This window comes from Sander vitreus, chromosome 21 (assembly GCF_031162955.1).
Source record: "Sander vitreus isolate 19-12246 chromosome 21, sanVit1, whole genome shotgun sequence".
Taxonomy (NCBI): Eukaryota; Metazoa; Chordata; class Actinopteri; order Perciformes; family Percidae; genus Sander; species Sander vitreus.
This window is the reverse complement of record NC_135875.1, coordinates 4,080,968-4,345,269: the sequence shown is the minus strand read 5'-3', so window position 1 is coordinate 4,345,269 and position 264,302 is coordinate 4,080,968. Positions and strand designations below refer to the sequence as shown.

Here is a 264,302-nt window from a genome sequence, read left to right as displayed (position 1 = left end):
ACAAGAACCAGAGGGGAGTTGAGATGCTTGTGTTGGACATCACCTAATTTATCAGGGACTATTATAGATCTCTTTCTTATTCTTGATAGGGCTGGGCAATATGTTGATATTATATAGATATCTTGATATGAGACTAGATATCGTCTTAGATTTTAACATAAATGTTGTTGTTTTTCTGGTTTTTAAGCCTCTGAACACCCACACAGGAGATTTCAGTTACTGTGGCTGATTAGACCTCTGCTCAGGTTGAAGGTGGGCCGGAGCTTAGATGGGAATTTATTAGGTCACAAATCTTTTCTACCAATAAGAATGATAAAGCTGTCATTTGTCCTGACCTAACAGGTGCAACAAAGCTAACAATAGACTCAGGAAGGTGTCAATCAATCAGTCTAAACACAGTCCTGGGAAGAGGTGCAATCAACCAGATTAACTCACAATACCTGTGTGGTTCAGGGCCTTTAAAGGCTGCATTAGAGTAATGAGTTTTCTCTCGCACGACTAAAACAACTTTTGAACGAATAAGTTCATTCACGAGGCTATTTTGCAGCGGTTCCGTGCGGAGCTTAGCGCCGCCCAAGATGATTGTGATTGGTTTAAAGAAATGTCAATAAACCAGAGCACGTTTTTCTCCCATCCCAGAATGCTGTGTGGACTAGCCAGACCCTCCTTCGCAGCGCTGTGGAGGAGGGTCTGGCAAAGCGACATTATATTTGCCTTTACCCATTACTCATTTATTATATCCATGTTACTGATGATTATTTATCAAAAATCGCATTATATTTCATTTTGTGAAAGCACCAATAGTCAACCCTACAATACTGTCTCGATATCGAAAGTTTTTGCTCAAATCTTGATATTATTTAATTATTTATATTCATATTTATATTTTATATTATATATATATATATATATTTTTTTTTTTATATAGATAAGTTTCTACATATCGCCCAGCCCTAAGTCTGGATGTGTCTTAATAAACACAGTAAAATAAACCTTGTTTGTCATTCATAGGAATATATGAGCTCTTACCTTTCCAGTAATGGTGAGCGGGTAGCTGGTCACAAAAAGTATGTAGCGAGGTATCTTGAAGTGAGCGATCTGAAGGGAGCAGATGAAGCAGAGTCATTCAAACATGTTTGACAGGAAGAGAAAGTACAAAATAATTGCAGCTCATTATGAAATATTAAAAAGCAAATTGGGCCTCACCTGTCCTTTGCAGTAAGCTTTGATTTCTTCTTCAGTGCAGTCCTTTCCGTCTACTAGTTTGATACAGGCACAGACCTCTTCACCCATGCGGGGGTCCGCAACTCCGACCACCTGAGAAAAACAAAACAAAAGGAAAAAAGGTATTGTTTCTGATGCAAAACATAGAGTGTACAGAAACATTAAGATCAAATACAGACACATTTTAAGACATTTGAAAATTCTCTTCTTTGAATAATAAGTTGTGTCTGGTACTAAAATGACATCTTCGAAGATTTATTAATCAGGTTTATTAGGGCCATTGTAGGTAAAAAGCCAAAAATGACGAAGCCGGGAGAGGGGGGTGATAATCTGAGAACAAATTCAGAATTTCGGAAATTAAAGTTGTACATTTACGAGAAACAAACTTGAAAACTATCTGAGAGTCATAAACTGGTGAGAAAAATGTCATAAATCTTCTGAGATTAAAGTCACAAATTTACGAGAAAGAAACTCAGAACAAATAGTGTTTTTCTTGTCAAGGAACCACAACGCTTCAGTTTGCAAGGTTGGATCAATCTAATCACGCCACAGTCGCCACCGCTCCCCATGTATTAGCGCCTGCAGTGGATGATCAAGTTATACTTTGCAATCGGATTAAGCAATAACTTCAACTTCAACTTTATTTGTATCGAAGGGCGATTAGGTGTGCAGCAAGTATAAACACATACACAGACACATAAATACATACAAGTTCTACACACAGTCCAACTGGAGCACAACCATAACAGTACGAGGACAACTAAATACCAGTACAAGGTGCATGGATAGCAGCGTCAAAGTAACCTACATAGGGTAGGACAAGTGCATATCAGCCTACAAAGCTGACACAATATAATCAACAACGACCATCGTCAACAACATCAGCATCCATTACATTACCAACCCCTTTTATCAACGTTTCTGACATCCTCAACACATAGTTAACAGACTAGAATATATAACCAACCAAGGAATAAAGAAAGAAAGAAAAAAGTAAAAAAAGGAACAAGGAAATACTTGTGATTTTAGCCCAGAATCACCATATAATCATAAGCATCCGGACTTTGAAAAGACATTGCCGTGAATTGGGTCTATACTTTTTCATTTTAGTTACGTGCATTTATTTTATTTACCTCGCCATTGAAAAAGAGGGTTCTTCCCCAATGTCTTTTCAGAGGTTTTAATAAATAAAATGAACGAATGAATGAACTATATAAAATGTTCATGTCATGCTTTCATATAGCGCTGGCTGTTTGAGCTCACCTGTGCCTCCTTGATTTTGGGGTGCGTGTGCAGAAACTGTTCAATCTCCGCTGGGTAAATGTTCTCTCCTCCTCTGATGATCATGTCTTTGATCCTGCCCTCGATTCGGAGGTAGCTGTGCGCATCCAAGCTGCCAATGTCTCTGCAGGAAAACAGAAAACATTTCAACATCAGCAACTGGACTAAGAAAAGTATTCACTTAAGTGTTTTTTTAATACTTTACTGTGGTTGTCTCATAGATAGATAGATAGATAGATGGATAGATGGATAGATGGATGGATGGATGGATGGATGGATGGATGGATGGATGGATGGATGGATGGATGGATGATGGATAGATGGATGGATGGATGGAGAACAATTTGTGAAGTGATTAAAAAGGTCTGGTATGGACTGACCATGTGATGCAATGACCATGATAAGCTGCTATGGTAGAGTGTGTGCAATGGTGGTAGTGCAAAAGTGAACAGTGCAGGGATTGAACAGTGCAATAGCTTATTATTAAATATTAACAGAACAATATATAACAGGGAATAAGTTATGAGATATAAGATGTAGATGTTATGACCACAGTCCAGATTGTGTAGGAGAAAATACTTCAAGTCTTTTTAGTTCATATACTTTCATACTGCCTTTGATGTTTTTCTGTTGTCAGTGCTGCTTCCAAAATAAAGTTTAATATTGTGATGCTTGGTGCAGTATAAATACAAGAGGGATACATTAACTGACAGCTTTCACTCACCCAGTTTTGTACCATCCTTCTTTAGTGATGCACTCTCGCGTTTTGGCTTCGTCCCCCCAGTACTCCAACATCACGCAGTAGCCTCTGATCATAATCTCCCCCAGCATCCCCAGAGGCACTATCTCTCCTGTTGAAGGGTTCACGATTTTAGCCTGTGGAGCATTCGATTATACATTAGTTATTTATTACACAAAGTTAATTATGGTTTTGCATCTAATGAACTGTTTAGAAATTTTCAGATACAACATTTTTGGTGACATACAAGGAATGGGACAACATTAAAGAGGTACCAATTAAACAAATGCTCACATTTGGCCTCATGTGAGAATGCCAACAATGGCCGTTCAGACTTGGCCTCAGGTGTCTCCCACGACCATCACAGCCACAAGCACTAACAAAAGAAGCTGTTACCGATCATCTTGGTAACGACCCTACAGAGGGTGAAATAACTTCCCTGGATAAGTACCAACTAGTTTCAAACAGTACTGGATTGAGAAAATAATATCTTGTCTATACAGTACTATTCGCTTGGATTCAACTGACAGCACATTGGATGTAAAGGGTAAATGGGAACTGGAGGTCAACACCATAAGTAAACATAAGGAGCGGGAGGAATTCTAGATGTCTTGGCATAAATGCTTAAGTATCCCAAGAATGAGATTTTAAAAACACCAACACTAATATCCAACAATGAGTAAATCTAAACCTCTCTGTTGGACAGGAAGTGGCTTAGTAGGAGACTTTTCCCACATTTTTTGGGTTTGTCCTTAACTACAAGTTTAGACACGGGTGATGGTGATTTTGCAAGTTATACTTATTATAACTGGTACATACACTGGACAAAAAATGGTAATAATGCATTTTGTACATAGTGTCTTAATGATGGAGGATGTTTAAAGGGGTGATTGAATGCAAAACCGATTTTACCTTTGTCATAGTTGAATAATGACAGTTTAGTGGGTAACTAGGACATACATAGAACCTCAAAATCCCATTGACACCTCTTTCCTCTGCAAATCTCACAATTTGAAACTGCCTCTGAAAACGGGCAAATCTCAACGAGCCGCCTAGTTGACGTCAACTCGGCGGCTCCTCCTCATTTGGCTGTAGTCTTTGTCTTTGTCACGCCCAAACATTTACATAGGCTACACCACTGATCTGAGATCAGGTAGTCTTCTGAATAGGTCACGTAGATCTCAGAAATTGTATACATTGTTCATCTGCTATTTTACCACTAATTTCACTTCTGAGACTTTTTTATGCGAGAAATCAACTATGTAGCGGTCAAATATGGGCCGTTTTCCGAAAATTGATGGCTAATTGCAAATTTTGTCCGACTGTGTGTCGGACTTCAGCGGCCGGTGCTGCCTGTGTTGCTGCCTCGCCGCCCGGCCTGCCTTCCTTCACAGACCCTGGCCTGCTGTGAGGTAGATGGAGCTCTGTCACGGCTTGCAGCCCACGGCATTCCATACTCGCGCAAAGTCACCGTTTTTTGGGTTAATGGACTACCAAACGCCGCTGCCCTGACAGAGCTCCAGGGCCTGCAGCTCACCACTTCCTGCTAAATGGCCGGTGTGTGTGAGTGAGAGCGCGGTCAGCGAGCTTGTTACGGCAGCAATCTCTTACCGCAGGTTCCAGTTAATCTTATAATGTGTGTAATTATAATGCGTTGAGTTATTTAAACAAACAATCGGGGAAATAAACGCCTCGCCTGTCCGCGAGTCTCATTGATAGAGCCTGCGGCTGGATGGAGCTTTATCAATGAGAGCTACCTAGCCTCCTCGTAGAATTCCTCTGAAATTCACAAAAATGCATTAAACTGAAATCGGACACCATTGTTAGCTTTATAAGACCTTGAGGTAGATGTTATATAAGTGGTGTGACAAAATTCAAACTGTAAATATACTCTAATTACGCCAAAAATGAAGCTAACTAGCCGCGAACTGTACACATAGGAATGAAGGGACAGTCGCAGCTAACGAAACCCCTAATGTTCACAAAAATGCATTAAATTGAAATCGGACACCATTGTTAGCTTTATAAGACCTTGAGGTAGATGTTATATAAGTGGCGTGATGAAATTCAAACTGTAAATATAGCTACTCTAGTTATGCCGGCAGCTGGCAGACGGCCCTGAGTATTCCAGTAGTCCAGTACCCAGGGAAACGGTGACTTTCACTGGGTATGGAGGTTGCTGCTTTGTAGTCAGACTGTGTGGAGCTCCTAGCTAAAGTCCAACACGTCTTACCAAATTTGCAATTAGCTATCAATTTTCGTAAAACGGCCCATATTTGAGCTTTATATAGTTGATTTCTCTCTTAAAAAAGTCTCAGAAGTGAATTTAATAACAAAATAGCCCGACAAACAATGTTTAACTTTGCAGTGTCTGAAATATGAGACCTGCTGTCTCGTCTCCAATGTATGTGTATGTGGTTCGCTCAAACCAATCAGCGCGCAGCTCATCTAAATATTCATGAGCATACCATATTTGGAAGAAAAGCTCTTGTTCCAAATAGAGCCATATTCACAGGGTAGTTAAGGACCCATAAAATAGCATTCAGGCAATTTTCAGCCCAACCAATGTTACATACCCTATTAGGAGACCTTAAGGAACAGTGTAAAATACCCTGTATAATCATTCAATCACCCCTTTAAAGTACCTCTATGTGGTCCATGATGTAGCCGACGGTGTCACACTTCCTGTCCAGGTTGTCTGACGGGGAGCCGCAGAAAGTCACGGGGCTGTTCTCTGTAGTGCCGTATCCAATCTGTCAATCACACAAACAGCATGTGGTGAGCAGAGAAGGTACACACACACACACACACACTGCGTTTCACTATCTTTGTGGGGACCCGTCATCGACATGGATGCATAACCCTAACCCTAGCCCCTTACCCTAACCTTAACCATCACAACTAAATGCCTAACCTTAACCCTTACCCTCACCCTAACCATAACCTAATTCTAACCCTAATCCTAAAACCAAGTCTTAACCCTTAAACAGCCCTTTGAAGTTGTGGGGTCCATCATTTTGGCCCCACAAAGCTGTCCGGACCCCACAAGTATACTGTATTCCCGGTTTTTGGACCCCATGAATATAGTTAAACAAGAACAAACACACACACACACACACACTTTTTGATTTGACAGTTGCTTAAAGAGCTACTCAAACAATCTCTAATCAAAAGAGTTGCAGATTAATTTAAAAACTGCTGTACTTAAGTACTCCTGTTTAAGCGGAAAATAAAGTGTTTTTTCTAATAAGAAATAAGAAAATCTGAAGAGAAGACAGCTTGGTGACATAAAATATACTGTTACTGTGCTCACAGTTGCAGAATCAATCACATGGAGAAAGGTTCAAGACTGGTGGACAAACAGGACCATCAGGGCATTTTAGAGGTGAGAACTTTAACTGGAAAATCAGGGAGGAGACGATATTCCCAATAAAATGTCAGATTTGGTAAGTAAACTCTAGATTCCATTTATCCTGGGTGGGTCCATCCAACTTATGAATGCAGCCAACTGAAGCCAAACTGACCCGAGCCAGTGAACAAAATCCTGCTGCACTTTTTCCTAAACCTTCCTTTCTTATTAAAAGCAGGTGTAATGAACACCAAAAGCCTTGTTCTCAGATCTGACTGGTTGTGGCTCAAGTTCATCTTTTTTTTTTTTTTTTTTTTCACAGTGACAGGCTTTGAAAAATAACTACTTCATGTCTTGCAGTTGAAACCTGAGAGCCACAATCACCTTAACAACTCACAGGTTTGACTGAAAAAGACCATTACATAATACCGCGCTTCATTTCAAAAGAAGGAATGCACACAGGAATGTAAAGTGGCATCTGAAACTTTCCTTTGTGAGTATCTTTTTGCAATTGTTATGACTTGAAACATCATCTCACTTCTTGCCAGCCATCTGGAGACTATTATAGGTTATAAAGCTGCACAGGGGTGGCTCCTTTTCCTGCCACCGCAGACTGAAAAACAATAGAGGCGTCTGGGAGCGTGCACGGATCGAACCTGACCTGCCACGTTGTTAAACAATCACCTATAAACGAAAACTAGCAGAGAGCATGTGTCTTCTCTCTTATGATTTGTCTGCACATGTGCATCCAGCACAATGTCAGCCTGTTTATGTTCTGCAAAAATGCAGCAAAGAGAAAGAGTCCGTCCCGTGTCGTCTTACTGCTCATTTAGGGTTAAATTCTAACAGACACTTGACTTCCTCTTGCAAACCTCTCACTCTAACACCCTGGCAAGCCCTCCTCGTTTTTTTCCTCAAGTAAATGTTATAAATAGTGCTGTGTGTTCTGTTGACCGACCATCCTCCTCTCAAAGTGCATCGCCCACCTTCGCTCAGTCACTCACCTTTTCACTCCTCTCTCCGTCTGTTACTCTCTTAACACAAACACACTTCAACCTTTCTTCTTTAGAGATCTGCTCTGCTTCTCTCTGAAGCTTTTTTACAGGACTTGTCTGCTTGTCCTTCTTCTGGTAAAAGACTGGAAGACGCTCTAACCAAGTCAGCGAGCTCGTCAGCATGCGTTGTGTGAGCTGGTTGTTGCTGGGGACCTGCCTCCTGGTCCTGGGCCCTGCGGTGCAGGGAGCCCCGGGCCAGTGCCCCAGCCTGTGCCACTGCCACGGGGACCTCCAGCACGTCATCTGCGACAACGTCGGGCTGAAGAAGATCCCCCGGGTGTCAGAGGTCACCCGTTTGCTGAACCTGCAGAGGAACAACCTGGGCAGCATACCCACGGGGGCCTTCGGTGAAAGCAAGGGACTTATCTCTCTGCACATGCAGCATTGTCAGCTCCGAGAGATCGGATCCCAGGCCTTCAAGGGGCTGAAGAAGCTCATCTACCTCTACCTGTCCAACAACGACATCAACAGCATCAAGCCCGGCGCCTTCGAGGACCTGACCGAGCTCACCTACCTCTACCTAGATGGGAACCAGATCAGCGACCTCGCTAAGGGCATCTTCTCCCCCATGATCAACCTCTTTATTCTGCAGCTCAACGACAACAAGCTCCGGGAGCTGCGACCGGGGACCTTTGCCGGTGCCACAGACTTGCGCTGGCTGCACATGAGCGGGAACGAGCTGACGACCCTACAGCCGGGCTCTCTGGACGACGTGGAGAACCTGGCTATACTTCACCTGGAGAGGAACAAGCTGTCCACCTATCCCATCGTGGCAATGAGCAAACTACGAGTGGTGGAGGAACTCATGCTGGGGAAGAACCCCATGAGGACCATCCCAGACTTTGCCTTCCAGAGCTTTGGGCGCTACATGGAGAAACTATACCTGGACAACATGGGTCTGGAAAAGGTCAGTCTATGGTTTTACTGAATATTTACTAGACAGACGTGGCATGATTTCAAATATCTAATGCCTAACATGTAGACATTCAAAGCACCGAAGGCTGCTGCAGCCAAACATTTCAGACAGTTTTGTTTACACTTTATTCTACTAGATCTTTACTTATTGTATGAACCTTTTTGTTTTTATTTCACATATGCTTTGGCAATGTAAACGTATGTTGCCCATGCCAATAATTCATATTCATTAATCCTATTAGAAGCAGATTTTGTGACTGAATATTTTGAAGTATGCAGTGGTTGGTTTATGTGTTCCATCTGCCTCAGTGTATCGTGATAATGCAAACCTGAATTTTTTTTTTCCTACTCTGTATAGCTCTCGATGTCTAGTGTCGAGATCTGACTTGTCGTGAACATAAAATAGTCTTAATGGCTGCACAACTTTAATACACAAAGTTAAACCAACAGTCATGAAGTTCCCTTTGGAGAAACCTTTTACTGGGTCTGTTCACCTAAATTACAAAAACCTTTGGTATATAGCCATGATGATAGTTTTGCGTCTTCTAGCTTCCTCCCTAAAACCCTAAAACGGAGGTTAGAGCTGTAATGCTAAGTCTATTAATCAATAAGTCAATTGACAGAAAAATAATCAACTATTTTGATAACTGAATAATCGTTTGATTTACTTTTCAAGCAGAAATGCCAATTCGTTGCTGATTCCAGCTTAAAAAATGTGAGGATGTCTTTTCCTCTTTTTTATATGACTGTAAATTGAATATCTTGACGTTTTGGACTTCTGACCGAACAAAACGAGACATCTGAAGACGTAAACTTAAGCTCTGGAAAATTAAAATACATTTTTCACAATTTTATAAACAAAAGGAATAATCGATTATCAAGATTAAAGTGATCTGCAGGTTAAGATCTAAGTGATACCAAAATATGTCTTTTCTTTTTTGTAATTTGGGTGAACTGAACCTTCTACTACCAACAAGTGAGACAGCTCGAAAGTACTACTTCATAATTTTACTTCCACAACAGACTGAAGACATTCAGGCTCCATTTTATAGAACCAATAAGCCCATAATCACGTATACTACAGTCTGGCTGCTAAATGGTGAACGTTTGATCCTAATCCAGGGTTTTAATTTTCATCATGACATGATATTCAAATATCAGAAAGACATCTGTTTCCACAGCCGTCTGTAAAACATCCATCTGTTCATCCAGATCTTACACAGCTTCAGTATGAACGTATACAGTATGAGCTCTATGCTATACCACACTACTTCTCAGACATCCCCGGTGCACATTTGCTTCATACTTGAGGTTAATTCAATATTTGAGTGTACCTGTGCCACAGTATGGAGTTATCCCAGAGGGGAAAACTGTAAAATAACAACCTTCTCACGCTGGGACTGTGTGCGAGCCAGGTGGAAGCAGCACACATAGCCGAGGAGATTAAACCATTTTCCAGCCAAATGCAGGTATTTTTAGAGTGTTTTTGTTTGCTGGACCTCGGCCAAGCATGTCCGAGTCTAATTATTACACAAGTGTTATTTTCAGCAAGGTGTGTTTTCTACTTTCCCGGGGAGCGTCTTGTAAACAGGTCAGGAGGGGTGAGGAGACAGGTAAATAGAGAGGCAGGGTGTTCCACAGTGCATGAAGAGGAGTATTTTTAGCTTGCCATCGCCCCAGTTGAATGGACAATTGGGCCCTTTGCAAGCCTTCCTGGCAAAGAGAGAGACGACAGAGAGAGGGAAAACACCTTGGCCACGCTGGAAGTCATCCATCTTTCATTGCTTCAAAATACTAAACCCACGGCTACTTGTCGCTATACAGTGGAATTTTCCAAACAGCCTCATCTCCTCCAGACTCACATAAAACAACCCTTCAAAAGCTCAAAAGCTCTCATCCGCCCTCCTCTTCCCCCTGGAGGAGACTAAACTTTGACACGACGGTTCACCTCGCACCTCTCTGAAGCTTTTAGCGCCCTCGCAGATGCATATGAAGTAGTGGGAAAGACGTAGGACAGTGACCGTCAGTGTTTACATAAGTGCGAGTGCAGAAGGAAGGATGAGAGGAGGCTTTCATGCCAGAGAATCACTGGCGAGATTCCCTCGCTCTGTATCTGTCTGACAGACACAAGGATGGGTGTTGGTGTTGGTCAGGGTCAGCCGGACTGGTGTGTGGTGTAAACCATGTTATCAACACTGCATGCACTACAAGCTCAGAACTACAATAAAATGTGCATTGATTCATGGGACCTTTAAAGGTCCATGCATGCTCATTTTCATGTTCATGATTGTATTTTGGGTTTCTACTAGAATATGTTTACATGCTTTTATAAATTTTTCTCATAATGTCTGTCTGAATATACCTGTATTCACCTTGTCTGAAATGCTTCGTTTTAGCACCTGTCTCTTTAAGCCCCCCTCCTGAAAAAGTCCAGTCCGCTCTGATTGGTCAGTATTTTCTGCGTCTCTGCACCATCATTGCAGCCGGAGAATGACTGTAACGGCATTTATATATATATATATATATATAGTATAGTATAGTTGTGACATCACAACTGTACGGAAGTCCTGACGGCTCGTTTAAAGGCACAGTTTCTGAATACGGACTGTGTGTATTTCTCTGTGGATTAAAAGCACCTCGACCTGCTTTATAATAAAAAACACATGGAAATCTCAGTTTTACAATATGGGACCTTTTAAATTATTGCCAAAAAAGATTCCTTAATGCTTTGATCCTTAGCTTCACATGTTGTTCTTGGGCAAGACTCAAAACCTCAAATTGCTTCTGATGGCAGGGCCAGTACCTTGCATGGTACCTCAATGCTATCGGTGTGTGTGTGTGAATGGATGAATGTCAGAAAAGTCCTATGAAAATGCAGTCATTCAGATAAAAAAAAACAAAAAAACTCATATGGCTCTTCCTTTTTCTAGTTCTCAGATGGTGCGTTCACTGGTGTTACGGCGGTCAAGTCACTGCACCTGGACAACAACAGGCTAAAGTTCCTTCCCAAAAGCCTCGAATTTGGCACCCTCACCAACCTCACGCTCTCCAGCAATCCATGGAGCTGCACGTGCCAGCTAGCTCCATTGCGCAGGTGAGACTCACCTGAAACAACACTATACAGCCACGCTAGCAGCACAAACTCTCTGCTCCTTATCTTCTGGTTTCTACCCACAGGTGGATGGACTCTAGCCGCAATCGTCCAGATGCAGTGTGTGCATCTCCACCTCAGCAGAAAGGAAAGCAAGTGAGAGACAGCGCCGCCTTCAGCGGCTGCAAAGTCAAGTCAAAGAGAGCCAAAAAGGGCACACGTCATTGAACACGCAGCTGTACAGGTAACTGCCACTGAACAAGCCGAGGACACAACGAGAAAAGAAAAAAATGTTCTACATTATCCACATCTCACAAACTGACCTGATCAGAGAATAAAATCCACAATGAAGGATTAGGTCGATATTTGGGAAATGTGCTTTTTATACTGAGGGCTAGATAAGAACATCGATACCACTCGTGTCTGTGCGATAAATATAAAGCTAGAGCCAGGAGAAGATTAGCTTAGCATAAAGACTTGAAAACAGGGGTCAAAAGGTAACAAAATCCACCTACCACCACCTCTGTAAAGCTCACTAATTAAGACATTACATCTTGTTTGTTTGATCTGTACAGAAAACAAAGTTATGTGCTAGACTAGTGAGCTTTTGAGGTGCTGGTAGATGGATTTTCTTACCTTCAGACAGAGCCAGGCTAGCTGTTTCTTTGTGCAAAGCTAAGCTAATTGGCTGCTGGCTGTAGCTTCTCATTGTACTGTACAGACATGAGAGTTGTACTAATCTGCTCATCTAACTCTCAGTAAAAACATGAATAAGCATATTTCCCTAAATGTCTTTCCTGACCCTAGGGGCTTTAAACGGTACCCATAAATCTGTAACATTTGAGAGAAATCAGTATTATCTGTCGTTTTTGCAAACGTGGCATCCACAAATGTGACTGGAGACACTCCAACTTTAAATAAAGTTAAATGATAGTTAAGTTAAATGTTTTTCAAGTGACACCCTCACTGATCGCTACTTTTGCAAATACCTGAGGTGCAGTTTTGTTCCTCTCTTTAAGTCCAAAATCACATCCCTCCTGTGGTGGTTTGGTGTAAAGGTTTTCAGCTGGAATTATGTACAATGCAATACTGGATTAAGACGCTACCACATGAGGTTTAAGTTGGTTTTGGAGTGACCCACAGCTGGCTTTGTATGATTTTGTTTTTCAGTCCTCTCTTCCTGACCACAGAACTTTCTGTCCCCGTCTGAACTTTTCCATGTCGGCCCTGGGGTCCAGTACACCGAGTCCAGGTCATGGGGTCTCTTGTTGGAGGGCAGATTGTTTAATTTGGCTGCTGATTTTGTGTCTTTTCCACAGGAGACGCTGAGGAGGAGGCTGTCCAGGTGACTGGCTACACATGCAACGAAAAGCAATGTTAACTCATTCTACTTCAAGACTGTCTATCTATTCATCCGTCAAATATGGTCACTTATGTCAACAAACACTTTCATAAATACACTTGCTCTCTGTCTGTCTTTCTCACACCCAAACGCATCAAGAGCTTCATTTTCATTTATTTATATAATAGATAATGACTTAAGTTTGAAGTGGAAAAGTGCAACATTAAAGTAACCACCAAACAAAGGACGCAGTTTGAGTAATTGAAGGCTACAAAAAGCATTAAGGACAAATATGCTGTGTTTTCCTGGTGCGTTCAGGATCTCAGAGAACAGGATAAACAGTAAATACAAAAAATCTGAATGCTTCTAAGTTACAATTTCTTGATGAGCATGAAAATAATGTAAACTCAAACCAGATGAGCTTAAAGGGAATGTTGGACATTTTGGGGAAATAATGCTTCAACTTAGAGAGATATGAGAAGATCTATACCACTCTTCAAGATCAAGGTCTTGAAGCTACCGCCAGCAGCCAGTTAGCTTAGCTTAGCACAAAGACTGGAAACAGGGGGAAACAGCTAGCCTAGCTCTGTCCAACCTACCAGCACCTCTAAAGCACACTAATTTACACGTTATATATTGTTAATTTAATCCATAAAAGAATTCAAGTGAACTCTTTACACACAGTCACTTGATCCATCATTGATAGAAAAAAATAATGATTATTGCAGCTTTAACATACTGGACATGAAGTCTCCTTTATTTTGGTGGTTACCTTTATAAACAATGAATCAACTATGGCTCCAAAAAAGATAAAGAGGCAGAGAAATACATCCTCCAACACTCGCTTACCCTCTTTTCTACTTTGTGATGTCAGTTTTACACCCTCACCGACTGAGAAAACCGAGAAAGTGAACACAAAAAGGACGAACCGTGGAGGAAGACTTATTTCTCCAAGAAGTTTAAGAGACAATAAGACTTTAGAAGATGTAGGGTGTTATTTGGTGAATCATAGGAGGCAATTTATAATTTGTATCTGTCTTTCTTTTCGTGCCATTTTCCCCGTATGAAGGTATTTTAACACTCCAAGGATCTTTGTGGCTCAGCTAAGAATGTAGACAAGAATAAGTCTAAAGAGATTCATATGTTATGTGTTGTGCTATTTTCTATTTACTTTAATGCAAAATATTTTTTACATTCTTAACATTTTCTCAACATTTCACTGATTTAAATTGTAAGAAAAAGGTGAAGAATTTCTTGCACACCAACTCTGAGACTGACTGACTTTATGTATATCTAATGTATATTCAATAGCTTTACATTTCCTTGACTTTTGGAAGTGGTGACAAAGTGCTCACATACAATAAACCTTCTACAAAATGAAGCCTTCTTTTTGTCTTACTCTTTACTTTTCTACAAGATGCCTGATGTTGGATCTCTGCATAAAAAAGTCTCCCAACAGGACTTCCTGTGTACATTCATGCTGTTGCTAAATCTAATGGACGTTTCCCTTAGGATGTTGTCTCCCCCTGGTGTGTGAAAGCTGAACTGCATCACTGAATCATTTTGTACTAAAGTGAATTTCTGATCACATTTGTTTGGTGAGATACATTTGATTCTTATACTATCTGTAATAACAATTTAAAAAACACAAAATGTAACTTTAATTTGACTTTAAATAGCTGTCTTTGTAAGATCGACTCACTGTTATTTCTTTGACGCCCATCACAGTAATGACCTTCTTCACAACTTCTGGAGGACAAGGGGAACCAGCCATGATGCCTACATAAAAAAAAACAAATAGAAGAGCATGTAACCTGTGAAATCAACAGCAATCAGTTGATGGAAATACCCACAGACAAAGACAAAATAATCTTTAAAAAAGGAGTTATTTCATCCTATCAATAAAAGCAGAATATCGGCCTTTTTCTCACCTGAGTGAACTGACGACAAGTCATATTTAGCCAAGTCTGGCTGGTTGATCCAGTCAACATACATGGTGGGGGTGCCGTAGATGTAGGTGCACCTGTGAGGTGAAATAGACAAATTAACAGAATGCATCTCAAGGCTCCCCCCCCCAAAAAGAAAATTCCGGTGGAAAGTGTCTTTTCTGACGTGGGCCTGGCGCAAGCAATAACATATCAAAATTATGGACAGAATCGTGAAATTGAGAATTCAAACAAAGCTAAACGCAAATTTCATACGGCCCTACATAAAGTCAGTGCTAAAAGCTAACTGGAGATTTGAAAATATGACTGTGTCTAAGTTTCCAACCGAGCCGCACACTTCCCTATCTCTGCTTCTCTGCAGCTCTTAATTGTGCTGTTATAGTTTTAGACTGCCGGGAGACTTCCTTTGACACACTGAGCTCCTCTCTCTTTTCATCTGTGTGCAAATGCTTGTTACTAACTTAGCTCTGGGGAGCTTGTTCCCTGGAGTCCTTATGTTTTCTCGCCCTACAGTTTTCCCTGGATTAGGGTGGCACCTAAATCATTGTTGCAGCTGTCGCCGTGGTCCTGCTATGCCCTGCAGTGCCCTGCTACGCCCTGCAGTGCCCTGCTATGCCCTGCTACGCCCTGCAGTGCCCTGCTACGCCCTGCTACGCCCTGCTATGCCCTGCTACGCCCTGCAGTGCCCTGCTATGCCATGAAGTTGCATGAGTTTTTCCTCGCCACTGTCACACTAAATGCTTGCTCTTGTGGGAATTACTGGAAGTGTTGGGTCTTTGTAAATTATAGAGTGTGGTCTAGACCTACTCTATTTGTAAAGTGTCCAGAGATAACGCTTGTTTGATATGATACTATAAATAAAATTGAATTGAACTGTCGTTCAAAAAACGTCTTAAAAATACATAAAAAAATATTTCCCAGAGACTTAGGCCCAGTGGACCACCAGGCTTGCAATACGCTGGGGGAAACCCTGCATCTTCATGGGAAAATCTGCAAAAATAAAGCTGCAAAAATGTGCTCAGAATTTGAATTATTTTCTTTGGGTATGTTTGTATATTGTATTTCAAAATCAATTTTTTTTTAGATCAAAAAAGCTCTTGAATCCAAAAGTAAAAAATAAAGCAACAGTAGATGAGTTTGCAAATTGGTAGCGGCAAAGCACAGTTCCAAAAATATGAAAATGTGTCAGTGAATCCAACTCTCTCTGGAAGTGGTTCACATTTGCTGCTCCTTAGGAGACACTCTACATAATGTGCCTGTACATGCTTGGATTTCTAGCTTCATAACTCACTTCTATCAAAGATTATTTTGAGATACAGCAAAGTGCAACTAAAGAGAGGTACTCTTCTGTTGAATTTATTTGATTTAGGTCAAAGGCAAAGTTTGACATTTTGAAAAAAAAAACGCTTATTTGCTGAGAGTTAGATGAGTGGATCAATAACACAGTAGAGTATAAAGCTACAGCCAGCTGGTGGTTAGCTTAGCACAAACACAGCTGGATAAATACTGACTGCTTATAGAGTGACGGGGGGTCAGTGGGGCCTATATGTACATTCTTCCGATATTTCTCTTTCTCAGAGGCCAGTATTAACAGTTCTAGGGTTTCTGGTCATGTACATGCTGGCTCACTGTCATGGCTTTCATCAACAGAGCCAGCCACATTAAAGTTAGTAGTTCAACCTGTGCTTTTCCTGCTTTGAAAAACGTCTGTATAGCCCCACTTTTGGTCACTCTGAACAATAGTACACAATACATTGTTTTATGTCATTCTAACAAGGCTAAAGCAAAGATGAATCATTTAGTTGTCACCTAATAACCTTTTCTTAAAGTATATTATTTCTTTTCTTGTTTGTCAAACAATTCCATTATGTTTACCTTCTTGCCTTTTCATAGTCATAGTTAATATTTAATAATAAGCTATTGCACTGTTCAATCTCTGCACTGTTCACTTTTGCACTACCACCATTGCACACACTCTACCATAGCAGCTTATCATGGTCATTGCATCACATGGTCAGTCCATACCAGACCTTTGTAATCACTTTACACATTGTTAACTCTTTAAATCGCTGTGAGTGATTTTTATGTATGTGTGTTTGTTGTGTTATGGTTGTCTAAGCTACTGGATGCCTAAAATCTCCCTCAGGATGAATAAAGTATCTATCTATCTATCTATCACATTAATTGTCAACTATTTAAATAATCAATTCATCGGTTTGAGTCATTTGTCAAACGTTCTCTGATGTCAGCTTCTTAAATGTGACTATGTTCTAGTTTCTTCTCTCCTCTGTGACAGTAAACTGAATGTCTTTGAGTTGTGGACAAAACAAGACATTTGAGGACGTCATCTTGGGCTTTGGGAGACACTGATCCACATTTTTCACTAAACGGGGCAACTTTGTTTTGGGAAGAAATAAAAGACTAACAGCTAGAGATTACTTAGAAGTAACTGTTGAGTCACTTCTCTTTGTCCCTGACCAACAAAATAACATGTTATTATCTGATCCCACTCAGGAAGGGTCCATCTGATCAGAGGATCTGACACTAACGCTAACCCGACCTCTGAACCCACATTTGACATTTGAACCCTTGATCCAAAACTGGGACTACACACAAGCTAAAGCATAATTGTCCCGCTCTGTAACCTTCAAGCTACATGTCAATATATGAAAATTATTTTACGTGCATGTTCCTGTTTTATGTTTGCACTTTGCTGTTGATTTATTCCAACATGTAAGCCGAGGAAATCTGTGATGTGTAAAAACCAGTTTGCACAGTTTCAACCTCTCTACAGCTAAAGAGGGAATTCCTTTAGATTTGATTATTCAATTTGAAATAAGTTAATCACAAAGCAACCACCCCCTTTTTTACCTTTGTATCACGGAGCAGCTTCAGAATTAATGAGGATTATATTCTCAGCACATTTAATCCTTTTTTTTAAGTTTATTTTTTGGGCATTTTCAACCTTCATTTTGATAGGACAGCAGAAAACATGAAAGGGGAGAGAGAAGGGGGAATGACATGCAGCAAAGGGCCGCAGGTCAGAGTCGAACCCGGGCCCGCTGCGTCGAGGAGTACACCTCTCTATATATGGGCGCCTGCTCTACCAACTGAGCTATCCGGGCGCCCACATTTAATCCTTTTTTACAGGAGGAAAAAAAAGGATTAAGGATTTCTGACGTTACCTTTCCCTCTCCAGAGCTGCTAAAGTGGCCTTTCCATCGTACCCTGCAGAAGGAAATACAATGGAGATGCCATGCACGGCAATACACATCCCACCGCCCACAGAGCCGAAGCAGTGGTACAAAGGCACAGGCAGGCAGATACGAAGGTCAGGCTATGGGAAAGGATTAGGAGACAGAAAGGGTTAAAATTGTGGAGGAATAAGTTATTGAAAGAAAGAGGGTGATGAATCATTATGCATTGAGAAACAACTCCCATCTTGCCTGATTCAGTTGTGCTATATGACCAAAAGTCTGTAGATCCTTTCTTATTTTAGACATTTTCAACTTTGTTGCAACAGCTTATACTTTTCCTGTTTCAACATAACAACGCGTCTGACATAAAGAAATTTTTTTTTGTTTGTTTGTTGATATAAAAGAAGACATATCAGGCTGTGATACACACACAATACTGGTTTTGGCATTTTTGTGGATCTACTGTATGTTCCATTTAGTTTATTTTATGTCATACCACAAACTCAGTTGATAACTTCAAGAACTAACCACATTCTTGCTGTTCATTAGAGGTTAATGAAATAGAGATGACACATGAGACAACGTGTCGGTTAAGACTCACCCTCCATGTGTATCCCATTCTACCGCCAACAAAGTAGGCATTGTTGATGATGTTGTGATGAGACAAAGTGGCACCCTTTGGAGCCCCAGTTGTGCCCTGGTAACAGATATTACAAATCAATGACTTTATTTAGAAAGCCATAAAAATGGTCAGAGGTCACTCTGATACAATTCTTTTATTGCTCTCTAAACAAGGTGAAATAAACCTTCAGTCAGTGATATTATAGTCTCGCATGGCCAGACCTTCCTCCACAGCGCTGCGGAGGAGGGTCTGGCTAGTCCACATGACATTCCGGGATGGGAGAAAAACATGCTCTGGTTTATTGGCATTTCTTTAAACCAATCACAATCGTCTTGGGCGGTACTAAGTGGCGGACGGAGCCACGGTGCCTCTGCAAAATAGCCTTGGGAAGGAACTTGTTTTGGTGGAACAGAAAACTCAGATTGGACAGATAGTCTAGCTAGCTGTCTGGATTTACCCTGCAGAGATCTGAGGAACAGTTAACCACAGTCCTCAGAAATCCACCGGAGGAAAAAATCCCGGAAATGAAACGTTGTCGATATAGACTAGTGATATTATAAACAGGTGTCTGTCTTTGTAAATACATACAAATAGTTGCTGATTCATTTCAGTATGTTTTTTTTTTTTTTTAAATACATCTAGTTATTAAAAGGGTTTATCTTAATAGCATTACTTGATTGGTTGAACATGGCATCAGTATGATAAACAGTATATAGCACTTTGCATTTCGTTATTTTTTCATCATAAAAACCTGGCACACTTCAAATGCAAGACCAATCTATTACATGTCCAAAATGTGACAAAATGTTGAAGGAAAAATGAACATTTCTGTCGGTTTGTGGGCATTTTTTCCCATCTCAATCCCAATTTATACAACCACATTTTTGAAGTGTTCTTTTTCCTCCTCTGGAAAAAACTGCACACTGAACACAGCTCTCAAACTTTATTAGACTGAAAAGGGAACGTTTCAACCCTTAAAGGGATAGTTCAGAGGTTTTGAAGTGTGGGTGTATGAGGTACTTACTTACTTACGTAGTCAGTGGGTTAGCTACAGTAGATGGCGTGTCTATTTTATTCTACCCACTGTAGCTTTAAACATTTTTTTTAGGTGTCTAAAATGTATTTAGTTGCTGCCCCCGTCCACAGCAGGATGTTGCTTACGGTACTCCTGTCTGCTTCTCCAAACTGGGGGCATGCCGACCGCCATCTACTGTAGCTAACACACTGACTATGGAGAAGTAGCTCATATAACCACACTTCCAAACATCTGAACTATCCCTTTAAGGGTTAAAACATTCCGTTTTCAGTCCAATAAAGTTTGAGAGCTGTAATCCAGTGTGCAGTCTTTTTTTTCCCAGGAGGAAAAACCAGCACATCCTGTCATAAAAGAACAAAACCTGGCACACATTCAAAATGTTTCAGCTTGCATAGACCCCAACAGGGCTCTTAACCAATCCTTAAGGTTAGCAGGAATTATCCAACCGATACCGAAGTGAACTGGATGTTTATGGGGTCGTCAAAGGAGATCTTCTTCTGCAGATCCTGAAGCTGCTGTATGTACTGGCTGCTTCCTGCCTGCATCACATCCTCAAGATGGAACATTCCTGGTTGTCGACTATCAATGACAATCACAGAGCGGAGGTCTGGGAGCCTGAAGGGAAAATCAAACAAAAGAAAGAAATGTTGGTCATGCTTTCAAACTAAGGAGCTTCAGGTTACACTGTAATATTTGTTGCATGTTACTGTTCAATGTGTGTCCTGTTAAGCTGAACTAATCTTTCTGTTAATGTAGAAAACAATGCACTGTAGCTAGAATAATTCACACACTAAGGTCAGGAGTTTAAATCCCCCCAGCTCCATCTCTTCAAAGAAATGTTTCACGTAACACAAAAAGGTATTAAAGGGCCCGTCACAGACCAGCATTTAAAACAGCAAAATGTCCTGGAGAGCCAGGCAGTCCAAAATCAGAGCTTTCGTAGTTTATTAACTGTGCTGCACCATCAACTTTTACCTCCTTTGTCAGACTATAAACTGCCCCCAAGAGAGGAAAGATTTGCAGACATTATGAGGCATGAGTCGATGGCACAAATATGTCTATTGTTAACGTAATTTTTCCCGTTAGTGCTATTGTGACTGACTAGCACTACTATGTCTGGGCTTGCTAGTATGTTAGCCGTTAGCTCGGCAGTTACTGCAGTTCACCAACTAGCTAAGGGATTAGTTCACGCCACTTTCTGTTGTCGCAGAGCTTTTATTCTGAAAAAATATCAGAATTAGCTTTTAAAAAACCCTCCATGTGTAGTTTTTGTTTGACTGAATGTAAACTCTTTTCAGGATGTTTCTTTACAGGACATGATTTGAGCGTTTTCAACGGCCTTGTGCAGAAATTAGACAAGTGCCACAGTTGACATTTGCATATGTGTTTTGCATTGCTCCATAATTTAAACATATAAAATATTAAAAAAGGTAAGACCAGTGACAATGACAGGTGAGCACCAGCAGCTGTACCGTGCACTCCTGATGTCTCCTGGGGTGGAAGTCTCGATCTCCGGACATATCTGTCTCAGCATGTCACAGTACTTCTGAGTCTTAAATTGCGTGAGGCACACTATGGCTTTACACCCAACCTGCGAGAAGAGGAGCATTGGATTCACCTGAATGTGATACAGACGCCGCGTGTCACAACAGTACAATCAGGTTTGTAAAAGTCACCCACCTTCCGCAATGCAAACTCCACCTCCTGCAGCTGGTACGCCGGGTTTACAGATACCTGTTGGGTGGTAAAACCATTGCTCATGATGGAACAGAAACTAAAGGTTGACAGATTAAACATTGGACCACAGCCAAATCAAAGACAACGTACATGACGAACAAACTGCTGACGAGATATGTGCAACTTTATCCCTGGGAATGGCTGTTTTCACCAATATATTCATAAAAAGGTACCCGCACACTTGTTTGTCTTTCAAAAACGGTTTCACTTCATTATAAAAAAATATTTATATCACAAAAAGACTGAAAAATAAGCATCATCCACCCCTACCCAGTTCTTTCTTATCAAACCTGTGGCAGTAGCTCAGTCAGTAAGGAGCTGGGTTGGGAACCAGAGGGTCACTGGTTGAAGTCCCCATACGGACCAAAGTATGGTGGTGGACTGGTACCTGGAGAGGTGCCAGTTCACCTCCTGATCACTGCCAAGGTGCTCTTGAGCAAGGGACCGAACCCCCAAACTGCTCAGGGCGCCTTTCCATGGGCAGCCCCCTCACTCTGACATCTCTCCATTAGAGCATGTAAAGGTACTGAGCATGTGTGTGTAATTCAGGCCTGTGTAATGTGTGTAATAACAACAGAATGAAAACTTTGTAATTTCCCCTTGTAATTTCCATTGTGTAGGCCTATTTTCCATACTTATATACTTCTGAACTAAGCTCTTCTTTAAGATGGATTTATTATATTGCATTATGTTGATTTGCATAATAAGTTAAATGATAAAACTCATGATATTCTATGTTTTTCTTATTGTCAACAATCTGTTACTCCCAACTATGATAAGATATTATAAACCCTAACCCTTTGTCTGTTCACACAGAAATGTTCCTTGCATTACTGCTCCAACAATCCACAGAATAAACAACAACATAAAAACTTCTGTAAGGTCACCCTCCAGCAATCATCAACAAGACATAACAGCTGGTGACTGTACATGTCAGCCGGTGCAACGGTGTGGCACATTGATGTGTTTTTAATAGTTTTTGGACAACAATGGAGCTCTATGGCACAGAGGCAGTAGATAGATCCTCTTTCTGACAGCATCCATTGAGAGTATGGGCACCGTTTCTCTGAAATTGAGTTTGCCTTCTTGCTAATGCAATAAGCTGCTTAGACTCACCAATATAATGCCAGCTTTGGCTGTGGCAAACTGGAACAGGATCCATTCGTAAGTGTTTGGTCCCCACATGCCGAGCCGGTCTCCTTTTTGCAGTCCGATTGCCAATAGCCCAGCTGCAGCTTGATCCACCTACACAGACATTACAGAGACATGAACAGGTTAACCATGTATGTTCAGAAGAAAATAATACAATTCCAGTATTTTTCGGCTTTCTTGCCTTCATCAGGCTGGTATCTGAGTTATTTACACTGCTCCATTAATGCGAGGGACACAAAATCCCTTAATAAAATCCTGAATGTTTGTCGTCCTGGCTCCTAAATGGTGGAAAAGTCTAAGTCTGAAAGTCTACACATCTTCTGCCGCAGGCTAAAAACACACGTCTTCTGACTGCACCTTGGCTAAAAAGATGATGGTTATATGTAAGTGTCAGGTCTCTTAATAAATCTCAATAAATGTGATCAATGTAAATACATCTTATACATTTACATCACACATTAAGTCTTAAAATCAAAATGTGTCGCTCCTTGATAGAGACCTGATACTTCATGATACGTTATGTGGTAGTTCCTACAATCCTTTGATTGATGTTAAACTGTAGCATAGTTTTAGAGAATATTTACTGTGAACAAAAATATAGATTGTATATTCCGGCTGTGAAACAGGTTGTTGTGAGTCAGCTGTGTGGTAGCCTACTTAGAAAATGTAATCATTGTTTTGCTTGATTTGCTAAATTCTAGGATGGCTTTGGAACTTTCTTGCTCACTTTTTAGGGCTTTATGTGGACCAAACTGTAAGTGAGAAGACTATATGAGACATGCAATAATTGAGTCAAAGATATTTTACTTTTTCGATGAAATAAAAGCATGTCAATACACTATACAGGTCTGGCCCTTGATGTGATTCTCTTTTTCCAGTGTGGCCCTTAGCGAAATTGAGTTTGACACCCCTGCTATACACGATGTGATTGGCGCGGCCAGTTTGGTTTTTCCAGCTCGCAAGCCAACGGAGAGTTGCTAGACTGACCCTGGCTGCAAATTACATTTGCCGCCGCTAGGGTGCGTCTAGATTTCTAGGCTACTCCAGTCGTGTTTTCAGGTTGCATTTTGCCCCCATCAACCTTCACCGATAAGTTTGGCGAACCTTTACTTTGCCCGAGAGTTTTTTATGCTCCACATATCTGAAACAAACTCCCAGAAAACTGCAGGTCGCCAGCAACTCTGTTCTTTTAAATCAAGACTGAAGACTTTTCTGTTTGATGCTGCATTCTATTAAATCAAGTAATTGTTCTTTTCTCACACTTTATGCATTTAGGCATGGAAAGGCTTGCTTCCAGCTTCCATAGACAAGAGTAACAGGGTGTTGCAGTTAGTTAGTAAAATTAGGTTTAAGGTTAATTTACAACTCCCTCCATTTCACTTTCGTATAAAACTGTACAATGTAAAAAACATTTAGCAATTGACAACAATGTTATAGGTCTGGCTATTGTTTTCTGTGGAGCAGGTAGAGAAGGTGAAGCCAGGCCCATAACTTTCTATCACTTTATACGGCTTGTAAAGCAAAATGTGGCCTGGAGATGTTCTCATTTCCAAAACCAGGGTTTTGATTTTGCTTCAAATCTTTTAAATATCTTCATAAAAGCACAACAGATATTAAAGTGGAGATATTTGAAGAAATTAATCTGGAAACTATACAACTAGCCTTGTTAAACGATAACATTGAGTACTGTAGATCATTGGAGAAGAAGTGGGCAACATTCAAATCTTACAGGAAAATTATGGTATTTATCTCATTATTGTGGCCTTTCTGACTCTGGATCAAAACCATTTTCCACCTCCGTTGTAAAGATTCAGGAAAACAATGTATATTGAGGGAAACCATCTGGTAAGTAGATCATTATGCAGTTAGCAAAAATATATAATCCAGGGGGCTACTTTCTGTGTTTACTTTCATTTGGACTCAAAGAGTGCAAAGTTGTTATGACCCAGTCAGAAGCTGCAGAATAAGAATAAAACCTTTTTACTTCCCAGGACTTTCATGTTTAGCTTCAAAAGCCATATTTAAAGTGTTGTGCCTTTTGTCAAACATGCAAACATGGCTGCAATTTACACCGACTTCCAACGTCCAACCTCAACCAGCCTTAACATTGTTGGATTAATCAGCTGTGATTCAGTGGGTCAGACACATCTGAGTGGACTTTGAGGAAGTGACTGACATCCTGCTGAAGCTGTGCAAAGGTCTTGCGGACTCCGTCTTGTAGAAAGACCACGGCCTCTCTGTCAGGTGAGCGCTCCACAACCTTGAGCAGAGCCTCTCCTATTGTTGTGTGGCGCAGAGATGTGGAAGACGTGCCGTGGGCATAGCTGGTAGTGAGAGCCGGGATGATGGGCGGAGAGTCCACATGAACACCACTGCAGGGAAACAAGAGTTAGAAGATGTTTTCAGACACAGGGAAAAGAACTACCGTTTAGTTTTATTATAACTCTTGCAACCTCAGTAACTTACTTTAAATCTCTTCTGTAAACTTACCATCAGGTGCATCAGGTGTAATGTGACCTAATCGTTTGTTGAACGTATAAGTGATAAGTCAAATTATAAAGGTTGAGGTAAAGGCTGCTGCCCACGTGACCCAACCCCGGATAAGCGGACGAAGATGGATGGATGGAGGTAAAGGTTCAAATTGGTTTTACAGCCATTTCACCTTTCACACAGAATAACTTTATGACCCAGGGAGTTGGATATCTGTGCTGCAGATACAGATAGAAAGGTAATTTACCGCAGGGTTGCAGTGACTTCTGATGACATTAAGGTTTTATTTGCAGACTGAAGGTCAATTTGTGTGTTTGTTCTCTGTTTCCTTCTTTCATTTCTAATTATTTTGTATCCTGTTTTCTCTATATCTTTGTTATATTTTATCTTTGTTAATAAAGTAAAAAAAAATCAGTAGCATAATAAAACTTCAAAAAGGTACAATCCAAATACAAACAAAAAAAGATAGATACAAAAACCTGAAGCTGAAGGCAATGCTGCTTCAATTATCAACAAGCTAACCTATGTATTTTAAAGGCGCTATACACGACATTCAGAACATTAATATAGCAACAACTGTTTGCTATGTAAATATATAGTGGAGTAATGGCGTCCTGAGCAGAGACTGAAGTCAGTCTGTGTGTGTTGTAATCTGAACTTTCTCTGTTCTTTGTTTTGGTAGGCAGCAGTGTGTGCATGTTAATGCATGCGAAACCCCTCCCAACCAGGAAGCCACTAGGAAGCCAATTAGACATAGCGGCCAAACAGTGAAATTACAATTTACATGTCCGTCTCGTGATGCAATGGGGCCAAACAAGACTTTTCCCATAGACTTACATGAGAGACGTCTACATTTTTTTAAGGGTCACAACCCCGGCAAAATGAAACATTTCACTACCAGAATTTGATTTATTCGGTCCAATAACATTTGGAAAGGCAAAAAGAGCTGCACGATTTAATAATTTAATCCCCATTCAAGTTATGCACTAAACCTTAAGTAGCCAGGTCGGCCAGCGGAGGTTTATTGTGCACCTGCTCTATGGGCCCCACAGTACGGAAGCAGCACCGATCATCTGGGTCATTTTATACCCTTCATGCGCCACTGAGCAACTCTCAAAAAAATGAACAGTGCCCTGTGTGGAGCGCTGTATCCAGTTCTCTTCATTCATTCTCAAACACAGCTAGCGAGTTGATTTCATTCAACTTTTCTTCTGATTGTGGTTCCCTGAGATGCCTTTATATTGTTTTAGATACAATAAATCATCTGTTAAACTAGTTAATCCGCCAACAGCCATAATTTACTTTTAACGCTAATAACATACATTTCTGAAGTTTTTAATAAAAAACAAAACAAAATTGCGATTACAGGCTCATTGATGACCTGCCCAGTGTTGGAGACCTAGAACATTTCTGGTTCAAATAGTTATTTAATGAACCAGGGGGAAACTCCTTGGATTGGGGTGGCACCTAAATCATGGTTGCAGCTGCCACTGCCTTTCTTTGCCCTGCTATGCCCTGCTACGCCTTTCTATGCCATGCTATGCCCTGCTACGCCTCTCTATGCCCTGCTATGCCCTGCTACGCCTCTCTATGCCATGCTATGCCTTTCTTTGCCCTGCTACGCCTGCATCAGGTGTAATATGACCTAATCGTTTGTTGAACGTGTAAGTGATAAGTCAAATTATAAAGGTTGAGGTAAAGGCTGCTGGAGCTGCTGCCCCCGTGACCCGACCCCGGATAAGCGGACGAAGATGGATGGATGGAGGTAAAGGTTCAAATTGGTTTTACAGCCATTTCACCTTTCTCTTTATGCCCTGCTACGCCTCTCTATGCCATGCTTTGTCCTGCTACGCATCTCTATGCCCTGCTACGCCTCTCTATGCCTTTCTTTGCCCTGCTACACCTCTCTATGCCCTGCTTTGCCCTGCTAAGCCTCTCTATGCACTGCTACGCCTTTCTTTGCCCTGCTACGCCTCTCTATGCCCTTCTATGCCTCTCTATGCCCTGCTATGCCCTGGTACGCCTCTCTATGCCATGCTATGCCCTGCTACGCCTCTCTATGCCCTGCTATGCCCCACTATGCCCTGCTACGCCTCTCTATTCCCTGCTACGCCTCTCTATGCCCTGCTACGCCTCTCAATGCCATGCTTTGTCCTGCTACGCCTCTCTATGCCCTGCTACGCCTCTCAATGCCATGCTTTGTCCTGCTACGCCTCTCTATGCCCTGCTACGCCTCTCTATGCCTTGCTTTGCCCTGCTAAGCCTCTCTATGCCCTGCTACACCTTTCTTTGCCCTGCTATGCCCTGCTACGCCTCTCTATGCCATGCTATGCCCTGCTACGCCTCTCTATGCCCTGCTATGCCTCTCTATGCCTTGCTATGCCCCACTATGCCCTGCTACGCCTCTTTATGCCATGCTATGCCCTGCTAAGCCCCTCTATGCCCTGAACTGCGACAACTATTATATCTAGTCATAGTTCCATTATCTTTATTGTTACTATAATTACCACTGTTCATCATACCAACTGCTATAATTATTATGAGTCATATTTCTCTATAGCTGTATCAGCAAGAAAACACAAGTAGCCTAATATTTTGTCAGTGTCTCTGTGTCCCAACCGGCACCGGCAGATGGCCGTCCACCAACAGCCTGGGTCTGTCCAAGGTTTCTGCCTCAAAAGGAAGTTTTTCCTCGCCACTGTCGCACTAAATACTTCTTACTTCTTGGGGGAATTGTTGGGTCTTTGTAAATTATAGTGTGGTCTAGACCTACTCCATCTGTAAAGTTCCTTGAGATAACTCTTGTTATGAGTTGACACTATAAATAAAATTGAATTGAATTACTTACAATATTACTACAATGGTTTTACTTGTCATTAGCCGACTATAGTTACTGTGTTTAGCAGGCTGCAAAACTGAGTCTGAATCAGTGATTTCAGTTTCAGTTATTGTTGAAGGTATCACAGCAATTCTAGGGGGTGGACACAATAATCTGAACATCTGCAAACCAAAAAAAACATCTTAAGAACTATTTTTACATTTAGTTTGTTGTGTTTGTTTAGTCCCCTTATTATGTATACCTTTCATACGGTTACTATATGAGTTTATGTAACTTACCGACTCGCTGCAGGTAATCCTGGATGACGTGTCCATTGTCTCTGTAATACCTTTAAAGATCTGGTAAAAACACGGTTGTTCCGAAGAAGAAACTGGGAGCACAAAGCAATCTTGGGAATCATTATGAAGCTGCAGCTCACCGCGCCCTACGTGCACTAAAGTAAAGCCGCTACTCAGTAAACAAAGAACTTCTTCAGATTGACTTGCACCGCAGGAGAAACCTGTACTTGACTGACAGTGATCAACAGGACATCTACTCTGCCTACACTGTACAAGAAAGCAGCCTGCAGCTATTGACACTACTTTCTCGGACCTTGATCCGAGTTGACAAATGTTTTCAGAAAGCGCCATCCTGCTGGTGACGCCGTGCGCTGCAGGGAAGACATATTTGGTGCCACTAATTAGATCCAGACATGAAACAGAAAAGAGAATAAACAAGTTGTTGTTGTTGTTGTTGTTTTAATTTCTCTCTATTTATTTACTTTGTTTTCACTGTTCCTATTTATTAATCTCTGTTTTACTGTTTCTATGTATTGGTCTTTATTGTTATTGCTAAATGTGTCAGCGCCAACTTTCCCCAAGGGGACAATAAAGTGATAAATAATTGAATTAAATAAAAATCGTAGGCAAGAAATGCTTAGAATAATAAAAGTATTAACTTGTTAAACATTATTTAAATTACATCTACTCCTTTTCTCTCATTGAAAAATCTAGAATCTATAAACATGCAAATATTTTTCAACTGCACACAAGATGTCTCTTATTCACTGAAAAGTCCATTCTCAGTGTGTATGTGCACTGGAGTCAGTTTTATTGAGAGCTACTTTCCCCCTTTAGTGGATAGATGTGGAAACAGCCTTCTAGTGTCAAACGGTCTGCTCATTCAGTACAGCGAAGCTCAAACATGTGAAGGAACAAGAAGAAAACCATGTGTTACACTGAAGGGGGGACTTTGAACCACCAAGGCTTTACAAGTGTCAGTTATATTATATTCCTATATTTTTACTGCTGCACTATTTCATATCTTAGTTTGTAATTAGACTTTGTTCCACCTGCGTTAAGTTTTCTTTATATATGTATTTTTCTTAACATATCTATAAGAGAACTGTTGGAGGGAGCCTGAGATCTAAGAATTTCATTGCCAACGACAGCTTTACTGTAGCCTAATAGTTGTGTATATAATAATAATAATAATAATAACTTTATTTATATAGTACCTTTAAAAACAGAGTTCTCAAAGTGCTTTTACTTTTACATATTTTATAGTCTATGGCTTTGACAGACAAAACAAAAGCAGGACACTCATAAGACAATACAACAACAGAAAGCCAAACAGTAAGACAAACTTCATTATAAATACAAATGAAAGAATAAAAGCAAAAAAAAACACTTGCATAAAAGCAAAACTATAAGAATGTGTTTTAAGGAGTGATTTAAACAAAGTTAGTGATTCTGCGAGCCTTATCTCCCGAGTGGAGGGGCCCTGATGGTGAAGGCGCAAACACCTTTAGATTTAAGTCTTGACTTTGGAACGGCCAGAAAGGCCGTTATAATGTCATCAAATATCATCAAAAGAAAGTCAGTGGTGGAAAAATCCTTTTACTAGAAAGTAGAGATGGTCCGATACCATTTTTTGCTTCCCGATACCGATACCTGAACTTGCGTATCGGCCGATTCCGAGTACCGAGCCGATACCAGTGTGTCATATATTTTATTATGTTTTAAGAACTGTATACTACGATCCCTGTATGGATGTGATATGATTTCTATCTTTGTTGTCGGTCTGGCTCAGGTTAAACTCTTTGTGAAACATGAACGCCACAGAACGTTCTTTTATTATCCAGTTTGACAGTCAGTTATAACGGAAAAAGAACATAAATAAACAACTTAACATAGATTTTCTTTAGGGCTGTATTACGTGGTGTCGGATCGGTGTATAAACTCCAGTACTTCCCGATACCGATACCAGCGTTTTAGGCAGTATCGGAGCCGATACCGATACTGGTATCGGTATAGGAACATCTCTACTAGAAAGTGTTCGTCACAAAAAAAACCTTCTTCCTCTCAAATGAAGAAAAGCAAAGCCCGGTTTAATTAGATACACTCGATGGTTCTGTGGCCTCAGCCTTACATGGTTTGGTATGAGAAGTAGCTAGCTGTAGCAACATTTAGAGATACATTGCTGTGTAGCAGATATTACTGATTGTTGTACTATGATTTAGTATTATGCGATAACTATCACTTGTGGCCACAGTGTTTGCTTTTCAGCTAGAGTTTAACTGGCACACCTTGAAATACTACAAAATACAAAACTGTATTATAAAACAATACTGATAACGTTTCAGCTCACTAGAGCGTTAGAGTTTCAGTTTCTAAAGTAACCTCTGTCTGTGTGATAACATCAAAACATGCAGAACGCACCACTTCCTTCCTACCCCAGATGATTCGACTGACAATGAAATGCTGTAAAGCCAGACTGGAACACCTCAAGACATACACGCAGATCTAAAAAAGATTGTAACTGTACGACAACTGCCTTCTCTAGGCAAATCCTTACTAGATAAAAAAACAGGCAGGTTACCAGGTCAGGATGAATATTTCAAATCATGTTGCTTCTAACATTCATGTAGAAACAGTAAAACTACATTTACTGATCTCTTCTCAGCTGAGTTAAGAGAACAGTTCCTCTTTCAGACGATAGTAGCGTCCTCTCTGGTCCATGAGTTTTTGGTGTGTCCCCTCCTCCACGACTGCTCCCTTCTCCATGAAGATGATGTGATCCGCCTTCTCCGCAGTCTTCAGCTGATGAGTCACCACCAGGACGGTCCGCCCACGAGCCAGAACCTCCTGCAGCACCTGTAACACAAACACCAAGTTACATCTGTATATGGATAACTTATATAACTTATCTGGAGGACGATGAATGAGGTTTAAATGCATTTCCCGGCTCTGGGGCTGCAACTAACGATTATTTTCATGATCAATTATTTGTGTGATTGTTTAGTCTCAGAACGTTTCAGAAAACAGTGAAAAATGATCCCAGTGTTTCCTCTATGTTGATAGCATAGTGGCGGTCCGCCACGGTAGATGATGGTCTTGGTATATACAGTGTACATTTGACAGATATTTACATGTTTAAATTATGTGTTTAACATTATTAAATGTATATTTTATTCTTAATAATTACAAAATGTCGTGTTTTGTCTGGCGAACAATTAAAGAAATCCCAAAATATTCAATTTACAATGATATTAAACTAAGAAAAGCATCTTACTCGAGAGGCTGAGCACAGCATTTGGTTTTTGGCATTTCTGCTTGAAAAATGTATTTAATGAGTTATCGATTATTGGTTAGGAATGTGGCCAAAGTGTGCAGATTGCATTTGAGGGCCGAGCACAACACAAACACAGACCGACATCAGAATTTACACCTTGTGTTCCAACGCCCTGAGGCAATAGAGTCCTACATGAACACACAACAGTTTGGGTTATTTCACACGAGAGATTCTGTCTGTGTGTTTTAACAATCAGAACCAGCCAGGATTTAGCAGTTTAACGGTTTGTGAGATTGTTTTCTTCTGTTGCCAGATCACAGACGGTTAAATGTGATCAAACCTCCCCCACGCAGTCCTGAAGAAGCAAATTAGCTTAGCTGATAAGCTAAATGATTTCCTGCAGCAAAATCCCAGAAAAAACTGTTGTAAAAGAAAGTACAGTTCAGTGTGACAGCTTCCATTCCTTTGCATGAAGAGTTTTAAACGCCAAAGAGCCAAAACCAACAGATTCAAAATACATTTTAAACATTTTTTGATTTAATATCTGTACTCATAATTTAACTATGTGCTAATTAGTTCCATGTTTTTGTTTTACTGTGTTTTTTGCCATTTGGGGACAAATTAAGTGATTGATATATTAAATACCGGTTATTAAGATTTTAAATCCAGATTTCAGGTCCTTAAAGATGCATTTGCAGCATATAGCAGCACGGTGGCCCAATGGTTAGCACTGTGGCCTCACAGCAAGAAGGTACCTGGTTGGAACCCTGGAGTGTTTTTTTTTTTAAATGGAAGATGCAGGTCTAATAGAGCAAGAGGGAAATGTTTTAGTTAATGTGGTGCAGGGCTGTTCAAGGCTTTGGAGTTGTCTTATTGCAGACAAGATAACCCCACACTCATGGAGGCCATACAGCAGCATACAATAATTCAGATCAGGTGTCTTAGGCCTCTTTATGTCGGATATTTTGACATGTCACAGTAGGAAAAGCACTAGAAGATTCTTTAAGCAGCTTGAGTGTCAGGGTGCTGGTATTGTGCATGCCGGCTCGCTTTAACACTGTCATGGCTTACTGGGACACTTAAATGGATCAGAGCAATCGTTAATAGGAATAACTGTTTGTAAAGGCGAAAGTGTAATGACTGAGAGTGTGCTCCTGTTAAGATCGGTGTCATCAGTGGCTATGACCGTGTTTTTTAACTTACAGCGTGCTGCACTTCAACATCCAGTTTGCTGGTAGCCTCATCCAGTATGAGGACCTGCGGCTCTCGAACCAGAGCTCTGACGATGGCGATGCACTGCCTCTGTCCGTCTGAAAGTTTGCCACCACATTCACCTATATCTGTAATGACCAAACACGCTTATATAGATTATTCAGATGATAAAAGAAATGAGGAATCTCCATCTGAATTTTTCAGTCAGTCTGAACCGTTTCTTTGATCACCAGTCGAGCACCTCTATTAGCTACGTATAAACAAAGACTTTCTCCAATCATCCCATCTGCCATGGTCATTGTCTGTTAAAAGTTCATATTTAACTACTTTTCATATCAGAATATGTCTGTTACAGTTTCCATTACACAGAACACAGTGCAGTCTCTCAGCTACACAAATTAATCTGCGAAACATTTTATTGTTATTTTATGTCTTTATGTTCTTTCTATTTTGCAGACGTGTATTTTCAGAGTCTGTTGCAGCCAGTGTTTGGTATTATTATATATCTATTTCATGCTGGTCCTACAATGTTGATGTAAGCTAAGCCTTATTTATACAAATGTCTCAAGCATAAAAGGAAAAAAAAGCAGCTGTAATTTTATTGCAATTAAAAACCTGTGCCAGTTGCCCTCATACTGTAATACAAATACAGAACATAAGCAGACTACTCCTGCATCAAACTGTTAAAACTATTAAAATAACAAAAGGTACACACTAAGGCACCTTAGTGGCAATAAATGGACAATAACAACAACAACAACAATGGTGTTAGACAGTTAACTTCACCCTAAATAGGATAGCATTAAAAACAAACAAAGGAAAAGTGAATTTGTAGCATTTAGATATGATTGGTGATTTAATGAGTCTTTTATGGTATTAATGTACTGTATATCTATGTACATCTAAATATATATCCCCACTCTGTACCTGTGTCATATTCCTTCTCCAGTTTAGAGATGAAGTTGTCTGCGTTGGCCTTCTTTGCAGCTTCCTTCACCTTCTCAATGGGGCAGTCCTTCAGGCCGTACGCAATGTTGTATTTCAACAAACCAGAAAACAGCACGGGATTCTGGGATACCAGGGCCATCTAAATACATGAAGTTGAAACACACACTAGTATTAGTGCAGTTGACAGGATTGGAATTTATGTATGGAGCGCGTTTGGTGCAAATATAATGTTTTTTTTACATGTTTGTGTGATTAGAAAGTGGAAAAAACCTAAACCTGCAAATCAATTGAAAAGCAACTGAACTGTTGTTTCTCACAAGCACAAAACCTCCCAATCTGTACGTCCTGTTTGTTTTTCACCTTATTTTTTCCAGTACTTATAATACAATACAAAATACATAATACAAAACTAAAAACATGAATGTAGCAAATGTTAGCATGCTAACACACTTAACTAAGATGGACAATTACTATTTTATATATATATATATTTTTTTTTTTATGTTCATATACAAACCCAACAAAAACTATATGTTTATATATTTTGCAGATATTAATGCCCTTTTTTATACTAATATAATATGTACCAATGCTATATACAGCTGACAAAAGAAGTAATTGTATGAAAATGTATATATTGTACAGTGCTGTTGATGGAAAATTAAGCAAGATTGAACAATTAAACAAAATATAATATTTTTTTATATATATATATATATATATATATATATATATATTCTATTTTGTTAAGATGTGAACTGCCAGCGATGGTGCAGCCATTTTGCTACCAGCTTCTTGACGCCTTATTATGGAACCCACGCAACTTCTAGGCACGCCTCGGGCTTCAATACCATTCACACACTACTATTGGCCAGGCGTCCATGCTTAGGCTAAGTAACGTAACATGATTTGTTCCTATCCCCTGACCAATCGGCTATCCTAACCTTAACCACTCAAGGTCAATGCCTAACCCCAACCAATCGGGCTGCTTCGTAGGGCGGGACTTGCCTAGAAGTTACGTGGTATCCATAACAACACCTTCTTGACACTTCTGTAGTCTTTTTTGCCAAGTAGACAAAGTGGTGCAACTTGCCTTTGTTTATTTTAATGCATTTTTTATATTGTGTCTGTATGTTATGTCTCGTTTTTGTCTTTTATTGTGAAACAATTCATCTGATATGGAAAGGTATTATAGTAAATACACTTTACTCTCTTACAACAGCAAAAAAAGACATGAAATAGAAAAAATTGAGCACTCCTGAATTAAATGTATTTGCTGCGGCGATTAAAGCCTCCTTCCATCGAGGCAACTGTACCTTTTGATGAAAGTATTTGTGTTCGTAATGGTGCAGTGGTTCTCCGTCCAGCAGGATCTGTCCCTCCTGAGGTTCATACAGCCTCTTCAGGAGGCTGACACAGGAAGTCTTCCCACTGCCGGAGGGACCCACCAGGGCGGTCATCTGTCCTGGCCGAAGTTCTATAGAAACCGACTGTCCAGAACACGTTAATGATGATCTGGATTAATGTTTAACCACATTCAAAATATAATGATGCTGTAGGACACAATGTACCTTCAGAGCTGGTTTATCTTCAGAAGCGGAGGGATACGTAAAGGTGACATTTTGGAAAACAATTCTTCCCTCCAGCTTCTCAGGAGCTAACTCTCCCGCCTTCTCACACTTTGGTGTTCTGTCAAGATAACTGAACACTTTGGAGATGACTCCGACTGTGGACATTGTATCTCCGCAGCAATACATAAGCTCCTGTGACAAAAACAAATGATCTTTGTCAACAACAGGCATTTTATATTTCACAACTCAAATACATTAAACGTTATTCTGCAGTGGGAAATATGTGTAACGCAGCTCACCTTTAAATTGTTTGACATGGGCTTCTGGTACAAGAAGAAGGAGACAAGACTACCGATGCTGAGGTGACCCGACGAGATGAGCCCGCGGGCCTGGACCAGCATCAGTATCTTTATCCCCAGACTCACCAGCTACATGGAAACAGACAATTACTCACATTTTTTTTTTAAATATGCCAGAAAACATAACGTTTTTTCAACGTTATTGGAGCAGTACATTTGCCTGCCAGGAAAACATATTAAATATCTCTAAAAGATATCAAAATGTTAGAAAAGACAAATATATACTCATGGATAGACAGAATTAGGACTTATGAAGTATACAGTACTTCACACTTGTTATCTCAAAGGTTTAAATTATTATCTCGTAATTCTGACTAAATGATTACAAGATTTAACTTATTGTGACTATCTTAAAAGTATAACTTAAAATCTAACTTTTGAGTTACTATTTCATAATTCTGACTTTAAATGTCAAAATCTGACTTATTTATAATTATGACTAAGTAACTTATAATATTTAACCTTTAACAGTGTAAAGTAAAAAACATGGACCTCCTATATAATGTTGACTAAAAAAGTTGAAATTTTGAGTTAATAGCTCATACTTTTGACCTTAAAAGTTTTTTAAAAATCTCACGTTCCCATTATAGTATTTACTGACCACGCATATTTTTATTTCGATTATCCCTAATTATACTTTTCATATCTTCTTTTCTTTTGCTGGTGAAAATGGGCCTCCATACAACGAGTTGAAAGCTCAACACGTTCTCTTGCTCTCATATGATCCATGGAGGTACACCGCTGCCATCTTACCCTGCGTATTAAGCAGAAGACTGAGCTGTAGATACGTGAACGTCTCTCCACAGCGCACATGCGGTCCAGAGACTCCTTAAACCTTCTCAGTTCATCTTTCTCTCCCTTAAAGCTTCGGACCGTGTGAATCCCGCTGAAGGTCTGGAAGGCCAGGTCTTTGTTCTGAGCATGGCAGTCCTGCATCTGATCTTTCAGCTCCTGTTTGACAAAGACGGATTCAGCTAAAGGACAACGCACATGAGCAGACTGATGCTGCACTCAGGACATCATCACAGGTTCAGGTCTGCTTCTTGACCTGCGCTGCACATCATTTCACAAAACACTTGTGATTATGGTGAGTAAAGCAAAAACACTATACAGCCCCTGTTGCCTATTCAGAGTAGTCCAGGGTCACTCCTCACACCTACCTTGGACAAGGTGATGTATTTGTTCTGCAGGATGGCCAAGAGTGGCATCTCTATGCAGGTGAGCACAGTGAGCTCCCAGGACAGGCCTAGCATCACAGTGAGCATGAGGCAGGTTTTGACTGTGCTGCGGACCAACACGTTGGCGTTCAGTGCAACTGTGCGGCCCATCCTGTCCACATCCGAGTGCAGGCGGGAGGAAAGACGTCCTGAGTGGTGAAAGGCAGAAAAGGCCACATTCAAGAGCAGTTTCAATGTTTGTTATATATTATGGCGCTAACACATACACTTTTATTTCAAACTTTGTCTCAACAGTTTGCGTTTGTCCCTTTTCTTGTTTCAACATGACATTGGCCCAATCCCAATATCCACACTCATGGACTTTGAGGCACATTCCTGTTCAAGTTTCTGAGGTTTTTTTTTTATCCAAAGCGACTTCTAATTAAGTGCTTTCAACCTTGAACCTTGGGTTGTTTCACTGTCAAAATCATCATGTCCGGGGCGAATCTCTAGCTCACCCAGTAAGATCGTGCGCCCCATGTAAGCTGAGTCCTTTGCAGCGGCCCGGGTTTGAATCCGACCTGCGGCCCTTTGCTGCGTGTCATCCCCCATCTCTCTCTCTCCACTGTCACTAATAAAAAAATAAAGGGAAAAGCCCCAAAAAATTATCTTAAAAAAAAAAATCAAAAAAAAAAAATCATTAAGTCCGTGAGGGCTCTCTTGCAGACCTTCGGACCCCTTTATGAACACTTTCCGACGTACAGTATGTCCTCATTTCTGCAGACTTTGCCTGAGGGAATAACCCACAGTTTATAGTGTTCTAATGTTAAACCACGGGGTTACCAGGGGTAAACAAGGAGGACTGCGCAAAGTGCCGATCCATTCCTATTTATACAATTTTGTGCCCTCGCCGCCTCTCGCACATACTTTTGGCCATGTAGCATACTCTGGAAAATAAGTCTATGTGGAAAAAATAGGAGGGTTTCTTGACTCTGTATCCCTGAAACATAATAACAAACATGTTTACTATGTGGTTCTCACCAGGATTGTTCTCCTCAAAGAAGTGCACTTCCTGCTGTAGGAGGGTGTGAAACAGCAGCTGTTTCAGTCTCTTGTTCAGTCTGGCCAGGGTGCACATAAATATGCCTCCTCTAAAGCCGGAGAACAGAGCGCTGTGGGATGGAGACATTTAAAATGACAGTTTATTTGTCACATCACTGAAACAAATAACATTTCTCTAAAACACAAAGGACAAGAATATATACACGTTATCTCATTACCTTCCAAGAGAGACAAGTGCCAGCTGTCCAACTGCATAATAGAAGCTGATTTGAAGTAGCTCACCGCTGAGCATATCAATGACGTACCCCTGATACAATGGGATGTATGTATCACCTGTCAGGAAAGATGAATGACAAGAATTAGGTGAACAGGAAATTATACAATGTTTCTGTGATGTAAGCTTTACTTTCAAATGGATACAAACAAATGCACTTTTTAACTTCTCTTTGAGTAACTCTTGCTAAAAAAAACTACATTGGCCAGCTGTTTTAGGAAATTACTGAGAATATTCTTAAAATGTAACTATATATTTGTAACCCATTTTAAAAAGAATTACATCAGGTGAAACCAATGGGCTACAGACTAGGTAGGTACTGAAAGACGGAATAACACGTTATTGGTTTTGGTCTTTTGTTGACATCAAGAAAGTTTAAGCTTTTAAAAAATTTATCCGTTTTCGCCCCATGTTGGCTCAGTCCTGCAGCGGCGCAGGGTTCGAATCTGACCTGCTGCCCTTTGTTGCGTGTCATCCCCCATTTCTCTCCCCCTTTCATGTCTATCCACTTTCAAATAAAGGGAAAAGCCCCCAAAAAATAATGTATCCGTTAAAAGTTTCTGTATTCTTCTGAAAATACAAGGGAGTAAATTTGCACAACGTAACAAGGCATATGCAGGTGTACCATGTGAAATATTCTGTAGAACGTCGACATTTCATACTCACAGATGACACCTAAAATGAGGCAACCGAAAGCTGCAATAAGGTAAAGGGTGTCCGGTTTGAAGTATTTCAGCATCCTCACAAGCAGCGGCCAGGCATCCTGTTGTAGTGTAGTGGTGGCCTTTTTCTTCGTTAAATCACCACAGAGGCCCTTTTCCCAAACCACACAGGCCAGCGACGAGGACATGAGGCCCAGGAGCAGCATGCTGAGGTTAGGAGATGGTCCTGTGTACGCTTCTGAGGCAGGCGCCATAAAGATCCGTCCGCTTTCAAACACAGGAGAAAGAAGGCAGAGGAGTGCCACCAACCTGCAGAGCACAGCCTGGGGCTTCCCATCCGTCAGTACAGATGTGAAAACGTGGAGAATGGCCCACTTTGCTGCCCCAAAGGCCCACACACCTGCCAGTCCACCACAACTGGAGCACTTCAGCAGCACCAGTCCGGCCCACAGTGCCAAACAAAGCACCGCGTCGAACAGAATAATGAATAATCCACATGCTGACACTTGATTCATTTTCCTTTGCTGGATGATGAGACTGCAGGAGGTTTAATTGGATCCTAGAAAGACACATATTTCTGTTACATAGTTTACGTTTAAGTTACAGTACTTAAGTATAATATGAAATGTAGTGGACGAGAAGAATAAAGTAGCATCAAATACAAACATTCAAGTAAAGTAGCTCAAAATTGTACTTAATCAACAGTGCCTGAGTAAAATACACAAACATTATTTTCTGACTTTTCTGTTAGTAGTGTGTGGTAACGTTAGTCTATCTATCTATCTATCTATAAATAATATCTATCTATCTATCTATCTTTTAGACTAGCCTTTTATATATATATCAATCTATCTATCCATCTATCTTTTAGACTAGCCTTTTAGATCTATATTTTATCTATCTATCTTTTAACTAGACTTTAAGATGTAGATAGATAGATAGAAAAGTAAACGCAAAGTATGCCCTTTAAACGTGCATGCATACAGTGTGCACATTGGATGTGCATTAAGTGTGCAAAATGGGGGTTATTATAAATTATATGTACAAAAAGATATATATTGCACTTTGCCAAAGTTGCAGAGAATATAAATGTACATGTGAGTCCTGTAACAGTTAGTGAGAGAGTACAGAGGGACCTCAGCCGCATCCAAGTCCACTGAAGTCCATAGAAACATCACTTACTATACCTGTAGGATTATACGTTATAACGAGCTACAAAGCGTTACATTATTTTAGAAGCTAGCTAACTCTTTTGTACTGTAGGTTTTGGTAACGTAAGGTAACGTTAGCTAAAAATGTTAATAACACTTTTTTAGGGTCGCTTCTGGCCTTGCTCCTGTTTAACATTTAGCTAACCAAATCTGTAACACGTTCATATGTTCTTAAACTTGAGGTTATCGAGTCTGACTTGGATGACTTACCGTGTATTTCCCCTCACAATTGACAGTAAGCTTACTGTTACAGTGAGCTGGTTCACTTTCACTATTACTTTCTGTTAGGTGACGCATGGTTCAACTCTATCAACCCCGTACACAAGAAACAAAGAGATAACACGCGATATTACAAACACGGCACTCATGAACTTCTTTTTTCGTAAGTTTGACACTTTTTAAACTTGAGCTTCCAATTTTAATCTCATAAACAGACTCAACGCCTGTCAGCTGCCATGCAAGTTTGCGTTTCTTAGGATGGCGAAGGCATGACGCAACCTCCTCTGCCTCTGATTGCCTAGTACGTTGCCTTCGTTGGTTGGATTGGTTAGGGTTAGTCATGGGAATAAGATTGATTAGGGTAAGCCAATCAGAGTCAGAGTAAGGCACAGTAGGGCGGGACATCTAAATATAGAAAAACACAACAAAGATAACGTTGATATTCAAACATTTATTTTTCCTCTGATCATAATGTATAAATAAAGCATTTATTATTATTATTATTATTTAACGATATAATTTGGCCCAAAGCAGCTAATACAACCTTTCATTGCAGAAAGGAGCCTCTGGTTACACTTTTATTTACTGCAGCTCATACCTGAAATGTGGATTTAACTTTCAGTCACATATGACATAAAATAGTCTCCATGTTCATTTATCAAAAGATACATCTGTCACATGCAGTACAATCTTTGATTGGGACTGAAGGTAAACTCAGTTACAGTGTCATAAAACTCCTCAGTGCCTTCGAAATATTCCTCTCATTCAATGTTTCACAACATGAAATCTTCTGCTTCTGTCTTCCTGAAAAGGGTTTGATTTTATCCCGTGGTTGTAAACGCACCAGTTCTATAAAAAAGGCACAGTTCCATTAAGGAATAAAAAGCGTGTTAACACTAAAAACATGAGTAATTACCGCTTAAACATATATTCATTTTGAACATGTGACAGTGAATGACAATGATCTAAAGCATTACATACTCATCAACATTGGTGTAAGATACTCAGCATGGTGTGTTCAATGTCTTCACAACAAATTGAAAATACATTCCCCTACTCAAGATATTGAAGATGTCTATACACAATCATTTTCTATATCCTGTTGTGACAGATTAAAGGCCTACTGTAACACTTGATAATTAAAGGTTAAGTCTAGTGATATTTTATATTTGTCCTATTGTCAAAAAAAAGATTATATATATATATATATATATATATATATATATATATATATATATATATTTATTAAAAGACCAACAGTGAATGCATCTTCTAGCAATTATATCTATTATCTTCCTCCTGTTTGAGTGGCATTTGGTGTCCCAGCTGTTTTAGGAAATGAGAATCGGTTAACAATCGATATAAATGTGTAAGGATTACAACCGGTTAAGATTTAAACAAATTAATCATGGCCTAGGACGTAATCTACTTTAGATTTCACTAGTTTGACTTCAGACATCACTACGTCTGTTTATTTGTTTGAAGAGATTTCTTTTGTATTTTTTCATTTCATCTTTTTTGTTATTTTTGATAAAAGTTCAGTTGCACTTTTTATAAGAGGACACGTACGTTGTGTTGCACAGTTTATAGAAATAAAGGAATATTTTTCAGTCATTTGTCTGCAGCTCAAAGAAATCCTGAGAAAATCTTATCATAAACTTAAAAATCGTGTTCGAGTTGAGTTTATCGATACATCCCTACTGAGGTCATAAAAAAAATGAAATTATATATTTGTGATCTGCTGCTTTGTCTGTGGCTTTTTAAATTAAATATAGTTTAGACAGACAGTAAAGAGGGAAAGAGAGGGGGGATGACACGCAGCAAAGGGCCACGGGTTTGGATTCGAAGCCAGGCCACTGCCAACGACTCGCCTACATGGGGCGCACGCTCTACTGGGTGAACTACAGGTCACCCTAGGTCTGTTTAATTGAAACAAAGTGGAAACTGTGCTCAACTGGCACTAACAGGCACCGTGCCAGTCTGGTTCTGGAGCGCATCCAAACACAAAAACATTACTGATGAGGACCTTAAAAGGTGCTCTAAGCAATGTCGCGTTTTTTAGGCTACAACATTTTTTGTCACATACAGCAGATATCTCCTCACTATCCCCTAGCTGCCTGTCCCCTGAACACACTGTACGTGGTCTCTGTAGACAGCCCAGGCTCCACAAACAGCAACAAAAACAAACTGTGGCAACCTGCAACACCAAACATAACAAACAGTGTTCCAGCGTTCCAGCCAATAACCGACGAGAAGGATTTGGGGGTGGGGGTTCGGGGGGTTAGTGCGCGGAAGCACGGAAGGGAGGGGGAGGGGCTGGGATGAGGAGGAGGGAGGGGCGAGCTAGCCTCGTTTTGTTTGAAAATACTTTGAACGTCAACAAGAAGTAACGTCACCCAACATCACTTAGAGCACCTTTAAGATGGTGACCAGGGTTCAAAATTAACTTTTTTTTCCCACCAGCCAAATGGCTAGTGAATGTTCAAATGTTACCAGCCACTCAATCGATTACCATTGTTTTTTTGGCTGGTAGATGGGGCTAATTTTGAACCCTGATGGTGCCTATTACATATGTTGAGGCACTAAGTTGAGGAGTATTCAGAGCTCTATTATATCAGTCCTTAATGCGTTTTCAAGGCACACATATCAAAATGACTACAAACTAATTTTACATACTTCATGTCTGAGGCCAGGTAGGAAAAATATAGAATAATAACACTAGACGTATCCTTTAACTCTTTATAATTAAGCACTCTCTAGGAGCCACTTCCTACTCCACTGTGTTTACCATCACTTCGATTTCACCTATATTTATGTCACTGCTCAGTTTACTTGTTTTTTTCCTCAAAACCACTTGGCCTATACTGTATCGTTCCACAGTAACTAATCAGACTCATTCGGTGTGTTTGTAAGATCAACATTAAACACTCCAGCAAACATTTAGACTGTTTAAACGCATAAATTCAAGCAACTGACAGGATTACATTTCACTGGAATCGTATTTCATATGATTTCACATGACAAATACATTGATTGATTGATGTAACTTGGCTTGATGAAGTGAGATACCTCATATCGTCTCTGTCGGGGGAAAACCTTGCATGTCCAAAGCCGTTCTTTTTCAGGAAATAAAAAAAAAGCTAATTTTAAAATCGTTTCGTTGAGCTATTTACCTCAGACGAAGTCAGACAAAATCGCCTCGTCACTGTTTAAATATTTGTAAAATATGTAAAAGGTGACCAATAGCACCGATTTATGAAAATAGATTTAAATGACGGAATATGGAGATACAAGGTTTCTGCCCCGACAGCGACGATATAGGGTAGCTTGTGTGATCAGGTAGATAAGATCAGCAGCATTTTGTAATAATAAGTGCACATCTCTTCATTTTGGTAAGTAGGATCAAGTGTCTAACTTTGGATAAACTGTGCAAGATTATTCATGTTTGTTTTGACTTTAATGGCGCACCAGATGGCAGAAACTTTGTAACATCTGGCGCACCGAACAAGCCGATCCAAACATGGGAAAATAATCCGCAAAATCTGTCTGAGCCGGAGTGTGATGCGTGTTAAAAGTGTCACACGGTGAGAGCTGGTTCAGAGGCCGGTCATACGCTGTACTCTGCCCCGTTAGACGAGGCCTTGTCTTTGTCTCCCTCTGTGGGAACGCTGATATACTGACAGCCAGGAGCCAAGTCAACAGCTGGTTCAGGTAGAGCGGGGGTCTGACCCTGCTTGGAGAACTCGCTGTCCCTTTTATCCAGCCAGCAAAATGACACCATGAGGAACACAGCGGAGGAGGCAACGACAGCACTGCAGGCAAAGAAGACGTGGAAGTACTGGCCTGTTCTGTCGATCAGGACTCCTACAACAACAACAACAACAAGACAAATCATCAATAACTGGTGATGGATTTCTCACCCATCATTGTATTTTGCATCAAAAAGTGGGCTGGCCGTCGCTCACCAATCAGAGAGAGCAACATTGTTTACCGTTTATTTACAAGGCTTTATGTGGCAAGATTCACCTGCATCTGTCTTTCGCTGCTACATTTTACTAAAACAACATATCAGATAGCTCACAGACCCACATTGGACTTATCACGCCACGCTTCGGTTGTAAATTAGGAAAGAGAGCTTTTAACAGACGGAACTGGCTTCAGGATTCTCTCAAATTAGAACAGCTCGTTTCCATTGGGACGTTCACGATGATACTGTTACACAGGAGACTCCTCTTATTTGCCTACATCAGTGATTCTCATTTGTTTTTATTGTTTATATGTACTGTAAATTTGTGATTGTTCCTTGGCTTAATCTTTTTTTACATGTTGTAATTTAGGTATTGTTTTATGATCAGATTATTTTTATGATCATATTATTTATTTGTACTGTAATTTTTTAGATGGTCCTTATATTACTTTTTATTTGTGCTGTAAACGGGGGCAACATTGGAAAAGAGAGCTTGTATTAATAATAATAACAATAATAATTAATAATAATGTCAGCATTTAATGTTTTAACATTTTATAGGTCTTTACTCTTTTAGTTCAGTTGTCTTCTGTCAAATCCCCTACACTGCTTTTTTAATCTATTGTTGATTTGATTCCTTCTCTTCTAACATCTTATTTCTTTACTTTACTTTGGTTTATCATGTCAGTTGTTTTGTATAACATGTTGTATTGTTGCTTATGTACATTTGGCATTTTGTTATGTACCTTTGACTTTGGCTTGACTTCTGTTTTAAAGATGCTATACTGTATAAATAAACATGACTTGATTTATATTTCTTTTTAGAATCTGTTGTAGATGAATGTAGACCAATACCAGTGTTAAATACATGGGTATTTTAACTGCAATACATAATGCATACAAAATGGGTTTTAAAAAAAATATATAATCATGTTTTATAAACATTTTGTTTAAAAAACAGACAGATATGGATGTTAACGGCAACTTGACTGGTTGGCGGAGGCACACAACCGCGAGGCGGTAATTCTTGTCGGATTTTTAGGAATGGCTTTGAAGCTCAGTACACTTTCTTGCTGCATGTCCATGTTTTCTGTCTACCTGCTGTAGATCTACAGCAGAAATGCCAACTTGAAATAGATTCACTAGAGAACTTACAGGTCACGTGTGCAGTCAGATGACCTGCATGTGTGCCATATTGTTTCCACTTGTTTCTGTTCTGTGAATGGCATAAATACAGGGATAAAACATTCCTCCAGCCCGAGGCTGTTGCTGTAAATAACATACTGTTCTCAGTTAATGTGTCCGGTACACACGGAGAACAAAGACAACAAGTGTGTGCTTCATTCTGAAGTAGTGGAGTTTTAGTTCAGTGTCAACAGAGAAGGGCAGAGGCTGCTTCGTCTCATATGACAGCATGTTTATCTGAGCGCTCATGTAGCCGTGACCAAAGATACAAGTCCCAACAGGATCCCTTCACACATCTGAATGGGTTTGCTCTTTACAACTGACAAAGGGTTAGGTTGTCATCAAAGGAAATATGTTTTGGGTCTGTAAATTCCTTATAATTCTTTAGAAAGTTTTCTACAAAAAAACTTAATTATTTGGTATTTATTCTAGGTTAGTCTATATCCTTCGAGTTCCACTTCCGGGATTGCTCCCGTGCCGCAGGAAATTCCACCAGATGCATGTATTTGCGTTTGCTTCTGCTTTCTATGTGTTGGCATTTTAAACTCTGGTGGATTTGTGAGGACTATTGTTAACTGCTCCTCAGATCTCTGCAGGGTAAATCCAGACAGCTAGCTAGACTATCTGTCCAATCTGTATAAAATAATAAAAAAAAAGAAAAAGAAATGCCAATAAACCAGAGCACGTTTTCCTCCCATCCCCGAATGCTGTGTGGAGTAGCCAGACTCTCCTTCAGCGCGCTTTGGAGGAGGGTCTGGCAAAGCGAGACTAATTATAGTGTAAAGAGAGTTAGTTAGTTGTCCGAATATTTAAGCTGTGTTTAAAAGCAGAGGACTTTTACTGTGCTTCCCCATTTAAATCCAATAAATGTTAAACATTATTCATTCACAATTGTAAACTTTATATTTCTCATTTGTGTAGAATTATATTAACCTGCAGACATATTTCAGCCGACCTGCAGTGCATCGACTAACAGACTCTAAGTCAGTGGTTCCCAAACGTTTTGGCTGCTGACTCCTTAAAATGAAGGAATGTGTACATTGCGACCCTTCATCATCATCATCGGCTGCATGTCTCTACCGGCTGGGACCAAAACATTTTTTTCTGCTTTTCCTTTCCTGTTAATCGTCGCTTGACTCGATTTGTCTTACGCCCCCTTGGGAACCACTGCTTTAGCAATTAATTGGAATGAAATTATCAGAATTGTAACACACACTTTTTTTTAGTACCATTTTATAGCTCTTTCAGGAACCTTCCTATAAATGTGGGACACAGTAGTGTTTCTTTACTGGTTTTGGGAGTTCCATAACTGACGTTTAAGGGCTGCAACTAACGATTATTTTCATTGCCGATTAAACCATTGATTATTTTCTCGATTCATCGATTAGTTGTTTGGTCAATAACATGTCAATCAGTGTTTCCCAAAGCCCAACATGACGTCCTCAGATGTCTTGTTTTGTCCACAACTCAAAATGTCACAGAGGAGTAAAGAAACCCGAAAATATTCACATTTAAGAAGCTGGAATCAGAGAATTTTTCATAAAAAAATGACTCAAACTGATTAATCGATTATCAAAATAGTTGGCGATTCATTTAATAGTTGACAACTAATTGATTCATCTTTGCAGCTCTAAACTCAACCAATGAACCAGTCTTCCTCCAGAGCAGCTCTTCCAGGATTAAAACTGTTTGTACCTAAATCTCCAATCTGCCTGAAGCCTGTAAAAACCAGCTGAGGCAAAATCTTTCTATACTTTGTGATTATAAGATAGTGTGCCCCACATTCTGTAGAAATATTTCTATGATCTAGATGTGTTAGTCTCAGTATAAAAGTTTATAATATATGTGAGTTGTGTTTAGTCATGAGACGTGGTTACAACTCCAGGGAAGACACATTTGAACTCCCTGTACAATGTATAGACCGGGACACACAAAAAATGGTTAGCTTAAGCTTTGATTACATTGTAGTTCAGGAATCTAAAGTGTATGTTAGGAACTGGTTTTCAGTACCAAGCGGAGAGGTGGAACGGCGGAGGGGTGGCTCTTGGCTCAGTGTGTGTGTGTGTGTGTGTGTGTGTGTGTGTGTGTGTGTGTGTGTGTGTGTGTGTGTGTGTGTGTGTGTGAGAACTGAAGAATTTGCCCGGAGACAGAGAGGATGACGCCGTCAAGGGAGAACATAAAAGATTAGGGATATGGTTAGACGAGGTTCACAATTTGAGAGAGAAACTTACTTAATTTTTGGTGTACCCACACGTGTGTATAACTTAAATGCTGGACTTGAGTTAACTTGCTTAACTGAACTCTTCGTCTCAGATTGATCCTTGTGTTCTGGTAAACTTAAGCCCGATGAAAGAAGGCGCGGGAATTAATAAATTGGAGTCAGATTTGACAGGCCTTAGGGCCTTATTTTTACATAATTCCCTAGAATTCCCACCAGATCTCTTCTCTCCATTGCTAAAACTTTGTACGTTACCTGCCAGCGGAGGCCCGATGAGCAGCGTGACGCTCTCCATGATAGCGAGCAGACCTAGAGCTGAGGGGAAGCGGCTCATCTCCACTATCTCCATGAGGACAGTGAACATCAGGGAGCCCACCACGCTCATGGACAGCCCGTAGACCACCACATAAGCCAGCAGCACGGGGAAGCTGGGCCCGATGCAGCAGATGCTGTTACTGAGCCCGTTGACCAGCAAAGCAGCGGAAAATACGTAAATGTGACGCCCTTTGAACCATGACATGCTGAAGAGGATGCCGAAGGGCGGCCGCACCACGATGTTAACCATACCCAGGATGCCGAGCAGCAGCGCGGCCCGGCTCTGCTCCATGTCGTTAGCTGTGGCGTAGGGAACCAGGTAAATTAAAGGCACCACGAACCCAAGCATCATCCAGGTGATGCCTATGGCGTACACACAGTAACGTGTGTTGTAGCAGAGCTGATCAAAGGCCATGTGTTTGCTCAGAGAAGCCCCCAAGGAACTCCATATGCTTCTCATCCTCCCTTTTTCCGTCCTCACAGTTTCCTCCTCGGGCGGAGGGGGTCCGTGGTTCATGAGCGGCTGGCCACGATGCTTGTTGGGCTGCAGGGGCCTCATCACTGCTCCGCACACGCAGCAGTTCAGCAGGACGGCCCCCAAAACAAGGAAACTTCCCCTCCAGCCCAGCTCTGTGTGGAGGTAGTCACCCAGGAAAGGCAGAAAGCACAGTCCCAGCGCTGTGCCCGTGGACGACATCGCGTTGGCGAACGCACGGCGACGCACAAAGTAGTGCCCGAGGATCGTCACCGCTGGCTGGAAGCTGAAGCAGAAACCAAGTCCTGTAACGACGGAAGAAGACATTCAGAGTGATACAACATCAGAGGTAAAAATGTTTATTGATTGAAAAAGCTATGCATGAAAATTAACGTGCAGTACATAAAGATGTGTCCCAGACCAATCTGAAGTATTCTGAACATTTGATTTGTATCTGGTTTATTACAACTTGGGTCTTTATTTCTTAGTTTTTTAGCTACAATTCCTGACGGAAATAAAAAGATTGTGCTCATCAAGTTAGTTGCTGAGATGTTGGAACACAGTGACACAAAGTCAGACCATCAGACAGTTTTAAAGGAGAATTCCGGTCAATTCCAACACGTAGCTCTGTTGTTTTTAAATCCGGTGTTGATACTGCAAGGAGTGCTTCGGAACCGTCTACAAACTACAACACTGAAAAGAGATGCAAACATATTTTCAAAAATAGGCATATGCTTATTTTTTTAAAAAGTGCTGTAGTACAACTAGTAGGAGACAAGTTATAATTGAGGTAAGTGTGGAGACACTACCTTATTTAATCATTAAATTAATAGCCTACATATTTTTGTTGCATCTCTTTTCTGTGTTGTAGTTTGTAGACGGTCCCTAAGCACTCAACTGCCGTCTCAACACCAGAACTAAACAGAGCTGAATTAGCAGAACTTTTATGCATTTCTTTCACATCTACTGCAGTCAGATTCACTGTGTTCACTCAGAAGGAATCACTTCACATGGGTAGGCACTTTTAATGACATTTTGAACATGTTAAGAGGCTAAAGACAAGTTTAAAACTTGCCCTGTTTAAGCCTGTTGGGTGCTAATGCTAGCAGGAGGATAACACGGTGTAGGCAGCACTGATTGTTTTCGTTGTTCTTGCTACTGACAGCACTCCAAATTTACAAAAACAGAGCTATGTGTTGAAATCGACCGGAATTGTCCATTAAACAAAGCCCCAGGTCAGCTAAACTTATTTGGAAGATAAAACGAGAGCAAATGGTAGAATTATTAGTTCCTAAATAGACTTCCTAGTTCAACTATTACTGTATTGTATTTACCGTAGTTTTCCTTAAGGAAGCCTTATTACCTACTTTTCAGATTTACCTTTGAACAAAGTCCTTTAGGTAATCTGGCTGAACTGTAGAGCTGGGCGATATGGAGAAAATCAAATATCATGATATTTTGGACCAAACACCTCGATATATATCGATACTGTAGGGTTGACTATTGGTGCTTTCACAAAATATTTAGACAATGAGATTTTTGACAAATACTCATCAGTAATGTGGATATATATAAGTGGGTAAAGGCAAATAATAGAACAGTTACAATAGTCTGGTAAATTCAGAAAGTTACATCACTTTACAGTAATGCAGCCTTTAAAAACAGGAAAAGACAACATATGCCATATTACGATATAATGATATCCAAAATCTAAGACGATATCTAATCTTGTATCACGATATCGATATAATATCGATATTATATGCCCAGCCCTACTGAACTGTTGGTTTGTTTGCAATCTCTACATACTGTGAATCGTTTTGTTTTTTTATCAAGACTCGCTTTTGAATCGAAAATCGATATTGAATCAAATCGTGACATTTTCTGAATTGTTTCACCCCTAATATATATGTTTTCATTAGTGTATAATCACCTCGTTGTGAATCGTTGGGTTGTCGTTAGCTAAGAATGAGAACCCATATCTATAAAAGAACCGAGTCCTCTTGAACTCGCCATGTTGCACCACCATGTTTCTACAGTAGCCCAGAAAGGACAAACCAAAGCTCGGCTCTAAAGAGGGCCTTCCGTGTTTTTTCATCTAATACGCTCCCCCATGCTTTTATTTTGACATATTTACTTTTAATTCACGTCATCTTTCTTGATTTCTTTCTTCAAAAAGGTAAAACGAAAATATGAACTTGTAGAAAAACTAAATTAGGCCGTGTTTTGAATTTGGCTTTCTCGTTTGAAACAAAAAACAAATAACCCACATGACTTCTGTTTTTGGTTTCCAACGATAAAACGAATTGAACACGAACGTTTTCATTCTTCGATCCAAAAAGAATAACGATAAAAGGAACTGCCAAAAACCAAAAACGGGCTGTTTTTGATCGATTTGTTCGTTTTTTGATTCTGACACCAGAAACGTTTTTGTTGTTGTTTTGTTTTTCATTTTCTAATTACAAATGAATAACGGATTATCCAATGATACCCTGAGCCGATCCGCAACCTCACAGACAGCTGCCACTAAATCCTACACACTGCTCCTTTAACTTTAAAGCTGCATTCACTGATTTCTCTGACCACTTGGTGGCAGAAAACAACTGTAACACACGTTTGCTTTATTAAATTGTCATTGCTAATGCCTGTTTTACACATGGAGCAACGTTAGCTTTCATGTGGAGTCATGTTTTTGTCCAATATTTCTGGTTTTGGTCGCCGTTAACTCCAGATGTTCAGCTGGTCTCTGACTGCTGTTCGGTGCTGGCCAGGTAGAGGGCCGTTGTTCATCAGGTGTCAGCTGGGGTAATAAATCTGCTGAATGTTTGCTGACCTGTGATAACCCCGGCTGTGATGTAGAGCTGTGTGATGGACTGGGTAAATGAACTGGCAGCCATTCCCAGCCCACTCAGGACGCCGCCCAACATGACCGTCGCTCGGCAACCAAGTTTCTCCACCAGCACGCTACAAAAGGGACCTGTGGATCAGATGTAATGCTCTTAGTTTATTGCACACTGGAGCAGGAACGGACAAAGGCGAGGTCTCTGCTGATGGTGTTTAGCTGTAATCTGTACCGGATGAATGAAAGCATGACTGAACATATTCTCTCTCTCTCTCTCTCTCTCTCTCTCTCTCTCTCTCTCTCTCTCTCTCTCTCTCATATATATATATATACTATATATATATATATATATATATATATATAGATAGTGTTTGACTCAAGTTTAGCAGTTAGTTGACCCATATAACTGTAGTTTTTGTTACGCTAGTATGAAAATAAGCTGCGCTGCAGGGCAAATGTATCGGTTACTATCATCCATCCCTCAATTTGCCTGAAGAGAAAGTTTCACATTCAGTATTCTGGGGTATATTGGTTAAAGGTCACCGACGCCTTTGTTGTTAGGCAACAGGGCTGCAAGGTAGTGACGGGGATAATACCTGGACCTGCTGAACCTTAGTGTTCTCAGACTAAGGTTTGCTACAGTATCCTCAAAGATCAAACATTGAAAACATCACAAATAATACTATTCTGTATCTACTTAGGCAGTAAAGTGCACAAACCCTCCTCCTCCTCCTCGCCATCTCCTGCCTCTATAAGACTAATGTGCAATAACTTGATTTATGTATTTTACTAGTTCAATTTTGCTATTTTATATTTTCTTTGTCATTTGTACTATCATTCGGAGAGCTGCTAAACTGTGTTTTGTTGTTGTGAAACAATGACAATAAATATATATTCTATTCTACTTGTTTTAAGTCTGTATTTTACTTCTAGGTGAACTAACATTATAGTTTCAATTGCTGCTGAATCCTTTCTTCAACCCACAGAATTCACAGTGGAGGCGGTTCTGTCCACGTCAACATGAGCAGCTCAAACTTTTGTGCAGCGTGATGAAGATAATCCAGAGACCCTTGTCACATTTCTGTCTGCTCAGGGAAAGATCAGAGCATTCCTGTCTGCAAAAACCCTGAAGAAGTATTCAGATCCTTTACTTGTGGGAAAAATACTAATACCACACTGTAAAAATAGTCTGTAACAAGTAAAAGTCCTTTTACTTAAGTAAAAGTACGAACATATCAGGAAAATGCACTTAAAGTATTACAAGTAAAAGTACTCAATGCAGAAAAATCCCTACATTTTAGAAACTGGAAACAAAACAGTAATGGTCTAATCATTTCAGCTGTACTTGTAGGCTGTTATACTGTTATATTGTTGGTAGTTTAATTTATAATAAAACATCGTAGTTTATAAACTACATGTGTTTTGTGTGCAGAAATCTTAATGTGCAATGTAACTAGTAACTAAAGCTGTCAGATTAATGTAGTGGGGTAAAAAGTACAATATTTCTCTATGAAGTGTAGCGGAGTAGAAGTAGAAAGTGGCATGAAAAAAAGTACAAATTTGTACTCATGTACAGTACTTAAGTAAATGTACTTAGTTATATTCCACCACTGCAGTTATCATAGCCACAATCCTAAAGTTCTGTCTTTATAAACTGGACTATAAAAAAAGACCTCTTTGCTCAAGAGGTGTGTGTGTGTGTGTGTGTGTGTGTGTGTGTGTGTGTGTGTGTGTGTGTGTGTGTGTGTGTGTGTGTGTGTGTGTGTGTGTGGGCTTGTTTAACTATAATCGTGGGGTCCAAAAACCGGTATCCAGGCAACCGGTATTCAGTCCAGTATACTTGTGAGGTCCCGACAGCTTTGTGGGGCCAAAATGCCGGACCCAACAACTTCAAAGGGCTGTTTGAGGGTTAAGACTTGGTTTTAGGATTAGGGTTAGAATTAGGTTATGGTTAGGGTGAGGGTAAGGGTTAAGGTTAGGCATTTAGTTGTGATGGTTAAGGTTAGGGTAAGGGGCCAGGGAATGCATTATGTCAATGACGGGTCCCCACAAAGATAATGCCACAAACCTGTGTGTGTGTGTGTGTGTGTGTGTGTGTGTGTGTCTGAATAATACTTGACTCCATTAAGCTGTTTAGCCCTAAGGGCCACTGGTTCCTACTGAAGACTACTGAAGTAAATCATTAACAACGGCTCCCAAATATATGATTTCTATTTTTAAATAGGTTCAGTATATTTCCTAAAACAGCTGGTCACTGCAGTTTTTATCAAACGTTTCTCAAAAAGGAGGAAATAGTGCACTTGTTGGGTTAAGCGGGTTAATCCACATTTGGTGCTCTAGTACAGTAAGTATTTGTGGCAGCAGGACAGCAGGTTTTCGATAACAATGACACAGAGTAATGAGATATATCACGGTTTGGATACACACACATTTACTTAGTTGGTTTTGGTCTTTTCATGTTTGTTGACAATAAGAGAAATACAGATGATCACCAGATGTATCCTCTAAATGTAAACTTCAAAAACAGAATGTAGGATGCCTTCAGTGACCCCTGCAAGTTGTTGGTATTCAGATTAGTCATTTCAGAAACATTTTTCAAACTAATTTTAAAGGCCAGCTTTTATGCAATCATTTGAGGTGCCTTTTAGTAATCATGATCTTTTCAAAAGGTTAATATTTCATCATTTATTTCATCCTTTTCATCTAATCATACATTTATATTTTCGTACAGTACATTTCATATTTAATGTTAAAGAAAAATTCTGACGCTGGATGTGGCGAGGGATAAAGGTCGAAATCTGTTCACATGTTAATAATATATAACTTATTGTGCCACATGTGAGCCAAAAAAAAGTGCTTTCTGTTGTATTTTCAGAAATGGAGGGAGGAAAGTAGAAGGAACCTAAGACACGGACCAGTTCGGATTGTTCTGTACAGAAAAAGGGTGCAGGAGGTAATTACTGAGCACCGCCCACAGATAAACTACACTTCACACGGTAATGTATGTTAACATGGGGGGGGGGGGTGTGGCTTAACACTTTTGCAAGGCACTGTATCACATCCCATCAGGGGCTGAACCTAGAATCGCCACTGGCACCAAGATATCCAATAACATCTCTGTTTTTAATAACAATAAAATCATCCTCGTCACAGAATCTACATTCTGCTTCACACGGACGGAAACATGACGTTAGCAAAATAAATAAAGCGGTCACCTTGGCCTTCTATGATGACTTTATTTGCCATTTAACAGCACTACTTCCTGTTTCATGCAAGTTACATAATGCGTCATTGAGGAAGGAAGTTGATATTACTGAGGGGAGAGATGGCAGCTTTGTGCACACTGAGGACTTGTGCACTGACAAAAAGGATCAAGTAGTCTTCGTAAAACGATCAGCAGACTAATATGTGTGGTCATAACACACATTTTATGATCCTTATCAGCCTCTCTTAATGTTCCCTTTCCTCACAGCTGTATTAAGTTATATGTTAACTGTTGTTGCTGCTTCATTAAAACAGAGTAGGGCTGCAACAAATGATTATTTTTCATTGTTGATTAATCTGTTGGTTATTTTCTTGATTAACAGATTAGTTGTTTGGTCTATAAAATGTCAGAAAATGGTGAAAAATGTGGATCAGTGTTTCCCAAAGCCCGAGATGACGTCCTCAAATGTCTTGTTTTGTCCACAACTCAAAGATATTCAGTTTACTGTCACAGAGGAGAGAAGAAACTAGAACATAGTTGCAATCAGAGAATTTCTAAATGATTAATCAATTATCAAAATAGTTGGCGATGAATTTAATAGTGGACAACATTTGATATATCAATTAATCTTTGCAGCTATAAAACACAGAATGGCTTTTATTGTGAAGCAGTCACAGGAAATGTTATTACCATCACTAAGTGTTAGTGCTAACGAGGAGCGTTCGTCAAAAAAACATCTATGAAACGTGACTAACAGTAATGTTCTGCATTCAGTGGAGTTTGCATGTAGAAGAGAAAAAAGAAAGAGCTGTACCAGTGATCTGTTGCCACCAGCCGAACAACCAAGACTGAAATCCTAAAGATTAGAGCTTTAACAGAGCTCCAGACGGCGACCAAATGGTCGCATTTTGCGACCAAAATTTGAGTGTGCGACTGAATTTTACATCCAGTCGCACATGTGCGACCAGTACATTTGCCCCCTTTTTTACACGTTAAACGTCGAAATTTCGGTACCTGACAGCGCGTAAGCTCAAGCTTATCTGTCCTCTCTGAAAATTGACAGAGAGCGGAGCTCTGACACAAACACACACACTCGCACACACACGCATAGCTGCGGACGGTGCAAACTACGTCGGCTCTGCAGTTTTGTTGAAGTCACAGTGAGTCACGGAAATTCAAGTTTAGTTACAGTTTTTCAAAACTTCACGCAGACAGCGTTTGCTGCGATATGATATTAATGGAGAGCCGAAAGCGGTCGCGGTGCTGTTGACCTTAACACTTCCTAAGCAGGCACGACAGTGGTTTCTGTGCCCTGGTGACTGACTGACAGGCTGAGGTTGTAAGGCAAGGCAACTTTATTTCTACAGCACCTTTCAGCAACAAGGCAGTTCAAAGTGCTTTACATGAAACATTAAAGAGCAATTAAAAACAGGCTAAAAAATAATAATATACAAATACAAGAATAAAAGTTACCGTGAGTAAGAAATGAATAATTATTCAGTTTAATAGGTTGTAGGGATGGGTTTGGGAGGAGGAGGATTTTGTTTAATTAATAAAATAACAATGTTCATAGGATAAATAGGTTTGACAATAATTTTTTACAACTGAAATTAATGTTTTGTAATTATAGAGGGAAAGTACCAAAAAAAAGGTACCGTTGGGTAACGGAACCGATATCTGTTCAGTAGCCTAAACAATGCATGTTTCATTTGAAGTTGAATTCATTGTAATTGTAGACTAGAGCTGGTATATATATATATATATATAATTTTTTAGTTTTTCAAGACAGCGATGGTGCTGTCGGTTAACCTTCTATGTTGCATCTTCAAAAGTGACACTGAATTTGAAACAGCACATTGTAATTTCTGCATCTATTATCAAAGTATTTATTAGTAATACAGTGGAAAGTAGTAGAAATGTGAATATTTGGTTAGCATGTTGATTTACAGTGTGTGCCCCTAAAATTTTCAGTTGGGGGCCACTGTGCTCCTAGTGAAAAAAGTTAGTCTGGAGCCCTGTTTAAAGAACCCTAACTAACATTTTTCTTTATTAAACAGCATCTAATATTTAGTTCTTGTAAATAAAATATGACAAATACTGTGCCTAAAAGTCTTCTGAAAGCCCCAAAGTATGAAACGTCAATATTTTATGTTTGCTCACATTAGCCACTAGGGCAGAAAGTTCATGGGAGCCATGAGCGCCCTGACAGCCGTGCCCCCTCAAAAAATGAAATGCCCTATGGCACATTGGCCTTGATGCCCCAGCTGATTTCACAGCTTTCTTCTCTGCCTCTTACCTGTCAATATGGTAGACACAGATGTCTTTTGTTAAGATTCTGAATTAATATCGGGCAACATCAAGTGAAATGCTGCACACGTAACCAGCTGTATCGGAAGTTTGACACAAATCCAGCATCGCCCAACTATCGAATTCATCCCGATGCCGCAAAGCTGTGACTGAGTAAACTTCTGAGAAGAGAAGCTCAACTGAGCTGAGGTAGTTGTGGTATGATAAATTAGCAAACGAATAAGAAGAGAAACTGGCTTTGCTCGTATATCGCTACAACATTGACTAAGCTGTCCCAGTCGCTTAAGAAGTGTTACGTGCCTAACGAGTATCATAGCTAAATGTTTGTAACATTAATGTTAACAAACGTAACGTTACCCTCAAGTTGTCTATATAGTAGTCTTGCTTCGCCAGACCCTCCTTCGGGACGCTTTGGAGGAGGGTCTGGCAAAGCGAGACTACCCTCAGGTTAAATTAATTATTTACATGGACTTAAAATCAGTGTTTTATTCGATGGCCTTCCTGCCCTGGCATTTAGCTTATTTAGCATTTAGTGGCCCTAAACACTAAAAGCCAAGTGGCCTTGCCCCTAAAATAATAACATTCCAGGCCTGTAAGTCCCCATAAGCCACCGGACATACCAGACCAAGTGAGGCTGAAGCAGCAACACCGCTCAGTGTATTTACTTACAAAGGTGCGTTTTATTGCTTAGGAGTTCAACTTTTCATCTGGAAAGGAATGAATGTCTTTAAATCAACACCAGCACAGCAAGAGAGTTGAAAATATGCACAAATTCTCTGTCACAGGTTTCACATTTTCACCGAACAACAGCAGGTAGGAATTTAAGTTACCCTGAGGCTGGGGAGCATTAAAGGACAACTTATTACACATCTAATAATATTAATATCATTGTAGTTGATGATAAGTGATAAAACTCTGCAAAATCCCCAAATAATATTGTGGAATTATTCAAACTAAAAACATATTATGTATCATAAAGTTACACATTAACTAAATGGAGAACAGAGCCCAGTTTATTTCCTGCTCTGTCTACTTTACCTCCTGCGTGAAGCACTGACGTCATGATGGACGGCACCCAGGAGGTCTCACTGTTGGAGGCGTGGAACTCATTCTGCAGGTCGGTGTAGAAGATTCCCACACAGGAGGGGAACGCCAGGGTCAAAGCCAGGACTATGATGGTGGCCGCCAGCACCACCCAGCCCCAACCGCCATCTGGAGCTGTGACTGCTCCCGTTACAGGCGCAGAGTCTCTGCATTCATTTCCCTGAGCCCCTTCCTCAGATTCACCGTCGTTGGCCTCTTGAACTTTCTCCATACCGTCGTTGGCCCCTTGAACTTTCTCCATACCGTCGTTGGCCCCTTGAACTTTCTCCATACCGTCGTTGGCCTCTTGAACTTTCTCCATATCGGCGCCGGCCGGCTCCAGGTCCTCGGAGGCCTCTGAGTGAAGGCACCGATCACTCGTCCCTCTGATTCCATTTCTCTGAGTCATTTTCTGCTCTGCAGTTCAGGAAAGGCTCCTGTGTTAGCTTTGCAGGGTGTGTAATTACTTTTGTTGTCCATGACACTGTAAATGCCGCGACATTCAGGGAAACCTGTAATGATAAAGCAAACAATCCGGTCAATCAGGTTGTGTAGAGCAGCTGAAGTGGTGAAAGGTTTTTACGGGCGGTGGTCCAATGATCCCCTGACCCAGTTTTGAGTGAAATATCTCAACAACTGTTGGATGGATTGCAATGAAATTTAGTACAAACGTTCATGTTCCCCTCAGGATTAATTGTTAATACATTTTTTGTATTTTCAACTTATAAATCATGGATGTATAAGTTGAAAATACAAAAAATACTTTGGAGAAAGAACAACAACGGTGAACAGTAAGTGCAGCAGTGTTGGGGAGTAACGGAGTACATGTACCGGCGTTACGTATTCAGAATACAAATGATGAGTAACTGTATTCTGTTACAGTTAGTACCAGCAACCAACTTCCTTTCAGCGTCCAAATGACTCCACCTCCAACCTGAAGAAGCATCTTAAAGTAAGTTATTTTTTTTTATTAGCCAAGGTATAGTCGTCACCTTGCTATTTTATAGTTGACGTGCGACTTTACATTCTCCTACATGCTGATTTACTATGCCCAGAGACATTGAAAGACTAGCCCAGTTTGACATGTTAGCTAATGTTACCTAAAATTAGCTCATGGTAGCTTAGACTGCGGTTAGATTTTTGTAGTATGCAGTTCAGGACTACAAATACAACAATCTATCTGCTTGTTCAGGTACACATTCAGCCAGTTGGAACAGAAGAACACACCAGAATAGGCCTGTGTAGTAAGCTGTACGTGATGGTCGCATTCCTACTTATAAAATGCAATTCAATGTGGAAGTAATCCAAGTATTCAGAATACGTTACTCAGATGGAGTAATGTAACGGAATACGTTACAAATTACATTTTTGAGCATGTATTCTGTACTCTGTAACGGAATACGTTTTGAAAGTATCCTTCCCAACACGGAAGAGCAGGGATTTATTATGTTGGAGCGAAGACGAGGTGGAACTGTTATTGAAAGGTCTGTAAGCTAACTAACCGATAAGACTGACGGACATGGTTGACGTTTCCAAAGGTCTCCGTTTGTGTCTGTCCAGACTACAAAACAACCCCGGAGTTTTCAAACCAAAACGAAGGACAGCAGAATTTCCAAAAGTCTCCGTTTTATGGGCTCGTAAACACCGTAGTAGTGTGGACGTGAGGCGTAAACGTAGCAAAAGATTTTCGTTTTTAAACCAAAACATAGTAGTGTAGATGTAGCCTAGTAAGTTGCAGGCTGTAACAATTAAACAATGAGCTAAAAGAAGAGCTCTGTAGAGCTGAGATATACTGCAGAGTCAGGTGATTTCTCTGTCGGTTCCTCACTACGAAGGACACCTTTCACATTACACACATTTGATTTATTGTTAATACAAACATATTGATTAAAGCAGCTTTAATAGAGTTTTCCAGGAGCAAACAGAAGACTAATCCGGAGGTTTGGAGCCTGACGACACAATCTTTCTTCAGCCTACGAACACACAGGTGTACGGAGAGAGGTAAACAGTAGTCAATGGAACAATGACTGCCTGTTCTTTAAAAGGAAGCAATAAAATACAGTAGGTAACAGGTGCAGGGAAACCAGTGCTCAAATCTTCTGGCGGCCATGTTTTGTACAAGCTGGAGGCGATCAGTTCATTTCTGAGGTCATCCAAGTTACAGTAATCTAAACAAAGGCTTCCTAAAATCAAAGAAATTACCTAATCTTGGCAATGCTCCTGAGACGGCAGATGGTCGACTTTGTTTTGTTACTAAAATGTTTAAAGAAACTTCAGTCAGTCTTGAACCAACCTAATATTTGGGGGGGCGGGGGCGGGGAGGAACTGGCAAAATATTTTAAATTTGACTTTTTACATTGAACTTTACATTTTCAAATTATCATTTTACATTTCAACTTTCAGTTTCCTTTTTCTTTTTTAAATGCTATTATGGCATGATTTTTCCTAGTAGAGTAGTAAAATAATAATATTTTTAATCTGATTTCGCTTCGTTTTCTCTTTGGACTTTCAATTTGAATTATGAATAAATATTTCCCCCATAGGTTTGAGGCACCGAGTGCTAAACGGCTTCCCGTCTCCACCCTTTTCCTCTTGTCCTCTATTCATGTTTGATAAACTTTGCCTCCATTTTTTTAGCCGCATTACCACGGAGACCACACCGCACTCTCGCTTTTTGGCAAAGACACGCCCTACTTTGCATCTGATTGGCTAGAACTCGTTTCATTGGTAGGTGGGAGTTCGATGATTGGTTAAACCCAGCACAACAAATCCCATGTGGACTTTTTAATGTATTTATTTTTCTAAAACAGTCATATGCCAGAAATCCGGCACCAGGCCCGAGTACTTTAAGCCCTGCGTTAGTTAGGGCTGGTTCCTCTCATATGATTGGTAGGTGAAATCAATAAAATATGCAAGTTCCCAATTATTTTTTTTTCCCTCACGGCCACACACCAGAGATCCGGTACGGTGCCGGAATACTGTAAACCCTGAAGATGTCTGCTGGGTTAAATATGTCTGCGAGTGGATGCAAAGAGAATCTGGCTGAGACAAACATGCACTTGTGAAAACCCTTGTGAATGAATGGTCTTCTGTGCAAATGCTCCGGTAGATTTTCCGCCCCAAAGACTGGTTATATAATTTCCAGATGTACCAATGACTGAGCAGAGCAACATCTCCCCAGATTATTCTCCTGAGAATACAGCTCTTGGCTAATGTCACTGCCACTGTGCTCGGACATATTGCACATATTCACTGTACAGATATGAGAGTAGTATCAATCTTCTCACCCAAAAACAAATGCCAAACTTTTCCTCAAAAAAATAGGAGTTTAAGGTGAGACAATACAAGCAAATATCTGATTGGTTGGTTAATTTGTGTTTCATGTGCTGGTCAATTTAGAGATTTGAGGCTCTTCTGCTTCCATAACATGTCTTCTTTCAGACTAGTGGGAAAAAACATCCAAAATACACATTTAGGTGTTTGTTTAACTACTTTGTCTGTAGATTTCTCCTAAATTCACCAACAGTTAGCATTAAATAATGCCTCATTTGCATATGTAAACATAACATTTCTAAAAACTTGTAATACAAAATAATTGTCAATCATAACAACAATCTAATGGTGGTATCTATTAGTATATATTTTTGACCCTATTCACCTGTAGTGAATAGTATTTCAAAATGTCTGAATTTTACAATCCTAAAATAAAAAAACATTTCATAAAACTTGTAATATAAAAAATGATAGTCTTACTGTAAGTATCTGAATAGAGCAGCTGCAGTATTTGTCATTGAAATGGAAAATGCAAATTCTCAAATTTTTCTGTTGCTTTTGCACAAAGTTGCTTTTGTAATGTTGAATATCAACTGGGGAAGTTTTATGATATCTATTAGTTGATTAGTTTTTTTATACCCTATTTACCTGTAGTGTCTCCTCTTAAAGTGATTTTTTTGTACAAAAGACAGAACATTTTTCATCTAGATGTTTAGAAGAGTCTTTGAGGGTTGTGGAAATAAATTCAGAAGAGCGTTAAGTGTTCAGAAACAACCTTCTGGGCCAGAACAAAAGCACACAAAAGTATGTGGACAGGGCCGGGGTGTCGACACACCTTTGGCCATGTAGAGTGACTATCTTATGTCGTCCCTCCTTCATATTCCTCTTCCTCCTCAGAGTGTGTAATGGATCAGTGTGGGGTAAAAAAGGCCTCACATATCTCTGCAATCTGACCCACCAAGGCATGATTTTACTCGTTCACCTCCTGCACTCTCTCCTGCAGCTATATGTCCTTTTGCACATAATACATAAATGTCCCTAAGGGTGTTTTGTAAGGAGAACTCTCCGCTGGTAAGTAAATGTGATGCTGAGCAGAGGATCCTTCCTGTGGGACAGCCCATGGAGGGATGAGAGCGCTGCTGATGTCATATAGTATAATTTGTACACTCATCAGCATACAATATTAACTATTTTTAAACGCGCAAGCTTTTTTTTACACATTCACCCACGTGGCAACTGTTAATAATTTCAGCTTGTTTGCGGATGACAAGCATCTAAACACGGTCCAGACTCCTTCACAGCCCCATTATATCAAATTACATATATTATATAATATTACATTTATTGTGTTCGCATCAGTGTGCTTTCACTCTAACGGATAAACATCACTTGCGGAGTGAAGATGAAGCGATTCAAACATCAATATCTTCCTTGAATTTATATAAATAGGCTATATAAAAATAGCAAATCACCTTGTTTATGTTGCTTGTTGTCGTCCAGCTTCCCGTCAGTCTCTACACACACAGGCGCGGTCGCTCCTCGATGACTACCGGGGAAGTAGCTACACGCTGTCTGGCCGAGCTGGGGTCTGCTCCTCGGCACGGAGATCCGAGGTGGGAGGAGACTGACGAGGCCGAAGTGTGCAGGCCCCGCCCAGCCCTACTGCACCACACACAGGCGGCAGTTCTCATGGGTGTGTGTGTGTATATACAGTTGTGTTCAAAATAATAGCAGTCCAACATCACTAACCTCATAAATCAATATTTTTGGTAGAAGTGATATTTCTACATGGCAAATAATTTACTAGTAAGTGTTGTAGAGTCATAGAAAAGCAACAGACATGCATGCTGCTCATTCTGTGTAACTTAATCTGTAATTGAAAGGGGCATGTTCAAAATAATAGCAGTGTTGTGTTCAGTTAGTGAGGTGATTGATTCTGTGATATGATCCATATTTAAGGAAGGAAGGAAGCAAATGTTGTGCATGCTGGTTATAGTGCATTTCACACTGAAATACTCAGCAAAATGGGTCGTTCCAGACATTGCTCTGAGGAACAGCGGACTTTGATTAAAAAGTTGATTGGAGAGGGGAAAACATATAAAGAAGAAAATGATTTCAAATGCCTTGAAATGGCATCCAAAGCCTGAACGACGTGGGAAAAAACGGCCAACTACCATTCGAATGGATCGAAGAATAGTCAAAATGGCAAAGGCTCAACCAATGATCAGCTCCAGGAAAATCAAAGAAGACTTAAAGTTACCTGTGAGTACAGTTACGATCAGAAGAAGGCTACGTGAGGCAAAGCTATCAGCTAGAAGCCCCCGCAAAGTCCTATTGCTGAAAAAAAGACGTACTGAATAGGTTGAAATTTGCCAAAGGACACATTGACTGACCAAAGGAGAAATGGGGCAACATTCTGTGGACTGATGAGAGCAAAATTGTTCTTTTTGGGTCTAGGGGCCGCGGACAGTTTGTCCGACGACCCCCATGCACTGAATTCAAGCCACAGTACACCGTGAAGACAGTAAAGCATGGTGGTGCAAAAATTATGTTATGGGGATGTTTCTCATACTGTGGTGTTGGGCCTATTTAATGCATACCAGGGATTATGGATCAGTTTCAATACATCAAAATACTTGAAGAGGTCATGTTGCCTTATGCTGAAGAGGAAATGCCTTTGAAATGGGTCTTTCAACAAGACAATGACCCAAAACACACCAGTAAGCGAGCAAAGTCTTGGTTCCAGATGAACAAGATTGATGTTATGGAGTGGCCAGCCCAATCCCCAGACCTCAATCCCCAAGTTTATGAACCCATGCTGAAGTTGAATAAAATCATCTGTTGGAAATTGATCTTAATGCCTTAATTAAAAGAAATTGGAAAAATCCAACCTTTAAGGACACCAATTTTCTTTGTGAATGAATAATGTATCGTAAATAAATAAATGTTCTTCCTTAAAATACAGGGGGCATAAGTCAGTACACCCCTATGTTAAAGTCCCATAGAGGCAGGCAGGTTTTTATTTTGAAAGGCCAGTTATTTCATGGATCCAGGATACTATGCATCCTGATAAAGTTCCCTTGGCCTTTGGAATTAAAATAGCCCCCCATCATCATCACATACCCTTCACCATACCCCCCCATCATCACATACTCTTCACCATACCTAGAGACTGGAATGGTTTAATTTCAGTTAGCCTAATAGCTGGTTTGATTTGCATTGAGAGATGATTTTATGGAAAGTACCCCATGCCAATCTCTAGGTATGGTGAAGGGAATGTGATAACGTGGGGCTATTTTAATTCTGGGTTCATAAACTTATGAGCACCACTGTATATATATATATATCACATCCATTGTAGTAAGTAGAGATATTCTAAGCCTTCCTTTGTATGGTTTATGAACTTTTTTCACTGTTTTTACTAGCCTACTGATTAGTTGTTTTTTTTCTCAATTTGCTTCTGCTTTAGGTGCAGTTGATATATGCAAAAAAACACGTGAAATTTATGTTTTATTTTGAAAAGCATTACTCTTAATGTGAAATATTACACATATCAGGGTATTTTTCAGGGGAAAACACATTTTACGTGACGTTTTTATCACAAATGTCCACAAATGAAATACTTTTCACACAATGTCCTAAATTTCACAACCAAATGTGCCTACATGTGAATTTGCACAACTGACCACTTTCACGTACTGCCAGAGGTATCTAATCATGTAGTTTTGAGATATCGGTCACTGAGAAATAGTTTCTAGGGTTAGGGTGTGTTGCTGTTGAGTCTATTACCGTGAAATTATTTAGTGTTTTGAGCAGTACACATACAATTTAATTCACGTTCTTTGTATTGAAGTTGTTTCAGAGGCAGATATCTCAAATCCAAAACTATCTGCATGGCTGAAAAGAACTAAGAACATGTGTGTGATATAGGTGAACTGACCCTTTAAAGGATAAAGAATAAACATCTTAATATTGACTATAATGTATGTTACCTTAAACTGAGTACTCTACCCCTGACTGCACTGTGAGCAATATAAATATATGCAAATAATTAAGTAGTAAAATATTCCTGGTTTCAAAGGAGGTTATAGGTAAAAATGTTCTTGTAACAATGCATCGTGAATCGGTTAAAAATCAATACAAATGGGTAAAGATTACAACCGGTTGATATAAAAACTGAATCACGATGCAATTTTTTAAACGTCCTAGGGCGTAATCTACTTTAGATTTGACTTGTTTGACTTCAGACGTCACTACGTCTTCTTAGTTTATCTGAAGAGATTTCTTTCTATTTAGTTAATTTGATGTGATTTGTTTGAGAAATATAATCTAATCACTTTTGATAAGAGGACACATATGTTGTTTTGCTCAGTTTATATTAATAGAGGACTTTTTTTTTCAGTCATTTGTCTGCAGCTCACTCTTTGTCATATTGTGAACTTAAAATTGTGAATCGTATCCAATCGCGAGTTGGAAAGTGCTCATATTATGCTCATTTTCAGGTTCATAATTGTATTTAGAGGTTATATCAGAATAGGTTTAATTTTCAAAAAACACCATATTTATGTTGTACTGCACATTGCTGCAGCTCCTCTTTTCACCCTGTGTGTTGAGCTCTCTGTTTTAGCTACAGAGTGAGACCTCTCACTTCTGTTCCATCTTTGTTGGGAGTCACACATGTGCAGTACCTAGGTAAGGACTACTAGCCAGTCAGAAGCAGAGTATGAGGGCCTGCCCTGACAGTACCTAGGTAAGGACTACTAGCCAGTCAGAAGCAGAGTATGAAGGCATGCCCTGACAGTAGCTAGGTAAGGACTACTAGCCAGTCAGAAGCAGAGCATGAGGGAGTGCCATGCTAGCAGCTAGGCGAGCATTATAACGTGTTACAAAGTGACGGACGTTTGTCTCTGAAGTAAAGGCTGGACTACAATAGAGCTGTTTGGAGCAGTTTGTGAACAGTGTTTTCTGTTGGAGATGGTAAGTCCCTTTGGGGGGGACTTTGGGCTTTTTCACTTTGTAAACCGATTACATGCGCAAAAAAGATATAAAGGACAGGGAAAAAAGCCCAAAAGCACAATATGAGCACTTTAAGTGTATCATTACATCCCTATGTTCTTGATATAAACACTTCAGTATGTTCCTCATCTTTTGAAGTCAACAGTAAACGGAGCCAACAAATCAGTGAGCCACGTTGTTTAAAACACAGACACATTTTATGATAAAAACCAGACTGGGTTTTGTTAAAATTGTTACATGTAAAGAAACATCGGTAGACAAAATTCAAAAAATATAAAATAAATAAAAGTGAAACAAACAAAATCAGACAAATAAAATGTTTTGTCAGCTTCCAAACATTTTTCTCCACAGTTTCCGTTGACAATATTCACATTTGACATCAATACTGTTGATAAATGAACACAAAGTAACGGTTAATAGGTGACTTTTTTCAATACCTCTAAATGAGATGTGCATGTCCACAAACGCATGCAGGTGTTTACAGATTAACTGGCAACATGATCCATGGATTTAAAAAAAAAAAAAAAAATCTTTCTTCTGTGTGTTGAGCTGCGATAAACGCTTTTAAACCGGGGTTAGGAGCCAATCTGATTGGTTGGTTGATTTGAGTTTGAAGCTAGCTATTCTGTATCTGTTGAACGGACATGACAAAGATACAAAAACAACAAAGAAACATGTGAGTAGAGAACATGTCTAGTTGTAGACCAACAAGAAATCTACACCTAAAAACCACAGAGCCATGCCGTCCCTCTGCTCCCCCACCATGCATCACACACACGTTGCACCAACACAGAGGTCAGAATAAACCCAGTACACAGTACACATCATAATCTCTAGAACAATGCATGCTCTCGTGTTTTCACGTGCCCAAACAACAGACATATATTTTTCTTTTCTTTTTTTTGTGCAGATTTGTTAAGATCGCACATCATCTGTAGACTAACTAGAGCCTGTGAGAGTAAAAAGTAATGGTCAAAAGTTATTTTTTTGTTTTAAAAAAATGGGCGTTTTATTTAAAATGTTCAGATAATCACACTGCAGAGGTCAGTGGTTCCCAACCTGTTTGTGATCCTTTAAAATACTATCAGTCTATCGGCTGTGACCAGTTCAGTTCCTTTATTTACACAATTCCTCAAGAAGTAAAAATGTCTGGTAATTAACAAGAAATATGGTCAAAAGTGACAGCCATGCTAGCAGCTCTGAAAAGCTGTTCTTAGGCAAAGTGTTGCTTTGGGTTCAGTAGCCAACAGGCTGGTGTTTGGCGGGTATAATTGCTGCATTCATGTGGTGTCGGAATAATCGGAGAAATGAGTTCCAGACTGCGATAATTCACGTGAATGCGGTGAAGTCGAAAAACCACTTGGAAAGTTAGGGTAAGTCTGGTACACGACGTGCCAGAAACATGTCGGACCAAAGTTAACGCAGGGTTGATGTTAAAGGGGAACTATGCAGTTTTTTTTAAGCTTAATTTACCTTAACTGAACAGCTTCAGAGTCATTGGAATGGTTATATGACTTTTCTCGAGTTGAATGGTGGTCGTCTCGCTCCCCCCTAGCACCTGTGAGCGGAAAATCCACCTGTTAACTTTCGGCCGGCGAGCCGGCGGCCTCAGCGTCAGGAAGTATGGCGTGATATCAGGTCTCGCGATGTAACTAATTGCTTCACGGCACTGCACACATAAACCCATTCAGGAACCGGCTAACAAGGTAGTGATGGAGTTTTTCACACTGTCGTCATGGCTGAGCCGGCAAAAAAGAAGCAGAAAGCTAGGAGAGCATTGTCGGAGGAACAGAGGAAGAGGAAACAGCAGACTGACCGAGAGAGGAGTCAGACACGAGTAAACATAGACGCTGCCATGCTTTATGTAGATGAAGCTCAAACAACGAAACGACTGGAAACAGCCATCGACGTGTTGTTTAAGCGCTCTGAGCAATACAATACGACACGTCTTCTTTGTAGAGGTTGGATGTTGTTTCCACATTACGACTTAAAGCTCATGAACACACCCAAGTCAGAAGATTTACTTCCCAACTCGGGAAATGGGACGATCGGAGGAGCACGTGAATGCAGCAAATGTTTACCTTGCTAACCACCTTACTTTAGCACAAAGAACAGCTGAGGCTGAGGGCAATGTTAACAGTTTTGGAGGTATTTTATCATGAACCAAAGTATTGCACACATTATGAAAGTTTTGACCTCATGGTGGCGCTAGGTGAAGTCAGTAGGATTCATCCTCTGGGGACAGTGAATGTCTGCACAACATTTCATTGCAATAGTTGCTGAGATATTTCAGTTTGGATGATAGAGGCACGCTGCTAGCATGGCTAATAAAACACAATAATTAGAGGAAAGACTGAAAAAAAATAAGCAGGAATATGTTTTTTGTTGTTGCTTTCCTATCTTTTAAACCATCTTGTGAGTGATCTCGGACTCAACGACAGTTTGGGAACCACTGAGCTACGCAACCAAGGGAAGATATAACTGGGTCCACAAAGGTGACAGGTACAGTAAGTGCTTTAAAAAGGTTGATTACATACATCTAAGAATGGGATCATTAGAGATGGCTTCAGCATGCAACTCAAGGAAAACGAAGACGCCAACTGACGGCGAGTTAATAGTCAAATTGAAGTTCACTGAAGATAAAAGTAGAGGAGGGACAATCTGCTCTGACTGGTCTTCCTGCTGTCTATTGCTTCCTGCTTCCCTCCCAGTTTGGTAAAACACAATGCAACACCACCACCAGTGTTTACAGCAGATTGGTACACAATCTTGAAGCTCCAGGAGCAATAAGGGGCTGTGGGTGGAATTTGTGCAGATGGCACAGAGACAGCAGCTGGTAATCATTTTCAGTTTGTCGGTATCATAAAAACATAAAATAATGCAGGGGATAATGGATTTGTTTGGCTTGCCTCTCACTGAAACACCAACCACAGAAAACAAGCTAAAGACCGCATTATACATCATACCTCAGGGAGGTGCCTCCTGGCTTTTTTAAAGGTACGAGAGGCACCTTATGATAAAAGAGGGGAGAACAACTGTGCACAACACAGGTCAAAAGGCACAACACTGGACACAGACAAAGGGGAAACAACACCCAAGGTGCTTTGCAAAAGGCCCAGAGACACAACAAGGGAGAAAAAAAAAAGTTCTCCTCGATGAGACGTTTGGGCATTTTTAGCAGAGCTCACGACTCAGATTAGCAGAATAAAACTGCACAACACACACGCGAGAGGAAGAACTAAAAAAAACAACAAAGAAGAGGTCACGTCAAAGTTTAAGCTCGGAGGCCTGACTGAACATCAGGGACAAGAGCACAGGTATTTTTTTTTTCCTTCTCTCGCACTCTAATTTGTTCATGCTTGATATAACATAACTGCATCAAATATGTTCTTTATACAAAGAAGGGTGTATCAAAGTGATTCGAGATTTAGCTTTTAGGGACGGTGGTTTAAAACGTGAGTTCAGTCTGCAGGATGGGCGACGATGAGATGTTTCAACTCTCCGTCTGATATGTGTAAATATGGCTCAAACTTTGCATTAAGTTGCTCATATAACAAGGCTGCATATGCACCAGTAACAACATTATATTGGGTGAAGTGGTGAAACAATTAATCAATGAATTGGTTAGCCGATCGACGAAAAAATGCAGCCAATTAACCGGCAAAAAAACCCTTGCATTTGGCATTTTTTTCACAATTTTCTGACATTTTAAGAGTGGAGGTAAGATGGCGCCAAGGATGGCTTCCATGTCTCAAGCTCCTCCTCTACTTTTCTTTCTCTTCTTCTTTTCTTTTATTGTTATGGTGTCTATTTTACTGTATGTGTTATATTTTAGCTCACACTATTTTATGTTTGGATTCTCATTTTGTTTTATTTTTATACATATTTGATTGAGTATTGTCGGAGGGAGCCTGAGTTTTATTGACGGTTGTGCACATGATAAAGAACTTGATTCCATAGACTAAACGATTCATTGATTATTTGAAAAACAAGGGCCATCATGATGAAAACCATCATAAGTTGAAACCCTACAGTTTGGGGACGGCTATGGCAGCAAACAACGATTATTTCACGGATTACTTTCTCAATAAACCGAATAGTTTAATCTACAAAAAGTTTAAAATGTCACATATCCCTGGAGCCCAAAGACACATCTTCAAATGTCTCGTTTTATCAGATCAAAACCCCAAAGATAATACATTTATAATGATATAAAACAGAGAAAAGCAAGTTATGGTTGCAGATACATTTTCTGTTCATCGACTAATCAGTTAATTGACTTCAGCTTCAAGTTACTGCAGCTCTACAAAATGCACATTTGAAGTAAAAGCCAATTCTGTTTACTTGCACAAAGGTGCAGATCACCTATAAATAAATTTAAGAACACATACTTTTATATATTTAGCATGATAATCGTTAAGTCTCTATATAAATTCAGAGCTATGTGCAGCGGTTCAGAGGGATAGAATCAGGCTAGTTTATATGTATTTACACGTTGCTCCAATGTTGTTTCAAGTGTTTAAATCAGCACTATCACACTGCAACTAAACGTCAAGTATATTTCAAGAGAAATATACTTTAGCCAAGAAAAACAATGTCACATAACATCGGAAATAAAGGCTTTGCTCTGAAGCTCAGGAAACTGAAGCCGTGTGGCAGGTTCGCTTACAGTCTGTAAATCTCTGTTTACAGGCTTGGGTATCTCAGGGCTTTAAGGGGGAGGAGTAAAATTCCACTTGCGCCACACAGTTGCTACAAGTGCTGCAGAATGTAAGACAACACACAGTCATTAAGTTGAGGACCGGCAACAGAGGCAGCTGCAAAGTGAGTGAATATTGAGATTAGCACAAGGCCATGGAGAGAGGGGTGCTTTAAGAGGTTTGAGGCAGCATACAAATGGGCCACGGTCCAATCCAATCCACGCCACGCTTGTCTGGACAAAATGGCAACCACAGTTTTCCGCATCCCTAATTACAATTTTAAGATATGCAAGAGATCAAAGTAGGATATCTAAGAGAAAACGTTTGAGGAACACTACAGAAAACGTGCAGCTGAAAAAAAACCACTGTGATATTTCAGTCCTGGACAGAAAGCAGAGAGGCACTGCATCCACGTACTCACATCCGTGTTACCGGGCGGGAAACCTTCAGGACAACTGGTTACGAAAAAATGATATTTTCTCCCATCATTTAAATAGACTCACCCACCAAGAATATGTAAATATATGACAACTATGATACAGAAATCAGTAATTCCACCATTTGCATTTCATATAATTTCATCATGTAGCCTATATATATATATATATATATATTCCTCACATGCCTTGACAAATTACACAAGTGTAGTCTTTTTTTGAGGCATTGGTTTTCTTTTTTTGCGTGGAAATATCCTAAATTTTCTCCCTGGAGAGGGGGGAGGACAAACCAAAATCGAGCCCGGGAACAGGAAACAGGAGGAGTAGGATGTCATGATGTTCCGAGACAGGACGCCTGTTAGATGTTAGGTTGTCACTCGTTTAAGGTGTTTCTAAAGAGAGAGAGAGAGAGAGAGAGAGAGAGAGAGAGGAGAGAGGAGAGAGAGAGAGAGAGAGAGAGAGAGAGAGCTGCACCAGGCTGGCTCAAACAGAGCGATCGGACTCTGCTCCACCTCCTGGCTCGGTCTGTTGTGCCGCGACCCGCCCTCAGACGTCAGCCGAGGAGTCTGGGAGTGCAGAGAGCGAGAGTGGACGCGGCGAGCGTTCACTTCATTAACAGATTCGGTTATAGAGGCTCAGTCAGTGGAGTTGTGTTCATTTCTTTATGTCCTTGGAGAGTCCTGAGGAGCCAATATGTTTACGTGATGGTGATAACGATGAAGATGACGATTTATAGTAGCTCTGTGCTCGGCGTCCATCCACTCACAATAACAACGATAAGCACCGCAGTGACACTGCCCATCACTAAAGCTGCTATGAGGAAAGCCACTCACTTGTAATCCCTTTTAAACTTCCCCTGAAGAGCTCCACAGCCGGCGATGGAGGAGAAGACAAATCAGGGTGGCGTTGCAGCAGTGGAGGAGAGGGAGGCGTCGGGGCGCCCCCCCCCCCCACCCGCTGTGGAAAGGCACACCAGAGGAGGACGAGGGACGAGGGGGGGGGGGCGATGACAATAGTGAAGGCGGCGATGGTAGAAAGGAGGAGGGTAAACTCATGGATCGTGATGAAAACTGGAGATAATGTTCATGTTATTGTTTTGTTTTTTGTTGATAAAGTGTTATTTAGCTCTGCGTCTGCGTCTCTTTACATCCGCGAGCCTCGCTCCTGAAGGATCTGTGAGGACAGAAGGAAGAATACGTTAGTGAATGACACACAAGTCCCTTAAAATGTCCCAATTGTGCGAAGGTTAATTGACGCTGGTGTGATCAAGTCATAGTTTAAGTCATTTATAAAGGGGAAAAATAACATATATTTTCAGGTTCAAGCTTCTCAAATGTGAGGATCTTTAATATGATTTTAAGGTGAATGTCTTGAACTGTTTGTGGACCATTTTACACAATTTGTTTGACTTTTTTTTAAGACTAAACAATTATTAAATCAATCAACAGATTTATCAATAAAGACATTTGTTTTTGTTTCAGCCTTACTGCTGATATTTTATATTTTTCTGATTGTCAACAAATCTGTCCATCTGTCACATCTAATGTTCCTACTTTGAGTCTGTGGCTCTCAGGTTCCTACGGAAAATGTAAATCCTGAAAAACGGCTCACAAATATATAGTTTCATAAAAAAAGAAAAAAGAAAGCAGTTTCCTAAAACAGCTGGTCACAGAGGAGGAGGTAATAGTGCATTTGTCGGAGACTATTTTCACTGGTGAATTAATCCACATTTGGTGCTCTAGTTCAGTGTTTCCCAATCTTTTTCCCCTTCTCAGATTTCATTATTTTAAAGGCATGAAGATGTGAAAAATACCCAGTCCTCCAAAACAAAAGAATAAAGGGTAACACTTTACTTGAAGGTATCTACATAAGAGTGACATGACATGGCATTTTTTTCAAATACGCCGCACTTTTGCCACATAAATTGCCGATTTCCACGCAAAATATGTGGGGCTTGCATGATTTCATAATCCCCGCATTTTCGTTGCAAAAAAGTCACACATATATCTTAGCAGAAAGTTGAAAAATGTTGCGTTTGCTTCTCACTCAGCCAGACTCCCCTGTTGCCATGGGAACGTTATGAAGTGACGTAATTACGCGACGTGAACATCATTGAAAAGCTGCAAACCCCGCGATGAAGCCACGATGAAACCACGATGAAGCCACGATGAAACCACGATGAAACCACGATGAAACCGCAGTTTTTGCAAGTTCCCGCAATTTCATCGCATAAAATAGCATAAATATTCCGCATATTCCATCGCATTTGTCCAGAAGGACTGGACAATACTTTTTAATTCACTGGTGGTTTTGGTCTTTTCATGGGATTTGTTAACAAATAAAAAATAAAGGCTATGGTTTTGAGTAGAGATGTTCCGATACCGATACTGGTATCGGCTCCGATACTGCCTAAAACGCTGGTATCGGTATCAGGAAGTACTGGAGTTTATGCACCGATCTGATACCACGTAATAAAGCCCTAAAGAAAATCTACGTTAAAGTAGTTTATTTATGTTCTTTTTCCGTTATAACTGACTGTCAAACTGGATAATAAAAGAACGTTCTGGGGCGTTCATGTTTCACAAAGAGTTTAACCTGAGCCAGACCGACAACAAAGATAGAAATCATATCACATCCATACAGGGATCGTAGTATACAGCTGTTAAAACATAATAAAATATATGACACACTGGTATCAGATCAGTACTCGGTATCGGCCGATACGCAAGTTCAGGGTATCGGAATCGGTATTGGGAAGCAAAAAATGGTCTCGGGCCATCTCTAGTTTTGAGTGACTGGTGTTCAGCAGACGGCTCACCTTGGCCTTCTCGGTGGGCTCGATGACGATGCCGTTGGTGGAGTTGTTGAGTTCCCGGGAAACTACACATAGAAACTCGGCCTGGTCCTCGTTGCCGTAGTTATAAGAGGAGCCGATGCTTATGAGCTGAGGACGGGGGAAAAAAAGACGAGCAAAAAAAATAAATTAAAAAAAGCAAAACATTTTAACAAACAATCAGCATTCTGGGTAATATTTCTATTTCTCAAGCTTTCTCTCTCTGAGTTCCAGCTCCTCAAATGCGAGGAGTTTCTTATTTTCTCTGTTTTATATCATTATAAATTGAATGTCTTTGGGTTTTAGATTACTAGGCCAACATAACAAGCAATTTGAATTCATTTCCTGTTCACTGCATGTTAACAGCAGTGAATATAATGTTACTGATGGAAATTCAGCTTTGTTAAGCAACTTAACTGAAATAGATTTCACACGTATCAGATGAAGAACTGAAACATCTCGTTGTCACCCGACGTGCAGACTGAGCTCACATTTTATCACTGGGAGCTGATCACTTTGAAACACCCTTCTTTGTATAAAGAACATATTGATGCAGTTATGTTATACCAGCATTCATTTTTAGAGTAATTCTTTAAGCTAAAATGCACTCTCTGTCTCCAGCTTCTGTTGTGGTTTCAGGTGATAATAAAGTCTCTTAGAATATGATAATTAAATATCTTTAAGTTTGGGACTGTTGGTTGCACAAAACGAGTCACCTCCAGAGCCAAGGTAACAGGCTGGATTGTTTATGTCGTGGGCATTTTACACAAAATAATCAGCAAATTAGAAAGAAAACGAATCATTAGTAGCAACCTTGAGTGTGACCTGACGTATGACGCTAACTATCGGCACTTCAAAAACAATATTAAGGTTTGAGATCGATCCCAAACATGAATTAACAGGCATCCCAGTTTTGTATCTTCTAGTAAAAAATCTCTTAGAATTCAATGATATTACATATGTCTTAATAAAAAGTTTTAGGCCTTTCTCCAAACAGCAGCTTTGAACTACAACATGACGAGAGGAGAAAAGAAAAAGCTGTATTTTCTGCACCTGCTCAAACTTCCAACCGTCTGACATGGTTGAGACCATCTGTGTGAGTTCCTCCTCTTGGCACTGTAGTACTCGATACACATGCTTCACAGGACCCTGAGGGACGTAAACAAAACACACACACACACAGAAAATAACATCAATAATGTGCACACAAACACAAATAGCTATTTTGGTTATATTTGTACCCCAAGAAAGTCTTTTTTCTCTTTTCTGTGTTTGAGAGGCTTCCTTCGGGACGCAGACGTCACTGCCTATGCTGCAGGACACAGAGAAGAAGGGCAACCTTTGTCCCCAGGGCTGTCCATCTTCTAAACTCCCAACCTCCCTGATCCAGCATCCATTACCACCCCGTGCTCAGACTCAAAATTAAGAACTGCACCACAGCAACCTTTCTAATTTTGGTTTTTACTGACTTTTACTAGATTAGCACTTTACAACGGACAGCATTACACAATGCATTACCATGTACTTATTTATACATTTATTCGTATTTGCAACTTGTCTGTGAACTGTCCTTTTATGTGCCACTCTTCGTGCCTCCTAATTGCCCCTCAGGGACAAATAAAGTTATTTGAATTTAAATGGTGTACCGATTTATCGGCCTCTGTTTTCTGTACCTGAGATGTCCGGTTCTCGTTGTCCCGTATCCTCTCTTTAACCAGCCTCACCAGAGACGCAATGTTGTAGAACTCGGCTTCCTCGAGAACACCTGACATGAGCAAACAAACAATTGATCAATAGAGTTTTGTTGTTTGGTTTCTATTTTCTCTAAATGAATGTTCACTAACAGATATCGACTCTGCAGCAACAGGGATCAAAACGTTTTACCTTCCTCAGCCAGGTTTTTATCCATGATCAGTTTTCCGTGCCGAAGGTAATTCAGGATGGGGCCAAAGTATGTGGGGTCCCTGTCGATCAGGTAGGCTCCTGTCTCGTCCTGTAGGAAAAACATAAAGGTCAACATTTGTGAAGAGGAACGGTTTTGTCGTTACTTTGCAGAAATTGGAAGAGGGAAAAATGTTGAGTCCAATAATGTCCAGAAAACAAAATACAGAAAGGAGAAGAATGAGTTCATTCCATTAAAGGGAAACTTCTGTATTTTCCAACCCTATTTTCCCATGTTTTTTGTGTCTAAGTGACTGATGGAAAAAACTATTTTTTGAAATTGGTCCAGTATTAAGCAAGAACGCTTCAGTGGGCAGCGGCGAAACAAGCTGCAATGTAACGTTAGTGGACAATTGTAAACCTTCAATTTCCGTTCACTAAGTGCTCGTTTTGGCACTGACAGGCTCAGATTATTATTCTAAGTGTCTGACAACATTATGGAAAGGATCCCTAAAGAGATAGACCTGTTTGTTAAAGAGTAAAATCATTTTTGTTTAACCAGACACAGCTCAGAAATCTCCAAACTCACCAGACTCCATGTAAATAAACATGATTTTTTCACATCGTAAAACACACTTCATCGAAAGTCGACACAATCTAAATAAAATCAATCACTCAAAAGCTTTCTTGGTTTGTCTTTCCAATGTTCCAACAATCACCACTCTGGTTTGGTTAAAATTTGTCTATATGCTTGACGTTCCACTTCTGGGATTGCTCCATTGACCCTCCTCCTGCGCGCTTTGGAGGAGGGTCCGGCAAAGCGACACTAGGTTGAAATAAACCCTTAATTCACCCATTTACATGTGCAAATGTGCTGGCTAAAAGTAATGTTTATTTAAATGGAGTCTGGTGAGTTTGGCGATGGCAGTTTTGGAGCTGTTACAGGTTAAACAAAAAGGATTTTACTCTATAACAAAAAGGTCTAGCTATAAGTACAGTACAAGTATACTGCTGGGTAACTTGTGAATTACCCCCAGAGGATCTCTAGAGTTGTATCTTAACCTATAATAATACATCATCATTTTAAAAAATCGACTATATTTTGTATTATTAATCTGATTTTTTTTTAAGTTAAGTACCTCAAAGTAATTGAGTAAATGCTACTTTCCACCACTGGCCTAAAAACACATTAAGACAAATGGATAAATAACATGAAGGAAACAGTGAAGCTGGCTTCTAAGATCCACACATTTTACTGCATATTTACTTTTATTATATTGTCTGAAAAGTAAAGTAGGGCAGCAACTAACAATTATTTTCAGAGTCAATTAATCTGTTGAGTATTTTCTCAATTAATCGATTAGTTGTTTGGTCTATAAAATGTCAGAAAAGTTGTGAAAAACGTTGATCCGTGTTTCCCAAAGCTCAAGATGACGTCCTCAAATGTCTTGTTTTGTCCACAACTCAAAGAATTGCAGTTTGCTGGAATCAGAAACTCTTTACTTTTTTCATAGAAAATAAGTCAACACGATTAATCTATTATCAAAAATAGTTGCAGGTTAATTTAATAGTTGACAACTGATCGATTACTCGATTCATCTTTGCGGCTCTACTACAAACAACTCAATCGTTATTATGACTTTATGTGCTCACTTTGTCGGAGTCCAGGTCGGGGTCTTCTTGACACAGTCGGAACAGGAACGATTTGGGGTCCCGACACAGCGTCTGTTTGGTCGTGATGAAGTAGGTCCCACCGACGTTCAGACGAGCCCAGCGCGAGCCAGGCTTGTCCACCGGTTCGGACGGGGAGCTCGGGTTGCTCTTCGCCGGGAACCCGAACACTGTGCGTCCGCCACTGCCGCTCGACCCCCCGCCGGGACTGAGCTGGCTGCTCCGCGGCGGAGGAACCATGAGAGTGGGCGACGCCAGGCGCACCGAGCCCCGGACATCGCGGTGCTCGGACTGCTCTATGGTGGCAGTGCCGCTCTGTTCCACAACATGCAGTTCAGCCATGTTTTTTCTTCGTCTGAAAAACACACACAACCGCACGATTAGCTAGCTAACGACACACTGCGAGGAAACAATGTCTCCTAGCCGATTTGTAAACAGAGCGAGGATATTTTTCTCCGACGGGGTGGCTGCTGGCATCAGGGCGTTGCTGCTCACACTCGACCGCCTCTGACTCCGGTACCGAAGATTAAGACACGGATATGTCTCTCAAAGGCTGTACGATGTTAGCAGCATCGCGTTTAATCGTTTCTTCCCGAGATAAATTGCTCATTCTTGTCTATTCAAACGTTAATCAGAGAAAGGCAATTCTTCCGGGTTGTAACGTGATTACTGTTTACTTCCGCTGTGTCGTCATTTTTCAAAATAAAAGCAAATGTTTTTGTTAAGCTTCTCAAGTTTCAAGTTATTTGTCAGATGCACTTACAATTACAGAAGCAGTCATTGTCACTGAAAATATTGGGTTTCAGGCTCCCTCCAACAATGTTGATTTAATCTTTACAAAACATAAAATCACAGGTAAAAATTCGATGAGAATCTAAGACATAAGACATGAAATAGTACAAGTTAAAATATAGGGATGAATATATATATAAAATATATACATAAGCAATATGTTCTATTATATTCTCAAGTATATGTATTTTGAAACATTTAAAAGCAAATCAAATTAAATAAGATTCAATTCAAATCATTTAAAAATACAAATAAGTACAAAATACAATTTACTTTAAAAAACAAAACAACTATTTGTTTAATGTTACTTTAAAGAAGTCATTAAGATTACGATATACTTGATTGATTGATTGATTGATTGATTATTATTACACACAAGCCTAGAATACACTGGAGAGACGTGGGAGTGAGGGGGCTGCCCCTGACAGGCGCCCTGAGGAGTTTGGGGTTCGGTGCCTTGACAAGGGCCCTACGGACTGACCTACTGCCACCCCCTTTAAGAACATTGTCATTCTCATTATTTTGACAAAAGTACTCAGGATCTTTTTTTCATGAAATGGGCCTCCATATGGTTCTGATTGTGATTATCTGCTAATAAATTAAAGTTGTTATGTCAATATTTAACGGATGGGGGCAGTGTGGCGCCATCGCTGCGTGTATTACAGCAGCAGAAGAATAATCATTTTGACTAGTGGTGGGCGCGTTTGGTACCTGCTCTGTTAGCTGTTGTATTGAAGCAGACACGACTGTCAGGTATAGTGCTTGGTAGAGACTTGGGCTACACCTGTAATAAGGCAATTATTACTGAGTTACGTTGTTATAACTGTTCGGCGAATTGTTTTATTAGGGGTGAGCTAGCTACGCAGTTAGCATCCTCATAGTTCATTTTACCCGGGGCTGGCTCTTTAGCCAGTTAGCAAGCTAGCATCATATAACGTTAACTGTTGAGCTCAGCATCACTTTAAACTCTTTAAAATCGTTGGTTGAGACAATGCCTTAATGGCTGCATGTACTCAGCTCAGTTACGGGTGGTGTTTTGTCATTATGAGCCAATAGCCTGATGTTGATATGAGCTGTTAATGGGGCTAAGATACTCTTGTTGTCATTTCAGCTGGCTGAGCCATGAGTGAGTTCAGGATCCACCATGATGTGAACGAGCTGCTCAGCCTGCTTCATGTTCGGGGAGGTGATGGAGCAGAGGGCTACATAGACCTACTGCAGAAACACAGGACTCCCTATGTTACAACCACAGTGTCTGCTCACAGTGCCAAGGTGGGTGTTACCCACGTAGGAAGGCTTTAGTACACCTTTCAGGGCACGGAAATGTCCTTGAACATACAGAACTGACCATAATGTCATGAAAGTGATGAGTTTATGAACTTTTCCAGGCATCACTGGCCAGATGTTCCTGCAACAACTGGCAGCACACATTAGGGCTCTATTTAGACTCGTGCATATTTTGTTTTTCAACACCAGTTTGTGTAATATTTTCAGCTAAAGTTCTAACCGATTATTCTCTTTATATTGGCTGTTATGTTATTTTCAGGTCAAATTAGCAGAGTTCTCTAAAACTCCAGAAGACTTCTTGAGGAAGTACGAGGAGCTCAAGTCCAAAAATGTGCGAAACCTCGACCCTCTGGTTTATCTGCTCTCCAAACTCTGTGAGGATAAAGAGGTAATACGTCGTTAACAACCAGCTAATTGTATGGTTTTGTTTGTTATTACTTCAAATCAATTTATTTCACCCTTTGGTATTTTAAATGAGATTTTAAATGTTTTGTTTTTCTACACAAACAAGAAAACAGCTAATGTGACTAATATAAATAGAAAGAGAAGATTGAAACCCCATCATTAGGTGCTAGAAGTGGCTTAGTTTGTTGATTTCCCCCTCGTTAATAAAAGTTATAAATAGTATAGTCTTATTGAACCTTAGTAGTCAACCATCCTTATCCAATATCTCACAGCTTTGTCGTGATATTTTCGTAGACACTCCAGTTTCTGCAGCAGAATGCGAAAGAGAGGTCAGAGTCATCAGCGAACACAACGTCAACCACAACTACCAGTTACACTCTGCCTCAGACCAGCACCAAGATGTCCATGCAGGAACTGGATGAGCTGCGAAAGAAGCTCGGCAACGTGACGGCCAGCTCCAACGCTCCTCTGGTGAGCTTTTCTTACTCCGATGCAAACGATCTGAAGGTTTGGGTTGGCTCATGAAACTGTAGGATGTCAAGGTCAAGGTAACTTTATTAATACCCAAAGGTAGATTTGGTTTACAGTGGGTGTTGAGTGGGTCAGCCTCCCTTTACACACACACACACACACACACACACACACACACACACAATCACAATCAGCAGCAGACTGTAGGATGTAACGTGACAAAGGAGACATCATTGCTCATTACTAATAAAATACAATAAATCAATAGTTCCGCAGACAAAGAAAAAAATAAATAAAAAAAATAAGTTAATAAGAAAATAAATAAGGCAGCGGACCTGTATTGCTACTACTTATTTAATATACGTACAGCCACTGGATGTGTCATTGCACACGTCATAAAGGAAACCGATAGATATCAAACAAAGGCCTCATTCAACACTCTGAATTCCAGGAGAGACTGTCTGTCTGAAAATGTTCATTGTTAACCCCCCAATTAAACAATTGTTGCATTTTTACACTATCTGTGACGATCGGCTATTCACTCCGCCTTTCAGCGTGGCTGTTGTTGAACAGCTATAAACGCTTTTGATTTCTGATGTGATCGTACAAACTAGCTCTCTTCTAGCATGAATTTCATTCTTAGAATCAGGGCAAATATGTTATATTAATCTTGCCTGAAGACATAAGTTTTCACGGGTGCAACCTGCTGTTAAATGGAAAGTTTAAAGGTCTATGACATGGTGCTCTTTGGATGCTTTTATATAGGCCTTAGTGGTCCCCTAATACTGTATCTGAAGTCTCTTTTATATAGACCTTAGTGGTCCCCTAATACTGTATCTGAAGTCTCTTTTATATAGACCTTAGTGGTCCCCTAATACTGTATCTGAAGTCTCTTTTATATAGACCTTAGTGGTCCCCTAATACTGTATCTGAAGTCTCTTTTTATATAGACCTTAGTGGTCCCCTAATACTGTATCTGAAGTCTCTTTTATATAGGCCTTAGTGGTCCCCTAATACTGTATCTGAAGTCTCTTTTATATAGGCCTTAGTGGTCCCCTAATACTGTATCTGAAGTCTCTTTTATATAGGCCTTAGTGGTCCCCTAATACTGTATCTGAAGTCTCTTTTATATAGGCCTTAGTGGTCCCCTAATACTGTATCTGAAGTCTCTTTTATAGAGGCCTTAGTGGTCCACTAATACTGTATCTGAAGTCTCTTTCCCGAAATTCAGCTTTGGTGCAGAATTACAGCCACTAGAGCCAGTCCCACAATGAGCTTTCCTTAGGATGTGCCATTTCTGTGTCTGTAGCTTTAAATGCTATTGAGGAGGAGAGAGGGGGGGCAAGGTGGAGGGTGGGGGTGTGGCCTTGACCAACTGCCAGTTTGCTCGTTTGAAAGCCATGATGTCTCTCTCTCTCATGGGTGGGCAAAGCAGAGAAAGGGGAGGTAACCTTTCCCCTTATGACGTCATACGGAGAAGATTCCAGATCGGCCCATCTGAGCTTTCATTTTCTCAAAGGCATAGCAGGATACCCAGGGCTCGGTTTACACCTATCACCATTTCTAGCCACTGGGGGACCATAGGCAGGCTGGGGGAACTCATATTAATGTAAAAAAACTCACTCTTTGTGTTTTTGCCTGCAGCCTGCTGAAGTCACACGGAAGATGCTGAGAGACAAACACAACAAGAAGAACCCCACCCAGCCCAACCCCGTGTTTCCTAACTGGGTGTACGACCGTCCAGCTCTCCTCGGAGACTTCATCACCAGCCCCACCCCTCCAGGAGATTCAGCTGTAGCTATTGGTAAGCCAAAACATTTTAAAATAAATTTCTACTACATGCAGTCTGCTGCAAGACGTAGCATCAGTGACGTCACCCATTGGTTTGTAGACTGCTGTTTTGAAGCCTTGAGTTGAGAAGGGTCTGGTGTCAACCAGTCTAGAAACATCAACTAGATGTACTTGTACTTGGTGGTAGTATTCATAACGGGGTTGTCTGCGGCCAGGTACGATGCCCCTGCCTGCTCAGGAACAAGCTCTGGTGGAGGATCTGCTGTTTGTCCTGGTTGGAGTTGATGGGAGAGACATCACAGCTCAGCCTGTACTGGGGAGACAGAACCGCTCCTTCATTATCGATTCAACACTGGACATGTCTATCAAAGAGCTGGTTAACAGAATATTACCAGTTGCGTCGTATTACTCCACTATAACACGGTGAGTGTGTCATCTGTTCGCATACATTTATAACTGAGGACAGACGATTAGATGACGGTGTCATATTTCTTCTTCAGCTTCATTGAGGAGAAGTCGTCCTTCGAGTACGGCCAGGTGAACCACGCGCTGACGGCGGCGATGAGGACGTTGATAAAGGAGTACCTGATCTTGGTCACGCAGCTGGAGCACCTCCAGCGGCAGGTCATGCTGTCCCTGCAGAAGCTCTGGTTTTACATCCAGCCCACCATGAGGACCATGGAGATACTGGCCTCCATTGGTAAGAGTCTGAGAGAACATGAGTTTTGCGTCTTTGGTTCATGGGGATAGTTAAAGCCTTTTTTCCACCGAAATTCGTGTGTATACGCAGGCTTTTTAAACACCGGTAAACCTGCTAAAAATAGCCGATAGACACCTTTCCATTGCAGACAAAAGCCAGATGTTAGCGAGCCTAGGTGGATTGTTTGGGAAAGGGCTCATTTTGACCACTTGAGGGCGCTCTGAACAAGGTTTAGAGAGAAACTACAACACCAGCAGTTCGGACACAGATGTTGACATCACATCTGTTGTATTTCGTCAGTAAACAAGTCAAAATGAAACCAATAAGTGTTGTAGCATACGGTGATGCTTTACTGTTACTTTCACGACCGAGTTTCTAGAAACATTATGTTTCTTCCTGAAGATAACCGCACTAACCAAACTTTTACCTTTTGATAGCTTTAGATAGCTAGTACGTTTAAAAAAAAAAAATACAATTATTTTCCTTCCACTAATTTCACAGCGTCCTCGGTAGATAAAGGAGAGTGTATGGGGGGGTCGACACTGAGTCTTCTTCATGATCGAACCTTCAACTACACGGGTGACAGCCAGGCTCAGGAGCTGTGTCTCTACCTCACTAAAGCAGCCAGCGTCCCTTACTTTGAAATCCTGGAGAAGTGGATCTACAGGGGCATCATCAAGGATCCATACAGGTACAGTTTAATCTGAAAAGACGCTTTATACCACTGTATCTGCTTTGTGTTCAAATCTGATGTTTGTGTGTCCTCGCAGCGAGTTCATGGTGGAAGAGCATGAGCTGCAGAAAGAGAAAATTCAGGAGGACTACAACGATAAATACTGGGATCAGAGATACACCATTGTACAACATCGGATTCCCTCCTTTCTACAGAAAATGGCAGACAAAATATTAAGTACAGGTAAAAAAAAAGAAGTGAATGTTAAACATTATAAGAGCCTGTATATGTGTTCATATTATGCTTTTTCCCTTTCCTTTATTGTGTTATATATATTTTTCTTACCATCTCCAACAGAAAACACTATTCACAAACTGCTCCAAACAGCTCTATTGTAGTCCAGCCTTTACTTCAGAGACAAACGTGGTCACTTTGTAATACACGTTATAATGCTCGCCTAGCTGCTAGTGTGGCACGCCCTCATACTCTGCTTCTGACTGGCTAGTAGTCCTTACCTAGGTACTGTCAGGGCACGCCTTCATACTGTGCTTCTGACTGGCTAGTAGTCCTTACCTAGCTACTGAGCATGTGCGACTCCCAACAAAGATGTAACAGAGAGAGATGTCTCACTCTGTAGCTAAAACAGAGAGCTCAACACACAGGGTGAAAAGAGGAAACAAAACTATGGTGTTTTTTGAAAATTACGGCGTGTAAACCTATTCTGATATAACCTCTAAATACAATTATGAACCTGAAAATGAACATAATGAGGTCTTTAAGGTAAATGTTCACAGGGAGCGTCATTTCCACGCTTCCCATTCACTGTCTGTTTAAGCAGCCATGCAATGCATTCCGGTAGCGTCGTCGCAAACTTCAAGAGACGGGGCGCAGAGTTGCCTGCTCCTCATTTGCATAGAGTTAAGGTCCAGGCAAATCAGAGGCCCCTCTCAACCCTTTAAACTGACCGTCAATCTAAAATGAAGACCGATTCAGCAACTGCATAACTTATTTTTTGCATAAAATGTTTTCAGAAACACTTTTTAGTGAACTATTTTCATAAAATAAAAAGTTTCCAAACGAGCCGCCATGTTGGTCAGGTTTGAAATGCGGGAGCAGACAGCCCAACGAGAAAGCATTCGTCCAATCAGGTGCAGCCTTTGCGGTTGTCGGAGGGTGTAGCCTGTTTTCATTGGTCATTGAAGAGAAACCGATAACTGCTAGTGGCAAGACCATCAAGCATCCAATGCAGGGAAGTGGGGCGATTCCTCCAGGCAAAAAAAAGGCCACTGTGGACATGTTCCTTAAGACAAAAGATTTAATTCCCTTCTCTGTTGTTGCGTAGGGAAATACCTCAATGTGGTGCGGGAATGTGGCCGCGATGTGACGTGTCCTGATGCTAAGGAGGTCCTGTACACCCTGAAGGAAAGGGCTTATGTGGAGCAGATAGAGAAAGCTTACAACTATGCCAGCAAGGTCCTGCTGGCCTTCCTCATGGAGGAGAAGGAGCTGGTTTCACGCCTGAGGTAAATAGTTAATGGTATTTGTAAGTAATTTATAAAGATTGAGTGACAGGAAAGATAACGGAGTGAGAGGATGTGATGCTGCAAAGTTTGTGTGTTGAATTCAAAAGCCCTTTTATTTCTTCCTATAATAATGACATAAGCTCCTTTCCAGAGTCAGAAACTACATTAATAAAAAGCTTGGCTAAAAAGTCTTATGTCTAGATTTAAAAACGGAAATGGACTCTGTGTAAAAGAAAGTATTTTCTTTTAATTTGTCACCCGTCTGTAGTTGTTACAGTTGGACATTAGGCTTGCATGTTCATAATCTTTGTATGTAGTGATTTACTGATGTACTTATACAACTATATGGGCCTGTGTTTCTCTTATTAGATCCATCAAGCACTACTTTTTGATGGACAAAGGGGATTTCTTTGTGCACTTCATGGACCTGACGGAGGAAGAGCTGAAGAAGCCGGTGGACGACATTGTTCCTACCAGACTAGAAGCCCTGCTGGAGCTGGCTCTGAGGATGAGCACAGCCAACACAGACCCCTTCAAAGACGACCTCAAGGTGGGTGGAAATAAGACTATAAAGCTCCAGACTATGTACTCAGTAGGGGTGCACGATATTGACAAAATGTGATATTGCGATATCGATTATGAATATTGCGATATCGATATTAATTTCGATATTTTTAAACCTATGTAAAATTACAAAAGTTATGGGAAAATACAACACAAGGTTTATTTCAGCTGACGGTCATATTGGACTGGTACAAATGAATAAATAAATAAGGACCATGTCTACAGAACAGGACATGTTTTACTGGTTGGACAGTATCAAATAAATAAATAAAGAGAACAGGACATGTTTTACTGGTTGGACAGTATCAAATAAATAAATAAAGAGAACAGGACATGTTTTACTGGTTGGACAGTATCAAATAAATAAATAAAGAGAACAGGACATGTTTTACTGGTTGGACAGTATCAAATAAATAAAGAGAACAAGACACAACTTTTCTTTTGCTTCTCTGATTCGTTCCGTTTTGTTTGTTTGTTCTGTCACTAGAGATGGTCCGATACCATTTTTGCTTCCCGATACCGATTCCGATACCTGAACTTGCGTATCGGCCGATACTGAGTACTGATCCGATACCAGTGTGTCATATATTTTATTATGTTTTAACAACTGTATACTACTATCCCTGTATGGATGTGATATGATTTCTATCTTTGTTGTCGGTCTGGCTCAGGTTAAACTCTTTGTGAAACATGAACGCCCCAGAACGTTCTTTTATTATCCAGTTTGACAGTCAGTTATAACGGAAAAAGAACATAAATAAACTACTTAACGTAGATTTTCTTTAGGGCTTTATTACGTGGTATCGGATCGGTGCATAAACTCCAGTACTTCCTGATACCGATACCAGCGTTTTAGGCAGTATCGGAGCCGATACCGATACTGGTATCGGTACATCTCTAAATGTCACTCTGTCTAAATATGCACACACGTGGTACGCTCCATAGGGTTTGTCACGTGGTGGATGCGTGCACTAACATGTGCAAGTGGCACGGTAACTGGCCAATGAAACATGATTAGGCCTGTCACGATAACAAATTTTGCTGGACCATAAATTGTCCCAGAAGTTATTGCGATAAACAATAATATTGTCGTTCCGAGACCATTTTCATCTAATATAATGATAATGGCAAAATAATGCAGGTACACCTTTTCAAAGATCAATAAACTTTTATTTCTAAAGAATATTTAACACTGGAACTGGAAGACATTTTAAATATCCACAATATGTCTTTGATCTCCTTTAGTATGTCGTCTTTCACGCTGTTGTACAGCTGTGGAATGGCCGTTTGTGACACGCATGTTCTCCCAGGTAATTCATACTGGCTGTCAAATGTTTGCAGCATTCCTCGAGTGTTTGTGCGATAGACTACAGACTCTGTACTACATTTAACAATTATTTAACACTAAATATTACATTTAAATAATATATAATTAATAAATGAAATCTATCTGTATGGCTATCTGCCACATGGCGAGTAAATGTTTATAGCTAAATAGTTCTGTTTTTCAGTCTTCATTTTGGCGAAGGTGCAGCTTCTGCGCAAAAATGATCAAGCTCATTTTTTTATCGTGTGATTAATTCATTTATTGACTATCGTGACAGGCCTAAACATGATCATTACAGCGTTTGAAGCGGGCTCTAAATCAAACACAACTAAGCCAGACAGCCAACGGACGGGACGCAGCGTTCCACAAAATAAACAAAATATTGCATACTTATCACGACACTTTTGATGTAAGTTTATCGCGATAACGATATTGAGTCGATATATCATGCGACCCTAGTGCTCAGTAAACTTCAATGGACTAAAACTGCCAGAGTTAGACGGACCAGCAGAAAAAAATGGACAAAATCCCTGGAAAGTAAATTCAAATGGATAGGAATTACCATTCCTTCATCATTCCATTACTAATCTATTAAGTCTTCCTTCACTCGCAGAGCGATCTATGAGTAATGCTGTTTCACTTAAACTTCCGCTCTTCTTTTCACAGATCGATTTAATGCCTCATGACGTCATCACTCAGCTGCTGCGGGTGCTGGCCATCGAGACCAAACAGGAGAAGGCCATCATTAACGCGGAACCAACAGACGCGGCCCTCAGCGGGCTGGAGGCCTTCTCCTTTGACTACATCGTCAAGTGGCCGCTCTCACTCATCATCAACAGGTTCTGCCTGTTGATTTGATCTTATTTATACGTTTCATATTGTTTTCTTAAAGCTAGAGTGCACTCTACTTTTACATATAAAGGAGACCAGGGATGGTGTCCCGCGTGTCACGTTTCCTAAACTCAACCGTCGCTCTCTTCTTTTCCTAAACCAAACCCGTCCGCTGTATACTGCGCTCAAAATGCGTGCAGATAACACGCCACTTGGCTTTTGTTTACGCGATAACACCCCACTTGTAGACTTAGCCTGTATGTTTACGTCCGCTGTATACAGTGTAGACATACACGCGGATAGCTCAAAATGCGAATAATAACACGCCACTTGGCTTAAGAAAGTGAGCGTGCATGTTTACGCAAGCAAGTCATGATATCACGTTGCTTTTAGACAGGACTTTGTAACTTTTGAAAAGTAAATCTATAAATACATTTTTAAAACATTTCATTTGACTTCATTTTCCAGGAAAGCCCTGACGAGGTACCAGATGTTGTTCAGACACATATTTTACTGCAAACATGTGGAGAGGCTGCTGTGCAACGTGTGGATCAGCAGCAAAGATTTCAAGCTGTACTCCTTACATTCTGCCAAATGGTGAGTTGACGTCGAATTTAAGGTGAATTTATGTAACAAAATCCAGCAAAATGTCTCTCACTCTGTTCAAACTGCATGCACGCAGGTTTTCTGCTGCATTCGCCCTCCGACAGCGCATGCTCAACTTTGTGCAGAACATCCAGTACTACATGATGTTTGAGGTGATGGAGCCCACCTGGCACATCATGGAGAACAACCTGAAAACAGTGAGTGAATGAGCTCTCTGGCCCTGATCACTCACTGTTATCTTAACGGAAACACAGCCAGCTACACCATTTTTTGTGCTTGACCGTCTGTCTTCTCCTTCTGCAGGCGTCAAACATCGATGACGTGCTTTGCCATCACACCAGCTTCCTGGACAACTGCCTGAAGGACTGCATGCTGACCAACCCTGAGCTCCTCAGGATCTTCTCCAAACTCATGTCTGTCTGCGTCATGTTCACAAACTGCATGCAGGTTTGTTGACAGGATGGAAAAGAGCCGCTTGTTTCTGCTCTTGGATCTTAATCGTTTGAAGTATTCATATTGCATTTCATGTACTGCTTCGATTAAACACAAGATTTGTACAGAAATGATATAGTGAAGGGAGTTAAAACCAGGCCCCCAGGAAGTGTGCTAGGCTTTGAAGCCAATTTGACATAGCAGCCAAAGGGAGGATTTACAACTTCCGTGTCCATCACGTGAGGCCACATGATGGACTATAGGCTTATAGACTTATGGTGTAAGAGACGTCCTTAAATCAGTGGATCATTTTTTTTAAGGCGTCGCGACCTCCGCACAATGAATCGTAATCAGAATTTGATCCATTCTGTCCAATAACATTTCGAAAGTCTAGAAGAGACAGACAATAAAATCATTTCATCCAAATTCAAGTTAGCGGAGCGCTACACTCGAAGTAGCTGGCTCGGCTGGCGGAGGTCTTCAGTGCGCCTGCTCCGTGGACCCCATAGCACGGACGCAGCGCTGATCATCCTGGTAATTTCTATACAGAAAGTTTAACTTTTTTGGCTTAAAGGGGAACTATGCAGTTTTTTTTAGCTTAATTTACCTTAACTGAACAGCTTCAGAGTCATTGGAATGGTTATATGACTTTTTTCAGGTTGAATGGTGGTCGTCTCGCTCCCCCCTAGCGCCTGTGAGTGGAAAAACCACCCTTGCAACTTTCGGCCGGCGAGCCAGCGGCCTCAGCGTCAGGAAGTATGGCGTGATATCAGGTCTCGCGATGTAACTAATTGCTTCACGGCACTGCACACATACGCCCATTCAGGAACCGGCTAACAAGGTAGTGATGGAGTTTTTCGCACTATCGTCATGGCTGAGCCGGCAAAAAAGAAGCAGAAAGCTAGGAGAGCATTGTCGGAGGAACAGAGGAAGAGGAAACGGCAGACTGACCGAGAGAGGAGTCAGACACGAGTAAACATAGGAGCTGCCAAATATCTATTCTGAAGCTGTAGGGGGGGCTCTATAGAGAAACCTGCCAGCAAAAAGAGAGAAAACAGCCAAGAAATGGCCAAAACTGCATAGTGTCCCTTTAATGCAGCACTGAGCAACTCTCATAGGAATGAACGGGGCTTCGTCTCAAACGCTGTATCCAGGTTTTATTATACATCCATAGTTAAAACCTGAAAAGGAAACTAGCAGATCCTCGTACTAAGATGTTTTTCTGTTCTTGACTGTTAAAGCGGTACACTCAGAGCATGAGGTTAGACCGCCTCTCCCTGGAACAAGGGACCATGGACGGGCCTCCCACTCGGAGCGAACATGCTGAGGAGGCAGAGAAGAAGAGGCTGACCACAAAGGTATTTCCAGAATGCTCATCGCCAGGCCTGCACCCATCGGAGAAACAACTAGACTGGGAAATGTGAACATGTGTTGAAAAGCTCTTCAACATAGCATCCGAACCAGAAAATATTCCAACTATTTAACAACTGGTGCATGAAAACAGCTGCAGCTTTTGTGTCTCAACATGTCTCAAGTAACATGTCTGTGTTCTTTGGCTGCTTCAGTTATTAGCTGAGCACGCGGACATCCTCCAGTCAGACGCAGGCTTTGAAGCCACCATCAGCAAGTTTGACAGTAACTTCAGCATGCTGCTGCTGGACCTGCTGGACAAGCTGAGCATCTACAGCACCAACGACTGTGAACACAGCATGATCAGCATCATCTACAGGTAAAACACTTTTGTTTTTGCATGTAATACTCTGACTGTAACTGTACAAAAGTGTTGCCAAAATCTCCCAGATACGGGCGCTGCCGTCTTGTAATTTTGAAGCCAGAGACTACACAGTAGTGATCGGGCGGTGGAGCCGCAGTATCAAAGTCCCGCCCATATAGCCGGCCCGACCAATCGACCAATGAGTCAATCCCAGCTGTCAATCATGACGTTTCAATCCCTTTTTATAGCTTCAAATAACTAATAAAAACCAAACGTATCAGAAAAACTAATGCTTGAACAAACATCGGCGTGATCAGAACTACCTAAAATGACAGAAACCATATTTGGGAGAAATTAATTTGACGTGTACTTTGATTATTTTGTGGTTTTTTTTTAAGTAAAGCAAACCAGTTTGTTTTATTTATTTTTTCTTACCATCCAATTATTGGTTTTCATTTATTTCCGACATGATGCAGTATAGATTGAGTTATTGTAGAAAATCCATTACTGATTTGATATTTTTGTAAATGACTTTGATCATTTGCTAACTCTGCTGTTACGATTTCACAGGCTGGATTTCAACGGATTCTACACCGAGCGGCTGGAAAGGATGGCCATCGAGCGGAGTCAGAAAGCATCAGTGTAGCATGTTGTGTCTTTGTGTGTATTAACTGTCACCCAGCAATAAAATGTCCTTTCCTCATGTCTGTCTATCACTCTTAACAGCCAACCGCCCAGACGATTACCATACAGACACTGGCTGTTTAAAAGTTCTGATGCCTCAGTGTGTGTGTATATATTATATATTATGTATGAAATGTAGAGTTACAGTGTGATGTTTGCAGCCTCATTTCAATGATTCAAATTGTAAATTTTAAGAAATGTGGAACTAGTATGTTTATTCTGCTTTGAAAATGAAAGTCATGGCACTCCTTATGGGTAACTTATTGTACCTGTACAATGAAAATGTAGGTTTGTATTCATTAAAACAAGACTTTACTGAATTAATTAAGACTCTGAGCGTCTGCCTAAACTAAACATGGTTTATCCCAGCAAAGAGGTAACCTTTAATATAAAGAATGTTTTAGAAACGTTCCCATTAGGAATAACATTTCGGGGAACAGAAGGTTATTTTTTTTCAAAATGTAGTATGAACGGGATAACCGCTGGAAGATGGCAGTATGGTTGATTTATAGTTTTGAAATGTATTATATACATTAAAACAAAAAGCAACATTTATAACCGTTAACCGAGTCAGTGAGCTTCAACGGTTCAGTACTACTTCTTGGTCTAAACCTTTATACTACTAATACGGTGAAATAAATTCATTTATTATAATTATTAAGAATTTGTACTCCCCTAACACATCCCCCCTTCAGAATTCTTCGTTTGCCTTGTAGTTCATCAGATAAGAGCTAACGTTAGCTACCTAAGTTCAAGTTCAAGTAACTTTATTGTCCCCCAATGGGACAATGTTGTGCAGCAGATAGTATAGTACAAATCACACACACAGTACAGAGATTGTCTACCTTGCAGGCATAGTTAAAAACAATAATAAAAAAAACAAAACAGTAAACAGTCAAATAGTAAGTCAATAAGTTATCTATGATTCTTTATAGAATTATAGATAAGAATGGCTGCAGGTACAAAAGCGTGTTTATATCTTGGTTCTGAGTTTTGGGAGTTTAAAGCGTGATCCAGATGGCAACATCTGAAATTCAGCCTGTAAGGGATGAGAACTATCTGACAGGATAGGTTCAACCCTTCTTAGCATCTGCTTCTGATAAAGCTCCTCCAGGCCTTTCTGCTTAATAGAACCTGTGATACAGCTGCTCACCTTAATTCATCTGGAAAGGGAGTTTTTGTTTTACAGTAATGGACCCGTACCAGCAGATTAATGAGAAAGGTGACAACTGACTCAACAAAGTTATAGAAAAGGGTCGGGGTCCTTTCCACATAAGTTAACGTATCAGTACAGTTATTTTATTTTGAAATTTATTTTACCGGAAGTCGGTTTTGCGTGTTTCTTCCGTCTTCTAGCTCGGTTTTATTCCCATATGTGAGGTGGCGATAAGAACTAACCGGAGGCGGAGCTTCCATGGAGCAACCGATGATTTACGGTAAGATGAGCGGCAGTGACCGAGCAGAGCGCACTATCATGGGAGCGAACATGGTCTCGCTGTGGCTGACATGGGGTGAGATTACTCTTTAAATAAAATACTTTTACTATGAGAAAATTGTTGTCCGACATTTTCCAAGTTGACTACAACAACTTGCTTATAATAGCCCAAGTAGAAGAGTTGAAAGATGTTTGACAGGAAAGGTTGGATAAGAAGCGCTTCATGTGCTGTCCGCTTATTATAATGGCACGAATTGTTTGTGAATAATCTACATGAAAAGTACTTTTTGTTGCTTTGTCAATGTTTTTTTTTTTTTTCTCAAAAAGAGGAAATATAATCGTGTCGATGGCTTCCTTGAAGTCTGTCAAACAGATTAAAATGCTAAAGTTAATTAAGATAGTTCGTGTAAATGTGAAAGACAGTAATTTGTTGTGTACAGTTTGTAGCGGGTTGAAGGTAGTTTAATGTTTGACATTAGTCAAAAGTCATTTTGTTTATTTTTTTGTGAATACTTCTCTACAATAAATTACTCCTGTTTTCCATTTAGTTTGACTTTTCACCTAAAGTGAAGTACTACAGTAATCAGAATGGAAAAAAAATTATTTGATTTAATTTTTGTGAATATTTTTCAAAAAATACGAAATAACCTTTACGACGGTCCCTTACTACACCTATAGTGACGAGCGCGTTGGACATTTATTCAGTTCTTTGCGCTTTGAGATCATCCAAACTGTCAAACATCTGTCCTAATAAGCTCTCCAACATACCCTCTAAAAGTGGGAGGAATCGAATCACTGGCACGGAGCTGTTGAAGGTAACATCCGCAAAAAACGGACGAATGTCAAACATTAATAAACTACCTTCACCCCGCTACAGTTTGTCTCGTGCAGACCTCTGGAATGTTGTCTCACGTGGAGAGATATGAGGTGGTCCGACCTCAGAGACTTGAGGGGAGACAGAAGAGGAGCCTGCGGGACAACCAGGTGAGTAAATGAAGAAATCCTCACCAGACTCACCCATCTTTAATCTTATAGAATATGATCAGTAGTGGAAGAAGTATTCACCATCTTACTTTAGTGCAGGTACAGAAGAGTTAACAGCAAAATGTCCTTAAAGACAATTCCTGTCAGTGTCATTATTATCGTTGTCATTATATATTTTTACGGATTAATTACTGTGATTTACAGTAAAATCCTGCATGATTTTACTGTCGAGCTGTAGCTGGTCATTTTTTATTACTATGTTATGCTGTTGGGTAGTTGAATCTAAAACAGTGCGTCATATTTTATAACCTTATCGTATATTTTATATGTTAAAACAACCACTAGGGCTGCAACTAACGATTCATTTTTTTATTGGTGAATAATCTGTTGATTATTTTCTCGTTTAACCTCCCTCTGCCTGGAACAAGTTACAGAAATCCATGAAACTTACTGAGCTGGTCTCATTGGTCGCTTTTAAGAGGATGATGATTGACTTGGAGGCAGCTACATCTGGCTGCAGCCAGTTGTTTTATGTTTTTTGGTGTTTTTGCGTATTTTGTGTTTGTATGTACTGTATGTGTGGTTGTACTGCTGCCTGTCTTGGCCAGGACACTCTTGAAAAAGAGATTTTTAATCTCAATGAGTCTCTTCCTGTTAAATAAAGGTAAAATAAAAAAGTTGTTTGGGCTCTAAAATGTCAGAAAAAGGTGAAATGTGGATCAGTGTTTCCCAAAAGTCCAGGATGACGTCCTCAAATGTCTTGTTTGGTCCACAACTCAAAGATATTCAGTTTACTGTCACAGAGGAGAGAAGAAACTAGAACAATATTCACATTTAACAAGCTGGAACCAGATCATTTGAATCCTTTTTTTTTTTTTTTAAACAGATTAATCGATTATTAAAATAGTTGGCGATTTATAGTTGACAACTAATCAGTTATTCTTTGCAGTTAAAAAAAACCCTGAATATTCAAAGTTGTCAAATAAATCTTGTGCAGTAAAAAAGTACAACATTTCCCACTGAAATGTGATAGAGTAAGTACAGAGTAAATGTACTTGGTTACTTTACACCACTGTGTTAGAAATTAAACTTCCCAACAGTAGAGTAACTAAAATTAGTTTCCTCTTGACCTGCTAGAACATTAAAATGTGCATCATTACCATAGACTGTTAATATTAATGGACAACATCCGGTTCAGAAGTGCTGCAAATGCGGAAGTCCCTTAAACCTGCATTCTATCTGAATTCCAGCAGGGGGCGACACGTGTGGTTGCAAAAGGAGGTCTGTTTCTGTAGAAGTCTATGAGAAAGTGACCCACTTCTCACTTGATTTATTACCTCAGTAAACATTTTCATAATGAGTTTATGGTCTCAATCGCTAGTTTTAAGTCTTCTGCAACACAGAATGATGTTCATTTTTTGATTTATGGTTGCGTTGATTTTAAAATCGGCGATAAAGCAGGGGGTGTTTTAGGGCGTGGCTATGATGTGATTGCCAGTGAAAGTGTGTAACGTAACGTAGAGTGTAAGCAGCTCCTCCCTCACTCCTCCCTCTCGTCTAAAATCGTCACACCCGCAACCAGGATGGCTGCACCCGTAACGGCAACTTTTACTTCTGATACTTTAAGTAACTTTAGCTGATAATACTTCTGTACTTTAACTTAAACTTGAATGTAGGACTTTTACCTGTAGCTGAGTATTTGTATTACTGCAGTAAGTAAAGGATGTGAGTTCTTCTTCCAGTCCTGCAGATTGGTCTGACTGTTGAAACTTTCAGTAATCAATTGTTGTCGTGTGACTGACGGACGATTGTTCAACAGCTTTATCCTGATACGGTCCAGTACGAGTTGGCCATTGAAGGGAGGAACCACACGATTCATCTGGAAAAAAACAGGTAAACATTGTTTTTTAATAGAAAATCCTTGTTTTTAATTCTTATATAGAATGTATTTTAAAAGCTTTAGTGCGTAACTTTTTGATATTAATGAACGTCCGTTACATTCAAGCCGTTGCCAAATGAGTTGCTACAAAGCTAATGAAGACTATCAGCTCCACACAGCTCTCTCTGGATTTCTCAGTATGACTATGTTCAGAAGATTGTGGCGTCCGGTGACTTCCCCGCGCAGAAACTAGAGTGAAGATAATGACTCCATCGAATCCATAATGAGAGTCCATCATGTTTTTTTTAATCCTCCGTGTCCTCCCTGGGGGGGGTGGGGGGGGGGAGGTGATCACGGAAGGCTTGTATCATGTGGACATGCCGACAGTGTTGTTGTCATTACTTAGAATTCCTCATGGGGGAGACAGAAACTACGCACTACAGCTTTAATATTTAAACATACATATATAAATAACTTCTTTCCACCTGTATTTTAAAGGAATCTCATTGGGAGAGGCTACACTGAAACACACTATTCAGAAGATGGAAAACGGGTGACGGCTTCACCAAATGAAGTGAGTTTTTACTTTAATTTACCCGTGAAGCATTAAATAAGGACAAATTCAAAAGGTGTTGGTGTAGAAAGATGACATTTTTATATTTGTTGAAAGTGATGGTTTATAATTGGGGGAAATTAGGTGTTATTTCTCTATTTTAGGACATTTCATATACAAAAAAATGCATCGATTGATTCAAAATAGAATCAAGAGATTAATAGATTATGAAAATGATTGTTAGTTGCTACCCTAATGTACATTATGTAAACTTATCAAATGTAAGAAAAAAAATCTAAAAATTATAATTATACAACCTTCATGTTCATAATCCTTACCTGCAAAGAAATTATAATTTAATATGTCAGACATTATAACAAATACTTGGAGGTTATACAAAAATAAATGCTACTTTTGTATCTGAAAACTTGTGTATTTCACCTTAAAAGTTATATAATGTGAAACTTCTCATTTCAGCTCATCAGTGTGGAGTTTAAGTGAACCCAACATGATAAATATCTGAGATTCTTAACCTGTGATTCATAACATCATGGACGTTATACAAACAAAGAAAGCCTTTGTGAGTAATTGAACACGCTGATAACTTTAATCTGATGATGTATTTCCGTCCAGGAGCACTGCTACTATCACGGCCATGTTGAAGGCATGAAGGACTCTTCAGTCAGCGTTGGGATTTGTTCAGGCATTAGGTAAGAAAATCGGGATGCTTCAAACTTCCTGTTTGTAATTTGCAGATTACATTATTTTCAGTAAAAGTTTCTCAGATCCTTGAGAAATGTGTTGCTTCATGATATTTAGTAATCAGTTAGTTTTTCAAGGTCTTTTTGAAGATTGCAGCTTTTTATACAATTATATTTGGGACATCTTATCCTATTACTGCACTGTATCTGCACGTTAACTTTTATTTCTAGTCTTTTTATTGTGTTTTTAAATCTGATGCATCTCTTTGCCCTACTTAAACCACTTTAAATTGCCTCTGTTTGGTAAGTGTTATACAAATTAAAGCTTTAGTGCGTAACATTTTGAAATTAATGAGAGTCCGTTACATTCAAGCCATTGACAAATGAGTTGCTACAAAGCTAATTGAGACTATCAGCTCCACACAACTCTCTCTGGATTTCTCAGTATGACTATGATCAGAAGATTGTGGTGTCCGGTGACTTTCGCGTGCAGAAACTTGAGTGAAGATAATTACCTCTTCTGAAGAGTCCATCATGTTTTTTTTAATCCTCCGTTTCCTCCTTGGCTACCAGCAACTGTGTGGAGGTACACAAGGCTTGTATCATGTGGACGCGCAGACAGTGTTGTTGTCATTACTTAGAATTCCTCATAGGGGAGACAGAAACTACGCACTATAGTTTTAAGTTGCCTAGTAGAAAGATTTTATAATTTTGAACCATTTTTTTTGAAGACATTTATACAGCAGAGATTAATTGATCCTTTGCACTTATTCTGTATAGTGGACTAAACAATTTTCATTTGTATGTCAGAACACATTTATGCTGTTTACAGATTAAGTGTTTGTTTTCTGTGTTTGCAGTGGCTTTGTGAGAGCCCGGCAGCAGGTTTACCTGATAGAGCCTCTGGGACAGTCTGAGGACGGTGACCACGCAGTTTACAGACGGGAGCACCTGAAGATCAGCGGCAGCGCCGGCTGTGGCTCCTCGTCCAACACCACCCCGCTGTACGACCAGGACCAGGCCCAGGGCCCTCGGCTCTCTGGTCTCTTCAGGTCCAGATCATGGGTAGGTAACATGGTTTTGTGATAAACCATTTAAACATGTATGGTTTATCTATTTAAATAAGCATATTAATTTCTTTTTTCTTTTTTCTTAAGAAAACTAAACCCATCACAGGTCCACAGAGATTTCTCGAGCTGTTTGTGGTGGTGGACAGTACTGAGGTAAATATCTCATTTTTATTCCTTTACAACTATTATATCCATCACTAAATGAATCTGGTCTGGTGCCCGGGCCTTGACCCATGGGGTTGGGCCCAGCTGGCCCACAACCTGCAGGGGTAGGCGTCAGGGTCAGGTGGTTGGCAGGTAAAGGCGGGGACCTAGGCGTGCTGACCCATAGCATCAAAGTGGCTCTAGGGACGTGGAACATCAAATGTCTGGTGGGGAAGGGGCCAGAGTTAGTGTGGGAGATGGAGCAGTATCAACTTGATATAACTATCTATCTATCTAACTGGTCTCACCTCTACACATGACACTAGGTCTGGAACCAAAATCCTGAAGAGCAGCTGGACTCTTGGACTTTCCAGAGTTGCCGAGTACGAGAGGGTTGCCTCTATGTGACCACGAGTTTCTGAGAGGAAGGCTCTGTCTGTTGTCCGAACAGCAGTTTAGAGTATCCAACCTCCTTGGAGTCTCTGAGTGTTCCCTGGTCCTGGAAAGGAAACCACTTAGGGACTCTGTAGTTCTGCTGGGTGGCTTCAACGCTCATACGATGGAGAAAACCTGTAGGAGGGTGTTCAAAAGAATGGGAAAGAATGTATCAAGGATACAAGGGGGCAAAATGAGTTTTCTCCATTGGGTGACTCTGGGCTCAACCGTAGACTCAAGCGTTCAGTATACTCGCCTCGGTGACTCGAGTCTGTTCGGTGTGTCCCGTGCCGTCGTCCGTTCAAGGAGCCGTTGGCCTTCATTTGGGCCGACCCGACATGTTCAGTCTGGACAGGGCAGTCGGGACTCACCCGGAAATGGCGAGCGGATGAGCCGCTCAAAATCTGACGAAAATCTTTTAAACTTTGTCGATCTGAAATGAAGACAGATTCAGAAACTGCACGGCCTATTTCTCGCTTAAAATGTTTTCAGAAACACGTTTCGGTGAACTATTTTAGTACAATATGAGATCGTATTCTGAACAAGTCGCCATGACAGTCTGGCTGTGAATTTCCGGAGAAAAAAGACCCACGTGACGCGTTCGTCCAATCAGCTGCCGGTTTTCATTTTCTGGGAAATAATCAGACTGTTAATGGAAACAATACAGAGCGTACACTCAAGTCGGCGTCGCCTCAGTTTGTGCAGAGGCACTTTTTGGACCTCGGGGACCCGACTGATCAGTCCGACTGCCTTTTCTGCCGACGGTCGGCCCGTCTGGTTGGTGTGTCAGGGCCTTAAGTTTACAAAAGAGACTTGCAGTCACTCAGAGAGTCCTGGCATCCGGTTGCCCTCGAACTCGTCCATGCTTCCTGTTTCCGCTTTGTCGTGCACTTTAAATCCTGGCGCGCCAGCGAGATCTACGTCATTTTGACGTCACAATGTCGCGCGACATCAGAGGGCGCTTGCAATAGAGCCGATGCTGAGGTGGTTCAGGCTTCTGATCGGGATCTTCCTGGGCACCTCTTTTTGAGGGTTTTCCGGGCACGTACAACTGGTAGGAGACCCCGGGGTAGACCCAGAACACCCTGGAGAGGTTATGTATCTCATCTGGCCTGGGAATGCCTCGGGGTCCTGTAGGAGGAGCTGGAAAATGTTGCTGGAGAGAGAGACGTCTGGACTATGTATAGATAAATGGCTGGATAGATAAATTAATCTGATCATGTTTTGTCTTCTCTTCCTCCAGTATAAGCGATATGGAAGTGAGACTAAATCCCGTGTTCTCGGAGTTATAAATCACGTTGACAAGGTAATATTTGTTTTGGAAGCTGTCTGCCTGGCGTCATGCCATCAGTGATCTTAGCCGACAGCTCTGAGGGCTCGTGTTCACTCCTGAATAACGTCTCCTCCTCTGCCTGCAGCTGTATCGACCTCTGAACATTCGCATCATGCTGGTGGGCTTGGAGATTTGGAAATACAGAGACTTAATTGACGTTGACATTAATTCAGAGACTACCCTGGACAATTTTCTAATGTGGCGGCAGGCCGATCTTCTACAGAGGAAGAAGCACGACAATGCCCAGTTTGTCACGTGAGAATCAGTCTTAGATGTCTGTGCAGATGTTTAACACTAATGCTGCCAGTTTGACCTGATGTTAGACTTTGTTCTCTCAACAGCGGCAAAGATTTTAAAGACGATACAGTTGGACTGGCAAATAAGTTTGCCATGTGTACTGCAAACTCAGGTGGAGTCAATCAGGTATGAATCATCACTTCTGACTTGCATTAATCCTTTTAACAACTGGAGATGAAGAAAGTATATATGGTATTTTACGATGCATCCTGCTGAATTTAAAGCAACAGTTCTGCATTTCTCTGCCAGGATCACCATGAAAACCCAACCGGCCTCGCCTCCACCATCGCTCATGAGATGGGACATAATTTTGGCTTGTCCCACGATACTGAACGTTGTATGTGTGGTCCGTCTTACAGCAGTGGGAACTGTGTGATGGCAGACAAGCTCAGGTAAAAAAACATCCTTTGGATCTGTTTTGCTGCAGCTTTAATGCACATATATATGCACATATATTTCTTGTAAGACTCTCTTGTAAAACTTTATCATGATTTGTGTTTGCTTGTTTGGGAGAATCATATTTCAGCTAGAACATTATGAACATTCAGTTTGCACAAACATATGTTGCCAAAAGTATGTAAACACCCGCTGGCCTTGGTTTGGGCCACTTAGTTCCAATTCAGGGCTTGTGACATTTATTTATGGAATTTTCTTTAAATTTTTTTTTCCATTTTCTGACTTTTTATAGACCAAACAACTAATGGAGAACAGATTAATCGATAATTAAAATAATCGTTAGTTGCAGCCCTACAATAGTGTGCTTCCAACAACTTTGTGGCAACAGTTTGTGTCTCTTTCCTGTTTCAACATGACAATGCCTCTGTGCTCAAAGCCAGCTCCATAAGGAAATGTTTTTACCAGTTTTGTGTGAAAGAAGACAGAACTCAGACCTTAACCCCGTCCAACACCTTTTGGATGAACTGGAACACTGACTGTGAGCCAGACCTTTACCCAACATCAGTGTTGGAAATCACTAATGCTCTTTTATTATTATTTTTATTGTTTATTTGTTTGCACACATTTATAAAAAAAATAACAACAATACAACATAAATCACAACACATCTCTTTCACATAGAAAGAGAAAGTGTGTGTGCTGGTGAGGTCAGAAACCCGTGGGGGGGGGGGGGCTTAAAGCAAAACCTCACCCGTTTACTAAAACCTAAGTTACAGAACACATACATTTAAAATAAGACCTGAAATAAAGTCAATATGGCAAAATTTGAATAAGAAAAATAATTACAGAAATACTTACAGGCTTAAACTCAATCTGGTCAAAAATAACAGATAAAATGATGATAATAAAGGAAACAAAATAGCAAGACCTAAAGAAAAAAGGCAGGTGATTTGAATAATAAAAACCCAAGAAGAGTTCAAACAGCTGGTAAGTCATTTCAATAGTTGCCAGTCAGGAGTCTAGATATCAACTGAGTACAATTTTTCTTTTAGATTTCTGTTGTGTGCAGTTAGGGAGGATGAGCTACAAGTCAGGTGTCTTGTGTCTGAATGGGAGCAAATCCCTGCAGCAGGTTCAAACATCTGCTGGAAAGACTGAAACCAGAAGAGTGGAGGCTGTTATAGCAGCAGATTAATGTTCATAGTTGAATGAAATATTAAGCAATCACATATAGGTATAATGTTTGGCTGTCCACATACTTTTGGCCATTTAACGTAGGCTGTTTTAGCTCTATCTTAAATGAGAATCGCAAAATGAACAAATCTTCACTGAGTCTTTTGCAAAGCTGAAATCTCTTTGCTTCTCTTTAGGACAGGAAATCGAGCGTTCCCGGAGTTTTTCAGCAGCTGCAGTATGGAGCAGCTCGCTGAATTCATGGAACGAGCTCAGCCCAACTGCTTGTCCAAACCCAGCCCCATTAGGACCATCGCTGCAGGCCCTAGCTGCGGCAACGCCCTGCTGGACCCTGGAGAAGAGTGTGACTGTGGCACTGTGGAGGTAAAACTCTCAGCAGATGCTAATAGGACTGGTCGAAACAGATTAGTCATTTTTTTTGGACCTTGGAAAGTTTAAATATATCCTTTGGTAAAGGAAGATACCATTTAGGTTCTCTGTTTTAGTTGACTGGTGTGGTTTCCTGTATGCGAAGTTACAGCTAATAAAAGGGAAGGCAGTGGTGATTCAGGCCATTCTAAGCTGGGGTTTGGCCTCAAAAGTGAACATAGTTTTCCTGTGTGCTCACATCTTATCAGAGAGACACATTTCTTGGCAAAGAGGCTGTGTGTGTGGGAGATTTAAATCTGATCTGTTTGGCTCAACTTTTTATCACTGCAATTCCTGTTTAAAGTCTAACTGGATACACAAACTCGACAACTCAAAAAGATTTTTCTTTCTAGGAATGCACAAACCTGTGTTGTGATGCCTCAACTTGTCGCCTGACTTCAGGATCCCAGTGTGCTCACGGACAATGCTGTGACAACTGTCAGGTACTTTAGCTACCATTGATGTAGCTTTTAAAGTGGGCTTCTTATACTTTTTCAGCTATAAACTCCAGAGTAACAAAATGTCTGCTAAGTGAATTTCCACCCGATGGTCCCAAACCTCTGATCTACACCAATGCTACTAGCAGCTCTGTGAGGCTGCACAGCATTGGCTTGAGCTAAATGCTGATGTTTAGCATGCAAAATGATTACCATGTTTATAATCTTAGTTAGCATGCTGATATTTGTTAATTAGCACACAAAGTATAGCTGATGCCGATAGGAAATCATTACTTTTTTTTATATATTTGGTCATATTCCAAAGTCTTGGTGGAGCTGCTCCTGAGTTTTTCCATGACAACACCCTGCTTGTGGCTAATAACTGTGGCCATTACAATTGTAACAGGTGTGGCCAGGTTAGCTCAGTTGGTAGAGCAGGCTCACATATATAGAGGTTTACTCCTCGATGCAGCGGTTGCGGGTTCGACTCCGACCTGCGACCCTTTGCTGCATGTCATTCCCCCCTCTCTCCCCTTTCATGTCTTCATCTGTCCTGTGGAATTAAAGGCCTAAAATGCCCTAAAAAATATATATATATGCAAGTTTTATCCGAATTAGAAAGTTTTCCTTCATTGAAAGAAGGGCACTGGAGGCTTTTCTCGGAGGAAAAGATGTTTTTGCTCTTCTCCCGACTGGTTTCGGCAAGAGTTGGATATATTGTTGATCTGATTGGTTGATTTGGCCCGTCTATCACCAACATAGGTGGTGATAGACAGATGGTTTATCCAATCAGCTAACCAGTATTTTCGCCCCTTCCCAAAAGTTCTCCAACGGAAAGTTCCCAGATGGATATGCCGAGCAAATCCATCTGGCAGTCAGGTTACATCCATGGGCAAACCACACTGAAACAGCAGCAGTTCAATAATCACAGGAAACAGAGGGTATTATCCTGCTGTTTCCATGTACTGTAACTCACCACATCCTTCCTCCAATGACAGTGTCAAAGCTGGAAGAGGCAGTGCAAGTCATGCAATACAACATAAATACACAAGCTAATTATATACACTGTTTAACCAACTTCTACTTGAGCAGGCTCTTTATTAGGGTGTGGAATTACAGGGTACCTCACGATATGATGCTTTCAATACAGAAAATAGCTATTCTGCAATAATCAATATATTGCTAGATAATCCCATAATGATACATCACAATATTGGTCGAACTATGAATACGAAATGCCGTGAAAAGGCCCAATTCTCTTCAAGTTTTTCAGTCTGTAAATTAAAATCACAGAACTGTAGAGCAACTATGGATCCTCTAACTGTTGTCCGCCATCCCGTTAAAAACCTCTTTGGCTCGTTAAGTTCGGTTCAAGTTTCCCTCGTTCATGTGTTGAGCGCCAGCTCGAGGAACCATGAAGTGACGCTGGGAGCAGGGAAATCTATTCAGAGCGCCTTATTTTATTCATTAAAATATAGATATTTGGCGGCAGCGTATCGATTCTCATATAGCACCAAGAAGAACGATATAATGCAATATCAATCTTTTGTCCCCCCCTCTACTCTTTATTCTAACTAAATCTACCTGACATTTGCTTTAACCCACAGTTCAAACAGGCTGGAAGTGTGTGCAGAAAGTCGGCCGGTGACTGTGACCTGTCTGAATACTGCACCGGAGCGTCAGAGGATTGTCCTGAAGATAGTTTTGAGATGAACGGCAAGCCCTGCTATGAAGAGGCACAGGGCTACTGCTACAATGGACAATGCCCCACACATCAGCAGCACTGCTGGAGGCTGTTTGGACCAGGTACACTCAACACACTGCTGTCACAGGGGTCATTCAAGCAAAAACAGGGGTTTCAGTGTTCTCCTTTTCTTTTGAATAGACAAGCTGAGCCTCAAGGAGTTTTAGTTATTAGTCTGTGTCTAGAAGTCTCAGATTGTCACATGGTTTTCTAAGAAAGATTGCTGTTGAACAGTGTGCATTTGTATTATATAAAGGCCTACAGAAAATGTAATGAATAGCACCTACAAAATAAGTGTGTATTTATGTGTGCATATTTTAATGTATTGCTATAGGCTAAAATCAATCAAAAAACTTGATTGAGATATCCGGAATCGTATATATTCTTTATAAATGTATCAGCTCAGCAAATCCAAAACTGAATGCTTGTATGGCTGCAGCACTCTATCAAATGAAATGAAGTTAATATTGTAGATATCTTGTGCAGATTTTCCCTAAAATTCTGCCAGGCACATCAGGCACCATCTCTACTAGAATTAAACAAATGATGACTTGGTATTACATATGTTTAACATAGAAAAGTCAACAAAAAGACAAAATTTGTGACTCAGGAAGTCAACGTTGACTTAGTATCTTATTATTATTATTTCTGCTTTTTCATCTAGATTTCCTTTTCCTGGCACAAAAGGGCTTCCATATGCACTCCAGCAGCCAATCTGTGGATTTGTTATTACAAAATCATGCTTGGCAGCCAAAAAAATGTTCAAACTAGGGCTGGGCGATATGGAGAAAATCAGACATCACAATATTTTTGACCAAATACCTCGATAACGATATTGCGGGGATATTGTAGGGTTGACAATTGGTGCTTTCACAAACTATTTACACAATGAGATTTACTGATAAATAATCATCAGTAATGCGGATGGATATAATGACTAAGTGGGTAAAGGCAAATAACAGAACAGCTAGAACAGTCTGATAAGTTAAGAAAATGACATCACTTTACTTTAATGCAGTCTTTAAAACCAGAAAAGCACAACACTTATGTCATATTACGATAATACGATATCCAATATCAAAGACGATATCTAGCCTCATATCACGATATCAATATATATATATATTCATATATTGCCCAGCCCTAGTTCAAACCCACAAAAACTTATTTTTTATACTATGACAATTCAATTCAGGTATAAAGAGTCAAATAGTTGACTTAATATTTCATACTTTTGACTCATCATGAGATATTTATTTTATCATCTGTAACTTTTTTTTTCTTTTCTTTCCCCTGGTCTTAATGTGCTTCCATAATTTAAGAGGTTAACTATGAATATCTTCTTTCCTCAGGGGCCAGAGTTGGACCAGATATGTGTTTTAACCTGAACAAACGTGGCGAAGAAGGCGCTAACTGTGGGAGGAACAAATTCGGCTACACCCCCTGCACTGACGCGTACGTATCGTCAACAGTTAGACTGAACTTCCTGCTGAAGGCCTGGCTCGGTTTCTATCCAAAGTTTATCACAAAATGCTCCTAAAGGAAACCTGGCACACAAAACGAACCAGTGCCAGTACTGAGAAGTAGCAGAGACTATCAGAAAACATGAACGAGAAATGTTGTATGTTTGAGGCTAGTTTTTAGGTTTGTGCAATGTCATTAATGTGTTCTTGATCAATTTGTTCTTTTTTTTTTTTTTTTTTTTTTTTTAATAGGAATCTTAAGTGCGGATCTATGTTTTGTGGAGGAGGGGGCGAGTCCATCACAGGTAAAAGAGCAGCCTACACTGTGAATAGCATCGAATGTAATCTAGCTGTGGATGACGATAAGACCAGAAACATCGACATGGTGCCAAAAGGAACCAGATGTGGACCAAATAAGGTAAGACTTCCAGTGGGGAGACACATCACCTGAAGCAGTTCCATTACTTATTGTTGGATGCTTTGCTGAAAATCAAACATTTGTGTGCAGGTTTGCCTTGACAACAGATGTGTGGATATTTCAGTTTATGGGAAAGAGGAAACTTGTGCAAAGAAATGCAACAACAATGGGGTGAGTGAGTGAATTATTTTAGGGTTTGGAATCACTTGCAGCTGTTTTCAATTTGACTCTCCTGGACCAAAGTCCAACTGCCTGTTTAAATCGTATCTTTTTAATCTGGCTTTTAATTTGGAGTAATGTTATTGCATTATTTTATAAGTGTTAATAATTGTTTTGTTTTTTTTTAACCCTGGTGTTCATTTTATTTAGATGTTTTAACATTTTATTTTTTTTATTATTTTTTTCATTGTACTTTTTAGTCTTGCTTTTTCCCTTCTCATCTGTGTTTTCATTTTGTGATTTTGTAATTTTGTTCTGTGAAGCCCTTTGGGCTGCATGCTTGCATGAAAGGTGCTATATAAATAAATCAAAGTTAAAGTTGTTGCATTTTATCTTCAGGTGTGTAATCACAAGAAAGAGTGCCACTGTAATCCCGGCTGGGCTCCACCCTACTGTGACATCCAGTATGCAGATTTACCTCAAGGTACACGACGCTTCGGGGAAATTGAGTTTTTGACAGTAAATGTATTTCTTTGGTTGCTAAATACAACCTGTTAAATCAGTTAACACCATCAGCTCTCAGTGAGCAGCACAGACGAAATCATGTCACACCTGCTCCATGAATCATTCTTCCAGTAACATGAATCATTCATTATGACACACTGATCTCAAGTGTTCCTTAAAATGTACCTCAGTTAAAAGCCTTAAAGAGTTTTTATCTCAATTCCCATTTAAGCCTGACTGCGCTGTGCATCAAAGTATGAAACAATTGAATATGGGGGAAACATTGTACAAGGAGATAACAAATGATTGTGCAACGATTCAGTCTTCACAGTAAACGGACAAAAACAAATAGAGGAAGAAAAGACACTTTGCAGGTGGAAGTTATGAAATACCTCAGCACAGAGTGTACAACACTTTCTTCACTCAAATTATGATGAAAAACGTTCATCAACAAAATAATAACATGGCAGCAATGATGTACGACTGCTAGCAACTTGGAAATGACCTCACTTTTTTCTGAGTAACAGGAACAGCTCTTTCTTGTTTTTGTGCAAAGGTTTGCTGAGGCATTGTACAGTTTTGGTCTTCTCATTGTTTGTCATATTTCTGCCACAAAGCCCCCAAAAAAAACATCACTAATTTTCTTGTTTTAACTAGATCCTTTTTCCATACAGTGTGACGTAAATAAAAGTATTAAAAGAACAGATACAACAGTGTGATTTCCCTGCCTGCAGGTCAGAGTGGGATAATAGCCGGTGTGTGTGCAGCTCTCTCCATCCTTCTGGTGATCACTACAGTGATCGCAGGGCTGATGTGTTGCAAAAAGGACAACGTGGACAACTACATGGCCAAAAGGTAGGTTGTACTAAAATTAATTCTCTCGCGTCTCCTATGCAGCTCTGTCCACGCCCGTTTCTTTGTTTCTGTCTTCCATTTCCCAGCTAAATACATTTTGTGTTCACAGGAAAGTGCATTCAGCTCCAGACAAGTTGAACCCGATGTTTCAAGACAGACCTCAGATCAGTCAGCCCACTTTCATGGAGTCAACAGCAACGCAAGCCTACGCTCCTCTGATTGTTACTGTGAGACCCAGCAGAACTGCTCCACAGGTACAGACAGCACCGATACAAAAGGAATTACTCATGGAAATAAATGTCCAGGGATCAGCCAGTTACTCATGTGTGGAAAAGTTACAGATGAACAGCTTGGAAATGTTTACTATGTCAAAACAAAGAACTGTGGTAGTTATTCACTACTTGTGTTTCTTCCAGCCACCAAAGAATCTGTCTTCAATGTCGTCTACCTCACAAACTGAACCGGTAAGCTTTAAAAAAAAAAAAAAAAAACACTACCTTGCAATGTGATCTCATGCATTATGCAAACTGAGGATCAGATTTGGCAATTTAAGTCGACTGGACGACTGCTAAAGTGAGCTAAAGTTTAAAAATACATGGAGAAAGATACGTGTATCTGCTCAAAGGATTAGGCTGGTGTTGTTAACAAATCACGAAAAGACCAAAAAGAACAATGTGTCAGTCCGTCTCTCAATACATCGTCGGGATCAAGCCTGCTGATTCCTACTCAACATACATTTTAGTTTTACACATCACAGAGATATGGTTTAATTAAAAAAAAAAAAAAAAGGCTCAATTGTTTCCTGCATTTGTGAGGGACTATTTTCAACGGCGGATTAATCCACATTTGGTGCTCTAGTGAGTATTTGTGGCAGCAGGACGGTGTGTGTGTGTGTGTGTGTGTGTGTTCTTGTTTAACTATATTCGTGGGGTCCAAAAACCGGGAATACAGTACACTTGTGGGGTTTGGACAGCTTTGTGGGGCCAAAATGCTGTACCCCACAACTCTAAAGGGCTGTTTGAGGGTTAAGACTTGGTTTTAGGATTAGGGTTAGAATGAGGTTCTGGTTAGGGTGAGGGTAAGGGTTAAGGTTAGGCATTTAGTTGTGATGGTTAAGGTTAGGGTAAGGGACTAGGGAATGCATTATGTCAATGACTGGTCCCCACAAAGATAGTGAGACGCACTGTATGTGTGTGTGTGTGTGTGTGTGTGTGTGTGTGTGTGTGTGTGTGTGTGTGTGTGTGTGTGTGTGTTACATGTCACCCAGTGCAACAGTGTGGCTCATGGCTTATGATATATCAGGCTTTGATACACACACAATACATGTTTCTAGATACATTCACTGTTGATCTTTTCATGGGATTTCATTGACAAAAAGAAAAATATAGAATATTACCAGACTTGTGCTTTAACTCTGTGTGCAGTTAACGTATCCCTGAGTATGTGTGTTTAAAGTGAAAAATCAACCGTCTCAGTGACTTTCTTCTTTTTCTTCACCACAGACAAAACCTCTACCTCCATCTAAACCTTTACCTCCTCTGAATCTAACTCCGGTGAGTCACGCCTACAGCTGCTCTCACTCTTCTCTTTGCAGATGATTAGCTTAGTTCAAGAAGACGTTCGGTAGTGAAGCAACATTTGTCGGTTCCAGCTTCTCCAATGTGAATAGTATCATTTATCAGTTTCTTGCCTGTTTCTTGTGCTGCTGTAACATGCGAGTTTCTCCTCTGGGAATCATTACAGTTTTATCTTAAAGTCGCAGCCCATTTTATTGTCATGAGTTAGACTGCTCTTCTTTTTTTTTGGGACCAAATAAAATCCAAGTAGCAACTTCACATTTATAAAATGTCTAAATATTCATCTTGTTTTGCTTTTCAGAATAAGGCAGCCAGACCAAGTCCTCCTCCTGTACCTCCAGTCAAGCCCAGCCCTCCTCTGCCTCCAGCGAAGCCACAAGTTCACAGACTCACATGAAAGTCTCATTAAAAGTTGCAGCATGTACAGTCAGGTCCATAAATATTGGGACATCGACACAATTCTAATCTTTTTGGCTCTATACACCACCACAATGGAGTTGAAATGAAACGAACAAGATGTGCTTTAACTGCAGACTTTCAGCTTTAATTTGAGGGTATTTACATCCAAATCAGGTGAACGGTGTAGGAATTACAACAGTTTGTATATGTGCCTCCCACTTTTTAAGAGACCAAAAGTAATGGGACAGATTAACAATCATAAATCAAACTTTCACTTTTTAATACTTGGTTGCAAATCCTTTGCATTCAATTACAGCCTGAAGTCTGGAACGCATAGACATCACCAGACGCTGGGTTTCATCCCTGGTGATGCTCTGCCAGGCCTCTACTGCAACTGTCTTCAGTTCCTGCTTGTTCTTGGGGCATTTTCCCTTCAGTTTTGTCTTCAGCAAGTGAAATGCATGCTCAATCGGATTCATGTCAGGTGATTGACTTGGCCATTGCATAACATTCCACTTCTTTCCCTTAAAAAACTCTTTGGTTGCTTTCGCAGTACGCTTCGGGTCATTGTCCATCTGCACTGTGAAGCGCCGTCAATGAGTTCTGAAGCATTTGGCTGAATATGAGCAGATAATATTGCCCGAAACACTTCAGAATTCATCCTGCTGCTTTTTGTCAGCAGTCACATCATCAATAAATACAAGAGAACCAGTTCCATTGGCAGCCATACATGCCCACGCCATGACACTACCACCACCATACTTCACTGATGAGGTGGTATGCTTTGGATCATGAGCAGTTCCTTTCCTTCTCCATACTCTTCTCTTGCCATCACTCTGGTACAAGTTGATCTTTGTCTCATTTGTCCATAGGATGTTGTTCCAGAAATGTGAAGGCTTTTTTAGATGTTGTTTGGCAAACTCTAATCAGGCCTTCCTGTTTTTGAGGCTCACCAATGGTTTACATCTTGTAGTGAACCCTCTGTATTCACTCTGGTGAAGTCTTCTCTGATTGTTGACTTTGACACACATACACCTACCTCCTGGAGAGTGTTCTTGATCTGGCCAACTGTTGTGAAGGGTGTTTTCTTCACCAGGGAAAGTATTCTTCGGTCATCCACCACAGTTGTTTTCCGTGGTCTTTCGGGTCTTTTGGTGTTGCTGAGCTCACCGGTGTGTTCTTTCTTTTTAAGAATGTTCCAAACAGTTGATTTGGCCACACCTAATGTTTTTGCTATCTCTCTGATGGGTTTGTTTAGATTTTTCAGCCTAATGATGGCTTGCTTTACTGATAGTGACAGCTCTTTGGATCTCATATTGAGAGTTGACAGCAACAGATTCCAAATGCAAATAGCACACTTGAAATGAACTCTGGACCTTTTATCTGCTCCTTGTAAATGGGATAATGAGGGAATAACACACACCTGGCCATGGAACAGCTGAGCAGCCAATTGTCCCATTACTTTTGGTCCCTTAAAAAGTGGGAGGCACATATACAAACTGTTGTAATTCCTACACCGTTCACCTGATTTGGATGTAAATACCCTCAAATGAAAGCTGAAAGTCTGCAGTTAAAGCACATCTTGTTCGTTTCATTTCAACTCCATTGTGGTGGTGTATAGAGCCAAAAAGATTAGAATTGTGTCGATGTCCCAATATTTATGGACCTGACTGTAGTTGAACATAAGAGAGCAATCCTTCTTGGGATCATTCATGTGAGTCACAGAGGCCAAAGAGTTTGGAAAAGTTTCCTCTTTGTCTTAAAGATGGTGCGATGTGACCCCAGCTTCACCGACTGAGAATGTCTTTGATGAACAACAGCTTCACAGCTGCTGTGGAAAAGTGATTTTGGGGGAAAACTCTCCATTAATGTAACTGCTGTTGCAGTTGTTGCGTGTTTGTAAAAAGTGCTTTCTGCTCACTTGCTTTAACATTAAGTTGTCTCATTACAGTGTGAGCAAAATGGTGCTCACATGAAAATGTACTTTTCAAATATTTATTTAATGTCTGTGCAAGGGACGGTATGAAAATTATTAGAGTGAAGGAGGGTCAAAAAGGGGGGAGGGTAGTATTTATTGTTTCTTTTGGGTGAAGGGAGGGTAGTATTTATTGTTTCTTTTGGGTGAAGGGAGGGTAGTCGCATGTTTTTGGAAGAGCAGGGGAGGGTGTTTTGTGGCTGGGACGTTTGCCGTAATTACTTGTGTGAAGTTTGGTGTTTTTAGCTTGGTTTTTGGTCTCCACCACCTCCTGAGAAAAATCTCTCTCTTTAGATGCTAAATTCTCCTCTATGTCCATCAGCTAGTCTCTAACTGTGTCTGTTTGCTGCTGAGCAGGTAGACTACAGTGGCTTTTTCCATCTTTTTCTCTGAAAACGACGCTATGAAAGTGGTGAGCAGGAGGCATTTAATTTTTAGCAAAATTACCGAAATGCCATCCACTAGTAGCAGAGAGAGTGCAGGGGCAGATAGGTTGTTGTTAAGTTTTAAGTAAGTCTTGTCTGGCTGACTCATTCATCCTTTATCCGAGTCTGAGACCCGCCCTTCCGTCAGTTTCTTCCCACATCTATAATCTCTAAACTATAGACCTTTTTGTAAACAGCGATGGTGTCTTTTGTGGGTGAAGCTTAACTGCTGGCAGAAAGTGACAGTTGTTTGGATGAAACCACAGCCACTGAAGCCTCAACGCTGCGTTAAAATAACTTGCGGTTTATCAGACCAAAATTAAGACAAGAAGTAGTAGAGTTGGCCCATTTTTGTCATTTCATTTAGCAAATTCAAAGGTCTGCATCGGAAGAACTCTCCGCTGCTCCGCGGGGTAGTAAGACAGAGGGGGGAAACAGTGAATTAAGGATTTAATTCAACCAAACTAGAGTTGGGAATTTTTGGAAACAGTGGAAAGATGTTTCAGTGAGTTTAATTTGATTTTGAATGGAGTGTGTTTTTTGGAAGAGTTAAGGTAATTAATCTAGTCTTTGTTACGCGAAGGAGAGAAACTTGAATTCAGAACATGGTTGTGTTTTTCTGTTTATTAGGGACAATATGTGTTAATATTTAGTTTATTATTTTATTTAGTTTATTTATTAGACAAAAAACTAAACAAAAATCTAAGAGAGCTAGTGAAACGAAGCAAACTCAACGCTGAAACACATCACCGGGCTGACGGAGAAGGAAGCCGTTGAAAAGCTGCATAAAGCTGCTCTCCCCACCCTAATCATTTTTCATACCATCCCTTAACTGTTCAAAGCCAGTCTGTGTCTTCTACAAGGTTTTATTTTGTGTCGCTCTGCACTGTACTTGAAAACTTATGAATGGTACACACAGTATTCAGACGACCTGTATGAGTTACTGTGGTTCATGCTTTGTTTGTTTCCAGTCCCGAGGCTGTGTGTGACAGAGCCTCAAGAAACAAGTAGTTTTTTTTACTGCACTTTTATGTTTTTTTTGTAGTGAATTAGTAGCATAATCCTAGCATAACGTTTTAAAATCCAAAATATCAGTTAGCGCGATCACAATAGTCCTTTTTAAACCTGAATGAATTCCCATAAGAATAAGAGGGCCTTTTGTTTTAACAAATAAAGTGCACTTTATGATCATGTTGCATCAGCAGATGTATCGCCTGTGTTTTCCCTCAGAGGTTTATTATTATTTTGTGAATTGCATAATGATTAAAAATGTTTCTCAATGAAGTACTTCTCTGTGCTGTTTTTGTGTCCTCTTGTGGAACATTTTTATTAACCTATACTGAGGAGTCTTCTATTGTTCTTCCCAGCAAACACGTCAGTTAACAGTTCATTCATATTTGTCTCTCATGAGCAGCTGAAGGAAATGGGTCTGAGAAGCAGCAGTGAGTCAGCTGTGCTCCCATCATCTGCTTTTCCTGCTCAGGCTTCTTAAATAGTCGGACGCGAAGGCTGATGGGTTTGTAGTAATTTCGCAATAAGAGCCTGACATTATCAGACATTCATGTTCCCCAGAGGACGAATCGTTATAACTTATGGGATTCCTTGACTTTTCATCTAGCGCCATCATCAGGACAAAATGTAATGTGTCCAATTCTTTGGTTTATGATCAAATCTACAGAACTAATGACATTCCCATCAGCCTCATTTAGCCGACGCACTCACAGAGTGATGGCAGACTCTTAAGTCAAAATGATTCCGTATCTGTGAGTACACAACGGTCTGCGTGACGTAAACTTTGTCATCAGAGGGTGTAGGCGCAGGCTCTCTGTGCAGACGTCCCCATACCTCTAATTTGTTGTGACCGCGCGGACTTGTCCATGCGGAAACTACACTACATGTGGAAGCTAACAATCTAATGTGTGGAACGCATCCTCCAGAAAACAGAACTACCACGTACCCTCTGTGGCATAACCAAGGCTTTAGTTTTGTTCAAATGTATAATGTCTCAGTTAATATATTGGTATCAACTCCACATGTTTTTAGCAACTTTCAGCTCATTATTTTACCGTTTTCATTCACCCTCACAGCTCTCATTAACTTACAGCAACAACAGCATGGCCGAATAAAAAACTAACACCAGTCGCCCAATATATTGTTAGCAGACTCTAACTTCATTCCAGTCTCAGTCAAGCTCTATCAGACGTGATTTATTCGACATACATAATAGAGGCTGAGTAGCAGAGCAGCTAAGTGACCAAATCTTACAAACACTTCTTGACAAACCACAAAGAAACTGAATGTTACATTGATGAGAACTTTCTCTGACCATACAGGGGGGTTGACGCTACATACGTGCTCTCTTCTGGTTTCAGTTTTTCCACCAGATGTTGAAACTGCTGCAGGGATTTGCTCCTATTTAGCATCAAAAGCATCCGTGAGGTCCAACACTGACGTTGGGTGATGAGGTCAGGGCTCTGTGCAGACCAGTCACGTTCTTCCACACCAAACTGGGAAAAACATTTCTTTATGGAGCTGGCTTTATGCACAAGAGCATTGCTATGTTAAGACACAAACTGTTGCCACAAAGTTCATAGCCTTGCAGCAGAAGTTTTGGAAGACTCCTTTTCTCAGTAAGAACTCATGAGAAAAACCTCCTTGTAAATCCTTCAAGTCACACTAATCCTGCCAAATATTTCATGTCAGATGTATAAATCTAACTGTAAATGGGGGGGTGGAAGTCTTCATTTTGGCAGGAAACCTGTTTTCTCACTGAGAGTTCATCTGACTCACTCTGATTCACAATCTGAGTAGCCCATAAAACACAGTTTACAATGAGTGTATCTTGTTCTACAGCAAAGCTTTGTCTCAGCTTGTTGCTCACTCATCAGCACTTTACCGGGCTCATTCTGCAGGAGATGAAATGCGATGACCACATCCGTCTTCAAAGGGGATCAGGATGTTTAGTCAAACATGCAGCCATCTGCGTTTGTTCTGATTTTCTCAGTTTCAGAATAATCCACACGAAGACTTTCCAACAACACAGACGACAGTAAAACCACGATAGGTCTTTGTGTGGATCTCGTAATGTTTCATTTTAACTTCGGTGTTTTACGATCCGTGTTTTAAAAGATGCTCTAAGCGATGTCGCGCGTTTTTTAGGCTACATTTTTTTTTGTCACATACAACATATCCTCACTATCCACTAGCTGCCTGTCCCCTGAACACACTGTAAAATAAAACGCGGTCTCTGTAGACAGCCCAGGCTCCAAAAAAGGCAACAAAAACAAACTGGCCAACCTGCACCACCAAACATAAGTGTTCCAGCCAATGACCGACGAGAAGGATTTGGAAATTGAGGGGTTAGTGCGTGGAAGGGAGGGTGCTTAGAGCACCTTTAAGGTTTCTGACTGCGACTGTGTGTCAGACTCCGTGCTAAATAATCTTAAATGTCAAAACAACACAATATCTCAGATGACACACTACAAATTGTGAATATTACTGCTGTGGGTGAGCGTAGATGCGCCAAAGTTTAAAATTTCAAAATGTAAAACTCTCCAGTGAACTAACATGACATTTTTCATGCTTGAAACACTCCTGACAAATCATTTCCACGTAAAATAGACAAGGTTGTCTAAAAGACTTAAAAACTTGTCATGAGAAGGAAGAAGCTAATCTCTGTGACTCACTATTAATCACTCAGTTTGAAGGCTGAGATACTGTTTAAGAGTAGACAAAGTATCTCGACTGTACAGTTTCTCCTTTTAGATAACAGGACAAACAGCCACTGTACTTTTCCAGTGTTTTCTACTGTGTCACAATTTGAGAAATCACTTGATTTAGTGTTGAGGTGACAGCAGGTGTGCAATCACAGCGGTCACATTAAGCGTCTCACTTGTAATGACGTTCTAAAAATATAATGAAATGCGTAGGAGGTGTAGGAACTCAAGGGTTAATAATGATGCATTGTTTTTAGTTGAGCTTATAATAAACTGTGAACTGAAAGCAGAATCATGCCAAAGTCATTTTATTTTATTACCAGGCAAACATTTGATCTTTTTACAGTAACATTTTTAAAAATTAAACATTCAGACAATTTTAAACCATCAGATGGAAACAAATACTTAAATGGAAAGACATATGACAAATCCAGTTACTTAAATACAGAAGAAAAAAACAAAATACTTTTTCCATTGCACTGTAACTTCATAAATACTACTCAGATGGTTAATCTATCCCTAACTGTGTAACTGCAGTGCATTCAACCATTTACTATCCTGGTTTCCAATCATTCACATTGATTTCACCGTCAACAACCGAGGGCGCCGACTGTGCTTCAATGCAACGTTCATGTCATAAATGGATAGACGATGAAGGGAAAGAGTCCCATGTTCATGACTAGAGCAGAAAGAATCCATGGTTAATCGATAAGTTGATTATTCAGCTACAGTTTTGTTAACGGATTCATCGTCTTAGTGATTTTTCAAGCAAAAAATGCCAAATGTTCTCTGGTTACAGCTTCTCAAATGTGATGATTTACTGCTTTTCTCCGTTTTTATAAACAGTAAGTTGTATATACATTTAGGTTTCAGACATGTGGGAAATGTTAACAGGCACCTTTCACTATTTTCTGATATTTTATAAAGAAAAGTGAGTAAAAATCACCAGAAATAAATTGAGTTGCAGTCTCGTTAGTCTCGCTTTGCCAGATCGCCACAGCACTGCGACAGCACTGGAGTATTGTCTGACTGCTCAAGTTATCGTTCTTAGACAGAGGGAAATACACGTTCTGAGTTGTTTGTATTTCTTTAAACCAATCACAATCATCTTGGGTGACACTAAGCCCCCGGATGCAGCGACGGTGCCCTTGCTAAATAGATAGCGGAGATAGCATGTCAGGCATTTTACCCGCACAGTACATCCAGCAAGCCAGACTTCAGTCCCATTGACTACTTACAAGCATCAGACAGTTGAATGACTATTATTGATTATCTGCCGATTACTTTCTTGATTAACTGATTAATTCTTTTTTGCCGGATGACATAAAATAGTGACATGTTCATATAATAATAATTTCCGCTCCGATGTGATGTCTAGTAACTGCTTGTTTTCGTCCGATCAGCATTTTTACAGTTTCATAAAACAAGAAAAGCAGCAAATATTCACATTGGAGAATTTTTTGATATTTATGTTAAAAATGATTTGCCCTTTCATTTTCTTTAACTCCTTTTCTTTTGGATTAATTAAGTGTATTTCCATTCAACTGTTTTGATGTGCATAAAAAAACCCTGAGTGGAAACACTGGAAATTCATCATGACGGACATCAAGAATGTGACTAAGTTAAACGTTCACTGAAGAGCTGAAAACATCAGATCTGTGTGCAGCGATAAGGAGACAGGAATGTTATATTTACATCGTTTTCTCTCGTTTGACTGGAGCTCTGTTAAGTATGTCCTCTTCTTTTGCAATGGTTTCATGGCATGCGTTTATCTCCATGAACTGACTCATAATATTCAACAGTAGTGGGTTGGAAACATGCATTTATTTGCATTTTCTTTTGATGATTTTTCTGGAAATATGTTAAAAATCTGCACTAATTTTGGACGGAAACTTTACTAATCGTTTAAACTCTATATGACATGAAAGCAGCATGAACCATCCAGTGAAATTAAACATGCACATACAGTAATGAGACAACAAAACTCTTTGTATCTGGCAGACAATTTAAAAGACAGTATAGACATTGTGTAAACATGAGGGCCAGCCACGTCTGTCACAGATATCACGACAAAAGACTTCCGCCTATGATACATAACACTTTAATAAATGAGAAAACTTCAAAAATCAAAACATTTACATAGAATCTAAACCCCCAGACTATGTATAGTAAAATATATCAAATCGATTATGAGAATATGACAATAGGAGTTAAATAACTGTTTGTAAATCTGTGAGTTCAGCGACAGTTTTTGGCAGCCTGGATCGTCTCATCTCGTTACAGAGGATACATGGGAGTATCAAAGTGCTGTTTGCTTGATTGTAATTTCCTCCTCGACCCCCCCCCTCCACTTCCTGTGTTTTCCTTGTATGTCTCACGGTTGAACTCGTTCCCATATTTCTGTCCAACACTCTCGTGCGATGAATCCACCTTCCACACCCTCAAATCTGGTGCTACAGTTTGCTCAATTTTGCAACAACAGTGAAAATTAATATCATCAGTTTTTATGAATCATGATGTATATTGTGCAGCAAAAGGACAAAAAAAGTAGAGTGACACAGCTTCATTGTTCATCAGGCTGGAGCGGGCAGACACCACTGAGCATGTGTTGAACTCCACCATGAGAGCCATTTTTTAAGAGAATATCCCGAGTCCTTGTACAACTGTACAACGTTTGACGCCACTCTGCTTGTGTTAGCCGCTTACAGTCTTTAGTGTTACTCGGAGCACAGGCAGGGATGGAAGGACGCCACAAAACGCTCACGCATTTCTCTTTTTTAATTTGGTTGTTAGGGTTTCGTATTTCGTCCAGCTCCAGTCTTGGTCCTTGAAAGAGGAAAACCACCAGGTGTTTAAGAGTTGAGATGATGAACCAGAATGATACAAAAACATATTTTAAAATGGTTTTATACACACAAAGAAATCCTGTATGAAAAAGGAAGCAACTTCCCTAGAATGAACTGCAACTACATCTGTGTAAAAATAATATTTACTGTACGTATTTAGTTTTGTGTGTCACTACACCCATCTTTAGTAATTGTTCCGAAAAGTACTTCCTGCTTCCTATCTGGTGATCTTAACTGTATCAATATGGCTGATTTAAAAAATTCTTAGTTGGTGAACACTCGTATGATTATGTCGACTCATCGATTAGTTGATTTAATCGACAGATCTGTAAAACTGAGTTTCTCCACGACGATCAAGCAGAAGCACCACTTTAAGTCTCGTGTTTGCCAGAGATGTGCTCATATGTTTCTTGGAAGCAAGTCATTCAGCATGAAAAAAGCAGAAAAAAAAGACTATTAGACTAAAGCATTCTTAGTTGGTCAAGACCAAAACGACAGATTAGTCGACTAATGGACTGAGAGGGGGAGCCTTAAATAGAAATCATTCTGATCACCTCTCAGTGAATTTAAACATCTGTCAAACATCAGCGTACACAACCAAAACTTCAAACAGGTTTTCCTCATTGTAGTCATGTAACAATGTGCAAAGATTTTTGAAAACAAGCACTTTTCAAATGATAAAAAAAAAGTTTAGAAAATTGTTTGCAATGAGCCTACTTTTAAATATCACCACACTGATACAGCTCTAGACGGACACTTAGGGATGCATCGATCTTACATCATAAAAACTCAGTTTTTGCTCAATTAGTGTCTGTCAGAGTGGGCAGTTTGACTCCGTGTGTCGTGCTACAGTAAACTCTGGTGTTATGTAACCTAAAGTTGAGTCACAAATGTGGGAAAATATCAGGTCACTACAAGGTTATTAATCAGTTGAGCTATCAAAAAAGCTGAAATAATAGATCTGTATGGACACTGTGGGTGTGTGTGTGTGTGTGTGTGTGTGTGTGTGTGTGTGTGTCTATTTACTGTAGCTAAAAGAAGAGTTTGTGTCAAAGTATGTTGTATGCAAATGCATTTTACTATTAGAGATTAATTGATGGTTTCTTGTTCCTGGTATGTAGCTGACACAAGAAGCTAAACAAGTGTGTGTTAAAAATCACAATTTGGACACATTTTGAAGGTTCTTGTCACCTTCAGTTCATTCAGAGAACTTGATGTGACTGTGTTTGTTTTTTTTGGCCTTTCTTTGCCATTATGTCCGAGGGTGAGAGTGCATTAAAAAGATGCAGAACTGAAACACCGCAAGTTAAAAGAAGAACTACTCACCACTATGCTTTTGGCCTGTTCATCAGCAGCTTCCTGCATCAGGCTGGTCAGCTGACTGAGGTACTTCTGGTTCTCCTGCAGCAGACGCGGAGCAGCGTCACTGAAGGAAACACATCAAGAGGCCCGTTTCATCACACGTACAATGTGTTGCAATGTGTTTAGCATTTTATCGGCTACAGAAGAACGCCACGGGGGAGAAAATGCAACGACAGCATAATATTATATTCACATGACTGTAGCATGAACACCTTATTAATATACAACATCAAACAAGTAACAAAGCTCCATTTTGTTTGGGTTGTATAAAATGTCAAAGGGTAATGATATAGAACTGCAAAGATTAATCAATGAATTTATTAGTTGTCAACTATTAAATTAATCACCAACTATTTTGATCAGTTTAAAAGAATGATGTGAATCCAGCTTGTTAGATGTGAATATGTTCTAGTTTCTTCTCTCCTCTATGACAGTAAACTGAATATATTTGAGTTGTGGACAAAACACGACATTGAAGGGACGTCATCTTGGGCTTTGGAAAAACACTGATCGGCATTTTGCCCCATTTGACGTTTTAGAGACCAAACAATTTATCGAGAAAAATAATTGACAGACTAATCGACTATGAAAATAATCCTTAGTTGCAGCCCTATAATGATATTCACGATACATAAAGTGTTCAACCCCGTGGTCTGACTCATGTTTTTTGAACAATCAAACAAAAGAACTTAAGGGTCATCACTGCCTAAAGGTGCTTCCAGAAAATATTGATGAACATTTATGCAATCAAGTATTTTGTGTTCTCCGTGTATAGTGAGATTAGATCAATTTGTAGAGATTTGTTTTCACACAGTTACACATGAAACGGTCAAGGGGGCGAATCATTTCTATACCGGCATTGACAGAGCAATCATAAGTGACATGAATGTTCTGAATCAATCAATCAATGGATCTGTTACCTGTCATTGGGCCCAGGTAGGGAGGTTAGGGGATGTGGGGAGCTGACGGGTTGTGCCGACTGTGACCACGGAGAAACCTGCAGCAGGTTGGACGACTCGGGACTGGCTGCTATCGAGTTTCGTGTTGAGTTTTGAGCCTGGAGGAGACAGAGAGAGATCATGCGGATACATGCGGCGATAATAAACATGATGTCTTTCTCGTACAAGAAGGAATGCAGGCGGCTCATCCTCCCGCTGATTCTGTTTGTGATCCGTTAGAGAAGCCAAGTCTGAGGAGGTAACAGAGAACAGAAAGTACCACAGCTGACGAACAGGACGGACTTATCAGCTGCAGAGACGGACACAACTATTTTTTTAGGCATTTTAGGCCTTTATTTTGACACGACAGCTGAAGACATGAAAGGGGTGAGGGAGGGGGAACGACATGCAGCAAAGGGCAGCAGGTCGGAGTCCAGTCCGCGGCCGCTGCGTCGAGGAGTAAACCTCTATATATGGGCGCCTGCTCCACCAACTGAGCTACCCGGGTGCCCTGGACACAACTATTTTTGTGATTAATTAATAATTTAAGTGAGTTTTCAAGCCATTTTTTTTACCAACTTCTAGCTCCTTGATTGTGAGGATTTCCTGTTTTCCTTTGTCTTATGCGATAATAAACTGAATCTTTTTGGGTTTTGGACTTGGTCACAAGCATTTCATTGCCGGTTTTCACTACTTTTTTTAATCCATAATAAAAATAATCATTAGTTGCAGCCCTACTGCAGTTTATTTTTTTTTATCTATAACCCATCTCAAAACAAGCAATGTGAAGACGTCATCTTTGCTTTAGGAAATTGGGATCAACATTTTTCATTATTTTATTTTTCAAATATTTTTATTAGGAGCATCAGTGCAAACACCCTTTTCTTTTTTTTTTAACCTTTATTTATTCAGGGAAGGTTCTTTTGCAGGAACGCCCTCTGATCACATTCACACAGTTACACACATTTACACCTGGAAGCTGCCCAGTACAACCACAGTCTGATCTGTTGCCACTGAGCAGCTCCACTGGAGCGGTTGGAGGTTAAGGGCCTTGCTCAAGGGCACCTCAGTGGTGGTAATGAGGGAGGGACAAGTGCTGCTCTTTCACTTTCCCCACTCAGATTTTATCCCGTCGGTCACAAGCTTGCTTCTCTAACTTTAACTGCCCAAACTTGACATTTATACAGGATAGGATTTATTCAGATTACAATTGTTACACTATTTCCCAAAGATTATGTAGAATAAAAGAGAAAGGAAGAGAACGGAAAAAGAAAAAAGGGGGGATATAGCCATCGAACGGCCCGTTCACTCGCCCACCCACCCAGCACTGCTGGTAATTATGGAGTTTGGGTTTCATTTGTGTGTTGTTAAAGAAGAAAAAAAGAAACAAATCATGGCCATATTTTTTAAAATTGCTTCAGTTTATAATTCGAGATAAACGTAATTCTCTCCAGGTGTAATGTGTCAGTTAGTTCTGTGATCTACAGCTTCACTAGAGGGACTTTGTTTTGCTGCTATTAGCCAATGGAGGCTTACTAGTTAGTTTATTAACTACCTCTGATATTCCCAGTATAATCACTTTTTCTTATTATGAATTCTCAGTATATTGGAGAAGATGCTGAATATTTACGTCCAAAGGCATTTTTCATTATTTTATGACATTGTGCGAACCAAAGATGAATTAGTTAATCAAGCGAATTATCCGCAGAGAAGCTGATAACAAAAATAATCCCTAGTTACAGCCATAGGACAGTGTGACATGGTTTAATTCAATTACGGTAGATTTTTGAATATTAGAGCCCTCAGTGATAACACGCCGACCCTAAAAAGTACGATTCCTGAGCGTTGATACACATAAACCCACACACTTTACATCACACTAAACTTATAAAATAAAAAACGCAGTCACTTACACAGGCGATCTTCAGTAAATGCCAGAACTCTCTTTGTCTCTTGATCTGCATCTGCATCACTGTGTTGTCAGCATCCTTGATGCTCTCCAAGGTTTTCTCAATTCGTGGAAACAAGTCAATGATCTTTTGTTTGCTGATCAGGATCTTGCTGTTAGGGGGAGTCGAGACATGGCAGACGTTAACATACGGTATTAGTATCTCTACCAAGGATGGTGTTTTTATATTGAAGAGTCACAGAAAAGCTGTTGTTCCCTACAGGTCTGTAAAATCAAACACTGAATGTCTTTGAGGAGTGTTGGACTCTTACCTGAGGTGGGTGTACAGGTCTTTTAGGACCTTGTCTTGGTTCTGGACGGTCTGAATAATGGCCTTCACCATCTCAGAGCTGTCACTGCTCACATCTGGCTCAGGTGCTGAGAGATAATCAGATAAACACACTAAGTTTAACACATGGATTTATTTGATTTCTATTTAGATTGATGAGGAAAAGTAAGCCTTTACATTGATATCATAATATAACTAGTGCTGTCAAACAATTAAAATATTTAATCGCGATTAATCACATGAATGTAATAGTTAACTCGTAATTAATCGCACATTTTTCTCTATTCTAAATTTCCCTAGATTTCTTTTTGTCCTATTATTTTTTCTCATTTTAATGCTCTTATCAACATGATACGATACTTTTAAAACGCTGCCTGAACCAAAATAAAAAAAAAACTATATACTATATATATGACACATACATACACACACAGACACATACATACACACACACACAAATTTGATCAGGATGTTACTTACTTTTGCATCTCATCTTCAGTTGCTTGTAGAGCTCAATCGCTTTTTCTTCTCTGCAAAATGAATTAAGTCACATTTAGATATTTACAAAAGTAAATAACATATCATTGTAAAAATCTTCAGCCAAGAAGAGCTAACAGCAGTTCATTTTGTGGTCTTTTACACAGCAGATTGTCGTTTGATGCAGCATGTTTAAAATGCAGTTAGACATCCATCCTGTCTTGACTGTTTGTGCCATGGAAGTGACACCAGTCACTACTTATACAGCAGCACAGAGGAGGGTTTTCACTTTAGTATATTCCTAGAATTTGATGCCAATCTGCACATTAGACTTTAAATTGTCCGGCCACTTTCTACAAATGTCTTGCCCACTATAACGTGTTATTGACAGATGTGTAGGATCAAAAACTTGAGTTTCAACATAGATACCCGTTGCGTAGGTTTTGATTTATACTGGATTTCACTCATTGATATCACCTCCGCAACACTAGAAGGTGTATCGTATGTGATCAGGCCGTATCATGCTTTAATTATTTATCCCATAGTAACTGTGCTCACATTCTTTCATTTACTTTGTGATACGAGCGATGGTGGGAGGCTCGGCCCTGGTTAGTGAATATTCTGTGCATATTTACTTTGTTTTAATATTTGCTTGAGTGCTGGGGCTTTTGTGAGCAGAGGGTTTTGAGGTCGAGATGGCTTTGCCTGATGCGCATTATGGAAAAGGAGAAGAAAATTAAACTTTTCTATTTACTTTCTTCATGTTGTCTTAGATCAACAATGTCCACTAGCATCAGATACTTTTTAGGAGAAAACACAAGCATCACAAGCTGGCCAATCACAGTTCTTGTGCTCCCCATATGGGATCTCTGTAGCACGACATGTAGTTATATTTTTGAGGCGTAATCTCAATATCCTGATTGCAATGCCTGGTGTACACCTTTATTGCATGTAATCCCCACTTACTCTCTCCCAACATTTTTCTGTCTGTAAACCTCTGAAATATTCTTTTATCAAAATGTTGTTGATAAAGTGAAGGGAGTACAAGTGAGCAATACTGTGCAGGATTCTTTGGTTCTGTTTAAGTCAAACATTTCTTGTGTAAAAGAGGGTATTTTGACCTGATAATGGTGCTTCATAAAAAGTTAGGTGGTCACAAAAAATCAATAATCAATTTTGTTGAGACAACTCTACACATTATGTACACAGTAGAGGTGTTGAAATTAATCAAATAATCGATGCATCGGGATGCGGACATGGACGATGCTGCATCGATGCAGTGGCCCACCATAATCGATATAACGCAATGGCGGCCTAGGCATAAACATTCAAATGAAAAATAACATTCTCAGTAGCTTAACCCGTTACTTACTTACTTACTTACTTACTCACACACACACACACACACACACAACGGCTGAGCGTAGACCCGGGAGAGTGGAGAGATTCACAAATCGAGAATAGGAAAGAAAACACTGAGAAACATCGAGAGACACTAGAATAGTTAGCATGGAGAAGATCTAAGTGGAATAACGAAGCTGAAGAGGTGTAGCTACACTACGGCACTTTTCCTGTCTCACAGCAGTGGTTTAGAACAAATGTTGTGCTAGTGTGCCTGGCTAAAGTTGGAGCTAACGGACTAGCTAACTAAGGGCGGAGAGTTGCTGATTCCGAGGACGCTGATTTTGGACCAGAGAGGATGACAGTGTGTTTCCCTGCTGAAGAGGACTTTGCCGTAGCTGGTGACTGGTTTTCCTTTTCATGTTTGAGCTGTGTTTCTTGGACTCACAGCTAACTGTAAGTTGGATTTCTGTGTGTTTACTTCACTGAAGATAACGTCCTGCACGTCCACACGAGCTACCATCAGGCCCGCAACATTTTTTTTTCTTCCTCTCGGCGTGTGTGGGTGGTTGTGGGTGTGGGTGGGTGTGGGTGGGTGTGGGTGTGGGTGTGTGGTTACACAGTGGTTTAATAGGGTTTGAGTAAGTTTTACATTGAAACTGCTGTAAGGAGGAATCATTTTGTGTAGCTGGAGTGTTTTAAGTGGAAACTGACAGAGAAACGGGTAAAGGGGTAGTTGTGTGTAATATCATTTGAAGAAATATTGCAGTTAGCATGTTTGAAGGGTGTGATTTGTGTTGCGTTTTTTTTTGTTATTCAATCTAACGGCTAAATATTATTTGTACATTTAAGTTATGGTTCAGTAAATAATGCCTTTTTTGTTAAAGAATTGTCTGGGGTCAGTTATTCCAGTACAGCACAATATATTTGCTGGTTAAAAGTAGGGTGGTATATGACTAATCCAAAATAGGTAAACCTTCGTGGTAGCTACCTTAAAGAAACGAACCCAAACACTTCATCATTCCAGTCTAAAGTTACTTATTGCAGCTTGGGCATTGCACTTGACAATGCAAATTTGTCAAGTCAAATATCCTATATGGCTTTAATAGAAAAATGTTTTTGACGCATCGAGACATCGAATCGAAGACCAGATAATCGTAATCGAATGATCGGTGAAGATTCACACCTCTAGTACACAGAATGTTTACAAACCAACACAAGAAGAACCATCAGGCTCTAGCTATATGATCACTTCTGTCTTTCAAATCAACAAAACATGGGAGAAAGACTAGGTTGATAACTTTTTAGATGACATATTGCAGTATGGTCAGATCACATTCAACACTCACAGCTGCTCCATCTTGTCTCCTTGGCGTCGAGCATACGGGCTCCTCTGAAGTTCCACTATCTCCGAGTGCAGAGCCATGATCTCATCATCCAGATGGCTCACCTCTGCCACCTGCAGGACAAACCAGGAATCATGCCACCATAAGGATTTGTACTGAGAAACATTACAGGCCTTCTAAATGTTTTAAACATTTTGAAAACATGCATTACCTGTGCAAAAGCAGCAGCTCGTTCCTCGTTCTCTTGCCAGGCTTTTAGCATCTTTTCAGAGGCTTTAAACAAACACACACAGCTCATCAAACAAAAACAGTGCTATTAAAATATGCCCATTTGTAAATTAAAGGGTCAAGCTGCAAGTAAACACTCACATATGCCATAGTGCATCTGATCACTGTATTTTTCCAGGTCGTACTGGATGCTGCTCTTGAAGAAGTCAAGCTTGGCCTTCAGCTGCTGAGAGAAGCCAAACATGCTGTTCTTACACCTGGTCAGGTTGGTGTTGTAGCGCAGGAGACTCAACCTGGAGGGGAAGGAAAGGAGACAATTCAGAGATAGAGAGGTTTGGAAGGGAAAAAAAGCACCATTAGAGCAAAGGCTCGAGTTCAATTACCCAGGCGCAATCTTTTTGGTGTGGCTGGTTGCCGAATCGATCAGAATAACCAGTATCTGCAGGAAGTTATGATGGGAGCACCTGAAGCAGCTGGTGAGCTGTTCAAACCCTCCCCAAACCGACAGCTGAGATAGCAGTGACAAGGACCACAGTGTATGGTGAAATGGGCATTAAAAAGCTTTCCCCAGGCCACGGTAGTCTGTTCCATCTCCACAGGATTACATTTGTAAATAAAGCAACTTACATGGATCACATGGGCGTTACGTAAAATAAAAAGAGTCTACTGTAAATAATATAGACCCAATCACCCAATTATTGTTTGTTTACAATAACTTCCGGGTAGAAAACTCCTGCGTCCTGTACATGCAATTTAACAACCAACGGGGGCGAGAAACAACTGGATACTCTCTCATCTCATTCATCTAAAATGCATATTTGATGTTTTTTGTCAACACTAAGCTAATTTACCTGTTGGGCCACAGACTAAAGAAAATGACACCACCCAAAGTAGCAGTCTGTCCGACTGGTGGTGAGATGTTGCTGTTCCTAACGCTAGATTTGGTTTATCAAAGATGCAAGCAACACATTACAGAAAATAAGCACAGCAGAGACGTCAGACCAACGTGTTTAACAATATATTTTTTAAACGTGACAGTTACGGCTGAAAATGACAACAGAAATAAACAAGTTTGCTGATTTCACATATCTCCGCAATTCAAATCAACTGCAAATTGTCTAACCGGAAGTGATTTCTGTGTTAGCGCTAAGTCACCGTGATTCTGAGTCTGTACAACGGACGAAGTTAACGATTAATAAATGGACCAACATTCAACTTATTAAAAAAAAAAAAAAATGAATCTGTGTTTACACAAATATGCTGGCCTCTTGAGTCTTTCATCAATTAAATATTAGTTATGTTTTTGTGATAAAACAAAAAGAAATTATAGAAGTCTGTTGTGCGACTCACATAGCAGCCCTCTGTCCTTGGAACAGCCTGCTGTAATCATCCTTCAACCCGCAGATGTAGCTCACTGCTTCACCCCAAACCTTCTTCAACACCACCAGGGGCAGCTGTGTCTTGGCCTCTTGAACTGCAAAGTTAAAACAAAACCCATGAGAGTTGCACTATGTGGTGTTAAAAACAGAATGGAGAACACAAAACTGCCATTAAGTGGATCATCGCGGTACAAAATATAATAATCTGTTACAGAATTGTAGTTGACAACCTAACGGAGACAGGAAATGTGTGTAACCTGTGCTGTGTTAAAATGTATTCAAACTGATGCATCAAGGCACATTTTACAGTTTGCTTCATTGTCTCCTCATCAGCAGATATACCTTAAATAGACTCACCTATAGTGTTGACTTTATCGGGCAGCTGTCTGGCACTAAGGGGACCAGAGTACTTGGTGATGCTCTTGTCAAACAGGTAGACGATGTAGCTATCCCACCCTCTCTACACAGGAGGGAAGAAAATCACCACTTGAAACAACGCAAATAGCTTTCCTGTCGCTTAAAACAGCATTTCTGATTGATTTAAAGTCCCTCAGCGTACATACAGTGTGTGTGAACCACAGTAGTACTTTCTGCATCATTTTAGTTTTTAGCACCGAAACAAGCCTTGTGCACACCTATTCCTGTCTTTGTAAAGGTTCCAATGGGAGATAACAACATAAAATAGTTTTGTTTTTGCTTTATTAGCAGTAGGAAACAGCAGACAAATGACAGGACATGAAGAGAAAACACAACAAAGGTCCGCAGCTGGACTCCATTTGGGGACGATGCCAGTACACACTTGGTGTCTTAATCCCCTAAAACCACCAGGACACTAGGATTGGGCATCGAGAACCGGTTCCAACTTGGAATTGTTTCATAAATTGTTGGTTTCCGTAGCGGCCACCGTACTTCCAGGTGCTTGTTGTGTTGCAAGCCTTGGAGCACAGTAAGTGGTGCTCTAAAGTTTGGCTTTATTTTACGTTGAAAAAGCCCAGTAAAACTGTAAATCACCATTGAATCAAAATAAAATGTTCCTATCTGTGAAATAGGCATGTGACCCATTTCAACTCCACCCCTCAAAGAATCGGAATCAAGAATCGATAAGAACCGGAATCGAAAGGAAGAATCGGAATAGGAATCAGAATTGTTAAAATCAAAACGATGCCCAACCCTAGCGGGACACCACCTGATGCAGGTTTTAACTCCAACAGGACTGTTACAGAGAGTCAACTTACCACACCATCTAGGACACACTGCGCAGCGTGCTTCCTGGGATCCAGTGACACTCCCGTCTCCTGCAGCAGCTCCTGGTTCATCACTTCGATGTTGGTCTCGGCCTCGATGCGCTTCTGCAGACTGTGGAGACTTTCCTCCGGAGTCAGCTGAAAAGAGTGGACCTGAGCTGTGGTCATGTTCAGGATGTGGACGACCTGGAGAGACACACACAGAAGAAAAACTGTTAAGTACAAAGTACTGGTCATCATTTACTGAAATGTTTGGTATACTGAAGGCCACTGTACTGTATACTGTAATTTGTTCATAGCACCAAGTAAAAGTACTGAAAGCTGCCATTAAATGTTAAATTACTAATCTTGTTTACTCGTTCTTCGATCAGATAGTGAGTTAATTCAAAATGATGTCAGTTTGTGTTTAGTCATTTAAAATTTGAAAACACAACATTGTTGTGATATCTGTACAGAAACGCGAGTATCGTATTAGGACTGGTATAAATGAAATTCAAACAAAACCCTGATGGCCAAATAACCTTCAACATTTAGGAAATGAACGCTATCAGTTACAAGAGAAATATGTAAATGCTGGTTGACCCAGATACAACTGGCTCAAACACACCGATGAAAGGCTGACTCTTTAGATAAAACTCTGCCAGTAACGCACCTTCATACTCAGCATCTGCTCCAGCTTTTCAAAGCACATGGGCTTCTTGGTGTCGGAGTTGACTTTGCCTCCTCTCTGGACAGGGTCCCACTTTAACATCAGCTGCAGCAGAGCTTCCATTGGTTCCAACAGCGTCCTAAATAACAGCAATTAAAATACGTGTTGAAGGAGAGAAATTGGCACCAAACACTGTCCAAATACTTGGAACACACAGCTGCTGGCTCAAGTCTATTTTCCCTTTCATTTAAGTGGCAACAATGTACTTTCACTCACATTGCAGAGAAAACCGACACCCCGTATGAATAGTGTTTGAAGTGATGTATTTTTTAGCAGTGACAGGATCCTAACCTGCTGAGATTGTTGGGGTAGGGGAGGTGTGTGGAGAACCTGACTTCTCCGTTCTGCTCCTCTACAGCCATGATGTCTTTTGGACCTTTATTCCTCACTTTGCTGGCCCTGTGGATGAGAAGAGACAAGCTGATGGATAGTTTTACATCTTAAAATGAATTCTGTTCATTTTCTTTACAAAAGCATAATAGTAGTTTGATGGGAAATTAAACATTTCACATACATCAAAACTGACTTGTTAGTCGTGGTTGCGTGCGATTTTCAGATATTCCGCCCCAACATTGAACGCTTGTAGAACCTCGAGATCTTGTAGTTAACTAAGGTTAAGGTTTTTAGAGTTTCAACAAAACAACTCTGCATTTTTCAAGAAGGAATGATCATTGCCCAACACACTAGGTGTAGGGTTGGCACCTAGTTCTGTTTACAGAGGTAAGCAAAGACTTTGTTTTAATTTTTGTTTACGAAGGCGGGCCAGGTTGGCCTGGGAAAACCCTGACGAACTTCTGGCAAATTTGAGATTTGCTCTGCAGGTCAGTCTGCCTTGGGCAAGACACTGAACCCCCGAATTGCTCCCAATGCTGCACCATCGGTGTGTAAATGTGAGTGAATGTGTATCTGATGAGCAGGTGGCACCTTGTACGGCAGCCTCGGCCAAAGTGTATGAATGTTTGTAAATGGTGCCTGTAATATGTAAAAAGCACTTTGAGTAGTCGTTAAGACTAGAAAAGCGCTACACAAATGGAGTCAATTTACATTACTTACCATTGCACAGGTTGCAGGTTGTGCAGGAAGGGACGGAAACCACAACTGCATTCAAATACCATTGTGCCAAAGCTCCAGTAGTCCACAGTAACAGTGTATGCCTTATTCTCAAACAGTTCAGGTGCCTGCAGAGAAAAAGTGGTGCATTTCAACATAATACATTTGATCGACAACTTGTGTTATTTGGCATTTATATATTTGTGAAGGCAGGAAAAAGATTAAAGGATTTCAATACATAATTAAGCATATAATTAGTCAGAGATTACATAAAGTAAGGTGCATCTGTGGATAAAGAAATAAAACTACTTGTTTGCTTACCAGGTACTGAAGCGTGCCAACGAAGGAGGTACACAGACTGCCTTGGTCCAGGTCTTTAGCATAGCCCAGGTCAATGATTTTGTGAACCAGCTTTCCGTTAATATCTTGCAGCACTATGTTTTCAGGTTTAAGGTCTCTGTGTATGATCTTGTTTTCGTGCAGATACTGGATACCAGATCCTGGTGCAGAATACAGTGGTTTAACTGAATGATGAGGCTCTAAAAAAAGACACGTCTGAATAAACAAGCCGCACATAAAATAACATTGAACATACCAACATCATTGAGTAACGAAAGCACTTCACTTTCTTTCAAACCGCAGCAGTTTTCAGGTTTGCTCAGCATCTGTAACCCACACAAATACAATTCTATCACATCCACAGTAAACCTACATTACATGACAAAATGGTGACACAATCTGATAAGCTGCACTACTACTGTTAGAGTAGAACATCAGCCTCATCATGTACAGTATGTGATGAAACTTTAACCCTTGCACATCTGCACTGTGAAAGAAATGTTACCTGTTAACCAGCTGAACTATAGGGCTGCCCCATAAAAGATGATAAGACCCTGAGTTGATTTGCATGTTATCAGTCAAATCACTGCACCTTTTCTTTAGCTGCGTCATTGTACACAGAGCAACAGCAATTGCAGGCTATAAAACTTCATAAACCGAGAGTCATCTCATAATGACTTACTGTAAACACAAAACTAAGTGTGATCGAATTAGAGAAAGGTGATGTAAACGCAGAGGGCCTGATTCATGTCTGTTGGCTGCTCCGACACTCTGTGTTGAATGTCGGTGAAGTCGGCTAAACTCCTTTTGAACCAGACGCTAATATAACCTCTACTGACGTCAAGGGTGACATACACTTCGCCTGACAGAGCTTTCAGCAACCCGGCCAAGGAGACACTGTACAATTTCATAACCGAACTATGATCAGGATGCATACTTTCACTTTCACTTTCTCTGACGGTAAGTAAATGTTTTCAAAAATGATGAGCAAAGGCATTATAAAAGGGGGTGTTACCGGTAAAATGTGAGACTCATGTAAGCTGATATAGGAGTTGAGTTTGGGCTGGCTGCTCTGCAGGTGAACTGACACTAATTGGGCAGGGGAGTAAATAATATACAGTATTTCTCATATGTATAGGTGCCTTGAAGAAAATAGATCAGTAAAGTTTTTTTCCCCACCTACACTCAATGTGACGTGGGTGGTTTCAGATTTATCAACTCTGGAGACTGATTTCAAGTAATAAAAAAACAAAATTTTTGGGTATAAAACTGCTCTCTTAGTGGAAACAAAAAGACAAAAACAAAAGAAAATGAATTTTCAAATTTAGCTGGCTTGATGTGGACGTATTCTAAGCTTTTTCTTTTTCTTTTCCAGGAGTCAGTCACCTTCCTCAGGTCTCCCCTGGAGCAGTACTCCATGGCCAACAGTGGAAGATCATTTAAGGCTATGTGCCTCATTTCCTCCGGGACATCTCGGGCTGTCACGACATTGATGTGATTCAACCTGAGAGAGAGAGAAGAGGGAGTCAAAACCACATTAATATTTAATGATGCCCATACAGATTGTGCAAAGTCATCCACTGAATGTCTGCAGTTTCCTTTAGATAATTATTAACGTATAATAGCTGTGACTAAGTATTGTCATTATGATATTTAAATCAATGTGCTATAAAAAGTTACTGTGCCCCACAGAAGGAATAATGTAATAGTATAATAAAATATGTCAAACTTTTTCATGATCTGGATTTCTCTGCTCCATCTGTCCTTATTCCTTGGTGTGAGCTCCAGACGGCACATTTTCACAGCTAGTTTTTCATTTGTTTCCTACAAAACAGACAGAAAGTTCCATTGTTATATCAGTGCATGAAAGTATACCCAAAAATAGCAGTTTGTGTGTAGTTTTAGAGGAGCTGCTTCCTGTATGTCAACATAAAGTGTCACAACAACAAAAAAGATTACTGTATTACTCCCAACAAGGAAGGAGGTAAATAGTGACACAGTTATGATACTGGTTGCTTTACAGGGGTGTCTACTTCTTATTGACAGTGTTTCAGTGTCACATATCTGCTGTGTTAAATGGCTCCAATCTCACGTGATGTTGGTAGAGGTAAACATGGGCAAACCCGCCCATTCCCAGTCTCTCTTTCAGCTCCCAGTCTCCACAGTTCTGGTTCTGCCTGAAGGGAGGTTTCTCCATTGTTGTTGCCACTCAAGCTGGACCAAAGAGTAGAAATAACGTGTACAGGACAGCGTTAATTTATATCCAATAGTATTTATTTAATATATATTTATTTGAAAAGGCACAAACTGATTGCGATGTTTGAACTCCTAACTAGCCAGCCAAATAAAAATCAGGGCAGTCAGCTTTTTCCTAGAATGGCGAAGGCATGACCCACCCTACTCCACCTCTGATTGGCTAGAACTCGTTGCCTTCATTGGATGGATTGGTTAGGTTTAGGCATGAAGCGTGAGATTGATTAGGGTAAGCCAATCAGAGGCAGAGTAGGGCGGACCATGCCTTCGCAATCCTAGGAAACGTAAATTCCCCTCAGGGACATGGCTACATCCAGAACACCTGCCAAGCTAATGTCAGATTACATTACATTGCATTGCATTACTGTTTGCACAATACAAATGTCTATATATTTCACACATTTTAGGCAATTTGACACATGTGGCCTGTTTAAATGCGCATAGCAGGTATGCAAAATACACACTCAAAGCAAATTGTTTTTTTTATTATTGGCTACATTTATAACTGGCAAACAGCTAGCTAACTAGCTAGTTAACGGCTACATCAACAATTTAGCCCACCAACGGCAGCCGAATACATTCCAGGAAATAGACGGCGTCAGCTCGTTAGCATTAGGAAATGAAGGTTTCGACGCCAGTTTAGTGACGTTTGAATTAATGTTTCCGTTGCTAAAGCGAGTTTTGAGACTTACTTTGCGTTTCTATTAAAGTGTCATGAGCCGTATTCCGGTACAACTTCGTGATGTCGGTTGTTTTCGGGTCAATGCAGCAGCACCGTGATAATCCGTACTTTCCTACGTGACGTCACCCGGCTGTGTTTCTTAAAAATGTAACCGGGGCGCGTTCAAGAACGAAAACACCTGCTGCGTTCAACCGAGTTAAGATGTTTAACAACCTTTACATTAAGAAATGAATATCACAATATATAATGTAATCATATATAATTATAATATACCACAATATAGGTTTTAATCATGGGTGTATGTTTTAATCCTATGACACTGCTGCACATGGCCATTGGGGGCATTTAACTAGCCTAAATGCAAAGTGCAAGCACAATGTTGAGGTTGTACTTTCTTTACTTGAGCATTTCCATTTTATACAACTTTCATACTACTTCACTTCAGTTCAGAAGGAGATATTCAAAACCTCAAAACATATCTTTTCAAGCTTTTTACTAAATGTATTTTATAGGTTTTCCTCTTAACTATTTTTTATTAACCTTGATATTTATATTTTCTTAGTAAATTGTATTATTATATGCTCTGTAGCACTTTGAGATTGCTGAAATGTAAAGTGCAATACAAATAAAAATGTATTATTATTATTATTATTATTGTACTTTTTACTGCACTACATTTATTTCATAGCTTTAGTTACTTTGCAGATTCAGGAATGGGTCATTGTGTACAATGAGTACTTTTACTTTTAGTACTTTAAGTAGGCTTAATATTGATGCCAAAACTTGTGCACTTCTAGAAGGGCATAGGATTCACTATTTTCAGGATTCTCACTTATTTAACCATCGGACCATCGTCGGACTCGAACCCACTCTACCCACTGATCCAACCCGGCCACAGAGTGGAACTTTTTTCAGATACTGTTTGTTTTCGGAGGCAAGGGCAGAACTTTGGGTTGACATTGTCAGGGGTTGAGATCGTGTATTTAAAAAAGCGACAAAACACCTAAAAAACTGTCAGAAAAAAAACTCAAAAAAGCGGCAAAACGTCAAAAGGCGACAGATGTCGGAGAAGCGCCAAAAACGTCAGAAAAAAACTCAAAAGGCGACAACATTTTTCCAAAAACACCTTGAAAAAAGGCGACAAAAACCTAGAAAACATTGTCGAAACAAAATCGAAAAAGGTGACAAAAACTCAAAAAAAATGTGACAAAAACATTGAAAACATGACAAAAACTTTAAAAATGAACAACAACTTCGAAAACAGCCCAGTTTGGATTATTGGGGGAGGAGGCCCCCCCCTCCTCCCCCAATAATCCAAACGCACTTTGGAGCTACATTTAACGTATGAAAGGTGCTATACATATATAGTATAATAGTTATTAGGCTATAGGTAAATGTCTTGCAGTCAGAATTTGACTTGAGTAAAAGTATGTTGATATTATTATTTATATTATTTATTAATTATTATTATTATCAAGCTGAACTTAAAGTGTCTAAAATAAAATATTCATTATGCAGCAGAATGGCCTCTGTCAGTGATGTAATATTGTATCCTATATTATATTATTGGATCACAGTCATTGTCTTGCATTGTACAACCCTCAAACTAAAAATAAATACATTTATTTATTTACTTTTCCCCCCAAATGCTTTAGAAAGACCGGAAGATGTCTGTCAAATAGCGGTGTCCTGCAATCCCATGTGGGACGGGCCAAATGTTTGGCATGTCACAGAAAAAAAATGGATGAATGAATAACTGTATGCAGCATTTTAATGTTGTAGCTGGTCGAGCTGGAGCCAAATTTAAATTGACTGTATAACACAACACTGTATTTTATATGCTGTAGAAGTATTTAAGTACCCTCAGAAATATACTTAAGTAAGGTTAACAAATAAATGTACTTTGTTACATTCCATCAGTGTTGTAGTTTAGTCACCAACTGTCAAGTCTCGAGTGCCCAGCGTTTGAGTCCAAGTTCAAGTCTGAGTCACCAAAGAAAAGCCTGAGTCGAGTCACCATTACCTGAGTTTGAGTCCGAGTCAAGTCACGAGTCCAAGAAGTAGTGACTCGAGTCTGACTTGGACTCAAATCAGAGTCCATGACTTGAGTACTCGATCACACATAAAATTAGTACGAAACTTCATCCAACTTCCGAGTTTTATTTCATGAATGCTCGAGTCTGATTTCAAGAGTCTAAGTCTAAGTCTTCAGAGCTCGAGTCACAAGTCCAGCGAATAGCGACTCGAGTCGGACTCCGAGTCTAGGACTCAAGTACTCCATCACTGCATTCCACACAATAATGTTGGGACACATTTAACCTTTCAAAACACTTTTATTTTCACCCTCTATGCCTCCCAAAATGAGAAGCTCACAAACAACATTTCCTCTGTGAGTTTTAACAAGGCAGTGACACATGAAGCTCACTGTATGTGTAGCATTATTAAATGAACATTGCCTAAAAACACTGAGATGGATCCGATCAGACCTCTACATGTAAAAAGATTTGTATGAGCTGGCTTGATTTCTCTCTAAAACACAACAGCATACAACAGCGTTAAATATAGCCATTTCCTTCATTCCCATTGAGAGAAAAAGAAACAAAATGACCATGAGCTCAAGGACAGGAAACAAAAACGTTGACCTACCTTAAATATGAACCCTTCATTGTAATACTCTAACCATAATATAAATGAAAACAGGCCATAATATCTCATGCTTTATTTACATGTCACATTCAGAAATAAGGCGTTCATGGGCAGAAATAAAAACAGTATTTTAGTGTTTTTTGAGAGCACAGTTTGCCTCAAACTACCGCAGCCATGCACTGCTGCTTTAACGGAGGTATTATATCTACCGCTGCGAACGCAAGTACCAAACAGGGTGACTTTCACTTGAGCATCACAGAGCCATCACCAGGGGAACCAGACATTTCCATGCTAACCAGTGCCATGGAGATCCTGCAGCTGCTCTCTGATGTACGTGAGCGGTGACAACACATGGAGAGAGGAGGCGGGGAGGTGACGACAGGAGGACCTTGGAGAGCTTGTCAAGGTGGAGGCTCTGAAGAGCTGCCTTCCTTTCATTCTACACCCATCCATATCATATGAAGAGTAGAGCTGCAAAGATTAATCGATTAGATGCCAACTATTAAATTAATCGACAACTGTTTTGATAATCGATTAATCGGTTTGACACGTTTTTTTTTTTTTATGAAAAAAAAGTCAAAATTCTCTGATTCCAGCTTTTTAAAGGCATAGTAAGCAATGCTAATCCAATACACTTTTTTTAAAAATCAAATTCAGTGAATATCTCCTCACGGTCACCTAGCTCTTTGTTTTCTGTGCCCGCTGGAAAAAATCCAGTGTTAATACACAGCTCTGGCTGTGTAAAACATGTTCAAAAATAGTACAAAAAATACATCTTCTGTCTGACAAACACTCCAAAAATCCAATTGCTAAAAATACATTTAAAGTGCTCATATTATGCTTTTTGGCTTTTCCCCTTTGCTTTATTGTGTTATATATCTTTTTTGTGCATGTAATCGGTTTACAAAGTAAAAAAGCCCGAAGTCCACCCCAAAGGGACTTACCATCTCCAACAGAAAACACTGTTCACAAACTGCTCCAAACAGCTCTATTGTAGTCCAGCCTTTACTTCAGAGACAAACGTGGTCTATGTAACACACGTTATAATGCTCGCCTAGCTGCTAGCATGGCACACCCTCATACTCTGCTTCTGACTGGCTAGTAGTCCTTACCTAGGTACTGTCAGGGCACGCCCTCATACTCTGCTTCTGACTGGCTAGTAGTCCTTACCTAGGTACTGTCATGGCACGCCCTCATACTCTGCTTCTGACTGGCTAGTAGTCCTTACCTAGGTACTGTCAGGGCACGCCCTCATACTCTGCTCCTGACTGGCTAGTAGTCCTTACCTAGCTACTGAGCATGTGCGACTCCCAACAAAGATGGAACAGAAGTGAGAGGTCTCACTCTGTAGCTAAAACAGAGAGCTCAACACACAGGGTGAAAAGAGGAGCTGCAGCAATGTGCAGTACGACAAAAATATGCTGTTTTTTGAAAAGTAAACCATGTAAACCTATTCTGATATAACCTCTAAATACAATTATGAACCCGATAACATAATATGAGCACTTTAAGATTCCAGGATAACAATCTGTGAAAAGTGCCTTCAAATGAATGAAATATTGGTGTTTATCTGATGTAAGTGAATGAATCAAACCTCATCATCCTTCTACTCAGTACACCATGAATGGCACGCAACATGAGTCTGGCTGCTCTTTGACAGTTTGGCCACATTATAAACAGCAGAGTCAAACACTATTAATACACACAGAGCTGTAATGTCAAGTTACATAACTGGTGAAAGGTACATGATGTCAGCTATGGCAACAATATCCACACAAAGCTTTTTTTAAAACCACCGACGGAAAAGTGACTGAGGTGAAGGAAAGACAAGAGAAGCAGAGAATGAAATGAGCTATAGATGAAAATAAACCGCAGAAAGGCTGCCTGCAACTATCTCAGGGCCGCGTCAGCACTGGAGAAAGGACTGGCTGCACCCAATATCATTCTGCTACGGGGGGGAAAAAAACGCTTTGGCACGTTTGTATTTCTTTAAAACAATCACAACCGTCTAAAGGCTGTTTTATGCTTCTGCGTCAACTCCACGCCGTAGCTACGCCGTCGCTCCTACGGCCTCGTGACCCTTTTGGAGTTCTGCGTCGGGGTTGCTTTGCATCGCGGTGCATTTCACCGCCATAACGCTGGGGGGTGATAAGTCTGAGGTTATTTGCGAGGTGTCTGCCATTCAGTTTATGTTATGTTAGCAAGCAAACTTTAGCACAACTGCCCACAAAGTACTACTTGCTGGCGAAGTGCTAATTTCAAGACGTTACTGACATATAGACACTTTACAAACGGATAATGTCAGTGAACTAGCATGTTGCTACTCCCCAGAGTAGGCTGCTTGAAACACCGACTATCAACACACAGGACGAGTTGACCTATCACAGTCACAGTCCACCAGTCCTTGAGGTCTGGGTCGCCTCGACGCAAAGTTACACATTTTTGGAGGGGGGTTTGCGGCGACACAGAGGGGTCTGCGGGGGTACACCGTCGATTCGACGCAGAAGCATAAATCAGCCTTTAGGTGGCGCTAAGCCCCGGATGCAGCAACGGTGCCCTTGCAGAATAGATAGCAGAGATAGCGGAAGGGGAGGGAAATGAGTCAAAATAGGTGGCCAATGGCAGGCTTTTACAAAAACTCTACGCGGTGAGTCAGACCAGTAGGGGCAGGGGAAACAATCGATACAGCATAGTATCGCGATTTTCCGTGGGAATACTGTATCGATACACAGACGCCAAGTATAGATCTTGTATTATTTAAACTGCACATGACAATTTAACGTTTTGGTACTAGAATGATAAAATCAATTGCCTTTTCAGTCCACTACATGGTGCAGTTGAGGTTCTGTTTCTGGTGAGGTCAGCAGGAGAAATGTATCTTTTTAGATGAAACAGACGTTGACAAAGTTTTGGAGACATAATTTGAAGTTGGAACAAAGGTAAACTGCAATAAATTGCAGAATATCACAATATGTTTAAAATCGCAATAATATTGTTTTGTGACATAAGTATTGTGATGTTATCGTATCGTGGGGCCCACAGACTAGGCTGCAACTTATGATTATTTTTAATTATCGATTAATCGCTTGGTCGACAAAAGTACATAAAGTAAATATAAATGTCTTTGAATTGCTTCTTGTGTCCAAAACTTAAAGATACTCAGTTCTACTGTCACATAGGACAAAGAGAAAATAATAATTAAGAAGCTGGAACTGGAACTGGAATGTTTAGCATTTTTGCTTGAAAAATGACACAAACAAAAATAGTTGCTGATTAACTTTATGTCGATCGGCCTATCGACTAATCGGTTCAGCTCTGAAACTTCAGGCAAACGTGATTTAGAGGCAAATACTTAGCTGTGCTTAAGCGTGAATGTTAAATCATGTGTCTTAAAAACAAATTTACATTTAGAGTAAACAAGATGGGAACTGAAGCTGGATCGAAGAAGTGTCAGACGACATGAAGACCGGCTGGAAAGGTCCTCGAACAGCACAGTCGTAGCATGCACACGCTGACATCCACATACAGAGAGACTGACAACACACACACACACACACACACACACACACACCACATCCACAGTTAATACAAACAGGTGCTGTGTCATTTAGCCCTGCGATACCCACTGCCACCTTCAGGTGAGGTGCCATGCATATTCACTGCAGGTGCAGCAGGTGTGATTATGGCTGAAAAAACATGAATGTCGACAGCGCTCCCTGCTGGTTGGTTGGTGTCATTTTAAAGCCTGAGTAGAAAATGTCTATAATGCTGTGAGTAGGGATGTAACGATGCATCGCGACTCGGTTAAATATCAATATAAATGTGTAAGGATTGGGAAGAACCAGTTGGGATAAAAAAAATGAATCGCAATGCAATTTTTAAACGTCCCAGGGCGTAAACTACTTTTGAGTTTTACTTGTTTGACTTCAGACGTCAGGTCTTCGTGTTTTTCCTTCTATGTATTTAGTTATTTTGATTAACATCTAATTGTTAATTTTGTATTTACTGTTTTTATTTAAGATAAAATTTCAGTTTGCACTTTTGACAAGAGGACACATCTGTTGTTTGGCACAGTTTATAGAAATGACGGAATATTCTTCAGTCATTTGTCTGCAGCTCATTCTGTAAAAACAAAAATCGCGAGAAAATCGTATCGTGAACTTAAAATTGTGAATCATTTCGAATCGTGTGTTGAGTGTATCGTTACATCTCTAGCTATGAGGCCTTTATGGCTACCAAAAGATTATATGTTTCAGTATTTCAACCAGGCGGCCCACACCCTCCTACATGAGGAGTTCCTTTCTTTTAATTTTTACATTCTTCACCTTTTTCATGCATCTTTGACAACAACCCTGATTCCTTTAAAATCATGCTTTTAGGTCACACCCAACCATGCGCCGTCTTTGGATTACTTCCCATGGCAGCTGAAATCCTCTCATGAATTAGCGTCTTTTCACCGTTACATGTGTAATCCCGTCACAAACACTCATTGATAACTTACTAATCTTTGATAGGTACATAGGCGTCACTATAATACTCATATTGTGCTGAATTATTACCACCATGTTAGAAAAAAAAACCCATGATTATCGTGTAGAGCGTTTGGGACTTACAAGAAGAAACTTTTGAGTGCACCTAATGCATCTTCACAATACTGTGTTTGAATATATTGTAAATATATACGTCATATATCCTACAATATAAGCTGACAGTGCGTTATATATACACACACAACACATCCTGGGTGTTTACAAATGAGTATGGATAACATAGTTTCCTTTTACATTTTCAATATCATAGTTCATCATACACATGACGTACACAGGAGGAATAGGTTCAACATCAACAAACGACTGTAAAATACTGTAAAAATATTGAAAAAACAAGAACATTCAGGATCTGCCTGGTGAGTGTTAAAATAGGGTTTATAAATGAGAGACTAGAAGTACAGACAGAGATTACACGTGTTGAATATGGCACCGGCATGAGGGAAGAAAAAAAGGACTTAAATCACCCCGGAGAACTTCTTTTTGCTGCTCTCAGTTTTGCCCTCAAAGTAGTAAAAGGCCTAAAAGAAGCAGTGCTGGATGCAGGCATGCGGATCACTGGAGAAAAACAACATTCGGCCAAGAAATAGAAAGACAACAGAAGCACACCACGGGACAGAAGCCAAAGCAACCGGGGGAAGAGATCTCCTGTCTCTTGTTCAAGTACAGCAAGAAAAAGGACCTCTCCAGATGAGATGCAGTCGCTGCATATCAGGAGAACTGTGAAGATCGACTGACGTTGTCACCTCATCACCGCCATCAGTGACTAGAGAAAAAGACGAGCTGCACCCGTCTCATCACGTCGTGTACTGCAGCCGCACACTCAACACGCACAGTCTGTAGATTCAACTTGATACCACCTTCACTGAAACAGGAGCTAAAAAGCTGTAATGTCCTACTCCTGTGTGGAATGTGAACACACTGGGTTGAAAAAATCAAGGAGCTAGAATGTAAAATGGCTCCAAAAAAACCTTGGTCATGTGTTACAAGTCCAGTGACTGTACGGCGCTTTCAAATTACAGTGGCGTCAAAATCATCAGTGGTCTAAAATGTGATGTTTTTTTTTTTTTTAAATGTTTGGTCCCAAAACTGAGTTAAAAGGTCAAGAAAAAAGGTGGGAGAACGTGGCCGGAGAGGTGCCTTGAAAGAACAAAAGGGAAGAAAAGGAAAAGATGCTGGATGTATGTCTCTGTTCGATCTATAAGCACTTCTCTTTATCTCTCGCTGCACAGTTCAGTGTGCTGCAGCACCCAGCCAATGTTCTCAAAGCCACCTCGTCTCTGCAGATCTGTGACCTCCCAGCCGGTCCTCCCACCAACATTCCCGCTGGTGTTTCTCAGCCACTCTGCCAGTCACAGGATCTGCACCTCCTCTGTTCAATGAGAAGATTGGGGTGCCGGGTGGGGCCCTCATGGTTTGGGGGAGGGCGTGGGGTAGACCCTCACACCAGCTCCCCCTTCAAGCAGAGCTCCAAACCCTCCTGGATCTCAAATAAATACCTTTGCAGGGAGACAGCCTGCCGCTGGCAGTGCAACACTGTGCCGCTCCCGGCGCCCCCGCCCCGTCTCACTTCTTGACGGCCTGCCGGTAGCTGTGTCTTTGGCCTTCCTGTCGAGGCTTGCTGCTGCAGCCGCTGGCTTTGCTGCTGTTGCCGCCGTCCCTGGCGCTGCTGGCCTGGCTGATCTGGCTGGCCTGGCTGCTGTCCTGCAGCGTGGGGCTGGAGTGAGCCCTCTGCAGCCTGTTGTCCTCCAGGAGCTTGGACTCGAACACAGACAGGTCCTCCTCACCGCTCCGGACTTTAGCTCGCAGCAGCATGACGTAAGTCGCGTACCGTGTTTTCTGTAAAGATGCAGAGAGAGACAGCGGACAGCTGAGAACAAGGGCGGAGCAAGGCCCAAATCTTTTACGGCTTTAAAATAACTTTAACTTTTTGTAATTTTTCCTCAGTTTCTCTGACTGGACAAAGCAAACGTTCCGTTACTGTGGAAATATCGCCAATTCATTCTGTAAACTCTACTGAAAATAGGTTTCAAGATTAGTAATGCTGTTTATGCCAAATTCCAACCCTACCTACGTTATGTAACTTAAACAATAGAAACATCAGATAATGTTTGCCTCTTTTTAGGTGGCAGCAGTGAAAATGAGTCAACCTCAACATTTCTTCTGTTCTGGTTTCAAAATGATGAAGACAGTTGAAGAACAATAGATACAAAATAGGATGTCTGATTCTTTTCCACAGAAACTATCACGTTATAGGCATTTTATTATCAAATGGCTTGAAAAATAGTGCAAATAGCTGCCGTAAATGGAGCAGCTAAGCCCCGGTTTGGGCTTAGCCCTGAATGTTACAATGTCTGGCTCTGCTCGTGGTTGAGAGAGCTGCAGTACTGTAATAATGATTTAATGCTTCAGTGCCTTTCCCATTTATATTATTTCTCTGAGTCCAGCTCACCTCAAAGTCCAGATACTCGTCTCGCTGCCGGTGCTCTTCCAGCTCGCGTCCTTTGACCTTGCGGTCAGGAGTGTAGGAGCGCAGCTCAGACAGTTCATGGGAGAGGGCTCTGAATCGAGATTCGTGGGATCTGATCTGCTCCTCCTGTAAGCACGAGGTCGACACCGACATCAGGGAGGCGAAGGAAAGAAAAAACACCCGCCTACTACTGCAGCACTGACTCCCACTTCCCAACACATACAACGGCTACTTTCCCTCAGTTTCCCAGCAGATTGTCTGCTTTAGTGTCAAGTCTTCCTGCTGCTTTTTTACGCCACATTTTTTGTCCCTTTTGCATCTGTTTATTTTGAATCGCACACACAGATGATTTGATTTAAAGGACAGCTTCACACATTTGCAAGTCTGTCCTAAAACTGGTGCCCAAATGTCAAATGAACTGTTAATTTTGCTTTCTGCATCTGAGATGAAAAGAAAGTACTGCTTACTTCACTATATTTATCTGACAGCTTACTGTAAGTTACTTCACAAATTAAGATTTAAGAAACAAACTATTTTCACTATTTTTACAAACCAAACAATCAATCAATTAATGGAGAATATCTAATATCACGTATAATAGTATAACAGTCACAGGGAACATTCCTATACTTTAATACTTTAACTTCATTTTCCGGATTATAATTACATACTTTTACTGAAACATTTTCAATGCAGGGCTTTTTATTTGAACTCTTTGGTATTTTACTTAAGAATATCAGAATACTTCCTCCATCACTGGAAATAGCTGTTCACATTGAGATACCTCAGACAGCTTGGACATCGTCCCCGGCAGCAGCGGCCGGCTGAACTTCTTCTGGGAGCCGATGGCTGCTGGGAAAGGAGGAGCTGAGAACATGGCGGCCACCGCGTTGATCCGTGTGATCCAAGACTGCATCTGTTCTGCGTTCCTACGATGGATAACACCCACAAAAAAAAACTACCAACAGATCTAAAACAGTAGGTACAAACACACACTTATCAGCTCCTCTCCATGCTCACACCAGCACACGGCCAGCTCACAACATCAGAGGGAATAATTATCAGAGAATGCAGCCTTGCTGTTGACAAAGAAATTATTTTGGAGCCAATTAATGCATGAGAGAAAAGGGCTTGTTTCACACTAACAGACCCATTAGGGGCCCATGAGAAATATCAGATTGAATCAGACAGCCTTGCTTAAATCCCCAGGGAGAGACAGAGAAAAAAAGAGACAAAGAGGAAGAGAGACAGAAAGAGCAGAGAGAGACACAGAGAGGGGTACAGTATCTGGGACAAATGCAAGCTGCAACTGGAGCACAGAGCCTGTCCTCCTGGGGGCTGAAGCATGTGGCCACTCATGTGCCACTTCCTGGATCCTGATAACACACACATACACACCTACACCTTTAACATCCAGTTCAACATGTGTATGTTTCATTGATCCGTGTGCATGTGTTCTGCACACCATATGCACATGTGCACAGCTGGCGCAGCATGTTGTTAGCTGAGGTTGGGTGCTCAGCTGTGATTAGCCAGCTGCAGCTACACTACATGGCCAAACGCTTTGACAGCACGGCATCACACCAATACAGTGTGTGGTTGTTGAACAAAGACATGGCTATTCGTCTGCTGCTTAATGTTCTAGTTTTAGTCTGTCCAGCAGATGTTTGAACCTGCTGTGGAGATATTCTCACATTCAGACACAAAAGCATTAATGAGGTCCAACACTGATGTTGGGCGATCAGGTCTCTCTCACAGGGACGTGCACAGACATTTGGAGGGGCTATTGCTCTAATCTGGGAAAAAGGCAACAAAAAAAAACTGAACACTGACACTTGTGCTGCCAGTTGACCTTTAGACTGTGGCTGCTCTCAATGATTCTGGTTGAGATAACTAATGTTATGATTTGGCACCATAAATAATATTTATGTTTATATATAGTATAAAGAACAACTACAACATGACTACAGCTAGTACAAGTATTTTACTTGATCCCCAGGTTCTCAAATGCTCTGAACTGGCGCTTTTGAAATACATAAAATAATAACAAATTCACAATGCTATACAGGGCACAGACACAATTTGCTGTGTATTTATTATTAAATGGAACATTTGTTTTTAATGAGTTATTAGCCTACTCCAACTTAATGAAAATGCCCCTGATAAAACAGGCCTACATCACATCAAATCAATAATGTAGGATGGTTGCTTGACATTATCAAATGCTTCTCTCACAGCTGGCCTGCTGGCAGTTTTAATCCAGCTCTGCAAAATTGCAGCTCTTTAGTCATCTTTGTTGTGAAGGCATACTTAAGCACACAAAACTAACATTAGGCTATACATTTTTTTGAAATGCAAAGTTTATTACGTTAACCAATTGGGACATTAATTTATCATCTCATAACAAAATAAGGTGACTTTCACTAACGTCACATCTGATTGTTGGTTGAAAAGTCATGTAACATATTGACTGTAAACAACGTATAAGCTAGCATGATTCAAGAGCCCAAACCATCCCATCCCTGAAGCTCTCTCTTCTCTACAGAACGCACACTAATGTAACGGATGTAACGTAGCTACGTCATTAGCTTTGGTTGATAACGTAGCATTTTATGTTAATATAAGGCAATGCTGCGCAACGTGATGCAACGTTACAAGTTGAAGCTCAAGTGGATTTTTTTTGGTTACTATTCACAGGGCATTTGTCATAATCTCCATAACTTTAAAAAGGTGAAAAAAGAGGCTTTTCCTCTTTCATATGCGGTGCTCCATGTGTGAGAATATAAACAAAGTCACGTGACTGGGGTCAGAGGGCATCGCTGAGGGCAAGATTGGGTGAAATTTATTTTGATTTAACTTTATTAATGATGGGCGTATTATCGTATTGACGCAACCACAAGAGCAAAAAAAAAAAAGTTTATTTAGGCTCTTTCACCATAGGAGCAGCTAAGCCAATCAGGGCAAAAGGGCTGTTGCCCGGGCAACAAAAGCCCATACCTGTGCATGTCCCTGCTCTCTCATAATCGCCACATCAAAGGTGTTGGATGGGGTTGAGGTCAGAGCTCTGTGCAGACCAGTCACATTCATCCACACCAAACTGGGAAAACAATTTATTTGTAATAATTCATTGCATTTATGCAGCGCTTTATCATAGACACTCAAAGCCACCTGGGTGATGCACGGCAGCCTTACGACGCCAGACGCTCACCACACCTCAGCTTGGTAGAGAGGGAGAGGAACATGTTTTTAGTGGTGGGGGAAACCAGAGCACCCGGGGAGAACATGCAAACTCCACAGAGAAAGGCCGGGGCGACCAGGGTTCCAACCCGGTACCTTTTTGCTGTGAAGCCACAGTGCTAACCATTGGGCCACCGAGCTGCTTTATGGAGCTGGCTTTGTACACAGGGGTTACTGTCAAGATGAAACAGGAGAGGATATTCACGAAACTGCTGCCACAAAGCTGGAAGAACACTATTGTCTAAAAGTGTGTTTACATGCACTTAAATAACTGGGTTGCTAGCTGATTTCTTAAACTACATGTACTGTAATTCGGGGTAAATTAGAGAGGATTAGAGAAACCTGTTCTCCCCTGTTCTTGCCCTTGTTTACGAGTAACCAGGCTACTGATCAGCCTTTAACAAGACTGCAGTTAACAGTGGAGTGTGTGGATGAAAGGAAAGATAGTTTAAATATAGATTTTGAAATGATTCTATCCAAACTCTGACTCAAACTGTCTTAATAAGTCAGTTTCCCCCACTGAATGTTTGACTACTTGTTAAATTCAGACACATTTGCGCTGTGAGGGAAATCGCCCTCTGTGAGGCAGAAGGCTGATTACTGATGTGCTGCATGTATACACAGATTTACAGTAACCTGGTAACTTGAGTGCATGTAAACGCACTATGGGGATGGGTATTTCAAGCCAAAATACTGTAGATATTCACTCTTCGACCATTCTTTGAAGATCTGTGCGTACATTCTCACCGCTCCACTTCGCTTACATACTCTGAAAGAGCCAAACTGAATGTGCCACACACATTTTACCGCCATTTCTAACGGCACTATTACTAGGCGGCAGTAAAAACAGCATAAACTATTTGATTTAAAAAAAATAATTGAATGACTTGATTCAAAAATCATGACCCAATTCCTAAAAACTACTGATGGTATGCTGTAGCATTAATGTACAATGTAGCAATAATGTCCGCTGTAGCATTAAGAGCGAGCCCAAACCTTAAAAACCTGCTCTAGAACAAAAAGGGTGCCACACACTTTTGACCACATCCTGTAGTTTGTACAGAAAAATAAACATGGCTCAAGCAGACAGAAAATAAGACAAGGGTCCATCTCTGCAGCGTATGATTAAAGTTTAGTTTTTTTCACATTGGATATGGTTCATATGATTGGATTTTAAGGTCTGCTGCAGATGCTGTGGTGTGGATAACTGTGCAGTATGTGTATAATTCTCTACACATCATTTGAGCTCAGTGAGGAACATAAATCAGGACTCACGGTGCCTGGAAGAGGTACACCCTCCAGTCAGCAGTGCGCAGGTAAAAGACGTTGGGCCTCTTGCTGTAGTCTGAAGCTTTCATGGCCAGAGAGTGGTGGATGGACACGGCGTTCTTCAGATCCTCCTCAGATAGCTGTTTTTCAGGCCTGTACTCCCCCTGGCATGGCAGTTATAAATAAGAAATGAATGCTATGATTAACACTGAGGGGTCCTAACACTTATTAGAGTTAAAGAGCTGAAAAAAAAACACAGCACCGCATTGGAAGCAGCCCATCTGAAAACAACTGATCTAAACAGATCCGGTGGTGGACTGAAGAACATCAGCGCAGCCTATCAATGATAGTTTCTGTACCATATACCAAAACCATAGCTTTTTCTGATACCCTACTTTATGTTTTGACACAACACTGAGAAATGAAAATGCCTCCATGATAAAAATATAAAGTTCCCTGAATTTCCATGACTGGAGGTGAGACAAACTAAATAATCATAACAGCAAAACAAACTTAGAAAAGTCTTTTCAAAGTGGCCGGGTTAGCTCAGTTGGTAGAGCAGGCACAGGAGGTTACTCCTCAATGCAGCAGCCGTGCGTTCGACTCCGACCTGCGGCCCTTTGCTGCATGTCATTCCCCCCCGCTCTCCCTTTTCATTTCTACAGCTGTCCTGTGGAAATAAAGGCCTAAAAATGCCCAAAAAATGATCTTAAAAAAAGAAAAGTCTTTCTTAAATGACAGGTTAATTTATTATAAAGTGGGCATTGTTTGAAATCTTTTCGAAACTACTGCTGGTACAATTCCTTAGTTGCAGTAAAAATAACAAAACCATCCCTTTTTTCATACCTTACGTTGAAGAATATACTGTACATAAGTATTTCCTACAAAACCCCTTTTAATTTAACAAAAGAAACAACATCTGAAAGAAAATAAGTCGTTAAATGATATTTGCCTGCTAGACAAAATACCGTCTAAAATTGGCAGCATTTTGATTTATTCAGGAGCAATCTGATCCAAGATCAAGTCAACAATAAACTCTGACCAGACATTTGATCTCAACTTGTCAGTACTCGACAGTTTGATACGGACACATTTTAGTCGGTACCAAAAATGTACTGAGGTTCGATATCCAGCCCAAGAAAACAAAACTAGGGTGTCACTAGAGGCTCATTTCTCAAACTGAGGTTGTATTTTTTTTGTTGAGCCACAGTGGCCTGTTATGCTGGCAGAGGTTGCCCCACCCCAAAGTCAGGACATAGCCGTCGTAGCACTTTTAGACATGTAAACAGGAAATGGGTTCACTAAAGTGGCTCCCTTGGATAGACAGATTTAAAAGTAAAGTAAAGCATTTCGGGGATTATGTGTAAGAAGGTGCCCTGATACAAAGGAACCTTTTTGGATCTCCACTGCAGGCATAAAGATTCACCTTCGGTTACAAATGTGTTAATGCCATATTGCCAAGGTTAAACAGAATGTTTTTGGAGCTGCAGTCACCTGTTATAAGGTGGAATAATGAATATTAAGTAGTAGATGTTACAGATTGCTTCTCACGCAGCCTTTTTTTTTTTTTTTTTTACTGCCACAAATATTTACCACACTTTAAATATACTCAGTAATAAAGTGAGCGACTTACTTTCTGTAGATAGAGAATTAGCCCTTTTAGGATCACATAGAAGGTCTTCCAGCCTCTCTTCCCTCTTGGTGCTGCGAGGAGGAGGAAAGTGTTAATAGTAGACCTGTGGTTATATACATTGATACAATATCATGCTGTTTTATATCATGCTGTTAGGTTCTTTACATTTTGCACTTTGACAAACAGCATAAACACTGAGAACAGAAGTGAAACAAATGTGGAAAGAAGGACACTAAGGGCCCTATTTTAGACACTTGCGTCTGGCTTTGCGCTGCGCTGGACACTAAGATAAGACACTAAGTCATAATCCTACAAATGCCACCCAGTTTTATGCCCAGGTTTTAAAGTGAGATGCCACTGCAGTAATCCAGATGTGTCTATATTCTGACACAGTAGAAACTGAGAAGTGGTAACACACCGTACAGTATACGCTTTACATTATTGGAGAATAGCATTTTAGCTAAAAGAAGATGGATAAAACCAACTGAGCGAACGTTATCTGCTGCTCTAGGACTTGGCCTACGTGGGGCGCACACTCTACTGGGTGAGCTAGAGGCCGCCCCACCCTTCTTTTTTTTTCTTTTTTTAAAGCACTTTGAAACTTGAAAATTGTTTTTATTATAATTTTGAAAATAGAAAGTTTATGATGACATCAAAGCTGGAGTAAATTGTAGGTTGGTCCCGTTTTTCTAAACTGGGATTATGCTATTTTATTTTTACCTTCATTTTTGGATGGGACGATGGATAATGTTAACTCTCTCAACTGATGATGATCATGTGAGGCTCCTAAACATCTACTAAATGGACCTTGAGCTGAGATTGTTTTGCTGTTTCCGAGGAAATAACAACTGAATTTGGAAACTCGAAATGGAACAATGTAAAAGAAAAGGGTCTGAGGCTTCGTACTTCTCTTGCCGTCCGAGTCTGCGTGGACTTTGCGGACGAGGAATCCGTTCTTGTACAGCAGCGATCCGGACGGCTCGTCCGGCAGGGGCTTCTCGCTGCTGCCCTCCCCCTTCACCGATCTGGAGGCAGAGGAGTCACACAGGCTGTCTCCGAGCTCCGAAAACGACTTCCGCAGCTCTTCCTCGTCACTATGGAGACAAAATAAAGAAAAGAAATTTAAAAAAACAACAACATGGTAATCAACACTTACGTGTCATGTCTCATTAGCAACGCGAGCAAACACATCATTCATCTTGTCCGTTTGCCTCTCACTCTGTGCTCGTTACAGCACAGGACAAGAGGTGCAGAGATTACACACACACTTACTGGGAAACTTTTCATTTCATAAAGAACACATGAGTAATATGCAACGTGCTGCTGCTGCTGCTGTCTTGGCAGAGCAGAGACATTTACAAAGCATCATGTATCTAGGGGATTAACTGAGTGAATGAAGCTGCCTTCAAAGTTATAATTGTGTGTTTTCCTGCTCTCTCCTCTCTGCTTGATCAAAAAGTACCACAACTAAAGAGTGACACCACCTATCTTGTTCCAGCTTTGAGGTGAAAAACAGGGGCATCTGTACCCTGGGGAGGGGGGGGGGGTTACTCTTCCTCCTCTTGAAGCCTCATAGAGGTGAGAAAGACTTTTCTTCCTTGCAACAAAAAAAATGGAGGCTCTACAGACTCACAGAGGAAGGATTAATGATGCTAACCATACCTTATAGCGCAGTGATACAACAGACAATCTCAGTCTGTATATTTGTTGTACTGCACATTGCTGCAGCTCCTCTTTTCGCCCTGTGTGTTGAGCTCTCCGTTTTAGCTACAGAGTGAGGCATCGCACTTTTATTCCATCTTTGTTGGGAGTTGTACATGCGCAGTACATAGGTAAGGACTACTAGCCAGTCAGAAGCAGAGTATGAGGGCGTGCCCTGACAGTACCTAGGTAAGGACTACTAGCCAGTCAGAAGCAGAGTATGAGGGCGTGCCCTGACAGTACCTAGGTAAGGACTACTAGCCAGTCAGAAGCAGAGTATGAGGGCGTGCCCTGACAGTACCTAGGTAAGGACTACTAGCCAGTCAGAAGCAGAGTATGAGGGCGTGCCACGCTAGCAGCTAGGCGAGCATTATAACGTGTGTTACAGGCTAAAAGGTTAAAGGCTGGACTACAGTAGAGCTGTTTGGAGCAGTTTGTGAACAGTGTTTTCTGTTGGAGATGGTAAGTCCCTTTGGGGTGGACTTTGGGCTTTTTCACTTTGTAAACCTATAACATGCACAAAAAAGATATATAACACAATAAAGGAAATGGAAAAAGCCAAAAAGCATAATATGAGCACTTTAAGGAAACAATAATATTAGTATAAACAATATTTGTACTGATATTTTATTTGATTTATCTTTTTTTCTTGCTTGGCTGTTTGCTTTTGTCTTTTTGGTTCATGTTATTTGAGACTTTGTTTTAACTGTATCTTAGAAAATACCAACTTGAACATGATATTGTTTTACTGCTGGACTAAATTGTAGGTTGGTCCCATTTTGCTGGACTGGGATTATATTATTTATACCTTTTTTTTTTAAATGGGGTTTGGTTTCAGATGTTGTGTTGTTTTTGTCCTTTGAATCCAAATTTCTTTCTACATTTTCTTTCTTTTTGAATTTTGTTGTCTTCCTTTTCCCCTGTTAGTCTGACTCTGTAGTTCTCGTGAAGTAGACCAGGTATGAGTCCTGATCTCTCTGATGGTGCAGTAATACGCTGTACATGACTTTGTTTTTAAATCCCTGGGAATGTGCTGGTTTCTGAACCTATACTCCTGTTTTTCATGTGGCTGATGTTTTATTGGTTCTCTCTTACAGCATACAGTCTCTGCAGTGAAATGCTTCTTACCTGAGTTGTAATAACATGACATATTCTTTCATTCTAACTTTAAAGAAGTATTTACAGAGCGCTGACATAGCTCTAAATTTAATTTAGGTTTTCAGGCTGAGAGTTGTTAAAGTTTCTGTGCACATCACTCATTAGAAACGGGCTTCGGGGAGCCATCTTTGTAAATGAGGATTCTGATGAGCTGATGAGCTGCTGAGCTCCGTGTGTGTGTGTGTGTGTGTGTGTGTGTGTGTGTGTGTGTGTGTGTGTGTGTGTGTGTGTGTGTGTCTCGATTTCACACAAACAAGTCTGTCAAAACAAGTCAAGTTGATAATGTTCGACTTTTTCCAAAGTGCCTTTATATTTTTGTTTAGATGATGAAAGAATTGTGTTGTAATCTGTGTTTCTTAGCCCATTACATTTTGTTTTCATCTTACATTCTTGTCTACTAGATTCTTTATATTTTTTTATTTATTATTTTATTACCATTTTTTTGTTTTATTTTCATCTTACTATATATTCTTGTCTATTAGCCCCTTTTTCATTTTGTATTCATTCTATTTCTGTTTTACTACCATTCTTTAAAATGTAATATCTTTATTATTTGTCTACCCATTCACGTTTATTTTCATCTGTTTGTTAAAATAATTATAAACTTCTGTTCATTAGTACAAATACAGATTATTATATAAATATATATTACAGTATTGTATATATTGTGTTTGAAAGACAGACATTATGTAGCGGTGCTGTACCCATGACTACAGCAGTGCTAATCCCTTTCTCGTCTAAATAACCTCTCACAATGCACCGTATGCCTTCTTTTGGTGTTTTTAAAGGGATTTGTCACATTAGGAGATGATAGATGCTTTAGGCAACAACAGCGAGTGTCTTTGCATCCGTCCGGTGAAGTAACATGGCAATTCCACTTGTTACCTCACCAGGCGACACCCATGCAAAAGTTCAGCCCGAAAATAGAAAAATGGCTGGATGCCGAACCCCCCCGAGACCACGCTATGAGTAACCAACAGAACATAACAGCAGTTAACCCCGTGCAGGAGCCAGAGAGAGAAACGGGAGGCAGAGACGGAGCCAATGAGCATGTAGCCTGTTGCCTGGTAACTGCTGGCCTGCCTGAATCCCATTCTACACAGAGACAAAGTGAGGGGGGAGGATGGATGGATGGAGGAGGGAGATAAAGAAGTGAGGAGACAGGGACAGAGGAGGGGGAGAGAGAGAAAAGACAAAGCTGATCCTTCTCAGATGGCAGATTTGCAATAATATAAGTGAGAAGAGGGTGGGAAGAGGTAAGAAGAGAGGAAAACAAAAGAAAGTAAAGGAAAAAGGAACTTAAAGAAGAGGTTAAGAAAAGAAATTAAAAGAAATTAAAAGAAAGGAAATGAAAAAATAAAGAAAGAGAGAAAAAATGGGAAACAAAAAGAAACTAAAGGAAATGAGAGAAGAGGAAAAGACAGGGAAGGAAAACTTAAAGGAAAGGAAAAAAAGAGGAAAGAAAAGCCGAGGAAAGAAAAGAAAGGAGAACAAAATGGAAAGGAAAGTAGAGGAAAAGAAAGGAAATAAAACCACAGGAATGAAAAGTAATGAAGGGAAAAGAAAAGAGAAAAAATACAGGTAAGGAAAAGAAAAGCAAGAAATGTAAGGGCAATTAATTGGCAAATTTGAAATTAAAGGAAAAGAGGGGAGAGGAGTGTGGAGATAAGAGAAAAAGAAAGAAAAGAAAAATATCAGAAAGGAAGGAAAGGGAAATGAAAAGAAACAAATGGAATGAAACAGAGAAATGGAAAAAAATAACATTTGAAAAAAAGGAAAGAAAGAAGAAGAAGACTTTATTAATCCTGCACGGGGAAATTAAATAAGGAAAGGAGAGGAAACAGGAAAGGAGAGGAAACAGGGAGGAAGAGGAAACAGGGAGGGAAAGGAAACAGGGAAGGAGAGGAAACAGGGAGGGAGAGGAAACAGGGAGGGAGAGGAAACAGGGAAGGAGAGTAAACAGGGAAGGAGATGAAACAGGGAAGGAGAGGAAACAGGGAAGGAGAGGAAACAGGGAGGAGAGGAAACAGGGAGGAGATGAAACAGGGAAGGAGAGGAAACAGAGAAGGAGAGGAAACAAGGAGAGGAAACAGAGAAGGAGAGGAAACAGGGAAGGAGAGGAAACAGGGAAGGAGAGGAAAGGAGAGGAAACAGGGAAGGAGAGGAAACAAGGAGGAGAGGAAACAGGGAGGAGAGGAAACAGCGGAGGAGAGGAAACAGCGGAGGAGAGGAAACAGCGGAGGAGAGGAAACAGGGAAGGAGAGGAAAGAGGGAAGGAGAGGAAACAGGGAGGAGAGGAAACAGGGAGGAGAGGAAACAGGGAGGAGAGGAAACAGGGAGGAGAGGAAACAGGGAGGAGAGGAAACAGGGAAGGAGAGGAAACACGGAAGGACAGAAACAGGGAGGGAGAGGAAACAGGGAGGGAGAGGAAACAGGGAAGGAGAGTAAACAGGGAAGGAGATGAAACAGGGAAGGAGATGAAACAGGGAGGAGAGTAAACAGGGAAGGAGAGGAAACAGGGAAGGAGAGGAAACAGGGAGGAGAGGAAACAGGGAAGGAGAGTAAACAGGGAAGGAGATGAAACAGGGAGGAGAGTAAACAGGGAAGGAGAGGAAAGAGGGAAGGAGAGGAAACAGGGAGGAGAGGAAACAGGGAAGGAGATGAAACAGGGAAGGAGAGGAAACAAGGTGAGGAAACAGAGAAGGAGAGGAAACAGGGAGGAGAGGAAACAGGGAAGGAGAGGAAAGGAGAGGAAACAGGGAAGGAGAGGAAACAAGGAAGGAGAGGAAACAGGGAGGAGAGGAAACAGGGAAGGAGAGGAAACAGGGAAGGAGAGGAAACAGCGGAGTAGAGGAAACAGGGAAGGAGAGGAAACAGGGAGGAGAGGAAACAGGGAAAGAGAGGAAAGGAGATGAAACAGGGAAGGAGAGTAAACAGGGAAGGAGAGGAAACACGGAAGGACAGAAACAGGGAAGGACAGAAACAGGGAAGGAGAGTAAACAGAAAAGGAGATGAAACAGGGAGGAGATGAAACAGGGAGGAGAGGAAACAGGGAGGAGAGGAAACAGGGAGGAGAGGAAACAGGGAAAGAGAGGAAAGGAGATGAAACAGGGAGGAGATGAAACAGGGAGGAGAGGAAACAGGGAAGGAGAGTAAACATGGAAGGAGAGTAAACATGGAAGGAGAGTAAACAGGGAAGGAAAAGTGTGTTGATGCAATATGAAGAAATCACAGACGAAGAAGTTGGCCAGTTAAAAGAAGTGCATGCTGGGATCTTTGTGCTGATGTTGCAGCATCAGTAAACCAATGAACAGAGCTGCTGTGATTCACCTGTGACTCTGACAAAACAACAGTCAACTGAAAGAGGACAGTCATTTTATACACAGCACAGAGGCTGCAGTTTCACCTTTACATCATCCTGAGAAGGACTTATTTTTAAAAAGGATGCTAATTTATAATCTAATATGAAGAGATTTGATACACCTTCTAGTGTTTTATTAGACTGGATAGTTTTTTTTGGGGATATAAATGCAAAGAGCATGCCTGATTTTTGCAACTCATTCTCATACCAAAATTATAGGTTGATTTCCAAAGACCCCTAAAACGACACATACGGCCGTTCTATTCACTGCAGCATGGTGGCGATTTAATCATGTGACCGTTCTATTTAACGTAACATAAAAATACTTCAAAAGAGTCACGTAAAACTACCAAAATGAGGACTTAACGTGACGTCCCAGACTTCACTGTGTCACGGACTAAGGCCCGTAAAACCGGTGAAATTTTTAAATGAAAGTTGACTTTTGGTTTCACACGGAACACAAACCCTCCTGAGTGAAAGTCCTGTGTTTGTTTGACCCAAAAACCACCCCAACCTTCCCCCTTACAGAATTCGGTGCCTTCATATTTTGTCACCTCACTTCCTCATTTGCTCTCGCGATAACTACCACAGCCACGAGAGGTCGCCGCCTAACAAGAAACCTAATTGTGGGTCGTTATGAGCTGCTTGCATAATCGACCCAAGCCACGTTTAAAGTACTCATATTATGCTTTTTGGCTTTTTGCCTTTCCTTTATTGTGTTATATATCTTTGCATGTTATAGGTTTACAAAGTGAAAAAGCCCAAAGTCCACCCCAAAGGGACTTACCATCTTCAACAGAGAAAACTGTTCACAAACTGCTCCAAACAGCTCTATTGTAGTCCAACCTTCACTCTTGTGACAAACGTTTGTCACTTTACGTCACTTTGTAACACACATTATAATGCTCGACTAGCTGCTAGCGTGACACGCCCCCATGCTTCTGACTGGCTAGTAGTGCTGATCTAGGTACTGCGCATGTGCGACTCCTAAAACTCCTAAAACAGAGAGCTCAACACACAGGGTGAAAAGAGGAGCTGCAGCAAATATGGTGCTTTTTGAAAATGTATTATGAACCTGAAAATGAGCATAATATGAGGTATTTAAGTCCAAAGTCTGGACCGCTAGTTGCTATATAATTGTGTAATGTTAATTTACAGAGAGAAAACCTGCACTTAACCTTTTAACAGGCATTTTGTATTCATAGTTAGACCGGTATCGTAATGTATCATTATAGGATTGTCAAGCAATACATTGATTATCGCAGAATTGCTGTATCGTGAGCCATGTATCGTATGATGAGGTACACAGTGGTTCCCCTAGTTTCTATGCACAGATCTCCCTGTATCTGTGACCTGTTGTGTCTCTCTTTCAGTGCACAATGCCCACAGCCACCACCTCTCTCCCTCTGCTCTCCACCCCCGCTCCTGAATGAGGAAGCATGTGTGTACTGTATATGTCTGTATTTGTATCTGTGTGTGTGTGTGTGTGTGTGTGTGTGTGTGTGTGTGTGTATGCGAGTGAAGAACATGTGGGTGCATCTAACTGCACCGTTGAGAGTGCCCGTGTCTTTTCTCTGTGGGGGTGTGAAATAACATCCATCGCCCTGTTCTGCGTTGAATTAAAACACTGCATGCCCACACACACACACACACACAGACACACACACACACACACACACACACCCATCTGTAATGAGATGCACATATACAATATGTAATCATGTAATCACAGCACACACTTTGTTTTACTGTCTGAAAATCACACCTATATCACAGGCCTTTCACTATACTATATATATATATATATATATATGTGTTTTATTTTATTTATTTTTAAGCCTCAATATGAAAGTAAATGTGTAAATCAATGCCGTGCTGGTCTATATATAGAATAGAAATGCACTATAATTTAAAACACTCATATTACACTGATATCTATGTAACTGAATATCTTCTTTGTAAATATAATTTAGTTCTCATCTTCTGTTTATTTCTCCCTTTAGTGCCTTATTTTATATTGTTTTGTTGCCCATTATCATTTATGTTGATGATTTGCAATACTTTTTTTCGTTATGCACCAGCATACCAAGACAAATTCCTTGTATGTAAAAAAAAGCTACTTGGCAATGAACCTGTTTCTGAATAAAATAGAATATAGGGCTGCTAGATTATGGAAAAAGTGACTTTTGGAACGATGCATTTATTGAATTTAAAGGAACAGTGAAACAGTTAAACAAATCAACAGTGAAAACACCTTGAACTGTGAAATTTACTTTTCCTGTTGAACTTTTTGAATCCCCCTTAAAATAAATAATATATTCAAATGTTGGCTGCATGAGTTTAGCCTTCGGGAGGTGCGAAAGTGCGTGCGTCATTTAGAACACCAAGACAAAATAACAGTTGACTTATTAAATTGTTTTTCTCAATCACATTGTTTTTTTGATCGTCAGGAGCCGAAATCGCGTCAAAATTAATCATTGCACAGCTCTACAGAATACACACTTTCTTGTGCTGTGATTACAATGTGCAAATTGCAAACGCACAAAACGTGGCAAACACTTCCAAGCAAGACGTGCAGGAGGACAAACAAAAGCAGCATTTGCAGCCTCAGAATTGATACACAGCTGAAGTGCATTGTCACAGGGTGTCAGTCCGTGTGTTGGGACCTCAGTCAAGTAAGTTAGCAAGTGAAAAAATGTTCCTCTGTGTGATGAAATATGTATCAACTAAGCCAGTAGGGTGTGAAAGTGGTGGCAGAAGTGACACTGTGCTCTGCTTCCAAATAGGGTTTTCATAGGCAGAGACAGATTTCACTCTATGTCAATGATCTCGGCCAGCTGAAATATTAAAAATGAACATGTGCAACTCCCTGCTGCCAAAGCTAGAAAAAAACCAGACTGCTGTGGGCTGAATCTGTAAATCTGTAATTAATTTTGTTTGGAGGTGGATTCTCTCTTTGCTCGGTGGTGTTTACGTGTCTAAAAACGGCATCTTTTCTACCCGTGCGTGGCCTCTTATGCCGTGGCAGTGTTTAAATAGCTGTCCATATGTCAGCAGAGATGTTTGAACTGATTGCCTGCCTCTCTGTGGATCTCCTCCTCGATCTGCTCCTCTTCCTCTGACCACTTTTATTCGGCTGCTTCGGGAGCGCTGCTGCAGCTATTTTTGGAGAGGTAGTGGGAGGCTGTGGTCACACCTTTGTACAAGATGCAGGTAAAGAGCCATTTAAAATGAGTCTCTCTCTCTTAGTCATTGTCTGTTTTTTTCCCCCTCCATTTTCACATGTACAGAAGCATACGCACATACAAATATATCTCCTGTGTACATTAGTACGTACATTATATCTCTCTGCTACCATGTGTGTTTGCTGCTGAGAGACACAGGGAGGAAAGAGCAATGCGGTAGCCATGGAGTCGTATCCATGGTGCTGTAACTATGGCAACAAAGCTTGGAAAGCTAGTGACTTAATTGGCATCTCCAAGGCACTCTGCAACTGTGATCCAGAATAGCAACCCTTGACACACTAATGTTTCCTTCACATGCCAGACAACACTCACATCATTAAAGAGGATGCTAACAAGTTAATCAATATCCCTTAATGTTTCCTTTCCTTCAGGACAATGCGTGTGTTTAAATGAGTTTCAGTTAATCATTGACGAGGAAGGAAGGACAGAAACAGAGTCACAGAGGAAGAGTAAAAAACATAAATGTAGTTTAAGGTGAATAATATCAACATGAAATGACTTACAGCGTCCATTGCAGCTTCTGGTTCTTGATTGAGTTGTAGAGAGCCTGCAAAGGAAAACAAGAAAATCACATTTTCAGTCAACAGCAGCTATGTTCAGCTGTTGGCGATTTGATCACATAGTACAGGAGGGGTGGGCAGGTCCATTGTGGGTTTCTGTGGAAGCTGCACAGTAAGCAAGCCAGCTTCATTCAATAAATTGTACTCAGAGAAATGTCATTCCTTCTCACACTGCTCAAACTGCTCTTTGCCTAACTCATTTTATTTTGCCAAAACAATCCATCAATCATCCAATCAGTCCAACCACCACAACATCAGTTACAAAGCCATTATCCGCCGAGCACCTGGCCTTTCGACGGACAGATGAGCAAATCGATCGGCCCGATAAATAATTTAGGAAACGCATCGATCGGCATGAAGCAAAATTAAGTTACCGCTGAAGAACATGAACACAAAAAAACGTAACTATAAAAATTTAAACATGACAAAGACATTAGTGAAAACACACAGCTGAGTTTACACATTCCTCTCAATGCTGTAGTGCTGATCAATTAGTTGATTGATTGATTGACTGACTGACTGACTGACTGACTGACTGACTGACTGACTGACTAGTCAAGAAGAAGGATGTCTTTATCAACTAAAGATTTGCAGCTTTCCTCAGTTTAACGTTATTATAAATGACAAAAATCCATACAACTTACTACTGTTTTGGACTGTTGGTCAGACGTCCCTTTGGGCCATAGGAAGTTGCGATGGACATTTTTCAACATTTAATTTGATAGACTAAATGATCGATTCAATTAATCGACAAAATAATCAATGAAAACATCCATTAGTTGCACCTGGAGCAGTGTCAGATGATCTGTTACTTCAGTAAAAGCTGCAATATTACATGTAAAAAGACTCAACTATATATAAAGTATTACATTCAAACATTCATATTAACACCAACATGTACTTAAGTACCAAAAAAGGACTCATTATGCAGAATGGATCCTTTTAAAATGTGGTCGGTTAATGTTTAGCTAGTTTTTTAGCTACCTTATGTACTGCTCGGTTGTTTAATATATAATACTTTATTATATTTTATAATATGATCATTAGCAGTCCAATAAATGTGGAGTGAAAAGTGTTATATTTGCAAATCAAAGTATTGGGGTAGAAGTATAAAATAAATAAAATGGAAATACTTAAGTTAAGTACAAGTACTTCAAATTTGTAGTTGATAGATCACGATATAGTAATATTTTCTACAAAATCAATTGAGGAACTGTTTAATGGATAAAATCACCTGACAGGAGTGTCAGTTTTAGACAAATCTAATTAAATACCTGATGAATCAAAGCAAAACTCCAATACAAATCCAATAATGTCATGAAGCAATGTAATGTCAATGTCAATGATTTGCAGCATTGGCCTAATAAAACCAGACATACTGGATTACTGTAATCGGATAACTCGCTTTGAGTAAAAGGCAAATTGTTGTCGCATCACCACGAAGTTCGCTACGTATATCGCTGAAAAAGTATTGGGCGTTTCTGCATGTCTGCCTAATTTCTACACACTTTTTCTGGGCTATCTTGATGTTAAAAAAAATCCAAATCTATTCCAACTCGTTTGTGATTGGACACTCTTTCGCTTCTTTCCACCAGTTTTTTTTTAAGCATTTTTTTTTTCGGGTCCTTGTTTACACTCCCGGGAGAAAAAAAACTATTTTACTTTCATAATCATGAGAATCAAAAAAAAAAAAAAAGCAGCAGGGAGAATAAAAGAGAGTTTTATTGAAGGAGCGGGTGATCTCTGCTCTGAAAGGCTTCAGAAACGCAGCACATTTTGGCTTCAACTTCCTCAAAATCCGTAGCAACGATCCAGCCCTGTGGACACTTTACAGAGCAGACAGCATGGAGCCATGAGACCTGAAGCGTTAAAGACACAGATGGAGGCAGTGGGTGCAGCTGACAGACAGCAGTGACAGCAGAGGTGATGGAGAGGACACTTAAAGGCACTTCATTCCCACCTCATTCACCTCTGAATCCCTTGTAGACTGACATCATACGTTCACTCCCAGCGTGACTATAATTGCCATGTGTGGGGGAAGAAATGTCACTCCCAGCTAAAATCGATCCTTTCCCATTACATTCCTTTGATTAAAGAACTGCTGCTAATGGTCTTCACTTGGATTCTGCTGTTTTAGACTTCCAACCTATTATGAATATGATTTTGTTGTATTGTGACTTTTAGTCAAATGAAATTGGATTTATAATGGGGTTTTGATTCAGCGTGCCTAATCAGGTTCATTTCCAGAGTTTTCTGGGCTTACTCAGAAATACTTCCATGAATATTAACGATCTATGGTTTCCACAAACGCTGTACTGTAAAAGTCTTAGCAATTAAACTGTGTCTCAAACTAAAATGTGCTCATACATTTTAATAATCACAGACAAGAAATACAGCTGAGCTTACCAGAGTCGGCTGATTTCAAATGTTTAATGATGTGCCACAACAGCAACATATTCTGTCTACAGAGGTTCATTATGTGTGAGGGAAGAAAATGGCTTCATTTTCAAAAGATTTGGCAATAAAACTAAACTTGGAGCTGTGGCTAGAAGGCATTTACCCTACAACCAAACAGTGTTTATATAATATGAAAACCAAATCACTTCACGGGAGGATAACTCGAAAATGCTTTGTTTAGTAGCAATAATTGTGTTTGGATGTTCTAGAACCTTTTTTAATGTCTTTGGTTCGGACTTTTGTTGCTGTATGCTCTCCTTCACGCCATTTGATAGAAAAATAATTGTGGGACCATAGAGAGCCAAGGAAGGTGAGTACTACATACAATTTATATTGTTTTTGGGTGAACAATTCTTTTGAATTGCTTGTTTTGTCCAACAAACACTTCCAAACTTAAACGATATTCAGTTTATTATCACATAAGACGAACAAAGCTAGAATTGTTTGGCATTTGTGCTTGATAAATGTCTTTAGACAGTTAAATCAGTATAAATACCTCTTTCTGTCCAAAGATTCAGTAATAATGACATTTTTAATTGTGGTGCAACTTACCATCTTTTTTCATGAGAAGTTTTTCCATGGGGTTAATGTATAACTATGTATATATTCCTATATTCTACCCTAGCCAACATGGGACAGATTTAGTCTAAGTGAAACTGTGTTAAAGGTGATTTTATCAACAGCAGAGGAACTCTGTGGATTTAAAGACAGAAGACTAAAAAGGGAGGTAAGTATATAAAAAAAAGGTAGATTGATTGAGGTGGAGTATAACTCAGAGTCAGACTCATTCAGTCTGGAGGCTCATTGAGACAAGGATGGATGTTCGTCACCTTCACCTACTTGCTTCATAAACGTCACCGAGTGCCAGCAAATGAGAGCCATTAGCCTTGATTGGTGGCTTGACACAATATGCTGGCAGCTGACCAACCTCCTTCATCAAACGCTCTACTATCCATATGTGAGTGGATGTATAAAAACATCTTACAAATGGATGGTAAATCCATAATACAATACTAGTTTCAGAATTAATAGTGCAATAATGGCTTGTTGTGTGAGGATGATGAGTTAAACGTGGCTGAAATAAGCAATCCACCAGCTATTATGAGCTATTATTCCATGTTATCTGGGGTAAGAAATCATTTATCATGACACATTTCATGAAATAAAGTAGGAAAACATTATTAATCTCTGTCTTTTGGGGATTTAGTTTTGAAGATGTGGCTAAGCAGCACTTTTGTGATGAATAACAATGTGTCTGAATGACTTGTAAAAGTAAAAGTAACAGGAAATAACCAACAGTTTTTCGGTACCTTCCTCCTCTTTCTGGCCTGCGGGTGATTCTGTCCGTCCTGAGCCTTTCCCAGCAGGTCTGGAAACACCAGGGGTTTGAGTGAACGTGAGCGTGGGGTTCTGGGACAGCGAAACGGGTCCATCATCCGAAAGTCCCTTCCGTAGCGCACGGTGCAAAGAGAGCGTGAGCGTAGGCGCCCCGCAGAGTGCAGGCTGTTAACACCGATCATGCTCAGAGACAACGGTGCAAAAAACACTGGACATTAAAAAATCTGTCCAAATGATTCAGTCTTTATTATTAAGTCCTGCTAAAAATAAGTTGATCCAAAGTGTGAAATGATCGTCTGATCTGGATGCTGTCCAGTTGATGTGGATGTGCCAACAGACAGCTGGAAGTGAATTCAGCTGTTACTGAAAGCAGCCAGGAATCAGCGGAGACCGCATAGAGAGGCAACACATTATCAGGCTGCTGTCAGCGGCTATCAGCATGCGTCAAACCCCAACAGTCGCGCCCCTGAGTGTCTTGATCAACGCCCACCAGGCAACACCGGGGAGCCCACATGACACTGAATTATTGATAAGGAAGCCATGTATTATACATGTACAGAAATGACTCCTTTGCTGCAAATCAGGAAGGCGAGACTTTCTTCCTCAGGTGACAATACATCCAGCACTTTTCTTCCAATGTGAGCGCTCAGTCTATGAAGTTTAAATGGAAAATAAACTGCAGGTAAATGTGTAATTTGTCCAGGTGACGTAGAGGTGAGTGAACGCACACTCTCAGCAGGATACGAGCCTCTGCCAAGTTACCCAAAGGTGACACCTGTCCAGCTGCCCCCTTTTAGAGAAAGCCAGGGACAACACACTACAGAGATGAATGCTTAAACCTGCACTCGCAGGTAGACACTTGCACGGGCACACACAGAGGGACAAAAGCTCACACTTTCACAGATGGTATGAAAAGCAGAGGTGTGAACGGACAACCAGCGTGAAACAGATGGGTGCAAAATGCGGAAATCAAGAGGTAAAAAACACACACAGGCCTACAATAAGCTCTTTATGCACATATGAACACAAACACACAGACTAAAAAAAAAAAAATCACACACGCACAATAGAGGGAGGTACAGAGGGGTGGGAGGGGAGGACAGCCGCCTTCGGACTTCAGAGACGGGAATCCAAAGAGCAAGGCGGATTTCGTCACAAGCCCAAAAATACGATATAAATTAAAGAAAAAAGAGGCAGATGGAGAAGAAGCAGAGATTTAGCACTGCATGTTCCTGTTGCTGTAAAATGGATACCATCAGTTTTACAGTCACAGTGCTGATTGTCAGATTATCTAATTTCTTCCTGCTGCTCTCTGTCCATGTGTGGAGGTCTGCTGTGACTGTTTACCCCCTCCTCTGTGATCCACTTGTCTCAGTCAGTATTTTCTCTCAGACTCTTTGGTTTTAGTCTCTTCGCATCGTACGTTTGGCGGGTTTGAGGGGAAAAAAATGCAGCCCTCCTGCTGCTCTTCATGCCTTCCTCTTCTGCTGTGTGAAGAATGTGGATGTCTGGTTTATCTATCTGTTGCAATCTTTTTTTCGTCCAATCCAGCGCTCCTCTTGCTTCCCTTCTCCCTGCTGCTGCTGCTGCTTTTGCTGCTGCGGAGGAGGAGGCGGAGAGGAAAGGAGAGCTGGCTGCCTGAATCGCGGAGCGAAAAACGAAGCTGATAGGGACGGTGCTCGCTCTCTCTGCCTCCCTCTGCCTTTGCTTCTTCAATGCGTACCTCCCTCCCTCCCTCTCTCAGTCATTGCTAGCAAATCACAGGCTGCCTCTTCCACACACACACACACACACACACACACACACACACACACACACACACACACACACACACACATATATGCAGGCGAGGTTACGCACACATGCATGCTTTTTTTTTTTTTTTAACATACTCGCAATGGCAAATTAGTATTCAGTGCTAGTCTTGTGGGAGAGACGGGTAAAGTGAGAGGAGAAAGAAACATGAAACAAAAAATGGGCAGCACAGGGGCAGTGTGAAAAGATGTGTGTATTCAGCAACGCTGTGAATTAAAGGAATAGTTCAACATGTTGGGAGAGATCAGAGTCAGTTTCATGTCTAAAGGCCGCACCAAACCGACATAAAACAACTACCGGCGACGAAGGCTGACTGTTGCGTCGCCTCACATCGCCTGTGTCTGGGCCAAAAAGATGCACATGAACACATAGCAAAGACTACAGCCAGCGGCCAACTAGCACGTATGTTCTGCACCTACGTGTGAGGAAATAACTCTCCACACCAGCATGTGGCGGTAGTCTGTATTCGTCATTCAAAAAGGGAAACCGGAAGGCTGACAGGATGGACTCAAGACGCTAGTTAGCCAGCTACCACATTGACAACAAATGATATTTACCGTGCGCTAGCGAACAATAAGAAAAACAACCGTTTCTGCTAATGAGCTCAATGAAAATAAAATCATCAGTTTGCTTGATTTCCTCACTTCTGTTTTTGTTCTTGTGCACTGATTCGCTTAAGCTGAACAGCCAAGAGGTTTCTCTCACCGACGGGGGGCCGCTGCCAATTCAACATGCAAAAAGGGCCGACTACTGCTAACAATGCAGGACACAAATCTTCTCTGCATTCAGTGAAACTATTCCCACCCCAAAATCAAATTTAAAAAGCGACCAAACATGACCTCTGCAGCAAATCTATAAAAAGAACACTTTAAGTGCCCTAAAATGGACATGGATCCAAATCTTCAAATTCCTTTCAACGATTACTCCCAGAAAAATAAACAAAAGCCAAACCATAACAAAAAGGGGAAGCAGCAAAAAGAAAAAGAAAAAAAGGAGTCAACTCAGAAAATTGAGCGTCTGACAGAAACCTTTGCTTACAAGACAAATTGATGACGCGTGTCCCCAAGAGAAATCGCCCCAATGGAATTATTGACTTGAGAGGAGTAACTGGGACAACGTGAGCTACAGGAGTGTGACGGGGGATTTGATCACTCTGTCAATCACAGACTTGTATTGATCGGACTGATTTTAAGTCTGAAATCAAAACAAAAGATTCAGAGCTCAGTTACACAAGACGGGACGGGGAGCCAGAAAAAGTATCGTAGCTTATTAGCTGTGTGTGTTGGATCATTTACTTTTATTTAACCTCCTCCTGAGACAGGAGTCGATGGTACGAAAATGTCTTTTGAATAAACCATGAACATTTTGTCCCATGAAAAACCAAGCTAATAAGCTAATGAGTTTGTAGAGCTTTATATTTTTTTTATTTATCCAGGTAAGTCGATTGAGAACAACTTCTCATTTGCAACGACGACCTGTCACATGTCGCAGTTCCACATTCATACCTGGAAGCTGCCCAGTACAACCACAGTCTGACCTGCTGGCCACTGAGCAGCTCCACTGGAGGGAGGTTAACTGGAGGTTAACTGGAGGTTAAGGGCACCTCAGTGGTGGTAATGAGGGAGGGACAAGATCTGCTCTTTCACTTTCCCCACCCAGCGGTGAACACATTGCTGGGGGGGAGTAGGTCAAAAAGTGACTTCAAGCACGAGACAGGACGTGTTTACTTTATCAGTGTTTCATTGGGACCACAGTCGTTCCCTAACCTTTATCAAAGTAATGTTGGCACCCCCGTCCAAGGCACCGGATAGTGAACCATAGTCCTGCACTTTGCATGCTCATCATCCACCTAAACCACTTCCTACAACCCTCAGAAAACAGACATTGTTTAATGCTCTACTTCTTTCTATTCCTTCTGTTGTTGTTGTTTCAGCACACAAACGTTTAGGCGCATTAACTATTAAAATGAATGCGTCTAAACCTCTGTGTAATGAACTGTACCAGTGTATTTCTTGTTGTACAATTGACAACCTCGTCCTCCTGCTTTTCTTCTGCGTTGCATGCCCTTTGCTAAATTTAAAAACGTAATAAAAGTTTAATGGGTGCTGCTGTGACCGAAGAAAACCGTCCCTCCCTCAAGACCAGTGTCTGTCTTTCGACATGCGCCATCAGGGTGGACATATTGGCGAGCCGTGACTTTAATCACGAGGGAAGACATAAAGGAACATCAGCGAGCCGGTTGGAGGAGGAAGTGGAGCTAACCTTTGACTGCGAAACCCAAAACAACCTGCATCGAGAGGACAGCCTGTTACAGGAGTTGTTACAGTGTTGATTTCTGTTCACTGCCTCTCTGCCTCGTCAGTCCTCTCAGTCTTCCTCCCTTGCACTCTGTGGGCAGCAGCAGCTTGCGGGCTTGTAGCTTGAATCTCAAGAAAACCATTGAGTTGCCTTTAAACAAAGCACTTAACCCAGAGTTACTCAAACGGCGCTGCAGCAGACTGCACCTGCTTCCCAAAAGCAAACCAAACGACGGTAAAAGGCCAAATAAATCAGCTGTCTTTTTTACCTTATGCCTTCTATCAGTTTTCCTGTCTGCTGTCAGTCTCTCCATCCCACTCAGTATTTCACATCCTGTCTAAATCTCTCCCGCTGTCACTCATGGAGGGTCCAGACAGCGCGGGGAGAGGGGGAGAGGATCCACAGCCTCACGTCTCAGCTGACCTCAGCAGCTGTCTCTTCTTCACACACTCTCTCTCTCTTTCACTACCCTTTCTCTTTCCCTTCTCCTGCAAGAATTTTATCAAAGTGTGTTTTACCATTTAAACAGTGACATTTCCTCGCTGTGCACACTGAACATGTAATGATACGAGTAAAAAGTAGCATCTGTCTTTGGTTTCTCTCCCTCCTCAGACATGACCTGCTTGTCTTTGCCCAGGCTGGCGAGGCCGTCGAAAAACTGGCAACACATTCATAGCTACTGCCAGACCGACAGCAGCAACTCATTCAAGAATGGTTCCTTCTCCCTCATTTACAAATACAAATAAGTCATCCGTCTTTTTCCTAGCCACCAATGCTACTGCGCAATCGATAACATCAGTGCACCTGATTACTGTTTGAGGAGCGCGGTTCGGGTGTCTTGATTGAGCTGTACAACATTTTCATTCCAGCAGAATTTGTTCTCCTGCTCTGATGCGGGCTGGTAACCTACTTCAGTGCATCGTTAGATCACTCTTCATGCTTTAAGCCCTGAGCAGTGCTGAAGAAAGAGAGAGAGAGAGCGAGAGAGAGAGAGAGAGAGAGAGAGAGAGAGAGAGAAAAAACCTTCTCTCTCTCTCTCTCTCGCAGCCAGAGTTTCCGATTCTGCAGGGAGCTGCGGTAGCTACACAGCAGCTATGTTTTCCATGCAAGCTAGTATAAAGGAACAAGAAGTGGTTATGAAGGCTTAAAAGCTTATTGTGGCATTGGGACCACAAGTCTTCATCATTTCTTTTTGAGGTAATTTGCCAAACAGTGAGCCACTTACGGACACATTAGGTCCAACACTGCAGTGCTGCAAAAACAGCTTTGACAAAAATGAGTAGAGTAGTAGTACTACTAGATTAAGTATAAAAGTGGACAAATTACAGTACAGCATGTTTTCTGGTTCACAAAATTAACCTTAGAAAGAAAACTTTTTTTTCCGATATGTATTCACAACGTTGATGTCAAATTCTTAAAGAAATAGTTTAGACATCTTTGGGGAATACACTTATTTGTTTTCTGGTGGGAGGTTAAATGAGAAGATTGACCACTCTAATATATGTTGGTTAAATATGAAGGTTGGCTAGCTTAGCTTAGCACAAAGACTGGAAACAGGGGGAAACAGCTAGCCTGGCTCTGTCCAGAGGTAACACATTCTACTCTCTAAATGTTTCTAATCAACACGTTACATCTTGTTTGATTTACCGTTTTATAGAGGATTATGTGCTGGACTATTTTTGATGGTTGCTTGGCAACTGCTTAGAGCAAAGAAATAGTCCAGCACATAAAACACAGTTTCGGTTAAACAAACAAGATATAATGAATAAGTCGGGTTTAGAGGTTCTAGTGGGCATATTTTGTTACCTTCAGACCAGCCTTTTTGCTAAGCAAAGCTAACAGTCTTCTGGCTGTAGCTTCATATTTAGCCAACAAATATGAGAGTGGTACTGATCTAGCTGAAAGCTAATGAGCATTTTTCCCAAAATGCCAAACTGCTCCTTTAATATCTTGACAACGATGTCCAGCAGTGCAAGAAACATGAGCAGTTGTAAACACATCGTAACTTTAACCAGATTATTTAAACTACTTCATTTGGAGGAAAAACTGAAAGAGAGCAAACTGGGGTGGTGATGGCGCAGTGGATATGACACACATGCCTTTGGTGTGGGGGACCTGGGTTTGATTCCCACTGTGATACATCAACCAATGTGTCCCTGAGCAAGACACTTAACCACTAGTTGTTCCAGAGGAGTGCAACCTCTGACATATATAGCAATTGTAAGTCGCTTTGGATAAAAGCATCAGTGAAATGACATGTAATGTAATGATAATTTCTCATTGAACTGGAAAACTTACAGACTAAGTCAAAGTGGAAACAGAAGTTTTGTCTGTAAACTGTGATGGATATTTTCCACCTAGAATACTTTTAGTCCCTTTAATCCCTTTTTGAGTTTGGTTTGTTTTCTCTTCCAACTATGGATGACCTGGATGTCTGACCAGTCGGACTTCTTTTTACCGATGTTTTTAAAAATCAGACCCAGGTTGTAATAAATCCGAATAACCCTGGGCCTCCAATAATGTCAAAGACAGGACTAGCTACTGTATCTTACAGGTATGTGATTGCGGGTGAATGTTGTTGACTGGCCTCTGTGCTTGGTTTGTGAGCAGCCTGTCAGCCTATCACATCTCCGCTGACTGATAGTCTGGTGTGGGTAACTGCGGACGGTAATATCCTCTGGAGTGCAATAAAATAGTTTATTGCCTTATTATGAACCCTGGAACAGGAACACGCTAATTGAGACAAACAAGCATCAGTATTTGAATAGACATGTGCACTGTGCTGTACTGTATGCGCACTCTGTGCAACCTCCATCTATCCTGTTACTGGTGGGATGTAGTGACATGCACACCTATCAGCTCAGTACAATCATATTGTCATTTTCATATTTTAGGAACATTTCATTCGATTTAAATTAGCATATAAAACTTAATCAACTTCCAATCAAGTTACATGAACATATGGTTGGAAACTCATGCATGATTTAATTCTGCTCTGCGTTGGGCCTCAACAAAACAAAGCAACCACAAAAAATTACTTCAGGCGCGACAGTTTCCACTTTACCATTACAATGCTGTTTAATGCACTGACATTGATCAAAGTCTACAACACATTTTTAAGACAAAATATGAGAAAAACAAAAATAAAAGATAATGCAGTCTGTCTGGATAATAGCATCCCAGCAATCTAAGACCGTCTATACTTGGTTGTAAAAATGTATTTTGGGCAAATGCTGGAGGTGTCGGGACAAAAATGGTGCCCTAGTACACATGCTCTGGAGTTGCCCAAAAATTCAGGCATTTTGGTCTTCCCTACATACAATTGTAGAGAAAATTGTCGACCAGAATATCCCGTTCACCCCTAGTCTGTTTATTTTGGGGGACCCCTCTGCATTAAGTGACCTGACCCCTTCACTCTCTAACTGGACCCAGCCTGTCCTCATGTTAGGCCGGAAACTTCTGGTCAAAGAATGGAAAGCCCCCTCTGCACCAGCACTGGATTTGTGGCGTGCCACTCTGGGTCAGCTGGCTGCCCTTGAACAACTGTCCTATAGGTTGCTTGACAAAGTGGAGGAGTACAACTTGAAATGGGTAGTATCACTCGTACACTTTGGACATTTAATGGTGTTCCGGCTCATAAACATAGCATTTAACTATAAAACATGACTGATGGATACATTTTGATAGAATACTGTACCTACATATAGGCAATGTTGTAAACTCAAGGGCTCTGTGCATCACTGTCTCGTTTTCCTTTTTTTAAGTTTTTTTTATTTACTTTTTTATAATTTTCTAAAATGTATTTATAGTTTAGTTTTTGTCTATGGTCGCGCTATGTCTTCCTTTCATTCTATTTTGTTGTATGTGTACTGCTTCATTTTTCTGATGGATATATGTGTGTGTGTATACATTTTCTGAAAAACCAATAAACTGTTAATCATAAAAAAAAGAAAAATGTATCTTGGGTGATCAGATCACAAGTGGACAGCGCTAAATACAAGTGTAAACAACCACCAAGACGCATTGTGATCCAATTACCCAAACCACTTCCACCACATATCTTTTGTAGTATAAACAGTAATGCGTCCCGATAGGACGTAACAGGAACATACATCATCATCAGAATGCCAACGCTCTATAACTTGACCATTTTACAACAAGCTAGACAAAGTCGTTTCAATCGTTTTGCCCGATGGAAAGAGATGTGTTGGATTCTGCTGACAGCGATATCTCTCGAAGTCGCTCATACTGATCCCCAGATAATTATCACCCGAGCTCCCCTCAGCTTGACGAAGCGTTTTAGCATCTTTCAGCTCATCGTTTGGGTTTTCCATCCTGTAACTTTACAGTTTTGGTTCACTCGTGAAGCTCTCTCAGGCAGCTGATTACAAAAAACCCTATGTGCACAAAATGCCCAGCAACAAAAATATTAAAGTAAAAAGTCTTTCCAAATATTATGTTGGTGTGCTGGAAAGTGTATTAGAGAGGGTTTTATGCCCATATCCATCTACTGCAGTTTAAAGTCGTACATAGGGCCCATATATCCAAATCCAAACTATCTCGATTCTATCCTGAGGTGAACCCCTGCTGTGACACATGTAGAATATAGCCTCACTTATCCATATGTTCTGACTTGCCCTAGTCTGGAAAAATTCTGGAGGGAGGTCTTTCAAACTCTGTCCAAAATCCTTAACACTACTCTAGAGCCTAACCCTTTGGTGGCCCTTTTCGGCACTACTGGAGAGGATGTCGTGCGCCTGACTCCATCCAAATGTCGCACACTCTCCTTTGCTTCTCTCCTGGCCAGGCGTGCAATACTGCTAAAATGGAGGGATGCTTCCACCCACACTCAGTGGTTGAGGGACATTATTTCCTGTTTAAACCTCGAAAAGATTCCCTATTCAATTACTTGCTGCAACAACAAATTCAAAAAGGTGTGGGGGGGCCTTTCCTGGAACACTTTCAGAATCTCTAGTCAATTTAGAGGAGCACTCTCCTTCTCTCCCTGTTTTACATTTTCAGTCACATAATTTAGGCTGTTATATCCTTTCTTTATGTACCTTTTCTCTTACTCGTCTGTTTTTGATTTCATTTTGAGATTACCATCGGCTTTTTACTTATCTACTGTATGTATTTACATTACGTTTCTTTTTAACCTAACTTCCAGCACCTCTCTCTTTGTTTGAACTCCAGACTGTGTGTGCTTGTTCGAGTACCGGCTGTTAGATGTGGTTTGGGGGAGGGATTCGGGAATGGGCTGAATTTGTCTTTCTTCATTTTTCATAGTATCTTTCCTGTGATATGCATACACTGTACACATTTGTGTATTTGTTTAAAGAAATAAATAATATTTGCAAACAAAGAGAGGGTTTCGAAGCCAAAGCTGCACACGCTCAGTTCAGGAGATTGCTCCATTCTGCTCCTCCTATTGTGGTGGTAATGGGAAACATATCACAAGGTTTAATCAAAAGAGAAAGAAAAGGAATAATTAAGGAGGAAGAATCAGCGACAATCGAGAGTTATAGAAGCAAAAAAAAACGGTGGAACTAATTGATGCTGAGAGACAGAGGGTAGTGTACCTGAGGGACAGAGGTGACAGGAGGTGTCATGGGGATGCAAAGCCCCTCTTATTATTTTCCAGTCCACCAGGCAGCTGATATTGTTTTAGCTACAGGGCTCAGCAGTGTTTCCTCCTGTCCCTCAGAGTAAAGCCTCAACATATGGCACAGTCTTAAATAATCACATTTTACTGTGCGCTATGATGGATGCAGCCCACATTAATGCAGAGTATTGACTTTTATATAACTTTGAATAAATGCAGTTTGTCTCCAAAATGTATGCCCAAGACTGCCTGAAATGCATCATTAAATGTATTAAACAATTCTGCTCTGTGTGTCGTTATTATATATTGAAAGACATAACAAATATCCTTGAAAAGCACTATAATTAGTTCAAAATTTCTATTGAGTTCATAATCAAAAGTATAAATCATTTTGTGTAGTGTCAATATTTTCTGACTCTAAAGGGAATGCAATTATTTTTGCAGGTATTTGGTCATAAACCAAAGTATTGAAGAAAAGTCAGAGGATGATCAAAGTAATACTGAGGTGAGCATGACCGTGAATCCATGTGGTGGATGCTGACATATTTCACACTTTGACCTGCAGGTAGTGCCACAGGAAAAAAAAGGATGAAGGGATCCTCAAAGTCATCAGGCTTCATCCTCTCTGCACCATGATTATCTGAACCAAATTCCATGGCAATCCATCCAGTGGTTCTTCAGATATTTCACTCAAAAGCACGTATGTCATCGTCCTAGTGGCGCGAGATCAAAAATCAGAGGATCACCAAAGTCACTGGGGTTCATCCTCTGGGGAGCATGAATGTCTGTACAACATTTCATAGCAATATGTTAAATAGTTAGATATTTCAGTCTGGGCCAAAATGGTGGACCGACCAACAGACATTGCCTTAAATAAGAGCCATGCGACTAGCATTGCTAAAAACAAAAACATAAAACACTTGCTGCTGTGCAATTTAGAAAGACATAAATATCTTTATAAAGGTTTTCATAAAGAGAAGATAACTCTTTTTCCAACCTTGTAAACCCTCCATGGCGGCCAAAAAACCCAACTGTTTGTAGGAAAAAACATGCAGACTGGGAGACATTTTTATCAATGACATGTTGCTACATCGTATTGTTGTATGAATTGACTATCCACCAAAATAAAATAAAATAACTAAATATCAACAAAATAGATTTCTTTTACTGCTGTGGAGTCAGGACAATGTTGGTGAAAAATACTTTCTAATGTACATTTAAAAACGATATTGTATAGATAAATATGTAAAGACAGATATGAAAATTAAGATCTAGATGGGAAATTAGAAAGAATAAATGAATAACTAATAACTTTCTGTAAAATAGAATAGAAAAAGGGGAAAAAGAGAAAAGGGTTTGGATGATAATGTGAAATACTTTAATCTGAGAGGTAAGGCAAAGGAAAGAGGGACAGAAGGACGATAGAGAAACAAAGCAAAGATGTGATGGAAGCACAATGGTCGCTATGATGCTGTTGCAGAAATGGTGACAGACAAAACAAGTGTTGAGTCTGGGACAATGCGTGAGATATACAGAACCTGAGTGTGTTGCTATAGTTGTTGTGCAGAACGAGCACCAGGGAGAAAAGAAGACAGAGTGACGGATTTCTAAGGCTCATTCCTAATGTATTTACAGCACATACAAACACAGATACCAGACACAGACCAGGGGAAATGGAAAAGCAAGGAAATAAGTGGAGGAAATGAGGGAAGGGTGGAGGGAGGTGGAGAGGAATGGCATTTATTTTGTTGCAGGAAATGATTGAGAGACAACAGAAAAAGGGATAGAATAAACAAGAAAGGAAATGGTACAAAGAGGAGATTGAAGCTTTGCGATTAAGTTGCACTACAAAAACGAGTTCTTCCGAAGAGGTTTTAGTTGTTAAATATTTACACCTACTAACTGCCAAGTGTAACTGTTGTGCAGCTAAGTGACAAAACTATCTTGCTAATATGTGACCGGTTCTGACTGAAGAGTGTTACAGGGAATATAACTGACAAATCTGACCTGACACACAATTCAAATACTGTTTAATAATCATGTTAAATGTTATGTTATAACATCAAGCCTACATTTCCAACAATGCAACTTGGCTGCCGACACTTTGGTCAGAGATTCAGGTGTGTTATGCTAGTACAGGCTAATGTATCCTGTAGCAGAGATGAGCAGCGGGCTACAGAGATCTGGTAACCTCATTTTTTTCTAACTCCACACCTCCAGATTATTTTCATTTTCAAACTCGTAGTCTTCAGCCTATAAATCAACGCTGACATCACTTGAGGACTGAGGACTTCACGCAGCTCACACTAAAGACACTAAAGGCTTAAAGTGGCTATATGTAACTTTCAGTTTGTGTTGATTCTAGCAGCCGCTTTGGACAAAAGCGGTAGTGTTTTGACCACACCTGTTGTCGTAAAGGTCTTTCTTTACGGTCTTGTATTTCCCACTGTAGATTACTGAGGTAGCGTTACAGGGAGGTCATATAGTCTCGATGAATGTTTTGCTCAGACAGAAAATCATTCATTTACAATAAGAGAATATTTACAGATGCATCGGTGCATTTCAAGTGTTGCTACAGTAACTTAGCCTACTTTGGATGTCTCGTGAGCTAAACTGGGTAACGTTATCACTGTCTCTGTGTTCCGAGCCAAAGCATTAGGAGTTTGTTGTAGCAACGGACGTAGTAATAACTTAGATTCATATAGTGCAATTCATGAAACCCACGGACGCAAGTACAGGGAGACAAGGGAAAAGAAAATAGTAGGCCAACACAAACATGGACTGAAAATAAATAAAAACCGGGAGCTAAAAGGAAGGGGGACTTAATTTAATCTAGGCTACTGACGTACAACCACATCGTGCAATCTAAAGTTATTTCATGAAATAGACATATTACATACCTGAGGGCCAATTCAGGGACGTTTTTGAATCATTTACAATTCCATAATTGTCTCCATCTGTTTAAAGCCCGACCGAGTGTGACTCGGTTTCGCCTGTCTTTCACTTTCCTTTTTAGCTTTTAGTTGATCTTCTTCTTAATTTCCTTCTTTCCTGTGATGGTCCTGCCCCGGTATCAGCCATAACTACAAAAGATAACTTCCAAAATAAAATAAAATTAAAGCTGCAAGCAGCGATGAACGGGCTCTCGTCTTCTTGCAGTCGGGGGTACTGGCAGACACAACATCACATGTAGACCACACATTCTAAGTTTCATGTAAATCGGAATAACTTTTGCCACAAAACAGCCACCTACAGGAAGTTGTTCCTCCATAACTTAAGTCCATAAGTGCATTGTTTTAGCTATTTAAATTCTTTTGATAACTTTTAGTCACGAGGGTCCACCGAGTCTATATCCAAGTTTTCGTGTAGATTAGACTCACGGGCCAGGAGGAGTTAGACAAAGTATGTTTCCCATTTATCGCAATGTGGCCAATTAATAAAAAAAATTGTGTCATGTTTGGTGTCAATCGGAATAAATCTTGGCAAGATACGCAACTTCCTGTTTTGACAGCCCCCTACAGGAAGTTGGTCCTCTGTAACTTGCGCATTGTGTTAGCTATCAAAATTCTTTTGATAACTTTTTGTCATGAGGGTCCACCGAGTCTACGTGTACATTTTTGTGCAGATGGGACTCACGCTCTAGGAGGAGTTTAAAAAAAAGAAGCATGTTTCGCTCGAAGCGAATTTGCTAATTATTTAAAAATGAAAACAGCGCCATCTAAAGGCCGATTGACGCCATATTTGGCACACAGCCTCATTGGCACATGAGGAACAACTGTCTCAAGTTGTGTGTCCATCGGAATATCCGTGTGCAAGATGCAACCGTTCCTGTTTTGACACCCACCTACAGGAAGTTGGTCCTCTGTAACTTGCGCATTGTTTTAGCTATTAAAATTCTTTTGATAACTTTTTGTCACGAGGGTCCTCCGAGTCTATATGCCAGTTTTCGTGCCGATCGGACTCACACACCAGGAGTAGTTAGACAGATATATCAATATTTTGCTGATTAATTAAAACAAATTAAAACAGCGCCATCTAATGGCCGATTGACGCCAAGTTTGGCACAGATGCTAAACCGGCCATGACGAACAACCTTGTCAAGTTTCGGGGCAATCAGAATAATTGTTGCCAAGATAACGCAACTTCTTGTTTAGACAGGAAGTTGCTGTAACTTGCACAATTTTCAACTATCAAAATTCTCTGGATAACTTTTTTGTCATGAGGGTCAACAGATACTACCTGCAAAGATTCAAGAAGATTGAAATCACGGCCTAGGACGAGTTTGAAAGAATGTAAAACACATGAAAAATGCATAATTAAAAATGGCTGCCTTCCGGTTGGGCGTAGCTAATGAAGGTAAATAGGAAATATGTCCGCAATGATTAGAGCAATATGGGTATTAAATATGGTGAAGATCGGAGCAACTATGTCCAAGTTAAGGTCTTCCAGGCATTAGGGGGCGCTATGGAGCCCACTTACAGGTTTGGGCCAAATCGCTGTACAGTCTCGCAAAGCTCCCAGGTGTTTATGTGGGCGCCAATTTTTGAGAGTTTTCGTATTTACTGAGGCCGTCAAAAATGTGCCCAATGGCTAAAACCAATTAGGGTCCCATATGCCACGCCCACTTTGACCAATCAGTACCTTACTGTAGGGGTGTCCTCATGAGTGGCCCTAAATGGTACCCTTAAAATTTTGTAAAAATCAGATGAGCCGTTCATGAGCATAAACTTTATGTACTTGTAGCGCACCCTAGTGGCCAATTTTCGTAAAATGTGTGGGGCATCTCCAGAGGGTCATGGCAAACAAGAAGTTTAGCGTTGATAGCAATAATTTTGGTCGCAATATGGCAAAGTTGGTGTTTTCATACTTAGCTACACAAATGTGTTTGTGCGTAATATGTGCAATTTTTATCCTATAAAAATTCTTTGGATAACTTTTTGTCAGGTCCGTCTGGAGATGCTACCTGCCAAGTTTCGTGCAGATCGGTCGCACAGTCTAGGAGGAGTTCGGCAAAGTAGGTTTTCGATAAATTGCGATTTTTCACGCATAAAAGTCTAGGCGGAAATGGGCATGGCCTATATCAGGAGATTCAGCTGGATCCAGGGAACGCAAAGATATATGGTTTTTGAATGTGCGATGTACGGCTTGGGAGTTATAGGGCCTTTTCTTTTCCTATAGGTTTTTTCTGCAATAGTACCACCTAGTGGTGCATATGAGTAATTATTTTGAATCGTTGCAATTTTAACCAGTTGTGACGTGTGCAAATTTTTGTTAGTTTTCGTGCATAAAAGTCTAGGCGGAAATGGGCGTGGTCTATATCATCTCCTGATAAAGGCATGGCCTATATCAGGAGATGACCCCTCAAAAATGCGACGAAGGACAATAGGTTCCTTCTTTCAGTGCACGGCACCGTTGGGGCCCTAAATACAATTAGGCCTATATAAAGAAATCTCCTGCTACCCTTTACCTGGCTGGATACAATATCACAGACTTTTGCGGTGTTACGCCAAAATCTGTGACCCTTCAGAATGTGTGACTGTAGCGCCGTCTACCTGTCGTAAATCATTTAGTGACTTCTCAGGAAAAATCGGACCCAGGCAACGGCATTAATATATACTATATGAGTTCTTTTCACTGTTAGTCTCGTTTGCTGTTACAGGTCATTTATGATCATCAGATGAAAAATTACACAGTTTCAGAAACATTTAAAAGTTACATATTGTAACTTTAATATATCACTTGGCAACCTTAAGATTCTAATTGGACCTACAGATGTTTTCCAGCAACCAATTTACACATTACTTACATCTTTCTATCTACAGTGGGACATTCTTATTTTTGCTTATCACAATTTATGTACAAAAATCTTTTTTGTATTTCCCGGGGAAAGGTTTTTCCTTCAAAGAGGGTATTTGTACTAAAATACAGTAAATTTTGAATTTGTTTATTTTTTACTTTATTTGACTAACTCAGACTGCTAAAGCCTCATATGGATATTCTTCATGGCCAGTATGGACAGAAAAAAAATATTTAAGTATAACTATTTAAAGCTATAGTGCGTAGTTTCTGTTAAGTAATGACAACAAAACTGTTGGTGCATCCACATGATACAAGCCTTCCGTGATCGCGCACAAAACTAAGAACATAGAAAAGAAATAATGCTCAAATTTAGTCATGTACAGTATATGAGCTGGTGCGACACAATCCAGGAGAGAAGAAAGAAAAGCAGAGGACAGAGAGCGTTAGGAGAGATGACCGGTCAGGAGTGGGGAGGCAGAACTGGGTGGAGGTGAAAGAGTGCAGATAAAGGTAGCAGTGAGACACAGCCTGAGGATGGAGATTAAACTGCACGGCAGCTTAACAGAGCCAAGATAAGGAGCAAGTGAGAGCGGGCCGGCAGAACATTTAGAGACTCAGAGAACAAGGGAATGAGAGAAACGACAGTGTAGCTCGAGGGTAAAAAAATAGTCTCATTGAGAGAGAAAGAGACTTAAAGAGCTTGTGGAAAGTGGAAGGCATGATTAAAATGACTGTTCCTGGATCTAGCATTAATAAAACAGCTAATGCACGTCTATGGGACTGTTTCTTTCACTCTCTGCCTCGCTTAGCTCTCAGTCGCATGGATACTATCTGCCCTTAATAACAGCTTTTCATTTTGGAATTCATTTCAGCAGAATGATGTGGCGCCTCTCTCTCTCTCTCTCTCTCTCTCTCTCTCTCTCTCTCTCTCTCTCTCTCCCTCTCTCTCTCTCTCTCTCTCTCTCTCTCTCTCTCTCTCTCTCATGAATTATAAATACCCCAACACAACTTGTTGACTTGCACTCTGGGGCCCTGTGGCATGTTGACGGACCACTCTGCAGACAAAACTAATCAACGACATCATAATTAGGCGCACCAATGGACAGACAGCCTGCACTGATTGGGTTATTTCACCACATTATGTGGCCCCAAGCCTCTGTCTGAACCCTGTCTGATGGGTTACAATCTATTGCAGCCAAACTCAGCTGGGTTAAGCTAATATCCTAATCTAATGCTGCTGAACTCGCGCACAGATACCCGAGGGCAGGCTACGTCTCCTCGTCTCCAGATCACATAACAATTAGTCTTTCAGCCTGCACCGTAGCTGGAGTGTACCAGGAAGTTGCAGGCCCCGGCAGGCTTCTGATTGGAGGCCTCTGGAGATGAGAGCAATGCCAGCTGGCAGTGAGCGCAGGCCAGACAGCCAGGCTCAGTCGCACATATCTGAGGGACAATACAATGCTGGCACACAGTCTGCTCGCTCTCATTTGAGATGTGTGTCTGTGCATGACAGCATGTGTGTGTGTGTGTGTGTGTGTGTGTGTGTGTGTGTGTGTGTGTGTGTGTGTGTGTGTGTGCTATTTTAGACATGAGCTTACTTTAAGCAGATCCTTGTGAAAATCTTGGCCATCGTTCAGTCCTTCCAGGTTGCCAATGAACTGCGTACACGACATCCTCTTACCGATGTTCTGAACAAAGAGAAACTCACTTGTATTTCATAATTACAGTGAACACAGAGGTGTAAGAAGTATTCAGATATTTTGCTTAACTAAAAGCAATAATATAGTGTAGAAATACTCAAGTAAAAGTCCAAAATAACGAAAGGAAAGTTTGTTTAACACTTACTGCCGCCTTGATTGGGTTTAATTCATTTAACTCAGTAAATTTGTATTCAAGGTTTAATTAATGTAAAAGCATGCACCTCTTTCTAATTAAAGTTGTACCGTTCCTTTTTATTACTGTTTAACTTATTTAATTATTTATTTTACATTCTATTTTTTATCTTTATTAATACATACTGTGTGTATATGTTTATATTCTTTTTATCCTTCTTATATTTAGAGAATGTGCAACATGCACCAACAACACCATGACAAATTCCTTGTATGTGTAAAAAACGTACTTGTCAATAAAGCCCTTTCTGATTCTGATTCTTAATGTTTTGCTTCATTTGTTAAATGAAAAACGTGTGTGTAGAAAAGTATTTTTCTCAAAGAAAGGCAAAGAATAAATAACTGGTTTGAGATCAGATCTGAAAATCGTATCACTAGTACTGACCAGTTTAAACTGATACCTAATCCAATTAGTCCATTAATCAATTACAATTGCAACAATTTTGATAATCAAGGAATAATTTAAGACATTTGTAAACAAAAATACTTAACATTTGCATGTTCAAGCTTCTCAAATGTGAGGATTGGCTGCTTTTCACAGTTTTTGTATCATTTTAAAACCTCATACTGTTGGACTTAAAGACACCATACTGAGTTCAGAGATATTATGATGTGAATTTAGCAAAATCTTCTGTCATTTAAGAAATTATTACTGGATTAATCAAAACATTTAAAAAGTTACGGCCTGTATAGTCATAACGAGAATGGTAGTGAATGATCACAGTCACAACAAAGATCAAATTTACAGTATAACTTACAGTATACATATCTGTTACATTTGTTGAAACTTCTAAAGGAGCTGATCCTCTATCCAGTCACCTCTACAGCCACTTTAATTAATCATTCATCCGCAGAGCTGCACTTTCACTGAGAAGAGTGGCCCAGATTTGCAAAGGGAGGCTCTGACTATAAAAGTAGCACATTAAAGATGGTGAAAGACGCTCAGCAGGCAGACCTGCAGATCAGCTGATGACCAGGCTTATAGTCCCCAAACTCTAGAGTTAATCAAAAGGGCATTTGTGTAAAATGCAGCTTTTAAAACATCATCTTGTTTTTGTTTATCCTCTGCCTGACTGCAACACCTGCAGTAATGTTACCTGCACACTTACAGTATAGTAGGTTCTGTTTTACCCATGGATTACTAGTTATTGATTACTCACCTGACCATGTAGATCGGTGTTCAGCAGCATAAGGGCACAGGTGAGAGTGTGAACTGCATCTAAAGGATGAACACAGTGAGTTAGCTTAGAGTGTATCAATGTTACCAGGGTCTTATGTTCCCTAGCTCGATTCCTCATAATATGACACAATAAGGAGACCTTTAAAGTGCCCATATTATGAAAAAAACACCTTTTCTGGGATTTGGGGTGTTATTTTGTGTCTCTGGTGCTTCCACACGCATATAAACTTGGAAAAAGTGAGATACAGTTTCTGAATGTATCTTGCCTTCAGTCTCCGGGTGAGCTGTTCCAAATCGGCAGGCCTTTTTACGTCACTAGCCGAAACGAGGTGGCTAACCGAAGCATGCTAGCTTGTTCTGAATGGTAAAACACTGCTACAACACACACTAGTTCACCATAATCTACAAAAGAACTACTTACATGTCCCTATTCTGCAGGTATTCCACGCAAGTTTGAAGTGTGCCCTCGTTTAGAAGAAGTCTCCTGGCTAATCCTGCCTTGTACTAACTGAAGTTGTAGAAACAAACAGCTAGCTAGATGATGTGATCTTACCTAGCTACTGCGCATGTGCGACTGCCAATAAAGATGTTACAGCAGTGAGAGGTCTCACTCTGTAGCTAAAACAGAGACCTGAACTCAGGGTGAAAAGAGGAGCTGCAGCAATGTGCAGTACAACAAAAATATGGTGTTTTTTGAAAATTAAACCATGTAAACCTATTCTGATACAATCTCAAATTACAATTATGAACCTGAAAATTAGCATAATATGGCCACTTTAATGTTATTTCCCCAAGGTCCAAAGTTTAATGTATGTTTCCCTGGGTCACTCATGTTGAAATCAGCCACAGTTAGCCTGCTGATGCTATTCTCTTAAACGTCTCAGGTTCGATTCCAGCCTTGGGACCTTTGCTGCATGTCTACTTCTCGCTCTCTCCCCCCATACAACAAAAAAATACAGATATTGAAATACAATGTGTGTCAACAAAATGTTACCCTCCACTAGTATTATGGCATTAAGTAAGGGTGCCCCACATTGGGTCGCCTTGAAACTGCAAACCAATGCACGTTATAGCCACTCTCTTTTAACAGTTTTTGTTCTCCACTAACTTCTGAAATATATTTTTCCATTGCTGGTCCTCTAAAACACTCCTCTATAGCACCACTACTCACCCTCTGATGGTATGGTTTTTGGGTTGCACTCTAAGTAACGCTTAGAAAAGTGTGACAGCACCCTCTCCCTCTCCTGAGTCTCCCCCATCAGGGCAAACTGCCTCAGGAAAGTCCTGCAGACACAAACACAATGACAAAAGATCTTATCCATCCAAATACTTACCCATTACAGATTAAAAACAATATAACAAGCATTGTAGTCCACTGGAAAAATGTCCCAAAACATAACTATTGAAATGACCACAGAATATAAAGATGCATTTCATTTTAAACAATATGCAGTGTTACATTACTGTTTATGAGCTCCATTTTCTCATTAACATGTTTTTTTTCATGTAATTACATAACTCTCAAATATTATTTGAATGTTATCAAATGTAATTAGTTGCCAGAGTTGGAAAGTATCTCAGTACATTTATTCAAGTGTATTACTTACTTAAGTGAAAAAAGGTAGCACAGCTCAAGTTCCTAAATTAAGGAGGACAAAATACTAATAAATACTAAATAAACGCGTCAGACTGCATTGATTGTGATGTGAGCATAATAAATTAAGTGAAATGAGAGTATTTTGTCCTCCTTAACTTGGGAACATGAGATGTGCTACCTTTGTTCACTTTTTGAACATGTCTCCATTGTTGAAGCGCAGCCTACTTTTTGAACTCACTTACTTGAGTGTTTCCTTTTAATGCTACTAACTTCTACTAAGAGGGAAGTTTTTTTTATTGTTTTACTACATTATAATTATCTATATTCATCTACTTGCTACTTACAACTTATAAAATATGATGTATTCTTACAGAACCACTTAACACGGTATATAAAGAGTTATAATGAGTTCCACCTCTACCTGTTGCAACATTAACATGCAGCTTGAATGTTAATGCATTGGTAATAATAACAATAATAATAATAATAATAATAATAGCAATAATGGTATAATATATTTAATGTTGTAGTATAATTAGGTGACAGGAGTCTGCATAATCAGTTCTTTTACTTTTGATACTTGAAGTACATTTTCCCGATATATATCTGTCTGCACCTTTTCAATAATAAATGCAGGACTTAGTCTTTACATAGTAGTATTACTGCTTTGCTGCTTTAACTCAAGTAATGATCTTAGCACTTCTACCCTTACAGTTAGTTACCAACTGTTTATTTTCTGAGGAAAAAGCAGATCTAAAACACATGATTGCTACGGTTATACCCCACTCAAATGTGTTAAACTATAAGTGGGAAGGTGAGTAGAAAGTATATAGGATACATGCTTAGTATAACTAATATCTGAGTAAATATAATAAAAGTGAAACAAAAGGAATACAGTATGAACCTCTGTTAAACAATAGTACTTACTGTACAAACTGTCATTTCACTCTAACTGCAACACCAAAGCTGCCCTCTAGAGAGCAGTGTTTAACAGTGGAGAGTTTCTACTACGTCCTAACTAAGATTCTAATATTTGCAGATTTTAATCTAAATTGAGGCCAAATCAAAGCCACCATCACGCAAAATCATGTGAGGGGAAGATGACACGCGGTCATCATTTCAAACCAGTCTTTAATCACAAGAATGTTTTGTTTTTTGTTTTTAAAAATACAACAACTTCCAGACAATGGATTGGTCATGTGCCTGACATACATTTAACATTTTGCAGTTATTTTATGTGAAAAACAAACTGGCAGGAATATTTTATTTCACATAAGAAATACATTGAATATGTATTGTATTTATATGTTTTTAAAATTGCAGGTATGTACTCTGTGTTCTCACCGCAATGCCTGGTCAAGAGCGAGGCCTGTGAAGGTAAAGAAACTCAGATACTCTTCTGCTACCATACGGCTGAAGTCATTACTGTAGACACACAAGGAGATATAGAATGACATATAAGGAAGAATATAACAGAAAAAGAACAAAAAGCTGAGAAAGTGAACATAAAAGCACAAAATGTCAATCAAACGTTCAAATGCTAGCTTTCTCAGCTCAGAGGAAGGAATCAGTTTGGGCTGTCAGTCAGTCAGCCGGAGATGCAGACCGGAGGCCAGAAAACAAAAACACAACAGAAAAAGGGAGGATATTCCCAGGGTGCATCTGTCAAAAAGTGAGGAAACCCTTTAATCCCAATTTTTTTCTCATCAGCACGAGCAAGCAGCTGACAGACTGAAGGCCTGATCGAGCAGCGCTGCAAGAATGCAGATGTAGAAAAAACATCTTTGTTTTCTCAAAAACACTTTGTAGGCAGAATGTAAAGTGGAGTACACTAAATGTACAGGGAACTGAATGTGCACCAGTAGAGTTCATTAACTAAACATAAGATGCAGTAGAAAGGAGATTTTTCCAAAAACAAATGACACTGCAGTTTTAGAGTATACGTAACAAGTTGGGTGTGTAGCAGATAGATGCTACTGTTAGTGGTCGCTAAGGCGTTACAAGTGCTGTAGGTAGTTGGTCGCTAAGTTGTTGCTAGGGTGTTGTGAACGGTCGTGTGGCTAGCAGGCCTTGCTAGCACCAGCTAACTGGTGCCTGTCTATTTAGGGTGGTCTCCTGGGTGTTTAGGGTGGTAGCTATGAGAAGAAGCAACAGAATAATAATATTACATTATGCATGAATACAACATGACAAGCACACTTCAGAGAACCTCACTTTTGAGATGTTCAGACACTTAAAGCGTAACTCTCGCCAAAATGCAACCTAGGGTCTTTTTGTGAATGTACCCGAGTCAAACTTTCGTTTAAAAGCATATTTAGGACGGAATCGCCACTTTTAAGATTTACCGTATTTTCGTTTTTCGGTCAAATGGCCTTTTGAATGGAAGTGCTAGGGACACTTTTATGCTAGCCTCAAAATAGCTATTTTTAAAACACTAAGAAGGCTCGACAACATGAAACTTTGCTTGAAGTATCACCAGGGTCTCTACACCTTAACGAAAGCATTGACAACATTGTTGATGTACCCAGAGTTTACTAAAAAGAAAGGTTTTGAGCAACTCACGTTAGCAGTTGTTATTTACACTATCCGCCATTTTCCCAGTCAAAAACAGGCGATCTCCGAATGCGAATGAACGGACTCCATAGGAGGAAATGTCATTCTTATATGAGGCTCCTTTTTCAACTACAAGGTCAATATTGTGTTTCACTAACGACAAAACAACGAATTATCCGTGCATTTATATGGAACTAAGCTTTTGGAGCTTTTCATCTTTACTCTCCTCCCTCGACTATTTCTGACTGGCTCGATAGACGGTGACCGGAAGAACAAGTTGCTTAAAACCTTTTTTAGTAAACTTTATGTACATAAACAATATTGTCAATGCTTTCGTTAAGGTGTAGAGACCTTGGTGATACTTCGAGCAAAGTTTCATGTTGTGTCGAGCCTTCTTAGTGTTTTAAAAATAGCTATTTTGAGGCTAGCATAAAAGTGCCCCTAGCACTCCCATTCAAAAGGCCATTTGACTGAAAAACGAAAATACGGTAAATCTTAAAAGTGACAATTCCGTCCTAAATATGCTTTTAAACGAAAGTTTGACTCGGGTACATTCACAAAAAGACCCTAGGTTGCATTTTGGCGAGAGTTACGCTTTAAAGCCACAACACAGAAAACAGCAGCTCACTTCTTGCTGAGGTGACGCGCCACATCGGACTTCCTGAAGCCGTCCAAGTTGAAGAGACGTTTGGCCAAGCGTCTGGCGGCTGCCACGTCAGCACGGTGGCTGCCGTTGGTGAGGGTTTCGCTGCTGTCCAGACCCAGTCGTTCACTGAGGTCCTGGTCCAGCTCCGAATCTGTCGCCAGGCGGGCCTTGTCCCTGCTGAGAGGGTGTGAGGGGCAGACATAGTGATTAGACACAAATAGACGGACAGAAAAAGGTTATGGAAAGGAAGGGAAAGATGGTAAATGAAGAACATTTGGGGAGAAATTATATCGATCTGTAAATAATTGAAAAGGAAAGAGAGAAAGGGATTAAAGGAGGAACAAAGAATGATGGGGATATAATAATAAAACTAATAACACAATGTATTTTAATAATGTAATAATACTGTTCTGATCTGAGCAGCGCTGATCACAAATCAGAGTTGGAAACGGATTTATGATCAGAGGTTTTAAGACAGGAAAATACACAAGGGCGAGATGAAAAGAGTAAAGCGTATCAAAAGAAAGTAGCTTACTATAAAAGAAAGATAAATATCTGTTTAATTAAACCGAATAAAAAAAGCATGCATGGTTAATGGGGAGTGGATGGGAGAGGATGATGAAAGAGGATTTGATGGAGAAATAGAAGGTATAATAAATATGCAGTTGTAAACAAAGCCCATATTTGACTTTAATTTAGTATCAAGTATAACAGAATGTATGCAAATCATTTCATATTCAAACACAACATTTGGCATGATTATACACTTCACAAATCTAATTTTTTACCAGCTTCCTCGCTTCCTTGTTATCACTTCATAATTAAGCCCCCTCAAAGCTTTAACCAGTTCAGAAGTGCAAAACGTATTACATCTGAATTATCCTGTGATAATAGTTCAAGCATGTTATCTCACTCTGAGCTGAAAGGGAACTACTTTTCTGGCTTCTGGTTGACAGAAACGAGGTCTCTGAGTTCAGCTACTTAGAATTCGACATGATGCTGACCTTCACTGACGCCATTCTGGTCATGTTAGCCGGGCCGATATAAAGCAATGACAGTTCAACAGCTGAGAGTTGAATTTCCAAAAAGCAAGAAACACTTCCTGAACAAGCAGAGCTCTCATTTGGATTTCACAGCATGAGGAACAAGCCAAGAAAACCCACAGTCTCAGGGCTTTGCTTCCCATGCTTATACATCCTTACACTGTAAATGAGTCAGGTGAAATCACACCAGAGCAAACGGTAATTAATAACACAAGCCGACTGGATAAGAAAGCTACGAGGGTTCAATGGTCAACTTTGGATTTACAAAGTACACGGAACAACAATAACTAAGTCAGCCAGCCACTGAGAGGCTGTAGACTTACTGTAAGCACAGCAGAGCTTTGAGCTAAATACTAACATGTTGATGCTAAACAGGTAGGCTATAATGTTACCATTTTCACTATCTTAGGTCAGTGTGTTAGCATGCTGCTAATTAGTATGAAGCCCCAAAGTACTGATAAGGCTGGAATGTCATTATTTTGGTCATAAACCAAAGCATTGGACAGATTAAAATTAAATGAAAAGTCAGATGATCACCAAAGTCAGTACATTTCATCCCGAGGGGAACATGAATGTGTGTTCCAAAATTCATCCCAATCCATCCAATTTTTGTTGAAACATTTCACTCCAAAACCATAAATGTCAACCTGCTGGTGGCGCTAAATGAAAAGTCAAGAGGTCACCAAAGTTATTAGGATTCATCATCCCGGTACCATAAATATCTTAACCAAATTTTATGGCAAAACATTAAAAAGAAAACCCACAAATGTTAACCTCATGGTGGTGCTAGAGGAAAGGTCAGAGGACCACCAAAGTCATTAGGACTTATCATATGGTGATTATTAATTTGGTGCCAATCCATTGAGTAAATGCTGAGATATTTTACTGGATAAATGTATACTTTGACCTGCTGGTGGTGCTAGAGGAAAGGTCAGGAGGTCACCCTCTGGAGACCATGGCTGCTGTCGAATAGTCAAAGAATATGACGTCCTATGTCTTTTCCTGAACACTTTTCCTTTACTTTGATGGAAAATGCCCTAAGGTCTTGGAAAGATGTGAAGGAGGATTCATAAGGACTTAGGAAAAGACAACCACAGTGCTCAGAGAACTGACTGCACTTACACTCGGCACGGTAATTATGGAACGGCCGATGTTATTGATGTGGGTCTGTCGTGGTAAAACTACAATGTTCTGAAGATGGACTACTAAAAGCATCTTAGGCTACATCTACAGAGTTTTAGCTTCAGTAGCAGAAGTAATCTCCGTCCATATTAACACGCCTGACAACACACATCACATGACCATTCACACACACTGGGCATGTGCGTAAAGAGGAAGCAGATTGCCTGACGTCTCTGCAGTTGTAAATCATGGATGTATAAGTTGAAAATACAGAAAATACTTTGGAGAAAGAACAACAACGATGAAAAAGTAAGAGCAGGGATTTATTATCTTGGAGCGACGACGAGGTGGAACTGTTACTGAAAGGTCTGTATACGGTGGCCAAGACGGATCAACACAAACACAAAAGCCACAACACAAATACAAAAGCTACAACTCAAAACACAAACACAAAAGGTTCAACACAAATATATCAGCGACAACGGAAGTGAGCGTGTTGTTGACAAACGGAGCCGGCGGATAAGCAGGAGGAAAGTTCTTGTATGTTTGAGAAGTAAGTGTAACATGGTTTCTTGCATTTGTGTTGTAGCTTTTGCGTTTGTGTTGTGGCTTTTGTATTTTTGTTGAACCGTCTCAGCCACCGTATCTGTAAGCCCGGTGTTGAGAAATTTCACAAAAATGCATAAACGTCAACATCATGGATATGGAACGTCAGAGGATCACCAAAGTCACTCGGCTCCTCTGGGAAACATGACTGTCTGTACAAAATGTCATGGCAATCCATTTGATAGTTGTTGAGAGTCTGGACCAAACACTGCCGTCCCTACAGCCATGCTGCTAGCATTGTTAACATTAAGATGAGTGCAGAGAAAACACAAAATGTAAGTGTACATCTCACTATTGCAGCTTTAATACAGACACCTTTGGGAGATCAACACTGTTTTAAAATGAAGCAAACAGGCTTGCAAATACACTCTGCGTGCCTCCTGACACCTGAAAAGATCATTTTAATTTTCCTTCCGGTTTCTATTTTGTATTCAAATCCTCTGATATACATAGGCAGACAGGTGAGACAGGTTCCTGGGTGAGGGACCTACCTGTGGTCAGACCGCCTAATCGACAGATACCTCTCCTCTCCGACTGCAGCTGAACCATGACAGCAGAAGACAGACGGTGTCCCCTGCCGGCCACCTCGCCTCAGACTGCTGACCCGAACAACCCCTCCTCTCCTAACGGCCTCGTTACCTGAACGCATCACTGTCGCAGAGTCACACCTGTAGTCTCTCCCGACTCGAGGCCCGCAGACTTTGACATTCCTCTGCTCTGTTCTGAGTCAAACTGAGACTTCATGGGTCCAGCCCTTTTCTGTCCTCCACTTTCTCACTCTCCCTCTGTGTTTTCTGTCATTTGATCCTCACAGCAAGCTTCCTTCCCCCCTTATATTAAAAGAGCTGTTTGTCCTGCAGTGGCTCTCCTGCTCTTTATTTTTTCTCTCCGAGTCTGTTTGCTGTTGTTCCCTCTTTTCACTCCTCCCCCTCTCGCTCTCTCTCTCTCTCTCTCTCTCTCTCTCTCTCTCTCTTTTTCTCCCACCCTGTTCCACTGTGTAAACTCTCCCTGTCCCCTGCTGACCTTGGATTCGAAGCATGGCATGAAACTTGGCTTGTCTGTTGCCTAAAAATCCCTCCTCCCTTCCTTTTCCTACCCTCCTTTCCTACCCCTCTCTCTCTCTTTGCATCTCCAATTACACACACTCAGTATTTATCCATCCTTTGGGTGTTGTACAAATTCTAATTTACCATGTTTCTGTTGTGAGCTTTTAGCCCACGTACAGAGACAACAAAGATACGAGGTGTCAGGTTGAAACTCAAAGCGATATACCTGCTGGGTGTGTGCATTTAAACTGCCCAGGGGAGAGAAAAGGTGGCCTTTTGTCAGCGCCTGAGTCCATTGTGGAGTCTGTTTACACTTTACAGCATCAATACATCAACCAATCAGACTTTATTTGTACAGCACTTTTCACACACGCAATACTTAACACAAAGTGCTTCACAAAAATCACACAAAGCGATTCGTGGCTTTGTAGAAAATAAAACACTTAAGAACAGCATTCACTAAAAATAAAAACAAGAGCAGAGGAAAGGCTGTCATAAATATTAATTTACAGTGAGGAAACACCAGAGGCTAAAATGCATAAACAGACGGATACATAAATAGATAGAAGCTCAATTAAAAGCCATATTAAAAGAAGTACGTCTTCTGTTTTGCTTTTCAAAGGCCGTGCACCGAGTGTTCACAATCGAAAGATTAAGCTGGCACTCAAATTGAAGCTTTGCCACCTGTTTACATTGTCTCATCAGGATCTGAGAGGTCCTGAGAGGATTCCTCGTGTCAGCCCTCTTGCTTCAACGGTATCCCCGCATTATTGAACCTCCTCTCAGTCCACTGGGCAGCTCTGGACAATGAGCCACTGTCTAATAGCGCGGACTGTCTGAAAAGGGCGAAGTGAGGGAAAGAGGGAGAGAAGGAGGAGCACGGGAGGGGAGTGAAATTCCAACTTTAATCAAAGTATGAACTTAAGAAATATTTCTCTCGTCGTCTCGCCCCTAGATTCCACAGCTCCAGGGCTGCCAGAGTCGGGCCGGTTATAAAAGTGTGATAAGATCGGTGCTGAGAAAACATTTACCTGAGCTAGTTTAGTGTGATTTGGCTTCAATATAGAATACTTTTATCAGGCAGTTGGGAGAAAAATGTGTGAGTTTGTTTAAAGACACTCAATAAGAAGAGAAGAGAGAGCAAAATGAACCTGCTAAACTGTTTGTAACCTCTTAGAGAGTATTTGTTCATTAAACTTGAGATGTTCTGTGACTCTCACACACACAGACACACATACACAAACACAGGCATACCTCTGTTCTGTCCCTGCTGCTCACAGTTACCCACCTGCATTAGATTATTAAAAAAAAAAAAAAAAAGCACCTGCCAGGATGATTACTATCCTCTTCTGCCGTCTAGTGGTCAAAGCAACAAAGTGGCCCGGTGCAGTTGCTCTGCCTCTGCAGTGCTGTCACAGTAAGGGTGACTTTCACGAAGCCGGCCTACCTCAGTGTCACAAACAAGAATCGTAGAATATCACTTCCCCACAATAACCGACTGTCATCCCAGATATCTTGCGGGAAGGAAGATGTAAGATGCAACAAGAGAGCTTCTGTTTTGCTATGAAGGAATATTCTGAATGCTACATAAAGACAAAAGGATTCTGGATATAAAATAAAGTCTCTCGCAGGGAGTCTGTGGAGAATTAAAAGAAAAGTCTTTGGGACTCTGACAGTCAAGGTGAGTCCCTCACTGCTGCTGCAGCAGCCATCTGTCACACACACACACACACACACACACACACACACACACACACACACACACACACAGAGAGATGCACACAGAGACACACACAGAGAGAGACGCACACAGAGACACACACAGAGAAAGAGACCCCCCCCCACACACACACACACACACACACACACACACACACACACACACACACACACACACACACACACACACACACACACACAGCAGAGGGACCACATGCAGCCTTCTAGCGACCTTCACTCTAAAGCTACTCGGCTCCAGAATAGCACTGCAGCACTGCTCTGCACTCTCGTTCATCTGGAGACTGACAACGTTCATTAACGCTGAACTGCTTATGATATATCTCCATAAGAGTTTATGAACTGTTCATTCAAAGGAAACAGGTTGACATGAGACCAGGTTCAGTTTGTGTTTTTCTGTGAGCCTGATTACCAATGAAAAGTAATTATTTAAGTTAGCTAACCAACTACTAATAAGCTAATGTTACTTGCTAACATTGGTGAAAGAAGTATTCAGATCCTTTTATATCACACTATGAAATTGTTACTTAAGTAAAAGTATGTACTGTAAGTATCATCAGTAAAATGTACTTAAGTATTAAAAGTAAAAGTACTCAATGCAGAAAAATCCTCCCATTGTAGAAACTGGAAAGCGATTCAACCAGTTGTGTGTTCAATGGTCTAATCATTTCAGCTGGACTTGTAGGCCATTATATTGTTGGGTAGTTTAATTTATAATAAAACATCAGATTTTATAAACTACATGTGTTTGGTGTGCAGAAATATTATCTTAATGTGTAAAGTAACTAATAACTAAAGCTGTCAGATGAATGTAGTGGCGTAAAAAGTACAATATTTCTCTCTGAAATGTAGTGGAATAGAAGTAGAAAGTGGCATGAAAAGAAAAGTACAAGTACCTCAACATTTGTACTTAAGTACAGTACTGGAGTAAATGTAGTTACATTCCAGCACTGCCTGCTGGTTAACCAACTAATTAACGAGCTAATGTTATAGCTAAATACAGATTAACAAGCTCATCTATGCACTGTTCGATACCACGTAATTTAGCCCTGACAAAAAAACCTACTTTAAAGAAATCTATTGATGTTTTAATTCCGTTAAGACTGACTGTCAAACTAGATAATAAAAGAAAGTTATATGGCGGTCACTCTCTGTCACTGAATGGATTTGTCAGACACGCTCACACAGACACACACAGAGACACGCACGCACACGCACAGAGAGACGCACACGCACACACACACACACACACACGACACGCACACACACACACACACACAGACAGACACATAGACACACACACACAGACAGACACACAGAGACACGCACACACAGACACAGACACACAGACACACACACACAGAGACGCACACACACAGACACACACACAGATACACAGACACGCACGCACACACACACACACACGCACACACACACACACACACACACACAGACACACACACACGCACACACAGACAGACACACACACACACATAGACACACACAGACACGCACACACACAGACACACACACAGACACACACAGACACACAGAGACGCACACACACAGACACACACACACGCAGACACACACACACAGACAGACACATAGACACACAGAGACACGCACGCACACACAGACACAGACACACACACACACACACACACACACACACACACACAGACGCACACACACACATACACACACACGCACACACACACACACACACACACACACACACACACACACACACACACACACACACACACACACACACAGACACACACACACGCACACACAGACACACACACGCACACACAGACAGACACACACACACATAGACACACACAGACACAGACACACACAGACACGCACACACACAGACACACATACAGACACACAGAGACGCACACACACAGACACACACACACGCACACACAGACACACACGCACACACACAGACACGCACACACACACACAGCAGAGGGACCACATGCAGCCTTCTAGCGACCTTCACTCTAAAGCTACTCTGCTCCAGAATAGCACTGCAGCACTGCTCTGCACTCTCGTTCATCTGGAGACTGACAACGTTCATTAACGCTGAACTGCTTATGATATATCTCCATAAGAGTTTATGAACTGTTCATTCAAAGGAAACAGGTTGACATGAGACCAGGTTCAGTTTGTGTTTTTCTGTGAGCCTGATTACCAATGAAAAGTAATTATTTAAGTTAGCTAACCAACTACTAATAAGCTAATGTTACTTGCTAACATTGGTGAAAGAAGTATTCAGATCCTTTTATATCACACTATGAAAATGTTACTTAAGTAAAAGTATGTACTGTAAGTATCATCAGGAAAATGTACTTAAGTATTAAAAGTAAAAGTACTCAATGCAGAAAAATCCTCCCATTTTAGAAACTGGAAACGATTCAACCAGTTGTGTGTTCAATGGTCTAATCATTTCAGCTGGACTTGTAGGCCATTATATTGTTGGGTAGTTTAATTTATAATAAAACATCAGATTTTATAAACTACATGTGTTTGGTGTGCAGAAATATTATCTTAATGTGTAAAGTAACTAATAACTAAAGCTGTCAGATGAATGTAGTGGCGTAAAAAGTACAATATTTCTCTCTGAAATGTAGCGGAATAGAAGTAGAAAGTGGCATGAAAAGAAAAGACTCAAGTAAAGTACAAGTACCTCAACATTTGTACTTAAGTACAGTACTGGAGTAAATGTAGTTACATTCCAGCACTGCCTGCTGGTTAACCAACTAATTAACGAGCTAATGTTATAGCTAAATACAGATTAACAAGCTCATCTATGCACTGTTCGATACCACGTAATTTAGCCCTGACAAAAAACCTACTTTAAAGAAATCTATTGATGTTTTAATTCCGTTAAGACTGACTGTCAAACTAGATAATAAAAGAAAGTTATATGACGGTCACTCTCTGTACTGAATGGATTTGTTATCTGTTTCACAATGGGGTTCAACCTGAGCCAGGCCATACAACAATGATAGTAATCATTTCACATTCACGATAGGGTTAGTAGCATACAGAATAATAACATACATATATATATATATATATATATATATATTGCGCACCAGAGTTCGATTGCCGCGTTCTCACCTGCTCAAACGAACCGCACCAGCCGGGTAAACGAACTCCAGTTCGATTCAACCAAACTGAAGGCTGTCAGTGTGAAAACGCCCTTAGTGTTGCTTTAATAAGACAATTGCACTGGCCCTATTTCAGTGTACAGTTGAACTGAGAGGAACAGAAAACAGAGAATGATATGCAACAACAAACATGACCCAGATTCACAATCACTCAGATTCTTGATGAATCACTGAAGAGCAGGTCGCCTGTATTTCAGTTGTCAACACTGTCAGCAGCTTTAACTAAACAGAACACTGGGGATTGGAAGATTATCCTCAAAATACAATCATGTATTTTAGCAAAATGAAGCCATAACAAACTGGGGAAATCATTTTTTTTGTGATGTCATCATCACCCACCCAGACTACAATCAAGAAAAGATGACACTGTGGCTGTGTCTCAACCCGCCTACACTTCAAACACTTAGTTTTAAGTATATCGTGTAGATAACGCAAAAAGTCAGAGCACTGAAAGTATCCGGATGACCCCCTACAAAGCGGAAAGGGGAGGGACCAGGGACGTGGACCGGCAGCTGATTGGACGAACACATCACGTGGGTCTGGCTTCTCCCCCGGATTTCACAACCGAGCACAATGGCGGCTCATTCAGAATACCATCTCGTATTTCACGAAAATAGTTCACTGAAACGTGTTTCTGAAAACATTTTAAGCGAGAAATAGGCCATACAGTTGCTGAATCTGTCTGTTTTTTTGATCAACAAAGGTCAGTTTAAAAGATTTTCGCCAGATTTTGAGAGGCGGCGAGCCGAGCAGACCACTCGTCATTTCCGGTAAGTGTTTTAACATAAATGTTCCTTTTGGGACAATACTAACTATCGAAAGTGGGCACTACGGCAGTAAGTGGTTAGTGCACATTAGCAGTCTACTGACGGAAGTATGCGGAACAAGACACAGCCTACAACTACAATATTCAAGACCATTCAACAAAATAGTAACAAAATAAACAATAAACCAAATAAACATATGTATAAATGACAACACCATAAGCCCATCATCTCTCCTCAGCACAAAGCTTCTTAGGAGCCCTCAAGAAAGTTCAGCTACTTTCCCCATTTTCTAGTCTAGACATCTAATCTGGCAAACCCTTTATATGACATTTTTTCAAACGCCACCTTAGCCATCTCACAAGCCCACTCCTGGATCAACGGCACCCCTTCATTTTTCCATCCTCTGAAAATAATCTGTCTGGCTATCATTAAACTAGTCTGGAGCCAGCTACTTATGTGCTTATCCATCCCATTTCTTTATGGTGCTAACTCACCTTGGTAACGAGAAAGACGGGTTGCTGTACCAGCTGCTCCCCAGCTGTGAACACCCTCGCCCTTTGGGTGGCGTGTCGTCCGAACCGCTGCTCAGCCTCTCGCTTGAGGGGGCTCTGGTGGCGTCCGAGTCTCCCGTCATGGTGAAGATAGAGTCAGAGATGCTGGGCCTCTCGTCGTGTGCCAGTGGGGCGAAGCTAAGCTGGACAATCTGCCTGGCACTCTGGCAGACCGGCCCATGGATGGCGGGGGTTAGTGTGGGCAGGTCAAAGGTCAGGACGGTTTGGGTGCTCGAAGTTAGCAGCTCCTCGCTGTCCAGGCTGTTGTACGACGTGCCTTTGGCTCGGTGAGACTCCATGATGCTCTCAAAGTGGCGGCTGAAGGTGTCCTCTGCTGCACAGCGAGGACCGGAGACCAGGATGGGGGATTTCAGGGCCGGGTGGTGGCTGTCAAAAAATGTTTCCATTGGTCTGGACAGAGAGGGAGGTTTTAGAAACACTGCAACAAAAATGGTTTATTAAGAAAATGAAATGTGGGAACATCTAGAAAAAGAGACTTCAACTGTATTTTCTATCAAGTCAGGACGTGCTGTCCTGTTGTCCTCGGGTCAAGTCTGACCCCTTTTCAAAGTTTTCTATATCAGAAATGTGGGTTTCTTTCAACAAAATTGCCCAAAAATAACATGGATGGTTCAACGCAGCGCTCTTTGCAATTAAAATATATAAAAACCACGTCAAAGAATGTTGACTAAAATGACATAAAAGCGCCAAAAACATTGAAAAAGAAGCGACTAAAGGCATTGAAAGCCTAGAAAACAGCAGAATAAAGCTTTGAAAAAAGTGTCAAACAAGGCACTAACAATTTTTTAAAAAGCGACAAAAACGTAAAAAAAAAAAATGTCAAAAACGTTGAAAAAAGCATTGGAAAATGTGTCGGAATAATGTGAAAAAAGTGTTGATTTTCAGTTTTGACCCGGGAAGACAACACGAAGGTTAAAGATGCAGATGGTGTTTCCCAAAAAGCCCAAGGTGACGTCCTCAAATGTCTTGTTTTGTCCACAACTCAAAGATATTCAGTTTACTGTCACAGAGGAGAGAAGAAACTAGAACACATTCACATTTAACAAGCTGGAATCAGAGAATTTTTACTTTCTTTTAATGAAAAATGATTCAAACAGATGAATCAATTATCAAAATAGTTGGCGATCAATTTAATATGGGATAACTAAGCGATTAATCTCTGTTTACAATCTACTTGAAAAATAGGTTACGAGGATCAAACTATAGGTCAGGGGAAAATCCTGTGTGTGTGTGTGTGTGTGTGTCATGTTCACCTCTTCAGAAGGTGACCAAACACGTCTGACTCCTCCTGAGCTGCGTACAGCTGCTTCCTGTTGTCTCCTTGCATCCTCACACTGGCCCAGCTCACCATTTCTTCTTCCTCTTCCTCTTCCTCCTCCTCCTCATCTTCCTCCTCCCCCTCTCCCCTTCCCTCCTCCCCATCTGTCCTGCCATAAGCCAGACCCCCCAGCAGGCTGCTGCCTGTCCCCGAGGTGCCCTGCACGCTGCGGTTACTCCCGAACGCAGAGTCGGCGTCCTCCTGCTCAGCCAGCAGCACCTCGTCTATGTCCGTCTCCCGGTAGCAGCGCAGCGGAACAGCGTCCAAGTCGGTTTCTGAGTACTTTAACGTGCGGCGAATGATGCCGGTTTTGGGCGACGTCCCGATTATAGCTGGAGGAGGGGTCAGCAGCTCTACCTCCACATGCTGCACCTCGTGATTGGCAGAAAGCAGAGGGAGGGAGGAAGGGGGAGTCGGGGTGGGAGACTCGCTGGAGTTACCGCTGGGAGGAGCTGTGGAGGCTTCCAGAGAATCTGCACATGGAGAGAGGTAAACATCCACATCAATGATTTAAAATGTGATTGGCTATATTTGCTAATTCCCTGTTGTCACTGCACAGAAAACATATTTAGATTATTTGCTTGCTCTAATTGTTCCAGAACTATATTTAAAGGCCGAGTATCAAACCTCTGTATCAAACAAGTACTGAAAGATGACCAGTAAGATTTGTCTTTTTTAAGATTCTTTTTTGGCATTTTCTTCTTTATTGGACAGTTGACAGCGGAGAGGCAGACTGGAAATGGGCGTATGACGCTGCGTACTATTTACCTAAAAATTCGGAACTGGGAATGACGTCACACCCGAGTTGATCGTCCTCCAGTCAACATTATAGGTCGTAAAAACGGTGGCAGAGGGACTCTAGCCAGCTTAGCCATTATTAGCAATACCAGTTGATAACAATGCATTATGTGGTATTTTGCACGTGCAAACACTGTAGCAACGTGTTCTATTGTGATTGTGAGGTCGGGGTTGATGTAGTCCGGATCAAACTCCATTCGATTTCGGGACAACAACAACAACAACAACCTTTGAGCTAGCAAGCTACACACTGAATATTGCAAGTTTTGATCACATTTAAGGGAATGATTGTAAATTGTACAGCATTTCCTCTCTAACTGGGACGTTTTGGGACCGATTGGTGGGATTGCTGTAGACGAGGTACACACGGAGATACACTGGTAAGAGCTAATGAGGTTTATGTATCCAGCTAATTTAAATAGCTCACATTACTGTATTGTGTGAACAGTTAACTTCAGTTAATATTGTTTGTGACGTTTTCTTTTGTAAAACCAGTTCCTTCCTGAGACTATTTAGCTGAGCCACCGCACTGCGTCCAGAGCTTAGCCCAAGACGATTGTGATTGGTTTAAAGAAATGCAAACAACCCAGGGGGTGTTGCAGTTGAGATTTCTGACCCATTTCAACTGGAACACAGTATGGCCCAAAAGCCCCCAGCTGGCATCAAACCCAGAACATTGTGGTTACGTGGCATTCACTTGAACCATTCTGCTACAAAGGCGCTGCAGATTCACTTGGAGAACTTTTGTCTAGGTCCGCCTCTGAATCAGGCTCCGATCAGCCCATCTTTATGAAACAGACTGATTCGTTAGGCTCATTTAAGACAGGCGTTTCACAATAAGAGATGCCTTTATTCTTTCTTCTTCTTGTATAAGTTTCTCTGCAGGTTGATGAAGGTTTCTGTAGCTTCAGTCTGATCTTCTTTCTCTCTCTGTTTGTGTTGATCTGAGATACATAGCTTATATAAAAAAAAGAACTGGTATAACACGATGTGCAGTAACTAGATGAAATTGAGGAGGACATGCTCTCACTTTTCTCCCCCCTGCTTGCAGCCTCCTCAGCAGGGGTCCCGAATAAAAACTCCCACTTGGCACGAGCGATCCTCTGACAATGGAGCGAGGGTACGGGCACTGCACAGCCACTGTCCGTCTGAAAGACACACACACACACACACACAAACACAGCGGCATACTTATTAGGCTAGTAGCTCTGCAGTGCAGCATTAAAGGAATGGCACTACATTTGGGAAATTTGTTTGTTCTTGTCTAGAGTAAGATGATATCGATACCACTTAAATGTTTGTGAATATGAACTAAGAGTCAGTTAGTCAGCTTAGCATAAAGACTAGAGAGTTATAAAAACACATCAACCAAACACGCTATATCTCATTTGTTTAATCTCCACACAAACAGAAATGTGAAAACAACAATTTGTGGTTTTAGGGGCAGTTACATGCAACATTTTCTTGATTTCTGCTAAAATATCTGACATATAATATAAATGTCTGTTTGTAAAGAAATAGTTCCAGCAAGTAACTCCCCATAACAAAATAGTCTGTTTTACAGGTCTGTTTGTATGGGGATTAAATAAAATAAAAGAATACAAAGTGTTTCACCATTAGTGGGATTTTGTAGTGTTGGTTGATAGATTTTTGAAGTTTGGAGAGCGCTAGCTGTTTCCTCCCACTTCCAGTCTTTATGCTAAGCTAACCTTACAGCCACCTGGCTCCAGCTCCAGACTTACAGCACACACATGAGGGTTGTACCAATTTTCTTTTCGAACTCTTGACGAAAAAAGCGAATTTCCCAGAATTTCAAACTATTCCTTTAACTCTAAAGTCTCTAAATTATATATATTTTGAAGTATCACCAATTCACCCAGACAGAGCCCACCTGTATTCCTGAGGTGGCGGCCCCGGTCTCGTTGCTCTGGTGACTGGACTGACTGGACTCGGGGGACACACAGTCTCTGTCCCCCAAGCTGCCAGTCACGCCACTGGAGCTCCGCGAGGACGACCCTCCCATCGCTCCGTTCTGCTCCGCATCTGGAGGCTCTTGAACCCTCTGCTGCTCTGCCTCATACCCCTCCATCTCATCGCCCTGGCCTTCCTCACCTTCGTCCTCCTCTGGAGAGTCCAGCACCACTGGGCCCAGAAGCAGGATCTCTCTCCTCCTCTGCTCAGCTCGTTTCTCCTGGGCTGTGGGACTGAGCGGCCGGCGACGGTGACTGGATTGACGCTCAGGCGTTTGGTCATTAACAGACCTAAATCCAGCTTCAGGGTTCGGCCTCGGGCTATTCTCCACCTGTGTCCCCCACTGCTGCCTGGATGTCCAGCTGACCGGCGCCTCCTCTACACTCTGAGTGATAAAGAGCCTGCGTGCAAGCTCAGTGCAGTCGCCTCTCTCGAAACAGCTCAGGTCTCCTCTCTTGTCCAGGCCCGGTGTCCAGGAGTCTCTGGCGTACCGGAGCTGACGGCGATGCAGGGTGGGGGTATCTGGGGCTCGGAGCTCAGCTTGGAATAACCTGGGGTCCCTCATGGGAGAGCTGAGCTCAGTGGGAGGATGAGACGGACGGAAAACACGTGAAGGAATGGCGGGGGAACTCTGAGCGGCTGCTAAAGTTGAGCTCTGATGCTGGGACTTCTGAACGCAGTCCTCCTGGTGCGTTTGATAATTAGTACGGGGGTTTCCAGGCTGGTGAGAGTCCGTGTTGTCAGTTGCTTGCGCGTGTTGCTCGTTTAAAGGGATGTTCATCTTAAGCGTTTGCTTAGACTGTTGTGCATTTGGAGCTGGATTGTGAAAGTCTCCGGCGGGATCACCTAAAGCGTTGTGCAATGAGGACCTGCGTGCCTCTGTGAGAATGGAAGATAGTTTGGTAGCCTCCTCTGCTAACCTGCGGGCGACTTCAGGGCTATGAGCCGGAGAGGACGATTTACTGTCACTTAACTGGTTCAAGCCCTCAATTACATTATTGCCAAGTTGGAGGATTGTTCCCTGTGGTGGAGTGCTCCTGTTGCAGGACCTGTGAACATGTCTTTTGATGGCTGGACTTCCTACCACAGCTCTGGCCTCTGCTGACCAGTGAAGAGGGCTCTTGGACTCGACACAGGACTCTGGCTTTGCGTGAGGAGACTGCCTGGACTGGGAGGAGAGCTGGTCTGACGCCGGACTCCGAGGCAGCCCACAAATAGCCTGGCTCCTATCTGTGAAGTCTTTGAGATTCGCGTTGATGTTCTGACGCTGAACAGGAGAGCCAGCCCAGGACTGACAGCGTGGCTGTTGGTTGAAGCGCGAAGATGAGGATTGCTCAAGTGCGTGGGCTAGTTTAATTCTCAGTAGAGGGGAGCCAAACTCCTCCACAGCCCTCTGGGTAGCTGCTCTGCCGATGGGGTCCAAGGCTGATTGGCGAAGGCCGGGAGAGAATGTCTGCTGGTGACTTCCCGGAGATTGAAATGTCAGCTTGGGACTAGAGCTGCGCGATGAATCGGGACTCCCAAACCAAACTGGGTCACTGAGTCTTTTACGAAAATAAGAGGGGGTGGATCGTTCCTCTCTGGTCCCTCTCTCGCACACAGAGTTGCGTGGACTCTCCACGGTCTTCACATTGGACTTCTCAATGTAGCTGAAGGTGACCACAGACCGCGTACCATCACTGACCTCTTCTTTGGTAAACCTCCGGCAGTTGGGAGGCGTGTGAGGGACGGAGACCTTTCCAGAAGAGGGCATTATTGGTGAAGAGTGGACGGCAGACACTCCATCACACGGTGTACTCCGAAGCTTGGGGACCGTCGGGGAGCTGTTGGCTTGCTGGAGCTGAAAGCTGTTTCTGGAAGGAGACTGGCTGTGTGTGCAATCCTGAAGCAGGCGGTGAGCTGCGGAGGCCTTGGTGACGCACGTCTGACTCGCTAGCTGAGACAGGAGCTCCGCTGGACTGTCCTGAACCGAATGCCCCTGAGCAATCTCCTCCTTCCCTCCGCTCTGATCTGGGGCAGACCTCACTTCCACATACAAATGAAGGACTTTTCCAGACTGGGACATGACCTCCTATCAAGCCGTAATGAGGACAGAGAAACAGAAATGGAGCAAAGAGAGAGAGAGAGAGAGTAACAGAGACGAAAAAGGGAAACTCTTTTGTGTCCTCTTCTTCTATTTGTCGGTTTGTTTTTCTGCTGGTGGTGCGTGTCAGTTTATTTTTAGACGGTCTTTCTTCTCCCTCCCAGAGCGTCTGTGTGCAGAGCAGAGACACACAGGCTGGACGGCCAGAGGACAAACATGCCCATGGGACACCTCCAACAGCTCCCTATTCTTCATACCTGTGAATGAAAGAAATAAAAGGATCTGTTGTCTTTGGAGTCCCTCAATTGACGCTCATTACACACGGGATATTCCAGTATTTGTGATGCATGCATTAATTAACCCTTCATCCTTCAGTTTATCACAAACATTCAACATCAACACATCTGGAGATACGTGGTTTTCACTGGACAGGAAGGGGAGGAAAAACTGTCATCTGAAAATGTCAGACAAATGTACTGCAGTAAAAAGTACAATATTTTCCTCAGAGATGTAGTAAAGTACAAGTAGAAAGAAGGAGAAAATGGAAAGAAGTAAGTACAGTCCTTTGTTACATTCCACCACTGCAAATATATATAAAAAAAATAATTTACAGCAGCAGCTATATCTATTTGTTGACAATGATAAAAAATACATTATGTTTCCAGCCTTAATGTTTCCTGTTCTTTATTGTCCCATAAATAACATAAACACAAACTGAGGCTATATGACGTGTTAATTGATTCATACGACAATAAATAAGAATACTTTAATAATTTATATTCAAACGAGAGTAAAAGCACTCTCTCTGCCAAAAACAGGAGGAGCAAAATGCTACAGCTAGCCAAGCTTCAGCAGAAGAGGGCGAGTGCCTCAAAATAATAACAAGGCAAAACGATGGTAAACAGCCTCGCTTCAGAGATTATCTCAGGTATTTCATTTACACCTCCTCCTTACGCACGCAGATAAAGATGTACAGACTGTTCAAGGCCAGCTGATTTCTGCCTAATTACAGCAAATTGTTGCATTAGAAAGGTGCTGCCATTGTTACTGTGAACACAGACTTGTGGGACTGAATTAGATATACATCGACGTCAGTTAAAGACGTAGCAGGTTCAACTGGATTATTGAACACTAAGTACAAATCAGGTTAATGTATTGAAGGACTGTGTCTCAGTGTACTTGCGTCTTTTGAAAGAGACTCCTCCTGAAAGGGCTTCTAGTTGTCAGTTCAAGGCAACTTCAGTCAGGAAGACTTTATCTTATGTTACTCACTCATTCTCTTTCCCCTCTCTCTCACTATTCTCCTGCGTTTATTATTTAAAGTTAAACCAACCAGATTTAGCCGCAACCTCTATCAGCCAATCACATCGTTGCTGTCAATATTTTATTTATTTATTTTTTTGGGTGCCTAGCTCACCTGGTAGAGCGCCCACGCCCATATATAGAGGTTTACGCTTCGACGCAGTGGCCGTGGGTTCGATTCCGACCTGCAGCCCTTTGCTGCATGTTATCCCCTCTCTCTCCCCTTTCATGTCTTAAGCTTTTCTTTAAAAAATAAAGGCCTAAAATGCCCAAAACATAATCTTAAAAAAATATTTATCCATTTCTTTTGTTTTGGTATTTTAGGCCTTTATTTTTGACAGGGCCGCTTAGACACGAAAGGGGAGAGAGAGGGGGAATGACATGCAGCAAAGGGACTGAGCCTCTGTATGTGGGCGAGGGCTCTACCAGGTGAGCTACCCAGGCGCCCGATTGCTGTCCACATTTAAATGTTCTCCTCTCAGTTGCTGTCAGCTCTCATTTCAGCGTGAATCATCGTGACCCTCTTCCGCCCCATTCACCTCCAGTTCCTCATTTCCTTTCCTTCCCTTTAAAATATGATGAGGTCACGATGGGTGTCCAATTGCCAAAGACCTTTCTCATTTTTATTGTGCACGTCAATAAATAATTGTTCACTTAAAATGAGTTGTGTCCTGATTGAACTGGTATTTAGACATTTTGAAAACATCTGTTTTGTTGTAAAAAGGTCATTCCTGTTCAGGACTGGTGCGAGTGACCGCACGTTTTGAAATGTTGAACCTGTTGAACAAGTGACGCCTTCAGGGCACCTGCACACTGGCTGCGTGGCGTGAGCGTGTCAGCTGGGTGGCGTGTCCGTTTTTATTTCACCACCCATGTTAGCAGGTTAGAGCTTGCACACTGCCTGCGTGACACGCACGTCTCAGACGCGGCCCGAGCCGCGCCGAAAACGCGTGCATGCTAGAAATAGGACCGACGCCTATTTTTCACGCAACATGCAAGCGTGTTGGAAGCGTTTCCAGACAAAATAGAATACGAAAAGATGTTTATATGTCATTTTGACACAAATACATTTAATAAATGACATGTTGATGTTTGAAAGTCTCTAGGTTTTGATATAAATGCAGATATATATGTAATTTAAAAACTAATAATTATCGATTTTCAAATATTGCACCTGTCAATACAGAACGAGATATTCTGTAGCCTATTGAACCGTCAATACTGACGGCTGTAATCAAATCAGTCTATATTTATGTTTAACATGGTATTTCATTTTATCAATGGGAAACATCCATGTGTACAGACAGGGCTAGCAGCAGCAGCGCCGCGTCAGACATGTTTCTGGTGTGCAAAGACATAGAAAACACCACGCAGCCGCCACGCAACTGACACGCAACAGAAACGCCACGCTCACGCCACGCAGGCAGTGTGCAGGAGGCCTTATTCACTGACGCTCAAAGTGTTTTTTTTTTGTTTTTTAAACATTCACATTCAACATTCACAGCGAGATGATGAAGAAGACGTCTGGTTGTGAGCCTGACATGAATGTAAACTGACGTCTTGAAAACACATAGAAATGATAGATATTGATCCAGATATTGAACCCGCCATATATATATACAGTATATATGGAGTTCCTGGCTCAGAATGGGCCTTTAGGGGGTGACTACGCACGGCAGTAAGCATGATCAGTCCCTGTACAGTAAATGAAACCCCAATTAACAAAACTTGTTATAAAAATATATTTTATTACAACATTGGAGCGGGGGTTGTGGAGGGGAGATGTCGTATTTAAGTTTATGCTCTGCTTGTTCAACAGCTGTTTGATAAATTGCTATTAAACTAATTCGGAGAGGATTTGAATTGCTATTTTTATTCTCAATTCTTATCATTTAAGTACGGGTGATTTCCCTTTGATGCTGGCTGAAATGTCTTTGGGGGGGGCGCCAAAAATGTCTCTATTAAGGAAAAAGCCTGGGTGTGGACAAACCAACATGCACGTCCATGCTTAAGTCAAACTCACTCACTTTTTTTTTTTACTGAAGTAAAGGATCTGAAAACGAGTCAACCATCAGATGCAGGTCAACCACATCATGTACCAAACTCTTATCTTCTGGAAATCCAGAGTTTTCGCGAGAGCACAATTGTAATTAGCTCAGCGAATCACTCTGGCATTCAGTAATGATGCTCATTAACAATGCCCTTGTAGCCGAGCTGCACCAATCACATCGGTGTATCTGATATAGGCGGGCCAGAGGCGAGATAAACAGATGACGACAGCGCTGCGACGTCGAAGTCATTAATAAACATTGCAAGATGGCTACGGATGAACACCAGTTGTTTGAAACGGCTCTGGCCGCTACAATGAACGAGTTAGACTTGGCTTTTTATCTTAAAGAGGAACAGAAGACAGCACTCGAATCGTTCCAAGAAGGACGTTTTTGCCGTTTTGCCGACCGGATATGCAAGAGTTTAATCTACCATTTAGCTCCACTGGTAGGTAAGCATATGGGGCTCTGGATATGCCACCCCGTGTATTGTTGTGATTGGTCGTAGTGTTATCCAATTGCGTGCAGTGAGATTTTCAAATGCATGCTTGGTGCCGCCCCTCGAGTTGGACCATTTTCATTACTCAATGCCAGACCCTTAATCTTTCAGATTTGGGTCCAGGCTACCAAACTCTTATCACAGACTTCGTCTTTATTATTCTGTGTTTAAATCCTGTGCTTTTTCTTCTTTGTTGAGCTAAATCTTTTGGCATTCACTCAACTCAACCAAGCTGAATTCTGTCCAATTGTTACCGTTCTGTTTAGCGCTCATGCAGAACAACTTTCCACGCCAATAAAGCCTCAGACAACAGAACTCTTGTTTAAAAAAAAAAAGAAAGTCACTAAGAGGAGGATGGTGAACTGCAGACTGCTGCCAGCAGCGACAGATTGGAGTTGCCGTATGGTAGCAGTGGGAGAGAACGTGTGCGTTGAAAATGGAAGTTGACAGAACAAAGAGAACTTGTGAGAGAGTTGGCACTCGAGGCGAGCCACTTTCCCTCCCTGACCCCAACTGATGTTTCTGCCCTCGTCTTCAAAGAGACCAAACTCAATCCCATCACAAATTCTTAAATTAATTTACCCGGCCTCTCTGCATGGAGTCACAGCAACGTAGGTTTGGCTGTTTCGACTGATCTGATTAACCCTTTTTTTTCTCTTCACTGTGGAAAAATAAAGTTATGTAATGTTTCCTTTTTCTTCAACTTTTAGCACCTCTCCCTTTCTCACACTCTTACCTTTCTGTCATTTTCACACCTCGGAGCTACTGTTCCCACAGCTATTCACAAAGAAGGGCCTTTGTCCAGTTGTTGGTGGCTTCACGAGGCCCCATTGTCTAACAAGGTGTGAGGAAGACGACGTGGCTCCTCTGCTGCATCATAAACGTGACAGAGATGATTTAGTGATGAAGCCACTCGGCTGATTAGTAGATTTTTCATCTTTGTCACTATCAAAAGAAGAGTACTTCCACACTGCAAACACACCGTTTTCTCTCTGGTTTGGCCCTTTTGTCCACCCTATTCTCACGGGATTAATATTACGGGAGCATGCCTATGTTCCCACAGCCCTATGTTCCCACATTTCTAAGATTTTTTTTCAAAATTAGGCCCTATGTTCCCACAGTGCCCACATTTCTAAGATTTGTTTCCAAAATTAGGCCCTATGTTCCCCTGTAACCCCTAACCCACCCTAACCCAACCCTAACCCTTGAAGGGAAATGTAGGAACACAAGACCTAATTTTGAAAATGTCCTAGAAATGTGGGAACATAGGGCTGTGGGACCATTGGGCTGTGGGAACATAGGGCTGACCCCAATATTACCAGGGGGACCTCATGTGACTTACCCCCACTACGTGTTTCGGGTGGCACATTCGTACAGGATAAGTGAAGTCTGTATTTTACTCAGAGGTAAACAGTAGAAATATACATTCACATTACAAAGTCCTCTACCAAGAACAGTCTGTCCTCCCCCAAACGCCCACATAGGTCGTTTGTTCAAGCACCAATCACAACTCATATCAGTCCCTCCAGGATTTCGCGGCCTTTTTTTTAGATTGTTGCGGCCCAAAATGCCTGATTTCGCGGGGGCTTTTGTAAAAAATTGCAATAAAAGTTGCAATGTCTTTTGTATGTTTGTTGCAATGAAGTTGCGGGAGACAGTGAAAGTTGCAAAAGTTGTATAGTTCTTTAAAAATAAAAAGGAAACTTGTTTTGGGGAGAATAAAACTACTCTGGGCTGAGTTTTCCTAGTAACCTTACCAAAAAGGCTCAGGATGCTGCAAATGTTGGTATAATATGAAAATGGCTGGTGGATTTAAGACAAAAAATAATAATTTGAACATATGTGTCAGTGGCTTGTTGATCTTTACATTGTTAGTTATTTTCCTATGCTGGCCTGGGCTGGGACACACATTCATACAGTTTGATAAAGTACTGACTTTAACTTGCACTTACAATAATGAGCGTAGCTGTCCTCAATTTAGTGTCGTGTCATCTCCTTTTCTCCTGCACCCACCGTGTGTGTGTGTGTGTGTGTGTGTGTGTGTGTGTGTGTGAAATGTTTTGTGCGGTCTTTCGCTGTACGTTTGGTTGGTAAATGAGTTACACACACGTCTCGTCTTCATATCAAAAACAAGGAAATGATCAACCCGTTCTCACTCCCGATTGGTCATTGGCTCTCGGAGTGCACGTGGGACTGCTGTGATTGGTTGAAGTCGCGGGAAACTTCAGGTTATTGGTCAAATGTGCGGAAAAGTTGCGGTGATTGGTCAAAATTGCGAGTCGCACCAAATTCCCGGTGATTGGTTGAATTTACATGAATTGGCACGATCGCGACATCGTGAAATCCTGGAGGGATTGACGTCATATTTACGTCAATAGTGGTGACGCCCTCTAGAGGCTGTAGCAGTTATGACGGGAGCATAGCAGGAAGTAAGGTGACGAGTATAAAGCTTAATTTATGGTCGCCGCGGCTGTCGTTTCCAGCGTGAAAAGCACGCGGCCATCTTGGGAAGACAGTCTGACCAGTCGAACACCATGCAATATATTTTAATAAACCGATATAATTCATGCATTTCCATGTAATTACATTTCACTATCGACCCATTGGGAAACCACGGACCATGGGAGATTTCAAGTGACAGTTCAGCTCACGTTGCACGGCGTTCGCCGTTCGACTGGTCGTGACTGTTTTCCCAAGATGGCGCCCGCGTGTATATGTGAACGGTACTGTCTTTCTAAACTATCTTTTTAATAAACTGTCTGTACACTTACAACGTTCTCAATGCTTCGGTTTACATGTAGGGACCCTCATTATGCTACCGTGGAAGTGTGGTGCTATTTTCAGCCTTGTTAGTGGTATAAAATAGAGATTTCCTTTTACTTTACCCGTACCCCGACGACTAGCGTTATAAGGTAATTAGCGGTTTGCACTAAAACTGTTCACATTCGATTAGCATGAAAACATATCCCAGAGAACGGTCGACTCGGTACACATGTGTTATTAACCCCTAGGTTCATTTTGTGCCAGATTTGTCCTTTAACGACGTGTTAAAAACCGGGTCTATTATTTTCTCTGGTTTAGATATGAGGACGGAAAATTCTCCTGTGGGTCGTATCGGAGGGTAGGAAACAACAACCTATATTGTCGTATGGTTTGGATGACTTGTTGACCACGAACGTGTGCTTGTATGTATTTATTTGTTTTACCAATGCAGCGCAGCAAAGGTTTTTGCAACTTTTTTGTTGTTGTTGTTTTTGTTACAACCCTGCATTGTTTTTTCTGTTGTTTCGATGTTTTATTGTTAACTAAAATCAATAAGACGATGGCCGCGTGCGGACGTATACATAAATAATGTTTTGAGCTTCACACGGACAGCCTGTTGGCTACACCATGAATGTGACAGAGCAGCTCAAAAGGGATAGATCCACAGGGATTATCATTAGATATGATGTATGTCACATCTACAGAGGAAGTTTGCAGGACGACGTCGGCTGCTATCGATTCTTGAAAAGAGCTGATGGGCCTGAACTTTATTTGATCCGTCAATTCATCATCTGAGACCGATGTTTATGGGAGCAAGACAGATAAAGACGGGTGAAAGAAAGAGCACAGGAGAGATGGAGAGCAGGAAACACAAAGAGAGAGAGAGAGAGAGAGAGAGAGAGAGAGAGAGAGAGAGAGAGCGAGAGAGAGGGAGGATGAGGGAGTCATGGATGTGAAGGAGAGAGCTGTGCTAGCAGACGGCCAGAGGGATGGAGGTGTAGAGTTACAGGAAGGTCGGTGTTAGAAACACACTGCAACACAACCGTCTTCCTCTGCAGCCAGATAATGCAACTGTTTAAAAAGGACCAGTTCACCTGAATCACTTTTTCCTACCTAACTCCATCTAACCATGTTGTTTAAATTCTAATGAAGACACCAAAGTTTTCAAAGATACCAAATATCAGACCTGGAGAAAATGATTCATGATGAATCATTACTTTGTTGAAGGTGATGTATGCATCTACAAATTGTAATAAAACATCAGTCAAATTAAGATCCAAAAATGTAAGAAATGAAATAATTTATACAACATGCAGGCTTTTTTCCACTTTCTAGTACTTTCTTGAAATGCTAAAAACTTTCGAAATCTTTGGATCTGAATTTGTGACCGTTGAAAGAAAATGTGTTCACGTTCAGCTTTTGAAATTGCAAATTAAGAAATTTTGTATTTTAATTTCAAAGAGGAGAATTCAGAACAACCAAAATTCACATACATGGTTGCCAAAGTAAAATACTTCAAATACTTATGTCTCTTCTTAGCTTTCATGGATACACATGGGTAAAAAATGACAGACTAAAAAACAGACTTGATGGCAGAGCTGTAAACTGAAGGACAACATGTCAAAAAAAAACTACTGCCAGGTTTAAGCAGCACCACCTGACACACCCAACCTAAACACAAAAAGCCACAGCTGCTTGATAATGATGACTCATCCTCTTGTTGTCCTTCTGGGACATGATGCTCACAACACAACACAACACAAGGACACACACACGGATAAACTCCATCGGGTCTCTAGTCGGGCGTTTACGAGTCAAATCGCGCAGGTAATGAAACCCCAGGCAGCATGTGCAGCTCTAATATTAGCTCCGTGGATATGATGGGCTGCAGGTTGCGTTGGTGGTGGTGGTGGGGGCTCGTGCTAATATTAGCTCTCAGCTCTGCTTGTTGCTGGCGCTGTGCACTAGCAGCTATGATTCCAGCAATATGACAGTTTAAGGTAGCAACACATTAAAGCCCTGGAGGATTAACAGGGTATGTATGAAGTTAATGGGTGACAAGGGACGTTCACAGTGCAACATCAAACCCCTCATTATCCGCTCATGACTATTTATTTCTCTACATAATATTAGGTTACATCACACTGTATTTGGCACAGCTGCTTACTCATGCGAATTCCCAAGAAATGGCAGCAGGGCTCACTGTCACACCCAACATACACGGCTCGAGCGCGATGAACTTTCTTCCACTCGCACTGAATCGTAATTAACCAAGCGGTGACTACAGGATGAGGAGGATGAAGTGAAATTAAAGAGGCGAGTGTCAGAGCTGTCTTTAGAGAGATGAATTCTGTTTGCGTTTGACATGAGGCTGTCTTGCTCTCCAGCTCCGTTCCTTTTGCTGCCTTCAAAGACACATTCAGACAAAAGAGACGGGTCCTCTGACTCATGCAGAGGCACAGAAAGTGTGTGAGAAGAAAGATGCAGAGAGGCTTACTGGTGGAGAAAAGAAGGGAGAGACACCACATTGGACGTGACCTTGCTGCCTCTACAACTCCTCCACTTACTACCTGGCATGCCCGTTGTAATGTTTTTTTTGGATTTACTGACAAAAAGCTAACATGCAGCATACAAACCCCCAGTGTAATTTCTGCATGAATGCACCTGGGGATGGACAGATAACATGCAGCCTCACTCTCACTACTGAGCACTGTGTCACTCTTTTTACATGAGCCTATTTTTTGGGTTTTGAAATGTTTCAAGTAAAGTTATGTCTTTCCTGGTTGCACTCGTCTCTGAGCTGCCATGTGCAGGATTAAAAAGAGTCTTCATAGACTGCACAGCGCTGTGGACATAGGTCTGGCTACACCACAGATGCATTCTGGGATAGGAGATAAAACCGCTGTGTGTTGTTTACATTTTATTTAAACCAATCACAATCGTCTTGGGCGGCGCTAAGCTCCGGACGCAGCGACGGTGGCTCTGCAAAATAGTCTCAGGAAGTAACTTGTTTTGGTGGAACATTTGCACCCCGCAAAATGAAAACGCCACATATAATATTAAATGAAGTTAACTGTTGACACAATACAGTAAGGTGAGCTATTTAAATTAGCTGATACATGGTTTAATGTAATTTGCTCTTACCAGTGTATCTCTGTGTGCACCTCGTCCACAGCAATCCCCAACAGTCAGCCCCAAAACGTCCCAGTTAGAGAGGAAATACTGACAAACATATTCTTTGTAAATCTTTACAATCATTCACTGAAAGAACCGAGCAGGCCTGCCTTGTTGCACAATTCACATTTTCTTCAAAACTTGCCATTTTCAGCGTGTAGCTCGCTAGCTTTAATTTTGTTGTCGTTTCCCGAAGCGAAGGGATTTTGAGAACGGCAACACACAGAGAGCGGAAGCGGAGGGGCAAAGCCTTACTTTATCAGTCTTTACCCTGGAAATGTACTGCTGTTGATCTAGACTAGGAAAACCAGTAATAAAACATTTTCTTGCAATATATATTTCCAGTTTGTGATTCCCAACCTGCAACATCTTCACCATCCAAATGAAAGTGACTCACATTTCAAAGCAAATCCCAGTAGGGGACCTTGCTCAGCCTATCATCTCGTGTTGTACTAAACGGGTCAATGTAGACAACTGCAGAGAGGGCAGCAGCCCAGGGACACTGATGCAGCCGTCTAATACACTACCAGAGATAATAAACGCCAGGCTAGATAAATCAAAGCCAAAGAGCGTTGAGACCAACAAACAAGATCACTAGCAATTTATAATTGTGTGCGAGTAGAACATTATTTGAACCTCCATTTTTTTTTATAACATCTTCAATACTTCAGTCAACCCCTAGCTTTTGACTAGGGGTCAACTGATATTGGTTTTCAGGGCCGATATCAATACCGATTATTAATAGTTAATGAAACCAATAAGGCATATTTGGAACCGGTATGCTTTCACACTAAAAATGAAAATCTTTTAGTCAAAATTAACAAAAACGTGTGTTTAAATGCTTTAAGCAAGTATGTAATAAAGCTGAAACTCTAAACATAATACACAGTCAAAAAAAACAAATAAAAACAAAAATAGCTTCCTGGAGTTTTACCATGATAACAGTTTGTTTGCAATTTTTGCAGACTGCTTACAGAGTTGTAGCGGAGCCAAAGTAGCACACTTTTTAATAATTAACTTTATCGGTTATGGGTAAAAGAAAACACTGATACAGATAATCTGCAAATTGCCAAATATCGCCCCAGATAATCGGCCAGGCTGATAATTGGTCGATCCCTACCATTGACAAACTATGACTAGTGTGACTAACGATGGTTTTCATTCTGGATTTATCTGTCTAAATGACCCTGAGCTGCTTTCTTCACTGTACCAAACAAAGCTAAATGAAAAAAAAAACTCCATCATCTCTCCTCTCGAATGCCTGCACAACATTAGCGCTAAATGTTACAAACTACATGTCATGATGATATATAACAGTGACACTTGGCGTCCTGATCATGTCGATGATGTATTTATTTCATTTCCAAAGCTTTAAAAAGGTCCCATGGCATGAACATTTCACTTTGAGGTTTTTTAACATTAATATGAGTTCCCCCAGCCTGCCTATGGTCCCCCAGTGGCTAGAAATGGTGATAGGTGTAAACCGAGCCCTGGGTATCCTGCTCTGCCTTTGAGAAAATGAAAGCTCAGATGGGCCGATCTGGAATCTTCTCCTTATGACGTCATAAGGGGAAAGGTTACCTCCCCTTTCTCTGCTTTGCCCGCCCAGAGAATTTGGCCCACCCATGAGAGAGAGAGACATCATGGCTTTCAAATGAGCAAAGTGGCAGCACATCCTAAGGAAAGCTTATTGTGGGACTGGCTCTAGTGGCTGTAATTCTGCACCAAGGATGCATTTCGGGAAAGAGAATTCAGATACAGTATTAGGGGACCACTAAGGCCTATATAAAAGAGACTTCAGATACAGTATTAGGGGACCACTAAGGCCTATATAAAAGAGACTTCAGACACAGTATTAGGGGACCACTAAGGCCTATATAAAAGAGACTTCAGATACAGTATTAGGGGACCACTAAGGCCTATATAAAAGAGACTTCAGATACAGTATTAGGGGACCACTAAGGCCTATATAAAAGAGACTTCAGACACAGTATTAGGGGACCACTAAGGCCTATATAAAAGAGACTTCAGATACAGTATTAGGGGACCACTAAGGCCTATATAAAAGAGACTTCAGATACAGTATTAGGGGACCACTAAGGCCTCTATAAAAGAGACTTCAGATACAGTATTGGGGACCACTAAGGTCTATATAAAAGAGACTTCAGATACAGTATTGGGGGACCACTAAGGCCTATATAAAAGCATCCAAAAAGCAGCATGTCATAGGACCTTTAAATGATTCAGTAAAATGTCAAAAGTAGATGAAGCTGTGCAGAAGACTGAGCTCTACATCAGCACCATCAATAAGGACACCTACATCTGTTAAAAGGTAACATTGTCATGACAAGTCTTCTGTTCCAGTAACTGGCGTGAGCTAACATTCATAACTAAATGGTGGAGCGTCACCATACAGTTGAATTAGAGTTGTCCGACAAAGCCATACTAACTAAGGGAGAGGCGTTGAGCCAACCTAGTAATGTTGATTAGTATATAAAATGGAAATGATTCGTGGTGTCCTTGTTTTGTCTCACCAATAGTTCAAAACCCAAAGACATACAATTTACCAAAACAATGGAGCAAATCCTCAAATTTGAAAAGATGGAACCAGAGAACATATGGGAGTTTTTCTTGATAAACAAAAATATATACGGTTATTAAAAAAACGTTTAAATATCGGCAAATATCAATCACGAATCAGATCCTCCCTTTATTTATTTGCTGAAGCTCAATAATGATAATAATTATCACCCAGCCCGGGTGTGGAGCTAATTGTTGATCACAAGCGACCCGTCTTAAACACCTGGCAACACAACATGGCTTAATTATACAAAAATATGCAGTCCCTCATTTTCACACACAAGCTCTCATTCACACACAAACACAAATGCACGCACACACCACAATACACTTAAAAAGAGTCACACTTTCTTCTGCCCACTAGTCACTGGGTTCATAAGTCTGACAACATGACATGCACATCTGGCAGCAGAAAAACCAGAGACACTCACAGCTATTTGTACTGTAGACACACAAAATCTTCTTCTCAATCTCACACTCACCTCTCCTCCTCTCACAGCCACGTCCCCCGTACAGTATTTACACCTCCTACATGGTTTATCTTTTCTCATCCTTTCTGTTATTCCTTCATCCTTCCTTCTTTCTTTCTCTCCAGCAGAGCAGTGCAGACCTGTCTGACCAGCACAGCCAGCCAGCCTCCCTCCTCGCCTGCAATGCTTCCACTCAGCCAGTTAGCAGGCTCACATCACCTACAGCCCTGCCCCCTTCCCTTCCCTCTGCCTTTCACATACATGCTGAGTCAGTGTGGAGTAGTTAGTGCGGGTATGGGGAGGTGCTGCAAGGAGCGAATGTGCATAAGATAGGGGAGGGCATTAAATGTTTTAAGGCACAAACAGGACCCCTCTCCAAGTGGGATACATGTGGACTGATCTGCAGGGCGGCATCATCTCAAGCATGTGAACCCCTCCTTCCAAACACTTCAGGGGTAAATAAGATAAAAACTAAATATGCTAAAGAATTAAGAACTTTTACAAAACATGTGAATTCATCACATGAAGAACAACATTTCAGATGATATATTTACATACAAACACGTGGTTTACAGGAATTTTATATGTGAATTTTTGCATGTTTTTTGTTATTTATAAATGACAACACACATTAATTAACATTTCTGTTAATGTGTTAGCCAGCCGGATATTTTAAAGGCTTTGTTCCAGCTTTGGGTCGGTGAAGGCTTCCTAAAAATTACCTGCCTTTACTGTACAACTAAATTGTATTTCATTTATGTTTCGAGGGAAACGTATTTTGTCCCGGATTACGTTTGTCTTTGGCATATCACGAATAGGTTTCGAGTCAAAGTCTCCGAGAAGTCTGCGTAGGGAGAAGGTCGTGATGGGCCGTGGTTTGTGTCCTGTGTGAAACCAAAAGTAGACACTGACTTGAATAAAAATTGACTTGAATTTATATATAACTTCAATTTCGTATCAAAAATACTTATTTGAACCCAAACCTCGTCTTTTTCTAAACCTAACCAAGTAGTTCTGGCTTTAATTCACAACAATAACCATGTATAAAGCTATAGTGCGTAGTTTTTGTCGCTCCCATGAGGAATTCTAAGTAATGACAACAAAACTGTTGGCGCGTCTACATGATACAAGCCTTCCGCGATCGCGCACGTGCCCCCACCCGTCCTCCTCAACGCAGTTGCTAGTAGCCAAAGAGCACACGGAGGATTAAAAAAACATGATGGACTCTTCAGAAGAGGTCATTATCTTCCCTCAAGCTTCTGCGCAGGAAAGTCACCGGACGCCACAATCTTCTGAACATAACCATACTGAGAAATCCAGAGAGAGTTGTGAGGAGCTGATAGTCTCAATTAGCTTTTTTGCAACTCATTTGGCAACGGCTTGAATGTAACGGATGTTTATTAATATCAAAAATGTAGGCACTAAAGCTTTAAAACATCAGCCGTTTTACAACGTGCACCGGTCGCTGGAAAATACAATGTAGTTACGTTGTATGGGAATCTAATTTTTTCAGAGACAGGGTGGCACAAAGCAGGGATGGCTCTCGAGACCCAGTTCTATTAAGGACCCGGTTCCAAATTTCTCAAAACCCCGAAAATCAATAAGGTCCGAGCTTATTGATACTGATATCAAGACTAGTGGATCATATAACGTTATGTCTAAAAATAGATACGTGCGCGAACAGGACAAATGATTTACGAGATCAGTGTGTGCGTGAAGACCATGAAGACTAGCCTCCCCTGCGCAAATCATTCAAAACACTGTCGGACCGGTTACCAAGAGCACCGCTCTGTGGACCACTTAATCAGCGACAGAAGAAATCAAACAGTTACAGACTCACAGTTTTTGCAATAAAAGCAATAATACCTCTGCTAAGATTACGAATTTGGCGTCTCGTCTTTCCACCAAATAATAGAAAAGGAGTATCGATAATGGTATCGATAGAGACTCAGATCGTTACGCAGTCTCGAAAATGGTATCAATATAACTAAAAATGAACGATCCCCATCCCTAGGCACGAGCAGATAGATAAAGATAAAATATGACAACAAAGGTATTATTTATTTTATTATTATAGTAAACTTTTCATTTTCTCTCCTGCCTCCTGAGATTGCTGAGCATTATTGGTCATTCTGAATTTTATTCTCAAATGTTGACTTTATAACTGTTTTTAACTGTTTCAAATCTCATGTTGTTTGAAGATGCCATTCTGATGTCTTTCATTAATGGTCTTGTGGTGTTTTTATTGTGGTGAAGCCAAAGACAATTTCTCATTTTCTGGACAATAAAGTTCCCAAAAAACAACTTAAAACTAAACTTCATAACTAAAGACTTTGCCTTTAAAAGAAAAATCCAAACCTATAGTAACAGTACTTTTTGTACTTTTGTTCTGGGGCTGTAGTTCATGGTTTAGCAATGTTCAGCTGTCCACAAACCTTCGACCATGTTATGTAACATCTATATTTGGCACATAATGTCAGTGTTTTTTTGCTTTATGTTATATTTTGTGCCAGTTTTTAAATAATTCAATAGAGCATAAAGAGTGACATCATACTTCCTCTGAATGCTGCGGAAGTAAATAATTTTCATTGAAATATTCAGTAACAAAGTTTTTTAAGAGGGACAAAAAGAAAAAAAGAGTGACATTTGTGAGATATGATGTATCATATTATTATATGAGTTATAGAGTCTGAAAACATCAGAGAGAAAGGAGCGGCTCGCTCTCACTCCACTGAAATATTAAAGAGAAGCAAGGAAGCAAAAAGAAAACCACTTTTCCACTCTTATTTTATCTTCATATGAACGTACATGTTGACTCAACATCCACACTAGCTATAGGACTTGTTTCATAAACATAAAACTACCTCTAATCCCTGATTCATTGAAGGTTTTACACAATGTTGTTGTTTATGACCCAATCCAAGCACAAGTTATAGTTAAAGCTGCACTCAGTAAAGAAACGCACCTGTATTATGTAAGACTTTATTACGGACTCATGGTCCAATGAAATGACAGCACAATACACAGTTTAAGCTGCAGTTTAAGGGGATGTCAGAGGTAAAGGAGAAGGAGACGAAGAAATACACTGCAGACAGATTGTTGGAGGTAAAAGGTCAAACACACTCAGACATAAACAGATACAGGCTAAGATAGAGACATAGACAAACATACAGACTGTCCCACATTAAGGAAAATAAACACACATTAAAAGAAAAGTTTGGTGGTATTTGATAGCTTTCTTATTGTCAACAAATCTAAGCATTGTAGCATTTGTATCCTTTGACCTCAACTCAGCCCTTGGAGCAGGCAGCTCGTTCATCTAAATAAAGCCACAGCAGAAACGTCAGCAAAGTCTGGCGCTCAACATACAGCATCCTCCTGAGTAGAGGATCATGTCTGACTCTGAGTAACAATAACAGCTAGTCGGCTCCTCTAAGAAGAAATGAATCAGGCAACCTCACAGCTCAAGCAGCTTATATTTACAGTACTTATAGTAATACCTTGAAAAGTTTGGAGATGTTTGACCATAACATGCCTCTGACGTGGGATTCATCGATCAAAATCTGTTCCTCAAAGTCTGGCACAACAAAGCACTAAAGTCAACAGTTTCCCTCTGTGAGTGTATGAGATTACAGGTGAAGATGACATGCAGTGATCATCCCATCTCTGCAGACTGCACCAAACACCACCAAGTCAGCTTTTACACCGAACAGCAGCGTCAGCACTCCTGAGGCTGAGTCTTTAAAAGCGGGGAGCCGCTTTCAGGAGCCGCTAGGAATGTCAAACAAAATCTTGACCGCTGCTCTATTTCAGACAAACAACGTTAAGGACAATCAAATTAAATGATTACGTTGATTGCATCCATCGGTCAACGGCGAGCTTTGTGAGTGAACTTGAGAGTCTTGCTGAGACGAACAATGGCACTCATTGATCGATGGGGAGGTTGTTTTAAAAATAAACTCCTTGGATGTGACAAGTGGAGGATTAGGATTGGAGCTCCTCTTTCTTTCAATCTCTTCTTCACTCCCCACAGAAGCCTACATTTTGATTAGTGGTAAAACGATTAGGTGAGCGACAGAAAATCAACCGATTTTCCTTAACTTTCGGTCAAGAAGGTCACTCCTTGACGCAGCGGACCAGGGTTCAACTCCGACCTGCGGCCCTTTGCTGCATGTCATTCCAGTCTCAGGCAAAAGGCTGCCACGTAAAAGTAGATATTAAACAATTACGTACATGGACAGACATTCAGGATCACATGAAAATCCATCTTGTCAGGGGCACGTCCAGCCCCAAGCCCCCAAGCACACTGCCTTTTTCATTACCATGAGTTTACATATACGTCGCTGCTTATTGGATTACATCTCTGACACACCCACCAAACGAGAGAAAACATACCTCAAAGCCGTTGCATACCATTTCACATCATTCTGAGGAAATCCAGAAACCGTAGCAAAACGGCGCACACAGTTTTGAGATTGAACGTGCTCCAGGCTTCAAGTTATGCGTTTGTTTCCGAGCTACTGATGAGGAGTTTCTAGTTGCTACAGTACGACTGTTTGTTCAAAACAACAGTGGCGGACATGATAGACAGATGGTTCATCCAATCACCTGCCAGGTATTTTTTTGAAAGTGGCTGCCCGTTTTTATCAATGACAGCTCCTCGGATGGTTCTGTGTAACAAACCATCTGGCGCATCAGGTTAGGAAGCTGGAGTCGTCAGACAAATTCAAGGAACGGCAAGAGACTCGGTTTGTTTATGACCACAAACTACGTGATCCACGTCATGTCCTGCGTACTGCACGCTCTACCCAGGAGCCACCCCTAGTCTAAACCAAACGGAGGATTTCCTGTAAGTGAGAACGGGTCTGACACAAACTCAGACAGACGATCCCCTGTGGTGTGCTACACGTGTGAAAGGGAAACTTGAGACAATGCCTGCACCTGATTTGTCGGCCATTGTTCGGATTTCATCTGGGAGAAAACGGCTTTAGAAAAAGAAATCCTTTCTCACCTCTGTACAGCCGACCAATCACAGCCTGAAGTGTGAATGTCGGATTAACGGTTTCATAAAGTTACAGAAATGGCCGGACTCAGCCCCCTCCAACATTTTATATCTTCATTCTTTATATTCCCTCTCGTCTCACTTTGTTTTGCAACTGCAGCAAATACCTGCTCCAACTATTCACACAGGAGATGTTTAATTAGATCTCGGATTCATCACACTGTATTGTCCATCTAATGTAGAAAGTACCTGTAATTAGATACACAGGATAAGGGTGTAAAAGAGCAAACTGCAGCAATTTACCTCGGGATAAATAAAGTTTTATCTTAATCCGACGTCAGAAAGGTGTGGAGGGAGGCGGTTTCCAAAGTTATTTTACTATCCAACAAGCAGTTCTGAAGAGGCATACTGGACACTTAAAACCTAAAAAAAAAAATACTAGAATTTTTCCTTTAAAGCAGAGGATTTTTACCCGTGTAAAAACCGTCCAAATATTTAGCGGTGCATAACAGAGCTTGTGATTTATGTAACTCTACTTCTTGATTGAACCCCTTGGAACTAGATAAACTGTGATATCACTTGCTGCTGGACACACAGCGAGACATTGTGGGCTATCAAGCATCAGGAAAATCAATTACTGGCATCCAAATGTTACCAAACAGCCAAGATTGAAGCCTGTATATCCCCCATACTCATACAGTATTGCAATGTGTTATGTTCCTGAGTGTGCAGCACGACACAACGAGAAGGCGTTTCAGCTTCAGATTCAGATTAAAATATCGTCATTCAAGCATGTTAAAACATAAAGGAACAAAATGTGTAACCCAGGCCCAGCAGTGTACACAATAAATTACATTTGCAGTGTTTCAGCTAAAATAGACCCTCTAAATAAATAACACCTAAAACCTATAATAAATAGAACACACAGTTTAAAAAGAAATGTCAGCATGTTAACGAGGAGAAAGTGCCTCTACAACAGATTTGCGTTTTATTAATCACACAGGATTTAAGCCACTGCAAAGCGCTCCATCTGCACCGCAGCCAACACACAGAAAAGGCCTCGCAGATTGGAGTAGCTAGCAGCAGACGACCACTCATTACACGAACACACAGCAGGATTGTAAAATGCTAATGTTCGCCATCATCACACACGCTCGCTCCCATCCAAATGCTAAAAGGCCCCTTTTCATTGCCAGCGCTCTCACCTCTTAAACACTCCCACTATCACACCTCTGAAAACGTATATTCTTGGCTTTCAGCGCTGGATATTACGAGCAGAAAACACAGCGTATAGCTCTTCATTCCACTTACACTGACTTTACTGTTGTGCTGGCGAAATCTGCTAGTTCTTTGAAACAAAAAGGCAACCAAAAAGCTGTGAGCAAATGATGACAAAAAGACAGAGGCGGTAGTGAGAGGGAGCAAAGAGTGAGCGAGTGTAGGAAGAAGTAAAAACAGACGTGGGAAGGAGACAAAAACGGTAATCCAAGACCGCTTTGCTCACTAACTCCGTTTTCTCAGCACCACTAACAACAGGAGAACAGAGGGGCTGACTATCTAAATCTTCCAATAAGAACGGATGGGAGCCCAAACATTGTTAGCGCTAACCACTTTGTTATCACAGCTCTCACACAGGCATGTGTGTGTGTCCTTCTTCCTACAACACAACCTTGTATCCTCTAACTGAAGGATAAGCAGGCATTAAAACATTTTAAAACAGACTTTCTGTGTTTTTAGCTGCTGTCTTTTTTTTGTCTAGGGCTGCAACTATTGTTTTCATTATTAATCTGTTGATTATTTGTTTTATTAATGAATTAAGATGACGTCCTCAAATGTCTCGTTTTGTCCACAACTCAAAGATATTCAGTTTACTGTCACAGAGGAGAGAAGAAACTAGAAAATATTCACTTTTAAGAAGCTGCAATCAGAGATATTTGACTTTGAAATTTGATTTTTTTTTTCATAACAAATGACAAACCGATTAATCAATTATCAAAATAGTTGGCATTTAATTTAAAGGTGCACTATGAGTTCCTGCATGACGTCACTTCTGTTGACGTTCCAAGTAAATACCAAACAACACAGAGCAAGCTCGCCCCTCCCCCCATGTTTCCGTAACTGTCATGACTAACTGACTAAAGGCCGTTACAGACCAACCAGACGGCCGACCGTTGGCAGAAAAGCCAGTTGGACTGATCAGTCTCCCTGAGTTGGTCAAAAAAATGCCTCGGAACACACCAAAGAGACGAGACGTAATACGTCTCCATAACAGCAGGCGGCGCTAATCTGTATTGTCGCCCAAAAAATGAAAACCGGCAGCTGATTGGAGGAACGCGTCACATGGATCTGGCCGCTGCTTCCGGATTTTGGATTTTTCGAACGGCCATTACTGGCGACTCATTCAGAATACGATCTCATATTGTACTAACATAGTTCACCGAAACTTGTTTCTGAAAACATTTTAAGAGAGAAACAGGCCGTGCAGTTGCTGAATCTGTCTTCATTTCAGATCGACAAAGGTTAGTTTAAAAGATTTTCGTCAGATTTTGAGAGGCTTAGTCACGCTCATCCCGCTCGTTATTTCCAGGTGAGTCCCGACTGCCCTGTCTCCGACTGAGCATGTCAGGTCGGCCAAAATGAAGGCCGACGGCTCCTCCAACGGACGACGGCACGGAACACACCGAACAGACTCGAGTCACTGACCTCGCCAGACTGTCCAACGGCCGATTATCGGCCCGGTGTGTAGCTGCTTTAACTGTCACTGACCCCCACCCCCTCACCCAACCATCTTGTCGGTGATTGGCTGGAACGTGGTTTGTTGTATTTTGGTGCACAGCCTGTGCCCCTAGTGTTCGTTTGACGTTTACGACCCCTGTGTTGTCTCCCGACACCGGGCTTTTTCACGGTGTGTTCAGGGGGCAGGCAGCTAGTGGATCAAAAAGAGATGCCTACGATTTGAGACAACAATGTAATCGCACTGAAACCACGCAGGAACTCATGGTGCACCTTTAATAGTTGACAACTAATAGATTCATCTTTGCAGCTCTATTATTGTCACTTCATTTAATAATAAAACCAACAATGAGTTGATCCTGATGTACCTTCTTCCTCTGTGCCATTGAGCTTGGTTTAGCTCTGCAGGGAGACGTTAATCTCCGCCCCACACCTCTTATTTCTTAATTTGTCTGATGTTGTTGTGCTCATTGACGCTTGTTTGCTGATTCAGGCTGTTACGTTCCAAGCTACAAAACAAGGCCAACACAAGCTCTGTTTATGAGGTTAATAAGGTGCCAGTAGATTTATCACATTGTTCAATGACTGCATGGAAAACGAGGGGTACGCAATCATTAAAAACATTGATGTCGTGGCTGGGTTGGCTCAGTGGGTAGAGCAGGAGCACATATACTTGGAGGTTTATGCCTTGACGCAGAGGTCCAGGGTTCGAATCTGACCTGTGATGATTTCCTGCATGTCTTCCCTCTCTCTCTCTCCCCCCTTTCTCACCTAGCTGTCCTGTCAAATAAAGGCGGAAAAGCCCAAAAGAAATGATCTTAAAAAAAAACCATTGGTGTTAAAAGATTTGTTCGTACGTGTACTCAACATGTCTGGAGTACGTCACTTGCTACTGAAAATAAAATTGAAGTTATTCTGACTGTCAGGATAATACACATCCTTCATCAGCAGCTGAAAGTAGTCCCCAACAAACACAATATTTCCTCCTATTTAAGTAACGTTTGATAAAACTACAGGTCCCAGGTGTTTAAGGAAATTGTGGAGTCTTTTTAATACATAGCCTTTAAATATTAAACTATATTTGTGACCAATTTTTAAAGATGTACATCTTCAAGGACAACGTAGGATATCTTACAAAAGGTTATGCACAATTTTTCGTGCTTTATCCTACGGTCCAGAAGCTGTTTAGGCAACAAATCTACTTGGTTATAGTTCAAATACCACAGCGTTTTCAGCAAGCAGCAGTGTTTCCAAATGTCTCCGTTTTAAGAGTTCGGAAAGGCCGGAATAGTGTGGACGTGAGGCGTAAACGTAGCAAAAAATATTTTTTTTTTTAAACCAAAAAGTAGTAGTGTAGATGTAGCTTTGGTCTTTGACCTTGTCCTTCAACTTTTTCACTCTCGTGAACTCATTTAGCAATAAAGTTATAAATTACACGAGATGCTGAAATTGATCCTGATTGTCAACAGCAATTAAAGAACTAAAGCAACATGACGTTTTATATCTGCAATGTAACAAACACATGCAGATCGAGTGTGCAGCTGGTTCCACAGAGAGAGATGCTCTGACAAACAGCCCTGCAGACGTGATGGAGTCGATGTGTGTTTCTGTGTGTGTTTTGTTACTTCTCTCAAGGAAAGGTGAGAAGAATAGAGTCTTTTTTCTACCCCCACCGTGCGTTCACTGAAAGTCTAGACTGAGCCCCAGATGGGGGAATTCATAAACTGAAACAAATGAAGACAAAATGCTTCCAGCTGCCCTTGGCGGCCGGCGGGGGAATGGATCTGCTCTCTGGTTCACTTACTGGGGGTGGGGGGTGGGGGGGGCCATTTGACAGAGTCTTTAACCGGACATGCAGCTCTGTCCTCTCTGAGCTGCAGAGAAGACACTTTTCCTGCAGTGTCATTTATCATCATCAGGAGCATGCATTCACATACAGCCAAAGAATTGGGTTTCATTAGGGCTGCATCTACCAATTATTTTCATTATTCATTCATTTTCTGACTATTTTCTCAATTGATTGTTTGGTTTGTGAAATGTCAGCAAATTCGGAAAATGGCCTTTACATTTGACCAACTGTACTATCAAAGAAGATAACCAGAATACAGTATATTCAAATTTGAGTAGCTGGAACCAGTCAATTATTGTTAAAAAAAAAAAAATGTTGCAGCTTCATTTTTCTACCGATCGACTAATCGACTAATCGTTTCAGCTTTAGATTTAATTTATGTCAAATCTAGAAAGGTCTATGAATGGATCAACAGTTTGTGCTGGAACCAGTACATTTTGGTTTAAAAAAAAAAAAAAAAAAAAACATTGATAGAATATCAAAATGGTTGCAGATTAATATACTGTCCAATCGACTAATTGATCGTTTCTGGTTTAGATTTCATTCATGAAAAAGCAAGAAAAGTCTTTGAATGGATTAAAAAGTTGGTTTGTTTTGACTGATAAACCAAATTATGTAATGCATAAAACATCTGCAGTAAGATAGCCCTATTGTTTGCATTAATTCAAAAATGAATAATCATTATTTTAGGCAAACATGGACGTAGGCCAACGGATACCCCAAAATCACCTTTTAGAAGATATGATTAAAAACAAAGCAGCTCTGCACTCACCTGTGTGTCCTTTGTGTGTGTGTGTGTGTGTGTGTGTGTGTGTGTGTGTGTGTGTGTGTGTGTGTGTGTGTGTGTGTGTTCAGGTGCACACAAACTTATCTAAAACCTTCTCACGTACACAATCACCTTAGATTAAAAACACTCACAGTGCCAACTTTTCCTGCCAAGGGTGAAACTTAGCTGAGGCTATGCGGGGCTGTGCACGGCACGCACAGATGCGTCAATGGCAGCCGTGTTTGTGAGGTGTCTCCGGGGGCTCTGCCTCCTACAGGTCCTGCTGGATGTGTCAGTGATGCAGTGCACTCTCTCTCTCTGTCTTTCTCTCTCTCTCTCTACAGTACGTGGCTCAAGTTGTGCACTTAAATACTGCACGTAAAAAAAACAAAAAAACGCAACGAGCTGCTAAAAGAAAAACGTCATTCGTTCACTAACACGAACGCGACTGGGTACAGAAAGGTGTCTACTCACCAGAACACAGGATGTTATATCTCTGGAGCAGCAGCAGCGTTTTTGATGAGATGATGATGAGATGCTGCAAGTGCAAATGAGACACTGCGGTCCACATATATATCCGCTTCCTGATCCGTGTGTGAGTGTGGAGGGAAAAGGAGGAAGAGGAGGAGGAGGAGGAGGAGGGAGGGAGTCTGTTTCACGTCAGGTGGAAACAGACGCGATGAAATGGACAGATCTTCGTCGGTGTCTTCACTGTCCGCCTCAGCTGCTCAGACATCTCAACTCTTCCACTCTCCCTCTCTTCGTCTCCTCTCCTCTCCTCTCCTCTCCTCTCCTCTCCTCTCCTCTCCAGCCTCCCCTCCCCAACCCACCGGGCTGGGCATGCCCAGACCACTTTATTACTGGTATCGGCAAAGGTTTTGTTTCAACATTGGGGGGGGGGGCATTATATGCATTATATGCTATATCCAGCTCCAAAAAAAGCCTAAAAGTCGGAAGTTAGAACTATCTCGTCTCATTGGTGTGAACTGGCAGGTTTCAGAACCAGACCAGCTCGATGCAAGAAGTTACAAGTTTCAACTCGTCTTGTCGTGACTCTTTGGTCTGAACTGGGCTTTGGTAAACTTCTTAAAACATTTACATTTTTTTAAATGTCATAAAAAAAATGCTGCTTCTGGAGCTCCAGCACCGAATGTTTTCCCAAAAGCCCCGAATCTTTAAAATTACAAAAAAAAGAAGAAAAAAAAGAAATTATTTTCCCTCAGTCTCTGGTGGTGGTAAATATTCATGAAAAGGACAAGTTTGTGAACGGGCAACACAGATTTAGATAATGAACAACGTTACACACTGGACCTTTAAAGATTTGTAATGCTGTTTATGCAAAATGCCTATACCCTACCAATGTTGTGTAACTTAAAAAATAGAAACATCCGACAGTTTTCCCCCTTTATGGCAGGAGTGAAAATGAGTCATCCTCAACATTTGTTATGTTCTGGTTTCAAAATGAGGAAGACGTTTGGAGAACAGTTAGATATAAAACAGGATGTTGGCTCTACAGGATGATTCTTTTCCTTGACAACTATCATGTTTTCCCCCAAATGATGTGCAGATTTTTAGGGATTCTATTATCAAATTGCTTGAAAAATAATGCATATTGCTGCCGTAGATGGAGCATGCCCCCGGACACCCCTAGGTTTGGGCTGAGTTCTGAATGTTTCCAATATCTGGCTCCGCTGCTGTACATATTTAAAGTACAAGGTCTACATGCGTCAGAGATTTAGTTTGAAGGTGATAGAAATGATTCTGCATGCACACCATCAACCAGCTGTTTACTGGTAATAATGAAACTGATGATTTCATATAGATAAAAACATAAAAACATTCCCTCTGAGATTAAAGTAATGCTGAGACACCTCGGCCATTACGTTGTCCTGTGGAGTGTAATAGCCTGTCTGTTTGTGGGATGATGAGCTCATCTTCATATCACTGTGACCTGAATGTTAATAGACAGGAAGTACTTTGAGGGAATAAGCTGCCCTACATAGACAAAATGAAATAACTATACACATTATGTAGGTAAAAATGAGTTAAGACAGACTTTTTGACATTCTGTTTTACTAGACAATAATTATTATGCCGGCAGTCAGCAGTTGTGTTCGTTATAATTCCTGTTATAATCATTTTTGGAGGAGTCCTACTGATGCACTGACTGGAAAACTGATCATTTAGAGCAAAGGTGTCAAACTCATTTTCCCTAAGGGTCACACTGGAAAACCTGCGAGGGGCCGGGTTTGGCCCGCGGGCCTTGAGTTTGACACATGTGATTTAGAGATACGATCCAGCCGATAGTAATGGCGGCTTGTTCGAAATACAATCTCGTATTTTACGAAAATAGTTCACTGAAACGTGTTTCTGAACACATTTTAAGCGAGAAATAGGCCGTGCAGTTGCTGAATCTGTCTTCATTTCAGATCGACAAAGTCAGTTTAAAGGATTTTCGTCAGATTTTGAGAGGCTTAGTCACTCATCCCGCTCGTTATTTCTGGGTTAGCACTCCACCAGTCCGACTGCCCTGTCTCCGACTGAGCATGTCAGGTCGGCCAAAATGAAGGCCGATGGCTCCTCCGACGGACGACGGCACGGAACACACCGAACAGACTCGAGTCACTGACCTCGTCAGACTGTCAGACGGACGATTATCGGGTTGGTGTGTCAGGGCCATAAAACCCCCTTCCGAAAAAGTCTGCTCTGATTGGTCAGCGTTTTCCGGGTCTTTCCCATCTGCGCTCTGTGAGTCTCTGCAGCATCATTGCAGCCGGGGAATGACACGGCACTGTAGCAGCACATTGTACCAAAATATCGTACAGTTGTGACATCACAACCGTACAGAAGTCCTGACGGCTCGTTTAAAGACACAGTTGCTGAATGCAGGCTGTGTGCATTTCTCTGTGGATTCAGCGTTTTTGATACTTTCACAGTATGTATATAGCACCTGTCATGGAGCGGTTCAGACTTGGACAAAAATCAGTCAGGGGGGGCCCGGGGGGATTTAATCAGAATACAGCATAGAAAATCTGCTTAGAAATATAGGAACTATTGGATAGGATAGAACAACACAATGTAATTTTGTTAAATAAAACACATCACATTCATTATTAATTTTTTCTTATTTTTATTTTCAATAAATTGTGTATAATAAATACAATATACATTTTCTATGGGCGCTTAAGGCACAAATTTGGATAGTTATAATGGAAACATGAATTGGTCATGTGACAAGGGCTGGCAAGATTTTTTTTTCACAGAACCGTATTAAAAATGAAGTGCAATACACTTACAATAAACTTACCTCAAACTTCAACAAAGAAAATCTTGCTGCACACAGTTTTCAGATAATAGAAAACAGAACAGAAACAAAGTGCAATTCACAATTTATATCCTACAGCAGCAACTGCTCTAATACGAGTTCAATATGTTTCTACTTCTAAACTGGCCTCAACATTTTAAGTACACAGTTGCCATACAACGTGTGTTAAAAGTATATATCCATTTACCAAATGGAAAGGCAGTGATTGGCACAACAGGCAGCAAAGTGACAGTACTCTGATCCAACGGAAATCCAATTTGTCAGATTGACAGCACTCTAGCCTAATAGATTGGGGGAGCAATCATATTTCGGGAGGGGGATGGGGGGTGAGGCAGATGCCACCCCTGCCCCCCCCTGGGCCGAGTGTTTGGGGATCCCTGCTGCATTGGACCCCGGAGCAGCATCACCCTGCTCTCGGCTGCCGCCTGCAGGCAGAGAGGGAGGCTGTGTGATGGAAGTGGATCAAAGTGCAGCAGCCGGGCAGTGTGTGTGGGGGGGGAGGAGTCCAGAGTGGCAGCTGCTGAAAGACACGTCTGTGTTCCAGCTGTTTTTACTACAGACTCACAATAAGTCTTGGGCTCCTCACCAGCTGCTCCACTTCTACACTGAAGTGCAGTTAAGTCTTCTTGTTAATCGATCTGACGGCTGCTGTGTTCATTAGAAATAAATGACTTGTTTGGGAACAGCGTGTTCCTGCTCTTTGTCATAGCAGCTCATTATCAGGCTGAGGATCTCCTTCATGCTTCGTCCAGCAGATGGCCCTAAAATGTTCATTCTTTGTTTTAACCTCAGAAGATTTTTAACTCAGCAGTGCTAGAAAATTGGACAGAAGTAGGCTACTGTACCCAGGGTTCAAATTACATGGGAGCCAGTGGGAGCTGAGTTCCCATAGAGAGAGGATGAGCTCCCATGAAAGCAGTAAAATCATACACCTGTGGGGGTCTCTAAAAATCATCAGCACCATTATTTAAATCACAAATAAAGCACTTTTCCCAAACACACGGAGCTCTGAAGCAGACCGCTTAGTGTCCACTCTCGCTGTAAAAATAGAGATGAGCAGCGCGCCTTCCGTCCGTAGTTTGTACAGCTTCAGGTTTATAAAGGACGCGCTCTGCTGTCGACATGCTGCGGCAGACGTGTCACGTTTGTGCTCCGTGTATTTCTGTCGTAGTTTCGGTTTCCCACCTCCGATGTAGAGCAGCGTACATCCACTTCCCTAAACTTTGTCTCCTTCAGAGACCAGAGTCTCAAACGGGGCTCTGAGTCTGTCAGGAGGTCTGAGATCTACCGTATCAGCAGAGCAATCACGTAATGCACAGCAGGCTATGGTGCAGGTGGATTATTTTCTGAAATATAGTGACTTTATTCTTGTAATAGCCATATAAAAATATGGTGTTTTTGGATAATTAAACCACATAAACCTATTCTGGTACAACCTCAATTATTTACGTTAAAATAAGCATAATATGAGCACTTTAAAACAAATGATCATGTTTAAAATATGACCCATTCTTACCGATTTAACCACCCAAACCAATGCTTTCACACTGATCTGGATAAAGTCATTCATGCACTTATTTTCTCCAGACTTGACTACTCTAACTCCCTCCTTTTTAGCATCAACCAAAAAACACCTCCAACTAGATCAGAATGTAGCAGCCCAATCCTGGCTTCTCTCCATTGGTTCCCTGTTTGATGGAATTGATTTTAAGATTTTACTGATCACTTTTAAAGCATTAAATTTATTTTCTTAAAACCCATTTTTAGAGACTTGGTTTTATGTGATATATCTCTTTTATTGCTCTTTTTTTATTTTATTTGATTACTTTTACCCTTTTTTATTTGCATTTCTATCATGTGTTCTGTTTTATTTTGTCTTCTCACCTATGTTTTGCATCTTTTTTCTTTACCCAGATGTTGTCTTGCTAATGTTTGGCTCCACCGTTTAGTTCTCTGTTATATTGATTTCTGGATATCCTGCCTTTGCCTTTGCTTTCTCTGTCAAAGTTTGTAAAATCTGTTTTTAAAAAAAAGTTATATATACATTTATTATTATTCAGATAAGATCAGCTAATACAGCCTGCCTTAAAGATGATATTTTGTTTTAGTTGTGCAGATTCTTATATTCTCTACAAAGTTACAGTAATGATGATACAACAAATCAATTGCACAACTCACTGAACCTGAGACTTGACTGGTTACCTTTGCCCTGCTGATCATCCAGCCGTGATTCCTCTCCGTCACAACACTGAGATAACAGAGGATCAGGAGCCTTATATAACTGCACACCTAACTGTTGCAGGTGTGATGCAAGTGAGTCTCTCCCCTTTGGCACAGGTAAATTGCAAGAGCAAGATAGAGCTGAGGAACCATTTACATGTGTGTGTGACGGCAGTTTCTGGATTTTATAAAGTAATAGGCCAACATCAAGGCTTAAGATAAGATTTAAGCGCAACTAATTATATTTTTATTATAACTTAATCTGCAGGTTATTTTCTAGATTGATTGATTCGTCCTTTGGTCTATAACATGTACATCACAGTTTCACAAAAGTCCAAGGTGACGTCTTGTCTGATCAGAAGTCTGGGTGCACACTAAAAAATGCACAAATTTACAAGTCTTAGAATGGGAGTCAGTGGCCTAGAAGGTAGGAACAAGTCAAAATATGTAAGACACTGGAACTTAGTCGGCAGTAATGTGTGGAGAAACACTACATAACTTAAACTACGGGTTATCTTAACCCAGCAAAGAAGTATTAGCCTACTACCAATAAGTTGGGTAATTAAGCCCTAAAGTTGGGTGGATTCTACCCAACTTGCTGGGTCAAAGTAACATCGAACGGGGTCACATAACCCAGCAATAGGTTGGTTTGACCCAGCTAGCAAATTGGGTCAAAATTAATTAACCTTGTGCTGGGTCAACCCAGCACAAGGTTAATCTTTTTTAGAAGATTTTTTGTGGCCCTTTTAGGCCTTTAATTTTTGACAGGACAGCTTATACATGAAAGGGGAGAGAGAGGACTGAACCTCTTTATATGGGCGCGTATATAAGGTTTAGGCTACTTGACTCAAGAAGTTAGGCTGTAGAATCACCCCAACTTGGCTGAGTCTGAGTCAAAGTGACCTAGTGTTGAGCATGAATGTATTATAATAATTATATAGCCCATATTTAATCCAACTTGGGCTGCAGAAACAACTCAAGTTGGCTAATATTCAACCCAGCATTTTTTAGTGTGTGGTACTGGTGGTGACCAGACTGGACTGACTGGGAGTGATCGGGTCAATGGGGTTAACGTTCTCTGTGTGTTGACATCATGGCAACCGTCATTGCCATGCCCCGCCCCCTCCGCTTCCATCACTGCACGTTCGAAGAACAGAGAACGTGCACTCACTGCGTCAAACCGCAGAGTGACAGAGCGAAAAACCGGAAACGAATGCTTTTACCTTCACAATAAAACTTAGGACTGAAACTAATGATGAAAATACCAATGAGATTTCAATAGAGCCTAAAATGATGTCTTCAAATACCTTGTTGCTTCTCTAAAACATAAAAACAATGGAATAGATAAACAAGCATGTGAGAAGTTGAACCAAGTGCATTTTTATTACATAAAGTAGACTACTTAATTAGCTCAATCTTTAACCAAACTAGTCTGATTATTTTTCTGTCAATTACTAACTCATTACTCATTAGTAGTAATTACACAGCATTATTGGAAGTATATTCCAAGTTGATCTGAGCTGTTCTCTAGTCTGTGTAATAGGCTACATTGTGCTGCAGTTGCAGTAAGCCTACAAAGTAGGTAAAAGTGCAAATAACAAATAACAATTCAAAAAATATGTATTATTATTATCCCTTATCTTAGCCCATATATATACCCCCTAACTAAAAAAGTATCAATATTGCCTGACCTGAAGCATTAAAGGCTGCCAATATGAAAGGTGCTAAAGTGGTCTCTGAAAAATTTGACAAGGCTTCTTCACATAGGCAGTACATAAACTGGACCAACAGATCCCGTGTCTCTGGACGGAGACCAGTGAAGGATATTAGAAGCACTTTTCCGGTGAGCGCCGAGCGTTACTGCGCAGCCTCCAACTGAGAGAGACGACGTAGATGTGATGTGAGCAACGTGTCTGAAAGTTGTCAGTCTTCTGGTAGCTGTGCCAAGAGAAATCTCAATCATTCCCAATCTTGCAGAGACGGAGAGCGTAGGTATATGTAAGGAGATAACATGGACACAGGCTAATTATTGCTAACTAAAATGATAGTTAACATTAGTAATTAAACTTAAACAGCTAATGTGAGACGAAACTGCCTGAGAGCTTCTCCTGTACTATACGGTAATTCCTCTACTATGCGACAGTAAGTCAGGTGGTTATGACACAATCGTTAGCCTATTTTTATAAAAACGTCTGCTACGGAGCCATAACGTGAGGTACAAGGTAATGGAGCCTTTTATACATTGTCGTGTTTCTTTAGAAATAAACAATGGACAAATAAAGTCTTTAAACGCTTCAGATGTAAAGTTATTCGCTGTCAAAGTGGCGCCAAAATGAATGGCAGTCAATGGGATGCTAACGGGAGGTGATGGCTTGTTAGCATCAAAATGGCGCCATAGGAGCTACGCGTTCCGAGGAGAAGCTTACCCCTTTGGTTGACAGACGCTTACCCCCTTGCTTCTTCACCATCTTCCTGTAGATTAACAGCAGTTGGCATCCATAAGTGTTGCATTACCACACCGTGGTAAAGTTGGTTTTATATTGGACATTGGATATTCGACACATTCGAAAAATCTATTATGCGGCTTGACCTTTGACCTATTCATGTCAAACCACTTTTGGTGAACTCAGCTAACTCCCCTACACATTGCACAAAGCTTCTTTTTTCAAAAGAACCATCCTTTGATTTTTTTAAATATTTTTTTATTATTTTATTTTATCTCTGTAGACCCAATTTGACTCATGCAGAAGATGGTTCCAAGATCTCTGCACTCCAGCAACCAGTAAATATCGACATGTGTGAGCTGCAAGGTCTGCGGTACGTTGCCGTTGCAAATATCCCATTAACATTGACTGAGTAGAAGGGCCGAAAGTGGGCTACAGCGCCCCTTAATGGCCGATCTTCTTAAAATGTGTGGGGGACCCCCAGAGGATCATGGCAAACTAGGATCTAAAGTTTCGTGTTGGTAACATTTATTTTGGTTGAGATATGTCAAAGTTGGCGTTTTCATAGTTACCTACACACATTTGTTTGTGCGTAATTTGTGCAATTTTTGTCTAATAAAAATCCTATAAAATTAAAGGATGGGTTTTTTGAGAAAAGAAGCTTTGTGCAATGTGTAGGGGAGTTAGCTGAGTTCACCAAAAGTGGTTTGACATGAATAGGTCAAAAGGTCAAGCCGCATAATAGATTTTTCGAATGTGTCGAATAGCCAATGTCCAATATAAAACCAACTTTACCACGGTCATTACCACCATCTACCGGAGAGTGCTGGGATCGTCACTCAACACACGAATTGTTTTGTGACAACAGCGGCGCGGAAAAACAGTATCAAAAGTACCCACACATATAGAAGGAGATTTACACATATATTTACATTGAAAAATACTAAGTTCATTTACAAATGATGAAATACGAGTTACAAATTAGACGCACGGACACAGATACGCATTTGCGGATACAAATCAGTCTGCATTCATTTGTGCATTGTGTTTCTCAAGTCACAAATTAGAGGCACGGATAGAACACAGATTTACGGATACGAATCAGTCTGCACTCATTTGTGCATTGTGTTTTACGAGTTGCAAATACTTATGAGACTGTTTTAGCACCATAAAAGGCCAAGAACAATGGCACACTCATTTGCTGCGTCATTGCGGCGGCGCGTTTTATTTTGAAAGTTCAAACCGGAAAGCATTGTTTGATTCTAGCTAGCTTGATGGGCGTGAGGAAAGTGAGAGGCAGTGGGGAAGTGCATCTATTGGTACCTCATCCTCTCCCGTCGTCCCGGACTCAAACCGGTGATAATCCAGTTAATATCTGCTGGATAAAGGAGCAGAAGTCACACTGTCTGTACCACGTCAGTAGGCCGGTTCGGCGCGGTCACGTTTATTTCCTCCCCGCCAAAAATTCTCCAGAAACTTCGGGTGTTTTTAGCGAAGAAAAGCGGATAAAAAAAAATGAACGCGAGTGAGCTAAATCCCCCGCTAGCGGAGTATGATTTCGAGCGGCTTTTCGACGAAAGACGAGCCCTGGAATGGATGCAGGAAAACTGGTATGTATACAGGAGAAAATTATCTTACAGAAATGCTAAACAAATATGATAAAAATGTGGGCTTGGTCTTCCTCCTCCTCCTGTACAGACTGTGGTGGGTGGTGGGCTCTGTCTGCATCGTTACCGCATGTCCTGTCAGCGGCTGCTCGCCATGCTGACCCAGTGTCTTACATTATTATTAAGCTGCCCACATCTCCTCCATGAATGTGATTTATTGTGCACGTTAATGTGTCTAATCCCAGGCTAAAATACATGGGAATTCCCCCAATTCCCCCCCAATTAGCTTGAATTCAAACGTCCTTGAGGATGCAAGACATGACTTCATCCGTGCTCCCATAGGTCACTCTGAATTGAAGCTTTCTTTTAATTTAATTAACAGCTGCATGGAAAATAAATGTAGCTTTGTGTGCTGTGTATGTAGAAAACGTATGTTGTCACTTATATACACACAAAGCAAAAGGGTTCAATCACAGCTCACATTGATACAGTGTTGTACAGAGGGAGAGATCCCTCACATTTAGCAACAGGGAGACCTAGGAAGGCCACATGTTTTTAGCCTCACTTCCATGAGGCTATGCAATGCTGTGTTTCTGTAACAGAGGCAAGTGAGCTGTCAAATGAAGCCTAATAAAGCTTAGGGGGAAAAGTGCAACACACCTCCAATTCCCTCCTCCATTGTGCACACAGCATGGAGGATGCTAGTGAAGGAAAGCCTTGTGTTGATGATTGGGCCTGCTTCAGCATTCCTTCTGCTGAGTCGTCCTGTAACTTGGCTGTTATGTCACACACTTCAGCAGGTTCATGCCAGTTCACTTCAATTTATATAATAGGATGACTCCTTTTCTTTCCCTTAAGGCGCTGACACACCAAACTGATTATCGACAGTCTGGCGAGGTCGGTGACTCAAATCTGTTCGGTGTGTTCCGTGCCGTCGTCAGCCAGAGGAGCCGTCGGCTTTAATTTGGGCCGATTTGACTTATTGAATCGGCCAGTGGTCAGTCGGACTCAATGACCAATCTGATTGGTGGAGTGCTAGCCCTTGACTAGCGAATCAGTGCACGAGAAAACCGGAGCTGACATCGCCAGTATCTTTTTATTACTAGCCGTCGTATTTTCTTTCGTTCAGCGAGTAAGGGTGTAAGCCTCTCTCAGGAACGCGTAGCTCCTATGGCGCCATTTTGATGCTACAAAACAATCACCTCCCGTTAGCATCCCATTGACTGCCATTCATTTTGACGTCACTTTGACAGCAGATAACTTTACATCTGAAGCGTTTAAAGGCTCCATTACCTTGTGTCTCACGTTATGGCTCCGTAGCAGACGTTTTTGTAAAAATAGGCTAACGATTGTGTCATAACCACGCGACCTACTGTCGCATAGTAGAGGAATTACCGTATAGTACAGGAGAAGCGCGCAGGCAGTTTCACCTCACATTAGCTGTTTAAGTTTAATTACTAATGTTAACTATCATTTTAGTTAGCAATAATTAGCCTGTGTCCATGTTATCTCCTTACATATACCTACGCTCTCCGTCTCTGCTATATTGGGAATGATTGAGATTTCTCTTGGCACAGCTACCAGAAGACTTCCAACTTTCAGACAGGTTGCTCACGTCACATCTACGTCTTCAAGCTCAGTTGGAGGCTGCGCAGTAACACTCAGCGCTCTCATATCCTTCACTGGTCTCCATCCAGAGCAACGGGATCTGTTGGTCCATTATATATACTGTCTATGGTGTTTACTAGGTCTAGAGAGATGTTCCGTCATTTCCGGTTTTCATTTTTTGGGCGACAATACAGATTAGCGCCGCCTGCTGTTATGGAGACGTATTACGTCAAGCTCCTGTTGTGTTCTTTAACCCCCCAAGTAGCAAAGTAGACGCTGTTCTTGTTTTCCGAACATGTTTTGAGCCCCCTGAACGGTTATTTTTACCTCGTTTGGGGAGTAGGGCTTTGACTTTTGCGCCAAAATCATATTCGAAGTTCGTTTGTTTATTAATATTCCAATATATTTGAATATTTATTAATAATATTTTGACCATGAAATGCCTTCAGTAAGACATATATTGGTATAAGTTGTTTATGTTCTGTCCACCAGAGGGCAGTGTATCAGTCAATGTCAATAGGCAGGCAATTATGTTTTCAGAAGAAAAACACATTGCAAGCAACAGTTTTTAAATTATTTTTTTTTTAATGAAAAGTCAGACCCTGGATTAAACACAAACCGTATGCTTTCGACAGGAATTTCGGAGCTTTCACCGTAGCCTACGTAAGTGGTCTGATGTTCATACTTGTGTGTGTGTGTGTGTGTGTGTGTGTGTGTGTGTGTGAGAGAGTGACGGTGATTACCGGTAGCTTCAGAGCGAGTAGCGACTCTAGAGACAAAGTGAGAGAAACAAAGTGTCTCCCCTGTGTCCTCTGACCACGGTGGGAAATCTGGAGCAGGAGAAGTTAACCCTCTCCTTGATTTTACGTTGTTTATGGAGAAAGAGAACCAGGAAATGAGTCGGGGGGGGGGCGGGAAATGCGCTACCAAGCTACATTTTGGTTACATTTTGAAATGTGTGAAAAAGCCTCGGAATCTGAATTGAAAACAAGGTTTACAAGCAAACACATTTACAAAAAATAATGCCCATAACAGGTTCGAAATTTGAATATTAAGGGCTACCTAATATTTGTTCGAATATCATTATTTTTTTAAATATTCGAATTATATTCGAATAACGAAGTTCGGAGTCAAAGCCCTATTGGGGAGTGGATCATATTTTTTGAGGGGGACAAATCTACCTCTTCTAAATATTCGGGGGTGGGGGCATATCCCCGACATCCCCCCTGAAATCTAGGCCTATGTCTGACTGTGTCACACAGGCATGGATATCGGTGAATCCACGCCTTAAATGACTTCATACAAGTGTCGATGAATTAGTGCCGATACCATTGCCTCAGGAACATGTTTTACTTTAAGACTTGGAATGCAGACGTTTATTTTGATCATTGATTAATCTTTTTTGATTAATGAATGATACCTTTATTGCCCCCTAGGGGAATTTTGCTACATACATAGCAGCACATACTGTAGTGTAACTTTAAAACTGTTATTGTAACCCGATTCACCTGTCGCTTATACACACAAATCCTGTCGCTCTCTGACGTGTGTTGTGTAACCAACGAAGACATGAGGTCAAGTCACAGGCCAACTGGTGTCGTGTTACATGAAATACTACAATATGTATATATATTTTTTTATGTACATGTATCTTGTTGGATTCACCAACGTTTTTAATAAAGAAAATACATGAACAAAGGAGTTTTTCAGATGGTGCTTTGGGCGAGCTTAGCCCATTTGAGGGGGAGCTCAAGTGTCCCTTTTGTAGTGCACTTGTCTAAAAAATGTAATTTAATCTAAAAACAATGCACATCAGAAGTTCAGTCCAAAATCCAAAAGTATTCGGGGGGGATTTGCTGCTTTTCTCTATTTCATAGCAGTAAAAATCTGAATATTTGTTGGTCAGATGAAACAAGCACTTTAAAGATGTCATTTTAGACTGGGAATTTCATTTAGAATCATTGAAGCGAAAGAGGAAAAAAAAACCCGGATCAATCAAGAATAAAATGAATGTTAGTTGCAGCCCTACTATGTAGCAAATGACACTGATCATCCCCTCAATCAACACTTCACATGACTTCCTTCTGACCGGAGATACAGGACTCTTACGGTGCGGATCCACCTGGCCGTGCAACGCTTCTGTCACGCCGCGCTCCACTTTATTCCTATGGGTGACGTCAAGTGACTTTAACGCACCCACAAAGCATCCCGGGAAGGCGCCGCTGAATTTGGAAAAAAAAGCTGGCCGATGCCCATCTTTATGCAAATGAATCCGTTGACTATCCAATAGAAGTAGACGAAAATCTTTCAAACTGACCTTTGTCGATCTGAAATGAAGACAGATTCAGCAACTGCACGGCCTATTTCTCGCTTAAAATGTTTTCAGAAACACGTTTCGGTGAACTATTTTCGTAAAATACGAGATCGTATTCCGAACTGGCCGCCATTACTGTCGTTTTGAAATTCGGGAGAAGCCAGACCCACGTGACACATTTGTCCAATCAGCTGCCGGTCAAGGGGGCGTGGAGCATCAACCATGGATGTATTACGTCACGACGCCACGCTTCAGTCGCGTTGCCAAAGTGAATCTGTACTTTTACCCCCATTTTCCACCGGGCGCGTCTGCGCTGCGTTCCGAAAGCACCAATAGCAGCCATTCATGTCAAAAATAGTGACATATAACACATTGAAGTAAATATGGCCCTGATACAGGCTCTATCTGAACTCCTTGAACATGTCTTTACATAATTAAAACATGTTAATGTCAATATCAAATGCTTACAATAAATTAATTGAAGGAGAAAAAAAAAAAATCGGGAATCGAGATCGCGATTTTTAACGATTTATCGTGCAGGCCTATCTTTTGCTACATCTAACCTTGTGTCCGTTCTACTTTGAGCCCCTAAAACGGAGACATTTGGAAACACTGCTGCCCCTGTTTTGGTTTCGGGGTTGCTTTGTAGTCTGGACGGACACAAACGGAGAGCTTTGGAAACGATGACGCACGTCTTATTGGTTAGGTAGCTTGCAGACCTTTCTGTTCATGGACTAAACCTCTATATATGTGTGCCTACCAGGTGAGCTACCCAGACGCCCTGCTCTTACTGTTCACCGTTGTTGTTCTTTCTCCAAAGTATTTTCAACTTATACATCCATGATTTTTAACCGCAGAGAAACGTCCGACTATCTGCTTCCTGTTTACACCGGCACGCACATGTCCAGTGTGTGTGAATGGTGTGTGTTGTCAGATGTGTTAATATGGAAGGAGATTAGTTCTGCTGCTGGAGCTAAAACTCTTGGGTGGGTGCAGACTGAGATTATTTATGTCTCAAAACGGCGCTTAAAAATGAAAACGTAGTAATGTAGATTAGAGGATGGATACCTGAACCGAGCCCGTCGGGACCCGGCAGTACCCGACGGGCCGCGCCGGGTTCGGACAGATATTTAGAAATGAGGGTTGGGGTCGGGCTCGGTCACATCAGCGCGATGAGGCATTGAACATTTAAAATTTAAAACGGCTTATTATGTAGGTGCCCGCCTGTGTTAATGTGTGCTTGTTGCCCTGTGTGCGCTGATGCGTTCATCTGTTGACATTTCCGAATGCCTTCCTACAAACGTACATGAGTCATTAGTATGAGGGAAAAAAAACAAGATTTTAACTGTGTCGGGCTTGAACATAAATATCTTAATGCCTGTCAGGCTTGGGCGGGGCTCGGTTACTGCTCTGTCGGACGCGGGCCGGGCTCGGACAGAAAAATGCGGCCCGATCCGCACTCTAGTGTAGATGCAGCCTAAAATGGAGAAGAGTTTGTTTCAGCAGGAGTTTTGTCCTCTCTGCAATAGCAGCCCTGAACAATCTGCCTCTTTGACACTGTTATTAGTGGGATGATGAATGCATTCATGGAGATTTTGTGTATCGTGTATATATATATATATATATATATAAAAAAAACGGCTATATATATATTGGAGCTGAACGATTTTTGAAAATAATCTAATTGTGAATTTTTTCAAAAATATTGCAATTGCGATATATAATATGCGATTATTTTTTAAGCTCTTTGTCTTCTGTATTATTCAACAAAGACAAGCAATAAATCATTGTATAATATGAACAACACAAGATTAGATGGATTAAACAAACTGTTCTTTCCTGGAGGCCTGGATGTGATGATGAAATCAGGTGATGCATGAATTTATATGAATGACATCTTTTATTTAACTCCTTCAGTCCCAGTAGTATATTGAGCACTGTCCGCCTGGTGGAAACATTCATATGAAAGTCAGAAACTAATCACACAAACTAAAGTGCAGATTGCAGAAATATAAAAAACAAATATGTGGCTTTACCACACTTAGTAGGATTTACATTGAATTATTATTTACTGTAATAAACATATGTAAACATGTGGATTGCACTTTTTAAACACTGTCTTTGAACTTTATTAGACAGTTAAATAAGTAAAAAAATAAAGTATATACAGTATATACATCGGTGTATTTTTTTTTTACAGCGCACACAGAGGAGCTGCCTCCAACCCCTCCCTCCCCTCATGAAGTTGCGTGCATGACAGCGTCAACGTTGTACTCCCACTCAGAGACAGAGAGGCTATCGTTACGTTAGCAGTAGCATGCTGCTGCTGGTCTTGCCGTGGGATTAACTGTACTAATAAAACCGTTGAAACAACGCGGCCACCCTGCTGTGAAAGCTCCCCGAACGTCATTTATCAGAGTCTGGTTGTTACCCCTCCCCGCAGCAGTCTCCTCCACTCCATATCTTTATAACGGAGCTAGCTAACTGGAGCTAACCGCTAATCAGAGCTAATCGTTGCTAACCGAGCCTTCAGTTCTGCGTGCCTGTATCCATTAACTGCATGTATGGACTCGAGCCCGAATAAAACCCTTCATTTTATTAAAATGGCTGTAAAAGTTTTAAAATACAACTCAGAGTTGTTTGAATGACAGAAATCTGCTCAAGGTACGGCGTAGCGTTAGCGTGCTAAGTTGATGCTTTCTCTGCGGGTGGAGACTGATTTGCTCTTGCGAGTCACGTGACCAAATCGCAGCCTTAACATATCGCGATATTATCGCAAATGCAATTAGTCGTTCAGCCCTAATAATAATGTGTGTATGTTTCTATGTGTGTATCTACGGTATATGTTTTATGTGTACTTGCTGTGAAAACATATATCCCTTTTAGGACAATAAATCCAAATCTAATCTACCCCTTTTTTAAATATTTTACTCTAGCAGCTCCTACTTGGACATCCCTAAGGGCTTTTGGCTTCATGCAGGTTTTTTCTGCTTCCAACATGGTTGGACTGGGAACGGCTACCCGAAGCCCCCGTAGCATTAACTGGGTCAAGCGGCATCTACTCGGCCTAATATGTATTATGCCAATCTGGATTAGTCATCTGGTCTATTCCCAAACCACCTCAGACACACGCACAGCCTCACAGATTTAATGCAGTCACATTGTCTGGATTTAAAGAAGAAAAAAGAAAATCCGTTGCTGTTCTTTTTCTTGCAGCAGCGTCACGGTGCACACATAATCTTTTTCCTCTACCATTTAGTATTCTGAGCGGAGAGTTGACCTTTTCCTCTCTGTCGTCATGTTTTTCTGCCGGCTGTTAATTGAAATGATATCGCTGGTGGTTGTTGATAAGCCGTGGGGCGGTGCCCAGTTAAAATTGCCTCATCACTCCGATCTGGCAGTCTAAATGGTCACTGTGTCAACATCTAATCTCCGTTAATCCTTTGCTGTGATTAAAAATGAGGGTAAGTATAAGGCTGAAGGATGGGTGTATGAAAACATGATGTACTTGTCGTGTGTTTACCTGACTCGTGGCCTCAGCAAGCAGACGGTCAGATCATTTCACATTTGTTCTTAAAGGTCCCATGGCATGAAAATGTCACTTTATGAGGTTTTTTAACATTAATATGAGGTCCCCCAGTGGCTAGAAATGGTGATAGGTGTAAACCGAGCCCTGGGTATCCTGCTCTGCCTTTGAGAAAATGAAAGCTCAGATAGGCCAATCTGGAATCTTCCCTTTATGATGTCATAAGGGGAAAGGTTACCTCCCCTTTCTCTGCTTTGTCCGCCCAGAGAATTTGGCCCCCCCATGAGAGAGAGAGACATCATGGCTTTCAAACAAGCAAAGTAGCAGTTGGTCCAGGCCACTATGTGTAATAATTGTGTAATGCGCGTTACGTCACAGCACTGTATCTGTATAATTATGTAGTAGTTCAGGGTCTGACTCAGGTGATTTAGGGTTTAGCATGGCTGTTTGTCAGGAAGCAGTCTTCTTCCTCTTTTTGTAACCTGATAAAGGTCAAAGTACATTTTAAAGGAACTTACTTCAGATAATTCAACTCAACACTGATTCTAAAATCTCAGTAGAAAAGAAACTAGAACATATTCACATCTAAGAAGCTGGAATCAAAGAGGTTTTCTCAAACGATTCTCTTAAACGATTATCAAAATAGTTGGAGATTAATTTAATAGTTGACAACTAATCGATAAACCGATTACTAGACCTTTGCAGCTCTAGTATCAAACAAAACATTTAACACTGAAATCCCCACAAAGTAGCAGGTGTATGAGTTGCTGGCTGTTAATTATCTGCGAAAACCTGCACACTGCTTGTTTGTTACCAATTCTTCTTTACACTCAGTTGCCAGTTTATTAGGTACACCTAGCTAAAACTGATGCAACAGTCCTGCAATAAATCCTACCTTGTATATTCAACGGCATTTTGGAGAATCTAGTTTGTAGTGCTCTTATATTGACAGGTGTTTCTATTATTTTGTCCACCCTATTAGTATTAATGAGGCTAGGCTACGCAACAGACACACCTCACTAGAGCTGCAAAGATGGATCGATTAGTTGTCAGCTATTCAATTAATCACCAACTCTTTTGATAATAAATTGGTTTGAGTAATGTTTTTTCAAAATTCTGTCATGTGAATGTTTTCTAGTCTCTTCTCTCCTCTGTGACAGTAAACTGAATGTCTTTGAGTTGTGGACAAAACAAGACATTTGAGGACGTCATCTTGGGCTTTTTGGGAAACACTGATCAACATTTTTCACCATTTTCTGACATTTTATAGACCAAACAACTAATCGAGAGATTAATCAACTATGAAAATAATTGTTAGTTGCCGACCTACACCTCTCACTTTCCCAGATAATAAAAGTCTATTCTGTTTTATTCAGTAGTGCTGATTAGTTTATAATAATGCTGTTTCCCGTCCACAGGAGCAAGGCGTTCATGTTCTGTGGCCTGTACGCTGCACTCGTATTCGGCGGTCAGCACTTCATGAGGGAAAGGCCGAAGCTCAACCTGCGACGCCCGTTGGTGCTGTGGTCTCTCAGTCTGGCCATCTTCAGGTGAGTCACAGTCAAGACCGCTGCTGCGCTGAAACCACTGGGTTCTGATTTAGTGGATTCACAGGAAATCTAGTCTCGCTTTGCCAGACCCTCCTCCACAGCGCGCTGAAGGAGGGTCTGGCTAGTCCACACAGCATTCGGGGATGGGAGGAAAACGTGCTCTGGTTTAGTGGCATTTCTTTAAACCAATCAGAATCATCTCAGGCGGCGCTAAACCCCGCACAGAGCCGCTGCAAAATAGTCGTGCGAGAGAAAACTGAGATTGGACAGATAGTCTAGCTAGCTGTCTGGATTTACCCTGCAGAGATCTGAGGAGCAGTTAACCATAGTCCTCACAAATCCACCGGAGTTTAAAATCACAAAAAGAACACAAAGAAAGGAAAAAAAAACACAAAGAAAGCGGAAGGAAACGGAAAATACATGCATCCGGCGGAATTTCTTGCAGCACCGGAGCAATCCCGGAAGTGGAACGTCAAGGATATAGACTACAGGAAATCTAATGTCTGATTTAGTCATTAAAACAAACGTCGTCCGGTGTGATCCTCCTTAAATGTGAGGAACTGAGGCTTTTTTTTCTTATTTATATAATTTAACTTGAATCTTTTGGGGGTTTTGATTTGCTGAATTTGCTCTGGAAAATGGTCAGGGACATTTCATAGACTAAATGACTAATTGAATTAAATGATTGACCGATTGATACAGGAAATGATTGTAAGTTACACTCCCAGTCTGCAGTGTGTTACAGAGGATAGGTCTAACAAAGAGTCTAAAGGTCACTGCAGGCCAGAATATCCTTTTATTTCTCTTAAGATAAGAGATGAGCTAAGCTGTGTTAACCGTTCACAAAGACGAGTAATTTGACTGTGAATTATGAGGCTTTCTGGGTAAACGGAAGGATTACATCATCATCATTGCTCTTACCTACAGGACACACCAGTGCTGGAAGAGTGCAGGGAATGCGTTGGCGTCTGAAACCAGTTTGATGACAGAACTGTCACCAACACATTCCTCACTGGATTTAAAGCTGTGAGCTGTGTCCTTAAAGGACCGGCCAAACCCCAGAATATAACGCACGAATGATACGGAGTAGAACACCGCGGTAACACAAACATCTAGCCACGGCTGCACAATGAATGAATGAATGAATTCAGAATCAGAAATACTTCAATAATCCCAGGGGGAAATTATTTTTGTTACGAGCACCAGGCTTGTGCAAAATTCAGAATTTCAGAATTGGCCTCCGTTCAATTCATGAATTTGAATTGACTTGACTCCGCCTCACAGGAAGTTGAATGTGAATTTGAATTTTAATGACAGGAAGTGAAATTAAATTCATTGCAATTCGAAGAAATTCCACACAGTCACACAACAGAAAGAATGTGTTCTCACTCACATCCATTCAGTGTTAGGAAGGTTACTTTGGAAATGTAATTGCTTACTGTTATAAGTTACCCATTATAAATGTGGTTTGGATTACTTTATCAATGCAAAGCAATTTCCTTTTAATTTGATTAGTAACTAATTTAATTGATTGATTTTATTTGACCACTTAAATATAAAAATATGAAACAGTACATATGTCATACATTAAAATACATAAATAGTCAGGGATGACACAATAAAGCCCAACGACTTATTTCCATTGTGGTCCCTAATTACACATTTTACCTCAGTAATACGACATTACATTCATTTAGCAATGTAACTCCTCAACCCTGCATTTTGTTCCAAAATATATATAATGATCAAATTCTTGAAATAAATTACCCCCTCAATGTTGTTTAATTAGTTTTGTTCCAATGTTATTTTCATTTCAAAGTAATCAAATAACACCACCATGATCTTCATTCTGGTTTGGCTGGATTGTGTAACCGCTGGTTTCACAGTCCATCAACATTTCCTGATGTTTCTTCTGTAGGAAAAAAGTCCCTCAATGTAGATCACTCTTTAAGAGAACAAATATTTCTATCAATTCCACAATTGACAATAATTGTTTTCTTGATTTACAATAAGTAATAAGTAAAAAGTGTGCTTGCATGCTTTTAAACACATATGATATCCAGTGTTGGGGGTAACTCCTTACGAAGTAATGCCATAATATAATCACAATTGGCTGTAACTGAGTAATGTAACACATATATGTTACTGTTACTGTTGTGTTGTGAGTTGGAGGTGTGTTTAAGCCCTGTATGAACTATATGCCAGGCTCTTGCTGTGTTGCGCTACAGTAATAACAGAATAACAAGTAAGGTAATGCATTATGGGTTGTTTTTTTAAAGTGAATAATGTGTATTACACGTTCTTGAGTAGTGATCCCAACACTGATGATATCAAATATCAGTAGCATAATACCATCAAGAGATGGTTTTCAAAATAAAAGACTGTCAGTCTGTTAACTTCCTTGTAGATGCCTTTTACATTTTGAAGTAGCCGTGATGGAGCCACAGACTGGAGCACTGCAGTGCTTGCATATGGCTCTGTGGTTTCCAGGTGTTCTTGTTGGAATTGGTTCTTCAAAATGAACTAGTACAGATGACCTTTGAGGCCTGCTATTATTTTCCATGTCACTGTTATTACAGGTCTCAAATCTATAATCGTTTGTAATCTGAAGTTGTAAGGGACTTCTGAAACTTAAAAAGTCCAGTGTTGACCATCAAATTGTGTAGAAAAGAAGCTTTCAAACAAATGTCCACCTCAAATTGTTTGGTAACCATTTTAAATACTTGGTTAAAGTTAAGCATTCTGGGAAATGGAGTCCATGTTCCATCATGTTCCACAAAATTACAATAAATCAAACTTAATTATTGTTCTGTGACTAGAGCTTTTAACATTCATTGCTGGGGAAAACATTTCCTGTTAATGAAATCTGTACAAGTAGTTCAAACTAATATCATTTATAGAATATGTAATGCAATCATATCTGACATATATTGTAAAGCTTCATTGTTAAACACTTCACTTAAATTATGTACATGAATTTCTTTGAATTTTTATTGAATTGCAATTCTGCTTCCTTTAATTCAAATCTAGATCCTGTTTTTGACATCAATTCAATTTTTAGGAGAATTTAGGAGTCATTCTCAATTCAATTCTGAGCCTGACGAGCACGATTCTGGCTTCCCACGGTGATCGACAGCCACAGACAGCAAGTCAGGAAGTATTTACAGACAGACTAACACGTTGTTGGTTTGTGTCTTTTCATGGGATTAGTTGACAATAACAAATATGTAGGCTATCTCTTGCTTCATCCTAGGCAGCTAGGCAGCATGGTGGCCCAATGATTAGCACTGTGGCCTCACAGCAAGAAGGTTCTGGGTTTGAATCCAGGTCGTTCCGGGCCTTTCTGTGTGGAGTTTGTATGTTCTCCCCGTGTTTGCGTGGGTTTCCTCCGGCTGCTCCGGTTTCCCCCACCATAAAAAACCAGGTACTAGGTTCTCCAGTCAGTGCCCTTGATCAAGGCACTGGCTCAGATCTGGAGCTGGTCCCCGGGCACTGTAACTGCCCACTGCTCCCTTGAGGGAGGGGTTAAAGAGAATGAATTTTGCTACATGTGTGTGTATGTGACAATAAAGTACCCTTAACTTTACCACAACCTTGTGAATTAGAAACATAAGAAAGATGAAGGCTACATTTACATCGCTACGTTTTGGTTTAAAAAACGAATATCTTTTTCTACGTTTCCCCCTCTCATTCCCCCTGCTCTGGCGTTTCCCCCTCTCATTCCCCCTGCTCTGGCGTTTCCCCCTCTCATTCCCCCTGCTCTGGCGTCTCCCCCTCTCATTCCCTCTGCTCTGGTGTTTTCCCCCTCTCATTCCCCCTGCTCTGGCGTTTCCCCTGTCATTCCCCCCTGCTCTGGTGTCTCCCCTCTCATTCCCCCTGCTCTGGCGTTTCCCCCTCTCATTCCCTCTGCTCTGGTGTTTTCCCCCTGTCATTCCCTCTGCTCTGGTGTTTTCCCCCTGTCATTCCCCCTGCTCTGGTGTTTTCCCCCTGTCATTCCCCCTGCTCTGGTGTCTCCCCCTGTCATTCCCCCTGCTCTGGCGTTTTCCCCCTCTCATTCCCCCTGCTCTGGCGTTTCCCCCTCTCAATCCCCCTGCTCTGGCGTTTTCGAGCCCCTAAACTGGAGACATTTGAAAACACCTCGACCCGTTTTGGTTTGGAATCTGCTCGGTTGTGTTGCAGTCTCAACGGCTGCAAACGGAGACCTTTGGCAACACCGACACTGACACCAACGTTTCACCGTCTGAGTGGGTTTTATCGGTCACGACGTCTCTTCTCTGAGACTAACCTACTAATGTTACCATGGCAACTACCGGCAATGGGCGGGGGTATACATGCTGCTTCCTGTTTACCCCAGCATAAGCATGCCCAGTATTTGAGAATGTTGATATTTTGGTTTGGCCGTGTTAGTTTAAACGGAGGTTAGTTCTTCAACTGGAGCTAAAAAAAAACTAAAAAAAACACGTGTGCAAAAACTTAAAAACGAAAACGTAGCGATGTAAATGTAACCGAAGAGAAGAAACGGCCACAGTGTGATCCAAACAGTGTTGACATGGCAGCTTCATGGCTTGGCTTGTAAAGATGTCAAAATAAGATAATTTCTTAGATTCATCACTGATAGACATGTCGGGACAATGAAAGGGAAGGAGGAAGTCTGTCAGTCGTCATTCCAGTCATACTTTTTTAGTTTCATCTTTTCTGCAAAGCAGTGGAGAGATTTATTTACATTTTTTAAGTCAATAGTGGAAACTAAATACCAAACAGGATTACAGTTTGGGCTTGAAAAATCTGAGAAAAGTCAAATGGAGTATTTATTATATCTGCTTGTTTGTTTTATAATATAGTTGGGCAGACACATTACTTCCTGCAATCCCTGGATCAATGTATGATTGCAGTGTGCTATGATTGCAGGGCTCTCAGAGGGTTGTATTGACATTACAGGGATGCGTAACGTTGAGCTTATGGGAGAGCAGCAGAGCTGAACAATGGACGTGTTGAATAAACTCTCTGGAAACTTGCCATGGGTTGTGAATATGGTGCTTTTAAGCCTAAAGTTTGTGACGTAGGAAGAGTCTTGACTTTTGAAATGGGATCAGTTTTATATTATGTATTCAGCGCTGACTGAATGATTACACCACCACACATCAGGGCTCCAGACTGAAACCATCCTATTTTATTCGAGATTGATGTGGGAGAGGACTGCATTGAATGACATAAACTGTTTTGGGATGCCTTAGAAAATGATCGTGTTGTGTGCCTCTGCCTTAGCCTGTATTAGGGGTGCACAATATTGAAAAAATGTAACATTGCGATATCGATATTAATTTCGATATTTTTAAACATATGTAAAATTACCAAAGTTATGGGAAAACGCATCAGAATAGATTTATAACAAATAAAACAAGTTTTCTTACAACACAAGGTTTATTTCAACTGACGGTCATATTGGACTGGTACAACATGTGTTTACAGAACAGGACAGGATGTTTTACTGGTTGGACAGTATAAAATAAATAAATAAAGAGCATGTCTACAGAACAGGACATGTTGTACTGGTTGTATATACACTACAGTATAAAAATGCACCTCTGTTGGCTTAAAGCCAAAGTATTTCCAAGCTACCGAGGAGGAGGCATTACCCTACAGTCACATTAGCTACAAGAGACCGAGACAAAGCGACAGGCTACCATTCATTTTCAATGGGAGTGGCCAGAGCCCTAGAGATATAAATATCATAGAGATTATAAATATATAATGTCTTTCTCTATCACTCTGGGAGTGGCCGTTTGGCCACGAGCGACTGCCAATCCGAGTGAAGGGGTAGGCTAGGCACGCCCAGGAGCGCCCATAAGCGAGTGCATGTCGCTCTCTTTTGTAGCTAATGTGAATGTTATACTGTTACTTTTGGCCTCTAAAGTTTCCTTTTAATCTGTTATTTCGTCGTCTCCCAGAGCAACACTCATTTTCTTACTTTTGTGTTCTTTCTGCGCCACTCTTCGCTCTCTCTTTAGCTCCTTTCTTTTCTTTCGCTTCGTTTTATGGTTCTGCGGAGGCTCCACGCAGCTGATGTTTATACGTGCTCTGGTGTGTGCGTCGAGCCCATGGTCGAGCCGGCGTGTGTGTGTGTGTGCGTGTGTGTGTGTGTGTGTGTGTGTGCGTGTGCGTGTGTGTGTGTGTGGTAGAGCGAGGGAGAAGTGAGAGAGTGACGGCGATTATCTTCAGAGTGAGTAGCGACTCTAGAGTCCTAGTGAGAGAAACAAAGTGTCTCCCCTGTTCTTTCTGACCACGGTGGGAAATCTGGAGCAGGAAAAGTTAACTCTCTCCTTGATTTCATGTTGTTTATGGAGAAGGAGAACCAGGAAATGAGTCGGGGGGGAAATACAACGCTACCAAGTGATGTGTATTTTTCGAGAGGTGCATCAAAGAGTATAGACGTAACAAGAGGCAAAACTCAATGGAACTGCAGCTCCGCCATCTTGGACTGAATGTAACACAACGTTCTATTGAGTTTCGCCTCCTGTTGCTTCTATACTCTTTGGGTACATGTCGGGCGGGATGCAACGCAAACGAAATATCGCGTAATTATCGCGAGACTTTCGGTATAATATCGCGCAACGTGATATCGCGATATTGACTCTATATATCGTGCACCCCTAGCCTGTATCATGTGTGTATAGTATTCAACAAGGTAACCTGAGAATGGCTGTTAAATAGCAACAGTGAGGAAGGGATTTCACTAGTGTGAGACTGGATATTGGCTCTGATCTCCCTGTTCTCTTGAGTTGGAAGCAGAAAGCCCAGATTGGATTTGTTTTGATCAGATTTGATTTGATTCTAGAAGATTTAATTGCATCAGCCGGATACCAGTGTTGCATAAATATGAAACTCTTCTCAGAATATACGCTGTGAACATCTCGGATAGAGCTTCTATCCTCAGGCCATCGGGGTGGTAATGCCCCCTGCACATTTCTTTTATAACTTTTTTTTTATCTTGCATTTCTATCCTTTTTACTTCTTTTTTTCTTATCTAGTCTTTTAGCACCATCTTTGGGGCGGATCACATTGCATTTCACTCCACATTAATTATAGGAAGTGGCAGTTAAACCTTTAAGGCCTTGGAATTATATGGAATGACTTTTCACTTCATATTGTGGACCAAAAAAGGAACCAAGAGAAATGATTGATCTTGCATTTTTAAGGGTTACTATTGGGTCACTCAACTGAAAATCTCACAGTCCAAAAGGACTGGACAAGGGCTGCACAACATATGTTTTATTTATTTTTTTAATAGTCATCGCGATATCAACTGGCGCAATATACACATTGTGAAAGTCTGCGATATATCGCGAAAAACACTTTTTTGTGTTAGTTAAAATAAAAATTCTGTAGAAAATTGAACTTAATAATGTAACTGTCATTCTTTTTTTAGCGGTGCCTTTTATATTTAATTCAGTGTTCAATAAAAGAATGTCGGAAATGATTTCCTTTTCATTTGTTTTAAATTCAACAAGCCATTTGTTGTATTTCAGCCGAATACTGAAAGCAGCAGAACTGAATACACTTTAATGTCTGTTTATTTATCGCATTAATATCGTTATCGCGATATTCAACAACGTTATGGTATATTTTCCTCATATCGTGCAGCCCTAGTATTTGAACAGCTCTCAAAAAAAAGGAAAATTTAGGAGACCCGTTGGTGTTTTAACTGTTTGCTAATGTGTGTTGCATGTTGTGGGTTCACTCTGCAGTATCATAGGAGCACTGAGGACTGGACTGTACATGCTGCACGTCCTCACAGCCAACGGCTTCAGACAGTCAGTGTGTGACACCAGCTTCTACAGCGCCCCCGTCAGCAAATTCTGGGCCTACGCCTTTGTTCTTAGCAAGGCCCCCGAGCTGGGTAAGGCTTCCTTTGTTACTTTCTCTCTCTCTGATATTGTCCTTAATGTCAGAAGCTACTGAAATGTTAGATGATTTGTATTGTAGGTCAAAAGATGATGAAACAATGGTTGTATGTAACTTAGAAGTCTAAAAAAAACACTACTACCTTTTTAACACTATTTAACCAGAATTCTTAATCTCTTGACCATCAAATCAATGCTTATTGGTAGTTTAAGATGTCTTGACTTATCTCCAGGTAATGAGTAAACATGTTGAATATCCTATCAAAAAAGATAAAGATAAAAAGCAGCAGATTTTCGACTGTTCTGAACGCTCCAGCACATACAGGTGCAGCAGCCATGGGCAGTATGAGAAAAATACATTAAACATTAAAGCATGTAAACATGTTCTAGTACAAAACACAAAATACAAGTATGAACCTGAAAATGCGATAAAATAATTGCCCCTAAACCTCGAGTGACCAAATCAAATCCCTCTTGATCAGGTTTTTGTTGGTCAATGGCGCGATCACTTCCCGCTGCCTCAAGATATCAGTACGCCAAGAATGCACCTGAACACACGTCCCTGTAAGACCAGCACGCCCATGGGCACACAGATGGGCGCAGGTGCATTTGCTATTTAAACGACGTTGGTGCTGGACGGTCTAAAAATAGCAAAGACACTTGCGTTGGGCTTTGCGCCGCGCTGCGCCGAGTGCAAGTTAGGGCCCAAAAAAATTTATCAGCAATCACTAACATTAAGAGCTGCTTCTCTGGGTGGCGATGCTGTCTGCACGCTGATCTTGTCTCTTCATGTTTTCTGTCGGACTCAAGAGACCTGAGTGCTCTGGGAAATAGAGGCAGATGCGAAGGTGGCAACAAAATCCCATTAGTGGATGATCGATACAGCGTTTCCTCAGCTGCAGACAGGAAGAGTGTCTTCATCCACCTATTGGTCTGGCCATTAGTTTACTACAGGATCTATACTGTTTTAAGACCTGAATATATGTTAGCTGTCCAAATAAGCCTTAAAAAAAATCTGAGATAAAGGATCATTCTGGTTTATGACACAGCAATATCATCACAACAAAAACTGATGGAGCAAGGAAGCAGTCAGATCCTCAAACAGGTTGAAAACAAGCCAACAGTTCAGCCGCAGCACTTCTATCTAGAACTTACAGTGAGTGCAGCTCTTCATCCGTACCTTACTTTGAGAGTAGTACACAAGAGCTTTGTCTAAAAGTGGCAAAATATAGATTTAAATTGGGAACTATTTGATCAAAGAGTAAATCCCTATTTGCAAGGGGACCTCATGTGATTTAGAAATTTCATGCGGTGCATTCCCCACGGGGATAAGTGAAGTCTGTATTTTACTCTAATTTCTGACATTATCCCAGGGATATGAAGTCAATGCTGTTAAAACTTTCATTTATAACTGCCAACGCCGCCAATACGACCCTAAATCATAGAGATGCAGATTCCCACGGGACTAATATTATCACACAGCCTCTGTGTTTGGGGAAACATGGTTGGTAATTTGCAGTGGATTTTTTACTTGACAATTTACAGACGTGGCAGATTCACACAGGATTAAAATCACAGACGACGTTTACTAATCCGACCAGAAATGTGATGCCAGTTCTCAGTTCATGACAGTTCACGTTAATCGGTGCTACAAACACATTTTGGCTGCTGTTTCCTCTCCCAGATAGGGGTGTAACGATTCACTCCTCAACGATCCAATATCATCGATACAAAGTGAAAATACCGATGCATATCGTCATCTTTAAGATGCACCCTTTATTTTTATATTTATTCTTTTTATTAAAAAGTGTAGTTTGTTTCTAATTTAAATGTCTGGAAGAGCTTAGTAATGAAATTGTCAAATCATATTTTAGTTGCTTTTTGCAAATGTATGTAACTGATTGTGTTAAATGGGCTCGTGTATTGTCTCATAACGCTCGCAGGCCCCTGAATTGAATCAAATCAAAATGGTATCGTGGCAGACTTTGTGATATCAGTAAATATCGTATGGTTGTCCTAAGAATCAATATATCTTATCGTGATAAAACGTGTTTTTCACCCCTACGGACCAAAGTATGGTGGTGGACTGGTAGCTGGAGAGGTGCCAGTTCACCTCCTGGGCACTGCCAAGGTGCTCTTGCGCAAGGCACCGAACCCCCAACTGCCGGGGAGCAGCCCCCTCCCTTTGACATCTCTCCATTAGTGCATGTATAGGACCTGAGTGTATGTGTGTGTATTTCAGGCCTGTGTATAATGTGTGTTCTAACAGAGTGAAAACATTGTAATTTCCCCGTGCGGGATTAGTATAAAAGTATAAAATTAAATGAATGAATTATATCAATTATTACTCCCAGGTGACACCGTGTTCATCATCCTCCGGAAGCAGCGCCTCATCTTCCTGCACTGGTACCACCACATCACCGTGCTGCTCTACTCCTGGTACTCCTACAAGGACCAGGTGGCGGGCGGCGGCTGGTTCATGACCATGAACTACGTGGTCCACTCGCTCATGTACACCTATTACGCGGCGCGGGCGGCCGGCCTGCGGGTGCCCCGTCCCTGCGCCATGGTCATCACGGCCACGCAGATCCTGCAGATGGTGATGGGCCTGGCGGTCCTGGGCCTGGTGTACCACTGGATGCACGACGTGCACTGCCCCTCCAACGTGGACAACGTGGCGTGGGGCTTCCTCATGTACCTCAGCTACTTGGTCCTCTTTGCCTTGTTCTTCTACGACACCTACCTCAGAGGCTCCTCCGGGGACAAAGGATCCAAGGCAGAGTAGCGCGTCTGTACTGTGCTGCTGAAGTGTGCCATTACGTAGAAACGACCAACAGCGAGAGGCCACGAATGTGTGAGTCACAACTAGGTAACTGGTTGCTCGGCCCTCCTCTTTTTAAGACATTTTCACTTGACTTTTTATAGGCATCTGTAGCTTAACACAGTGGTTTTAGAGCGCTAGGAAGGAGAGCGGTTCCAACTGAGCACAGCTTATGATCTCATGATTAGTTGGTAGTACAGTCTGGGAATTGATTTAAGAAGGGGATGGAGGAATAACATGTTTGTGTTTGATTTACATAGTTCACTTCATTTATATGATTGCCTTGGTGACTCATGGCCAGTATAAAACAAACAGCCCTATGAGGGCTAAATGATTGCCAGAGGGGTTTAACAAATGTTTGTATGTTGTAATGAAAAAAAGTGATCATCCTTGATGTATACGTTAAAGCTCTGAAGTAGAAAAAAAAAGTACTTTTATGTTGTTAAAGGAATAGTTCAACATGTTGGGAAATGCTCCGCCTACAGTACTTGCAAACACTTCCTACAAAGAAAGGTTAAAAACAACATAGTGTTTAGGTGGGAGTTATGTGCTAGAACTACTTGACAAACAACAGTTCCATCCAGTATCCATCCGCCCAGTACTACTCGTCTCGAGTATAGCGCGGGTTGCCAGATGCAGCCGCTGCACAGGTTTTGGTCTGTAGAGAGACAGGCTGTTTTCATTAACCGTTCGTACACATAGCTACGAAAAGTAATGCACTGTAATTTGTTTGTATTCCACGTATTTATTATTGTAAGCACCACATTGACTGTTGCTGTATAAGACGGCAAAGATCCACGTAGGGAGGAAGTTGGGGTGGATGTTTGACTCCTAGAACACAGGGCTTTCAAGCCGGGGAGTGGAGCTTGTGTCCCGGAAGAAGTTATGGGAAAAACCCAAGACTTTCACCCAAGAAATGGGTGTTCGTGTCCTGGGAGTACAGCTTAAGGGGATCGGTGTTTTAACCTAAACCACAAACTTTTTTTTCTAATCCTAACTAGTCATTTTTTTTTTTTAAATAAACATAACTGTAACAAACGCTAAACTTAACTTTCATGTCGGCTAAACGCGAACGCTTGGCGCTCGCTGTAATTTTGTGGGCTATCATTGGAACCCGTTTGAGAATGCATTAAAGGAGACGGTAATGATAAAGGTACCAAACATGGCGACAAGACTTCAGGAAGCTGCACACAGTCAATACTTGTAGAAAGTAACTTCCGCTAAAACAACAAATGTAACAACAAAAATAACATTTCTGTTTATGTACGTATAAACACAAACCAGATATAACGTGTTAATAAGTGAGCTTTAGAAGTGCTGCTAGCTTTGGACTGAGCCACACAAGCTGTTTCCCCCTGCTTCTAGGCTTTATGCTAAGCTAAGCTAACCACGCCCCAACTCCAGAGCTTTAACACTTCGACAGAAAGCGTATAAGTGTAACGACCCAAAATGTTGAACTGTTCCTTTTAAAATAATGTCCGTTTGAGCCCTAGCCCAACTGTGACCTGCAGGATAGTGAGTTTATGATTACCAAAAGTAATGGAAAATTACTGTAAAGGAATGACGACTTCACAATGCACTGAATGAAAGAAGGGTGTTTTTTCATATTTAGTTTTAAAACACACACACACACACACACACACACACACACTTAAATATGTAGGTTCAAAAACTGTTCTCCTCATAAATCACAGGGCATCTTTTATTATTAACCTGTGTGTGTTGACAGTAAGATGAGCCATGCTGTCGCAAAAAAAGGGAACACTGACGATCAGATTAATGCAGCTGAAACTTCGTCAGCTCTCCCCAGACGAGCACTTTGTAGATAAGATTTGAACACATTCCTCAGCCGACGGCCGCCCCACAGCAAATGACTTTTAGGAAGTAGGTTGTGTAATGTTTAAAGATAAAGTCCTCCCGGCCCCTGTTCTTTTGTATAAGCAAGTCATGTTTACACACTGTGCACATTTTGCCTTCTTCATCTCACCTGAGAACTTACACTGGACAAAGCCCAGTCTGCATCTCCCCTTCATGACGAGGAGAGTTTTTAGTTGTCGGCCATTTAAACCAGCAGCCGTGTGTGTGTGTGTGTGTGCGTGTGTGCGTGTGTACCTACCGTCATTACACTGTTTTTGTGTAAAACTGCAAGCCTGAGTTCCACTCCCACAGTCCGCCATACAGACACACCCCAAATGATTTTTCTGCATCTACTGTAGCACTAGAACTACTTTGTCTGCTGTAAAAGAATTTAGACCTTCGGTGAAATGTAGAGAGGTGAGAGGTTGTCCAACCGCTTTACGCAGGACTAACGATGTAATTATCAGATTAACCAGTTAACCGTCACCTGCAGGAATGTCATCAGAAAGGTACTGAATTATTTAGTTTATAGCACTTTAATAGAAACGGACTTTAACATAATAAGGATATAATAAAAAAGAACAAACAGGGAAACAAAAGTGATTCTTGTAATTTGAGTTTATAAATCATAATAGCAGGTTTCCATTCATCTATTTTTTTTTTACATTGCAGTAGAAAAGCTGAATGAAAACCGCAAACTTTCATAAACTTTATTGCGCAGTGTTTTTACGCTCGCTTGAGGTAGTTTTTGCTTTTATAGGAGAATAAAAAAATAATGCTCTAAATGGGATATGGTTTGCCGAATAAGTTCTGACGTAGCGAATATTAAATAACAGAATTGATCAGCTGTTTTCCTGTCGGCGTCTTCCTAGATATTCCCATAACGTGTCTTTGTCTGCGGACAGCATGTATCACGGCCAATAAAGTAGCAACCTCTACATCTTCTGCTCCGTTTACTGGAGGATCACAGCCGTCTGAGCCTATAACGCTAACGGCTGACCAAACGACGCTGTAGGCAAGTTTATCCGCTCCAAACCAGTTGAAGGAAAGCCGCCTAATTCACATTTCCTTTTTGTGACTATACGAAAGTTTGCTTAAAATTCACTAGACGAGTGAATGTGAACCACTAGGGGTGGAAATCACCAGAGGCCAATAAATGACGCAATACTATGCTGCATCGATTCTCCCCCACACACAAACCTATCTTATGGTGATCATTGCAACGATAGTTATTCACCTTTTTTTCAGAGCTAAATGCTGCCTAGTTGATTTAAAAAGGAAAAAAAATCAAATGTTTCCGCCATTTTCACACCCCCAAACTACAAACAAAGATTTCTAGAGGCCCCAAAACTGAAATTGGAGAAAAGTCAGAAAAGAGAAATCTCCCGTATCCCTTTTTAAATCCTCTTGTAAACCGTCATACTGATCTCGGGACCTTTGGGGTTCCTGACCCCAGTTTGGAAACCACTGGTTTTAAGATTAATGCGTGAGGTGCAAACGGTCTTCTTACTTTTGCAAATATTTGTGAATGTGTGGAAAATTGTGTTTTTATGCACACACATCGTTACACATCTGGCCTCTGGCATTTGTTTCGTTGCCCTTTTATTTTAATGTAATCATACTCATCCTTTGCTACTTGTACACTGGGTTTGTCTCGTTTTTCCTTGTGTGTGCTGTAATCCAGATTATTTAAATACACCCAACCCAACCTACTGTAGATCCCCACAGGGTGCAGCACGTGATTTGGTAATCACTGAACTGATAAATTGATTTAAATTGTACTTTAATCGTTAAAAATGTGGACTGTGAAAACATCTGAGGTGTTAAACAGAAAATAAGTGATCGTTTTGTGCTGCATTCAATGAGCTGCCATGAAGGAAGATACAAGATGTGTCCAATGTAAATAAAAATAATCTATTTATTTTCTTAATATATAACCTCCTCCAGCAGATCTGAAGTGGTAGATGTTAGAGTATTTTTATCAGGATGTCAGGCAGTTAGCTGTGCTTCCTCTTTCCATCCAAATGTCATGTTTGTGTTTCTTCATTCCTCACATCTGCTGTGAATCTCATCGTGGCACTATATCTGCCTCTTAAATGTTGAGAGGGAGGATTATTATGAAGGTAGACTCTTAAAGCCATTAATACTTCACGTTGAAAGGAGTGTGTTTAATTTGAGTTAAAGTAGTAGTGTAATTTCATGCCAACCTTTTTGTGTTTTATGTTCTTTTTAGGTAAAAAACAGTCTGTCGTTGCAGCTTATGGTGTTATATCGAGGGGGGTTTTGGCTCGAACACATGAAGTAAAGATGTCTGTTCTGCCATAATGTTTAACCACTATTACTGTCTTTTTGTCGTGGAGGAGCTGACGTTGACATCAGGCATATGTCCTTCCTGCTGAAAGCGTGGCTTTAAAAAAGGGACATGATTTTGACAAGATGTGTTTTTAGTTTTCCAGCTTTCACATCCAACAATCTCAGCACTTGGTACATTAGTGGGTGATTCCGTCTTCACGCACACTTTAGGGGAAAAGTCAAACTTCCATATTTTAACTGTTAAGCTGGAGATATACTTGCTTTTTAACCACACATCGGCATAGACAACCGGCTGCGTCGTGAACAGATTGGGTACTGAATTTGATACTTTTTAGGCACCGACCAAATTGCCTCTAAAGCATCAAGTATTGAAAAATGCCTCGTCATTCAGTACCCAATGTCAATACCTAAGGAGTAAATGTCATCAGCGTTAGTGAGCCAATAAGCATGCAGCATGCTTCTACCAAGATCTAATACAACAATGTCTGTGATTGGCTGTCTAACGTTACACGTCGTAGAGACACGCAGGAAAAACTCTACGCTACACAGACGGGGCTCACGTAGTAGGAGCTGGAAAATAAAAAGGTTGTGCTGTAATGGTTCTTTTTGTTAAAATGGATTTTATAAAATTGCTATCGAAAAAACTTATCGTTTAGGAACCAGTATCGAAGTCACTGTATTGGTATCGGTACCGGTATTGAAAATGTTTTAACGATACCCAGCCCTAGTAGCGTGTTGCATCTTCAAAAGTATTTCCATGACTTCACAGAAGTCCTCTGTCTGCTCGGAGAAATGAAATATTTGCCGTTTGAATCTTTGCAGATTCAACATGCAAATATTTCAACATATGCGCCAAACCATACGCCGATTTTCATACGATTATTTTCAAACGGGTCACAAACACCCGGGGAATGTTCAATCTACAAATGGTGTGCACCGTTTTGCTACGGTTTCCTGGTTCAACAACAGGTTTCCTCGGATTGGTGTGCAACGGGCTTCCAGTTATGTTTTCTCTCGTTTGGTGGGTATGCCACAGGTGATAATCAGTGGAGACGTGTCTGTAAACTCGCGGTGATAAAAAGGCAGAGTGCTTGCGCACACAACAGGATGTTCAACTCACCCCCGTTTCAGTTTAAAAAAAAATATGTTGCTATGTTTTGTCAGGGCTGAACGTGGCCCCGGTCTCCTGAGTGGAAAGCCTTTGTTTGTTCGATCCATCCACCACAACCTTAGCCTGGCTCTGCCCTCCTACGTACTTCCGCTCCATTTTCATTTTCCTTCAGTACACCGTCTGGGTTTTCGGTATAGTTGCGGGTTTTCTCCGGCCAATCTTTACCGTTCCAATCAGCGAACAGAGGGAGTGGCTCAGAACGTAATGGCGGCGGAGAAAGATGTGAGCGAAGCCATTCGGTCCGTTGTGGCAACGCTGCGGAATATCCAGAAGTTAAAGCCCGAACAAGAACAATCTTTGCCGAGTTTTGTTGATGGCCAAGATGTTGTGGCCCTCCTCCCCACGGGGTTCGGGAACAGTTTGATTTTCGAGCTCGCTCCGTTAGTGGTGAAGGAGTTGGCTAAGGCTAGCGATGCTAAGCCAACGTCACGACCAAACGTTAGCGATGGATTATGGCAGATCCAGAGTGGCTTGGGGCAGATCCAATAGTTATAAACTTCAACGGAGTACCCGCCTTTAAGGAAGTTAACACTGGTCAATTTAGAGTGGCCAGACTCTCTGTACAAATGAAATGTACCAGAGTCTGGTAGGACCAGGCTAATGTACCAGAGTCTGGTAGGACCAGGCTACCACAACCTGCCTCCTTACACAGTATTTGATGCTTTTATACTTTGTCACTTTCTGCTTTGCTCCCGTCATAATTACAGGAGGCCACCAGAGGGCGCCACTACTATAGACGTAAAAATGACGTGTGTGTGTGTATATATATATATATTCCAGAAAGTGGAACTCAAACACACCTTTGACGATGCAACCTGAAGCTGGATAACAGTTAAAGAAAAATGTTTTGACTTTTCCACCAAGGTTGGCGTAGAGAATCCCAGATGTATGAGGTGCTGAAAGCACTCTGATCGGTCTTTACCACCGACACGTTGCCATCATGTGTTTCAGTACTTCTCACTACAACGAACCTGCACTTTTACTGTAAAGCAGCAGGAGGATGGCGTAAAGAAGGTGAAGACTGTCAGAAGTGTTTTTAATGTCTAATGATTCCCGGTCAGGACTTGTTTGAACAACTTTTAAACTTGAAATTACTATGCGTCATTTGTGTGCCAAACAATGCTTCTGTTCATTTGTTTTCTATCAACGTGAGCATGTTGGTCTGTGCATTAAAGCTACAGTTATGCTGATTTCACCCCGGTGGATTCTATGAAGGAGGAAAAAAACTGTTTAAGGGCTTTTGATGTTGAAATGTATGTAATAAATAAATAACAATGGTTTTAAAAGGTCTCCGTTCATTGTTTCAGAGGGGAAGGGAAAACAGTAAGTCTTGAAAGACCTTAAAAGCGAGTAAAATCATTTGCATTTATTCTGCACCTATGTTCCTCTGTCATATAGAATATGTAAGCAGAAAAAGCCATGAAATGGTTAAATATTTGTAACAGATTTACAAATTGAATCACAACAAATCCCCTAAAGCAGAGATATTCAACAGGGGGTCTGGGAAAGAGTCAGTGTTTTCTGTTGGAGATGGTAAGTCCCTTTGGGGTGGACTTTGGGCTTTTTCACTTTGTAAACCTATAACGTGTACAAAAAAGATATATAACACAATAAAGGAAAGAGAAAAAGCCAAAAAGCATAATATGAGCCCTTTAAATAAAACTTTGAAACATTGTAAACTTTTACTTAAAACGATGTCAGGTTTTGCAATATTTACAAGAAGCATTTTATCGTAGCAAAACTCTGTGCCAACTAAAACCTTCTTCTCTGCTGAGGACAGATTGATTTCGGAGACAGTATACTGTAACCGTTGACCCTAGGGGTCCCAGACCCCCTGTTGAAGATCTGAGAGTGTAACAGAGTATTTCTGCTCTGTGGTTTGTTTCTGATTGGAGCATCATAAGTAAGCGAGCCTCAGGTGTTTTAATCTGAAGCTGCAGTGCCCTCATGTGGTAGAAGTTCAGTTTCCCAGAACTCTGCTGCCACAGCAGCTTCTGGAAAACACTGTAAACTGCTGTAGCGTCATTTATTTCCCATTTAAACACTCGTTAATTGAAAGCAGCTGTGGAAATCACGCGAGGAGCCACGTTTAGGTTGCCTTCAGGTGCCGAGGGGGAAAAAACCTGGATCACAATCAGAAAAGGATTTATTGCCAAGTGAGTGGCTAATTACACTGACAAGGAATTTGCAAGTGGTGGATGGTGCATTATACATAAACATATTAATAGGAAATGAATGTAAAAGCCTCATGTACACAGGACAAGTGTTAAAGCAAAACAAAATAATAGAAAAGTGCAGCAACAATAAAAGATAACAATGGAACATGGTTTAAAAAGGGGCATGAGGTGAGGAATGGGTCATTCTGAATGCAACATGAGGTAAAGAGATCTATTCATTTCAAACTTAAAAATCAAAAGACATTAAAAGTGCCCTGCCACACGTATTTCATTACTTTGTGGTAATGTCTGAAGTTCTACCATGGACTCTGACATTTTTTGTAGAAAAAATGCCTTGGTTACCTTGTTTCAAGCCATTCTAGCGTGATATAGAAAGCCTGCAGGAAGACTCTCCTCGATTCTAGCCAGTTCTCATTAATATTCAACGAGCTAAGCTGCTTGAATCTGATTGGCTAACAGCTAGCCAATGAGAGCCTGGCTGTCAGCATCCTTTACCCAGCGCAACTGGGCCAGCACATGAATAGTATGAGCTCAGGCAACCACGTCAGACTGACCAGCTTTTGTAATTGACCTGATTTCTCCGCTTATTTCTTTTCAGTGGCTAGAGCTGACAGAGGTAGCAGTTCATTTTCACATTCACAA

At 40.9% G+C, this 264,302-nt stretch overlaps 10 protein-coding genes and 1 long non-coding RNA gene across 13 annotated transcripts in view; 5 read left to right on the top strand and 6 right to left on the bottom strand.

Moving 5' to 3' along the window:
* acsf2 (acyl-CoA synthetase family member 2) overlaps nucleotides 1-28,637 on the bottom strand; it is a 33,189-nt gene extending 4,552 nt beyond the window's left edge. The window contains exons 1-15 of the mRNA XM_078278535.1: nucleotides 28,294-28,637; nucleotides 24,863-25,058; nucleotides 22,651-22,779; nucleotides 21,478-21,531; nucleotides 21,270-21,388; nucleotides 20,250-20,412; nucleotides 18,741-18,836; nucleotides 18,128-18,279; nucleotides 14,928-15,019; nucleotides 14,699-14,775; nucleotides 5,890-5,997; nucleotides 3,230-3,381; nucleotides 2,488-2,629; nucleotides 1,207-1,317; nucleotides 1,030-1,098 (exon numbers count right to left, since the gene is read on the bottom strand). Of these exons, the coding sequence (XP_078134661.1) occupies nucleotides 1,030-1,098; nucleotides 1,207-1,317; nucleotides 2,488-2,629; nucleotides 3,230-3,381; nucleotides 5,890-5,997; nucleotides 14,699-14,775; nucleotides 14,928-15,019; nucleotides 18,128-18,279; nucleotides 18,741-18,836; nucleotides 20,250-20,412; nucleotides 21,270-21,388; nucleotides 21,478-21,531; nucleotides 22,651-22,779; nucleotides 24,863-25,058; nucleotides 28,294-28,415 (1,782 nt within the window). The 5' untranslated portion in view covers nucleotides 28,416-28,637. The remainder of the gene's footprint in view (nucleotides 1-1,029; nucleotides 1,099-1,206; nucleotides 1,318-2,487; nucleotides 2,630-3,229; nucleotides 3,382-5,889; nucleotides 5,998-14,698; nucleotides 14,776-14,927; nucleotides 15,020-18,127; nucleotides 18,280-18,740; nucleotides 18,837-20,249; nucleotides 20,413-21,269; nucleotides 21,389-21,477; nucleotides 21,532-22,650; nucleotides 22,780-24,862; nucleotides 25,059-28,293) is intronic.
* chad (chondroadherin) lies at nucleotides 7,544-14,372 on the top strand. Its single transcript, XM_078278536.1, has 4 exons — nucleotides 7,544-8,555; nucleotides 11,494-11,657; nucleotides 11,741-11,898; nucleotides 12,974-14,372. Exons 1-3 carry the CDS (start codon nucleotides 7,770-7,772, stop codon nucleotides 11,880-11,882), a joined length of 1,092 nt encoding a protein of 363 aa, XP_078134662.1. The 5' UTR covers nucleotides 7,544-7,769; the 3' UTR covers nucleotides 11,883-11,898; nucleotides 12,974-14,372.
* A 1,470-nt stretch (nucleotides 28,638-30,107) lies between the features above and the next one.
* Nucleotides 30,108-40,537, bottom strand: tap2t (transporter associated with antigen processing, subunit type t, teleost specific). The gene is made up of 12 exons (XM_078278534.1): nucleotides 40,234-40,537; nucleotides 38,817-39,371; nucleotides 38,095-38,209; nucleotides 37,856-37,986; nucleotides 36,818-37,023; nucleotides 36,411-36,608; nucleotides 35,598-35,726; nucleotides 35,299-35,490; nucleotides 35,044-35,217; nucleotides 33,707-33,866; nucleotides 32,771-32,907; nucleotides 30,108-31,149 (listed from the first exon to the last, which is right to left on the bottom strand). Exons 2-12 carry the CDS (start codon nucleotides 39,325-39,327, stop codon nucleotides 30,964-30,966), a joined length of 2,139 nt encoding a protein of 712 aa, XP_078134660.1. The 5' UTR covers nucleotides 39,328-39,371; nucleotides 40,234-40,537; the 3' UTR covers nucleotides 30,108-30,963.
* A 1,847-nt stretch (nucleotides 40,538-42,384) lies between these two features.
* On the bottom strand, nucleotides 42,385-62,719 carry slc16a5a (solute carrier family 16 member 5a). Its single transcript, XM_078279279.1, has 5 exons — nucleotides 62,585-62,719; nucleotides 57,795-58,351; nucleotides 51,236-51,379; nucleotides 47,868-48,707; nucleotides 42,385-44,106 (listed from the first exon to the last, which is right to left on the bottom strand). Exons 2-5 carry the CDS (start codon nucleotides 58,246-58,248, stop codon nucleotides 43,850-43,852), a joined length of 1,695 nt encoding a protein of 564 aa, XP_078135405.1. The 5' UTR covers nucleotides 58,249-58,351; nucleotides 62,585-62,719; the 3' UTR covers nucleotides 42,385-43,849.
* Nucleotides 62,720-66,303: 3,584 nt separating this feature from the next.
* On the bottom strand, nucleotides 66,304-78,336 carry kctd2 (potassium channel tetramerization domain containing 2). The gene is made up of 6 exons (XM_078278692.1): nucleotides 77,633-78,336; nucleotides 75,983-76,091; nucleotides 75,772-75,863; nucleotides 75,152-75,247; nucleotides 74,084-74,209; nucleotides 66,304-72,438 (listed from the first exon to the last, which is right to left on the bottom strand). Exons 1-6 carry the CDS (start codon nucleotides 77,990-77,992, stop codon nucleotides 72,409-72,411), a joined length of 813 nt encoding a protein of 270 aa, XP_078134818.1. The 5' UTR covers nucleotides 77,993-78,336; the 3' UTR covers nucleotides 66,304-72,408.
* A 768-nt stretch (nucleotides 78,337-79,104) lies between these two features.
* Nucleotides 79,105-91,774, top strand: tubgcp2 (tubulin gamma complex component 2). Its single transcript, XM_078279573.1, has 18 exons — nucleotides 79,105-79,195; nucleotides 79,554-79,714; nucleotides 79,989-80,117; nucleotides 80,429-80,605; nucleotides 82,250-82,409; nucleotides 82,612-82,819; nucleotides 82,897-83,096; nucleotides 83,598-83,787; nucleotides 83,867-84,012; nucleotides 85,112-85,292; nucleotides 85,662-85,842; nucleotides 87,850-88,022; nucleotides 88,483-88,611; nucleotides 88,697-88,817; nucleotides 88,924-89,067; nucleotides 90,294-90,410; nucleotides 90,618-90,781; nucleotides 91,337-91,774. The coding sequence occupies exons 2-18, from the start codon at nucleotides 79,565-79,567 to the stop codon at nucleotides 91,410-91,412; spliced, it is 2,646 nt and encodes an 881-aa protein (XP_078135699.1). The 5' UTR covers nucleotides 79,105-79,195; nucleotides 79,554-79,564; the 3' UTR covers nucleotides 91,413-91,774.
* A 1,075-nt stretch (nucleotides 91,775-92,849) lies between these two features.
* Nucleotides 92,850-113,519, top strand: LOC144535993 (zinc metalloproteinase-disintegrin-like 2d). Its single transcript, XM_078278855.1, has 23 exons — nucleotides 92,850-92,961; nucleotides 93,763-93,869; nucleotides 95,689-95,762; nucleotides 96,247-96,322; nucleotides 96,935-97,011; nucleotides 97,863-98,067; nucleotides 98,160-98,225; nucleotides 99,895-99,957; nucleotides 100,070-100,239; nucleotides 100,326-100,407; nucleotides 100,531-100,673; nucleotides 102,048-102,234; nucleotides 102,633-102,722; nucleotides 104,324-104,522; nucleotides 105,813-105,915; nucleotides 106,176-106,341; nucleotides 106,432-106,512; nucleotides 106,900-106,984; nucleotides 107,739-107,859; nucleotides 107,969-108,113; nucleotides 108,276-108,323; nucleotides 109,362-109,412; nucleotides 109,738-113,519. The coding sequence occupies exons 1-23, from the start codon at nucleotides 92,865-92,867 to the stop codon at nucleotides 109,831-109,833; spliced, it is 2,532 nt and encodes an 843-aa protein (XP_078134981.1). The 5' UTR covers nucleotides 92,850-92,864; the 3' UTR covers nucleotides 109,834-113,519.
* A 2,724-nt stretch (nucleotides 113,520-116,243) lies between these two features.
* LOC144536017 (inhibitor of nuclear factor kappa-B kinase subunit alpha-like) lies at nucleotides 116,244-134,513 on the bottom strand. Its single transcript, XM_078278893.1, has 21 exons — nucleotides 134,393-134,513; nucleotides 133,540-133,661; nucleotides 133,177-133,271; nucleotides 132,834-132,951; nucleotides 131,704-131,773; nucleotides 131,430-131,608; nucleotides 131,112-131,236; nucleotides 130,350-130,457; nucleotides 130,002-130,137; nucleotides 129,341-129,535; nucleotides 128,463-128,565; nucleotides 128,077-128,200; nucleotides 126,868-127,019; nucleotides 126,710-126,771; nucleotides 126,502-126,611; nucleotides 123,815-123,864; nucleotides 123,318-123,423; nucleotides 123,011-123,158; nucleotides 121,080-121,216; nucleotides 120,124-120,223; nucleotides 116,244-118,777 (listed from the first exon to the last, which is right to left on the bottom strand). Exons 2-21 carry the CDS (start codon nucleotides 133,642-133,644, stop codon nucleotides 118,712-118,714), a joined length of 2,289 nt encoding a protein of 762 aa, XP_078135019.1. The 5' UTR covers nucleotides 133,645-133,661; nucleotides 134,393-134,513; the 3' UTR covers nucleotides 116,244-118,711.
* Nucleotides 134,514-136,695: 2,182 nt separating this feature from the next.
* On the bottom strand, nucleotides 136,696-216,603 carry LOC144536755 (PH and SEC7 domain-containing protein 1-like). Of its 3 annotated transcripts, XM_078280019.1 has the most exons (17): nucleotides 216,489-216,603; nucleotides 201,478-203,897; nucleotides 200,617-200,734; nucleotides 198,724-199,261; nucleotides 197,393-197,860; nucleotides 187,369-187,563; nucleotides 185,532-185,612; nucleotides 183,762-183,874; nucleotides 182,571-182,629; nucleotides 181,117-181,206; nucleotides 160,153-160,196; nucleotides 151,091-151,278; nucleotides 150,185-150,255; nucleotides 148,558-148,715; nucleotides 144,830-144,974; nucleotides 144,028-144,171; nucleotides 136,696-143,414 (listed from the first exon to the last, which is right to left on the bottom strand). In XM_078280019.1, exons 2-17 carry the CDS (start codon nucleotides 203,620-203,622, stop codon nucleotides 143,142-143,144), a joined length of 4,830 nt encoding a protein of 1,609 aa, XP_078136145.1. In that variant the 5' UTR covers nucleotides 203,623-203,897; nucleotides 216,489-216,603; the 3' UTR covers nucleotides 136,696-143,141. The 3 variants fall into 3 exon arrangements, with proteins under 3 accessions (XP_078136145.1, XP_078136147.1, XP_078136148.1); XM_078280021.1 differs by lacking the exons at nucleotides 197,393-197,860; nucleotides 198,724-199,261; nucleotides 200,617-200,734; nucleotides 201,478-203,897; nucleotides 216,489-216,603 and adding an exon at nucleotides 190,649-191,054; XM_078280022.1 differs by lacking the exons at nucleotides 181,117-181,206; nucleotides 182,571-182,629; nucleotides 183,762-183,874; ... (5 more) ...; nucleotides 201,478-203,897; nucleotides 216,489-216,603 and adding an exon at nucleotides 163,977-165,731.
* LOC144536756 (uncharacterized) lies at nucleotides 192,671-216,678 on the top strand. Its single transcript, XR_013503774.1, has 3 exons — nucleotides 192,671-192,884; nucleotides 198,908-199,277; nucleotides 216,602-216,678. It is a non-coding gene; the product is annotated as an uncharacterized LOC144536756 (long non-coding RNA).
* Nucleotides 216,679-236,095: 19,417 nt separating this feature from the next.
* LOC144535967 (very long chain fatty acid elongase 6-like) lies at nucleotides 236,096-257,144 on the top strand. The gene is made up of 4 exons (XM_078278810.1): nucleotides 236,096-236,425; nucleotides 245,289-245,420; nucleotides 253,166-253,317; nucleotides 255,676-257,144. The coding sequence occupies exons 1-4, from the start codon at nucleotides 236,331-236,333 to the stop codon at nucleotides 256,104-256,106; spliced, it is 810 nt and encodes a 269-aa protein (XP_078134936.1). The 5' UTR covers nucleotides 236,096-236,330; the 3' UTR covers nucleotides 256,107-257,144.
* The last annotated feature ends 7,158 nt before the right edge of the window (nucleotides 257,145-264,302 follow it).

What these genes read in the sequence shown, in the direction of transcription:
- chad (XM_078278536.1), top strand. Translation starts at nt 7,770, where the DNA reads ATGCGTTGTGTGAGCTGGTTGTTGCTGGGGACCTGCCTCCTGGTCCTG. An exon ending in ACAACATGGGTCTGGAAAAG is followed by an intron (nt 8,556 to 11,493) that starts GTCAGTCTATGG and finishes TCCTTTTTCTAG; the next exon opens with TTCTCAGATGGTGCGTTCAC. An exon ending in CAGCTAGCTCCATTGCGCAG is followed by an intron (nt 11,658 to 11,740) that starts GTGAGACTCACC and finishes TTCTACCCACAG; the next exon opens with GTGGATGGACTCTAGCCGCA.
- tap2t (XM_078278534.1), bottom strand. Translation starts at nt 39,327, where the DNA reads ATGAATCAAGTGTCAGCATGTGGATTATTCATTATTCTGTTCGACGCG. An exon ending in GCACTTGTCTCTCTTGGAAG is followed by an intron (nt 37,987 to 38,094) that starts GTAATGAGATAA and finishes TCCATCCCACAG; the next exon opens with CGCTCTGTTCTCCGGCTTTA. An exon ending in CCATGTCAAACAATTTAAAG is followed by an intron (nt 35,491 to 35,597) that starts GTGAGCTGCGTT and finishes TTTTTGTCACAG; the next exon opens with GAGCTTATGTATTGCTGCGG.
- slc16a5a (XM_078279279.1), bottom strand. Translation starts at nt 58,248, where the DNA reads ATGACTCAGAGAAATGGAATCAGAGGGACGAGTGATCGGTGCCTTCAC. An exon ending in GTCAGTGCTTCACGCAGGAG is followed by an intron (nt 51,380 to 57,794) that starts GTAAAGTAGACA and finishes TCTGATCCACAG; the next exon opens with GTCCCTTTTGTAGCGTGCTG. An exon ending in CATCGGGCCTCCGCTGGCAG is followed by an intron (nt 44,107 to 47,867) that starts GTAACGTACAAA and finishes TTGTTGTTGTAG; the next exon opens with GAGTCCTGATCGACAGAACA.
- kctd2 (XM_078278692.1), bottom strand. Translation starts at nt 77,992, where the DNA reads ATGGCTGAACTGCATGTTGTGGAACAGAGCGGCACTGCCACCATAGAG. An exon ending in TAAAAACCTGGCTGAGGAAG is followed by an intron (nt 75,864 to 75,982) that starts GTAAAACGTTTT and finishes TGCTCATGTCAG; the next exon opens with GTGTTCTCGAGGAAGCCGAG. An exon ending in AGCCCACCGAGAAGGCCAAG is followed by an intron (nt 72,439 to 74,083) that starts GTGAGCCGTCTG and finishes CTGTCCTCACAG; the next exon opens with ATCCTTCAGGAGCGAGGCTC.
- tubgcp2 (XM_078279573.1), top strand. Translation starts at nt 79,565, where the DNA reads ATGAGTGAGTTCAGGATCCACCATGATGTGAACGAGCTGCTCAGCCTG. An exon ending in TGTCTGCTCACAGTGCCAAG is followed by an intron (nt 79,715 to 79,988) that starts GTGGGTGTTACC and finishes TGTTATTTTCAG; the next exon opens with GTCAAATTAGCAGAGTTCTC. An exon ending in AGACAAAATATTAAGTACAG is followed by an intron (nt 84,013 to 85,111) that starts GTAAAAAAAAAG and finishes GTTGTTGCGTAG; the next exon opens with GGAAATACCTCAATGTGGTG.
- LOC144535993 (XM_078278855.1), top strand. Translation starts at nt 92,865, where the DNA reads ATGGAGCAACCGATGATTTACGGTAAGATGAGCGGCAGTGACCGAGCA. An exon ending in GGAGCCTGCGGGACAACCAG is followed by an intron (nt 93,870 to 95,688) that starts GTGAGTAAATGA and finishes ATTGTTCAACAG; the next exon opens with CTTTATCCTGATACGGTCCA. An exon ending in GTGATGGCAGACAAGCTCAG is followed by an intron (nt 100,674 to 102,047) that starts GTAAAAAAACAT and finishes GCTTCTCTTTAG; the next exon opens with GACAGGAAATCGAGCGTTCC.
- LOC144536017 (XM_078278893.1), bottom strand. Translation starts at nt 133,644, where the DNA reads ATGGAGAAACCTCCCTTCAGGCAGAACCAGAACTGTGGAGACTGGGAG. An exon ending in CAAGGACAGAGGGCTGCTAT is followed by an intron (nt 127,020 to 128,076) that starts GTGAGTCGCACA and finishes CTTCCCCTCCAG; the next exon opens with GTTGAGTCTCCTGCGCTACA. An exon ending in GACCTGTACACCCACCTCAG is followed by an intron (nt 123,159 to 123,317) that starts GTAAGAGTCCAA and finishes TCCCCCTAACAG; the next exon opens with CAAGATCCTGATCAGCAAAC.
- LOC144536755 (XM_078280019.1), bottom strand. Translation starts at nt 203,622, where the DNA reads ATGTCCCAGTCTGGAAAAGTCCTTCATTTGTATGTGGAAGTGAGGTCT. An exon ending in GCTCTTGACCAGGCATTGCG is followed by an intron (nt 183,875 to 185,531) that starts GTGAGAACACAG and finishes TTGTGTCTGCAG; the next exon opens with GACTTTCCTGAGGCAGTTTG. An exon ending in CAGAAGCTGCAATGGACGCT is followed by an intron (nt 151,279 to 160,152) that starts GTAAGTCATTTC and finishes TTGTCTCCATAG; the next exon opens with TGACGAGGAAGAGCTGCGGA.
- LOC144535967 (XM_078278810.1), top strand. Translation starts at nt 236,331, where the DNA reads ATGAACGCGAGTGAGCTAAATCCCCCGCTAGCGGAGTATGATTTCGAG. An exon ending in CTCAGTCTGGCCATCTTCAG is followed by an intron (nt 245,421 to 253,165) that starts GTGAGTCACAGT and finishes TTCACTCTGCAG; the next exon opens with TATCATAGGAGCACTGAGGA. An exon ending in TAGCAAGGCCCCCGAGCTGG is followed by an intron (nt 253,318 to 255,675) that starts GTAAGGCTTCCT and finishes TATTACTCCCAG; the next exon opens with GTGACACCGTGTTCATCATC.